At 32.2% G+C, this 288358-nt stretch overlaps 9 protein-coding genes across 40 annotated transcripts in view; 4 read left to right on the top strand and 5 right to left on the bottom strand.

The window, feature by feature from the left end:
- Nucleotides 1–86211, bottom strand: part of LOC143057663 (heparan sulfate glucosamine 3-O-sulfotransferase 1-like) — an 88815-nt gene extending 2604 nt beyond the window's left edge. The window contains exons 1-4 of one of the 7 annotated variants that reach the window (XM_076231021.1): nt 86111–86211; nt 79235–79313; nt 15560–15625; nt 1–699 (exon numbers count right to left, since the gene is read on the bottom strand). The exon at nt 1–699 is cut by the window's left edge and continues 2604 nt beyond it. In XM_076231021.1, coding sequence (XP_076087136.1) covers nt 1–699; nt 15560–15625; nt 79235–79276 — 807 coding nt within the window. In that variant the 5' untranslated portion in view covers nt 79277–79313; nt 86111–86211. Of the gene's footprint in view, nt 700–15559; nt 15626–78688; nt 78794–79234; nt 79314–86071 lie in introns of those variants that run through there. The other 6 variants (XM_076231029.1, XM_076231034.1, XM_076231041.1 and 3 more) reach the window with 6 other exon arrangements.
- LOC143057767 (heparan sulfate glucosamine 3-O-sulfotransferase 1-like) lies at nt 6792–15553 on the bottom strand (the record flags this gene model as incomplete). The annotated part of the gene is made up of 1 exon (XM_076231160.1): nt 6792–15553. A coding segment is annotated over one exon (954 nt), but the record flags the coding sequence as incomplete, so codon positions are not given.
- On the bottom strand, nt 24304–78646 carry LOC143057705 (heparan sulfate glucosamine 3-O-sulfotransferase 1-like). 11 transcript variants are annotated; one of them, XM_076231097.1, is made up of 3 exons: nt 77968–78646; nt 76417–76470; nt 24304–28837 (listed from the first exon to the last, which is right to left on the bottom strand). In XM_076231097.1, the coding sequence occupies exon 3, from the start codon at nt 28790–28792 to the stop codon at nt 27743–27745; it is 1050 nt and encodes a 349-aa protein (XP_076087212.1). In that variant the 5' UTR covers nt 28793–28837; nt 76417–76470; nt 77968–78646; the 3' UTR covers nt 24304–27742. The 11 variants fall into 11 exon arrangements, with proteins under 11 accessions (XP_076087212.1, XP_076087235.1, XP_076087248.1 ...); XM_076231120.1 differs by lacking the exons at nt 76417–76470; nt 77968–78646 and adding an exon at nt 74018–74138; XM_076231133.1 differs by lacking the exons at nt 76417–76470; nt 77968–78646 and adding an exon at nt 67187–67264.
- Nucleotides 86212–91778: 5567 nt separating the features above from the next.
- On the top strand, nt 91779–104759 carry LOC143057652 (small ribosomal subunit protein eS12-like). Its single transcript, XM_076231013.1, has 6 exons — nt 91779–91863; nt 93136–93180; nt 93585–93713; nt 95326–95428; nt 104187–104288; nt 104660–104759. The coding sequence occupies exons 2-6, from the start codon at nt 93161–93163 to the stop codon at nt 104720–104722; spliced, it is 417 nt and encodes a 138-aa protein (XP_076087128.1). The 5' UTR covers nt 91779–91863; nt 93136–93160; the 3' UTR covers nt 104723–104759.
- Nucleotides 104760–110935: 6176 nt separating this feature from the next.
- Nucleotides 110936–141951, top strand: LOC143057607 (uncharacterized). Of its 9 annotated transcripts, none has more exons than XM_076230958.1 (3): nt 110936–110995; nt 118499–118625; nt 135894–141951. In XM_076230958.1, the coding sequence occupies exon 3, from the start codon at nt 136445–136447 to the stop codon at nt 138386–138388; it is 1944 nt and encodes a 647-aa protein (XP_076087073.1). In that variant the 5' UTR covers nt 110936–110995; nt 118499–118625; nt 135894–136444; the 3' UTR covers nt 138389–141951. The 9 variants fall into 9 exon arrangements, with proteins under 9 accessions (XP_076087073.1, XP_076087098.1, XP_076087089.1 ...); XM_076230983.1 differs by having other exon boundaries at nt 110980–110995; nt 118504–118625; XM_076230974.1 differs by lacking the exon at nt 110936–110995 and having other exon boundaries at nt 118480–118625.
- A 6903-nt stretch (nt 141952–148854) lies between these two features.
- LOC143057593 (tubulin polyglutamylase TTLL7-like) lies at nt 148855–184651 on the bottom strand. Of its 3 annotated transcripts, none has more exons than XM_076230930.1 (18): nt 184529–184651; nt 176885–176960; nt 166520–166714; nt 165711–165768; nt 165214–165345; nt 164149–164307; nt 163142–163358; nt 162039–162362; nt 160565–160659; nt 159160–159304; nt 158551–158763; nt 158055–158150; nt 157254–157574; nt 156318–156452; nt 155691–155771; nt 154921–155081; nt 153939–154139; nt 148855–152623 (listed from the first exon to the last, which is right to left on the bottom strand). In XM_076230930.1, exons 2-17 carry the CDS (start codon nt 176934–176936, stop codon nt 153950–153952), a joined length of 2574 nt encoding a protein of 857 aa, XP_076087045.1. In that variant the 5' UTR covers nt 176937–176960; nt 184529–184651; the 3' UTR covers nt 148855–152623; nt 153939–153949. The 3 variants fall into 3 exon arrangements, with proteins under 3 accessions (XP_076087045.1, XP_076087040.1, XP_076087032.1); XM_076230925.1 differs by having other exon boundaries at nt 153944–154139; XM_076230917.1 differs by having other exon boundaries at nt 153954–154139; nt 184529–184650.
- A 14985-nt stretch (nt 184652–199636) lies between these two features.
- On the bottom strand, nt 199637–205113 carry LOC143057578 (transcription factor BTF3 homolog 4-like). Of its 2 annotated transcripts, none has more exons than XM_076230908.1 (7): nt 204988–205113; nt 203550–203616; nt 202815–202928; nt 202090–202198; nt 201561–201650; nt 200509–200568; nt 199637–199921 (listed from the first exon to the last, which is right to left on the bottom strand). In XM_076230908.1, exons 2-7 carry the CDS (start codon nt 203601–203603, stop codon nt 199881–199883), a joined length of 468 nt encoding a protein of 155 aa, XP_076087023.1. In that variant the 5' UTR covers nt 203604–203616; nt 204988–205113; the 3' UTR covers nt 199637–199880. The 2 variants fall into 2 exon arrangements, with proteins under 2 accessions (XP_076087023.1, XP_076087014.1); XM_076230899.1 differs by having other exon boundaries at nt 200509–200578; nt 201562–201650.
- A 90-nt stretch (nt 205114–205203) lies between these two features.
- On the top strand, nt 205204–238182 carry LOC143057551 (protein HGV2-like). 4 transcript variants are annotated; one of them, XM_076230872.1, is made up of 18 exons: nt 205216–205350; nt 207407–207517; nt 207899–208017; nt 209252–209320; nt 209987–210196; nt 210227–210283; nt 221250–221398; nt 222290–222372; nt 223551–223624; nt 224180–224270; nt 228519–228616; nt 229134–229193; nt 230884–230954; nt 231395–231466; nt 231761–231808; nt 235700–235735; nt 237060–237158; nt 237815–238182. In XM_076230872.1, the coding sequence occupies exons 1-18, from the start codon at nt 205301–205303 to the stop codon at nt 237872–237874; spliced, it is 1557 nt and encodes a 518-aa protein (XP_076086987.1). In that variant the 5' UTR covers nt 205216–205300; the 3' UTR covers nt 237875–238182. The 4 variants fall into 4 exon arrangements, with proteins under 4 accessions (XP_076087003.1, XP_076086987.1, XP_076086981.1 ...); XM_076230888.1 differs by having other exon boundaries at nt 205204–205350; nt 209987–210283; XM_076230866.1 differs by having other exon boundaries at nt 209987–210283; nt 222293–222372.
- A 6060-nt stretch (nt 238183–244242) lies between these two features.
- LOC143057381 (uncharacterized) lies at nt 244243–280004 on the top strand. Of its 2 annotated transcripts, none has more exons than XM_076230694.1 (16): nt 244243–244465; nt 246831–247000; nt 252653–252780; nt 256603–256716; nt 257251–257367; nt 257641–257697; nt 257943–258035; nt 259152–259319; nt 260293–260400; nt 274631–274732; nt 275257–275401; nt 275699–275800; nt 276398–276466; nt 277185–277379; nt 278314–278351; nt 279624–280004. In XM_076230694.1, the coding sequence occupies exons 1-15, from the start codon at nt 244329–244331 to the stop codon at nt 278346–278348; spliced, it is 1740 nt and encodes a 579-aa protein (XP_076086809.1). In that variant the 5' UTR covers nt 244243–244328; the 3' UTR covers nt 278349–278351; nt 279624–280004. The 2 variants fall into 2 exon arrangements, with proteins under 2 accessions (XP_076086809.1, XP_076086803.1); XM_076230688.1 differs by lacking the exons at nt 244243–244465; nt 246831–247000 and adding exons at nt 250668–250934; nt 252205–252350.
- The last annotated feature ends 8354 nt before the right edge of the window (nt 280005–288358 follow it).

Raw genomic sequence — 288358 nt, 5'->3', positions numbered from 1 at the left:
CAACTGAAAAAATCTGAGCCAATGTCTCATGAACTGGTAATAAACAGATCTTTGGATAGGTTTGTAATTATCATTCACATCTCCATTATCCTTCAAAACTTTTTCCTCAAAACTTGTTGTTTCCAGATTCATCCTTGACCTTTTGTCCATTAATTGAAGGTGGTCTGACATTGCTCTCTCTATTGGATCACGTACAAGCAATATCAGTTTGATAGTACTATTCATTCGAAATATTCTCTCCGGAGATTTATCACTGTGAAAATAACCAGGAGTTTTTTCTATTGTGATTTGATCTCCGTAACTTAAAGGTAGATTTTTCCGGTACCAACTTATTCCCTGAAAGAAATGCTCATTCCTATCAAAATAGTGAACCTCTTTTGAAGAAACCTGAATATTTGGATGCAAATTAAGGAATTGAAGTAGAGCACGAGTTCCTCCCTTCCGCATGCCAATGATGATACAGTGAGGTAGACGATGTCTGGGCATGTTGTAATCATTGTCTGAGAGTATATCTTTGTAATTCACTACAGGTTTATCGGATGGTCGACACACAGTGTATAAACCAATTATAACAACCAGGACTGCTATTATTGTTGCAAGAATAACTTTACGATGACTTAATCCACAACAACATGACTTATCCTGAGTATCTCCAGAGTACTGAGGTAGAGGGTGATACTTAGCAGCCATTCCGTCACCCTGAAAATAAATAAAGTAAAACTATAGTCAATTCACAACAATATGCATATCTGGATAGATTTTATTGTGTACCTATCCTCTATTAATCTCTGACATCCATTTAATCTAATGCCAGCCTTAACACATTGGCCTCTTCTTTACACTCAATTTTAAATATTGTTATATAAGTATAAAGAGATTTGGTATGATTGCCAATGAGACAACTATCCACCAAAGGTCAAGTGAAGTAGATGTAAGAAATTAAAGGTAACGATATAGCCTTCAACAATGAGAATCTCCCATTCCATATGGTTGGCTATAACGGCCCCGCCATGAAAAATATGAAACAATGCAATTGGGAAAACTAACAGCCTAATTTATGACAAAACAATTTACCAACCAGATGCAGGGTGCAGCTTGAAATGACCGCAGAGGTCAAACCCTGAACAGTTGGGGCAAGTATAATGGACACAAAATTCAAGCTTGATACATCTCTGAATTTGGATTGTGATTAAATAGTTGACACAGAAAGAATGTGGTCTAAGAACTTAAAACCAGATGCTCCGCAGAGCACAGCTTTGTACGACCGCAGTGGTCAAACCCTGAACAGTTGGGGCAAGTATGGACACACCATTCAAGCTTGATACAGCTCTGAATTTGGATTGTGAATAAGTAGTTGACACATCATAGGTTTCTGACACAGAATGAATGTGGTCTAATGAACTTAAAAATTTATTTTTTTTTGCTATTGAGCAATACACTATGCTGTTGAATATTAATCCCCTCAAAAAAAACATTTGAAGAAAATTCTTAATTTCTGAAATCTGAAATGAGAAAAATTTTATCCCCCCCGCCCCCATTTTTTTTCACCTCCCCCGCTTCCTTATTAAAAAAATTGTCTCAATTCAAATTTCTAATGGAGTTGGCAACAATAACTACTCATTTAAATACATCATAAAATGTTAAAATATAAAATGATAATAGTCATGGTTAAAATTAATATCAATAAACAGTAACTTCTATAAATAAGTTTACAGCTACACATCTCAAGTCAATCATCATTTCTTTATACATAATTTTCAAGCAGTATAAGGGAGGTAATCAAGTAATCAAACATATTTAAAACAGTGTTCTTTAAATTTTAATTGGATTACCTCCCCTTCACTGCTTTTAAATTTTCTAAATTGTACTGTAACCAGAAAAACCCTTGTTTTCCCCTTTTTTGTCCCTAGTTGCTTGATGATTTGAACCATACCCCCCCCCCCCCCCCCCCCCCACACACACACACACACAAATTTTTTTCTGTTGTATAAAAATTAAATTGGACATTTACCTATTATGGTCCAATATCCAAATACATGGTTAGATATAGCATAACCCCAATAAGTCAATTTTTGATTAAGTCAAACAAAATGTTTAATTTTGGCCCCTTTTCAGGCCCAAAATTTCTAAACTGTTGGGACCAAAACTCCAAAAAACAATCCCATAAACATTGTGTTTAAATTTTATAGACTTCTATTTACTTATACTAAAGTTATTGTGCTAAAACCTATAAAAATGCTTATTTGTGTCCCTTTTTGGCCCCTAATTCCTAAACTGTTGGGATCAAAACCCCCAAAATCAATCCCAACCTTCCTTTAGTGGTTATAAACCTTGTGTTAAAATCTTATTGATTTCTATTTACTTATACTTAAGTTATTATCCGGAAATCAACAGTCTTGGGCCAATGCATATGCCGAAGTGATAACAATATATATGACCAAATTTTTTTAATTTTTGCGGTCGTATAAAAATAAATAAAGACAGACATGACACTGAACTACAGGCACATAATTAATGTGACAGAGTAAAACATGTTTGTCAGTACTCAACCCTCCGCTAACCTGGGACACTGGTGTAACAGTGCAACATAGGAACATATAAGAATCAGTTGAAAAAGGCTGAACTCATCAGAAGGATACAAATAGAAATACATTTAACAATAAATGGGGAATGTGTCCATGTCCCAGCTTGTATACAACGTTATTAAGGGAAATAGCTAAAGAATAGGAAAAGTGATGCTACCAAAATTCATACTTGACCTGAGTTTTGTGGCATTAAGCATTAACTATAAGATTCATAAAACCTTGGTTTAGGCAAACTCATCAGAAGGATATAAATAGAAATATATCTAACAATAAATGGGGAATGTGTCCATGTCCCAGCTTGCATACAACGTTATTAAGGGAAATAGCTAAAGAATAGGAAAAGTGATGCTACCAAAATTAATACTTGATCTGAGTTTTGTGGCATTAAGCATTAAGTATAAGATCTATAAAACTTGGTTTAGGCAAACTTAATTTAGAGAATGGAAACCAATTTAGAAAAGTTCTCAATTTTACGGACGGACGGACGGACGGACGGACGGACGGACGGACGGACGGACGGACTGACAGACAGACAGACAGACAGACAGACAGACAGACAGACACAGACAAGGGTAAAATTAATGCCCCTCCGTTTCTCTGGAGGCATAAAAACAGACTGGATGTGGACAAAATAAAAAGACAGGCATCAAAAGATTTAGCTTAAAAGTACATATGTGTTATATTTAGTATGGTTTTAATTTACTGATAACAAAATCAATATTTATACCAATAAAAACCAGGTGCTCCGCAGGGCGCAGCTTTATACGACCGCAGAGGTCGAACCCTGAACAGTTGGGGCAAGTATGGACAAAACATTCAAGCCTGATACAGCTCTGAATTTGGATTGTGATCAAATTTTTGACATTACATGGGTTTTTTTTACACAAAACAAATGTCAAGATTTTACAAATCAATTAAAGATTTCTTCTTCAAACTTTTTAAATCTAATTAAATAGTTGACACAGCATAGGTTTCTGACACAGAATGAATGTGGTCTAATGCACTTAAAAGTTTTTTTTTGCCTTTGAGCAATTCACTATGCTGTTGAATATTAATCCTCTCAAAAAAATGTTTGAAGAAATTTTCTTTTTATTTATGAAATCTGAAATGAGAAAAATTTAACCCCCCCCCCCCCTTTTTTTTCACATCCCCGTTTCCCTTTTTCCAAAACTGATATCAATTCAAATTTCTAATGGAGTTTGCAACAATAACTACTCTTTTAAATACATCATAAAATATTAAAATGTAAAATAAAGTGCTTGTTATCACTGAATGGTAAAGATTGGTTGGTAGTAAAAGTGAATATACATTGTTTATTGTATAAAACAATAAAAAAAACTTCATTAGCAACATTTTATATTGGCAAATTTCCAATGAAGTTATTTACATAAAGTTATTGGCAAATAAAAATAGAAAATGACATCATAGTCATGTCTGGCAAATGTCCAACATACATTATCTAAAAACATTTTAGATAAGATAAGGAAAAAAAGCTTCATCAGCAACATTTTATATTGGCAAATTTCCAATGAAGTTATTTACATAAAGTTATTGGCAAATAAAAATAGAAAATGACATCATAGTCATGTCTGGCAAATTTCCAACATATATTATCAACTACTATTCTATACAAAGAAAGATAACTCCAATTGAAAATTAATTGCTATTGCACAATATTGTGCAATTAGATATTTCTTGCTATTGTGCAATACTGTGCAATTGAAAATTTCTTGCTATTGCACAATACTTGATATGGAATCCTGATTTGGACCAACTTGAAAACTGGGCCTATAATAAAAATCAAAGTACATATTTAGATAAAGCATATCAAATAAGCCCAAGAATTTAATTTTTGTTAAAATCAAACTTTAATTTTGGACCCTTTGGACCTTAATGTAGACCAATTTGAAAACGGGACCAAAAATTAAGAATCTACATACATAGTTAGATTCGGCATATCAAAGAACCCCAATTATTCAATTTTTAATGAAATCACACAAAGTTCAATTTTGGACCCTTTGGGCCCCTTATTCCTAAACTGTTAGGACCAAAACTCCCAAAATCAAACCCAACCTTCCTTTTATGGTCATAAACCTTGTGTTTAAATTTCATAGATTTCTATTTACTTATACTAAAGTTATGGTGCAAAAACCAAAAATAATGCTTATTTGGGCCCCTTTTTGGCCCCTAATTCATAAACTGTTGTGACCTCAACTCCAAAAATCAATCCCAACCTTCCTTTTGTGGTCATAAACCTTGTGTTAAAATTTCATTGATTTCTATTTACTTATACTAAAGTTATTGTGCGAAAACCAAGAATAATGCTTATTTGGGCCCTTTTTTGGCCCTTAATTCCTAAACTGTTGGAACCAAAACTCCCAAAATCAATCCCAACCTTCCTTTTGTGGTCATAAACCTTGTGTCAAAATTTCATAGATTTCTATTCACTTAAACTAAAGTTATAGTGCGAAAACCAAGAAAATGCTTATTTGGGCCCTTTTTGGCCCCTAATTCCTAAAATGTTGGGACCAAAACTCCCAAAATCAATCCCAACTTTCCTTTTGTGGTCATAAACCTTGTGTTAAAATTTCATTGATTTCTATTCACTTTTACTAAAGTTAGAGTGCGAAAACTAAAAGTATTCGGACGACGACGACGCCAACGTGATAGCAATATACGACCAAAAAATTAAAATTTTTGCGGTCGTATAAAAATTGTCATATAATTTAGTGCTTTAATCATCTCATCACATCCCCAGTAAGTATATCTTATAATCTAGCATATTTACCCCTCTCATTAGAGAGAAAGGCTTTTTGATTGAGAGTTGACTTATTGGCACTCATACCACATCTTCTTATATTTATTTATGTGAGTTACAGCAAATGAATTTGCAACCAGATGTATCAAACAACCATTTAGTTATATAGAAAAACTTTTCTTTGAGTAGATTATGTGAAAGTGTAGTATAAAGAGTAGAAAGTCAAATGGCCAAATAACAACATTCATACCTGTGTACGCTTGAACTCACACCTGCGGCTAAATAGCTACAAGGTAAACGAATTGACCTCAAGCCGAGAAATATACAGTGACCTTTACAAAATAATATACACACTTTGCTCACACATTAGTTGCATTGAAATGATTATCAAAACAATAACGGTAAATAGAACTGAAATATTTTCTGTTCAATATCAGTAAAAATGTTCAATAAATATTTTATGAAATTTTTTTTAACAATAATTAATGGAATTTATTCGAAAACATTTACTAGAGATAATTTTATAGTAGTTTAATTCAATCAATACAAAACGGTATATGCATATTCATTTTCGTTCATTCTTATATTGTGGTTAATAACTATGACCATTCGTCAGCTGTGCGCTTTTAATTACGTATATTGTCGATAAGCTATAAGAGTTAAACAGATTTTATTTTTTCCCAGAATTCAACAAATCGGGCTAAAACGTCACGACCCACTCGAGAATTCAACCAAAAAAGTTACAAATACTTGATTTTCTCCGTTATTAGAAGGAATATAAATTTAAAACTTTGCAAATGTGTTTTTTATGTTAAGATGAACATAATTAGATGATAAGTAAAAAATCGCGGAATTTCCCTTTAAAACATCCAAAGAAATTTTACATTCCAAAAAATGGATAATTCCACTGTTTCCATATGTTTTATTACAATATAAATGAATCATTCTTTGGGTGCTGTTCAGTGGTGTTGTTTGTTGATGTGCCATTGTGGTTCATAAATGTTTCTTGTTTCTTGTTTTTGATATAAATAAGACTGTTGTTTTTCCAGTTCAAATGGTTTCACACTAGTCCAATTTTAAAGCCTGTAAAAGCTTGCTGTTTGGTGTCAGCCAAGGCTCTGTGTTGAAGGCCATACTTTGACCTAATCAAACAAAGGATAAAGTCAGTACAGACAGGTGTTTGCTGGGTATATAATTAGTGTCTCTACTGACAACTAACAAAGAAACAAAGACAACTGACAAGATGGTCCTGTCTTTGGACATTCATTAAAATGTGGTGAAAATAAACTCAAAGAAAGATTTACATTTTGTCTGTTTTTATAGTTCCTGTTATTATGGACTATGAAACCACTGAAATAGGTATCCAACAGGTTGTTCTATAGTATTCCAGAAGTATTCTACTGGACAATAATCCATGGTCAAATCCTTGTGTTTATATAACAAACACGTTGCAGTATAATATAATTTTAATATAACAATCAAAATATGCACAAATGTGTAAAATTGCAGAAATTTTTGATCAAATATGCATATCTATGAAAGTATGCTACCATCCATGCATAAAATTGAATGACATTAAATTTAAATATGCATAAAACTGCAAAACATTAAGTTAAAATATGCATACAACTGCATAAATTAAATATATCATATAAAAATTAGTGTACAAAACTGTAATCCATAGATTAGTTGTATTACTCATCTTGAAATATATAAAAATGTTGGCTTAATAGTTTGGCTGGAGTATTAAATAAAGGAAAACAAATAACAAACATTCAAATAGGTTCAAAAGCCATAGATTATAACATGACTGATCAATCTTTGCAGAAGGTTAAAATACTGTCTTTCTACAAAATGTCTTGCCTGCAATGTTATTTTAAAGGGAAATACACATGAGTATAGGGAAATAGAAAAAAATCATAAAAACAGACCACTGGAGCATGTGTCCATTATTACGATGACATTGAGAAATCATGTTTTCACACCATACCAAAATATTAACCAGATGCTCTGCAAGGCGCAGCTTTATACGACCGCAGAGGTCGAACCCTAAACAGTTGGGGGAAATATGGACACAACATTTAAGTTTGATACAGCTCTGAATTTGGATTGTGATTAAATAGTTGACACAACATAGGTTTCTGATGCAGAATAAATGTGGTCTAAGAATTAAACTTAAAATCTTAAAAATTTTAAATTGGACATTTACCTATTATGGTCCAACATCCAAAATCTAAATACATGGTTAGATTCAGCATATAATAGAACCCCAAGAATTCAATTTTTGATGAAATCAAATAATGTTCAATTTTAGACCCTTTAGACCTCAATGTGGACCAATTCGATTACCAAATATTAATCAAAGCACTGTAAGCGTTGTAGGCAGTTAACCTAAAACCAAGGCAATTAATGAAGGTGAATCCAAGATTAAACATGTTTAATAATGCCACATAGAAATATAACAGTCCCACATGTTGCAGCCCCTCTCACATGACAAAAGTAAAACTATTTAGTATAAAGATATAAATAGATAGGTAACAGAAATATCAAAAGGTACTGGATTTGTCCTATGAGTATCATTGCCTGTTTTGCAGTTTAATATTACATGAGTACCATCTTCCCAAGAAAGAAATAAAACTTGATAACATTTGCTATTATAATAAGAATCATCTATGAAATAATAATCAATTATGCTTAACATTCTTACAACTATAGGTATAGAATTCTTTCATAAAATGTATATGTCTGCATTACTCAATATTTAAGGTAAGATTGCCCAAACTCGATAACCAAACAATTTATTTTAAATAATATTGACAAAAGAAAGGATGACAAAATGGAAGCAAATTGCATTCACCATCATGCCTGGCAGTCAGGGTAAACAAGAATGTGTTTTTGTGCTTATGACACCCCCTCCCAAAAAAAGGAAGCAGCTGCTGACCATATATGAAGCTATTCTGTTGAGTTGTTTCTGAGCAAATGTGATGAAATTATTCTTTGGACAACAGCGACAATCAGACAGACACATGGTGATTGCAATACAGCCCTGCACGATAATTTCTATTTTACTGTTTTACTGTTCTACAAAACAAGCTGTTTTATGCTTTTTGGTTTGTATTTCTTTAAATTTAAAAATAGACATAAATATGAAACTTACGTTAAAATTTGAGTAAATAATAAAGCTAAATATTACCCTGATCACATGCGGTCTTTGCCTCATCCATGAAATAGAAATATATATTCCAAACCTTTTACAAATTATTCAATTTATTAATATAAGGAAGTAATGTACCTATTATCATAAAATTAATAATTTTGTAGAGTGGCTCAAAGTTTTACCTACATGTAAGCATACTTATAGCCAACGTAATTGTACATCATAATCCCAGAATATTCATTGAACTGAATAAAAAAACCATCTTAGTTGAAATGTTACTTTAAGGTCATAAAAATTGTCTGTGAAATGTCTAAAAACTTGAATATCAAAGGTAATTTTTATGAGAAATAAGTTTTTAATTTACAATTCATAGATGGATTTTGAGCAACAAGGTCTACAAAATGATATTAAAATATCATTATTATGAAAAACAAACACATTTTTCAGTAAAATATATCAAACGTTAAAAAATAAAATGAAAAGATCTGTGATCTGCCTAACAAGAAATATATACTGTCATATATCACAACCCCCATGGTTTCACATTACTGAGAATTATAACTCAGTAAACTCATTAGAAAATATGTTTTAAATGCAGAAAAAAATCAAACCCTCCTACCTCCTCATTCCATAACAAATATGTGCAGTTGTCTATTGCACTTCTATAAACACTTTTACATTTAAATATAGTGTCAAGAAGCACTTGACACAGTCCTGATAACTTTCTGTTTTCTACAATGTATTATTTTGATTTATATGTCATATTTTGATTTTATTTTTGTTATTTTTTACAACACATACCTTTTTATCTTTTATCATATTATAATGATACATTGAACTGTATGATTGTAAATTACATATAAGTAGTTATCTGTTTTTGATTGTATAGTAATTTGTAAGTGTAGGTCTCACGGAAGATTTGTTTGTTGTAACTAGCTTCTCTTATCGTAAAGAATTTATTTTTATATCATTATTATTATGATTGGTCCATATTTGGACAATGCAATTTTGTGGTGAAGGGTTCAGGTATTTTCACATATATCCAAATTAAGCTAATAATACATATGACATATTTATGAATATCTTAAACAATATAACCTTTAATAATTTATAAAAGTGCCAAATAGAAAACCTTGAAAAATGAAAAAAACATGAAAAAAACATTTTCAAAATCTACAAATATCTAAACTGTGTAAAAATGTCCAAAAAACAAAAGATGTACATGGATTTATATAAAAAATTCATATTACCGGTAAAATGTAATGCTTGCTTAAAATAAATACTACTCAATACAAATAATGCCTTAAAAGAGAGGAGTGCAGCATGCTGATAATCAGCTGTCTCAGGTTCACATGTTGCCTTTTTTTTTTTAAAGAAAGCAACTTGTTTTTAATTTTTGTTGGTAAATCAAAATTTTGGATACAAATAATTTATACACTTGAAATTCCAAGAATCAATCAAACACAGTGGAGATTCCAAAATATTATTATGTATCACATGTTCCAGACGAGCTTAAAACTAATAAAAGGTGTCTACACTGAGCACAGCATGAACCCCATATGAAATTTGAATCCAAGCATTTTAGAAAGGACTGTAAACACAGTATTGAAACATCTTTGGGTATTATATCTGTTTTAGATACAGAATTATTTTACAGAGACCCTCTGAGAAAATTTTTCAGCTGGGAAAAAATTGTAAACATGAATGTGTCCATAGAACAAGGATGCTCCACTCGCACTATCATTTTCTATGTTACGTGGACCACGAAATTAGGGTCAAAACTCTAGTTTGACATTAAAAATTTGTAAGGGTTCCGAGGAACCCAGTGTCTCGCCTACTTTTGCTGTTAATCACACACTCATCAAAAATGATGAAAAAAATCAATAAAATTATTCCTCTCGATACTACCTTTTGATTATCAGAAGCTTCTGGATACTATCTTCTGATCATAAACAAGCTTCTGGTCAAGTTTCTTACAATTCCAGGATAGTTTAAGAAAGTTATTAAAATTTTAAAAACTTTAACCACAGAGTGAATGTAATGTTTCCTGGCAGAAAAAAATAAGTCCATTTATAAGTAAAATACGGAAAAAATGGAATTTTATTTTTACAAAATTTACTTCTGGATACTATCTTCTGATCATAAACAAGCTTCTGGTCAAGTTTCTTACAATTCCAGGATAGTTTAAGAAAGTTATTAAAATTTTAAAAACTTTAACCACAGAGTGAATGTAATGTTTCCTGGCAGAAAAAATAAGTCCATTTATAAGTAAAATACGGAAAAAATGGAATTTTATTTTTACAAAATTTACTTCTGGATACTATCTCCTGATCATAAACAAGCCTATGGCCAAGTTTTGTACATTTCCAGGATAGTTTAAGAAAGTTATTAAAATTTTAAAAACTTTAACCACAGAGTGAATGTAATGTTTCCTGGCAGAAAAAACTAAGTCCATTTATAAGTAAAATACGGAAAAAATGGAGTTTTATTTTTACAAAATTTATATCTGGATACTATCTTATGAACATAAACAAGCTTCTGTCCAAGTTTCGTACAATTCAAGGATAGTTTAAGAAAGTTATTAAAATTTCAAAAACTTTAACCACAGAGTGAATATTTGTGGACGCAGCCGCCGCTGACGGAATGTAGGATCGCTATGTCTCGCTTTTTCGACTTAAGTCGAAGGCTCAACAAAAATCAGAAAGATCATAGTATAGCAAATATTTGCATAAAGTTTCAAGTTGATTGGACTTCAACTTCATCAAAAACTACCAAGACAAAAAACATTAACCTGAAGTCAGACAGACAAACGATCGAACGGACCCGACCAACAAACAAAATGCTTCTAGCTGGAGCATAAAAAGCATGACCTCTTTTATAGGCTCTTTTGGTTTTCATAATGTAATTGGTTTAGCCACAATCCCAATTTTCAATACCATCTTTCATTTATTGTGTTTCAGAAAGATCAGTATATAAAGCTTAAAACAAACTAACAGACAACAAGTACAACCTTTCTTATACAATGTGGCCACAAAAGATTTGAGACAGTATAAAAATCTTTGTATGGTCTTAGGGGAAAATTATAAAAATGAATATGTGATAACAAGAGTGCACACACTGAAATGTCTCGCTTTCTTTACTAATCATTGATATTATGTTGATAGTCCTACATTTTTGTCGAGCCTTCGACTTTAGTCGAAAAAGCGAGACTAAGCGATCCTACATTCCGTCGTCGTCGGCGTCGTCATCGTCGGCGGCGTCCACAAATATTCACTCTGTGGTTAAAGTTTTTGAAATTTTAATAACTTTCTTAAACTATACTGAATTTCTACCAAACTTAGACAGAAGCTTGTTTATGATCATAAGAAAGTATCCAGAAGTAAATTTTGTAAAAATAAAATTCCATTTTTTCCGTATTTTACTTATAAATGGACTTAGTTTTTCTGCGAGGAAACATTACATTCACTCTGTGGTTAAAGTTTTTAAAATTTTAATAACTTTCATAAACTATCCTTGATTTGTACCAAACTTGGACAGAAGCTTGTTTATGATCATAAGATAGTATCAAGAAGAAAATTTTGTAAAAATAAATTTCCACTTTTCCGTGTTTTACTTATAAATGGACTTAGTTTTTTTGCCAGAAACAAGACATTCACTCTGTGGTTTAAGTTTTTAAAATTTTTATAATGTTCTTAAACTATCCTGGATTTCTACCAAACTTAGACAAAAGCTTGTTTCTGATCATAAGATATTATTCAGAAGTAAATTTTGTAAAAAAAAAATTCACTTTTTACGTATTTTACTTATAAATGGACTTAGTTTTTCTTCCAGTTAACATTACATACAGTCTGCAGTTAAAGTTTGTAAAACATTTATTAGATTCATAAACTATCCTGGATTTTTTACCAAACTTGGAAGCTTCTTTCAATCAAAAGACAGTATGGAGAGGGAAATTTTTATTGATGTTTTTCCTCATTTTTGTTGAGTCTGCGATTAACAGCAAACGTAGGCGAGACACTGGGTTCCGTGGAACCCTTACGAATTTTTGTAAGTATAAAGCTTTATTTCAACTGTCACATAAACTTAACATTAACCAAGATAGCTAAACAAAGACCAATGAACCATGAAAATGAGGTCAAGGTCAGATGAACCATGCAAGGCAGACATGTACAGCTAAAAATGCTTCCATACAACAAAAATAGTTAACCTATTACTTATAGTTTAAGAAAAATATACCAAAACACAAAAACTTATCACTGTGCAATGAACCGTGAAATTGAGGTCATGGTCAAATAAAACCTGCGGGACTGACATATAGATCATAAAATATTTCCACACACCAAATATAGTTGACCTTTGGCATATAATATTAGATAAAAAGGCCAAAACTCATAAACTTAACTTTGACCACTGAACCATGAAAATGAGGTCAAGGTCAGATGACATCTGCCTGCTAGACCGATACACCTTACAATCATTCCATACAACAAATATAGTAGACCTATTGCATAAAGTATGAGAAAACAGACCAAAACACGAAAACTTAACTATAACCACTGAACCATGAAAATGAAGTCAAGGTCAGATGACATCTGCCAGTTGGACATGTACACCTTACAGTCCTTCCATACACCAAATATACTAGCCCTAGTGCTTATAGTATCTGAGATATGGACTTGACCACCAAAACTGAACCTTGTTCACTGATCCATGAAATGAGGTTGAGGTCAAGTGAAAACTGTCTGACGGGCATGAGGACCTTGCAACGTATGCACATACCAAATATAGTTATCCTATTACTTATAATTAGAGAGAATTCAACATTACAAAAAAATCTGAACTTTTTTTCAAGTGGTCACTGAACCATGAAAATGAGGTCAAGGACATTGGACATGTGACCAACAGAAAACTTCGTAACATGAGGCATCTATATACAAAGTATGAAGCATCCAGGTCTTCCACCTGCTAAAATATAAAGCTTTTAAGAAGTTAGCTAAGCCGGATCACTATCCCTATGTCGAGCTTTCTGCAACAAAAGTTGCAGGCTCGACAAAAATTAGAATATGCAGGTAAAAAAGTGATGTATAACTCTTAACATTTTTCTATATCAACAATGTAGTAAGTAAAAAATACACAACAAATTTTGCACATTGCAGCACCTTCTATTTACAAATGTGTCTAATTTCTATGATTTATATAATACATGTATATGTTTTTTTTACCTACTAATTCTGTATGATACTGATATGAAGATATATATTGTATGAAAATAGATTACTTGTAAAAAATGTACAACCATGGGTACATAGAACAAGATATATATATATATACATGTATATGTATAATACTTTTGAACAATATCAAATTGTTTTTTTTACAGTAAATATACTATTAGTTAGTGAGTCTGACATGTTCTTAAAAAAAAAAAAACAAGAACACATGTGATTTTTGCCTTCAGTAAAATTTTCTGGTTAGGTTCAGAATTCATATGACTTCAGATCTTCCACATGTTCAAGATCTGCTTTCAATTCAATGAATCTGAACTTTTTCTATAGCCAGAAAAATTGAATAAAATATTGAATATGTTTTATAATTTAAAAGAACAAGTGGGAGACAGCAACAATACAGTCTGAATGCCAACCGAGACAACATGTCTACTTAAGCAAGAAAAAAAATCATAACAATTAATGGCAAAGTTTGGCATATCTAAATTTCTATAAAACAAACGATATTGGCAAATCTGACTTAAAAAAAATCAATGCTCATCAAAATTCAAAATGCAGTGTCTGACGTTTATAACTGTGATAAAGCAACCTTATAACAGGAAGCCATAATTTTACATTCAACAATTGCATAACTCGATATATTGAGTACATTTTTGTCATAAAAAAAAATATAAAAAAATTTCATGTTGTGGCTCTTTAAAATCTTTTACTAAGTTTTCTGATTGGTACTTAGTCTTCAATGAACTAACAATACAAAATCAGTAGTTTGATTTACTTACAGAAAAGTTATAAATTATTATGGGGAAAAAATTTATCTGTACTATAAATGTTAATTTGATTTCTTATGCTCTGTGTTGTGAAATGAGGTATTACTTTATTTACCAATTTTTGATGACATGGTTTTATTGTTCCAAAAAAATCTCTGATTGACCAGTTCAAAGAAATTTTCATTATGTTTCCAAAATACATTTTTAAGTTTTTCAATAACCTCCTTCTGTATGTGAGGATGAGAGCGACCTTTTGACCCTGATAAACACTTTTGGTATGCTGTATCTGTTTTTATACAATAAAAACCTTTAGTAGCATTGTAAACAAAGTCCGATTGAGGTATTGCATGTCTTAATCCAAGGAATGATTCAACTTTATAGACCTCAGGATAAGGATCAGCTATCAGCTGATCACCATCCACAATGTGAATTTGGTTCAATGGGAAATATTTCAACCAATTTTTCATGTAAACATCATAATATGATCTTTGAACTGGTTTAAAGTTCATATCAATATTTCCAGTTTTAGGATTAAGAACTAATTCCTCAAAAGGTTTCACTTCCAATCCCATATCCAGTCCTTTAAAGTTCAGCTGTAGTTGATCTGAGATAGTCCGTTGTACTGGGTCCCTGACAATAAGTAGTATCTTGATGGTAGAGTTCATACTATAAACTCTACCAGGAACACTGGATTCAGTAAAATATGCAGGTGATTTTTCTATTGTCAGTTGGTCTGGAAATGAGTATGGCATTTGCTTTCGATACCATCCATATCCAAAATCATAATTTTCTTGATTATCAAAAAAATGCACTTCATACTGAGCCGTTTGAATATCTGGATGAACTTTAAGATAAGTGAGTAACGCTCTTGTTCCTGCCTTCCTAGCTCCAATGATAATACAATGAGGTAGTCGGCGCTTGGTAAGTCTAATATGGACCTTCTGATAATCATGTTTATGACATATACTGCTATGACTATAGCATGTCACTAGTAGTCCAATTAATGTTACAATAAGTATGAAGAAACAGGTAAACAATTTACGTGGAGTACAACATCTGGAACATACTTCTGTTTTATTCGATAGCTGTGTATATTTCACATCTTGGTAATTCATTCTTCCATTCGTCACTTCCTGAAAAAGAAAATATATATTCCAGTGACCATGATTTTCTTGTCAATTCTACATATAAATGGAGCTTTGATTTATTATGCAATATTATATATATAATCTACAATCTGGCACATTCCGTAAAATTCTTTATCATATCATTTTTATATGACACATCCATTTATCAGCAATTTGTTTTTGAGTTATTTCTCTTTGGATAAAGAATATAACTAAGTTGGTGTAATTTCCCTAATTGAGATTTATGACACATGAGAGGATCTATTTTCCATATCAGCCCCCAGACATGAATTCAGAGTTTGCTCTATTGTGTCCATCAGTTTATTTCTAATTGTCTTATCTAAATTGTTTCTGCAAAAAGCATGTTTTTTGCATGGAATTTAATTTGCAAATACATGATGATTTTTTTTTTTTCTGCTAGTAATGTCGTTTTTATGAAAAAATTCAAGGCTTGTGGCTTTATCTTAATCTTGCATCTTTATCAGATGACCATTAGAACAGCTTTTATTATATAACAGTTATCTATACAGAGTTTATTTAAACAACTCTTGACATTCATTTTGTGGTCATTATACAGTCTTCTTCAATAGACAGATCATCCATTTTCATAATTGGAAACTAAAGATTACACCAAACCACAATAAATGTCTACAATTTCATTCATGGATTTTCATGAATGAAACAGAACAGCTTCAACCCAGAGAATAAATGGCTGAGGTACCTCTAGAGATTACCAGAATGAAATAGATGTCCATCATATATAATAGTTTTCAAACATTAGTTCTTAGATAACAGTTTATACTACACATCTCTATGAATAATTCTCAAGCTATGAGAATTTCAACAGAAAATGAAGAATAGAGTACAGGTCATTTTAGCCAATGTAAAACACAGTTTTCTGACTAATGCAGATGAAAAATATTTCTTTGAAAGATTATTGAAGAATGCAATTGCGATACTGCTTCAAAATATGAAAGACTGGTATTTGATTAAGATACCACACTGCCACTGGCACTATGTCTGTTTGTACAAACATGGCTTCAAATTATTAGTTTTATGTCAAAATTGGTAATTTGTTGTTTTTTCCATGGCTAAAAATCAACAATGGTGAACCAAAATCTCTAACGGAAAATCAATCCCAATTGAATAGATCTTACAAATATTGCTAACTATAAACTACCTGATAAAATCAACGACGATTAAATTAGGCCTCCAGAAGTCTTAAAACATCAACTTGTCTGAATAAACTAACAATCTGGCCATCATACAGTAGTATTATAGGACTTCCGTTAACGATTCTCTACAATCAATTCTAACTACTTCTCCGTTACACAGCTTTTAAAAGATTTGTTCTCAGTATCTCAAATGGCTAAAAACTTGTCCATTCATTCTCATCATTTCACAGTTTTTGTCAGAAATTTCAATAAAGTCATTGATCACATGATCAAGGGAGAAATTAGGTCTAAGACTTACATAAGTTCTGAGCAATTTGACTATTTTTAGCTTTTGTCACGGCATTGAGAGTTTTTTTATACAGGACAAAGTAAAACTAGAACATAACAATAATCCTTAGCTAGAATTCTGACCAATCCCACATTATAAGGATTTTATTTACTACTTTATGACGTCAAGACAGAAACTCAACACAACTAAGGAAACAAATAAAATAGGCCAGACAGAAGTAGAAACTGGACACTAAGTAGATGGATCCCAATCTAAAAATATATAAACTTGTCTGATTCAATTTGCATCTTTACTGACCATTATATACTGGACTACTCTGTCCTCTCAATAATGAAGGAAACAGCCAAACAATTAAACAAGACATGGTCAAACACAACAAACAAAACTAACATACATATCCCTCTTACATACACTTTTCATTTTACTTACAAAATAAGAAGATTTCTCCTAAATCTCAAGAGAATAAAAATGTGTTAATTGTAACATTGAAGTTTGTGAATGATGAAATTGGTTGTCAAGTTTTATCTAACAAGCAATGTTTCATCAGTTCACTGCACTTTTTTACATTCTATTTGTGGAATACAGGAAGTTATCATCATGTTTTTGCATCGGTCATAAAACTTTACTTAGTACTCAGTGTACAGAATCTTTGTTGGAAACAACAATTCAAATAATTTGACTGGTGGATTTTTGAATCTTTAGTACGATAGTCATGCTCCAAAGTTTTATGAACGCCTGTTCTGGTATATATTTTGAAAAACTGTAGAATAGAAGAATATTGAAATAACAGTTCATGAAAACTGCAGTAAAAAAAACAGCATGTCCTTAATACTATATTACCATTATTATTAATCCCGTTTATCATCTAGTTGAATAATCTGTAAAACTTATTGCTCTACCATCTTTAAATAAAGTTATATAGATAAGACCGTTGGTTTTCCCGTTTGAATTTGCTTTACAATAGTAATTTTTTAAGGCCCTTCAGTGGCGGATCCAGCCATTTTAAAAAAGGGGTTCCCAACACAGAGTAAAAGGGGGGGGGGGGGGTTCCAACTATATGCTCCCATTCAAATGCATTGATCGGCCAAAAAAAGAGGGGTTCCATCCCCCGGAACCCCCCCCCCCCCTGGATCCGCCACTGCCCTTTATAGCTTGCTGTTCAGTGTGAGCCAAAGCTCTGTGTACCCTGACCTATAATGGTTTACTTTTATAAAATGTGACTTGGATGGAGAGTTGTCCCATAGGCACTCATACCACATCCTCCTATATCTACCTTCAACTTTGACTACTACTTTGACATTTTTAAATAACCTTGAATACAAGTTCTTATACTGGCTACTTTTGAATGTGCAGGGCTGTTTCATTACTGATATATATGTATAATAAAGCTTTTTTTTCTGTTCAGATGAAATTCATTTGAATTCCCATATTGTAAAAAAAAGTAGACATTTCCTCTATTAGAATATCAATACTGTTTACATAACAAGAACGTTAAGGTACAGTTCTTATCAATTAATTAAAATGTTTACATATACCTTTCCCACGAAAAAACAAAAAGCCAAGGTTGATTGCTGTATGTATATTAAATCCTTAATGGTTCTTTTCAATTAAATAACATTATACCCAGCAAGTAAAGTTAATCAAAAGTTTATTGCATTTTCCCATTATAAAAAATATTCTTATCTTATAAGTTTTGAAATGCAATTTACAAGTTACAGAAATTGCGGATTTTTAACTAGAAATCTCATAACCTATGTATACAAATTTTGCAGTCAACAACAACTTTCAATTTTTCGTCATTATCTCCAAAGATATAAATAAATTGACTACAAAGTTTGAAGAATAGTAAAGTATTCTCCCTATCTGTGAATAGACCATTCAAGTTGTGTTGATTACCTTTTTCGTCCTATTCTTTTGCAAAGTATTTCAGGCCAGATTTCATTATTTGGTATATGATACAGAACTCGAACTAAGAATGGAAAAAATGAAATGTGTCAAGAGACAAAACATGACCAAAGAGCAGAAAACACTCATGTCTACAGCCACCATGGATCTTCAACACAGCAAGAAAACCCCCACCCAGAGCCCACCTTCAGCTGGCTCCTTAACAATTATGTATACTAGTTCAGAGAAAACTGGTTTTCACTGTTGAAACTAAACCTGCATGTTTAAAGAAACACTTTTCCATTGGCGGATCCAGGGGGGGTTCCGGGGGTTGGAACCCCCTTTTTTTTGGCAGATCAATGCATTTGAATGGGGACATATAGTTGGAACCCCCCTTTGTCCTGGGTTGGGACCCCCCCCCCCCCCTCCCCCTTTTTAAAATGGCTGGATCCGCCACTGAGATCCCCTAACAGGTTTTTTTTGTTATCACATACTACTCCTTTGCAACCTTAAAAGATATCAGCTGAAATTTCAAAATAGCTGGGTCTCTAGTCCACAGAATGGAAATGTTAGAATTTATTTGATAATAGAAGGATGATTGATAAAGAGTTGACTTACTAGGCTCCATTCATATAAAAAATATCTCTTTTTCCCCAATTCATCACACATTTTTAATCATGTTTATTAGGTAACATCAGATAAACATCCAGATGACAATGACAAATCATTCTTTCATTCTATAATTACTGCCAGAAAGGTGGAAGTCACCTTTAGTCAGTGTGAAAAAAAAACTCTTTCATAATCACATGCTTTTAACAAGACACAAATTTGGCTGCAAAGATATGCATGGAATAAGATCTTCCCCATAATTAAAGTGGTTGTGAGTTTGTACATGACTCAATTTGATGTTTTGGAAATATTTTGTTCCATTTTAAGAATATTTGAAATCACATTTCCTCATTTGTCATATTACACTATAATTTTCAAGCAAAATGTACTGTTTCCTTTGAAACCCTGCTTTGTACAAGATTAAGAAGCTGCTCCTGTTTTTAACAGACTGTGAGGAAATATTGTGCTGGATTAAAGGTTGTAAAACATCTGACTTCTAACAATCCCATCAAAACTTTTGTATCATGCCTCATGTCTAACTATTCTACTGAGATTTAAGGCAGATCATAAGTATATATTTTTTGAGACAGAATTTTCTTCTAATTTGCCAAAATGAAGATTTTACTATGCTTTTTTCAAAAATTTAATGAAAATGTATGGGTCACCGTGCTATTTTTAAAGCTATGAGTCGTTGAAAATTGCCAAAATTTGGTTAGTTTGTTCATGAAAAAACACATTAGTGTGCATAAAAAAAAGTCTATGAGATAGAATTTTGAAATTAATTGTGAGAAGATAGGTTTCATGATACGTTTTAAGAAAATAAAAAGAGTCACCAAACTTGTTTTCTTGCTACAAGTAAAAATTAAAAAAAAATCCCTATTAGCCCAGTATAAATTTTGTACTAAAAGAGTTCTAACCCCTTAAATGGGTCAATTGAAAAAAATGATTTTAAAACCAAAATAATTGATATTTGTTCAATTATTTTGAATAATACAATAAATTAACAAGTTTTCTTTATATAAAAACAAACAGTCCCATTGAATTGCAAATCTGTCTCCAAATTTGCAGATTTAAGCAAATAACTAGACTGATGTCTAACATTCCTACTAAAAAATTGATACACCTAGTCTGATGTCTAACAATCCTACTAAAGAATTGGTACAACTTGTCTGATATCTAATAGTCCTACTAAAGAATTGGTACAACTTGTCTGATATCTAATAGTCCTACTAAAGAATAGGTACAACTTGTCATATGTCTATAACAGTTCGACTAAAGAATTGGTACAACTGGTCTGATGTCTAACACATAATAGTACAACTTGTCTGATGTCCATCGGTCCTACTAAATAATTAGTACAACTTGTCTGATGTCTAACAGTCCTACTAAAGAATTAGTACAACTTGTCTGATGTCTAACGGTCCTACTAAATAATTAGTACAACTTGTCATATGTCTATAACAGTTCTACTAAAGAATTGGTACAACTGGTCTGATGTCTAACAGTCCTACTAAAGAATTAGTACAACTTGTCATATGTCTAACAGTCCTACTAAATAATTAGTACAACTTGTCATATGTCTAACAGTCCTACAAAAGAATTCGTACAACTTGTCTGATGTCTAACAGTCCTACTAAAGAATTAGTACAACTTGTCTGATGTCTAACGGTCCTACTAAATAATTAGTACAACTTGTCATATGTCTATAACAGTTCTACTAAAGAATTGGTACAACTGGTCTGATGTCCATCGGTCCTACTAAATAATTAGTACAACTTGTCATATGTCTATAACAGTTCGACTAAAGAATTGGTACAACTGGTCTGATGTCTAACACCAAGGGTCCGGAAACGGTCATATATGCCAGTCTTGACCTAAACTGAAAGTATTTTGTCCTAAATGAGTAATTGGGATTTAGGACAAATTTTATTTTTTTACAGAAATAATTTCGGTCATTCAATGTCATTTCGTTGAGATCGAGTTTCTAACATTGTCTAAATCGCCATTTTGAACTTATTTTTTGTTTGTTATCCTTTTCCTGTAATAAAACTGCCACTCAGGTAAAGTGTTATAATCCTGAGGGCCCTCCTAATAACTATAGTAATGCCTCTGGGAAATATTGGCTAATGATCGCTAATCTCTTTACCTGTGTTTTTAATTAATTTTTTATTGATCACGAGCTCAGAACTAATATTTTAAAGAAATTAAAAGTTCATAACAACTGTCTGCATTATTTAATTACTTTTCTCAGCTTAGACAATTGTCAATTCTGATTTAAAATTAAATTAAAATTAAATTAATTTACGTAGAACAAAATATTGTTTCACTACAAACACATGCTTGAAATTCTATTCCGCAAATTAGACACTAAATCGTAAATTAAAAATGATTTCATGCTAAATTAAACAAGTCCAACTATTATAATTAATATTTAAACACTATTAAAGGTAAAACAGTTAAAAAGCCGACGATTTCCTGTGAATTTGATAAACAAAACTAATCCCGGAAATGAGTCCGGAATTGGTCGTCTTACTATTGTCGTAAAACATCCGGTTATAATTTTGGCTTCAAAATCGAAAGAAACGTAAGCGAAGTTTGAGAAATTTATCGTTTTGAGTCATTAAAATCATTTTATTTTTAAACTGTTGCCTTCCTTTTATTGCTCAAGATCGATTTTAAGGGAAATGGTAGGGAAATTTCTGAAGTAAATGCGATGCAACAGTTAAAAACAAGTTCGTTAATGCTACGAGTATGACTGTATGAGCATACACACAATCTTTGTTTGAAAAAGGGCACCAACTTTTAAGTTATCCCAAAATGACCGAAATTAGGTGAAAAAATTTCCGGATCCTTGTCTAACACATAATAGTACAACTTGTCTGATGTCCATCAGTCCTACTAAATAATTAGTACAACTTGTCTGATGTCTAACAGTCCTACTAAAGAATTAGTACAACTTGTCTGATGTCTAACGGTCCTACTAAATAATTAGTACAACTTGTCATATGTCTATAACAGTTCTACTAAAGAATTGGTACAACTGGTCTGATGTCTAACAGTCCTACTAAAGAATTAGTACAACTTGTCATATGTCTAACAGTCCTACTAAAGAATTCGTACAACTTGTCTGATGTCTAACAGTCCTACTAAAGAATTAGTACAACTTGTCTGATGTCTAACGGTCCTACTAAATAATTAGTACAACTTGTCATATGTCTATAACAGTTCTACTAAAGAATTGGTACAACTGGTCTGATGTCCATCGGTCCTACTAAATAATTAGTACAACTTGTCATATGTCTATTACAGTTCTACTAAAGAATTGGTACAACTGGTCTGATGTCTAACAGTCCTACTAAAGAATTAGTACAACTTGTCATATGTCTAACAGTCCTACTAAATAATTAGTACAACTTGTCATATGTCTAACAGTCTTACTAAAGAATTCGTACAACTTGTCTGATGTCTAACAGTCCTACTAAAGAATTAGTACAACTTGTCTGATGTCTAACGGTCCTACTAAATAACTAGTACAACTTGTCATATGTCTAACAGTCCTACTAAAGAATTGGTACAACTTGTCTGATGTCTTACAGTCCTACTAAAGAATTAGTACAACTTGTCTGATGTCTAACAGTCCTACTAAAGAATTAGTACAACTTGTCATATGTCTAACAGTCCTACTAAATAATTTGCACAACTAGTTTGATGTCTAATAGTCCTACTAAAGAACTGGTACAACTTGTCTGATGTCTTACAGTCCTACTAAAGAATTAGTACAACTTGTCATATGTCTAACAGTCCTACTAAATAATTTGCACAACTAGTTTGATGTCTAATAGTCCTACTAAAGAATTGGTACAACTTGTCTGATGTCTAACAGCCCTACTAAAGAACTGGCACAAATAGTCTGATGATTTACAGTCCTTTTGAACAATTTTTGGGTCTACTTTACGAGTAGAATATCCCATGTCTACAGATGATATTGTTGGTGCTCAAATTAAACAATCTTGCTTGTTTTTTAGCTTCTTGGTTTTAAAAATGTTCAAAAACAGTGATTTCTTGATGTTGCTATTATGAGTTTGTCTTTTTCTTCTCTTTTTTGAGTTTATATATCAGGGCTCATTATATAAGAGCCCTTTTTTACCTGCTAGTTTTTTTTTTTTTTTTTTTATTCTTGACATGTTAAATTGTTTGAAGTTTGTATCAAGAAGTGATTTTCTTGCTGTTTCTTTTCACTTGTTTTTTTCACATAAGAAATGATTTTGTTGTAGAGCAGTATTCTTTTGCAAATTATTCACTTGAGTTCTGTTTATTCTAATGAAGTGTGTTCTCATCATCAAGTGTTAGGAACTTAAACTAAACTATCAAATTCTGATTTAGTGAAATCAATTATCATAAAATAATTATGACCATGTATTTTATTAAATTGATGATAAAATTAATATATTGATCAGTTTTCATTTATTTCTGAACAAAATTAAAAATAATAAATAATTGTCAAATGACACAAAACTATTTCAGAAAGATATATATGAAATTAAAATCATTATTGCAGCAAAATCAATATAACTATTTGAAGACCCATTGGTGGCCTTCAGCTCTTTGGTCGGATTGTTATCATTTTTACATATTCACCATTTCTATTCTCAATTTTTTTCTCCAGGAAATTATTTCTATTTTCAATTTTAATAAAGTCTAGGGCATAAACAAAATATAAGACATGGTTAAAGATATATATATTTATTCTGAGTTCTGATCACATGACCAAGACGTCCAGTATCTACAACAATACTGACAATACATATACACCACGTTCTCACCACTCATAATTCTATTACTACGTATATATTGTAAGTCTCTTCACCAGTTCGATGATATACAATGTAAAGCACTGAAGACAGAGAGACTCAACAATACAGCAGTCTATAGGTACTGCTTTTAATTGCACATCTTGTTCATGATACATGAATAAAAGTTTACCAAGTTCTTTGTTTATGACTGGTCCTTTTATACTAAACTGCATCTTTAACTCACAAACAGTCCTGTAAACTAGGACTGCTTTAATTGTGTTAGTCATGTAAAATAATCTTTTTTTGATGACAATTTTGAAACATCTGACTGATAATTACTTTGAAAAAAATGGTTTCCCCTTATGCTCTCTTTAAACAGGGTCCAGCTTGCCATACAAAGAAAGACCAGTTCACAAAGTATACTTTCAAAATCTTAGACTGTTCATGACAACTATCAATGATAAAGAAATAATATAATTTACATCCAACATAAGAGAGGCCCGGAAAAAAACATAATAACCTCATTAGAATTGATATTAATAATAGTCTATTTGCCAATTACCAATTTGATAAAGTTATTACATACTTTTCACACTGGTTGTTTCCTTTTATCTATCAAAGACAGGTTCTATACCATACAAAATGGTTTGCTGCCAAAAGTGGAAAGTGATTTTAAATAAAAACAAATAAATTTTATTGATATCAAAAGTTTGTAGCTTAACAAAAGAATAAAACTAAGATTTCACATAGAAAAATTTGGTATATCTACTAGTTCTTAATTAACATTGAAAATGAATGTCTGTTCTAAAGGTAAGCAACTCAATGCAGAATTGGCAAAATTAGACTATAGTCAATATGATTTCACAGCACCTATCCTCACAATCTTGAAATTTATAAATAACCCCCCAAAAAGTTACAAATTTGTACACTTGAAATCTAACAAAAACAGCTTGTTTTCAATTAATATGCAAAATATTATCTCCTGCTAAAGACTGTAATTACAAATATTTGTAAAAAAGCTATGAGTAGTTCTATACTTTGCTTTTATATTATAAATCATCGACTAGATTTGTAAATAGAATAGAAATAAAGTTTGTTTGTATAAAGTTATAAAAATATCAACGAAGCAAAAACCTAACAACATAATAAAACCAATAAAATCAAGGAAAAATTTTCCTTTTTACAATTTTAACCTGCAATAAATGCAGACGTCATTAAACTTAAGTCTGGGAAAAAATATGTCTAAATCATAACTTGTACATAATTTTGAGAAACAATGATGTAAAAGTTTTTAAGACCAAGGTGTTTATAATAAGTATAGTGTACAGAGGGCAATAATAAATCACAACTGTCGCCTATTTCTATGTAATTTGTTTTGTAGAGTTCAAGGAGACTTATAATTCAAGGCAGTAACTTATACAGTTACATCACTCAAATTCTCCTCTAATTTATTGGCCATGATATTTCTGATGAGAAAAGTCACCTTTTGACCCTTTAGTCAATAGACTCAAAGTACATGTAGCTTGGTTTAAACTCAAAATTATTATTTTCTGGGTAAGTTTTATTCTACCTGTGAGGCAATCTTTGAAATGACAAAGATGCATTTTTAAATAACATAGTGCAATAAAAATGTATATGGGTATTTGATTTGTATTATCATATGCTTCCATGCAGTTCATAATTTAGAGAAAATTTAAATAGTTTTACCTTTTCAAATGAAGTTAATCAACAGGAGACTAAGATTTTATGTGCTTTCACAGCAGGATATCTGTATGGTTACATAATAGAATAGAATTTCACAGATATGACAAGTGGGATCTTTTAATTAAGTTACATGCATCCTGTATTCCTTAATCATAGCATGGAAGTCAAATGAAATATTATACTTACATTATTGTCTCGAGATTTATTTATAAAAAAACGGTGAATGTGTCCATGGAACCAAGATGATACCCCCTCTTGCATAAAAGTTGTAAAGGAATATTACTCAAGAATGGTTAAATTTACTCGACTGAAACTTGTACTTGGTCTGAGTTTCATAAACATTTAGTTGAGGCAAACTCTACATGAGTTTTCTGGTTTTTATCATGCTTTTGGTTTTTTTTTTCTTTAGATGGGAACCTCTTTATTATATTCCTATGTACTAGTTTCTCTTTGTTGTTGAGGATTATTTTCTTATATTTAGTCTTTTCCTTGTACCCTAGGAAAACCGCAGCTGTTTCTGTGATTGACTATTTTTGCTACAATACACAAATAATACCTACAATTGATATATTCAGGGCACATTGTTTGTGTACTTAACACAACTTTTTAGTTATTAAACCTGAACATTTAGTGACTGCATTATTTTCAAACAGACATTTTTCATTGTCAAAATTACAATAACATCTGAAGATCATAAATCCAAGAATTTGGCACTATACAAAAACACAGATTACAGCAGATGATTTTGTTCATCAAATATAAAAGCAGTAAACGATGCCAGGAAACAAGTTACTGTGTAAGATAACAAAATAGCATTACAAAATCAGAATCACCAAAAAAAAAACCCTAAAACGAAGAATACAATCATTTGTAACAGCATTGTACAAACAATAAATGTGAAATAATATAATGTCATAAATATTCAGAATAAGGCCCTAAAAAACATAATTGTGGTAATGAATAAAAAGTTGATAGTTATTCTAATAGGTAAAAAAAAATATGATATCTTCAAAAAATTAAGTATGAAAAGCTCAGTTCTTGTAGAATATTTTGCAAGCTAAGTAATCCTTGGTCAGTGAAGACATTCTTATAAATTTTGACTCTTGTGAATAAATGATGAATATCATAATAAAATATAAAATAGCAAATAATGGCTGGCAGTGTATAAATAAAAACACTGAGGTAATCTTAAAATACATATAAAACTTAATCAAAAAGTTATAATATCCTGTTGAGATCTACACTTTACAATGATTATGTGTTTGCAATCAACACTTTACAATGATTTGTGTTGTTATAACGCTCACACCATGTACACAGAATACTGATTTTTCTCATGTTTAATGAAAAGCTAGCATGATATGATATGAATATTGCACATCTGTTACTATAGTCAGTGAGTTACAGTCATTCATACAATAGAGATTATGTGTCAGAAACACACAAATATTGAATATGGTAACAGTTTGTCATGGATATGATCATCTATACCAACAATATTTATTAATCTTTTGGGAGCTGCTTTTCTTAAGAATTTTCTTAAATATAATTGATGCAAATTTAGCTCCTTGTAATGAACACTATTTTTTTTGCAAAAGTATTGAACACATTCTACTTCTTCAAAAAAAGAAATTGAAGCCCATTTTTACCCTAGAGATCTATCAAAATTTCAACTCCATTTGAATGTTCTATTGATCATTTTAAATAATTTTTCATTGTGAGGCTTAAAGAACTTGTTTAATTTTCTAATAACACTTGGGTGAGTTCCAGGATGTGGTCTTCCCTTGGTTGCACCAAGACACTTTTCCATGCTGCCCTGCTTTTTACAGAAAAATCCTCGTGTTTTGTTGAAATAAAAATTGTCTTGTGTAATACGATGTTCTAATCCTAAGAATGATTCTACATGTTTTATTTCTGACACTGGATCAAGAATGAGATTGTCCCCATCGACAATTAGAATTTGCTCTCGTTTAAACACTCGTAGCCAACGCTCAAAATGATGATGATATATACTAATACGAACAGCTTTATAATCTGTATTAATTTCTCCTGTATAAGGATCTATCACTAATTCTTCGATTTTCTCGAAGGTGACACCTTTAGCCAATTTATTGTAATACACTTGAGTATAGTCAGAAAGCACCCTGGTTGTGGGGTTACGTAGAACTACTATTAATTTTATAGTACTATTCATCATAGATATTCTTTCTGGAACTTTATCTGTTATAAAATATCTTGGACTTTTCTCCACAGTAATTTGTTCAGGGTAGGAGTAAGGCATATGTTTTCTATACCATTCTAACCCTAAGTTATATTTTTCATCTTCATCAAAGAAATGCATTTCATGTTCAGCATTTTGAACATGAGGATGTAGTCCTATAAATTCCAACAAAGCTCTTGTTCCACACTTCCGAACTCCAAAAATAATACATTGAGGAAATCGTCTGTTTGTTCCGACTGGATGAAATTTTTCTGAAAATTGATCCTGTTCTAGAAGTTTTCTGAATTTGATAGAATCTTCGTAAATAATATTGTTCATATTTAAATCCCTCCATGCTATTGTGTTGGAGTATATAGATATATTGAGTATAATAAAGACAACACAGACAATAACAACAGCATGTTTCCACTGTTGTCTCATAGTGCCATCTGCTGAACAGTAATCATAATTCACATATCTCCCTCCTCTGGTGTAAAAAGTCCACATGAAGTTTGACATTCTTTGTAAAACATGTTGCTTTCATTCCTTTTCTCTGTACTACATCTGTAAAACATGAGAAAATTATTTTTAACATGTTTAATATGCAACCTATCTACATGTATAGTAAGTGATACAAAGTGATCAGTATACAATAAATGTTACTTCGTGCAATGAAATAAACCTCCTCATCTAAGTACTATTCATATCTAAGTACAGTGTGTCAAATCTTTAAGGACAATTTCATATTTGAGTACAGTTTCATATCTAAGTACAGTTTTTCTCAAGTTTCTCTAATGCACTCAAATATAAATTCACATCAGCATTTCACATTCTAGATTGATAGAGATGACACTTGAGCCATCTATAAGTTACTGTGTTTATTCAAACAGATACTTCATCCAGAATTTTCTGATCAAAGTTTTAAATAACTGATCACATGTTATTATCATCATCTTTTTCAGAGGATTTGGACAGAACTTTACAGACCCCAAAACGGCCTCAAATTATAATTTAACCTCCATTTCAAACCAGTTTAAAATAGAACAGTGAGTTGAAATGTAGAAGTTCAGACACAGTGGCATGTTTAAAATGTCAGTTTTTAGTAGTCCTTTCAAACATTATGTACTGAATGTAAACTACTTAATTAAAACAGTATTTTACAAACAAAAATACTTAATGTCATATAAACATATAATTGTTTGTGACAAAGGATAAAATCAAAATAAAACAAAGAAATAACATTTCAATTGATAATAAATGAAAAGGTGAAACATTATGAGATTTCTGCCCTCCATTCTATTGACTGTTTGGGAAAATTAAATTATGACATAAATTTACTTTTATATGAGTGTAAATATGCCATTAAGTTCACCTGTCATTTTTCAATTAAAAATGTACTGGAAATGTTCTCTAATAATTGACATTTTTTGCAATTAACAACAACAAAAACATGTGCTTACCGTTTAAAATCACATGGAAATGATTATTCAATTCAATTCTTTATTACTTAAAGCACATTATGCTTATCAGTGCAATACATACAAATACATTTTATAACTACACAACAATTAAATTCTAGAACAGGTCATATCTTTAGAAATAAATGCTCAAATGTCTTGCTTTTTCAAGCATACAGTATTTGTGTATCCCTCCCCCCTCTTATTTCAATAAGTGCAATCTAGATCAACTCTCCTCGAAACTTTTACAATAGTAAAGTTCTGACTATATGTTCTACCAAAGCTTTTATTGTGCTTTAGTGAAGATGTGCATACCAATCTAATTTGGTCATCAGGAAAACTGACTACAATATCTTTTCGAAACGGACCTTTTTAGAAAAAAAAACAAAATATTTTCTCATGACAACATATCGTTTATTCTGAATGCACATGTCTATGTCAGAAACAGACGTTTGCATAAAACTGAAACACAAACTTTATTTTCCGGGACAAAACCAACCTTGTCTTCAGCTTATAATACAATAACTTTGTCTGCTTGAAAATTGAAAGTCCATTTATTTCAATAAAGAAAGAAAATGAAGGCTGAAAACCAATAAGCGCCATATCTTTTTACGAAAACAGCATCCGTGGTAAACGAACATTAGTTAATTAATGAAATCCTGGCAGGATTTGTCTGTGATTAACAAGGTAAAATTGACTTAATTATTCCAGTGCAAAAAGTCTCAATAAATACATGAAAAATAAAAAAGATAAAAAGCTCATTTAAAAGTAATATAAAATATTGAGGTGATAAGACCTGGGAGTACAGGTGATGTCCAGGTGTTATATATCAAGGACAGATAACAATCTTATTATTATAACTGTCAGGCATCAAATGAAGGATCTTGGATAAATGATACTATAATTATCTTTCATTAATTAAAGGGTAAAAGTATCCTAAATGTCCTTCCTGTTTAAAATCTACATGGAAACTGGAGTCAACTTCTTATTTTTAACACATACATTCAGGGGCAGGCATCGAAAAATTCATAGGATATATTTTCTTGATTTAAAAAAATTTTTTCTAACTTTAAAAAATAGGAAGCATTTACAGTGACTTGACTGTAAGTGTTGCTATCCACCAATTGCAATTCATTCAAAATTTTGACCAAATTGCAATTTGTTTTATTAAACCAAATTGTTCAACTGGTCAGAATATTGAACAAATTGTTCAGTCAAAATGTGAAAGTGCAAGGTGATAAAATAAAACATACTTACAATCCTATAAGACTTTAACTCCACTTTATTGATGGTATTACTAAATCATTTATTACTTTGCTTTTGAATATATTATGAATATTTGTTGTTCATTTAATTTACAAAATACAAAATGAAGTAAACCCCAGCACTACTTCTAAATTCACATTTAATCAACTTCTTTGCTTAAACATTTACAAATTTTTCTTACATTTTTCTAAAACTGTTAATGAAAAGCAAATAAAGCAATTTTTTTAATTTCAACTCTACTAACCTTTTTTTCATTGTACCTTTTATCTGGATAGTACATCTAAGGTGTTGAATATACTAAGATGACAAAGAAGACTACTTACTAACACAATTCAAAGAGAACTAATCAAAGGAACCAACAAATCTGCTTAATCACAAGTGTCAAAAGAGGGAATTATCAATGGAGATACATGTATATAAAACACACTTCAAAACTGATTTTCATTGTGTACAAACACTTTGATAACTGATTTTATCACCTGGGAAAATTAATAAATTTACCATTGGTGTTATAAAAGAGGATTTTGTCATGTATGTCTGTGTGGACAGGTGGTCAACATTGCAGGAGACCAATAATACTTATCTATACTGGTCAAGTCATTTTGACACACTGCTGAAATATTGACCATTGGATATTTAATTTCCTAAATCAGGGACAATATATTAAAATATAATTGTCCAAAAAAGTTCAAAAAGTCTTTGATCAAGTACAAAGCTTTATAGTTGATGATTTGAACCAACTTCAAAGAAAACTGCTTAAACCAAAGCAATATTGCAGATTATACCAAGTACTTTCATATACAGTAAGCTAGGATCATTTAACACATAAGCCACAATTTTCTATTTATGGAATAATCAAATCCTTCGAGGAAAAAAAAAAACATTGGGTAGAAGAAAACAAGGAAAAAAAACATTGGGTAGAAGAAAACAAAAGAAGTGAAACTTGGAGAAAAATAAAATAAAAGCTGTAATTTTGCACAGTATTTGTTTATCAAAATAAATAGATCATTGTATTCATCTAATTGCCGAAATAGCCTTCATTTATAAAGATATTTTTGACAGATATGCATGTCCCCATGTACACCGCATCCTGTTGCTGATAAGGATAAACATGTATAATCTTTTTTATAATTTTGATGATTGTATCTAAATAACTATATTTGAGTCATACACGAACATATTCTATGTGTCACAACTTTGCAAAGCAAATTTTCACTGAACAAGTACACATTTTTCTTTAGAGGCCAGTTGAAGCCTGCCTCTTGGTGCAGGATTTTCCTGCAGGTGACCCATTGGTGGCCTTCAGCTGTTTTCTACTCTTAGGTTGAGTTGTTGTCTCTTTGACACATTCACCATGTCCATTCTCAATTTTTTTTCATTTATAAACTTATCTTGAAAATTACAGGGTATTTAAACAAAGAACCTAATATGCAAATCTTTAAAAAATAAATAATGAAAAATATACAATAATTATTTTGTGACGTCAACAAGTATTGTCAATAAAACTTACCACTTTAACTCCCCCTTAATTCCATCAACACAGCTGAGAAATTTAATTCCAACAAAATGCACAAATAAAAACTCTATCACTTAAATTAAAGTAACAAGAAAATTTAAATGATTTCCTCCACTTTGTGAAGCATTGTGATCGTAAGATCAATACAACAATGTTATACACTGGTCCTGTGACATTTGTCAAAACATTGACAGACAAATTAAAGGGTGAAAGTTTGAAAAGTGAGGAAATTAGATAAGTACTAGTTAGGTTATATTGAAAGTCGTTGAAGTAAATCAGGCCAATGAAATGTGAACTGGGGCCTCTAACAAATTATCAATACCTGATGTCTCCGGAAATCTTATAGGTTTAAAAACTCCCTTTTTCAATATTGTTTCTTTACTCATAAACACATACAGAACGTGCACACAAAAGTGAGATAAAACATTTACAACCCTTTGTTATGATTTAAAAGTAGTGTGCAAGTAGGAAGTGAAATTAAAAAAAAATTATGCTCAATATTTTGATCTTATAAAGATCTTTTGAGTAGTATTCTATGAAAAATATATTTGAGATATTTTTTAGAGCAAAGTCATTGAAAAAACAATCTAAACAATACTAAATCAAGGAAAATAAGATGAGAGGGTCACAATGCAAGCCCTTGTCATTTTTTGGTTTTAATATTTTGGTAGAATTCAGTTAGCGGTATAAAGTTTGTAAGACAAAAAAAAAGTAAAATAACAAAAATACTAAACTCAATAGAAAATTCATAACGGAAGGTCCCTAATGATACAAATGGCAATGCCAAAATCACAAATAACTATCTTGATGTAACTTAGCTGACTTTGTACTATAAAAATCAGGATATAATGTCGGGTATGATTGCCAATGGGAGAACTATTCACCCGTGTTTACCTCTCCAAATAAATACCAAAATGCTCTATTAAAACAACGTGTTGAGTATAAATTTATTTGTACTTTCATAATGTGTAAGATTCCAAAAAATTATCCATTCATATTCTACTGTGTGTATGACACATGCATATTACTTCCAAGATAGAATCTCCTTTAATCATTTTGTTTCTCACACAAAATTAACAAAATAAACAATACAAATTCAATGTATATATACTATTTTTTTGTGGTATTAGTAAAGTTTTCAAATTTCAAAAACTCCATCTTTTAAATTAGATTGTAATATTAAGAGAAGAAAAAACCTACCTCGATCTAACCATCAATTTTTTAAACAGTAAACAAACAAGATGTTTGTTGCACAGCTGTTAGATAAAACACCTCAGTGATCCTGAACGTGTTACTATAATAAGGGCACACAGTTGTGCTTCACTGATACTATCGATAAAAAACTCATTTACTTTTTCACAAAATATCATTTCTTCATTTGAATGTTTTTTATGTAAAAGCAACTGAACTGTGCCAACCAAGTATTGCATAAAATATCACTGCTGTGAATTCTATAGAAACATTGAATGACCAAAAAACATCTGTAGAACAAAGAAACAATGAAATGCAATATTTCCTTCTCTAAACAGTTATGATTTATCAAAAATTGAAATTGCTTTCTGAAATTTCTTTTACAATGCTACTTTTAAACTACAAGAGAAATCTTTTATTTCTTAAGTTTTAAGCCTTAACAATCAGAATATTCTTCTAACTGGTCTCCAATTTGTATTAATCATATAAATTAAAGATGAAATCAAATCATGCTTCAGTAATCACATGATCAAATCATACAATCATCAGTATCAAATGTCAATATCAAATTTAATTGAAATCGGTTGAGGAACAAAACTACAATATGCTTACTATGGAACAGCCTTTTAAAGGTAAAACATGTGCTACCTCTAATGAACATACACCACACACATCAATGATTTAAGTTTATACATTGAAATTGGAAATACAACCTCAGTGAAAAATAAAATATCTACAATGTATCAGTAATTTAGACAAATTCAAATTTCAATCACATGTGTTTGGATGACAGTCATGACACTTATGTCATTGCCTAACGAATCATTAAGAATTCAAAACATATTCAAATAACAGAAACTTGAACTGAAACTCAATAGCATACACTTATTTACCAGGCATAACTAAAAACATTATGCACAAGGGCTGTAATCTCATGGAAATAAGGTTATCCTGATGAAAGGAAAATCAGCTAAATATCTAGGTTCAATCTCAACAACTTTTGGATTTCAGAATATTACAGAAGAATGACTTTAGATGTCAGGGTTATGTAACCATCACTCTTTCATGACAAATATTTCCTTCAGGCTTCAGACAAAATAAGCACTTATTCTACATGCTGAATTGAAAATGTACTTACGGTTCAATTATTATGCCCACTGAGTGGCTGAGGCATAAACATACTAGACATTTGGAAACTTAAAAAAAGCATTGTTGACACAACTGTTCAATACAATACCATCTCCATATAATAAATGTTTTTGATAGTGCATATCATGTCAGAAGTAATTCTTCCATGTTTGCATAATTAACTGAATATAAAATAGTCTTGTATTTGTTATGAAATTAATAAAAAATTAATACACAGTTAAAAAATTTCTGAACATAAAGTAATTTTTAAATTGATCAGTATCACCAGAATTCTATACACACAATAATCATTAGAAATAGGAATAAAAACCTTTCAGGCAATAAATTTTGAAAAGAAAATTATAAGAACGGTTTGTAAATAACATAGGAATCTATTTCTGTCCAAATCGAAGCTCAGAACCTATCATTTTCTAATCACAGTAAATAACTACTTACTATACGTGAAATTCTCAAGACTTTCCTTGGACATTGACAATAATCTAACTTATTATTCAATATTACAGCAAGAACTTATCTTAATCACTTTGTTCCTCCTTAGAATATTATAATCATACACTAACAGCACTATATTTAATCGCTTTTATCCAATTTTGGAAATTTTTCATCCGTGACAATGAATTAATGATGTTGAATTATCTAGCCCATTACCTGAAAAGTGATTCCTGGTAATACAATCTCCGGAGATATTCTATTTTATGGTATTGACAAACATCGATGCACATTTATGTTACTGTTAAATACAGAACAATTATTCAATGGATTATCTAACGAAACAACTGAGACATTACATTTGCTGTGATTTCCCTGCACAATAAATCTGTAGTCACTTTAATTGTCTCTGAGCATGAAATCTATCAATTATAACTTGTTACAAATAAATATTTCATTACACATTCAATCAAATAGGATTTAAAGTAACAAATGATGCATGAAAACAAATTGGTCAATACTAATCTATGACCCAACATCTAAAATGACTGTTGTTGGCTAATACATCCTTTTAATTTGTTGTACAGCAATGCAATTAATTACTCCCTAATATAAGTCTTAAAATTGGATTAATGTTATTTAAACTATATGGATTGATGTTTAATGCCACTGTCAACACTCTTGGCTACATCATTGTTTTTAACAAAGGAAGTCAAGAGTATTTGAGAAATTACAGAAAATTCGGACTCCTTGTCAATTGATAAGCTAACAAAAACTGTAGCTGAGCTACTTACAACACTATGAGGCCCTCACGACACAAGTCCAGAGAAACCCTATCCAAAAGAACTGATCCCCAATTCCAACCAGATGCTCTCCAGGGCGCAGCTTTATACGACCGCAGAGGTCGAACCCTGAACAGTTGGGGCAAGTATGGACACAATATTTAAGCTTGATACAGCTCTGAATTTGGATTGTGATTAAATAGTTGACACAACATAGGTTTCTGACACAGAATGAATGTGGTCTAAGAACTTAAACTTAGAAACTTAAAAATTTTAAATTGGACATTTACCTATTATGGTCTAATATCCAAAATCTAAATACATGGTTAGATTCAGCATATCATAGAACCCCAAGAATTCAATTTTTGATGAAATCAAATAATGTTCAATTTTAGACCCTTTAGACCTCAATGTGGACCAATCTGATAACTGGGTCCAAATATTAAAAATCTAAATACATGGTTAGATTCAGCATATTGAAGAACCCCATATATTCAATTTTTGTTGAAATCAAACAAAGTTTAATTTTTGACCCTTTGAACCTTAATGTAGAACAATCGGAAAACAGGACAATACTGTGCAATTGAATATTTCTTGCTATTGCGCAAAACTGTGCAATTGAAAATTTCTTGCTGTTGCGCAATATTGTGCAATAAGATATTTCTTGCTATTGTGCAATACTGTGCAATTGAAGATTACTTGCTATTGCACAATACTGTGCAATTGAAGATTTCTTGCTATTGCGCAATACTGTGGAATTGAAAATTTCTTGCTATTGCATAATACTGTGCAATTGAAGGTTTCTTGCTATTGCGGAATACTGTGCAATTGAAAATTTCTTGCTATTGCACAATACTTAATATAATAATTAGTTGGACCAACTTGAAAACTGGGCCCATAATCAAAAATCTAAGTACATGTTTAGATTCAGCATATCAAAGAACCCCAAGAATCCAATTTTTGTTAAAATCAAGCTAAGGTTAATTTACCCTTTGGACCTTAATGTAGACCAATTTGAAAACAGGACCAAAATTTAAGAATCTGAATACACGGTTAGATTTGGCATATCAAAGAACTCTTAATAATTCTTTTTTTGATGAAATCAAACAAAGTTTAATTTTGGACCCTTTTGGACCCTAATTTGTTGGGACCAAAACTCTCAAAATCAATCCCAACCTTCCTTTTGTGGTGATAAACCTTGTGTTAAAATTTCATAGATTTCTATTAACTTATACTAAAGTTATTGTGCAAAAAACAAGAAAAATGCTTATTTGGGACCTGTTTTTGGCCCCTAATTCCTAAACTGTTGGGACTAAAACTCCCAAAATTAATACTAAAGTTATTGTGCCAAAACTGAAAAAATGCTTATTTGGGTTAGAGTGCGAAAACCAAATGTCTTTTCGGACGATGACGCTAACATGATACCAATATACGACCAAAAAATTTTCAATTTTTGCAGTGGTATAAAAATGGGATGTTCCAAATATTTACCCACTAATCTTGTTTACTAGATTAAACCTCAAGGTTCTATGATTTATTGACTTGCAAATGGAAAGACAGAAATACACTTTGGCATTTATAGAGACTTTTATTCTAACCTTGTCAATGCAGTACACCAACAGTCAAATGACTTATCTTTTAACATCAAACTAATTTTCTCCTAATTAAAAGCTGTCCATCAAATGATGTTATGACCTTCACCCCTGACCTTTATAGCTTAGAAATGTTAGTGCATAATACACTAAACACAACATAAACTAAAAGTCTTCCTTCAAAATGTTATTCATCATTTTTATTATGACATGCATAGTGAGCATAATACTACAAATTACTGTATTTAGTGAAAAAAAAAGGTATGCAACTTTTTACAGACATACAAACTATCTCCTATGTCTTTCTATCAGATTTTAAGACCTTTCTGAATATTCCTTGATTTTGTCCAAGGAGGTCATATGAGATCTCTAATAACTTTCTTGATTTTGTCCTACTGATCAAAAGATGCCTTTTTTTTTAAGGCAGACATTTCATTGGCTGATGTTGCAAATACAAGAACAGAAAGCAGAGCAGGGTGTTGTCAGTTCCTTGTGAGCAAAACGTTAATACAGGGCTTGTATTCAATCTGACTGCAGGTTAAACCATGATTTTTACAACAATAAGCTTTATCTTACCAAAAGTGTAATGTCAATACAATGTTTCCTTATTTTTAATCCAAATACATGTACCACAAGAACCACCTACCCTTGAATGTTAATTTTACACAAACCTCAAGTTCTATGATCAAAACCACAATTCTGTTTCCAGTAAAACCAAATTTAATCCATTATCTCCTGTTTATTTAGAACTAAATATCATATGACATTTCACCAGAGACTTGTACCACACAACTTCCCCTAAAGTAATAAGTCTGTCCCTGTTTATAAAATATTCAAACAACTCCCCCTATAGCAAGACTATCAGCTGTATAGGAACCAATTATAGATTATTATAATATTTCACCCCAGGTGATTTATAAACTAATTAAGTTGGCCCCAGATGTTCTCTATCCTCTATAAACACCTTCCTAGATCTTATAAATAATCAATTAATTCAAATCTCAATGTAATATCTTACACATGATTAGTTACATATTCAACAGATGCAGCAGAAAAATTGATTTTAAACAAACAACTGTTTATCTTTCTGAACTTCCAATTTTTTATCATTTTTGCAAATTAAATATCATGCAGTTTTTATTTCAAAGATAAAATTGATAAAATGATTTTTTTAAATGTTTATCTTTAGTAAGTATGTGTCAATCAATATAAAGGAGACATACAGTACATAAATAACAGTGTTTCTGTCTACAACAAAACAAAAACCCTTAACTCATTCTGACATAAAACATGTCTCAACCTTGAATTCCAAAGTTTTTATCTTTAATATAATTCTTGTCTAATCAGTCAGCACTTTTTAAAATTACAAATATACAAGCTTATGTATTATTTTTCTTTACATTTTCTAGCATAAACATGGACCACTGCTCCATATATCTATACATGTACTACTAAAGGAAGACCACTGCTCAATACATCTATACATGTACTACTAAAGGAAGACCACTGCTCAATACATCTATACATGTACTACTGAAGGAAGACCACTGCTCCATACATCTATACATGTACTACTAAAGGAAGACCACTGCTCCATACATCTATACATGTACTACTGAAGGAAGACCACTGCTCAATACATCTATACATGTACTACTGAAGGAAGACCACTGCTCCATACATCTATACATGTACTACTAAAGGAAGACCACTGCTCCATACATCTATACATGTACTACTGAAGGAAGACCACTGCTCAATACATCTATACATGTACTACTGAAGGAAGACCACTGCTCCATACATCTATACATGTACTACTAAAGGAAGACCACTGCTCAATACATCTATACATGTACTACTGAAGGAAGACCACTGCTCAATACATCTATACATGTACTACTAAAGGAAGACCACTGCTCAATACATCTATACATGTACTACTAAAGGAAGACCACTGCTCAATACATCTATACATGTACTACTGAAGGAAGACCACTGCTCCATATATCTATACATGTACTACTAAAGGAAGACCACTGCTCAATACATCTATACATGTACTACTGAAGGAAGACCACTGCTCCATACATCTATACATGTACTACTGAAGGAAGACCACTGCTCAATACATCTATACATGTACTACTAAAGGAAGACCACTGCTCAATACATCTATACATGTACTACTAAAGGAAGACCACTGCTCCATACATCTATACATGTACTACTAAAGGAAGACCACTGCTCCATACATCTATACATGTACTACTAAAGGAAGACCACTGCTCCATACATCTATACATGTACTACTAAAGGAAGACCACTGCTCCATACATCTATACATGTACTACTAAAGGAAGACCACTGCTCCATATATCTATACATGTACTACTAAAGGAAGACCACTGCTCCATACATCTATACATGTACTACTGAAGGAAGACCACTGCTCCATACATCTATACATGTACTACTAAAGGAAGACCACTGCTCAATACATCTATACATGTACTACTGAAGGAAGACCACTGCTCCATACATCTATACATGTACTACTAAAGGAAGACCACTGCTCCATACATCTATACATGTACTACTAAAGGAAGACCACTGCTCAATACATCTATACATGTACTACTAAAGGAAGACCACTGCTCCATACATCTATACATGTACTACTAAAGGAAGACCACTGCTCAATACATCTATACATGTACTACTGAAGGAAGACCACTGCTCCATACATCTATACATGTACTACTGAAGGAAGACCACTGCTCCATACATCTATACATGTACTACTGAAGGAAGACCACTGCTCCATACATCTATACATGTACTACTAAAGGAAGACCACTGCTCAATACATCTATACATGTACTACTAAAGGAAGACCACTGCTCCATACATCTATACATGTACTACTAAAGGAAGACCACTGCTCCATATATCTATACATGTACTACTAAAGGAAGACCACTGCTCAATACATCTATACATGTACTACTAAAGGAAGACCACTGCTCCATACATCTATACATGTACTACTAAAGGAAGACCACTGCTCCATACATCTATACATGTACTACTAAAGGAAGACCACTGCTCAATACATCTATACATGTACTACTAAAGGAAGACCACTGCTCAATACATCTATACATGTACTACTAAAGGAAGACCACTGCTCAATACATCTATACATGTACTACTAAAGGAAGACCACTGCTCCATACATCTATACATGTACTACTAAAGGAAGACCACTGCTCCATACATCTATACATGTACTACTGAAGGAAGACCACTGCTCCATACATCTATACATGTACTACTGAAGGAAGACCACTGCTCCATATATCTATACATGTACTACTAAAGGAAGACCACTGCTCAATAAAGGAAGACCACTGCTCAATACATCTATACATGTACTACTAAAGGAAGACCACTGCTCCATACATCTATACATGTACTACTAAAGGAAGACCACTGCTCCATATATCTATACATGTACTACTAAAGGAAGACCACTGCTCAATACATCTATACATGTACTACTAAAGGAAGACCACTGCTCCATACATCTATACATGTACTACTAAAGGAAGACCACTGCTCAATATATCTATACATGTACTACTAAAGGAAGACCACTGCTCCATACATCTATACATGTACTACTAAAGGAAGACCACTGCTCAATACATCTATACATGTACTACTAAAGGAAGACCACTGCTCAATACATCTATACATGTACTACTAAAGGAAGACCACTGCTCAATACATCTATACATGTACTACTAAAGGAAGACCACTGCTCAATACATCTATACATGTACTACTAAAGGAAGACCACTGCTCCATATATCTATACATGTACTACTAAAGGAAGACCACTGCTCCATACATCTATACATGTACTACTAAAGGAAGACCACTGCTCCATACATCTATACATGTACTACTGAAGGAAGACCACTGCTCCATACATCTATACATGTACTACTAAAGGAAGACCACTGCTCAATAAAGGAAGACCACTGCTCAATACATCTATACATGTACTACTAAAGGAAGACCACTGCTCCATACATCTATACATGTACTACTAAAGGAAGACCACTGCTCCATATATCTATACATGTACTACTAAAGGAAGACCACTGCTCAATACATCTATACATGTACTACTAAAGGAAGACCACTGCTCAATACATCTATACATGTACTACTAAAGGAAGACCACTGCTCAATACATCTATACATGTACTACTAAAGGAAGACCACTGCTCAATACATCTATACATGTACTACTAAAGGAAGACCACTGCTCCATATATCTATACATGTACTACTAAAGGAAGACCACTGCTCCATACATCTATACATGTACTACTGAAGGAAGACCACTGCTCCATACATCTATACATGTACTACTAAAGGAAGACCACTGCTCAATACATCTATACATGTACTACTAAAGGAAGACCACTGCTCAATACATCTATACATGTACTACTAAAGGAAGACCACTGCTCCATACATCTATACATGTACTACTAAAGGAAGACCACTGCTCAATACATCTATACATGTACTACTAAAGGAAGACCACTGCTCCATACATCTATACATGTACTACTAAAGGAAGACCACTGCTCCATATATCTATACATGTACTACTAAAGGAAGACCACTGCTCCATACATCTATACATGTACTACTAAAGGAAGACCACTGCTCCATACATCTATACATGTACTACTGAAGGAAGACCACTGCTCCATATATCTATACATGTACTACTGAAGGAAGACCACTGCTCCATACATCTATACATGTACTACTAAAGGAAGACCACTGCTCCATACATCTATACATGTACTACTAAAGGAAGACCACTGCTCAATACATCTATACATGTACTACTAAAGGAAGACCACTGCTCAATACATCTATACATGTACTACTGAAGGAAGACCACTGCTCCATACATCTATACATGTACTACTAAAGGAAGACCACTGCTCCATATATCTATACATGTACTACTAAAGGAAGACCACTGCTCCATACATCTATACATGTATTACTAAAGGAAGACCACTGCTCCATACATCTATACATGTACTACTGAAGGAAGACCACTGCTCAATACATCTATACATGTACTACTAAAGGAAGACCACTGCTCAATACATCTATACATGTACTACTAAAGGAAGACCACTGCTCAATACATCTATACATGTACTACTAAAGGAAGACCACTGCTCAATACATCTATACATGTACTACTAAAGGAAGACCACTGCTCAATACATCTATACATGTACTACTGAAGGAAGACCACTGCTCCATACATCTATACATGTACTACTAAAGGAAGACCACTGCTCAATATATCTATACATGTACTACTGAAGGAAGACCACTGCTCCATACATCTATACATGTACTACTAAAGGAAGACCACTGCTCCATATATCTATACATGTACTACTGAAGGAAGACCACTGCTCCATACATCTATACATGTACTACTAAAGGAAGACCACTGCTCCATACATCTATACATGTACTACTAAAGGAAGACCACTGCTCCATACATCTATACATGTACTACTAAAGGAAGACCACTGCTCCATACATCTATACATGTACTACTAAAGGAAGACCACTGCTCCATATATCTATACATGTACTACTAGAGGAAGACCACTGCTCCATATATCTATACATGTACTACTGAAGGAAGACCACTGCTCCATACATCTATACCTTTATACCTTTATACCTTTATCTTCGGGTCGTTAAATAAGCCAAAGGCTTCTACTGACCCCTCATCTTGGATTGTCGTATATGCATTTCTCTTCTCATAATTAATATATATATATATATAATATATATTAAACTTATAATAAAAAACACTTATTTGGGTGTGCGCAGCTGAACACTTAATTAACACGAACATATGAATTTATAAGGGTTCCAGTTTTCGCCATTTAGTGCAGACTTAAAATTATTTAGAGTCTTTGCCGTCACTGTTAAATCAGACAGGTTATTCCACTGATCCACTACTCTAATTGAAAAAGTATTTAGTCTATGTGTGGTCTTACACTGTTTTTTAAACAGTTTTAATGAGTGACCTCTTGTATTATTAGATGGTGCTAAAGTAAATAGCTTCATCCAGTCAATGTCATCTATACCATGCAACGATTTGTAGACTTGTATCATGTCATTCCTATCCCTACGATATTCCAAAGTTGGCAAACCCAATGAACGTAGCCTGTCTTCATAATTAAGATGACAAATATTTTTCACCAGTTTTGTAGCCCTCCTTTGTACAGATTCCAGTTTACGAATGTCTTTTTTAAGATACGGTGACCAGACGCATGTCGCATATTCAAGCAGCGGACGCACTATTGATTTATAAATAGTAAGAAACATATCTTGATCCATGTAATCAAAAGAATGATGAATAAGAGACAACACTCTTTGCGCTTTGTTGTAAATATCACTTATATGTTTTTCAAATTTCAAATTAGACTCGAAAGTTACTCCAAGATCCTTTTCTTCATTCACTGTAGATAATGCAATAAAATTTCCAGATTCATCCAACATGGTATAACGATATTTCAGGTCATTGTCAGGATTAATATGCAATACTTTACATTTAGCAGCATTAAATTTTAATTCATGTACTACTAAAGGAAGACCACTGCTCCATACATCTATACATGTACTACTAAAGGAAGACCACTGCTCCATACATCTATACATGTACTACTGAAGGAAGACCACTGCTCCATACATCTATACATGTACTACTGAAGGAAGACCACTGCTCCATACATCTATACATGTACTACTAAAGGAAGACCACTGCTCAATACATCTATACATGTACTACTGAAGGAAGACCACTGCTCCATACATCTATACATGTACTACTAAAGGAAGACCACTGCTCCATACATCTATACATGTACTACTAAAGGAAGACCACTGCTCCATATATCTATACATGTACTACTAAAGGAAGACCACTGCTCCATACATCTATACATGTACTACTAAAGGAAGACCACTGCTCAATACATCTATACATGTACTACTAAAGGAAGACCACTGCTCCATATATCTATACATGTACTACTAAAGGAAGACCACTGCTCAATACATCTATACATGTACTACTAAAGGAAGACCACTGCTCAATATATCTATACATGTACTACTGAAGGAAGACCACTGCTCCATACATCTATACATGTACTACTAAAGGAAGACCACTGCTCAATACATCTATACATGTACTACTGAAGGAAGACCACTGCTCCATACATCTATACATGTACTACTAAAGGAAGACCACTGCTCAATACATCTATACATGTACTACTGAAGGAAGAGACTGATTTTGATAAGCTGCATCTCCTATGAAACCATACGAAGGCAGAAACATTTGTGACATGACGTATAAATGAAGTGTTTTGTTTTTTTTAAATTTGTCTTTGAGACAATCATTTTTTTTACAGAAAACCCCAATTTTTGAGACAATAACCCAATTCGGAGACCATTATCGATCCATGTCTTTTTCACTTGCTCAGTCAAATTGTACTTAGGACTCAAAATTTTAAACTCTTTGTTTCAACACTTGCCCAATTGTACCACAATTTCCACATAGTTAATACATATTATGGTAAAATATAAGGATCATTTATGAGATAAGATAAGATAAGATAAATTTTATTTTCCAAATTAGGTCCCCAGGGGGGCATATACACATAACATATATGATTGATACAACATACAGTATTTTACATATAACATTGTAAAATAAACTATTGAAATAGTCATACAGGTATTATTTGTTAAATAAAAAAGTATTTGAGAGTTTATATATAAAAAATATTTGCATGTAGAATTAAATCAATCAATCAATCAATCAATCAATCAACCAATCATATGTATATAGTGACTTATATGATTGTCCAGTATGATCTAAAAGAGATCCTCAATTATGTTATAACTCTATACACCCATAAACTCTAAAACAGATGCACTGTCCAATTATGTTCTAATTTTATACAACCATAAACATATTATATTCAGGGTGATCACAATTCCCCTGTTGTCAAACATAACGCTTTTATTTCAACAAATTTATATTATTTGTTGTAAATTGGACAGATTACCATAAACTATCATGTTTTATTGACCAAAAAGCCTTACAAAAATCCTGATATTATGGCTGTGTGAATCTGATGGGAGATGTAAATTGTCTAACTATGATAAGTTGTCATAATTTACTACACATAGCAATTATCATATCCATATCGTGTTTGTTAATATGTCGTAATCGGTGAATATTAAAGGTCTCTCCATAATAATTTCTTATGATTTAAAATCTTGAACTAAGTTTATCAGTCAAATGAAGCATACAATTACAAGGTAAAGTGAGAATCCATTGTTGTGTTCTACAGCACACTTTCATGATGGCTACTTATTGCCATTTCAAATCAAAGTCCCAGAACCCCACCATTCAACTTAAAGTAACTGTGATGAAAAGAAACTGGGGCCAATAACACTACACATTTACACAAAACTTAACCAAAGTTATTCCTAAAATGTAGACTCTTCTGTTTCCAATCCTTGACTTTCTTCAATGACAAGACCAACAAGAATGTTTCCACAGTACAAGATGCCCCACTCGGCACTCACACTATCAATTTCTATGTTAATTGGGGTAAAAACTCTTATTTGGCACTTAAATCTGAAAATCATATTATAGACAACAAGTTTCAAGTTGATTGTACTTCAACTTCATGAAAAACTACCTTGACCAAAAACTTTAACCTGAAATGGGACAGATGGACAGAACGAACCAGAAAACATAATGCCCCTCTACTGTCGTTAGTGGGAAATAAAAAACTTCCCATATAACATGAACAATCTTTTATGACATACCTCTGAATTCAGTTACTGAATAGGGGAAAATATATATATATATATATATATCTCAAATTGCTTATTTTTTCAAGCATTTTTTTAAATTGCTGTCATTGAACTGAGACAGAATTATAATAATTTTACAAAAATGTAAAACCTTAATCAATAAGAGAAACCTCACAAATAATTTTATACAGAGACCCACAGTGACAACAGTAAGACTTAGAGATTAATCAGCCAGAAAATAAGTTTCTTTCCGTAGACGATTCTTATAAAATATTGATGGTATCCTGGGTGAAACACATTATTTGTCTTGAATTTGTTTTACTGAATAATGATGGGTAATTACTAATGTCAAATATATACAGGTAATTACCAATTTATACTGTAATTAACTGAGTCAACTTTAATTAATCATGACATCAGAAAGAAGATCACATAATTCTTTGTTAAATGATGTAAACAAAGTTATTTACAATGCAAATAAGTTCTTTATTTGGTACAACAGAACAAGGAAACTAAAACTTATATAATTATTCAAAGAATTACAGGAAATACTTATAGACCATGTATTTATTTTATACTTTATTGTTTAATATCAACCCCTTTGACCATGGGAAAACACAATTATTTACCAGATGCTCCACAGGGCGCAGCTTTATACAACCGCAGAGGTCGAACCCTGAACAGTTGGGGCAAGTATGGACACAACATTTAAGCTTGATACAGCTCTGAATTTGGATTGCGATTAAATAGTTGACACAACATAGGTTTCTGACACAGAATGAATGTGGTCTAAGAAACTTAGAAACTTAAAAATTTTAAATTGGACATTTACCTATTATGGTCCAATATCCAAAATCTAAATACATGGTTAGATTCAGCATATCATAGAACCCCAAGAATTCAATTTTTGATGAAATCAATTTAAATCAAATAATGTTCAATTTTAGACCCTTTAGACCTCAATGTGAACCAATTTGATAACCAGGCCCAAATCTAAACCAGTTGCTTCGCAGGGCGCAGCATTATACGACCGCAGAGGTTGAACCCTGAACGGTTGGGGCAAGTATGGACACAACATTCAAGCTGGATTCAGCTCTAAATTTGGATTGTGATTAAATAGTTGACACAGCATAGGTTTCTGACACAGAATGAATGTGGTCTAATGAACTGTTTGAAGAAATTTTCTTTTTTATTTATGAAATTTCAAATGAGAAAAATTGAACCCAATTTTTTTAATCACATCCCCCTTTCCCTTATTCCAAAACTAATCTCAATTAAAATTTCTAATGGAGTTTGCAACAATAACTACTCATTTAAATACATCATAAAATATTAAGATGTAAAAAAACTGCTTGTTATCACTGAATGGTAAAGATTATTTTAATTTATCAGTTGGTAGTAAAAAGTGAATATACATTGTATATTGTATATAACAAAGATTTAAGTTGATTCTGGACAAAGAAAGATAACTCCATTTAAAAAAAAATCTTGCTATTGCACAATATTTTGCAATTAGATATTTCTTGCTTACTATTCTGGACAAAGAAAGATAACTCTAATTTAAAAAAAAATTGCTATTTCACAATATTGTGCAATTAGATATTTCTTGCCATTGCGCAATACTGTGCAATTGAAAAGACTTGCTATTGCACAATACTTAATATAATAATTTTAACTTGAAAACTGGGCCCATAATAAAAAATCTAAGTACATTTTTGGATTCAGCATATCAAAGAACCCCAAGATTTCAATTTTTGTTAAAATCAGACTAAGTTTAATTTTGGACCCTTTGGACTTTAGTGTAGACCAATTTGAAAACAGGACCAAAAATGAAGAATCTACATACACAGTTAGATTTGGTATATCAAAGAACCCCATTTATTCAATTTTTGATGAAATCAAACAAAGTTTAATTTTGGACCCCGATTTGGACCAACTTGAAAACTGGGCCAATAATCAAGAATCTAAGTACATTTTTAGATTCAGCATATCAAAGAACCTAACTGATTCATTTTTTGTCAAAATCAAACTAAGTTTAATTTTGGACCCTTTGGACCTTAATGTAGACCAATTTGAAAACGGGACCAAAAGTTAAGAATCTACATACACAGTCATGACAGTTAGATTCGGCATATCAAAGGACCCCAATTATTCAATTTTGATGAAATCAAACAAAGTTTAATTTTGGACCCTTTGGGCCCCTTATTATGTTGGGACCAAAACTCCCCAAATCAATACCAACCTTCCTTTTATGGTCATAAACCTTGTGTTTAAATTTCATAGATTTCTATTTACTTATACTAACGTTATGGTGCGAAAACCAAAAAAAATGCTTATTTGGGTCCCTTTTTGGCCCCTAATTCCTAAACTGTTGGGACCTAAACTCCCAAAATCAATACCAACCTTCCTTTTGTAGTCATTAACATTGTGTTTAAATTTCATTGATTTCTATTTACTTAAACTAAAGTTATTGTGCGAAAACCAAGAATAATGCTTATTTGGGCCCTTTTTTGGCCCCTAATTCCTAAACTGTTGAAACCAAAACTCCCAAAATCAATCCCAACCGTTCTTTTGTGGTCATAAACCTTGTGTCAAAATTTCATAGATTTCTATTAACTTAAACTAAAGTTATAGTGCGAAAACCAAGAAAATGCTTATTTGGGCCCTTTTTGGCCCCTAATTCCTAAAATGTTGGGACCAAAACTCCCAAAATCAATACCAACCTTCCTTTTGTGGTCATAAACCTTGTGTTAAAATTTCAAAGATTTCCATTCACTTTTACTAAAGTTAGAGTGCGAAAACTAAAAGTATTCGGACGACGGACGACGACACCGACGCCGACGCCAACGTGATAGCAATATACGACGAAAAATTTTTCAAATTTTGCGGTCGTATAAAAATGGTAAGATTCAGCATATTGAAGAACCCTATATATTCTACTTTAGTTGAAATCAAACAAAGTTTAATTTTTGACCCTTTGGACCTTAATGTAGACCAATTTTGAAAACCGGACAATACTGTGCAATTGAATATTTCTTGCTATTGGGCAAAACTGTGCAATTGAAAATTTCTTGCTATTGCGCAATATTGTGCACGTAATACTGTGCATTTGAAAATTTCTTGCTATTGCATAATACTGTGCAATTAAAGATTTCTTGCTATTGTGGAATACTGTGCAATTGAAATTTCTTGCTATTGCACAATACTTAATTTCATAATTTTGGACCCCGATTTGGACCAACTTGAAAACTGGGCCCATAATAAAACATCTAAGTACATGTTTAGATTCAGCATATCAAAGAACCCCAAGAATTCCATTTTTGTTAAAATCAAGCTAAGTTTAATTTTGGACCCTTTGGACCTTAATGTAGACCTATTTGAAAACAGGACCAAAAATTAAGAATCTGAATACACGGTTAGATTTGGCATATCAAAAACTCCAATAATTCTTTTTTAGATGAAATCAAAGAAAGTTTAATTTTGGACCCTTTTGGCCCCTAATTTGTTGGGACCAAAACTCCTAAAATCAATCCAAACCTTCCTTTTGTGGTCATAAACCTTGTGTTAAAATTTCATAGATTTCTATTAACTTATACTAAAGTTAGAGTGCGAAAACCAAATGTCTTCGGACGATGACGACGACGACGCCAACGTGATACTAATATACAACCAAAAAATTTTCAATTTTTGCTGTCGTACAAAAACAATTGACCAGAAAATAACAGCAGGTCTTTCGTCATATTTTCAAAATCATAACTGTACATCATATAAGACTCACAGAAGATAACATTTGTTTTAAGAAGAAGCCATAATAAGACACAAATTTTGTCTGTTGAATTCCAATAGTTTCAAAACAAATACCAGTATACATATTTTTGCCTTTGATTTGCATATTTGAATTTGTGCTTCAAAGTTGTTGTTATTAAAGAAAAACAGCAAATTTTTAGAGCTTGTCAACAAAGTCTATATATAAATGAGCCAATGCTCCCCCCCCTCAAAAAAAAAAAAAAGACATGTAATATACAAATATCTAAATGTTGGTAAAATATGGGTTTAGATTAAAGTCCTTTGACTAAATTCTTATTTTGCCAAACAACTGTGTATAAAAAAGCATTATCTTTTCAAGTTTGCAAATTTTAACAAATGAATGACATTCCCATTCACATACAAATTTCCAGGAGTCATGCCGTCTAAACTTTATGACATTCTATGAGTTGTTGCCTAACCCCTTTAATCAGTAATTGTTGCCTAACCCCTTTAATCAGTAGTTGTTGCATAACCCCTTTAATCAGTAGTTGTTGCCTCAACCCCTTTAATCAGTAGTTGTTGCCTAACCCCTTTAATCAGTAGTTGTTGCCTTCCCTTTTTGTAGATATAGATTCAGATTCAATAGTTTATTAAAATCTCACCACATACTTAAAAGTATAAACACAATATAATATCAAGTACACAATATAAAATTTAGAATGCATGTGCCATTCTTGAAAGAACTATGAGAGACTGTTACATACACAGAATTAAAATATAGTTTTGTTATTTATACAAAACATAAAAGTGCAATATCACCATGCACATCCAAGGATAAAACCTGATACATGTACATAATAAAAATAACTGATTTTTAACAGTATAAGATACTATTTCGTGGTAATAAAATATTATGGCAGGTTTTGGCAAAAGAACTACAAACATTTTTGTAGATATAACACTCAATTGAGTTCAGTTGTTGCCTATGCTTTAATTACATATGACACTCCTCATTTTTATGGTCAGGCAAAATGAAGAGATCACTACAATAAATTAGAATACATACGAATTAGATGTAAATTTAAGAGATTTTAAGGCAAAAATAGTTAACAGACTATTTGTATGGACAATTTAGACTGAAGTCTTGTAACAATATGTCAGCAGACTCTGTACACCTACCTAACATTGGTGTATCTATTCCTGAGAAGTGAATTATTTGATGAAGTTGGCCCCAGCTGTGTTACATTATGTTAGGGTAATAGAAACAGATGTCTAATCAGTGTGTTTTTTCTTAATACTGGGGAAAGGTTAATTTAAGAAATTATCTCTCTACTTTACATCAGTCTGTTATTAAGATTGGAATAGATAATCATTTTTCTTTATGGAATTTTAATACACATCTCCTAAAAACATTATTTTTCAAATTGAAATTTAATTGAAATTTTTCAATAGATTTACAAATTACTTTCTACACAATGTAGGTATAATGAGATTGCTTTGTATTCTGTTTGGAATCTTGATTATTTTTTAAAGGAAACCAAATAAAGACCAATCACATAAACTGATGAAAGATTTTTGTGGCTAAATACAGCCGCAGATAATTGATAATAGGTAGAACATAAGTAGACAACATCAATGATTTCATCAGGCCTCAGCCTCAGAATCAGACACACCTTCAGATTTACTTTGTTTGTGACATCGTATCTCTTTTTGAAGAAAAACAAATATATACTTTTCTGTTATAAATAAATAAGTTATAAAATATTTTGTTATCTCTATTTTCTACCTTGAAGTCTCACACAAAACCCAAGAAACAAATGAAATTCCACTCCTCATAACATGCACAGCTAAGAATAACACAAATTTCAAATTTTGCAGACTGGCTTAAAATATAAATGAAAACAAATGAGATGTACAATTGCATAGTTTATTTCTGGACCATGTGGTTGACATACTTCATCAATCTACAGGTGCATCACTGCAGAGAATGTGCATTAGTAAGTCATGTTTATCAAACTATAACATACATTAGTACTGAACTGGAAAGTCAAACATGAGAAATGTCAGAAAAATGTCAGATATACATTGTACATCCTGACAATCAAAAGAAATTACAGATCAAACAATGTTAAAACTTGAGGCTCACGCTATTAACATCAATGAATTGAAGTCGAGTTTAAAGGCCTGTTTTTTAATTCTGAACCATTAACCTGGTTTTAAACATTTTTTTGGTTAACAGTTTTTTGACAGGTCAGTTTAAACCATGGGGTTAAATTTCAACCACGAAAAAAGGCATGTTTTAGATATTTTCAAAGTGGTATAAAGCTTAAACATTTTTTTAAACCGTCACGTTTTTGTTCTCCCTTTTAACATGTTTATGGTTTAAGCCAAAACATTTTCCAGGTTATTTTTAACCAGTAACAAGTTTGAGTATAAAAAAAACAGGCCTTAATATATAAAAAAAAAAGTAAAATCACAAAAATACTGAACTTAAAGGAAAATCAATTCGGAAAGTCCATAATTACATGGCAAAATCAAATAACAAAACACATCAAAAACGAATGGACAAGAACTGTCATATTCCTGAATATATATATCTACAGGTCAGCTGGCTAGAACCTTATATGGGATTCAACCTATCATTTTTACAATTGCAACTATAGAGCCTTATATGAATTTGGAAACAAAACTTAAATATTGGTTGCATATAATAAATGGATCCCTATTTATATTGATATGACTCTGCCCAAAATAAAGGTTCAAACAGAATTTGTGCAGAGAAAAGGTCTGATATAATTACCTGAGGATTGGAACCATATATTCAGGCTATATATAGATTCTACCTCTGTATCAAGTGGGATACAACCTTTAAACAGTTAAATTTTCAAATTTATTACACAGCTTTTTAAACAGTGAAAATTTAACTGTAGAGACTGGAGAAATATTGTATTGTAAATGAGATTTGGTTGTAAAATTTGTTTCTCTAGTGATTTTTTAACGATATGTATACAAAATTTTTCATTGTTTATATGTAAAAGATTGAGTTTTGGGAAACAACTTTTAAAAGTATTAAATTCACTAAAGTAACATAGCTCTTTTTCAGGAAATGAAATTTTAAATTGTGACGTGAAGTTTTAAAGTAAAGGTTGTATTCTTTTAAATTTGACTTTTAACTGAGATTCCTGATGCATGTCTCATAGGATACGAAGCCAACCATAAAAGTTTATAAGTAGTTTACAAACTGACATTGATACCATACATTATTATGATATATTTAATGATTTTATTTATGATAATCTATAGAGCAGAGAGGTGGGAACCTTTTTTTTCTATTCAAGCAGGTTCAAATAATTTTCACTTCAAACAAAAACATGAATCTTCTTTATAATTTATGTACAAGAAAAAAGAAGCTGAAATTAAAATGTTATACTTTTTTCACAAGTACTCTGACACAACAATTAAACATTATTCAATTAAATCTAGAAGGTAATGGAGGAACTATCTATCAGTTATCTTTTTTGTCCACCAGGCTTTAACCAGACATGTAGATAAAAGTTTTAAGAATCATATTTGGAGACAGGGGAGTATCCAACTGCTTATGCTATGACTTCGTCATTTTAAAAAGTCAAAATTTAAAACAATTGAAAAACTGCATGGAAAGTAAATTTTGCATTTTGTTAGCATTAGAGTTCATAAAAGATATAGTTAGCTATCTAATAATATAAATAAGACCTTACACTGTTGGTGACAGGGAGTAAACAGTACTCCATTTCAACACTTCTATAACTACTTCTATGAGGTTTTGTCAATATCACACGAAATATACAAAGATCCTTGCAGTCACTGTGAACTGGTCAATGGTGTGCCCCAGGTCAGATATCCATATCAGTATTAGATTATATTAATGTCCACTTCATACCTACAAATCTGTCATTATCCTAGTCAAATACACTGATTATTTATCATTATGGTCAAGTTTGGCCTATCTTTATAACACCTAATTCCATTTAATCCATGGACCTACACTGAAATCTTTGACTTTATTTGTTTTGATGTCAATATCTGATAATGTTAATCTTTCTCAAATTTATTTTGTTCTAATTTCAATTCTTCTTACTTTTTTTTAAAACAGGTTTTCCTGAAATTCTTTAAATTAAAGTGGTCGCAGAATATGTGTGATTGATGGATGGCATGATGTTTTACAACCAGTTGCAAATGCCTCATGCATATCAGGATATAGTTTTCTCGTTTGAATTGTTTTACATTGTCTTATTAGGGCTTTTTATAGCTGACTATGCGGTATGGGCTTTGTTCATTGTTGAAGGCTGTATGGTGACCTATAGTTGTTAATGTCTGTGTCATTTTGGTCTTTTTTGGATAGTTGTCTCATTAGCAATCATACCACATCTTCTTTTTTATATAGTACATGAACCCTGTAACAGTTCACAGGAAGAACAATCATATCTGATTGCATTTTTTAAACTCTGAGCTGGCCAGTTTTTGTTCTCATTCCTAAATACTATGCCAAGCTTAGTCTGACTAAAAACTGATTTTAAAGTCTTAGATTTAACAAAGTTGAGATCAGATGATGGACAATGGAAAGCAGCTAGACTTCCAATATCAAATAAATGCATATTTTTGCAAGAACATAGAAAAGAAATAGAAGTTATATGATTCAATCAGACAACTCTCCACAAGACACCAAGTGATGTAAATAGAAGAGGTCACTGCACAGCCTTTGACTTTGGGTACAAGACCAACAGGCTGAGCTAGATTTTGAACAAGCTATTTCACAAGGCAACAGATGGCAAGAAGATATGTTACCTCTCAACAGACACATTATTGACCTGAATCACATCATTCAAACACCAACCTAAGCAGTCTTTTTCCTTTGTTATAAAAACTTAAGAGCCTATACATGTATATACCAATCTTCATGTCTTAGCATTAACTCGTAATCACATACAATTAAGGGGAGAAAACCAAAATGAGACTTATTGAGGTATTGCAAAAAATGTGCCAGAGTAGGGTGATTTCTGGCGATGCAGTCTGTTACCTTGTGAACTTGTACATTAGAATTAACATGTTATAGTCCTATATGAAATATTTGTTGCTGGACATTTAAACAGCCATGAATCAGTCAATCAAAATTCAAAGATTACTTATAAGAGCGATGCAATCAAAAATCTCAAATCGATTACCATCCTGAAACAAGCAATTATATTTGCAATTTTTCTACCTAATTTTTTCACTTTAATCTTTCTTTTTTTTCCTCTTTAGTTATATAACATCCTATTTGTCACATCTCTTTCTGCATCTTATCTCACCATGAATCAAAATCTAATAATAATTTAAAAACTATCTCTGTCATCAACTACAATCAGATGATGAAAAGGAATGACGTTTTCTTTTACAAAATACAAATATATTTTTTCTGTATCAAAGAAATATAACAAGACAAGTAATCATTTATATGTTTCTAAACATGTAAAATTAATTAGTTTGGTATGAAAACATGCAGACTTATCTTTATTTAATCATATTTACAACCTAGCAGAGACAGAAAAATAAGCAAATCTACTTCAAAAGACAAATACAAAATTCCGTGTATAAATCTATAGACAGAGGTGAACAAGACAAATAGTTACCAACATGTAATCATCTTTTATAATGTATTTATATTTCATATTCATCAAAACAAAGTGTTTTTCAAAACAGTCATTATCACCATAATCAGTTTCTATTATTTCATTAAACATTACATGTTGAGTATTTCTATTAAAATTTGGTTTAAAATTTATGCAAAATGACAGAGACAGAATAAACATAAATAAGTCTGGGATCCATAGTTAACTGTTTTTTTTATGGACTCTTTCTAAAAGTATAACAAAGGCATATACAATGGACCTTTATATTTTCAGCTCAAGATATAAAAATTTCTAATGCTAAAATAACATATGATTAACTTGCAGAATTAATGAATCTTTTACTCCAAAAACTTTGCCCTTTGTAATATGTAGCTTTATTACTATCCTGGCATACATTTGTATATATATGTGTATGGAATAACATAGCTGAGCAGAGTGGTATAGACATTGAAAAGACTGATAAATATCATTGGCAGATCCAGAAATTTTCATAAGTGGGGGCCCACTCCTGTCATGGTTAAGTGATTCCCTATATAATCAACCAAATTTTTCCCAGAAAAAGGGGAGGGGGCTGGTCCCCTGCCCCCCCCCTAAATCCACCTCTGAATATGTACATTTTACCTCAATTATAGGTAGTATCAGTTATAAATGTAAAATATGTTCTCTGGTGAGAGTCATCACTCTCTGATATTGCTCCAAGCCAAATTAGTTTAGTTTTATTTGGGATCTTGTGGTTTTAGAGTTTTTAAAGCACTATCACAGTGGATCAGATGGCATCATAAATAAAACTTGTAGTATCATGTACTTGGTAGCTTCACAATAACTACTTCCATTTCTCATTGTCTAAATAAATCTTATAGAAAGAAACATATTACATTTGGCAGTCACTTTGACACAGTTTGGAAAGTCACTAAGTATCACACTGTATGATGTCAGCTATGAAAGTCCTTATCATAAGAGATGAATTTCTAGGTTATTAAAGTACAAAAAAGAACAATGCTTTCTTAGCTGTCATAAACAATGGTTTAATCTAATAATGAACCTCTAGGGTCTTCTCATAAATGATGTTTTGCTATAAAAATGAAAACAACTGGAAAACATACCTGCCACATAAAAAGACAAATCTTGAGTTTACAACATTATCCTGTGTCTATATAACCAGAGAGCCCAGAAGTTTTACAACAAGTTTTGTGTTTTAAAGCAGAGAAATAAAAAAATGATATAACTGCAAAAAGTATGCTATGGTCTAGTGATTACACTATCAAATAACTCCTGCATGCAACATAAACCAAAAGTGTCTTATCTTAGTGCCAAAACATGTAAAAAAAACATAAATCCATGTAATAATATCAACAAAGAGAACCTTTCCACAGAGAGATACAACTCTATATCCTGTGTAAATTAACTTACATGGACTTTATTACTAATAATAAACTTGTATATAGTCTATACATCAAACATAAGTTTTCATAAACCTGCTGTAAATTATCAAACAAAACACCTGTTTAACCCTGAAACAGGGGTTATAACTCATCTGATCAAAGTTAAAAATAAAAATATTTTCTGACAACTGAAATAAGATAGTAAGAAATACAAATTATGATTTAAATTGGCCTACTTAAGAGACTAATTAATTATAATCATAAAGTACAGAGTATGATTAATGGACTTATCAAAGGTAAAACATATGCCCCACTCAATTTACCCTAAAAATACATACCTTACCAATCCTATCCAAGTAACAGAGCAAAAATAATTCCACTAAATTCTGTGTGTATTATGACAAGTAACTTCCAAACAACTTCACTGTTTATTTTGTCCAGGTTAGTAATTAACTGAACTTGTTTCTGAACCATAATTCACAATCTACAAAGTAACATTTGACAAGGGACACCACTCTGGCTTGTTTAAAATGACAATCGTCTTGGTAATTACAATGTCCTCTCTGACAGGCTATGACCCAATGACAATGACAGTATAAGATTTGTTTGTGTACTATGAATGTTGACATCATTAGTTTATTGACATTAATTGTAAATAGCAGGAAGATAGACTGTGTCCTTTGACAAACTCATTAATTTTTATAATTATTACATATTTGTCTCTTTACAACAAAGAGAATACATATAAATTAAACATGTCTAACTTCATGTATTGGTAAAGTACTTTTTTTTGTATTCTAAACCTAGCTGAAATCATTTTACAATTTGCATCCCAATAAGTATCCTATAAAACAATATGTCACCCAGAACCTTATGTTAAACCACCATCTTTTATCAGAATGGCTTTCGGTGAAGATAATTATCAATCTATGTTGACCCCTAAATGTCTTTTAGGTCAATTTTTGTCTGTATTGTGTAGTTGGGTTACTGTAACATTTGTATATACATTACGTCTCCTTCTATTAATTTCAGTACGGCTTTCAGTGCAAATATGTGTCTGTGAGTACTCCACAATTGTGACCGAGACAAAAGTGAATCAGGTTAGGAGCATATATTAACTAACAAGCCAGCTGTCCATCAGCTATGTTACATAGTAAATTCACTGTTATTAGAGGACAAAATACTTACAGTAAAAAAATCCTATTAATTGACTAAAAATCTACTTCACATATGCTTAGGAACATTCTAAATGACAGACATTCAGATTAAAAAACATTCTAAATGACAGACATTCAGATTAAAAAACCTTAGAACTTTTCTCAGCTTTCATAAAATGTAAATATTTTTTTAATCAGACCACCTTCTTGTGAGAAAGTTATAGAAGGACTAAGAAGTTCTTTAATCCTTTTGGTTTTTGTCCAAGTACCATATGTTATAATATAAACAATAAATATTTCATAAAGGGTGTAACTTCATCATTTACAAAGTTATATAAATATACATTTTATCTAAGCAGATTACCATCTCTAAGCATTGATAGAAAAGTTACATACATGTCTATTTCAAGGAATATTCATCCATCAAAATGTTACAGATATGAAAAACATAGAGTTTTTTGAAAATCCTAGGTAAACATTAGACATTAACTGATAGACAAAATAAATTGAGTTGGTGCCTGCAAAAACTGTATTTACAACAGTATTAATTATAAAGTATCAATTTATTTGTTTTTTTGCAGTTTTATGTTGAAAGTGCAAAGTTAGGGGCTTTACCTGGACTTGGTCTAAATGTGCCATCTATTATCTGGGGATCAAATATTATTTACAAAAGATTGATTGATTGATTGTTGGTTGCTTTACGCAGAAATCAATCAATCAATCAATCTTTTGTAAATAATATTTACAAAAGAGGGATGAAAGATACCAGAGAGACATTCAAACGCATAGAACCTACAGATTATTCATTTCAATTTGCCAAGTTTTGTTTGTTGGGGTGTATGAACATGTAAGAATAACAGAAGATTTCAACATGTGGAACATGGATATACCTCAATGAAACAGCAATTTAAGATATTAGCCAAAAGCTACAGTTTGACTCCTATGTATCATTGTGAGCTTAGGGTGGCCATGTTTTTTTATCAACATGAAAACACCAAAAAATGATCATCATTTAAGGGTAATAACTCATATAAAAAGTCATGATTTGTTTTGGTGCAAAATCATTAATGGAACTAAGAAGGACTTATTCTATCTAGATATTAGACAACAAAGAATTTAACCATGCATATGTATCTATCTTTAGCCATGTCGGAAATGTTGGTTGATGTCATCCTTGAAATTGGACCAGTCAGGTTTCAGAGGAGCAAATTTAAAAAAAAAAGTTTAGAACCAGACAATGCTGACACTAGTCCAGTCAGGGGCGGATCCAGCCATTTTAAAAGGGGGGAAGGGGGGTTCCAACCATATGTCCTCATTCAAATGCACTGATCGTCTTAAAAAAAGGAGGGGTTCCAACCCCTGGAACCCAACCCCCCTCTGGATCCGCCACTGCAATTAATGACAATAATTTATTTTGCATTCTTGGTCGGGTGTTTTAAAAAGTACTTGAATCCTTAAAATTCTTGCTATCACTATCCCACAATGCACAGTTAGCAAAAGATTCCTGGTACATATACAGATTTTCTTTAACTGACACATTACAAGCAATAAAACTCAATACACCAAGATATTTTTCTTGCCACCCCTCCTGGGTTCATATTTACATGTCCAATGATAAAGTTATTACATGTGAATAAAGAAATGTGATTTGTACAGCTAAAGATTAAAGGAAACTTGAAGTGCTAGTAGACAAGATGAAAGGCCTGTATCAAACAGAGATGGGTCTCTCTTGACAATACTATCTTTTACATAGGAATCATTTAAATCACATTATATCTATCATTATGTACTTAATATCTGTATATATATATATATATATATATATATATATATATATATATATATATATATATATATGTTTATCTCATTTAAACTTGTTATGTATTATAAGTCAATAGATACTAGGCTAACTTATTCTTATACAAATTCCTAAAGCCTTGTTGAAAAAGTAAAGGCAAAAAAAACTGCCAAAAAGAAACTTAAAAGGCAAACTCCAAAAAATTGATATTTGACCTACCGTATCTGTAATATTTGTAAACAAGAACCTAGCTAGAACTAACTCTGTCACCTTGACATTCAAATTTAGAAACTTCAGGTATATTAGCTATGTATTTTGTTAGCAGTGAAGCGACATACAACATGGATAAATAGCATTATATACTATTACAATGTCTATAGGCAAACTGTATGTTTACTGATAAAATAAAGTCTATAGTACAACATAGTGCAGTTTACAACACAGATCAGGCTGACAAGAACAAGATAGCTTCCAGTATTGCACAGGGTAACTGAAATACTTATGAACACTTAAGAAAGAGGAATATTATATGATTTTTTTTCTTTTCAGCATATAAACTTAAGTCAATGTATAAGTCATCTTGCTATATACAAGTAGATAAATGGCATTGTTCTACTGCACTATCTTTCTATAAATAAACCCTCTGTGCACAATAGTCTTATTTAAGATAGACATTACCATACCCTTTAAACTACACCTTTTGACTTGTAAATGAATAGTTAAGTACAGTACTTGTTGGAACAATGAATTCCTAAAATCTGCACCTAACAATTCTATTTTGTTATTGTTTTTTCTTTGATGGAATGAGGACTATTAGTACAGTACAGAGTTGTCTGAAATAAGACTTACATTGAACACAGGGCAATGGAGTGTAAAATGTAATCATACAATGTTAAAGGAAATAATAACTAAATGAAATTCTCTCGATTCATTGAATAAAACAAAAATAATTCTCCTGGCTCTATGAATAAAACCAAATTAGTGAACAATCAATAACTCATTAACTAAGTGTTTAATTATTACACTTCATAGAGAACAGCCACAAACAAAACAATGTAGTATCTGTTACATTAAACTATTAAATTGTTACAATTCAATTAGACTTCAATAATAAGAATCATTTAAGACTTTCTTCTTACTTGTAACAATCAAAGGCCCAAACTTGAGACTATCAAATATACTTTTCCTGATGCCACCCAACACTACAGATTCTCAGTAAAGGGCGCAATTATTTTTATAGAAGAAAAATACATGATGTCCCTATTTTCTAACTAGACCAGTGTTTATATCTAAATATCTCACATTACAAACTTCTGAAATGATAGAAAAGAATTTTTTTCAAAATAAGGCTTTCAATAATTTAACTTTGAACTTTAAGGCCATCAATTAATATCCAAAAGTTCATAGGATTTTGTCAAGAAATATACAAGTCATTGCAATTTTCATATTACACCATGCAAAAGGTCAAACAAAATGTCCCAAATCATATAACAATACCTTAGACTGTCATGGTAGTGTGATCTATCACCAATGATTGAACTCCTTAACTGACATGTGAACTGATGTAACATATATCAAATAACTGACCATCTACATCAGTGTGATCTTATTAAAGACACTTTACCATCCCCCTTACATGGGAAGTGTGTTCTTATTAAAGACACTTTACTGTCACCAATACATGGGAAGTGTGTTCTTGTTAATGACAATTTATAGACACCCTTACATGGAAAGTAATTGCATAATCATAAGTATTTATTTCCTTACATCATCTATTTTACAAGGATATATTTTTCGTTGAAATGTCATATTAATATACCAAATTATGATTCACCACCAAAAAAATAAGCACTGCTGTGATTCATAATCTAACAACTTTCATCATCACTTACTTGTATTCCCTGGGTCATTTACAATTCTTCTTTTGAAAAGTTTTCTATATGAAATGAAGATGCTTCTTCCTTTGTAAATTATCAACACCCAAGATAAGATGATGTGATAAGATTTTCCTCAAATTTACTTTTTATCACCAGTTAATGTATCAGATGATTCTCATTAAAGACATCTTCATTTTACATATCAACCAAAACTAGCTCAAAACTTTGTTAAAATCTAATACTGGTACTTGAATAAAATATTACAAAATAAATAGAAAATGTGTCCAAGGGACACATATGATGCCCCTGCTTGCATATTACATTATAAAGAGATATAACGTAGAGAACTGTTAAAGTGATGCCATCCAAACTCAAAATGGAACTGTGGGATTACATTATAAGCATTGTGTAAAAGATTCATAACATTTGGATGAGGCAAACTAAAATAAGAGAACAGAAACATAAAATTCAGTATTTTTTTCATTCAAAAAGGGGCATAACTCCAGAACAGTAAAAAGTGGTGTCAACCAAATTTGACTTTGATCTCATTTTTTGTGGGAATATGCATTGTGTATATGTTTCATAATATTTGGTTGACACAAACTAAGGTCAGCAACAATTATACAATAGTCAGCATGTTTCACTTTAGTATAACTACATTTGTATACTATCAATCAACTCCAGCAAGTATAGAAAGTATGCTGAGAGGGTGGATCTTCAATTTTCTGTTCACTTAAAAACAGAAATCTCTTAGGTCTTGAAAATAAACAACCCTGGCAGCTGTTCTAAATAATTACATGTTTTACTGCAGAATTAACCACCTGATAAATCTTCCATATGGCTTAAAAAATCTTAATAACAATATACACTTCTTTCAATAATTTACATTTAAGTGGGCATGGTCTGGCAGTGGATGTTTTATATAAAACTTTTTTATTTCCTCCAAATCTATAATTTCTTATGTCAAGTTAAACCAATACCTCTCTTATATAAATAAAAAAAAACAAAGCAGGCTTTATCCCTTAAAAGTGGCCAGAAAATATCTAAATCTTCCAAATAATATATTCAGAAGGGTCATCACTGTCACAATATTATTTGTTCGAAAGCTACAGGTATTATAAAAGTCAGTAAATACACGTGGAAAGTACCAATTTCCAAAAAATTTCCACACAATTGTTTTACAATACCAACTCTATAGATCAGAAATATTAAAACGCATCTGAAACATGATAAGAGACAAATACACTTCAAGATAGCATTTTCTGAATAGATGATGACAACTATAAACAACTCTATCCCTTATTCTCCTCCTAAAGCCTAATATTAAACCAATATTTCCCTGATAAGTTAGGTTAAAGTTACAGGAAATGATATAATTGAAAATGATGGTTAGTGAAAACCTTAAATTATAGACCGGATAACAGTCCTTAGAGAGAGGTTCCAATACTGATTATTCTCCTAATATTTCACAATCCTATACTTAATAAAGACTGTCACAGTCTTAACTATACTTGTCATGTCTTCAACAACAGTCATTTCAGAAAATGAACAAATGCAATGCAAAAACCCAAAATTTCTCCTAAAAACGCTTTGCTAACATTACTTGCAAATTACTGCCTTCAAACGTTAGTAATATTCTTGCAGCCTTGAAACATGGTTATATTTGAATGTTTTAAAAAAATATTTGAATGTTTAAGAAAAGCATTTATTTCTCTTGTCCTTAAAATTTTCTCTTTATATTTAGCAGTATTTGTGCTTAAGGGACAGGTAGAGCTTAGATTCCTGTAAGGGTTTACTTTAGGGATACTTTATCTGGGCATTTGAACTGTCACTTTATAAACAATGGTTGGTTAAATAGGGAGAGAAAAATTGCTTTGCAAAAGGCTTTTATTCGAACTTTCTTAATATTTTTAATTTCATATGTTGAATAACAAAATAACAAACACCATTCAAATAAGTTGAACTGAATAGTAGTGGTTATCTTAGAAAACAGAAGTACTGCTACAATAGCTAAACTTGTCCATAATATATACAGGGCACTCTAACTAAACAAAACTAAACTTTTTTACAAATCCATACATTTTTTTTTCAATTTCGTATTGATTTTATGTCCTTCATTTTAAAATTTCATTTCTAAGTAAAATAACATACCCAAGAACAATTTGCTTTCAAGTGTCAATCTCAAACTCTGTTTGTATTACAAAATACTCCTACTGCTTTCACAAACTCTATTATTATTTTTTAAATTAGATTTTCAAATTTGACATGATTTTTAGATATAACAGTTAATTGTATGCTGTTGTAGTTTTGAACAATTTAGTTGCACTGAAAATAGATTGATATCAAGCTAATATTAAATGTTGAAATAAGATTCATATTTATAGAATAAAATCGAAATTACATACAGCTTAAACACATTACTGAATGTAATAACCAGAATATTCAAGTAAAATCTAGGTTAAACTAACCCCTGCTATTTATCAAGATTCAGTGAAAACTCTTCAAGAAAACTTTATGTGAAAGCTTAAAAAGGAAATTAGTTCCCAAAAAATGGTCAACAAATGATGTAGTATCAGACAATTGCCTGCCATAAATTTTATTATAATGATATTGTTCAATCCAAACATCTATAGAACCAAAGAAGTCTGATCTCTATTGTTGAATTCTAGTAGATAAAGCAGGGTATGGGGATGATTATTTTCAGTATGCAAACAAATGTCAACAACTAAGCATCATCATATGACAATGTTTTATTGTTACTAATTTATCTTTTAACAGACATTTTTAAAAACATGTTTTACATTCATCAAAAATAGAACTAGAATAAATATATGTGAGCCAGTACTCCAACTGTGAGATCCTTCCTGTGAAAGATTTAATTTTAGTTATCATTTGATTGAGGTTTTTCACACATCTATTTTCATATATAATAGATCACATAGTCATACATTGTAGACCACATAGTCATGTCATACATTGTAGATTACATAGTCATGTCATACATTGTAGATCACATAGACATGTCATACATTGTAAATTACATAGACATGTCATACATTGTAGATAACATAGACATGTCATACCTTGTATATTACATAGACATGTCACATTGTAAATTACATAGACATGTCATACATTATAGATATCATAGTCATGTCATTCATAGTAGATTACATAGACATGTCATACCTTGTAGATTACATAGACATGTCATACATTGTAGATTACATAGACATGTCATACATTATAGATATCATAGTCATGTCATACATTGTAGACCACATAGTCATGTCATACATTGTAAATTACATAGACATGTCATACATTGTATATTACATAGACATGTCATACATTGTAGATAACATAGTCGTGTCATACATTGTAAATTACATAGACATGTCATACATTGTAGATAACATAGTCGTGTCATACATTTTTAAATTACATAGTCATGTCATACATTGTAAATTACATAGTCATGTCATACATTGTAGACCACATAGTCATGTCATACATTGTAGATTACATAGTTATGTCATACATTGTAGATCACATAGTCCTGTCATACATTGTAGATTACATAGTCCTGTCATACATTGTAGATCACATAGTCCTGTCATATATTGTTTACCACATAGTCATGTCATACATTGTAGATCACATAGTCCTGTCATACATTGTAGATCACATAGTCCTGTCATACACTGTAGATCACATAGTCATGTCATACATTGTAGATTACATAGTCATGTCATTCACTGTAGACCACATAGTAATGTAATAAACAAAGAATATAGTCATGTAATACATTATAGACATGTCATACATTGTAGAAATCATAGTCATGTCATACATTGTAGATCACATAGACATGTCATACATTGTAGATTACATAGTTATGTCATACATTGTAGATCACATAGACATGTCATACATTGTAGATTACATAGTCATGTCATGCATTGTAAATTACATAGTTATGTCATACATTGTAGATCACATAGTCATGTCATACATTGTAGACCACATAGTCATGTCATACATTGTAAATTACATAGTTATGTCATACATTGTAGATCACATAGTCATGTCATACATTGTAGACCACATAGTCATGTCATACATTGTAGACTACATAGTTATGTCATACATTGTAGATCACATAGTCCTGTCATACATTTTAGATTACATAGTCATGTCATATATTGTAGACCACATAGACATGTCATACATTGTAGATTACATAGACATGTCATACATTGTAGACTACATAGTTATGTCATACATTGTAGATCACATAGTCCTGTCATACATTTTAGATTACATAAACATGTCATCCATTGTAGACTACATAGTTATGTCATACATTGTAGATTACATAGACATGTCATACATTGTAGATTACATAGTTATGTCATACATTTTAGATTACATAGTCATACATTGTAGATCAAATGGTAAAACATCTACATATATATAGATTTATATAGTAAGAAATTGTAGAACACATAGCTATGCATTAATTTAAAGATCACATAATTACAGACTTTCTCACTATTCATTTTTTGACATTTCCTTTAAAATCTTATTCCAAAAATCTGGACAAGCATTTACACATGTCTTTTTATAGTTTTTGTGATTCAGCAAAAGTTTTAAAGTATTTTGCAGTGTTGCTTCTTGATATAATTGTAAATGTCAATCAGCAGTGATCAGCATGTTTCATGTTTACCAGCAAGTTTTCTATGAACAAAATTTTCTATAATCTCTCCCTATGTTTCTAGCACTTATCAATAAGATTTCCCTCCAGGATACAGATGCAAATGGCTCCACTTTCATCATATAATTCATTGATGTAATATTTTCATACTTATCAACACTAATTAATTGCCTTTTATTTTTAATGAACAAGAATTATTAATTAGATCAAATTATTTCAATAAAATTCAACCTACCTCTACATGTTGCTATCTCTGTTTTTGTACTTATAGTCTATTTCATGTATAAAAACACAAACTATAGTGTGTTTCCAATTAGTCAAATGCAATACTCTATAATTAGCTATTTTCATCAACACAAATGAAGCCAATATAAATATTAAGGTGATTTTGTACCCCAGGATTCTATGATATATAATATTCCATAAATATTTGCAATGTGCTCAGTCTAGACAACTGTGAAGACCTAAATGCAGGTTTATAAAATGAGGCACAAGAAAAATATGTTTTTTTTATAACTTTAAAGGATCATATTTGAAGATGCATCTTAAAAAAAACTATTTAGATATTTATCTTAAAAGCTTTTGAGTTTTGATTTCTATCAGTCTGAGTTTATTATAAGTACTTCAGATAAAAACATATGAGCATACTGTAGACCACAACTAGAAAAGAACAAATGCAACATAAAAGCTTTTATATCTCCCATTTACAACCCTATTTTGAAAATTAACTTTATTATCCCACAATACTGAGCAGCAGACATTCCTACAAAAGCTTCTTTACATCTCATAACTGTATTATTGCGATCCTATCTAGAGTCCATTTATATCTTTATTTACCCACATAACAAAATAACATCCATCGGCTCCAGAAATCAATGCTGGTTTTATGCATACAATTATACCCACTATTAACATTAACTACTTAATGAAGCATATCAATGGAATCAACATTAACACAAAATTAATCTGTATATGTAAATTATATGTAAACATCCAAGTGAAGATAAAAGTCTATTTTCCATAAATGTTTCAGAGTAAACATAGGTTCTCACTTTACAGTGTTCTAAATGAAGGGACTGTAAAAAAGAACATTCTCTGTTGAGTGTTTTGTACATAAAATTTATTGTCAAATATTCAGGAATGTCCTTGTTTCTAATTTGTTCAAAAGAGATGGCATTATGTTATCAAACTAATCTGAATAATATTATCATCATTTTTCTCCAGTTTAACATAAAATCACCACTGATCAAATACTGACAGTTTGTACTTCACTTGTTTTAATCTTCCCTTTCCCTGCTTTATTTCAAAATACAGTGTTGTTCAACCTCAAATATGATAGAAATTGGATATAAATTTGTTCTATGTCAGCTGAATAGTTGGAGAATAAATGTGTTTTAACAAGTTACATACTTCTTTAAAAAGGTACTACCTGTCTGATTAAGATGATTTGAAAAGAGAGAAAGCCCATTAAGGATCATTGTTAGTCCATAATAGTAGTTATATTATTAGGAATCAGTATCACAAAACTTTGCTTGTCAGCAAATCACTGAATATAATATTGATAAATTTTAATAGTCCCAATTATAGTAACAGAACGAAAAATTTTATCTTGTAGAGAAATTTCTGTTTGATAAGATAATGTGGTAGTGTTGTGATAAGAGTAGAGAAAGATGACCCCAGAAACAATGCAGTTTATCCAAGACTTTTAAAAACTTTATAACACCATACAACACTGTTAATCTTAAAATGAAGTTAAGAGTTGACTTCCAGTAGGTCTTCAACTACTCTTTTGCATAGCCTTTGCTATATTATTCTTGTACCGACAAAAACAACTTTTAAACTTATAATCTTTACTTTAACAACAAAACTGAACAAAAATTCTTTTCATTTGACTAAAGACCATCAAATAATTTACAGAAGTCCCTCTTTATTTCACCAATCAGTTGTTTTATAAATCACATTAAACTTAATCTTAAAATGAAAGAGTTTATCACAGATTAAGTAACTTTGTAATAGAAGAGGGTTAGGGTGATTATAACCTGACTAATCACTAATTACCATATCTTACATTCCTGGCCTGTTTCTTTCATTTGTTAGATAACACCACAAAAAGTACATCAGCTATAAAATGGGTCATAACAGAGATTAATTATTGGAAAAGCTACTGTACAAAAATATCATTACATGGTAAAGTAAACAAACAAATAAATGAGGAGGAAAACATGTGATAGGAATAGGATATAAAGACTTCTTATCTTTCTTAGCCTGTACAAACATGTGATAGGCATTGGATATAAAGACTTCTTATCTTTCTTAGCCTGTACAAACATGTGAAAGGCATTGGATATAAAGACTTTTTATCTTTCTTAGCCTGTACAAAGACATGTTTACCTTTTTCCTTCCCTTATTCATAGGCTTTCATCACTTCATGGCTGACAGTCTTTAATCTGACTAGGAGAGTTTTTTTTTCATTTCAAAAAGTTGTGATATAAGAAACAACTGGAAAATCTTTATGAAAGATAATCTCAATACATGAATAGCAAATAAAACCAGGTGCTCCGCAGGGCGCAGCTTTATACGACCGCAGAGGTCGAACCCTGAACAGTTGGGGCAAGTATGGACAAAACATTCAAGCATGATACAGCTCTGAATTTGGATTGTGATCAAATTTTTGACATTACATGTTTTTTTTTTACACAAAACAAATGCCAAGATTTTACAAATCAATTAAAGATTTCTTCTTCAAACTTTTTAAATCTAAAATTAAATAGTTGACACAGCATAGGTTTCTGACACAGAATGAATGTGGTCTAATGAACTTAAAAGGTTTTTTTTGCCTTTGAGCAAATCACTATGCTGTTGAATATTAATCCTCTCAAAAAAATGTTTGAAGAAATTTTCTTTTTATTTATGAAATCTGAAATGAGAAAAATTTAACCCTCCCCCCTTTTTTTTTCACATCCCCGTTTCCCCTTTTCAAAACTGATATCAATTCAAATTTCTAATGGAGTTTGCAACAATAACTACTCATTTAAATACATCATAAAATATTAAGATGTAAAAAAACTGCTTGTTATCACTGAATGGTAAAGATTATTTAAATTTATCAGTTGGTAGTAAAAAGTGTATATACATTGTATATTGTATATAACAAAGATTTAAGTTGATTCTGGACAAAGAAAGATAACTCCAATTAAAAAAAATTCTTGCTATTGCACAAATAGGATATTTCTTGCTTACTATTCTGGACAAAGAAAGATAACTCTAATTAAAAAAAAATTTGCTATTTCACAATATTGTGCAATTAGATATTTCTTGCCATTGCACAATACTGTGCAATTGAAAAGACTTGCTATTGCACAATACTTAATATAATAATTTTAGATCCTGATTTGGACCAACTTGAAAACTGGGCCCATAATCAAAAATCTAAGTACATGTTTAGATTCAGCATATCAAAGAGGCCCAAGAATTCAATTTTTGTTAAAATCAAACTTAGTTTAATTTTGGACCCTTTGGACTTTAATGTAGAATTTGAAATTTGAAAACAGGACCAAAAATGAAGAATCTACATACACAGTTAGATTTGGCATATCAAAGAACCCCAAGGATTCAATTTTTGATGAAATCAAACAAAGTTTAATTTTGGACCCTTTGGACCTTAATGTAGACCAATTTGAAAACTGGACCAAAAAAACTTCAATAATCAAGAATCTAAGTACATTTTTAGATTCAACATATCAAAGAACCCAACCGATTCATTTTTTGTCAAAATCAAACTAAGTTTAATTTTGGACCCTTTGGACCTTAATGTAGACCAATTTGAAAACGGGACCAAAAGTTGAGAATCTACATATACAGTTAGATTCGGCATATCAAAGAACCCCAATTATTCAATTTTGATGAAATCAAACAAAGTTTAATTTTGGACCCTTTGGGCCCCTTTTTCCTAAACTGTTGGGACCAAAACTCCCAAAATCAATACCAACCTTCCTTTTATGGTCATAAGCCTTGTGTTTAAATTTCATAGATTTGTATTTACTTATACTAACATTATAGTGCGAAAACCAAGAAAAATGCTTATTTGGGTCCCTTTTTGGCCCCTAATTCCTAATCTGTTGGGTCCTAAACTCCCAAAATCAATACCAACCTTCCTTTTGTGGTCATAAACATTGTGTTTAAATTTCATAGATTTCCATTTACTTAACCTAAGGTTATTGTGCAAAAACCAAGAAAAATGCTTATTTGGGCCCTTTATTGGCCCCTTATTCCTAAACTATTGAAACCAAAACTCCCAAAATCAATCCCAATCTTTCTTTTGTGGTCATAAACCTTGTGTCAAAATTTCATAGATTTCTATTAACTTAAACTAAAGTTATGGTGCGAAAACCAAGAAAATGCTTATTTGGGCCCTTTTTGGCCCCTTATTCCTAAAATGTTGGGACCAAAACTCCCAAAATCAATACCAACCTTCCTTTTATGGTCATAAACCTTGTGTTAAAATTTCATAGATTTCTATTCACTTTTACTAAAGTTAGAGTGCGAAAACTAAAAGTATTCGGACGCCGGACGACGACGACGACGACGACGACGACGACGCAGACGCCAACGTGATAGCAATATACGACGAAAATTTTTTCAAAATTTGCGGTCGTATAAAAAGGATTTGTTTCTCCAGTAAAAAGAAGTATTCATCAAATATAAAAACATTTTTGGCTCATCTCAAAAATTGAACTTCTTTGTCTGATACCAAGTAATGTTTATGCAATAGAGGTATAATGTGTAAACAAAGATGACTTTGAAACACAGTATCTCTGTGGACGGTAAAACTAAAGATAGAGACCACACACAAATATATATACTTCTAAGCAAGATAAATCTCTGTATCTACATAGCTATATATTCCACTTGACAATAACCATAAGTCAACTGTTAACTGCCAAATCATTAACTGTATTAAGTCAGACAGGTCATTCATTTTCATCTCTACACCCCTGTAACTTACTAATAGATCAATAGACCCACATATAATACTCTTTTCATAAATCACAACTAATTCTCTCATTGCTATACAGTTCATTTGTAAACATGGACCATTAATGTGGAGATATTTATCAAGTAAGGTCCTTACAACTTTAACAAAACTTTATCTTTAAAATTTGCTTATGAAATCAGCATTTTCCTAATTAAAACCAGTAAAAGAATGTAAAAGCCTGAATGATTTTAAATAATCAGCTCTTGACAAGAAATACTTTCTTCATTAGCAATAATATGTTATACAAAAAATCTGAAATCTTTTAACTAATAGCTGAGAATGTTTAATTTTAATGTCTGTAGATTAAAGATAAGGTTGGATTGATAGACGGCCACCTTGTTATCAAGTACAGGTACTAGCATGGTTAATTACAGGTATTCAAAAGGACTAACAAACCAAGACTGTAACATCTAGCTAATACCTCATCTAATCACCAGAAACTGTTACAACCAATGCAATCACATTAGCCATTTTCTCTCCTTAATTAAAACTTCCAATAAATATATTCTTTTGTAAATTGTCATCCGGCTTACTCATTAAATGCATTAGCTTTAGTTGAAATTTGACTTGAGTTTTCATTTGTGTTCCTGTAATCGCTGATACTGTTAATGAGGTACATGCTTTATGAATTTATTAAGGAACTACCGGATACCTAAAAATCAATTTTAATCCAGTAATAGTTCAATGGAACTGAACAACAGTCTAAGGGAAATAACTCTAGTAGATTTATATAACTATGAGCATTTTAAAGTCACAGTTCATGATGCAATTACATATATACTTTATTACCTTAAGCTTTAATTTACAGCTTATCGGTGTAAACAAGAAATAACAAGTTGAAATTACAATAAAATATGTAGACAGAGAATGTTAATTATTTTGTAAAATACTGTCCGTAATTTTAAAAGCCATGATAATAGTTTCCTATATAAGTCACTTGCTTCACATTTTGAAGAGAAAACAACTGTACCATTTTAAATACCCTCAGTCTATACCAGTAGTATTGTTTTATAAACTTTGTCCCCAAGTATCTGTATGGCAAAAACACAAGAATAAAGTGGAACTCATCCACAATACATGGACTGCATTTCATGACATTAAATAGGGAGGGTTCAAATCTATCCAAATCAATATATAACTAACTGGTACTAATACATATAGACAAGTATTAATGTACTACATACTGAAAGGGGGGAATAAAATATTAGGCAATCAAGGACAAGTCTGCTTTTTTACACCTGGTGAAGAAAAAAAAAACCCATCTCATTCTACACAAAAAATGCATGTACTAAATCACTATATTAAATCTTTCTCTATTTGAAATCATAAAGTCAACATAAATCCATCCCATATTGAAAGTAAGTGATTTAACTAGAATCTTTCGTCATTGGTAGAAAGTATTAAAATAATTACTGACAATCTCTTGAAATTTCCATAATTAAAAAAAATAAGCCATTGTTTTTTAGTTTTAAATTTTTCCATATTCTGAGCATCCTTTTTTACAGATATTAGTAACCTCTACCTGGTCACACACTTACCTTACTAGTTTAAGAACAAGGTACATTTAAGTACAAATAGAGAAAACCAAGAGCAGAATTATAGCACTTACCAGTACACGTAAGGATAGGAAATACATCAGAGAATAATTATGATGTAGGATAAAGTCATCTTTCATAAAAATAGTTTAAATTTACATAATGTGGCAAAAACCTACTTCATTTTTAAATAGATCGACAAAAAGACAAAGTAAACTGGTTCAATTTGCATGAGGTTACATAACATTTCATCTTTATCATTCCAAAACTTAGGGTGGAGTACAGGATTTTACTTCATTGAATTTTAATAAAGAATTGATACAAAATGCTCGGTTTGACCTGGAATTAACGTAGACTTGATATTGTTTATACATCAATAAGATTCTCTTTTTTGTAAATACCTTATCAAGTTAAACACCAATGTGACAGCAACCTATCAATTACAAAATATCATAATACATTTAAAGGTCAACATATGAGTCTGGATTATTCTTACCTGAATTAATAAAATGTTCCATCTACCATAGACTATAACAACATTCTATGAGTGACACATTCAGTATATATACCCAACCTTCTATAATTACATCAACAAACAACCGGAAAACCCTTATTCAACCTATAAAGTTACAGATACTTTAAACTTTGTAATAAACTACTCAATATTAATGACCAAATTTAACTCTTGGGAAAACGTTTTACAATTGGTACTATATATGTACATGTAATGAGCTAAATTATAATACATAAAATGTCAGAGCTTCAAGATAAACAGTCAAACTGTGTTCAATAGCCTGATCTATCAGACAATTAGTTTTAGTTTTGTTTTTATTTAAAGGGGGGCATGTATAATGAATTAAAGAATCCATTTGTTTTTTTTTACATCAGTGTTTTTTCTTTTCAGGGCCATTTAGTAATGAAAACAGTTATACAAACAACAAACAGTTTAACTTATTCTTGTCCTAATAATACATATGGTATATTTTATTTACACAGAAGTGATCTCTCAGATGATGGTATGTAGATCTCAGGTAAACTGCTCATCAACAACATACCAACAAGATTAAATCTTCCTAATATAACATCAATGGTCAACACAACATATATCTTACATTTCAGAGAGAAGTTGATGTATGGATATGGAAATCATATAAATGTAAACTTAGGATGTTGATTTGCTGACTATCTTCCTCACTCAAATTTGAACCTTTAATTACTAAATGAAGAACACATGGAAGTGAGAAGAAAATGCATCTTAGAAAAAACCAGGTGCTCCGCAGGGCGCAGCTATATACCACCCCAGTGGTCGAACCCTGAACAGTGGGGGCAAATTTGGTCACAATATTCAAGCTTGATACTGTCTAAATTTGGATTGTGATCAATTTTTTTTTACATATTATGGGTTTTTGTCACAAAATTAATGTGGTCAAAGATCTAACAAATCTATTGCACAATACTGTGCAATTGAATATTTTCTTGAAACTTTTCAAAATTTGAAATTTGAAAACTTTTGAAAAAAAAGGAATCCCTTTAAAAATGGTAAACAAAAAATCCCCACCCCCCCTTTTTGAAACCCCCATTGGAGCAATAACCCTTAAACTCAATCCCATGCTTTCTTTTGTAGTATTGAACCTTGTAGTACAATTTCAGAGAGATCCATACACTTAAACACAAGTTATCGTCATGATTGTTTGGAAACTAGAAACATGCTTCTTTTTGGCCCTTTTTAGGCCCCTAAATCCTACATATTTTGGGCAATTAACCCAAAACTTAATCCCAGCCTCCCCTTTGTAATATGGTACGTTGTGGTACAATTTCAGAGAGATCCATACAATTACACACAAGTAATTGTCTGGAAACTAGACAAATGCTTGTTTTGGCCCCTTTTTGGCCCTTAATTCCTAAATTTTGACCCCATATCCCTGAAACTGAATCCAAACCTTCTACTTGTGGTTGTAAACATTGTGATATAATTTCAGAGCAATTGAAATACTTGTACACAAGTTATTATCCTGAAACTAGAAAAATGCTTGTTTTGGGCCCCTTTTGGGCCCCTAATTCCTAAACTGTTCGAACCTGGCATCATCCCCAAAATTGATCCCAACCATCATTTTGTGGTATTGAACCTTCTGAAAAAATTTCATTAAGATCTGTTCACTTAAACTAAAGTTATTATCCGGAAACCAATGTGTCTTCGGACGAAGACGACGCAGACGTCGACATCATACCATTATAGGATCCCAAAATTTTTTTGGGGTCGTATAAAAACTAACTTTGTAATTGTCAGATTTAAAAAAAAGTTAATCTTTATAGCAAATCAGCATATTATCCAGGGCCGGATTCAGCCCATTATAAAGGGGGGGGGTTATCAATGCAAGTACCTTTAAAATCTTATAATGTCCACCCAAAAATCAGCTGATTCTTTATATTGCTACTACAAGCAACCCTTCTTAAAAGATTCATTTCTAAAATACTACTATTCTTAAACAAAAAAGCTGATAAGACTTTTTACTTTGTTACAAGATATGGGATCTTTAATAAAACTTAAAATATTTCTGAGGTATGCTTTAACTCAACAAAACAAACACCAATGCACCATAACAATCAATCTATGACGAGATATATTAGGACTGAGCCTTTATGTTCGTGACATGCAATGTCAACTGATCTCTTGCAACTTAAACAAATATTATAAACTTGTAACAAATACTAACTTGGACTAAAATAGATGTATTTAGTTTAATAGTCGTAATTATGAATGTTCAGTGAAGCTGAAAATCATTTTCTACCAAATAAATGGTATGTAAATGGTATATGATGCTTTTGATTTCTATATCCTTTAGATGCACAATGATATTTATGTCAAATGATGACTAAAAAAAGAAATAAAATTACCTTATTTAATACTGAGGATGTCCTATTTCTTCCATTCTTCTCTCTATTCCAAGCCTAATTAGGTACAAATGTATAACTAACTAGTCTACATATAATATTTAAATTAGATTCAACAAATTGTAATTGAAGAGTTCAAAGGATCTTCAATTTTAATTGATGTAAATCAAATTTTATTTTTTTTAATTTGAAATGCATACTATCACCTGTAGTTGACATGATAGAAACATCAAAGAAAACAAGGAAGGCCAGGTTATACCTGTACACTTGCGTGTATTCAGCCAAAAATTGAGGAATTCCACTGATGCAACAGAATGGAACACAGAAATGGAATATTTCTTCTGCTCACTTCAAAATTAGCCTTTTTTACACATACAATCAATATTACTATGTGTATCCCTCCATGATAAAACTGTTACAGTATGAGACACTTTCTGAACACAAAAGATTGTACTAAATACTATCAAATACAATAGGCATGGTCATTGAATTCTTCGAAAAGGTAGAATTGGGGATAATAGTTCTAATAGATCCTCAAATGTGAAATAAATCTGGGAATTAGTACACAAATGTACATACTGTTTAAGACAATGTCTGAATATTCTTAAAAGTGGCGTTCCCAAAGTTTTTACAAAACTGTGTATGTTACATAATTACAAAAGTACATAAAGGTGACAAGACTGTATATTTATACATCATACAACAACAAATAAGTAAATTTATCTAAACTATAATGTAACAAATCTTTTCTGAAATATGACTTTTAAAAGTACCGTATTTATTCTATTAAACGCCCCGGGGGCGAAGACAATTTCCGAAAGGGGGCGTCAATTAGAGAAACGAATTTCGTACCTTACTTCATTGACCTTTACCTGAATTTTGTTGAAACAGACTATAGTAACATACACGTGTTTCTTATTGTCTCCATAATCTATAAAAAGCGTTTATCCGTAATGTGACCTCATCTAATAATTTGTTAAAATTTATAAAGTACTGTGTAACTGACAGATCTATTTTTGGAACTTGTACACACTGTGTTGTATTATCGGAGTGGATTAAAACATGGAGGGGGTCTCATTGGGGGGGTTCTGATCCCGGATCCCGCTTACTGTTTTGTCAGATTCCCGTTTCCCGCTTACACTATGTACGTACATTGTAAGCAATTCTCAATTTTTTTGCAATTTCCCGTGTCCCGCTAGACTCCATTTCCCGTTTTCACGGCACAATAATTTGATTTTCACGTGTTACGCTTACAAAAAATCCGCAATCCCGCGTCACGCTTAGACCCCAATGAGACCCACCATGGACGTTATTGATTTTTCGTTTCATGTTTCTGAGTGACCAGGTCGATGTCTTTGAAATATTGTAATGGGTAAGTTTTAAATTAATTTTTTTAACTTCAAAATGGGGGCGTTTATTAGAAGTCAAAAGTTCTGAACACACTATTTTCGGTAGGGGGGCGTTAATTAGAAGGGGGGCTTTAAATAGATAAATACGGTAATTGATCATGGTATATGAAAGGATATATAACTTACAAAATTGACATTATCTTACCTCTTTCTTCATGTTGTCTTCAGTGTTGCTTTCTCCGTCGTGTGATTTAACTTCCAGGTGTTCATATCTTTGTCCACTGTTTTGTTACATTTACTTGATTTTTTTCATTATTTATGCTTGCTCAACATATAAAAACGATTTTTATCTCGGACCATAAAAACCTTGGTAAAAACCACTCAGTCATGAAATTCAGATTTTATAAGCTGTTATTTTTATCATATAAAGCATCAATCTAGAAATGCCATCTTTTACCCATTCAAGGTACAATGTATTCACACTTATTTATCACATAGATCTTGTCTAGAAATTGACATGCAATCAAAGATTTAAGTTTGTAACTTAATTTATACCAAATATATCTCTTTTCTAGATTGAATATATTAATTCTACTTCTACTTTAAAAGACTACCTGTTTTATAATTTAGACAAAATCACAAACCTCAAAAGCTAGGTTTAGCAGGCTATCCATAGATTTTTAGTCTTCGTCTCAATTCAAAAAAGTGTATTAAATTTTATTTTTTAATTCACTACAAATGGATGGACAATGTGTGTAAAAGCCTATTTTTAAGGTAGATCTTCATACAATTACGGACATGATATTTAACAATTTTACTAAAGAGTTCAAATCACAATAAAATCATATTGCAGCCAATAAATTATGGTGCAATCCCCAACTACTTTGGTGAATGACAAATGAGTGGTGTTTACTATTTGGTAATACCATGAAGTCACAATCAGACAATCCATACACAATCATGAGATCTTTATTTTTAATCCAGCTCCAAATGAACCCTTCATTAATCTACATGTATGAACGTTGTTGAAGCTAAAATAAAATATCTTTTGATTTTCAAAAAGGAAAAATACTATTAATTGAAAGTATTTATAAAATTGAATCAATGGACATAAGTATCTCATTTATAAGAACTTTAAATTTTTGTCACATTATAGCTATGCAACAATTCCTGAAATTTAATTTGAATAAATCATGCATTTTTGTCTATTGATCAATACCAACATACATTTTGATCTGATCTGTATGAGTATGTTGTGGATTCCAATACTAACTTTTATACAACGGTAGAGAGTAATGTAGATTTATTGACAGTACACGGTAGAGAGAGTAATGTCGATTTATTGACAGTGCACGTAGAGAGAGTAATGTTGATTTATTGACAGTGCACGAGAGCAGTTTTATAGTTGGTGAAGTTGAATGATTTGCTGTAGGGTGAACACCTGATTACAAATAGTTGATAAATGGTCCTACCTTAACTTTTCCTTCGACCCATACAACAAAAGTGCCCTTCATTTACACCCTATACTTCTTTGTGAACAGGTGGATTGCCCTAAAAAGAGAAAGAATTCTATCAGATCTTCATTAAAGATGACTAGTCCTCCAATTAAACTGGCTTCAGATTAATTAATAAACTAATTGGTTGCATTCTTTGGAAAAATTACACAGCTCAATTGTGGCTATTTAATCAACACATGTATTGTATTTTCATGGTTTGTGCATCATGGTAGTAAGTTATATTGTCATGGTTTGTGCATCATGGTAGTAAGTTATATTGTCATGGTTTGTGCATCATGGTAGTAAGTTATATTGAAAGAAGATACTGTGTTATCAGTAACAGTTTGTTCCAGAACAGTATATATACATTGTATATACATTGAACATTTTGTACTTTTAAGGAATGACTGTAATATTTTTTCTGTCTATGAAGAAATAACATAAAAAATGTGGTGCACACTGAATAACGTGCGTAGCGGGTTATTTAACAGTGTGCACCACATTTTTTATGTTATTTCGAATAGACAGAAAAAATATTACAGTCATTTCTGATAATTTAATTCTAAATTCATTTTAAACCGTAGAAAACCTTGAAAAAAAACGTTAATGACGTCATGGTCACATGACTAAATTATGTCTATGGGCTCATAACAAAATAACGTCAGCCAATCAAAAGACGTGTTACATCCAAAATTAAATTATATACATATAACATAGTAACAGGGTGAAGTAAAGCTTGTCATCTTTATAAATGACCACCATCAGTAGGTATTACATGTACTAACACAGTGGTTATACAAGTGCCTTTGAAGTATTTTCCTTTTAAAATAGTCATTGAATTTCCTTGGTTTAAATCATTGCTTATACTAGAACACACTTGCGACATCGCTGATCTGTGACTGAAGTGAATAAAAGTGCCTATATCTCATTTAAGCATTCTATACTATTGGTATCTGTATTGGATTTGACTCGCAGCTTGTGATTATAATTATAAATTAGCGGTATGTGGAAAACAAAAGAGCTTGTCATTGTGTACTTTTTATTCTACACCATTGTTGTGTATTAGTTAAATATAAAGTAGAATTCTTTGATTTGTCATGCCGGCTAACAAATTGGACCTTGTTATTTTGATATTACCAGTACAAAATATATATAGATTATAGATTTTGAAAATACTGACTGGTTCTGCTTCAGACAGAGAAAAGATATAAGTAATCCTGCTAATGCAGTGTACAGTTTCAAAGAATAATTAACTGGTTCCATTCAAATTACAGAGTCTGTATAGATTCAGAAACATTGACTGGGTCTGTTTCTCCTACGAAAAGGGGGTAAAATGGTGGATTCAGAAAATTATTGACAGACCTGTTCTGTACCTGCTGGATACAGAGATTCGCAGATTAGTTCTACCGAGAATGTGGATTTCGACAGTATCTTACTTGTTCAGTTCCTGCTGAAGACAGTGGTTTTAGTTTTGTTTTTAAAATAAAATTGAGAAAGGAAATGGGGAATGTGTCAAAGCGACAACAACCCAACAACCCGACCATAGAGCAGACAACAGCCGAAGGCAACCAATGGGTCTTCAATGTAGCAAGAAACTCCAGCCCCCAGTGGTGTCCTTTAGCTGGCCCCTTAAAAAATATGTACATGTATACTAGTACAGTGATAATGGACGTCATACTTAACTCTGAATTATACACAAGAAACTAAAATTAATCAAAGAGCTGAAGAGCTCTGAGGGAAAAGACGGCCATTGGTTCTATTTTTTGGGGGTATCTTTTGATACTGTGAAAGTACTTTTATTCGTGGGGTACCAATTTTCGTGGTTTTCGTGGAGGACTTTATCCACGAATTTAAGTGTCCAACGAAATAAAACAACTAATGCCCAAATCAAGACATGGAAAGATCCCCATGTAGGTTTGACTACTGTTATGAGGCCAAAAAAAAATATATGTCTGTTTCCTGTTTCCCGACCGACCCTGACTCAAACCCCCCGACCCTAGATCTTTTTATTCAAATCCGGAAAAAAATCGTTTCCGGTCGGAAAAATTCATTTCCGGTCCGATCCAGATCCGTATTTTACTATGCCCAAACAATCAAAATGGCTGCTCCCAGCACAAATGTGCTACAATTAAGGTTTAAAAAATGTCAGCACTGGGAGGATTATTCAATTAAAGCTTCTTTAAAGGGATTAAATCATTTTGGGGTACAGGACCCTAACCAAACATGACATTTAACCGACTGCAAATCTGACAGGGAGTGCAAAAATTAAAAAAAAAAAAAAAAAAAAAAAAAAAAAAAATCCCGACCTACCGACCCTGATTTATTTGCCTTGGAAGCAGGAAACAGACATATATTTTTTTTTGGCCTGATCTAGAGAATATATTGAATAACGCAAAATCTGAAAATACTAAAATAGTAGTCACAGGGCAAACGTAATATGAACTACAACTGCATGCAGGATTATACCCATCTAATCTTTTTAAAATAACCTTAACTGTACAGCTTTTGATCTTTTAATTCTCATAAAAATATTTTTAATCGATGAAAGTCAGATTTCCGGTATTGATATGCTTGAATGATAAAGTATTCATTTTATATCCTCAAAATTCTCGTACAATAATTGCATGCTTGGATTAATTTTGATAAAAATTATTTCACAATTCAAGATACGTTTATAGCATTTGTTTATGTTACTGTTTTCTTTAGGTGACATGTTTATGGCCTAATTAGCACCTTTGATGGTCTTAAATCTGTTCATCACTTTATCTTGGGTTACTTAAGTGTTGTCACTACGATTTACCAGTTTACCGGGTCAATGTTTTCTTTGCAATTTCTCAATCCAGACAAATTGTAACGTTCGTTTCTAAGTAAGGCTTCAATTTTTCATTTATTTTTTAAGAAAACTAAAATCCACGAATTTAAAAACCCACGAACATGTAAATATTGCTCAAACCACGAAAATTGATACCCACGAATTAAAGTACTTTCACAGTAGTCAACGTACAAAGAATGAGCAAAAGAACAGCTAGAACACGTAGAAAGGTTGACAATAATGAAACTAATTGTTGTTTATTGTTATTTCATTTCCTTAGTCAAGAATTCATCATGGCGTCAATTTGGACCAATGAGATCTGCACCTTCTAAATCAAAACATTTGATTAAAGTTGGGAGTTCATTATCTAAAATTCAATTGAATTTAACAACTACTACAATATATTTTAGAATTTTAATTGTGTACAGTTGAAGGGCAGGCTAGGAACATTCTCTATTTTTTGTAACAGTACTCTCAAGAGTTTTTAATTTTTTCTCAAGAAAGTGAGGACTGAAAAATCTATTCAGTTTTAATTTTCCATTGATAAAGTTTCCAGTTACAACTCTCATCACAGGGATACATGTACTTATAAAAACCAACATGATTCATATAAGCTGTGTGAAGCTTGTTTCCAGATCCTACATTTTGATATATTTGTAAATTTCATGAATAAATAGGTTTAAACTACAAAAAGCAACATTTAAAAAAAAAATGAAAACAAAATTACCATTTCCATAATTATGTTGGTACACACAATTTTGTTTTAATGGAAGACTACTTATCATATACTAAATGTCATATTTTTAGTGTTCAGATACATTAACTTTCATTTTAGTTGATAATTACTCATCAATTGAGGTGCTCCTGAATTGGAGAAAGATTCTAAAAACATAATTTTACAGAAAGAATGAAAACTGCAGTTGCTCTCCCCAATCTCAATAGGTATAAACTACAAAAAACAACATTTTAATTTTTTTTTAACCATTACCATAATTATGTTGGTACACAAAATTTTGTTTTAATAGAAGAATACTTATCAGATACTAAATGTCACATTTTAAGTGTTCAGATACATTTCTTTTATATTAGTGGATAATTACTCATCAATTGAGGTGCTCCTGTATTGGAGGAAGATAATCAAAACAGAACTTTACAGAAGGAATGAAAACTGCTGTTTATCTCCCCAATCTCATGTACAAATGTATCCTCATTGACATTGTTTACCGCGAAAGTTGACCTACAAATTATAGCCTCAGATTAAAGCATTGTATGTTGGACTTGTTGGTGTGTGAATCATCTACACTACAGCAAACATCATTAGGTTTAAATTAAACAAATACCAATTTAAAATTAGTATACAAATACTGTGAATGATTTTTATAATGAGTAAAGGATATATCCCAGTGTAGTGTGGCATTCCAACAATGATGTCACTATATATATAGCTAGGTTAGATATATTTAGAAAATTTCGTAATACTGATTTTTCTGGGTTGTAAAAGAAACGTAATATATATAGTGTAAGGGAAAGCTCAATATATACGATAATTTCACGAGAAACAGAAGGGAAATGTGTTAAAAAAAATGTTTAAAGTCAATCTGTTCTCCTTGTTATCAATTTCAGTATGATATTTTGAGGGGTTTCCAAACTATTAAAACAAAATGATTGACATGAGGGCTTGGAACTCTGGCCAACTACATAGGAAATTGACGGCTTGAAGCAGTCTTTCCCCAAAATTCATACAAGGCTTACAAAGGCCAGAGGCTCCTCACTTGGGACAGGTGCACAATTTGGGAGGAGTTAAACATGTTTATGAGATCTCAACCCTTCCCCTATACCTCTAGGTATAAAAACATGTTTCTCTCAAACCAGATGTTAGCTTGACAATGTAAAAACACAGATCAGAGAGGAATATGTTAAATCAGTGTATGAAGTCCTTCCCATGTTTCAAAATGTATTTCTTTACCAAAATTCTTAAATGACCCTGAGATAAAGAAATTCATGATATTTGTAGCATTTTTTTAAATATTCAGAAATTGAAGCATCATCAAATCTCACAACTGTGCAAAGCACACTTGTTCAAATAATTTTTTTCTGTTGATTTATTGCTTTTACCAATTTTTATTCCCTTTTTAAATTAAATATAATATCATATCATAATGCATATTTTTTATAGACAACTATTTTGACTACAGGGTAAATTTGTTAGATGAAACCAGTATTAGATAAATTGCTTAAACTAACATGCTACATATATATATGCTAGTTAAAGTAATTTTCTAAAGGACCCCGTGTTGGTTTTGTTTTTTATACAAAATTAAAAACAATATTCCCTGACTAGTAGTCAGCTGGAGCTTCGATTTCAAAGTTAGAACTGTTACAGAGTTGCTATATTTTATAATATCGTATGCTCTCCCCAAAAAGATTTGAAAATTTAGACTAAAAATACTGCATTCTGAGCATACCTGGGAGTGATTTAGATGCTTGGGAAAATGTAAATTTTGTCTTATTTTTGTTGTGGACTTCAATCACATTTGAAAAAAAAATAAAAAATGGGAATCCGCAGTCCTGGCAAGGTTAATCTACATTGATTTTTTTTTTGGGAAGGTGTCTTTTGTAAGACAACTAAGGAAGTCTGTTCTTGAATATAGGTAAATAATAGGTGAAATATTATAATTTTATTTCAATAATAATCGAATTTATCAAATATCTTGGACGATTTATTTTGCGTATGTACTTAGTGACAAATGACCCCCTTTTTTCTCATAAGACTTGTACACGTATTTAAAACATGTTTTCAAGCTATGTCCTTTTATTTTTTTCTTATTTGATTAACTGTCCAGTAAGCAGTAAACTAAAATCCTTTTGAACTAAAGATATTTTTAAAAATTATTTGTGGTCCACAATATTCTACTTTCGTTATTGACCTTCATTCTCTGGACACCATGTGGTTGTGGGCTTTGAAATGTGAACTACAAAAGGTGGTGATTTCCAGATTTTTGACAACATTATATATTATACTTTCTTTTATTTGACTGATGTATTTTCATAACATGCTATTGTCATCTTTGGCTTATTCCTTCTCTAGACGCCAATACCGAACAGGGTCGTAATGTCCATCGGAACATCTCTCTTTTTTATCCTTGCAAACATAAAATACTTTCCGACTTTAAATAGACGAACAATCAATGGACTGCATTTACATGAACTATATTAAGTCAAAGGTAAACACTGATTTACATCCTTGTTTATCGAGACTTTAATCACGTGGGAAGCTGATACATTGTGCAATTATTTTTTTTTTATCTTTATTATTTTTTTTTACTCATGCAAAAATAGCCAGTGGGAAAAGGACAATAACTGGCGAAAATCGCCGGCTGCCGGCTTTTAACGACATCACTGCAAAGTGGGGTTATTTTTCTGAAATTTGGGTGATTTCACTGATTTGGTGAAAAAAGTAGGGCAACTTGATGTGTAGCGATTTGTCAATGTCATGGATTCATTGTCAACTTTTCTTCGACTGTGGCTTTAAATGTCCATAATTTTGGTATCTCCTCTCCCGTCTCTCTTTTAAATTAAGATCTTACAATAGCCTGATACTTTCCGATGACTATTTGACTTCAGCTAGCTTAATACTAGTTTAATCAGCACTTGGTTAAATTAGCATCTGGTCAAATCGGCACCTATTCACAGTGGCACCTGGTTTAATTGGCACTTGATGTCATTTCAGCACCCATGTTTTACATCATTTTCCCCAGTAGTCACTTGAAAAATAAGCTTGAAGATTTGTATATTTATTATATACATATTGTATACCGAATTGACTTTTAAATGAGTGCCGATTGGACTTATACTACGGGTGCCGATTTGATCAGGTGGCGATTTCACTTGTACACAGCTATAGCATAATAGCTGAAGTCAGATTATTCATGTATAACAATGAATTTTCCCAAATGCTGAGGCGTGATTAAAACGAAATATGCTATGCAAAAAAACTTAACTGTTTGATGCTTTTACCTGGACAGACGAGTTTTATTTACCTGGATAGACGAGCTTTGATGTTATAAATTGTACTGTCCCGTTTGTTTTTCTTTTCTTTCGCGGATAGGATATCAATTTCCGGTTTGAGAAAAAGAAAGATTTCACGGTTCTGTTATCTTCACGATAAAACGATCACATTTTTATTCTTCTAAAATCCGCAATTTGTTATATTCTATCATTTTAAACTATTTTTTAAATTAAAAAAAAATATAGCAATATAGTAGGGACCTTTTATATTCAACCATATGGTATAAGTGTTTACTCATTGTTAAACGGGCCGCCGTGACACGGCCGGGTTACATCCACTTCCTTTGAACTTTAGTGGTTTAATAGTTGTCTCAATGGCAATCATACCACATCTCCTTATTCTATATACTACAATTTTATATAAATTTAAATATGGGTTTGGAAACAAGTTTGAAAAAACTTTTATATAATTCCGTCTCCCGGTTTATCAACTAATTTTGCGTTTTTCTATATTCATGATATTATTTTAAACATAAATATGCTAGAAATTACTTATATTTGCTATTCACTATCAAATCCAAGTTTATTTTCTACAGCGATTACCGAAAATATTCATTTATATGAAAACGCGAAAATAATCGAACTTAATTGAAAACAATCAATTTTACTATAATATAATTGCGTATATCTTGCTTCATGTATGTATTTCTTTTATTTACATTGGATAGAGGTAAAGGGGAGGTTTGAAATCTCACAATACCACCGTGTATCATCGTACAACAGATATAGGTACTAACCAAGCGGGCATGATCGATTTTGAACTGACACGGTAACGAAAATCTTTGTTTTGTTTTATCAACATTCAGTGTAAATTTCTCAACATCTGAAATTCCTGCTCCAAAATAATTTTCGCATCGATTTTTTCCTATTTAAAAGACAACTTTTATATTCTAATAAGAACAATTAACTTGTAAATGCGTAAATAGTTGTGAATGTCAACACCAACTTTCAATTTCGATACAATTGTCGAGATATTTACATGTTTTACCTGAAAGAAAGCTAATGCAGGGCAAAAGTAATAGTTATCAATCATATATCCAACCGTGATTACTCATTCCTTGAAACGTTTTGGGTAATAAACGAGTATGAACATTTTGTTGTTGTGTATGGTGTACAGCAACTTAACTATGCACCGTACAGAAGGATTTATGTGGTCAGCTAAACACCGTACACAACGCTTCTTTTCGGAATAAAATCTCGAAAAAAAACATGCATGAAAGATTTCAATGACAAAAACACAGATTTTCGTTACCGTGTGAGGTCACTGAAATCGATCACACCCGCTTCAGGCGCGGATCCAGAGGGGGGGGGGGTCCGGCGGGGGGTTGGAACCCCCCTTTTTTTTGGCCGATCAATGCATTTGAATGGGAGCATATAGCTGGAACCCCCCCCCTTTACTCTGGGTTGGGAACCCCCCTTTTTAAAATGGCTGGATCCGCCCCTGTGCTTGGTTAGTACCTATATCCGCTGAACTGATGATACACGGTGAATAAAATTGAGAATGGAAATGGGGAATGTGTCAAAGAGACAACAACCCGACCAAATAAAAAACAGCAGAGGGTCACCAACAGGTCTTCAATGTAGCGAGAATTTCCCGCACCCGGAGGCGTCCCTCAGCTGGCCCCCAAACAAATATATACTAGTCCAGTGATAATGAACGCCATACTAATTTCCAAATTGTACACAAGAAACTAAAATTAAAATAATACAAGACTAACAAAGGCCAGAGGCTCCTGACTTGGGACAGACGCAAAAATGCGGCGGGGTTAAACATGTTTGTGAGATCTCAACCCTCCCCCTATACCTCTAACCAATGTAGAAAAGTAAACGCATAACAATACGCACATTAAAATTCAGTTCAAGAGAAGTCCGAGTCTGATGACAGAAGATGTAACCAAAGAAAATAAACAAAATGACAATAATACATAAATAACAACAGACTACTAGCAGTTAACTGACATGCCAGCTCCAGACTTCAATTAAACTGACTGAAAGATTAATACATGTTTGACCCCGCCTCATTTTTGTGCCTGTCCCAAGTCAAGAGCCTCTGGCCTTTGTTAGTCTTGTATGTTTTTCAATTTTAGTTCATTTATATGTTTTAAAGTTTAGTGTGCCTAACGCCCATTTTCACTGAACTAGTACACAATTTTATTTAGGGACAAGCTGCATGCATGAGGAACACCTCATGGTGCGGGATTTTCTCGCTGTGTTGAAGACCCCTTGGTGCGAGCATTGGTGTCCTGCGACTGTTGTTTGCCCTTTGGTCCGGTTGTTGTGTCTTTGACATATTCTCCATTTTCATTTTCAATGGAGAAAAAAATCAGATGGAGGACACACACAAATGGTCCGGTCTTCAAGTAAATACCGTGAATCTAATAAAGAATGCCAAGAAAAATGCATTAAAAGTTCCGTTAATATTAAATTGCCAAATCAAAACATCAAACGGCGAACGCATTCCAGTCGACTGAGTTGTAATCTCTGTCCTGCCTTCAATCTATTTGGTCCTGCTTTATTTTTTTGGTATATCCTTACTATTATTTACATAAATTGTTATCCTGCATTTTTTGCAGAGTCTCATGCTGTCTTTTTTCTAAAAACTCATGTCCTACCCTGACGTTTTTTTTTTCAAATTTCAACCAACCTCCGGACCCACCCAACACTTAAATATCAAATGGTAGCTCTTTAATCTCAGCCCGAAGTGAATGGTCATCTTGTATATTCAGGACGCTCATTTCGATACTCCGGAGAACAAAAATGGTTTGCACTATTAGCTCGAGAATGCATTAAAGTTCGAGAAAGATGAATTGGATTCGTATTTAATTTTTCTGCAATAAAATCTAAATGGCCCATACGTGTATCCCGTTGCCCCCCCCCCTTTTTTCGTGAGAAAAAAATAGTTGATTATATAGGGAATCACTGAAGCATGGCGGGAGCGCCCCCACCTTAGGTCAGTCAACAGACCCCCTTATGAAAAGTTCTGGATCCGCCACTGTGGCCGCTTGCTATCACACATGCAGTAGTAAAATAAATCACTTTATTTGGTATTGTCTTAATAGTCCGGCTTAAAATGTCTTTCATAATTCCATCTCAGTAGCATGTACATGCCGTGGCTAAATTAAACTAGTTGCAAGTGAGTGTCTTATGTTTTAAAAATTATAATTATAATATAATAGAAAATTTGACTGACTGGTGAAAAAATGCTCAGAATGTCAAGAACTAACTAAGATCTACGCACCGTTCATTCCTATAAAAATGTCATCAGATGCCTACTGGTTGGATTGTCTCTAAATGGACAATGTTTGTGTCTTGGAACTGAACAAAAACAGATTGGCATGCAGAAATTATATATACAGCAACACTGATCTGTTATCGAAAGTTAAAGATATACAAAACTTTCAACATGACTGAAACTGAGACTGCTATTACATAGGCGAGGTCCTAATAGTCATCAATGAACTCCTTATCAGAGTTGTTGTGATTTTATTAAACAACAGTTTCTGCCTATATAACCAGTGATACATACTTACCGGCTGCACTTGAGTCAATGTCAACATAGTATTCATTGAATAATAATACATTACTACTATTTTGTTGAGTGTATTTTCTGTGGTATATCATTTTATTTTATTATTTTTATAACACTTGTTACATATCTTTTATTGTTTGTGTATTGCATATGTTATTGTTTATAATAATATTGTCTGTATGCTATATGCCCTCCTGGGGCCCTAATTTGGTGAATAAAAATATTCTAGTCTATTCTATTCTATAGTACAAAACTAAGAATGGAAACGGGAAAAGACAACAACCCATGCCGTACCCAATATTATGCCATGTAAACCATTTGGTTAAAAATAATTTTATCTGATTCGTAAAACAAAAAAGACAAACCACGATTGACAAATAAAATGGTAGAAAAGTAAAGGATCACCGTGAGCAACACAAACCCCACAAGTACGAGGTGCTTAATACCGGCCATATGCATGAACGTGCATGTAATTATGGTCGATGCCTCTGTTATTCAAAGAACCCATCGAGAGCTGCGAAGGTTCAGTGGAATACGTGTACACTCCCTATCTTGATTGATGGAGATGTGTTACTAACGTATTTACAACAACATTTTGTACAAGGACAGTCCCCAACCCAACACAACTGAGGAGTGCTAGCTAGGCCTCACACCGAGAAGTTTGTTATTAGGGACCGGTCAATATTTATTGGGGGGGGGGGGGGGGGGACCGGTACAAAATGCAGTAGTACACACATTTTTTTTAACTTAATTTTTTTTATAGTTTTCACCACTGATAGGACAGCAATACTTTTATGGCATATGTATGAATGTAGAAAAAAGCCTATACAAATTCAATAACAACAAAAACAAAAAAGTAACAACAATGGAAATACAATTTCAAGTCTAGACATTGATATTATGTTAACACAATCATGTAATGATTTTAAGGTTGAAAAAAATATACATGTACAAAATATCAAATCAAATATCAAATATGTTTATTTCCTAATTAAAGGGCCCTTATGGGCATATCAATTACAAACAAATAAATCATACATGACTTTTTTGTATAAAACAAAAAAAAAAATAACAAAAAAAACCCATAAAATTAATAAAAACAAAATGTTAAAAGAGAACATTGATGGAGCTTTTAATAAGTGATATGATATACTACCATCGGTGTGGTACAAATTAAACAAATGCAAATCATTAAATATATACATCTTAAAGAATAAGTAAAACAATTTAACAATAAAATGTTCTGACTAAAAAATTAGGAAAAAAGACAGAAAAAAATATATATGAAAAAAAGATAATACAAATTGTTCATAAACTATTGTAGAGTATTACTCTTCATGTCAGAATCTTCCATTAGAATTGAGAGCAGTTCTACTGTTTTGGCATATTTATTGCCTTCTTCAAGGAGGAGATGAGTTGAAATTCCAGACAAATAAAGTCTGTTAGATTTATTCATAGATTAGATAGGACATATACTTATTTAGTAAATATTTCATATAGGACAGAAACTTTTTTTGGTATATTCAGAGGGTAGGACATAGATTTTTCAGTTAAGATGGCCATCATGAATTGCAACGCCCCCCCCCCCCCCCACCCCCAATTAATATTGACAGAGGCGGATCAAGAAATTTTCATAAGTGGGGGCCCACTGACTGACCTAAGAGGGGGCCCCGCTCCAGTCACGCTTTAGTGAGTGATTCTCTATATAAGCAACCAAATTTTTTCCCAAAAAGGGGGGGGGGCTGGCCCCCTGCCCCCACCTAAATCCGCCTCTGATTGACCGGTCCCTAATACGGTGGAGGAAGCCAAAGTACTATGAGAAAACCACTGTGGCACTCAGTGAGAACAGACAAATATCAGAAGATTGATCTCCAGGTCAAAGTAGAGGGCAACTTTTGATCAACCGAGGCCCCCGAAGTACCCATTCTAGTTTATACTCCGGTCTGGGTACCAGAGGAGTGTGAGGGAGTTTAAAATCACAATTGTGATGTAATGAAATTTCTAGTGCTCCGATTCTGAATCGAACCCGGGACTTTTAACATCAGAATCATCGGTTTCAAACATTAAACCCTCAAACATAAACTTGCAAAATAAACCCACAAAATAAAATCTGTCTTTTAATCAACCCTTTTCACTGTTCCGGAAGTCTGTCTTGGACTTCCTTTTTGAATTTTATCTACACGTTAGGACATCATTGTTAGTAATTTGCAAATTCAATCTGTTGCCATCCTTTAAAGTTTATAGTCATTAGCATTTTCTTTTTTTATGTTAATGAAGTTCTATGTTTCTGTATTTAATTAATGTTCTAATTGTTATTAAAATGTTGTGTATGCGACCAGAAACTTGCATCATTTACTTCACGTATTAAGGTGCACTCGTCATGTAGTCTTGAAGGCTGGATTTTACATTGCAATTCATAAGAAAGCTGAGATACAATGTGATATCGTTGAAATTCATATCTATCATATCTGACCCATGACAAGTCGAACCTTTTAAGGTTTCTGAGCCCATATGCAGGTCATTGTTTTCTAAATAGAAACAGATGTGCCCCATAATTTGTGGGAAATGGAAAATGCACTATGTTAGTATGTGCTAAAATATAACGAAGATGAGCACAATCTACATTATACTTACCTTTTTTTGCCAGGTATTAGAAAAAGCGTAATATCTGAATCAACTGGAAGTCTTATGAAGTTATTAATAGTTGAGCATTAGTGAGGATTTTTCAACGTTATTTACCTATATATGTTGTATTTTTCTATAACTTTACTTTGACATATAAATGTGAAACTTGAAGCTTAATTTTGATCAGAACTTGTACTTTACAAAAGACAAGTTTTGAGTTTGATGCATATCCGTCAAAAACTCTGGTTTTATTGAACATCGCTTCCGTTCTAATGTTGAGCTAGTGGTTGGAAAATTATAATGCTGTATTGCACGATTATTATTCAGCTAATTAAAATTTTCATAATCGACAAATCAGCACTGCTGTCATTAGGGAATTGTGATAAGGTACTTACAAAATAAAACTGAATTTCTTGTTTATCCTGCACTAAGACGCTTGATGAACGTTAATATTTCAGGGATACAGGAGATCCCCTCTATCTGGTAAATGACGTCATAAAGGCGCGTATAATTGATGATTTTTTTTCGTTGACGGATGAATTCGAAAGTGGACTATTAAAAAGAAGCTCTAAAAAGCTATTAAACCCAACAACAAAAGCAGAACAAACAAAACATGCATGTCCACTCCTGCAAATATTCCAAAAAAAAATTACTGTAAAGAGACTATTTGAGTATGGTTTGTACCTGATATTATTTGCACAAACTACATTTCCCTACTTTCACTGGGACACATGTACTTTTCTGGCTGTGAAATTCTTATCTTCAGAAGGCACGACACAGTAATGCAATCCTACCTATAGATTTGTTGCAAGTTATGATCTGTTTGTTTTAATGTAATTTCAGAAGGACGTCCGTCTCCAAACCAAAAATGGCATCGGATACGGAAGGGTATGTTATACCATGTATACAATATATTTTCGTTCATAAATTGGGTGAACCAAACTTGATAAATAAGTTTCTTTGACGATTTGTTGCAATTGTGGAGATACTGGGAAGTAGTTTAAAGGTCCAATATTCTGTTGAATATAAAAAAAAAACTAAAACAGGCTATTTAATTGATAATTTATGCTCATATGTTCAAGTATTTAGACATAAAGATCGTGTTTATTTCTATAATTTTTAAAGAAAGTATCATATAGGTAACAAATTTATTCTAACTGGTCTGCCAATTTTCACCCCTCCTTGCAATTGGTAGATTGCTTTCTCATTAAAATTCAGATTACATCTTCATGATATTGCAAGCAATTTTAAGAAAACTTGTAAGCAGCAGAGAGTTTAATTTATGCTTTCAGAGATGATGTTCCCATGGCAGCAGGAGGAGTTATGGATATATATACAGCTCTACAGGAAGTTCTCAAGACATCTTTAATCCACGATGGCTTAGCAAGAGGCCTTCATGAGTGTGCCAAGGCACTTGACAAGTTAGTTTGGGATATATATAATTATACAGCTTTATTCATTATTCTTTATAAGGCATCAATGATTTACAATGCCTTTAATAAATAGCAAGAGACTATAACAAGTTTTTCAAGACTTTTTAAAAGTAAACAAAATTGCTTTTTAAAATTTGCAAAATGAAAGAAACATACAGGGCTCACACTACTTCAGAATTATAGGGAGAAGTGACTTCTCTTTTTGAAACTGATAGGGAGAAGTGGTGAGATTTAAAAGAGAAGTGCTCATTCGCGCGGTGCACTCCAATATTTGGATTTCACAATAGTATAAAGGGCTATATGTAAATAATGTTCTTTTTATATTGTTCAATTCATATCTGAGTAAAAAAAATACAATTTAAGTAACATTTGAAATTAAAAGTTGTTTAAGTTTTACTAAGGTTCTTGTGAGAAACTTATTCCAACTAAATATCTAGCACTAAAAAAAAAAAAATATTTTAAAAAATGTAAAGAAATTATAATATATCATTATTACAATATAATTAAAAATTATCTTGTGTATGAAATTCAGTGTTTCTCATAAAAAAATATAAAAGTTATTAAGCTGGGCCATAATATATTGAAAGTGTTTCTCATAAAAAAATATAAAAGTTATTAAGCTGGGCCATAATATATTGAAATTAGTATAATAGTCTCAGAGTTGAGCAACTTTAATCAATAGTTTGAAACAATCCATAAAAAATATAGGGAATTATATACACCAATCAATTAGATGTAACCAAAAGTCTCTTAATGTGTGTGGAATGCGTATTTTTTCCCTTTGGGATCAATATTCTTCTGTCAGCTGTTCCGTCCGTGCGTCCGTAGTAATTATTGTAAAAGTACGGATTTCGGTCATAGCTGGTCCGGTTCAGATCCGTAGTTTAGAAATCGGTCAATGGCGGATGAATGCAAGAAAATTTACAAAAATAAACGATGTTTGACAAGTTATTTGAAAAGGAACATGACGTTTTTAATGCAATAAATGGATTAAACATTTACTGGAGGCAACTTTTATCACGTTTAAATGAAGTAACAAACTTATTTTGCCGCCGAAATTTAGGTTGATGTACGTTTTTGAGTAACAAGCACCGGAACTTGCGAAAATGCATGAAGTGATAAAAAGTTGTATTTTTTATCAAATAACCTGCTACATACTGCGAAGACAATGCTTCAACCTCTTTTCTAAAGATAATGAATCGTTTATGTCTGAATTTCTTTAATTATCAATAAAAAATTGATGTTTCATCAACTTGGTAAAAATTGAAAATGTCTGATGACGGAAGCGACTGAAAGCGAGTATCGTCAAGAACAGGGGACTTGATTTCGCTTTTGGGGGTCGGGGAAAGCGAAGTGACGGTCAGGAAGGCGACTTCTTCGCCCAAGTCGCCTGGTAGCGTGAGCCCTGACATATAAGTTTACATGGATAGATTAAATCTGGTTTTAGACAATCACAAAAGTCAGATTTTTATTAAATTAGTAAAGTAATTGTGACATTTAACACTATTTACAGAGTAATGCATTTGACAGTTAGCTTAATTTTATCAAATGTATTTCTTTAATCAAATGCAGAACACAAAAATTAGTATTCATCTTTCAGACGTCAAGCCCATCTTTGCATCTTGGCCAACAACTGTGACGAACCAGCTTACGTTAAGTTAGTTGAAGCACTCTGTACAGAACATGGCATTAATCTATTGAAGGTAAAACATGATGTTAAATTATTTATATGAATTATGATTAGACTCACAATGGATATATCATATATAAATTATAATGATTGATTGATAGTTGTTCGTCCCATCAACATGTCCAGTGGCAAATATTTCATACCTTCAGGACATTAAAACGAGGTATTGTCAGATCTTAGGAAGCAAGACATGGATGCAGGATCTTATAAATATTCAGATTGAAATTTTGTGCCCAGGGTTTTACTTCAAGGTTGACCCTATTCATATACCCTAGTCAATATATCTTGTTAATAAAATGAAATTTAGTGGTGCTAGCTAGTGGATATGATCTTTAAACAGTCACCAAAACCTATGATGAAGAATTCCATGCTCCCTCTTCTGAAGTTTGATGTGGATACAATGGAAATTATTTCTACTCTGAGGTTTTATAAATATTATTCATAATGTATGTTGTTTGATCGCTTGAAGATTGATTAATGTCCAGTGGCATATACAGTACGCCCAGAGAGTTTGTAATCGCGAACTTTTATCACCGATTTCCGAGTGTAGCGGTGTGACACCGCGAATCACGGATTCTACTCCCAATTTCCTCCAAAGATTCTCTCCCAACACCGCGTGGCTGTTAATTGGTTTATTGCCCATCGGATGAACTGAAAATTAATGACGCGTGACAACATAATCGGATTAGCCAGATTTATTACCTTTGTACATTTAATCGATCTTGATTGCACCTGTGTGCTTTAAAATACGTTATTTAAGTGTCCATTCATTGTCAGATAAAAGTGTGACATTTTTATTTAAAATAAGATAATTATTCTTGTATGTATATGCCCATGTCATTGTCATATTAAATAAAACGTAAAAACGTATAAAAATACGAATAAAACACTTATTTAGTATTTTCATTATAGTCCAATCAGGTCATAATTTTTGTTTTTTCAACAAAGTTTCAACAAAGATGATTTTACATGGATTTTTCTAGCATTCCACAGGGTCCGGTATTCGGACCCATTCCCAACGGCAAAAACCCTACATTTTTCCCAATTTTGGCAGCAAAATTCCCAAATGATCACAAAATTCATTTTAATCTTTATTATTCATGACAGAGATGTTTATTTTATTCAACCGCTAGCTTTATGTAAAAAAATCGCCAACAAGTAATGTGTAAATCCAAGTTGAAACATATTGAATGAAAACAACATTGACAAACAATGGCTGCCATAAATAAATAAACAGGAAGTGTGGGAATAAACTAAAACCAGGTCAAATCCGGAAACGGACAAGTATATAAATCCGGGTTTGTCAATCAAATACAGTAAATAAAAAATGAAAAGAACCAAACATGTGACAGCTATCATAGCAACACTAAAATTGAAAACTAAAAGATATATAAAAAAGAAAATAGAAACAGGATATATTTTATACAGAACTTAAAATATTTCATTTCACAAATTTTCATGTCAAAATCAAAAAAATGTAACAATCCTTTAAGAAGTTGGAACTCATTATTTTAATACTCAAATAAACTGAAATGCCATGTTGTTATATTTAAAAAACAAACAAGGTGTAGTCCTTACTTTATTTTCACCAACAAAAAATAATTTTATGAACTAATCACACTAAAACTAACATCTGGTATATTGGTTGTTTTTCCCAATTTCATTGAAAACCGCGTTAAAAAATTCCCTAAACTGGCCTAGGTCCTTTTTCCCAAAATACCCAGATAAACCCCTGTTTTACCACAATTAGAACCTTTTATGACCTACTCAGTGAATATCCGGTTCATTAATAGTTCAATATTATATAATTAATATCAACTGGCTTAAAACAAAATGATGTTTTTACGGTAATTTGTCCAATCTAAATCAAACCCTAGAGTTAATTTATCGGACCAACAAGTGAACTCTGTTACTTTCAATTTATTTTGAAATGTAAAATATTATGTTTCACTACCTCGGTAGATTACCGACTTGAAATATTTGAATTTAAAAAAGAAACTGTAAAGTGACAAATAGTTTTGTATGCAATGTGGCAGCCCTATATTCATAAATACTGAGATAATTCCCCGCCCAGACACAACACAATCATCACAACCTTATTTAATTATATGAAGAAATAAAATCATGTGTTTTTTATCTGTTATGATCTGTTATTGATCTTTTATTATTTAAAATAAAATTGGATTGGCGCAATCCGTATTTTACTGCTCGTTAAAAGTCCTCGGCGAAATATAAAAAGAAGTATTTCAACAATTTATACTATAGAATATTAAAATGAAATTATATCGTACAAGAAAGAAATATGTAAAAAAAAAATGTGGATCGGATTTTTACGATCGACACATTTTCACAGAGGATCTCTACCAACGCCCATCAGGAACTGAACGACATGCATCCTGTTTTCATCTACCATTAATGTATAGTGTTGACTATGGAAGTATAAATAATTTCCAGGTTTATGTCCTCTGTTGACTGAGAAACGTATAAATAAAAGGCTGATGTTCGTTTATTCAGAAAAGGAATAAAATTTAGAATCCGGTTAATCAATTGTAAAAGGACCTTCTAGAGCCTCAATCTTAACGCACACAAATGTCAATCATTACATGAATTTTCCCACGGTTATCCAGAAAGGTCACCTGAGTTTACTGTTACATGATACTATTTCCCGCCAAATAAAAATCTCGTGGACAAAATTGATGTCACTATTTTTAGCATTCAATATTGTGAGCGAAGTCAAGTTCAAGTTCAATCACGCACTGTTGATCACTGAGATGCGTGTCGTCTTCCCACGGCAATTAATTGTTTTAAAAATATTTAAAGATAACTGTTCTAAATACAACACAAAGGTTTACATTCATTGTGCGTAAATGAATATTATGCAACGACGAGTTGATGCAGCTATAGAAGTATTCCTGTTGTAGCCGAAATGTATTATATCCTAAAGTAATGCTAATCGTGAAGAGAAAATGCCGTAGACTTATTAAGCATAACGAATGGTGAATAGTATTTTCTTTTTTACTTGCGTATACAAGTTTTAAGACACGTAATTTTCTTTAAACTCACTGCTCACATTTTATACCTTCAGCGTTAGTTTCCGTTTATTTTCACGCAAGTATGTCTCTTTTCGTAAGTTATATCAATTACCGATAAATAAAAAACGAGGTCATAATCAAGTATAGATTTTTTTTATAAAACTTTAATGCAATTGAAAGCATTAACAACAACGTTTTGGATTTTAAAACTTTTATTTTGTAATCGTAAAATGGAAATGGCGTAGAATTATTAGCATAACAGATAAGGAATAATATTTTCTTTTTTACTTGTAGTATAAAAAACTTTGAGACGTGTAATTTTTCTTTAAACTGCCCTCATTTATTCAGCGTTAGTCTCCGTTTATTGTTGCACAATTATATCTCTTTTAGTGAATTAAATATTTATTTACTGATAAAAAAACGGAAGTCAAAATCAAATATAGTTGTTTAAAAACTTGATTAAAATGTACAGAGTAATTGAAAGAATTAACAACAACGTTTTGCTTTTTATTTTAATCTTTCATTTGTTTCAAGCAATCAGATATAACCTGATAGTCAATAGACAGGAAATACAATTGTTTAATTACATTAGAAATCTCACATACCTTGACTGTCGCGTGCCGGCATAGATCAGACGGATTAGGGCAATTAATTACCTGGTGTCACACCGCGTCACACCAGACTGGGAGAGATGTCGCTAATACAATAAACAAAAGGTAGCGGATTTACGCGGAAGTCAGAGGGAATACTCCCAAATTTCTCCGAGAATTTTGGGAGGGATGTCGGAGTTTCCTGGTGTTACACCAGGAAAAATATCGGAGTATGGAGTTTGGGATTACAAACTCCTTGGGCGTACTGTAATTCGGTCATGTTCAAAATGAGAACAAATCGTCTGCCGAGAAGGTTGGCCTTGGTAAATGTGGACTTTTGGAATGCCTTTGGAGAAGGGGGGCATGTGAGGATAGGGGCAAAATGTTTGCCTGGCAACAGCAGACCACCAGGAACCCCTCTGTCAGTTATTTCAAGAGATCTGAAATGTGGCATGATTAATATTGCAATTCCAACCAGCTGTGACTGTCCACAAACATATCTTACAAATTTAAATGTTAATGAAATGTCATCACTTAATTGGTGCCAGAATACTAGTAGAACTATAGATGGCAGTAAATTATATGCTTTGTAAATTGTATCATGTTAAAACCTCTTTTAAAATTCCAATTGTGTTTAATCAGGCCTAAATTAAAATATTGTTTGTTTGCCCTTTCCCGACCCTATGTTTTGAAACAGGGTAGGTAGGTAGGTAAAATATTTTATTTTTTTCCCCAAAAAAATAACTTGGCTCGGTATATTATTTGTCATGGGTAGGCAGGTAGGTAAAATATTTTATTTTATAGATACAAAATCTGCATAATGTCATTTTTTTGTCCGTTTGGTTTTGCAAATAAGTTTTCCGCTGGGACTATTAGTTTTGAAAAAAAAATATATAAGAGATAACTTTGTACTGGTAAGATAATGTCCGGGCAGACATAAATTACTAGTAGAAAAAGTCCCTAAAGTGTTACAAATTTCGTGTGTGCCTTTTTTTCCAATAAAAATGCTATAAGAATCAAAACTCAATTGTCACGTATTTTGCATCACATTTATAAATGATCTGTATGGAAAACTTGGCGATTTTACTGCCAGATATTCTCCACTTTACAGGGTTTTGTCACTTTTGGTTCATGTCCGATATGAATAATTTAGCGGCATCGTTCAGGGGCGGATGCATGAATTTTCGAAAGGGGGTGCTAACCCAGGCTAACCCAGGTCAAAGGGGGGGTGCAAAACATATGTCCCGATACAAATGCATTGATCGGCAAAAATAAAGGGGGGGTGCGCACCCCCGGAACCCCCCCCTGGATCTGCCACTGTCGTTAACATAATCATTCTGATATGCGGATCATAAAAGGCCATCCCTACATAGAATACAACGTCCGTTTACAAATTAGTTTGTACACACGTAAATACTTTTGTATCAAATGAACTTTTTTGTAAATGAACCCTGCGCTTCAAGTTTAAAGGTACAGAGTAACGTACTTCATATCATGATTTCAGAAAGCGTTCAACATCGATTTCAAACAAATGCTTTGAAACTTCAAATGCAAGTGTTCATGTCAAACGCTCAGGTGATACCAAACGGACTGGACCTTATACGTAAAGATAAAACCCGAGGATTCCGGTAAAAAAGTTTTGAGCGGGAAATACAAATATAAGATTTTTGGTAGGAACGAAAAAATAAAATAAAATAAAATCTTGCTGGTAAATACAAATAAAAGATTTTCAGGCGGAACGAATTGATAGGGTCGGTCGGTAAAGGGCAACAAACAATATTTTAATTTAAGCCTCACATTCTTAATTGGAAATAAATTACTGTCAGATTCACTGAGTGACTGAAATTTAAAAATATTCATAAAAATTTACTTGAACCTGTGATGAAGAATTCCATGCTCCCTCTTCTGAAGTTTGATGTGGATACAATGGAAATTATTTCTGCTCTGAGGGTTAACAAGTAATATACAGTATATTAATGATTGATTGTTGCTTGATTTTTGCTCAGTGGCAAATATTTCATGTATATTTTGTTGGAAGAGAACACATGAACAAAACTACATAATGAAAGTTCTGCAAGGTATGTTTACCATGATTAAGGGCTTGAAATCTAGACTGCCACTGTGCAATGAAGGCATGATGGATTGGGGCAAACATGTTGTAATGCAACAGGAACCTCTTGTTGCAAATGTTCTGTAATTTGCAAGAACAGAATCCCCCAATTCAACAACCAAATTCATATCATCTGTGATTGTATTTTATATTTCTTGACAACCAAACATTTGCCCATATTTATTGAGGGTTTTACTGCAGGATGGTAAAAGTATTAGGATTTACCAGTAAATAACTTTAATTGGACCTCAAACTTAAGTCATTAAAACCTATGATGAAGAATTCCATGCTCCCTCTTCTGAAGTTTGATGTGGATACAATGGAAATTACTTCTACTCTGAGGTTTTATATGAGTTTAAAAATCCAGTATATTATTGATTGATTGTTGCATGATTAATTTCCAGTGAAAAATATTTCATATATATTTTGGAAGAGAACAAATGAACAAAGCTACATAACAAATTAATGTTCTGCAAGGTATGTTGACCATGGTGAAGGTGTTGAAATCTTGACTCACTGGCCAATGAAGCATGTTGGATTGGGGCAGACATTTTGTCATGTAGCAAGGACCTCTTAATTCAAATGTTCTGTAATTTTTATGACCAGAAGCCTCCAATAAAATTAATCCAGTCAAACTAAGATTTAACCTCAAACTAATTGCAACAGAAAATGTTTAATTTCTAATCTATAGCATTATGCCCTTTATATACACAGAAAAAAGTCCCATAAAATCTAACTTGCGGAAAACTCAAAATCAGCATTTTTAATTTCCTATGGAAATTAACATTGGAAGGGGAGATAACTCTTTCAAAAATGAGTTTTTTTGGTCAGTTTTTTGTTGTTTTTCTTGAAATTTATGTACAGTATGATACTTTGATGGGGTTATAAGTTTGTATTTGACTGAATTATATAATCTTCTGCTCATGAAATGTACAAAACCGAAGTGTTATGGGTAGTTTTATTTTTTTCGTGCATATTTCATTAAAGAAATTGCAAATTTGAAGCTTTGTAACCATTTTGAAAAAAATAATGTGAAAATTTGGTAATGTTTATATCTGTATATTATATTATTTCAGCAACTTACTTATCTAAAGAAACTTTAAACCACTAAAAGAAGAATACATGCTTAATTATTTTTATTATATTTGAGATTTTTTACCTTGACATGTTGAAAAATTCAATAAATGGTCAACTAATGAATTTCAAAATCTAGATTAAAGCTTGATAAAATATATGAAAACACCTTTAGAGTTGTTTGTTTTACTGTAAAGACCACTAAAAAATCAAGAATCAATACATTCTGATGAATAGAAGCGGTAAAATTATAATTTTGTATCAATTTTTATTGATATTTCTGCCTTTTTTTGCAAGAGTTATCTCCTTTTTCAATACAAATCTCCATAGGAATTTTAAATGGTGATTTTTTTAGTCTTCCTCAAGTTAGATTTTATGGGACTTTTTTCTGTGTATATTTGGGGTATAATGCTAAAGATTAAAACTTAAAAATCTTCTGTTGCAATTACTTTCAGGTTAGGGTCATATTTATGCTAGGTTGACTGGACTAAATGTCCAAACTACACCATGTGATTGTATTTTATATATGCTTCACAACCAAGCATATGCCCATATTTAGCAAGGGTTTTACTGCAAAGTGGTTATACTCGAAAGGGATGACCCGAAAAAAATTGTATTGTACCTTAACCTTTACCTAAACGAGTCAATTAACCTATGATAAGGAATTCCATGCTCCCTCTTCTGAAGTTTAATGTGGATACAATGGAAATTATTTCTACTCCGAGGGTTAACAAGTAATATACAGTATATTATTGATTGATTGTTGCTTGATTTTTGCTCAGTGGCAAATATTTCATGTATATTTTGGAAGAGCACACACGACCAAAACTACATAACAAAGGTTCTGCAAGGTATGTTTACCATAAATGAAGGTGTTGAAATCTAGACTGTCACTGGGCCTTGAGGGCATGTTGGATTTGGGCAGACATGTTGCCATGTAGCAGGGACTTCTTGTTGCAAATGTTCTGTAATTTGCAAGAACAGAATCCCCCAATTCAACAACCAAATTCATATCATCTGTGATCGTATTTTACATTTCTTGACGACCAAACATATACCCATATTTATCGAGGGTTTTACTGCAGGATGGTAAAAGTATTAGGATTTACCAGTAAATAACTTTAATTGGACCTCAAACTTAAAAGTCATTATGATTAAAACCTATGATGAAGAATTCCATGCTCCCTCTTCTGAAGTTTGATGTGGATACAATGGAAATTATTTCTACTCTGAGGCTTTATGCGTATAAAAAATCAGTATATTTATATTGATTGATTGTTGTTTGATTAATATCCAGTGGAAGCTACATTATGAATTAATGTTCTGCAAGGTATGTTGACCATGATAAAGGTCTTGCAATCTAAGACTCGCTGGACAATGAAGGCATCAGAGGCGGATTTAGAGGGGGGGCCCGGGCCCCCCCTTTTTTGGAAAAAATTTGGTTGTTTATATAGGGAATCACTGAAGCGTGACTGGAGCGGGCCCCCTCTTAGGTCAGTCAGTGGGCCCCCACTTATGAAAATTTCTGGATCCGCCACTGGGCATTTTGCATTGAGGCAGATATTTTGTCATACAGCAGGGACCTCGTGTTGCAAATGTTAAAAACATCCAAACTACACCATGTGATTGTATTTTGTATATATGCTTCACAACCAAGCATATGCCCATATTTAGCAAGGGTTTTACTACAAACTTAAAACTCAAAGGGATGGTCAGAAAATAAATTGCATTGGACCTCAACCTTTACATAAACAATTCACTTAAACCTATGATGAAGAATTCCATGCTCCCTCTTCTGAAGTTTGATGTGGATACAATGGAAATTATTTCTACTCTGAGGTTTAATAAATATTTTGTATATGGTACATAGTGTATGATTGATAGATTAATTTGTATAGTTATATAGAAAAGACTGACATATATTTAAAATACATTTCTTATGAAGATGCTCTGAATTTTTTACAGATAGATGACAGCAAGAAACTAGGAGAATGGGCTGGTCTATGCAAAATTGATAGAGAAGGAAAGGCCAGGAAAGTTGTTGGCTGTAGCTGTGTAGTTGTTAAAGTAAGTTGTCTCCCCTTAAACATGAATTACATCAGTTTAAAGATGTCTGATTGGGAGTGAAAAAATCTTTGTATTGTGCTACCTTTATGCATTCTTTACCTTTGAGTGCTCATAAGCAACTTAAAAGTTCCCTTTGAGAAACAGAATGCTTAAAGAAAAATTGCAATGATTTTCCTTGATTTACAACATTTGTATGGATAGAAATGCGAACCATAATTTTAGATATTGTTTGTCACGTCTATACTTCTAGACACATCTACATTTGATTTACAATATATTAAACAATACTGCTGGCTTTATAGAATGGTTTTTTCTGTGACAGTGTGAGGTATAACGAGTATAGACCTAATTTGTATTATTTCTGTTTTCAGGATTATGGAAAAGAATCACAGGCTCTGGATGTTCTTCACGAATACTTCAGATCAAAGAAATAAACTTTCAAATAAAATGTGATGTTTTGAGAGGGAAAAAGTGTTGTCTTCTGTATGCATTAAATATATTGCCAATGAATGATATACCCTGTCATGGAATCTTCATTTAATTTTAAACCAAACATAGATTTTCTTTGCAAAATAAAAGATCTATAAGATATAGAGCCTAAGAGGAAGTGGCTGCACTAACATGTAAAAATTGCTCATACACAAGAACTTGACATTATGAAGCTACAGACCATATATGAAAATTATTCCCATACATAAAAACAAAGAAGATTTAGCTGATGATTTCTATCAAATGTCTTTCGAACAGGCAGTCAGAAGTCTAGTTGTTACAAAGATATATTTTTGGTGTTGTCCATGCAGGTGAAAATTGAGTTTGTCACGTTGAATATCATCCAAAAAAATATTAAAAAATGTTACAATCATAAGCTATAACTACATGACACAAGTTAACAAATAGAATCATTAGGTAGTTTCCAAATTTTAAACAAAAAGTTTGGGTTATATTGCCATCACTTTGTTGGTTTCTTGTTTCCTTTTTATGCTGGAACCAATTTATTTTTTGATACTGATAATATTGACTAATTTTTTATCACACATTTACAGTTAGATTACAAATGTACTACTGACCAGAATGACTCCATATTTGATAATCAGTTTGACAGTGACAAGTTAAATTATCAACAGTTTTGACCCCACTGCAGATGAAGCTGAACCCTTGTCCAACCAGGGGCAAATCCGGCCATTTTAAAAATGGGGGGGGGGGGGTCCAACTATATGTCCCCATTCAAATGCATTGATTGTCCAAAAAAAGGGGAGGTTCCAACCCCCGGAACCCTCTCCCTGGATCTGCCAATACCAACCATGCTTCTGTCTTGCCCAAAAATTGGTTTCTGTTCTCAATTAAGTTTCCCTGAACCAAATGTGACGAAAACATGTATTCAAAGCAAATTACCACATAAGTAAATTTTGAATCTCTGTGGCAAGACTATTTAAAACTGTTATCTAGTATGCCCCTTTATAACATATACAAGCTTGGGCATCATCTGTGCCCCCTTGGAAACTTTCTCCATTTATTTGGTTGTGTGGGAAACCTGCTCCCTTTCTAATACTATCAATTGTGAGTTGGGGCATGCTTCAGTAGTCTGATGGTGGTAGTATTGAGCAAATAAAGTTCTTAGTGGTGAAAAAGATAAGCTACCGAACGATATTTAAAATAAAAAAAATAAAAAAAAACTTTATTTGAAAAGGGTTGCTATCCATCATTATTTGCATTTGCTTTGTCTCGAAGTGGCAGAGGTGAGACATATATACTCTCGAGTGTCATCTACAAATTGTTCTAGAAATGAGAACATGTGGAATGATTGCCAATAAGAGATTTTGTGATTGGAGATGTATATCTTTTGTTGTGTAGTGTACGCTTAAAGGTATTCACACAAAAGATTCTAATAGTTCTAAGGAACTTTTCCCATTATTCAAGACTTCAGGAACATTTTCAGCAGAATATTCCAAAGAACAATTGTGGGAAGTTTTCAACCTTAAACAACTTCACAGAATATTTTGCAGGCCTATTGTATTGTAGTTTTGCAATTGCCTTTATAGAGTTGTTAAAAGATTTTTCAAGAGGCAGCATGTGCAAGTAAAATTACATCTGTTACATAGTTGTCTGGTCTAGTGACAAATTCACAAATGTATGCAAATACTAGTATAAGCTCGCTGATCAGTGCTTTTGAAACCAACATGGCTATCACAAATACATGCACAATTTGAAACCAACATGGCTACTACAAATACATGCACAATTTGAAACCAACATGGCTACTACAAATACATGCACAATTTGAAACCAACATGGCTACTACAAATATATGCACAATTTGAAACCAACATGGCTACCACAAATACATGCACAATTTGAAACCAACATGGCTACTACAAATACATGCACAATTTGAAACCAACATGGCTACTACAAATACATGCACAATTTGAAACCAACATGGCTACCACAAATACATGCACAATAAAGATAAAACCTATACATTTCAAAACAAACAGATATATGAATATGTGGTATGAGTGTCGAGGAGACGACTTCTTCAAGTCGCAATTTGTAATATAAGTAAACCATTATAGATCAAAATATGGTCTTCAACACAGAACCTTGGTTCACACCAAATAGCAAGCTATATAGAGCCCAAAATGACTCGTGTAAAACATTCAAACAGGAAACAAACAGTCTGATCCAAATAAAAAAAAAACTAAAAACCCTTATGCACCCCTGAACATGCGGTTCCTGACAAATGCAGCTGGTTTAAATGTTTTAATAGGTACAACATGTAAGATCAAAGATAAATGTTGAGACAATTCATGCGTTTTAAAAACTACAAAATAAGGCACTAACACTAAGTCATTCACTAAGCTAAAGCTTAATAATTTCTGTGAAAGAATCAAAACCCTATGGTACAAACTGGAAATCTAAGTTTTCCTAGATTTATCACTACCTTTGAGATACACAAAATATAGTGCATTGGCCATATCATTTTATACATCCTGCCCATGAACATTTCCAGAAATATGCCCAGATATTCAGTCATAAAACAATGGTATACTTGCCAAGTGCTAATATCTGTTAAAAAAAATATCAATGAAGTCATCTTTAAAAATTGGAGTTATCTTCCTTTGTTCAGAATTATAACTACAACCAATTCTATTTCGTTTTACTTCTTACTGATATATAATAGCATAGATATGGGTATTACATCTATGATTATAGCAATCTCTACCCTTCAGCATGTTGATTTACTCTTCTCCATTGCCTATCAATTCAACATTAATGGAAGACGTGTTGTCTCGGTGAAGAAAAGTGTTTATAGTTCCTTTTGGTCTATAAACATGTTATTACGTTGATTTTGTTATAATGCAGAGTGCACTGAGTGTCTAGAAGTAAAAAATATTAGCTGCACACAAATACCAATCAGGATTAGCCAAGCTTAAGATTCTGGAAACCATGTCATGCAATGGTTAATTTAATTTAAATTTTTTCCTCATTGGAATGACTGTTATCTAGGCTATGCACAAACTACATATTCCCCTTTATCATGTTTTCAATACTACAACTTTCCCTTTTCCAACAAATACATTTCATTATTCTTTTCAGGAAAAAAGATTACAAAAGCATGACATATCTGTGTGTCAACAGATTATATAATGTTAGAACTTATAATTCAAAAGTTTGCCTCATAATTTTTGCTAGTAACTCACAATTACACCTATATTTTGTCAAATAGTAATCAAACATTAGTTTACAGTGACTTGACTGTTAGTGTTGCTATTCACCAATTGCAACTCATTCAAAATTTTGACCCAATTGCAATTTGTTTTATTAAATCAAATTGTTCAACTGGTCAAAAATTTGAACAAACTGTTCAGCCAAAATGTGAAAGTGCAAAGTGATAAAATAAATCATACTTACAATCCTATAAGTCTGTAACTCCACTGTATTGATGTAATTCCTCAATCAGTCTATCAATCTGTATAGTTATATTATTGCCATTACCATACTAAAGGTGAACTGTTTTATTTTGAATTGCTATAAAAATGTCAAAACTAAGCTTTTATAGAGTTTTTCTTTCGAAAAGTATTCTATATTTATAAGAATCACACATTATGTGAATAAAAACATTTCATATTCAGTAAAATATTTGAAATTGCAATATGTTTGTAGGAAGGGGAGATAATCGCTTTTTGGTTTCAAAAAGTCTTTATTCAAAAGAATAGTATTTTAGGTTATCTCCCCAAGGAAGCATATTGTTATTTCATACATATTTTACTGAATATGAAATGTTTTTATTCACATAATGTGTGATACTTATAAATATAGAATACTTTTCGAAAGAAAAACTCTATAAAAGCTTAGTTTTGACATTTTTATAGCAATTCAAAATAAAACAGTTCACCTTTAGTATGGTAATGGCTGTAATATAACTATACAGATTGATAGACTGATTTAGGAATTACATCAATACAGTGGAGTTACAGACTTATAGGATTGTAAGTATGATTTATTTTATCACTTTGCACTTTCACATTTTGGCTGAACAGTTTGTTCAAATTTTTGACCAGTTGAACAATTTGATTTAATAAAACAAATTGCAATTGGGTCAAAATTTTGAATGAGTTGCAATTGGTGAATAGCAACACTAACAGTCAAGTCACTGTAATAGATAAAGGAAGATAAGGTGTGAGTGCCAATGAGACAACTCTCCATCCAAATAACAATTTAAAAAAGTAAACCATTATAGGTCAATGTACGGCCTTCAACACGGAGCCTTGGCTCACACCGAACAACAAGCTACATGTATAAAGGGCCCAAAATTACTAGTGTAAAACCATTCAAACGGGAAAACCATATTTATGTATAGTGGATTGGGAAACAATTTTTGCAACTTATACTAAACTGGAATTAGATATTAAATTACTACTAATTTTAATATTTCAGAACACTTGCTTCATTCTAACAATCTTTCATAAGCTATGAGCTTAATTTATCAGATGAAAGAAATTTACTCAATAGTAAGCAGAAATTTGAATGACTCTTTATTAACCATATTTATGTTTAATCATGTTTAACCTAGTTCTAGTTCCAGCAAAAAAACTTGAAAAGTAGTATTAGTTGTGTAGACCAAGAACAACTTTAATCTAAATTATACAAATTTGAATGGAAAGGAAGAGGCCGTACGACAGAAAAAAGGTTATAGAAGAACTGGTTGATGAGATATGGCTGTACAAACTAATTTGCCTATTATTTATAATATCCTCCAAAAACAAGAAAACTTGAGACATATTAAATTAGAGTTGTTCCCCTTTAGTGGTAAAAGATGATTTCTGTTTAACCCAATTTTTAATTTGATTGCAGTTTAAAGCCTAGTTCTGCTTTAGATGAAGGAGACAGATCAGAATCTGATTTAAGCTTCTTAACAACACAGTTCGTGAGTTGTGTTGGATTTGATGGGTAATTATAATTATTGTGCTGTATTTCATGTGAAATAGCTAACTTAACACCAAAAGGCCCAGGCCTATACATCATTTGTGCAATATGTTTTTTAGGTATAAATGAATTAAACAAAGGACACTTTATAGGACTAAAGTTATGACCACAATTCCATTTCTTCATTTTAAACTTTTAATTATCAATAAAAGCTGAAGATTTACATTTAGATCCAATGCTATCAGTGTTCACTATGACCATGCATAAGATTCTTCAAATACTTCCCTTTTCCTGAGCACCTGATTTCAACTTCTATGTATGATGGAGTTCACATGTATGTCTTAATCTTTACATGTAGTATTTGTCATTTTGTCTTCATTATTTTACCGATGGTGTCTCTGTATTTAATTATGGTTTTTAAGTGCATTTGTTTTTGTTCTCTTCATAATTTATGTAAAAATTTCAATTAAAGAATATTTTATACTGTAGGCATCTCACATCATGTCTAATTGTTTTCATGCACAACAGCATTGTTTCCTAAGGTGACATAAATCAGCCAAATAGACAAACATCAAATGGAATGACTGTGTTTGGTAAAAAACTATAATTCCAGATTCTAAGAATCACTTTATTTAATACCAAAGTTTATATGTTGACTAGATATAGTACAGTATAGTTTTGTATGTAATGAAATGAATGTCAATATATAAACTTGGTCAGACAACAAAGAAAATGAACTGGATAAGGTCATGGCTAGTCAAACGCATAAACAGTAAAAAATACAATATGTAAATTTGAACACTGAACAATTTTCTACCGAACTAGTGAACAATGAATGTATAAATTAGTTTCAATAAACGGAAATTTTTAAACATACAAATGTTTATTTCTATTGTATCCCTGATGATAAGTTTAAAGTTGGCAGGAAGATTGAATACACAACGTTTCAAACCTAAAATTAATGAAATAAGACCCTTAGTGGGAGCCAGAACCGCCCCTCTGACAGATGAAAAAAACAGAAGTAGATGTTATAATTAATGATAAATAGATGTGTCAATCAAAGACATCCCAATTTGTCTGGCAATAAGACAACAATGATTTTCAATTACTACGGTAGTTAGCCTTGGGAACAGTGACATAAACATATTATACACACCTTGTGTGTTTATACGTGATGTAATCTCAATTATATGATGGTATCTTTCACTATCTGTTTGTAGATTGCAGTGATATTTCTCAACAAAAAGAACTGAAGAAAAAAAAGGTAGAAAACACAGCAGGTAAGATAATTGTCACCTGTCAAAAAAGCACCAAAAGTTCCTTCTTATACCACGTTGCTACAATTTGCCATTTTATTTTAGGAAAAATAGTACAGTGATCTGAATAGTGTTTAGATCTCTTCTATTACAAGCTGACATTATGTCCTGATGTGTCTTACGGTTTTTAACATGATAGAGAATAATTGTTTCCCCCGCCATTCAATAAATAATGTGGTTTTGAACTTATATACTAGTTCTGAAATAGAAATGAATGATTATGTGAAAAAATATTTAGCTTCTGATAAAACTATTTGTAGGGGTGTCGAATGTTACTATATTTGTGAGAACATTTGTTAGACTGGGATGTCTGTGTGAGTTTTTTATGGTTTGGAATGTGTAGTTGCTGTGTGAGAGTGTTTTTTGGGGAGGGGGGGACATGTAGAAGTTTGGTTAGTGAGAGTATTTTTTGGTACACTGTTTCTTTTCTTTGAAAGCTGACTATTTGGGGAATTAAGTTAAATAAGTCTTTATGTCTGGCCTCTACAAATGTATGGTCAGTTATATGAGTTATGAAATAATTTGTTTGTAATACATATATAGTGTATTTACAGCTGTTTGCTTTTATACAAAAGCAATGTATAATTTAAAGTGTGGAAATCTCTATTAATCTAGATTAGAGTTATGAATTAACACTTTATTGATTCTTGTTTATTTTGTTAAGAATACAATGAAGTAGATTTTAGGTTTTATACCAGGATTGACCTAGATTATTAAAGTTTTACTTAGATTATATATGTATTGGTGAATGTGTATTGGTTTTGAGGAAATACAAAATTTAACATTAGTCATCTATATTTGCAAGACTTTTTTCTTTACTATTTAAAAAAAGATGTTTCTACATGTAAGAAAAGCAGAATTTGTTTGTGTTTTAGTAAATGATATAATTAGATTGCAAACTTAAAACTAAACTGAATTCTGAATAGCCATACTACAATGTCTTGAAATAACAAGTTTTTGCTCATTGCAAATACAGCTTATCCTCATGGAGCTCACAAATTATTTTTTTTAAGGATTCTGTGCACAGGGATCAACCTTTTTTTTTAGTGCAAGTCAAACTTATTTGTGTAAACTAAATGACCAAAGATCCTTTTATGAAAATGTCTCATGAGAAATAAAACTTGCAGATCATTAGCACTATCCACCTGATATTAACTTCCTGTGGTTAGTGAGAAGCACATTGGTGTATTAGTCTTAAATCCTTTTTTTTTCTTTCATTTTTACAACTGTTGAGTCATACTTTAATTAGTAAGAGGATAACATTTATAATCTATGCTTATTTAGTTCCATTATATATCTACTTTTTAAATGTTTTTGTAATCCCTTTGTTCTATGTTTTTGTGCTGTTTGTGAACTCTTGAGTTGTTATATTATACATGAATCGCTTCTTTTATAATATGTTAAAAAAGAATAGTAAATTTTTATGGAGAACCCAAAGGAACAAATTTTAGAAAGTAAATATATCCAGGAAGTTTACTTATATAGACAAATCTAGCCATGTATCACTTCATTTAAAAAAAAACATGTTTTCTTCTTCGCCAGTGCATGGTTGTAGCAGAGACATTGATGTCTCAGGTTGCAGTTACAACCAATACAAATAGTTTCTTACATCCACTCTATCGTGCCTGGTAAATAGTAGTCTCATCGGCAATCATACCACAGCTCCTTATTTTAAAATATAACTTGCATTGTTGGTTTTCTGTCTCAGTAGTATTTTGTCCTCATCTCTTTTTATTTAATCCTATTCTGAGTCAATTAATGAATTTAAAGAAGAGAATTATGGAATAGCAACCCAACCCCAACAATATAAAACATTATCATATCCTACTGTCATAGATTGACCTTCAACCATGAGCAGATGTGTGTATTATATCAGAAGCTCAGAATGTGAAATATTGTATATTTATATGCTGGCTTCGATGTAGTAGTGATTTTATTCCTCAATTCCAGGGTTAAACATTTTGGGACTCATTTCACAAAAAAACTTACATGAAAAAATACTTGTAAGTTATGAACATTTTACTCAACTTTTGTTGTAAGTTTTTTGGTAAATAGAATACTTGGTTTTTCAATAGTAAGCAGTAAATTTTTATTGCGTTAAATTTATATTGTGATTTATTAAGCTAGTCAGATTAAAAGAAATTTTGTCAATTGCTACCTTAATCATCATTTATTAGACATGATGAATGTACATATGTAGTACCTCCTGGTACATTTAACCCACTAATTCTCATATTTTAAAAAAGTTTAGTTGACCAGTGAATAAAATTATATTCAAATTTTGATATTAGAGGAATCTCTTATGCATGGGATTTTTTTTACAGATATGTGTAATAAAAAGTTTATTTTTCTGTATATATTTGTAATAATATGTCAACATATTTCCAATAAAAATGTTTTTTTATAATTATGATTTATGTAATAGCACATGATATATCTATTCATTCTTTGAGAGGTAAATGACAATATTTTTATGTCACCCACTCATTTCCATGAGGAAAAAAAGTCAACTGTACATTTATTCATCTGTATAGTTTTAATATGTCTCTAGAAAAACATACATCATAGCAATATATTGGTTTATGTATAAAGACCAAGAAGTTGTAAGAGGATATCACCTTTTCTATATCAACCAGAAGAAAAGACAACATATGTATAATATATCTCTTTTGAACAATTGATAAAAAACAAATATGTTGAAATGTTAAGTAGTTGCTGCTGAATTCATTACTTTTCTTAATAAGTCAATAGTCTATCATCGAAGACATTGTGTGAATCTCTGGATATCTTTTCTATTTCATTGTATTGTTGGGTTGTTGTCTCAATAAGTATCTTCAATTATACAATCAAAATAACATTATAACTCTTTAACTTGTACAATAGTTAATTAATAATTTAACAATTTAACATGTTTGTAGTAGCAGCTGGAATAGTTATGCCAATAGGATTGTACATTGGATTAAAAATATTTAACAATACAATTTATAATTCACAATATAGGATTAACTCATTAATACCTCTGGCTGTTTAGTCAATTAATAGTGCCATGAATAGTGTATACCTATTTATAATTGGTGTACACTTATTTTAATTTAAACAAGGTACATGTCCAGTCAACTATCTGGGTTAACTAAATTTTGTTACAAAAAAAACTTTTGTGTGACACATATTTGACTGTTTTCAATCTGGAGTGATTTACATTATACAGAGAAACTTTTAGTCAACAATATTTCAATGAAAAGTAATTGACATTAGAATGACAAAATGAAATAGTTCCTTAAGATAACTGGTCTAGTTATTTTTGATATAGTTAGTGTTTACATTAGACATCAAAGAACCACAGACATTGTATCAAACTATTTCTATTTTTGTTCAATTGTAATCAATTTTTTTACTGAGATACATTTGAGGAGTTGTGAATTTACTTTTAATAGAAGTCCAATTATTTTACAGGACAAATACTTGTCCTCTCAGTAACCATTTTGTACTTACAGTACTTGCAACAAAACGTTTTTGTTTAGAAATATTGCCCTACAATAGATAATGCACTATTATTCTTAAAATAACTTTTCATACTATTACTTGAAAATATCTTGGCATGAATGAGTAGAAGTATTGCTGTGGAATAGATTATTCTCTTTTGTAACTTTTAGATTTCACACATGAAAATAACCTGGCATGGATAGGTGTACACCAGTTCTAAGAACACTACAACATTGTGATTTTTCTTTCAACTTTTAGTCTTCCACTGAATTTGATCCTGCTGTGATTTTTTGGGAATATTTGCATTAAAACTATTTCTACCTGATCGATATGAGAAAAAAACAACTAAATGTGCTACTTTTTAAAAGAGTTTTACAAAAGTAGGGTCAGACTTTTTTATATTAATACTCATTATTTTTTATTTTGTCTATCTTTTCTATACTTTCTGTGCAGAAATACTAGAATGCAATATATTTCTTGGGATAGGATAGGAAAATAAGAAGTATTTACACGTTCACAACAATGCCATAGTTGTTTAGTTGTATGACTGACGTCACATGCATTTCAATGATGAATTGATGCGGCGGGACAGGACAAGGTGACCTTGCTGCATTGTTATGGGATGTTATTCAGTTATGTTTTAGAGTATCACATTCTTTCCTTTATCCAAAAGAGAATTGGGCTGGAGGATCAAAGGAAAAATGTGCAAATCACAGATAAACTGTGGATAATGATATGTTATGTATATGATAAAACAGCAGACCATTTATCCTATTGTTAAGAATATGCAGTCTTATTTTATTTACAGTTTCCTTGTAGTGGTTGTATAAAAATCATCTCAACATGAGGGTAAACTAGTTAGAAACATTTTACAATAAAATTTGATAAGAAATATTCAAGTATAAAAGTTTTAAATCTTATCACTGGGAGATGGTTTTATTACAATTTTCATACCTTTAGCCACTTGTATTTAAAATTCTCTAAGAACTATAGAGTAGCTTTTATTATAATTCATCTCAACGTAAAAAGATAAAAATTCAGTAAATATTTTAAATTATGTGTACACATTGAGAAATAAAACAAGTTGTTGACACGTTTGTGACCCCTAAGAAACATGAAGTAGTAGGTGTCAAGTCTCTATTAAGATAAATGTAGTTTTTATCCTTCTTTATGGTACTTCAATTTTCATTGTCAGATTAGAATATTTTAATTAAGTTTGACTACATATCCATTTATAGTTTGAATATTTAATCTTGGAAAGGAGGGGGATGAGGGATTTTGAAAATGAATATCTTTGCCTGCAACACAGATGCAGGAAACAATTGTTTAAAAATAGAAAAGAACATTTGTCAGCTTAAAAAAAAGTAAGTATGCATAGCGACAATATGAAATGAAATCTACAAATTAACCCCACTTCAACCACCACCACCTAGAATTTCAAATAGAATTGAAAGAGTCCTATCTATACTTTTATACTATGATACTAAAATATAGAAATGAAAACCAAATAGAAATCCTCAGATTTAGTCCTATTAAGTATGCTTAAAGTTATTGACTTTTATCTTATCTGAGATATTCTAGAGTGAATATTATAAAACTAGGTCTAAAATGCTGGTCGTGTGCTATCATATATGTGGGTATGAAATTCACATCCTTGCTGATGATAATAACAATTTTTTTTTTAATTTATTCATCTATAGTATATAGCTTCTCAATTTTAGAAGATCATCAACCCTATACATTTTGGAATTACCCCACTCCCCCTCCTTTTCCCATCTTTTCTGTCATGGTTCATGGAATATTTGCATTATTAACATGTTAATGTTTGTCATATATATATATATAGATCAGTTTAAGATGAACATTTACTGTTTAGGCAAATGTTGGGTATGCAATTGTTTTCATATTTGCAAGTCAATTTTCATGGAGATTATATGGCACACAACCCCTAATCGTGGTACATTGACTTTGAAACTTTAATAGGAACCACTTGTGAAAAGTTAATGGTATTTGGTATGTAGTTTTATAAGCATTGCCATTTCATATTTCCATGGACTATTTTGCCCTGCACCTTTAGACTGGTGATTTCAATATGTACATTTTACCATCAAAATTTCAGAAATTGAGACATAACTCATTGTTAACAGTTTATTGTTGTATATAAAGAAACATGGGGCAAACACAAATTTGACAGTTACCCAACAACATAGGAAGACAAGAAAGTGCATGATACTGTGAATTCATTTTTATTCGTTGGATACCAATTTTGGTGGACTTTGTTGGGATAGAGAAACCACAAATTTAATTGTTTAACAAATTGCAAATTTGCAGTAGACTTTTGGGAAACCATGAATTCAAATATCAACAAAATGCAAATTTTTCTACATCCACAAATTTTAAAATTGGTACCATTGAAAATAAATGAATCCACAGAACAGTGTTTCAATATTGGTTCAATGTAATTGAAAAATAAGAATTTCAGGATAATGATAATTCAGTGTGATGACCTTTACTGGCAAAATGGTATCTAGTTTTAACCAAAAATAACATAAGAAAACAAATAAGTGCATTATTTGTCAGGTAATTCATTTATCTGTCTGTGATCTGTATAAGAAATCTGTATAAATGGTATCATTTATATTTTAGCAATCCAACTTATTTGACAATGCATGGAAATAACTGAAATTTATTTTGTCACTGGGACATTAAAAACAGTATTACCGGGATCAGATAAACCCCCAAGTAGCTTTTGTCAATGTAAATTGTCAGGTTTGAAATGGTTGAGAGCTATAATCCATTCGTGTTGGTATTTTAATATTAAAGAATTCAGATTTAAAGAATTTGATCAAAAGTTTTGTTTGAACCTCATTCATCAATTTTCATATTTGTATTTTTGTGCAAACTTTTCAACACTTTGAAGTGGTTTTTTTCTATAACTCTTTATAATAGAATGAAGTTTCGGACAGCTAATCTTTTAGTTTATACATTACTCATAACTGGTTACTGGTATGTCTTTGTTTCTGAAGAAATTGTTTTTTAATGTATTATTTGTTGTTCTCTACTAGTAGATTTCCTAATCTGACTTTTTTGGTATTTGTTTATGAAATAAAAATTTATTATATTACATTTTTTTACACTATTTTTTTTATTATTTCCTTAACAATTTTTTGTTATATATTCTTAGAATAATTCAAAACACCTGGAATACCCCAAAAAAGAGAAAGTTACATTCTTATAATTATAATATAACTGTGAGTTTTTGGGTTTAACCAATTATATTTTTTTTATGAATGTAATTGATTTTTGTGGAAGGAAAACTTCAATCATTATCATAACTTATGAATTGGTGAAAAAAAAGTTTTTTTTATAAAGTTTATTCAAACAGTAATTTTATAAACTTCTGCCCAAAATAACCTTTACTATGTAAGATATATGTTAAAATACATAAAAATAACACTTTATATGTCTATAGAAGAGTAGGATTTTATTCACTAAAAACTCTGGATGTCATTAACCTGTAGCCTAAATAACTAAGGAATATAAAGGTGGAAATATTTGGCCAACTGTCATTGTATTCACACACCACATTTTTTCTTCACTATACATAAAAGTTGGTCATATGAAAGAGAAAAAAATATTGATTCATTTATGAATAGCGTAAATCTTTTAATGAAATCTGTAGAAAGGTGAAATCTATAGCGGGATAGAAAAAATTGTAATATAACTGTACGTAATGGATTCTTTTTAAAGAAAATCTATTTAATTTCTTTTGATTTGGCGGTAAATGAGGCGAAGTTTACAAGCTCCCTATCAACCTGTGTCATGGCCCACAATTCTCTGTATTGACAAATATTTCTTTGATGGTCAGATTATATGTAACCACTGTAATGATAATATTTATTCAAGGAATACCGGCCGCTGTTTATTAACTACATCGATAGAAACTTGTAATTTCACTACTTATAATGTGTTTAATATATTTAGTACAGATTTAAACTGACCAATGGTATTGAAGACGAGAGGGCAATCCTGAATATTGTGGGCAGTAATAAGGAATGTAGAACTTTCGTAATGTTTTGTAATAAAGGATGTAGTGAAAAAAACTTGGTAGGTTTTTATTATAAATTTACTATTACGTATTTCCTTCAGAAAATTTGAATTAGATATCTTTTCATACTTCCATTTGATAGGGGTTTTTTTTATAGAAAAAAAATGATACAGGTATTAAAAGTACAATTAGATATTTAAACTAAAATCAGCTACATATTTTATGTAACAAATAGCAAATATTAGCTGTATAAAAGTAAACTAGCTTGCCATAGGCATAGCCAGAATAGCTTGAAAAGTATTTGTTTCTGTAAAAAACAAATTGTTTTAATGATATAATAATTCAAGATGCAATATGAAATGACAATTGTGTCTCTAGTTGATTATTGTTACATCTATAATTGTAAATAGTTCTATGATATTAAAGTATTAGATTGTGTTTGATTGGTTCAATTAATGAATTTTATCACAGCAATTATGTAAGGTGTACTTGACTTTTTTTGCATCATTATATTTATTTAGGGTCTGCTTGATTTGTCCTTTTTCATCATGTTGTTACTATTCTGTTATTAAATGTTGAATAGGTTTGTTATAATCTTCATTGTTAAAAGATTAAGTTATATAAAAACTGTTGTAATTCAACGAACAAAATATTCTTTGATTTCCAAAAGCTATCATGAAATAAGATAAATTAATTGATTTATTAGCTGATAATAAACCAGTTGATTTGAAAAAACTGGTACTATAATTCTTTTTAATACAAGAATATGGTGATGTGGTATGATTGCCAATGAGACAAACATCCTCCTGAGTTGTGTCTTACTTCACAATTAACTTCTATAAGCTAAGGTGAAATTAAGTTCATAAGTTGCTCTGAAAAGATCATGGACAGATGACATATTTTACCAATGAAAACTATACTTAATTATCGATGAATAAAATACCCAGAGGATGACCATTAAAAAAAATTGGTCATATGACTAGAAATATGTAGTACCCTGAAACATTTACCACAAATCAAAAAAAATTACAACATTCATAGACTAGGTGATTGCTTTATAGGAAACCTGTTTATAAACCCTTCATTTTTAGACAATTATTTAAAGCTTATCTTAAAAGGTTTGTTAATTTGAGGATTAATCTAAAGATAACTGATTGTTGTTTCTTTTTTTGTCCAGTGGCAAATACTTCATTCTTATTCTGAAAGATAATAAAGATATTATAATGTAAGTTAATAATGGAGATTAAGATAGAGACAAAATTTGAGAATGGAAATGTGGAATGTTTCAACGAGACAACAACCTGTCCAAAGAGCAGAAAATAGCTGAAGACCATCAATGGATATTCAAGATACAAAGAAAATCCTGTACATGGAGGCAAGCTTCAATAGACAACTTTCGAGTTCGATGCATTTCTGTCAAAAACTCTGGTTTTAGTGAACATCATTCGTGCGTTTAGGGGCATCGTCACTTACATTCCAATGTTGAGCGAGTGGTTGGAAAATTTTAATACTATATTACACGATTCATTCGCCAAACTAAATTCTCATAAATGACAATCAGCACTACTGTCATTAAGGAATTGTTATTAAGTACTTACAAAACAAAAATTATTTCTAGTTTATCCTGCACAATGACGATCACTAAGACGCTTGATGAACGTTGATAGTGCAGGGATACAGGCGACCCCCTCTATCTGGTAAATGACGTCACAAAGGCACGCCTAATTGACAAGTTTTTTCCGGTGACGGATGAACTCGAAAGTGGTCTATTGGCACCTAAAGAGACTTTCCATTTATCTGGTTAAATTAAATAATTATTTCAATTCATTTCAAGTCATATGTTTTTATCACATGAGAAGGCAGAAGAATGTTTGTAACTTTTCTTCCTGATTTTTAGTGTATAATCTTAAAAGCTGTTTCTTGTTGGGATAACTATTAAAAACTCAAAATAATAATAATAAAGGAATTTATTTTGAAAATTCCATTAAATTAGCACCAAATAATAATGTACAATTTTATATTTGGTTTGCAAAAATTTTAGATCTTTTTTATCCTTCCTTGGAATTTTTTATGTTTTTATTATATGAATAAATTTGTATTTGTTATGTGTTTTCCATTGAAATGATATATACATGTATATACATTCATATTTTATGTTCTTTTAAATAAAACAAGGTGTTTTTATATGTGTACTGAATGTCTCTGATTAAAGCTGATGTATGTAGAGAAGTTTCCCACCATTTTTCATCTTCCGTGACAACATAATTGTTAGTTTTTGGATGACACGACAGAGTTCAGACTCAGTATTTTATAAAAGTATTGAATTTTAAATTGACCTGAGATTTGATGGACTAGTTACATAGAAAAATACCCTGGAGCTACTTTTGTCGATAGAAACTTTACAAATTAGTAGGTATCGACCCTGGAATTATCCTTTATACAAATAACATTGTCATTAAAAGAGACATTGTATATGGCTATTACTATTTTTTCTACATGATTTGATTGGACACAAATGTTTACTATGATAATCTGTAGAATGTCGACAAATTGGAAGATTAAAATTTCATCAGTACAAAACAATTGTTATTAAAGAGCTCTTTGTAAGGGCACATCTTGTAAAAAGAAACTTTTCATGTGGAATAGCGGATTTGACTCTAGGTATGCGTAAAATTCATATACAATATATCAAGTTTAAATTTAAAGTTTTCTATTATGTTATTTTCATATTAAAATTTTTAATGTCACGAAAAAAAAACAGCTCAAGGGATTAAAAATAATTTAGATAATTTTAATTTAAACCCATCCTTTTATTAATTTGAAGTTATGACTAACAGAATTTTGAAATGTTTCAAACTTGTTTTTTAGCTCACTTGGCCACAATCATCATTGGGGTATCTAGTTTAAAAAATGTGTGGCGTGACCCGGCTAACCAACCAAGATGGCCGCCATGGCTAAAAATAGAACATAGGGGTAAAATGCAGTTTTTGGCTTATAACTCAAAAACCAAAGCATTTAGAGCAAATCTGACCCGGGGTAAAATTGTTTATCAGGTCAAGATCTATCTGCCCTCAAATTTTCAGATGAATCCGACAACCCGTTATTGGGTTGCTGCCCCTGAACTGGTAATTTTAGGTATTTTTTGCTGTTTTTGGCTATTATCTTGAATATTATTATAGATAGAGATAAACTGTAAACAGCAATAATGTTCAGCAAAGTAAGATTTACAAATAAGTCAACATGACCAAAATGGTCAGTTGACCCCTTTAGGAGTTATTGACCTTTATAGTCAATTTTTAACCATTTTTCCTAAATCTTAGTTATCTTTTACAAAAATCTTCTCCTCTGAAACTACTGGGCCAAATTAAACCAAACTTGGCCACAATCATATTTGGGATATCTAGTTTAAAAAATGTGTGGCGTGACCCGGTCAACCAACCAAGATGGCCGCCATGGGTAAAAATAGAACATAGGGGTAAAATGCAGTTTTTGGCTTATAACTCAAAAACCAAAGCATTTAGAGCAAAACTGACTGCAGTAAAAGTGTTTATCAGGTCAAGATCTATCTGTCCTGAAATTTTCAGATGAATCGGACAACCTGTTGTTGGGTTGCTGCCCCTGAATTGGTAATTTTTAAGGAAATTTTGCTGTTTTTGGTTATTATCTTGAATATTATTATAGATAGAGATAAACTGTAAACAGCAATAATGTTCAGCAAAGTAAGATTTACAAATAAGTCAGCATGACCAAAATGGTCAGTTGACCCCTGAAGGAGTTATTGCCCTTTATAGTCAATTTTTAACCATTTTTTCGTAAATCTTAGTAATCTTTTACAAAAATCTTCTTCTCTGAAACTACTGGGCCAAATTAAACTAAACTTGACCACAGTCATCATTGGGGTAACTTGTTTAAAGAATGTGTGACGTGACCTGGCCAATCAACCAAAATGGCTGCCACGGCTAATAATAGAACATAGGGGTAAAATGCAGTTTTTGGCTTATAACTCAAAAACCAAAGCATTAAGAAAAAATCTGACAGGGTCTAATTGTTTATCAGGTCAAGATCTATCTGCCCTGATGTTTTCACATGGATGGGATAACCCGTTGTTAGGTTACTGTCCTGAATTGGTAATTTTAAGGAAATTTTGCCGTTTTTTGTTATTATCTTGAATATTATTATAGATAGAGATAAACTGTATACAGCAATAACGTTCAGCAAAATAAGATCTACAAATAAGTTTACATGACCAAAATAGTCAATTGACCCCCTTAAGGAGTTATTGCCCTTTATAGTTAATTTTCAACATTTTTCATAAATTTTTGTTAATTTTTAGAAAATATTTTCCACTGTAATTACTGGGCCAAGTTCATTATAGATAGAGATAATTGTAGCAACAAGAATGTTCAGTAAAGTAAGATCTACAAACACATCACTATCACCAAAACACAATTATGTCATGAATTTATCCGTGTCCATTGTTTAATATGCACAAGACCAAGGTGAGCGACACAGGCTCTTTAGAGCCTCTAGTTTTAATACTAGACTAGATGTATTGCATGTGACATTTATATAAGATTCACACATTTTAATTTACTTATACATGATGCTGAGTGGTCCTTTATTTGTCAGATATGTTATATGTAATGAAGATCAATTTGAATAGAATTTAGAATGGAAATGGGAAATGTGTATGGCACGCCGTTATTATATTTATTCAATTTCGAGATATCTTATTTAGTTAAATAAGATATCTTATAAACTAATTGAGATATCTTAATAACAAAATGAGATATCTTATATATTAATTGAGATATCTGATTTATTAAATAAGATATCTTATATATTAAATAAGATATCTTATTAAAATGTTTATAAAGATATCTTATTAAATATATAAGATATCTTATTAAAATGTTTATAAAGATATCTTATTAAATATATAAGATATCTTATTTAAAATATAAGATATCTCTATTAATTTATAAGATATCTTATTAACTATATAAGATATCTTTTATATAGTTAATAATAGAGATATCTGATTTACTTAATAAGATATCTCCATAAGTTAATAAGATATCTCTATTAGTTTATAAGATATCTCTATTAATTAATAAGATATCTCTATTAATTAATAAGATATCTCTATTAGTTTATAAGATATCTCTATTAATTAATAAGATATCTCTATTAGTTTATAAGATATCTCTATTAATTAATAAGATATCTTATAAAGTATGTATTTAAAAGATATCTTTATAAAGAAGTAAGATAGCTTATATACTTTATAAGATATCTTATTAATTAATAGAGATATCTTATTAACTTATAGAGATATCTTATAAACTAATAGAGATATCTTATAAACTTTTAGAGATATCTTATTAACTTATAGAGATATCTTATTAACTTATAGAGATATCTTATAAACTAATAGAGATATCTTATAAACTTTTAGAGATATCTTATTAACTTATAGAGATATCTTATTTAATCGGTTATAAAGATATCTTATTTAATATATAAGATATCTCCATAAGTTAATAAGATATCTTATTAACTTATAGAGATATCTTATAAACTAATAGAGATATCTTATAAACTAATAGAGATATCTTATTTACTTTCAAATTAAATAAGATATCTTATAAAAAATAAAGATATCTTAATACTTAATAAGATATCTTGTTAAATAAATAAGATATCTTCAAATTTGAATAAATATAAAAACGGCGTGCCATAAATGTGTCTATCAAAGAGCAGAAAACAGCCAAAGACCATCAATGGGTCTTCAACACAGCGAGAATTTCCTGATTCTGGAGGCAGGCATCAGCTGGGCCCTTAACAAAAAATTTTACTAGTTCAGTAAAACTGAACGTCAAACAAAAAACTGTTTTTAGTGTGTAATTGGTTGCTGTCTAATTAATGAATACTCTGGTTCAGATTTTTTTTACAATTTGCTAACTATGCTACACTGATACCTTAACTTTTTGTGAATGTTTAGAACACTTTTTAACTAAAGGTGCTTGTCTGAATTCTGAATATTTTAATTTCAAGCAGAATTTTATGCATCAACCCTTTCTAATAGGTTGATTTATTTTCTTTTATTTCATCATGTTTATTCTTACTGCAATAGGGCATTTATTAATCAAATTTTTAAAATATGTTAAATCTGACAACATTGTACATGTATCATATTTGCATAGTTTTTGAAAAGCCTAAGGGTAAATTTGAAGTAATTATATAATTGAATATAAAGTTTTGTGAATAGAATAATAGGCATGTAAGAAGTTAACTGATCAACTTTTGGTCGAAATTTACTTTATTTATTTTTGTGAAAAGTTTAAGCCCATTGGTAATGAAAGGTTATTAGTATGAACCAAGTGCAATGTAATGAAATATATTCTTAACCAAATATCGGTATTGACTTCTGTTTTAAATTGATTGAAACTGCAATTTGGTATAACTTAGTAACAAATTGGGTCTAGGAAGACAGATTTATAAAAGTTTTTCCAAACTTGTTTCCCAATCCCATATTCTGTACTTTGGCAACTTTCCTGAATGATTTGCTGGTTTTAATTTGTCAAACTCAATCAAAGCGTTATGTAACATTGTAATATATATCTTGTAATTTTTCATTAATGAATACTGTTTAAACTAATGCACACATACATGTAGTTATATGGTACTTAATCTGTTAGTTGTTTTTGAACAATTTCAAATATGCAGGTTTACTTTAAGCATTCATATCTTGTGATAAGATTGTTTACTTATTGTTGAAGGCTGTGATGTGACCTTTAAATATATATGTATTTACATTCTTATCTTTTATAGACCAATGTCTCAGAAATTTTATTTTTTTTTAAATTGCAATCCACCCTTCAGCTATAAACACCACATGTGTTGTACTATTAACATTTTAAGGATGCAGCAGTTGATATATTTCAGTGTCTATGTTTTATTTTGAATGTTTGTAGGCAGTTTTTATTAATCATTGTAAGGCATAAGTGTTGTCATCAACAAAATATGTTAGAAAAAAAGTTAATTTAAAATATGTAAGAATTTTGTAGGTATTTGGCATGTTCAGTTGTCAGTTGTCATGTTTATATGTGATAACTTTATGTCCTTTTCACTCATTAAAGTTTTAATCATGTTTTATTGAAATAATTAAATACCAAAGCTCTCTGTTAATTAACTCATCATGACATATTAAATTTGTAGTATAAAGAGTTAATTATGAAAGTTTTATAATTTCATCATATGTTTTTACACTAAATGTAACGTTGTTTTATTTATTATTGAGAGATGAGACTTATATTGAATTGAATTTATGTCTGAGGAGAAGATTTCACTGAATAGGTAGGATAGGATAGAATTTACTCTATTAATATTTAATTAGTTTAACATTGTTTGTACAGTTTCAGAGGGAAGAGTCTGTTATCAATTAAATGTTTGAAATGAAATGATACCTTCTATAGAAGGTTTGATAATAAGATTACAATTGTTGATTCCCTAGCTTTTGCTAAGATTGAAAGAATTAGCTTTTGGTGTGTCATTTCAAAGTTTAAATAAGAGGTTAAAATCTCAAAAACACTCAAATAATAGGATTTTGTGATTTGTGATTAGATGTAGATAGTACTAGATACCAATCAGACATGTGAATCAAACACTTTACATAAAGAGTTATAACACTACTTCTAATTGTATTCATTAAACTAAAGAATTGTTATTTTATTAGATGTTGCCTAATTTTTGGGTAAAAACTTAATTTCCAATGTTGTATTAAAGTCATAAAAAAAAAATACCAGGATATCATGTATATCATATCTATGTACCAAATAGAGAGACACTTAAAATTCACCCTCAGGAGTAAGTAGGAACTTCACCCTTTCACATCTTCACATTCCTATTTGCTTATGGAAGTTTGCATTTATTTGCACATTTTTATTGAAATTCAATAGAGAAAGAAGTCAAGAAGAAATTCTTTGTTAATAATTCTAGTCCAAGTGGGTAATAATTATTGTAGATGTTGACAAAGGTTGGTGTAAAGAAGTTAAAATTCTATTGTTACATGTAAAATAATGTTCTTATAACAACATAAGTCATACATTGTGTTTGGAGCGTGAGAATTCCACTGACTGAGGATATTTTCATTAAAAATTGCTTTTTAGATGCAACATTAGATAAATATAAATATTTTTGTAATTCTTTGTTAAAATCACTTTGAATGAATCCATAAGTGGATTCTAAACTCTTTAAATTGTATAATTATAGGATCATCAAATTTTTTATTGCAAAACCAAAAAAAATATTGGAATTTTGAACAAAGGACGCAAGGTGTTATGGGGGATCAGATAGGGACAACGATGGTATTTATTTTATTGTTAGCTAACCTCTAAATAACTATTGTCAAAAGGACAGGTGAAAATATTTGTAGACAAATAAGATTATATATAGCTGTAATTTACCTGTCTAATTACACATTCTTTATGATATTAGTGTCATATGATTGTTTGATATTTGTATAAGGTCTGAAAACAGAAGGGTATCTGAAGTTAGTTAGATAAAATCTTTCTACATCGTAATCAGATTTGTTACCTAAGAATTTCTATGTGTAATTTTTCGATATTAAATGTAATTATTTATTAGTCAAGACTAGCTTATGTTTATTTTATCACTTATAGATCTTTTAATGTAAGCATATATGATTTTTTTTTAAAAGTGTGATCATTCATGTTAAAACATAGACAGATGTAGGAAATTCCATTTTTTTCAGAAAAAGATTAATTTATAAGAAGAATAATTTCTTGAAAAAGTAATCTTTTACAAAAATCTTCTTCTCTGAAACTACTGGGCCAAATTAAACTAAACTTGACCACAGTCATCATTGGGGTAACTTGTTTAAAGAATGTGTGACGTGACCTGGCCAATCAACCAAAATGGCTGCCACGGCTAATAATAGAACATAGGGGTAAAATGCAGTTTTTGGCTTATAACTCAAAAACCAAAGCATTAAGAAAAAATCTGACAGGGTCTAATTGTTTATCAGGTCAAGATCTATCTGCCCTGATGTTTTCACATGGATGGGATAACCCGTTGTTAGGTTACTGTCCTGAATTGGTAATTTTAAGGAAATTTTGCCGTTTTTTGTTATTATCTTGAATATTATTATAGATAGAGATAAACTGTATACAGCAATAACGTTCAGCAAAATAAGATCTACAAATAAGTTTACATGACCAAAATAGTCAATTGACCCCCTTAAGGAGTTATTGCCCTTTATAGTTAATTTTCAACATTTTTCATAAATTTTTGTTAATTTTTAGAAAATATTTTCCACTGTAATTACTGGGCCAAGTTCATTATAGATAGAGATAATTGTAGCAACAAGAATGTTCAGTAAAGTAAGATCTACAAACACATCACTATCACCAAAACACAATTATGTCATGAATTTATCCGTGTCCATTGTTTAATATGCACAAGACCAAGGTGAGCGACACAGGCTCTTTAGAGCCTCTAGTTTTAATACTAGACTAGATGTATTGCATGTGACATTTATATAAGATTCACACATTTTAATTTACTTATACATGATGCTGAGTGGTCCTTTATTTGTCAGATATGTTATATGTAATGAAGATCAATTTGAATAGAATTTAGAATGGAAATGGGAAATGTGTATGGCACGCCGTTATTATATTTATTCAATTTCGAGATATCTTATTTAGTTAAATAAGATATCTTATAAACTAATTGAGATATCTTAATAACAAAATGAGATATCTTATATATTAATTGAGATATCTGATTTATTAAATAAGATATCTTATATATTAAATAAGATATCTTATTAAAATGTTTATAAAGATATCTTATTAAATATATAAGATATCTTATTAAAATGTTTATAAAGATATCTTATTAAATATATAAGATATCTTATTTAAAATATAAGATATCTCTATTAATTTATAAGATATCTTATTAACTATATAAGATATCTTTTATATAGTTAATAATAGAGATATCTGATTTACTTAATAAGATATCTCCATAAGTTAATAAGATATCTCTATTAGTTTATAAGATATCTCTATTAATTAATAAGATATCTCTATTAATTAATAAGATATCTCTATTAGTTTATAAGATATCTCTATTAATTAATAAGATATCTCTATTAGTTTATAAGATATCTCTATTAATTAATAAGATATCTTATAAAGTATGTATTTAAAAGATATCTTTATAAAGAAGTAAGATAGCTTATATACTTTATAAGATATCTTATTAATTAATAGAGATATCTTATTAACTTATAGAGATATCTTATAAACTAATAGAGATATCTTATAAACTTTTAGAGATATCTTATTAACTTATAGAGATATCTTATTAACTTATAGAGATATCTTATAAACTAATAGAGATATCTTATAAACTTTTAGAGATATCTTATTAACTTATAGAGATATCTTATTTAATCGGTTATAAAGATATCTTATTTAATATATAAGATATCTCCATAAGTTAATAAGATATCTTATTAACTTATAGAGATATCTTATAAACTAATAGAGATATCTTATAAACTAATAGAGATATCTTATTTACTTTCAAATTAAATAAGATATCTTATAAAAAATAAAGATATCTTAATACTTAATAAGATATCTTGTTAAATAAATAAGATATCTTCAAATTTGAATAAATATAAAAACGGCGTGCCATAAATGTGTCTATCAAAGAGCAGAAAACAGCCAAAGACCATCAATGGGTCTTCAACACAGCGAGAATTTCCTGATTCTGGAGGCAGGCATCAGCTGGGCCCTTAACAAAAAATTTTACTAGTTCAGTAAAACTGAACGTCAAACAAAAAACTGTTTTTAGTGTGTAATTGGTTGCTGTCTAATTAATGAATACTCTGGTTCAGATTTTTTTTACAATTTGCTAACTATGCTACACTGATACCTTAACTTTTTGTGAATGTTTAGAACACTTTTTAACTAAAGGTGCTTGTCTGAATTCTGAATATTTTAATTTCAAGCAGAATTTTATGCATCAACCCTTTCTAATAGGTTGATTTATTTTCTTTTATTTCATCATGTTTATTCTTACTGCAATAGGGCATTTATTAATCAAATTTTTAAAATATGTTAAATCTGACAACATTGTACATGTATCATATTTGCATAGTTTTTGAAAAGCCTAAGGGTAAATTTGAAGTAATTATATAATTGAATATAAAGTTTTGTGAATAGAATAATAGGCATGTAAGAAGTTAACTGATCAACTTTTGGTCGAAATTTACTTTATTTATTTTTGTGAAAAGTTTAAGCCCATTGGTAATGAAAGGTTATTAGTATGAACCAAGTGCAATGTAATGAAATATATTCTTAACCAAATATCGGTATTGACTTCTGTTTTAAATTGATTGAAACTGCAATTTGGTATAACTTAGTAACAAATTGGGTCTAGGAAGACAGATTTATAAAAGTTTTTCCAAACTTGTTTCCCAATCCCATATTCTGTACTTTGGCAACTTTCCTGAATGATTTGCTGGTTTTAATTTGTCAAACTCAATCAAAGCGTTATGTAACATTGTAATATATATCTTGTAATTTTTCATTAATGAATACTGTTTAAACTAATGCACACATACATGTAGTTATATGGTACTTAATCTGTTAGTTGTTTTTGAACAATTTCAAATATGCAGGTTTACTTTAAGCATTCATATCTTGTGATAAGATTGTTTACTTATTGTTGAAGGCTGTGATGTGACCTTTAAATATATATGTATTTACATTCTTATCTTTTATAGACCAATGTCTCAGAAATTTTATTTTTTTTTAAATTGCAATCCACCCTTCAGCTATAAACACCACATGTGTTGTACTATTAACATTTTAAGGATGCAGCAGTTGATATATTTCAGTGTCTATGTTTTATTTTGAATGTTTGTAGGCAGTTTTTATTAATCATTGTAAGGCATAAGTGTTGTCATCAACAAAATATGTTAGAAAAAAAGTTAATTTAAAATATGTAAGAATTTTGTAGGTATTTGGCATGTTCAGTTGTCAGTTGTCATGTTTATATGTGATAACTTTATGTCCTTTTCACTCATTAAAGTTTTAATCATGTTTTATTGAAATAATTAAATACCAAAGCTCTCTGTTAATTAACTCATCATGACATATTAAATTTGTAGTATAAAGAGTTAATTATGAAAGTTTTATAATTTCATCATATGTTTTTACACTAAATGTAACGTTGTTTTATTTATTATTGAGAGATGAGACTTATATTGAATTGAATTTATGTCTGAGGAGAAGATTTCACTGAATAGGTAGGATAGGATAGAATTTACTCTATTAATATTTAATTAGTTTAACATTGTTTGTACAGTTTCAGAGGGAAGAGTCTGTTATCAATTAAATGTTTGAAATGAAATGATACCTTCTATAGAAGGTTTGATAATAAGATTACAATTGTTGATTCCCTAGCTTTTGCTAAGATTGAAAGAATTAGCTTTTGGTGTGTCATTTCAAAGTTTAAATAAGAGGTTAAAATCTCAAAAACACTCAAATAATAGGATTTTGTGATTTGTGATTAGATGTAGATAGTACTAGATACCAATCAGACATGTGAATCAAACACTTTACATAAAGAGTTATAACACTACTTCTAATTGTATTCATTAAACTAAAGAATTGTTATTTTATTAGATGTTGCCTAATTTTTGGGTAAAAACTTAATTTCCAATGTTGTATTAAAGTCATAAAAAAAAAATACCAGGATATCATGTATATCATATCTATGTACCAAATAGAGAGACACTTAAAATTCACCCTCAGGAGTAAGTAGGAACTTCACCCTTTCACATCTTCACATTCCTATTTGCTTATGGAAGTTTGCATTTATTTGCACATTTTTATTGAAATTCAATAGAGAAAGAAGTCAAGAAGAAATTCTTTGTTAATAATTCTAGTCCAAGTGGGTAATAATTATTGTAGATGTTGACAAAGGTTGGTGTAAAGAAGTTAAAATTCTATTGTTACATGTAAAATAATGTTCTTATAACAACATAAGTCATACATTGTGTTTGGAGCGTGAGAATTCCACTGACTGAGGATATTTTCATTAAAAATTGCTTTTTAGATGCAACATTAGATAAATATAAATATTTTTGTAATTCTTTGTTAAAATCACTTTGAATGAATCCATAAGTGGATTCTAAACTCTTTAAATTGTATAATTATAGGATCATCAAATTTTTTATTGCAAAACCAAAAAAAATATTGGAATTTTGAACAAAGGACGCAAGGTGTTATGGGGGATCAGATAGGGACAACGATGGTATTTATTTTATTGTTAGCTAACCTCTAAATAACTATTGTCAAAAGGACAGGTGAAAATATTTGTAGACAAATAAGATTATATATAGCTGTAATTTACCTGTCTAATTACACATTCTTTATGATATTAGTGTCATATGATTGTTTGATATTTGTATAAGGTCTGAAAACAGAAGGGTATCTGAAGTTAGTTAGATAAAATCTTTCTACATCGTAATCAGATTTGTTACCTAAGAATTTCTATGTGTAATTTTTCGATATTAAATGTAATTATTTATTAGTCAAGACTAGCTTATGTTTATTTTATCACTTATAGATCTTTTAATGTAAGCATATATGATTTTTTTTTAAAAGTGTGATCATTCATGTTAAAACATAGACAGATGTAGGAAATTCCATTTTTTTCAGAAAAAGATTAATTTATAAGAAGAATAATTTCTTGAAAAAAGAATAACAACACTTGTTGAAATTCAGTCTGAATCCTAATTTTTCAAAGCATTGTAAGATTCCTCTAAAAGATTAATGTATTTCAGTTGTTGTATGTGTTATGAGAGGTTTTACCTCCATACTTTTGTTTATTTAAAAAGTATTTATTGTTAGCTAGTTCTTGTCCTGAACATACATGTAATATTTGCTACTGAATATTAAGCAAACAATAATCAATCAATCAATTTACTAGGAAGGATATGGTTTTGATTTTGTATAAGATTTAGGTAGGAAATAGTTTCAATATAGGATATGGTTCTAGTATAGGATAATATTTATGTTGGAATATGGTTCCAAAATAGGATATGATTCTAGTATAAGATACAATTTATGTTGGGATATCATCATATGGTTTTAATGTATGATATGGTTTTAGTTTATGATAAGCTTTATGTTACAGTATGGTTTCAATGTATGATATAGATTTAGTAAAGTATAAGATGAATGTTAAGATATGATTTCAATGTGGGATACAGTTCTCGTATATAATAAGATTTGTTTTTGGATAGGCTTCAATGTGAGATTTCTATTATAGGATCAGAGTTATGTTTTGATATGGTTTTAATGAGGGATATGGTTTTAGTATAGGAAAATATTTATGTTTAGATATATTTTCAATGTCAGAATATGGTTGTAGTATAGGAAAAGTTTTATGTTAGAAAATATATATATGATTCTAGTATACAATCAGAAATATGTTAGGGTATGGTTTTTATGCAAGATAATTGGTTCTAGTATAGGCTAAGATTTATGTTAACATATGGTTGCAATGTGGGATATGGTTTTACTTTATTATAAAATTGATGTAAGTTTTATGGTTTTAGTTTAGGATAAGATCCATGTAAAGTCTTATGTCAGGGTATAAGTTTGGATGAGATTATTGTAAGGATATGATTTATGCTGTCATTATTTTAAATGCATTTGGAAAGTTTTATTTATAGATTTGGTTTCATGGCAATAAAGATGTCCTTACTTTTTTCTTCAACATAGTTTGTGATTTTTTTTCCCTGAACATAAAATTCTTTTGACCAGATTTTCTGGTTTGACAATAGCTCATACCTTACGATGTCTAAGCAGAATGCAGAATCATTATGTGAGAATTGCGCTCTGATATTAAATTTTATAACTGTATGAAAAAGAATGAAGATAGTACATGAGATTGTGAACAATGAATGTTACCTAAGGAAACTTACAAGATGTAAACAGAATTTCTTATCTTAATAGTTTTGAATATGTCAGTGCATATTTGATATAACTTTGGGTAATAATTAATTGATTTGTATGACAAAGATCAGAGATTTTACGACTGATATGTCAATTTTTACCAATTCGTCAATGAAAAATTAGTTTATTTGATTCATCATGACCCCTGGGGCCAAAGAATTATGTTTTTTAATTTCATAGTGGTATTGATATAAAAAAAATTCAATGCCTGAATTGCAGTGTAACAACTTGTTTTTTTTTAATATGATAATTTTCCATTATGAATGTTTACTCTTGTGAAGCGATTGCAAGACTTAACAGTTTAATATGGGTTTAATAAGTAATTTATTCTATCACATGGAGGGCTGTTTACAGGTAAATCTGTATTTGTTACAGATTTCTTCACACTTCATATCAACAGGTAGTCAGGCCCTTTAACATTGACCAACAAGTGGAGGGAAAATTCATTGTTAAAAAAAAAATCATAATTGATTTGAAAAGGATGTTTTTGTGGTGAGAAAGCAAATTGTATTGCTGTGTCATAGTTAGAAACTTTTGTTCATATGACATTTTTGTTAACTGTTAGAATATTAATAGTTCAATTTCGATTTTCTGCTAGAATGGGAAATAATGGCAATAAAGAAATGTGAGTACTGTCAAAACATTTATAATGATTATTGTGTTGTTCATTTTTGTACAAATTTTAAGTATTATATATAAAAGTGAAATATTAGCTGGAAATGACAAAAATTCAGAAAATGAAAATTGCCTCTGGTTGACAAATATTTGTAATATGTGATGATGCATGGTTGTAAAAACTTAAAAATGACCTTTTTTTACTTTTTTACAGTTCTTGAACTTAAACAAAAAATAATCAGAGGTATTTCCATTGGGTCAGGCTTTTTGTAGCATTAACTACTTTGTAAACTGTAAAGTATATACATTTTATTTGAGTCACAAATATTTTGATAATTTATCATTTTTTTAAAATTATACCACTAGTATTTATTGTATTTGTAGCTATAAGCTGTATTACTTTTTGAATAAATAATTTATATTTAAAGTAGTAATATAAGAATTAAGGAATTTGACACAAACTTTTTAATATATCTGACACTTTGAGTAAACATAATTTTCCTTTTTTTCACCTATGAACAAATATGTCATTAATTCAGTACCTGACATTACCAGGTAAAAATGTATAATTATGATTAAGCAGTTCATTTCTATCATAAATAATAAGGTAATAGTACTCATACATATTTTACATTATTTTCCCTGTTTGAACATTCATTGTAATCTTATTTTCTGCATATAAATGTTATATTATTTACAATTTGGTAGCATTATGCACATATTTATGTAATTCTCATGTCCATATAAGCAAAGTTTATAAGTATATACATTGATGGTTTTTATGGAATGATTTGTTTGGGAAAATGTCAGATATGTTTTTGCTTATCCATTGTCTATTGGACTGTTAACTCACGAATTACTTATTAATAATGTGTTTGACATGTTTCTGTACTTACAAAAAATTAATATGCTCTAAAACCCCTTTATTATTGGAATATCAAATTGAAAAAAAAAGCACTGCTTACAAATCGCATTGTTAATAAAGTTTTTATAAAAATATTGTGATCGTAACATGTTTTAGTATGTTTTTTAGGACAATTTGACAAATAGAAAATGAGTAAGTTTTCCTTTGTTCTGTGTACCGTTGATTATCAAATAAAATCTCATTGACATTCTTTTACACCATTAAATCTCAAAATAAGAATGGTGCGGTAACTATATTGATCTATTGTGTCAAACTTTTATTCAAATTTGTTTTCAAAACAGCTATTGTATTTCTTTATAATTGTTGCAACTATATATTAAGGATATAATAGTAGAAAAATCTATTGTTCGTGCCTTAGTTTTATAATTGTAATTGACAATATACATAATGAAGGGATTGCATATTTAAATGTTCAGAAGAAACACAAAATAATTTTAGTAGTGAAATCTTGACAAATGAACAGAAATATGTCATAGTTTATTCAATAATTTCTCAACTTAGTACTTCTAAAATGGATAATCTTCTTTTTGTGGAGTTAATTCCGTTTACTGCAAGTATATTTGAAGGAATGGAAATATTTTTTTTAGATTTTTTTGTTGTTTCTATTGTTATGGTGTATAATTTAAAGATTGTAACCTTCTTCCACATTAACGCGATATAGGCTGTTTAGATATAATCTATACTATGATAATATCTGTATTGTTTTCTCATTTCAGGTAGTTGAAGCATCAAAGGAGATAAGATATTGATACTAATACAGCCACACTGAAAGAAAAATGGAAAAAATTATCTCGTCACCATCAGAAACTAAATCATGATCTTAACAAAATTGTTTAAATCTACATCCATTTCGATTTAGAAATCTTTTGAATTGAAAAGAAAAGATTTGAAAAGAGGTCAGACTCCATTGGGACACAAGTTAAGCACGGATCAGTAACTTCACTCTCTTGATGAATGTGTGTGACCATAGAGCCATAAACGACAGGTTCGGATCAAACTTGTGAATAGATGTAGTTTTATGGAATGTATAAAATGGTCGAATTATTTAGTGATTCTTTGAGATGGGATCTGTGAAATCTTTCTGACTGAACTGATGTTAATAAATAAAGATTGAATGAGATAATGTTCACATGTAGATTGATTTGGCAGTTTAGTAAGACGGAAACAACAAATACGTGCTAAGCCAGAGATTATACCATTTAAATCTATAGTAATGAACAGATGAATCATTAATACGTTTTGTTCGAGCAAATATTAATTGAAACAACAAAATGGCCTCCACCTGTTTAACTTTATGTTTTGGGATTTACCTTGTTTTTTCGTTACTACTCCATATTGGTGAAGTTGTATTAAATGCTATGTTTGTGATACATTTATATGATGATAGCACTAAAAGAACGTGGTTTACAATTATGCTGGGACTGATGCTATTACCAATGGTAACAGTCCAGTTAGTGTCTGCTTTACTTCTGCTCCATAAGAGAGGAGAACATTTGACAACATTTCAAGCTTTTGGAACAGCCATGCTTCATGTGTTTCAGCTGGGATTTGTATGGCGACACATTCGCTTGATAACAGAAGATGAAATAAAATGGAAGAAACGTGATCTAGCAGACTTGTGCATATTAAGACTGTTTTATACATTTTCAGCCAGTTTGCCTATATTTGGAATGCAAGTGTATTTAATAGTGAAATATAACTCGTTTGACTGGCTGATAATTTCTGCTACAACTGTCACAATGTGTGCTATTGCCTGGGCCTTAGCTAGTTACAGGAGACAAAATGAAGCTGATATAGCAGAAGGCACAGTCTTAACTTTTCCTGGAACAATTTTTCGCCTGATCTGGAGATTTGGAGAAATAATTTCCAGAATTTTGTCATTAATTGTTTTTGCATCTTTATACAAATCCTGGATTTTTCTTGTGATTTTACTCCACTGGTTAACAATGATGGTGTGTATTTTTACCTCTGTGTTTGGATTTTTCGAATTAGTGGGAGTCAGTCGAGTGCACAGATTTTTCCTTAGCACACTCATTGCTTACATTTACATATTTTGTTACCTCAATTTCAACAGCCAGAGAACGCAATGGAGATATATTACATTCTATACAATTATGTTCCTAGAAAATGCTGTACTTTTGATTGTGTGGTATTTAAGTGCAGTAGAGGATAATTCGTTGAGAACATATACTATCATATTCATTGCATGTATCACATTTGTCATAGGCATTGTCTCAATGATAATGTATTATCGCTTCTTCCACATTCCCGCCAAAAAGTTATTCGCAGATGGGAAAGACAATGTTTGTGTGCAAGACTCTTGCATTAACTGCAAACTCAGTCTTTGCAATAAACACAGTAAATATTTTCAGAGACCTTTTAGTGCTGGCTGGGTAAGTCAGTATCAGAAGGCTTTGTATCAGGGAAATTATTATAAAAATATGCAGGACTCATTACTCGACTCTATGTCTGAATGGGAAGAAATATCATCAAGCTCAGACTCAGCATCAGAAGGCAGAAATCATTCAAAACGTGAAAAATCTGTGACTTTTCATTCAGCAGGGACATACAGTCATAAGAGATTTTTACCCAAATCTGGATTATCTGATTCCGATTCAGATTCAACATCAATGACAAGTCGACAAAATATTAATCAGTCTTCAAGTGATTCTGAAGTGAGTGACACTGTGAATCCATTATCATGTGAAAATACCAGTCAGACTCAGCTACTCACTGATAGCTGGGAAAAACTTATTGAAGGTAAAGACAATATTACCAATGAAAATGTTCAAAATCTGCAATCTTTTCGACCAATTAGTGCTCAGAACTTAGAGGATTGGTATTCAGATGGATACAGTACCGATCATTCATCGTCAGACTTTCAGTTACCCATTACAGTGCTTGCCAAACTTAACAAGTGTCGTATTTCTGTAGCATCAGACTCCACTCAGTGTACCATGTGTAAACATCTCAAAATTAATCGTAAGAGACCAAAAACATACTCACGATCGTCTCAGGAAAAAATTATTGAGGAAAATTATGATTTAGAATCAAATACAATAGTGTTGGAGACTCCAAGAAGTGCTGCGTGGTATAACTGTAGTGAATCTGGTGATAGTGCCTTCCCACAGGAAACAATCAGTACCACATGTCCCAGTAACATTGAGTCTGATGAGGACGGGATTAGTGAGACGAGTTTTGAAATGATCATTTAATGTATACACTTTCATTTATTCATGTACTAATGGCCTTGAACAACATAGTATATAAATATTGTGGTACAATAACTTTTCCGTCAGAACCAGTCCTTACCAAATATGAATCAAGATATGATTGATAATCTTTTTTCACTGCTGAAATTGCATGGAATATGATTCAATATTTTCTGCATACACATTTTGTAAAGACTTGTAGCAAAACTGAAAATTTAAACTTTCCTCAATGGCACATTTATATAAAAGTAATCACTTATATCAATGGAATTTTCAAATTATTTTAAAAAAAATCTGAATTTTAAGGTAGAAAAATAGATGTTTATAATGAATTTATATGCCTTTTTAGCTCACCTGGCCCGAAGGGCCAAGTGAGCTATTCCCATCACTTTGCGTCCGGCGTCCGTCGTCGTCCGTCGTCGTCCGTCGTCATCCGTCGTCGTTAACTTTTACAAAAATCTTCTCCTCTGAAACTACTGGGCCAAATCAAACCAAACTTGGCCAAAATCATCATTGGGGTATCTAGTTTAAAAAATGTGTGGCGTGACCCGGTCAACCAACCAAGATGGCCGCCACGGCTAAAAATAGAACATAGGGGTAAAATGCAGTTTTTGGCTTATAACTCAAAAACCAAAGCATTTAGAGCAAATCTGACATGGGGTAAATATGTTTATCAGGTCAAGATCTATCTGCCCTGAAATTTTCAGATGAATCGGTCAATCGGTTGTTGGGTTGCTGCCCCTGAATTGGTAATTTTGAGGAAATTTTGCTGTTTTTGGTTATTATCTTGAATATTATTATAGATAGAGATAAACTGTAAACAGCAATAATGTTCAGCAAAGTAAGATCTACAAATAAGTCAACATGACCAAAATGGTCAGTTGACCCCTTTAGGAGTTATTGCCCTTTATAGTCAATTTTTAACCATTTTTCGTTAATTAAAGTAATCTTTTACAAAAATCTTCTCCTCTGAAACTACTGGGCCAAATTAATCCAAACTTGGCCACAATCATCTTTGGGGTAGCTAGTTTAAAAAATGTGTGGCGTGACCTGGTCAACCAACCAAGATGGCCGCCACGGCTAAAAATAGAACAAAGGGGTAAAATGCAGTTTTTGGCTTATAACTCAAAAACCAAAGCATTTTGAGGAAATCTGACATGGGATAAAAATGTTTATCAGGTCAAGATCTATCTGCCCTGAAATTTTCAGATGAATCGGTCAATCGGTTGTTGGGTTGCTGCCCCTGAATTGGTAATTTTGAGGAAATTTTGGTGTTTTTGGTTATTATCTTGAATATTATTATAGATAGAGATAAACTGTAAACAGCAATAATGTTCAGCAAAGTAAGATCTACAAATAAGTCAACATGACCAAAATGGTCAGTTGACCCGTTTAGGAGTTATTGCCCTTTATAGTCAATTTTTAACCATTTTTCGTAAATTAAAGTAATCTTTTACAAAAATCTTCTCCTCTGAAACTACTGGGCCAAATTAATCCAAACTTGGCCACAATCATCTTTGGGGTATCTAGTTTAAAAAATGTGTGGCGTGACCTGGTCAACCAACCAAGATGGCCGCCACCGCTAAAAATAGAACATAGGGGTAAAATGCAGTTTTTGGCTTATAACTCAAAAACCAAAGCATTTTGAGGAAATCTGACATGGGATAAAAATGTTTATCAGGTCAAGATCTATCTGCCCTGAAATTTTCAGATGAATCGGTCAATCGGTTGTTGGGTTGCTGCCCCTGAATTGGTAATTTTGAGGAAATTTTGGTGTTTTTGGTTATTATCTTGAATATTATTATAGATAGAGATAAATTGTAAACAGCAATAATGTTCAGCAAAGTAAGATCTACAAATAAGTCAACATGACCAAAATGGTCAGTTGACCCCTTTAGGAGTTATTGCCCTTTATAGTCAATCTTTAACCATTTTTCATAAATCTAAGTAATCTTTTACAAAATCTCCACTGAAACTACTAGGCCACAATCATCTTTGGGGTATCTAGTTTGAAAAATGTGTCCGATGACCTGGCCATTCAACCAAGATGGCCGCCACGGCTAAAAATAGAACATAGGGGTAAAATGCAGTTTTTGGCTTATAACTATGAAACCAAAGCATCTAGAGCAAATCTGACAAGAAGTTAAATTGTTAATCAAGTCAATATCTATCTGCCCTGAATTTTTCAGATGAATTGGACAACTGGTTGTTGGGTTGCTGCCCTCCAATTGGTAATTTTTAAAGAAATTTTGCTGTTTTTGGTTATCTTGAATACTATTATAGATAGCGATAAACTGTAAACAGAAATAATGTTCAGCAAAGTAAGATCTACAAATAAGTCAACATGACCTAAATGGTCAATTGACCCCTTAAGGAGTTATTGTCCTTTATAGTCAATTTTTAACAATTTTCATTAATTTGGTAAATTTATGTAAATTTTTACCAAATATAGTTCTCTGTTACTAATGGGCAAAGTTCATTATAGATATAATTGTAAGAAGCAAAATCGTTCAGTAAAGTAAGAACTTCAAACACATTACCATCACCAAAATAGAATTTTGTCATGAATCCATTTGTGTCCTTTGTTTAATATGCACATAGACCAAGGTGAGCGACACAGGCTCTTTAGAGCCTCTAGTTTCCTGTTAAAATTATAATAGAGTCGTTGAATTTAATTAATTATAGACTAAATTGGAAATATAAATATCTGTAACATTACAACTATTTTGTTTTACTATGTATAGGTTAACTTTACTACAGATGTACATGTATAATTATGGTTGAGATATTTTTCTAATGGATTTATGAGTTTTGAACAGCGGTATACTACTGTTGCCTTTATTTCTCACATAGAAAACAGTATTCTTTTGTGGAAATCTAAATATTTAAAATTTGATGTATGATAAAACACAATGTTTATATTTATCCCTCGGCATGACCAAATCCAATAAATCTACTCTGCCGTCTATTTTAATATATATTTTAGATCTTTGATACACAGAAAGTTTTCTCAGAGTATAATAGACAATTTATTTCAATCAATTTTTTGGTTTATTTTTAATTTCAAATCTTTTTAATTTATCTGCAGGTGTTTGACATATTAAAATAAGTTTACGATCTAGCTATAAATATTGGCGCTAAATGAACTCTCAAATGAAATGGATATTAAAGCACTTATTTAATAAGAAATGTTTTTAATTCAGAAACATAAAAGAAAACAATATATGGACCATATTACCATAATGGTATAGGTATTTATACAGCATTCAAACTTTATCTCAGGGAAATCGGGCAAATTTATTTTTTTTAACAAAAAGCTGAGCACTATTAATTGAATTGATTTTTTTTTTTTATTTCTTTCTTTGTACTTGTTGTTTGTTAATATATGATTGTTAAAGTTTATAATACAACACATGTTTATGGATACCAAGGCACAAAATGCAATTAATATCTGTATAGTGTATACCTCAGTTTATAATACTACACTTGTTTATGGATACCCAGGCACAAATTGCATTTAATACCTCTGTATACCTCAGGATTAATAATAAAATTGTTATAATTAACTTTTATTTATTCAAGCACAAACTAGTGAATAGTAAGCTGTTTACATAAAGATATAAGAAAGAAGCTTATTGGGCATCCCTTCACTGTGCGGATTGTTTGTTTTATAAATGTCTATTTTAATGATATTAAATTTTAGTTTTCATGACCCACTAAGGAGCATTCTGTTTTTCGGTCTGTTCCTCTGTCTTTCCTGCTTCAGGTTAAAGTTTTTTGTCATGGTAGTTTTTCATGAAGTTGAAGTTCAATCATCTTGAAACTTAGTACACTTGTTCCCCATGATATGATCTCTCTAATTTTAATGCCAAATTAAAGTTTTGACCCCAATTTTAAGGTCCACTGTACATAGAGAATGATAGTGTGAGTGGAGCATTCTGTTTTCTATGGACACATTCTTGTCTTCTCTTGGTTTAATTTCCTTGATTGACTATCCCTTAAATTCCATGAAAACGGGTACCATGCTGTGACCATGGTAGTGGAAGCAGCTGCACTCAGATGCTGTCTGTTATCATAAAAAGTATCATTCAGTTTTCCATTATGAGAAAATGTTAGAATAGTCTCAGTTCAGCTTCTTGTAATCTTAATTTATAGTACTTTATATATTGCTATCAGTTTACCAGTTTTTGCTCTTGTGAGGCTATCACTTTATCAGTATTTGCTCTTATATTAATTGGTGCTCTTGTGAAGCTATCATAACAATTGGTGCTCTTGTGAAGCTATCATAACAATTGGTGCTCTTGTGAAGCTATCATAACAATTGGTGCTCTTGTGAAGCTATCATAACAATTGGCGCTCTTGTGAAGCTATCATAACAATAGGTGCTCTTCGTTGTGAGGGTACTGTATTAATGGGTGCTCTAGTGAGACAAAACTTAATGTGTCAGAAGATGAACTGGTATCAGTAGAAATTAACTACAGATACTCTTTTTTCAGTCAATAAACATGAATAAGCATGAAGTATTTGCCACTGTCCACCAAGCAAGCAACAATCGATTAATCTAAAGCCAGTGTATTCTCAATTTTAGATAAATCCAGCATACAATGTACTTTCATTTACAAACACAATAAAGTGATGTGACTCAGGTATTTTGAAAATATTTTTGAGATTAATTTATCGTGTACTACATCAAAAAAAGAAAACAACACAATATTTATTAACATGCATTTAGAGCTCTTTTGTGATTCGCCTTAGTCAGGAACGCTCAAAGTCAAATATTTGAAAGCTTATGATGTGTAAGGACCAAAACAGCTTAAAAGCTCGTTCAACGCACAATACTTGTAAAATGTGGTCAGTTAATACCTGGTCATTTTCTTGGTAACAAAGATATGGAAATTAACACAAAACTGAATCATATCAATCTGGTCCAGTTATTGACAAAGTTTGTCATATTTAATATCTAACTGACAAACATGAACTTGCTACAGTAAAATATGGCCTAGTTTTCATCAAACATTTTGACAAGCTGCTTAACAAATTTCAGTAACCAAAGTAACAAGTGATAGATATAACTATTCCAATACACAGATTGTTCATGTCATCAGACATGCTCACATGAACATTCGTTATTTAACGAATTTTAAGAGGCTTTAAATTAGAATACTAGTATAAGAGTGCTAACATTTATCACAGTAAAAAAGATATTTGTATTGCTGTTCTTCTTTAAATTTGAACTTTGCAAATACTGGAGCAGTAAAAAATGCCATATTGTAATATAAACCAAATCTGTATATACTGGTGGGTAGCAGTATTCCATACTACGAATACTTTTTGCTTAAACTGAAGTAACATTATGAAACCACCAATTTTACTGATTGTCCTTTTTCAAGGCTTCAAATCAAAAAGAAATGTTATGAAGTTAGATTTGTTGTTATGTCACTTGATATAAAAAAGTTGATGTTACCTATGAAGCTAAAGCAATCATCACTCGCCTTCCTATAGGACAATCCAGCAAGAAAATAGCAGACTCTTGTGTCATTGGTCTACAAAGCTAGAACAATTAGTAACAAGTGTGCACACTTTGGAATGTGTCGCCTCACTGACCTCTATATATATGAACATAGAACATCCAGCAAAATACATGCATAGTTTGAAAATTGATACCTGCTTCAAAGCTAGAAAAACCATTTAACAAAAGTTAACACTTTGAAATGTGTCACCTACCTACAAAACTAGAACAGCCATTTCATATTTCACTCTGAAAATTGTTGCTTTACATATTCTGAAATGGTAGGTCTGCCTATAAAGCTTGAACAAGCAATTTACAAGAGTGCACATTCACAATTGTGTGGCCAGCATATAAAGTTTGAACAAACAATTGACCAAGAGTGAACACTCTGAAATGTGGGACCTGCTTAAAAAGCTAGAACAAACAATTATAAAAGTGCACTTTCTAAAATCAAGCCTATAAAGCTAGAACAAGCAATTAGCCAAGAGTGTACATTCTGAAATGAGGGACTTGCCTATATAGCTAGAACAAACAATTAGCAAGAGTGCAACTCTGAAATGTGTGGACTGCCTACAAATCTTGAACAAACAATAAACACAAGTGCACACTCTGAAAGGTGGCCTACCTATAAAACTAGAACAAACAATAAACAAAAGTGCACACTCTGAAATGTGTTGTCTGCCTATAAAGCTAGAACAAACAAAAGAACAAGAATGCACATTCTGAAATATATGGCCTGCCTGTAAAGCTTGAACAAACAAATAACAAGAGTGCACATTCTGAAATGTGTTGTCTGCCTGTAAAGCTTGAACAAACAAATAACAAGACTGCACATTCTGAAATGTTTTGTCTGTTTATAAAGCTTGAACAAACAGATAACAAGAGTGCACACTCTGAAATGTGTTGTCTGCCTATAAAGCTTGAACAAACAAGTCACAAGAGTGCACATTCTGAAATGTGTTGTCTGCCTGTAAAGCTAGAACAAACAAATAACAAGAGTGCACATTCTGAAATGTGTTGTCTGCCTGTAAAGCTAGAACAAACAAATAACAAGAGTGCACACTCTGAAATGTGTTGTCTGCATGTAAAGCTTGAACAAACAAATCACAAGAATGCACATTCTGAAATGTGTTGTCTGCCTATAAAGCTTGAACAAACAAATGACAAGAGTGCACATTCTGAAATGTGTTGTCTGCCTGTAAAGCTTGAACAAACAAATAACAAGACTGCACACTCTAAAATGCTTTGTCTGTTTATAAAGCTTGAACAAACAAATGACAAGAGTGCACATTCTGAAATGTGTTGTCTGCCTGTAAAGCTTGAACAAACAAATAACAAGACTGCACACTCTAAAATGCTTTGTCTGTTTATAAAGCTTGAACAAACAAATCACAAGAATGCACATTCTGAAATGTGTTGTCTGCCTGTAAAGCTTGAACAAACAAATAACAAGAGTGCACCTTCTGAAATGTGTTGTCTGCATGTAAAGCTTGAACAAACAAATCACAAGAATGCACATTCTGAAATGTGTTGTCTGCCTATAAAGCTTGAACAAACAAATGACAAGAGTGCACATTCTGAAATGTGTTGTCTGCCTGTAAAGCTTGAACAAACAAATAACAAGACTGCACACTCTAAAATGCTTTGTCTGTTTATAAAGCTTGAACAAACAAATAACAAGAGTGCACATTCAGAAATGTGTTGTCTGCATGTAAAGCTTGAACAAACAAATCACAAGAATGCACATTCTGAAATGTGTTGTCTGCCTATAAAGCTTGAACAAACAAATAACAAGAGTGCACATTCAGAAATGTGTTGTCTGCCTATAAAGCTTGAACAAACAAATAACAAGAGTGCACATTCTGAAATGTGTTGTCTGCCTATAAAGCTTGAACAAACAAATAACAAGAGTGCACATTCAGAAATGTGTTGTCTGCCTGTAAAGCTTGAACAAACAAATAACAAGAGTGCACATTCTGAAATGTGTTGTCTGCCTATAAAGCTTGAACAAACAAATAACAAGAGTGCACATTCTGAAATGTGTTGTCTGCCTATAAAGCTTGAACAAACAAATAACAAGAGTGCACACTCTGAAATGTGTTGTCTGCCTGTAAAGCTTGAACAAACAAATAACAAGAGTGCACATTCTGAAATGTGTTGTCTGCCTGTAAAGCTTGAACAAACAAATAACAAGACTGCACACTCTGAAATGTTTTGTCTGTTTATAAAGCTAGAACAAACAATTAACACTTGACACTGCACACTCTGAAATGTATGGCCTTCCTATAAAACTTAAACAATTAACAAGAGTGCACAAAGTTGTTGTCTGCTTTACTTGTTATGACAAATATTTTGTACTTGAGCTCAAGGTTTTATTTCAGGTATCTGACAAATTGAGCCATAAAAATAAGGTCAAGATGTGATAAACCCTGTCAGACATACATGTGCACCTTCAGATAGTTTTATTCAACAGCATTAAGCTATTATTATAATATATGAGAGCTACAGTGGTTGACAGGTGTTTAGAAATAAGGTTATAATAGAACCCACCTATCTGATATTCCATTTGTTACTGTTGGTTCTGAATATGCATGAAATACTTGCTGGTAGACAATCCATTAATTTAGTGAGTAGAATAATAAAGTATCATGAAATTGAGGTCAAGGTCTGAGGGACACAGGCAAAAAGAAAGAAAAACAATAATGCATCACCCTAATTTGGAGTGATTGATTTTCTTAAAGCCTCAATTTGTTCCTTTGAATTATGTGAAGTTGTGCAGCTGGTGTCCAGTTCTTAAGGAAAGCTAAAATAATAACGGAAGATTCCTTGAAATACAGAAAAATAAATAATCATACTGCTGTGGCATGGGGATATATCAATTCATAAAACAATTTAAAGGTGCTTTAGCAATATGTGATTATCAATAACTGGGTTTTCAGAATATAAAAGCCAAGTTAACATTTTTGTAGTGCTTCTCTTTGCTAGTTGCCTAGATATTTTACAGTTCCAGTTATTTTAAAGTTCCATCTTCTTCAGTTATGTGGGATATTTATTTCTCAAGCACTACTTTATTATTTGATAGACAAGACTGAAGAGGTTTGTTATTAAACAAGGAAGAATGCATTGTTGTGTGATATGAACCGTTACCTGGACGTTAAGAATTTCTAATCAAGTTGTCACCTGTATACCTTTGTAGGTGTATCTCTTAATACAAACTTGACAATTAAATTGAAAAAGATATCTAAATACTGTAAACAATCTGTTTCAAAGTTTGCATGTTTGCTGTAACATTTCATATAAAATTTCACAGCAATTTGATTAGACATATAACCTTTTACATACTTCAGGTCACTCAAGTGTCAGTTGTTATAAGGGAGACAACTCTAGAATTACTTCAAAACCAAAATTTGCAAGAATGTAGACATTCTTAAAAGTAAGCCTCGTTATTTCAATAAATAAAGCTTAGTACTCATTAACAGTGAACAGAGATATAACATAACAAGAGGCTGTCAAAATGACAGCAAAGTGTATATCCCTTACTTTTATCAGTGTCCTTTTTCAGCAATAAGGAGCCACAATTTGTGAAGTGCATGGGTGGATAGTGTCAAAATCAAACTTAACCTCCATTTTGATATCAGAAACAACTTATCAAAATTTGAAATGAAATTAATTTGTAATTCTGAAGTTGAAAAGTGTCAATCAATCAAGTGTCATAACTGCAATTTTTCTTTAGAATCAACATATTTAAATTTGAGGACTGGTTGAACTATCATCAAGTTATTGTATAGAAATGATTAAGATTTGCCCACCGTCTCTTCATCAGAAAACCTCATTGAAAATGAAGACTCATAAAATAAATAAGGTCTTCCTAATCATAACTGTTCTTTAAAGTTTTTTGAAATATATGGTACTTAAAGTTTTTGTCAAACTAAAAATGGGTTCAATAACTCCTCTAAATAGTTGACTATAGATAAACATGCATTTTGCCATATGTTCTACTTTAAGCAGTGTCTGACATGTTGGTCAGGAACCAGAATCATGAACATATCTTTCAAATATAAAAAAGTAGATGTGGTATGATTGCCAATGAGACAACTGTCCACAGAAGACCAAAATGACGCAGAAATTAACAACTATAGGTCACTGTACCGCCTTCAACAATGAGCAAAGCTCATACCGCATAGTCAGCTATAAAAGGCCCCGAAATGACAATGTAAAACAATTCAAACAAGAAAACAAACGGCCTCATTTATGTACAAAAAATGAACGAAAAACATATATGTAAAACATAAACAAACGACAACCACTGAATTACAGGCTCCTGACATGGGACAGGCACATACATACAGAATGTGGTGGCGTTAAACATGTTAGCGGGATCCCAACCCTCCACCTAACATGGGACAGTACAATATAAGAACTATAAAAATCAGTTAAAAAAGGCTTTACTCATCAGATGGACAAAAATACCAGTGGACGTGGACAGGTACTTGTACATCCCAACAACAAAAAGACACTCAGAACAGATCTGAGAGTGCTCACAGTTATCTGACAGCTAGTTCAAAGCCACTAACAACTAAACCCCATTGATGATTGTAGGCACATTTGGTTCCAGTATTTTAAGTGAGATTATTGTAAAAATAAGAATAATGAAAGAGACGACAGACACCAAGTGATGGCAGTAGCTTACAATGGCCCTTAAAACCAGTTGAGCTTAAAAAGTGTGCAAAAATGCATGTCCAGTGGAAGAATCTGTGCAAGATAGTTGAACATGGGTAAATTTTATAGAAGAGGATTTACAAACTGATATAGGCAGAAATTGCTTTATGCATTGGTAAGGGAAAACCCCAGAATAACTCATGATCATAAAATTAAAAAGTTGATGCACAACCTCATTTTAAGTGTAATGCAGACGACACAAAACAACAGGAGCTGGACAGATGAAACAATAACAGTGAAATACTAGTCAGTATCATTTATTCTTTTTAGGAAAATACATTGCAAGATTCTACATTCAAAACTGGATTCACAAAAGGTAGTAAATATAATGAAAATATTATCACAGTGCATTTATAATAATACTAACCAAATCATTCAAAAATATCACATATCAAACGCATTTATCTCCCCTTAGAGTTGTAAATTTTGTGCCATGAATAAAAATTAAATAGCATTTTGCAATAATTGAGGAATATCCATTGAAAGCTTACAAAGACAACAGCATTAAAGTGTAAAATACTTTATATAAAAATTCAAATATTTCATTTGTCAAATCTGTAGCTCTATTTTAGAATTAACATCCTGTTATACCTATATTCATTTACTGTTACTAGTTTTCTTAACAAGCATTCTTGCAAACCATTTCCCTAATGCATATATATTCTACGTTCATACCAATTTAAAAGCAGAAATTTCTTTTAAACCTCACCAGAAACTAAATGAGGAGGTTTTCAGCATAAGGGGTTTTTTTTCAAAGCATGCGATTTTCTTTTTTCAAAGCATGAGGTTTTTCTTAAATTTACAATAATGACAAAATAAATATAAAATCTATGCTTCTTAATAATAAAGATTAATTGTAAGAATATTATCAAAAATGAATTGATTCATAAATATTCATAAATCACTGCTAAACAAAACAATATCATGAATATGGCATAATTAAAGCTTTTATGTAAATAAATTATAAATATTTGCTAGTACATATTTTACTATTATTCAGTGTAAATGGCAGTACTACTTAATTTGAAAGATTTCTCAAAATAAACACAAAAAATACTATATATAGTAAAGATATTAAGTTCGTTACAGTTCAAAGACAAAAAAATGACAAATTGTTAACTTGTTTCGATCAAGACAGTAGCATATTGTATCCTAAAATTCAATTCAGAGATAAATAGTACAATAACAAGAGATTAAAACTATTTCACATCATGACTAGAAGAAAAATGGAAGAAGAAAAAATAAAGCTATAGAAGGTCATCAATTAAATTAATAGAAAGAATGATAGTTTGAAACAGTTTGAAGAACTTAATATTTTAGCCTTTCTGATGATGATATTAAATTCAAGAATAGATCTATAATGCTAATATTAGTAATTACTTAAATAAACCATACTAATAGGAGACATTAATTCCACTGAATGCAAGGCAGAAAACTAATAAAGGGAGATAACAAAAGATATTTCAAATGTTGATATCTTAAAGGGAGATAACAAAGGAAATTTCAAATGTTGATATCTTCAATGTTAATTGTGGAGGTACTGTCCAGAAAAATCTTGTATGTTTTGTATGTTTTCAAATACATTGGTTATTAGGTCAAAATTAGAAAAATGTTTGTTTCCCCTCCCCCCACCTGGGTAAAACAAAGGATTGATAATATAAATAAATACACTCAAATTGAGCACAAACTAAAATTAAGGAAAAGTGGCCTCGGCTGGACAAGTCCACCCATTCTTGTGACCATGCATATTTGCTTTGACATCCAGTTTATAAATTAACCTGCCTTCCTTGTCTGTTTACAAAAGGTAGACCCAGGGATGGGGAAACAAGACATTCTTTCAAATGTGGGCTTATCAAGAACTGTTTAAAAAATGTTTGGCTTTGAAAGTCCAGATGTTGAAGGGAGAAAGGTAAATTAAAGGTAGTCACCTGAAGCAAGCTCCCTTACCACATCTATATTGATTTCAATTCATAACTTAAAAACATCTGATTCAAAGTGTTTTTTGAGGTACACGCACCTGAGGTCATTTCTAAAGTGTATTGTACTTCAAAAACTGATTGATTTTTTATCATAGAAGTTGTTTACAAAGGAGGACATCTCTCCTCAACTAAAATGTGCTTTTTCAAGACAGCAGTCTCTCTGTTGAATTTAAAAAAACACACACAGAGAAATGTGACGAGTCCAAAAAGGGTGATTCTCATTATAGAAGTTTAAAAAGATTTGTTTTTTATATATATTTGAAATGGCAGTCAAATAAAACTTATAAAACTTAGCCTATTCAAATATTTGGTAAAATGGGTTTTTTTAGATCATTTTCTTCCACTGTAAAAATAAGGCAATTCCTTATAACAATAATGTTTTTCTATTTATGATTTCGTAAAAATGATAATATGGTGACATATATATAAATACATAAAATATGTTATAAAAAGAAAAATATCACAAAAGTAATAGAATATATGAAACATTTCTATAAATAACATCCGTATACTACATGACAATATATATCATGATGTTTTACACTTGCCTGCAGTGTTCCTACAAAAATATCTAGTTTGTTTTATATACAAACAAAAACATTTTGCTTATAATTTCAAAATATAACTTTTAAAATATCAAAACAGAATGTCAGTAACATATATGGCAAAATCAACCAGACTAAACTGAATAGAATATTCCCATCTTATTCCATCATAATGTAGCAAATTTTGTTAGCCCTATCTGAATGATCATACCTATTGTTACATGACAATGCAAGACAAAACATTTTACGTCAAAAATTAACAAGTGTAAACATTTACAAAAATGCTGACTACATTAAAATAGCACTATCAATATTAATTATCATTACAAAATGGAATCTTAAAATGAAAGACATAACATGGTTTAAAATTACTTGATGGAATAGTAAAAATATCAATAGATATCAAAATCATATCAACATCAATAGATTATCACAGTGATTATAAATGGACGGTCTTCGTGATCAGTAAAAATAAAACAACAACCAAATTAAATTGAGACTTCAAAGTGGTCCTCTATCTGTCAGAGCAGTTTTAAGACTTCAGAGTGGTCCCCTATATCTGTAAGAACGGTTATCACTTCAGGACGGACCTTATCTGTCAGAGCAGTCAAGACTTTAGAACGGTCCCCTATATCTGTCAGAGCAGTCGACTTCAGAATTGTCCCCTATCTGTCAGAGCAGTCAAGACTTCAGAATAATTCTCTATCTGTCAGAGCGGTCAAGACTTCAGAATCATACTCTATCTGTCAGAGCAGTCAAGACTTCAGAATGGTCCCCTATATCTGTCAGAGTTGTCAAAATTTCAGAATGGTCCTCTATATCTGTCAAAGCGGTCAAGACTTCAGAATGGTCCCCTACCTGTCAGAGGAGTCAATGAGTCAGAATGGTCCTCTATCTTTTAGAGCAGTCAAGACATTAGAATGGTCCCCTATATCTGTCAGAGCTGTGAAGCTGCTAATAGTCGGAATAAATAATAAAACCCTACAAAAAAGTCTCAAAATGTATGATGTGTTTTGATGTTGCTTTAATGAAGTCAGTCTCTGAAGCCTCAATTCAACTGTCTATTTTATATGTCATACACAAATAACATTTTTCTACAGGTAATACATGTATCAACACTGTCCTGAGAATTTAAAAAAAAACAAGGGAAGTTACCTCTGTTATGCAGCTGCGTAAAATGCTGAAACTGAATTTAAAAAAGGACAAGTTAAAAAACAAATTCTTCCTAAGATTATTCACACAATAAAAGTTGATAATAAAGCAATGATTCAAAAATCTATAGCAATAAAAAGCAGCTGTTTTAATATAATTGATAACAAAAACTTAATAATCTGAAATGATCAAACTGGTTCCAAGAATAACATTGCACTGTGTCAGCTACCAGTCGTTTTGTCATGATGCTTCCCCACGATAAAGTTTTGAGTAGCGCTGGCTCATTGTCTGGGTGTTAGGAGGAACTAATGATATTGGTTTCTCTCTACCTAGTCTGAAAAAATAAAATGAATAACAATATTACTATTGGATAATAATTAAATAATAATTAAAAAAATATATATTCTGGATCTATTGGTGTATTTATATAAGAGGATATCCTAGTTTGCCATATTTGGGTAACTCTAGAGAAACACAATCAACCACTTACCAAAATTAACATTATATTGCTTCTGTGTTTGCTTTCTAGTTTGTCTTGTGGTGTGATTTTTTTGGTCAACATTGTTGCTGATATACTTGAAATTGCCACTATTTAATCTCTTCAATTTCATAAATGAAACAACTTACTTAAATAAACATAATTAACTTAATATTCTTTGATAACATTTTTTGTTTAAAAAGACCTCAGTATTAATGACAAAATTTAAAGACAAAAATTAATACAAATTAGGTAAAGAAAAATAAATGAATACAATATTAATAAAATGTGAAAGCTGACATGTACATGGACAAAAAAAAACAACTCAAAAACAAATAGTGGACAGATATGAGAATCAAAACTAACTTGATGAGGCCTAGGCCTATAGTGTATGATTGCTCAGCATTTTTACAACAAACACAAAATCTATTTTATACATACACTTAAAATACATGGTGTTATTAAGAATATTACACACTAACACATATAAAGGACATGCACATATTAGTTCCCAACCAAAGCTACATTTCCTGTTATATACATGTAATTGTCCACAAGTCCACAAGTTTTCATTGAAGTCACTTTGATAGTGCTTAAACTGTTAAAAGTTATTTCAACTGCCGAAAATCAGGATTATAGTATCATGGATACTTGGATAAGTAGGCTGAATTTCTCAATGTATTGAATACCTGCTATTTTATTTCATACTAACTGTGGCAGAGGTCTGCAGTCTATTCATTATCCTTCCATCATTCTTTTATTGATAACTTTAATATTTCTAAGAGAATTTTCCAACTTTTTTAATACAATTTCATTGTAACTATAATATTTAATGCAGAGAAAACAATTTCTGAGTTTTAAAAACAAAATGTTTTCTGATTTTCTATTCCTTATTAACATTTTTTAAGGCATTTAAATTTTCCATGCCTGTTAACAGTCGTTTAGCATATATGTAGGATTTTAACTTCTTGTAACCTGGCTCATAAGTGATTTGTTTAAAAGTAAATGTTATGCAAAGCAGAAAAAAACTCTTTTTTTTCACACAAGCAAATCATTGAGTTTATCTCATTATTAATTAGCATGAATTAAAACCCCTTCCCACACACACACATATATATATATTTACCCCTAACATTAGTGCACATCATTAGTTAGTGTATAATATTCTTACATCACCTTTAATTACCCTGAAGGTTCAGTGTCGGAATGACTAGTGGTACTCTGTGATGTATTCTTAGCCTCTGCAGCAAACTGATAAACAATGAGAAGACAATCCCTGCACAGCTGAACGATTCTACGACAACAGTTCATATCTGACTCACTTATATTTTCTGTGCTCTTGCTGAAAATTGTTTCCCAACCAGCTGGTCCACTGAAATCAACAAGTTATTCCAGTATTGAAATTGACCGATTACTTTTTTTTCTATAATGATTAAATGCAAAGGAATTCGAAGAAAACTGTGTACAAATTATGAAATATTCTTGAATTTCTTTTTAATGATATCTAAAAGCATATTTAAGGTTGATATATAAATATTCAAATTTTTAAAACATCTTTTTTTTTAATTACTATCTTTTTTATATAGAAATGTAATCATAAGTGCAAATTTTCAATTGTAATACTTATATAAATATAACAATTTGATTTGGATAGTGAAAAAATCAAGACTTTTTCATTGATGATGACATGATTAAAAATTATTACTGTAAATTCAGAAATGCTTGTGATATCAGAAAAAACAAGAATGTGTCCATAGTACATGGATGCACCACTCGCACTATAATTTTTTATGTTCAGTGGACCCTGAAATCAGGTTCAAAACTCTAATTTGGCATCAAAATTAGAAAGATCATATCATAGAGAACATGTGTACTAAGTTTAAAGTTGATTGGACTTCAACTTCATCAAAAACTACCTCTACAAAAAACTTTAACCCGTTGAAAACAGTACAAAGGACGAACAGAAGGACGAACAAACACACAGACCAGAAAACATAATGCCCCTCTACTATCGTAGGTGGGGCATAAAAATACATAAAGATCTATGTTTTAGTTATCAAAATGGGAGTTCTTATTATCCCGATAATCACTTTAACTTCTGATTTTACAGTATTCTATTAACCTTGATATTATCTGCCATAGAATTAACTTACTTGGAAGAAGAGAAGCAGTTCCAGAGCCCCTGTCCATGACTCCAGAGCAGACGACTGAATACACGACTAAATATTCTATAAATCCTGAGATTATCAACGTCACTCACTCTCCAGGTTCTCTGTAACACGGCTCTCACGTTAGATCGCACAATGTCTATCACCTGTGCAAAATATCACAATATTACAGTAATTCTATTTTAATCATTGCTGCTTTATTTTACTGTTGTTTGTGAATTCAATTTCATTACTTTCAAACTCAATGGAAAATATGCACTTTGTTATGTACTGATTTTCCTTCAAATAAACGACAACTGTTACCCAAAGAACTATTTTTAAACTATCTGAGATTGCAGGAATACGTATAAAAATATGAATATAACATCTATTTGACAACTACCCAACAAATGTTTAAAAAGAGCAGTAAGATAACTTCTTTTGCTTACATTTTATTGAAAACTGTCCTTGGACATAACACATGGACTGTACATATCAAGGAAAGTTGTATGTAATTAAGTGTAAATTGTAGCCTTTCAAACCTAACAAAAAGACCTTACTGTAGATTCATTTATTTTCGTGGAACTTGCATATTCGTGGATATTTTATTTCTTGGATTTGGCAAAGTCAGCATAAATTCCTTTAGCAAATTTGGAATTCATTGAACATTTAAATTCATGGTTCCCCTGTACCCACGAAATACATGAAGATTTGTTTCCAATGAATATTGATAAATCCACAGTATTTGTTTTTACTAAATGAAAATCATAACATACCTTTCTCCTTTTTATAGAATCTAGTTTCACTAGCCAATAAGAAGCAATCCTTGGTTTGTGGAATTTCCAACTTTCATGGAGCTAAAGAGAAAGTTAGATTTGATTTAAGAGCAAAAATTAAATTCAGATTGATAGAAGGAAAACAGGTACTCACTATATAACAGAGCCAAAAAATATATAAACAGAACTTAAAAATTATAACCTACAACAAAACAACATAAATTGGCATTTTATTACAAAACTATCTAGTCAAAAAAAATAAAATTTACACATCACCTTTTGTTTTTCACAAAAATTTGATTATTCAAATCCTCACACTACTTATGTTTTCATTTACCAGTAGACAAATCTGCTGTAAAGTTAATCTCTCTTTGTTAAGTTAGCCAATTCTTGAACTGCTTATGTCATAATACCTATGCATTTTGCATCTCAATTTAAATATCACCACTCTATATGTTTTCTCTCGAAGGTGTACAGGTTTGACTAGAAACTCATTTGCCACAACTTCAGTTTGTGTTTTGCTTTTTGTATCACAAATGCTATCTTTCCAAGAATCAACTCTACCTCTACCTTCATTTCATTAAAACTATTTTGTCCAGAAACACACTAACTAAACACATAATTTACCTTGTCGAGAATCATTTCTGCCTCCTCGTCAGACTTTCCTGGAAACTTGATCCTCATGTCATTCAAGGCTATCAATGTTTTCTTTGACAATTCATCTTCCCTTTCCTTCACTACACTTGTCAAAAATCCATCATCCTGAAAAAAAATACACACACATGTAAACATCTTACAATTAACCAAATAAATACATCCTGAAATAATAACTAAACATGTAAACATCTAATCATTCACCAAACAAGTGTTAAGATAAGATTTATTCATGCCTCCAGTAGATCTCTAATAGCCCTCATAGGGACTTGTAGAGCACCCACCGTCCAATAGCAAGAAACTTGTATTGTTCCACATGTGGAGCAGGATCTGCTTACCCTTCTGGAGCACCTGAGATCACCCCCAGTTTTTGGTTGGGTTCGTGTTGCTTTGTCTTTAGTTTTCTATGTTGGGTCTTCAGTACTATTATTTGTCTGTTTGTCTTTTTATTTTAAGCCATGCCGTTGTCAATAGATATAGGAAGATGTGGTGTGAGTGCCAATGAGACAACTCTCCATCCAAATAACAATTTATAAAAGTAAACCATTATAGGTCAATGTACAGCCTTCAACACAGAGCCTTGGCTCACACCGAACAAAAAGCTATAAAGGGCCCCAAAATTACTAGTGTAAAACTATTCAAACAAGAAAACCAAAGGTCAGTTTATTTTCGATCTATGAATTTGACTGTCCCTCTGATATCTTTCCTTCCTCTCTTATACAAATACACAAATTACATGATGTAAGTTTTAACTAAATCTTAAAGGCAATTAGCAATTTATTCAAAGAAAGAAGAAAGAATATGATTTCATGACTTCAATGCAAAGTTCATTATTTATGAACTAAAAAGACAATGACATCTGTGAACATGGGTGGCCTTGACATGAAACAGCAATTAAAAAACATTTACCACTGTAGATCTCTGTAACGATGTATATTTCCCACTTGTCACCATTCTTGATAATGATCTTGACCTTTGATTTGATTGATTTGACATTGACATATTACTGGGTGGCCTTGACCTGACACCAGAGTTAGGACGAGAATTGTATGTACTTGATGCTCCCTCACTCCACTCGCTCTGTTCTCTGACCATTGACCCTGGTCTGGACTTGGCAGATCGTCTTCTGGTCATGGGTGTTGACATAGGTGAACCTTCAGTCATTTCATCATCTTCTTCCTCCGAGTCATCAATAGGACTTGGCTGACAGACTGGCATACTTTGTAGAGGCTAAAATAAACAAATAACTTATTTCAGAATAACTTGGAAGCTCAAATAAGCAAACAGGTAAGAATACATAAACCACAACAACAAAACTACAAACATACTCTTATACAGGTATACAGGGATAAACCATTTTTTAAAATGATATTATAAAACCTCCATCTGAATCATGTGACCCAGTTATTCTTATATCTCCTGCCAAGTTATCTAACAAACATCTTCTTGTTCCCCATGATTGTCTAAAGAGGGGCATAAAAGATATCTGCACGGAAGAACGCGAAATAAAATTGACATTTAACAATAAACGAACAATGAAAAATTTCATGCAAGTTAATATTTTTACCAATTTCAAGAGACACGATGAATAACAAACCTTTTTTTACAGCTTCATGCAAAATAAAAATGACAAAACATGTTGTACGAAAATAACCCTTTACCACCCTCTGTAAATATTTATATGAATGTCTCCATTCCTGAATAACCTACCTTAGGACCTCTAGCTGCACCCTTGCCTCCTCCTGCATACTTCCCGTCTTTTTCAAATTCTTCACATTCATGTAACATATCCAGAACATCTTCTTCCTATAAAAAAATATCACACGGCAAATGAATACCGGTATACAAAAAAAAAAATACAAAAAAATAACAATTGATGATTTAAAATATTCAGTTTTTAAAATGATAATGTTTTTTTGTTAGAAAGAATAAACAAATAAAGAGTTTTTGAACTTTAATTAGATTAAAACTTTTGAGCTATTTTAAATTTTTATTCAAATATTGATAAACAGTTTTAGCTAAATATGTTTTTGGTACTTGGTACAAATTTACTTTGTGTGTGATATAATCTAACATATCGGCAGCAATTTTATTTGGACATTGGCACGATTTCATAAACAATGTAAATCTATAAATTGTAATCTTTTAGATGATATCTTCTGATTAAACTCTAGTATTCTAATTTTAACTTTTTGAAGAAACATACCCTGAGTGGATTTTTGTAAATTCTCTGGATTTCTTTCTGCATGGCAGGTGCTCTCCCTGACATGAAGATGTTGAAGATAGATGACATTAATCTAACATATTTCTCCTGCCGAGCCTTGTCTTCTGTTGGAAATATTCTACGGAATTTACCCATATTCCTGTTGTCATAATCTTCTCTCAAACTTTGCTTCTTTATCCTGGCTAGCAACTCTTTCTATTATAAAAAAAACAGCAAATATAAAAACATACAGTAATGAATGTGAATCTTTACAAATATTAGATTAAACATTTACACAGTGTTTCCTCAAAAAGACCTTAATACATGTTTAACCAGTGCTTCTGCAGAACCGTTGTGTGTTGCCTGCAATTGCTAGTGTCATCAGTGTAAAAGTGTTTTATAAGTAATGAGTATATAAAAATACAGAATCTAAAAACAAATTCAGACCTTTGTTTTAGATGCTATTTCCTGGTCTAAAGGATTAGCTTCTATCTAAGGTTCATAACAATTCATGAAGGTTTACAAATTTATGTCAAAGAAATCAGGTCAGATATATCAACAATTGTTTAAAGACAAGTCAGATATATCTATAATTGATTATATATAACTAACCAGTTCTTCTTTCCTTTTTTCAAAGTGGATCCTTCGTTTCTCATATTCTGACACATCTGGGGCATCTGGTCGTTTACCTGTACGATATAAACGTTTCTGTGCTTCCTGTTTCTGAGCATTAATATTTCTTCTTTTGTCACTAACCCTGAAATAAAATAAAATATTGAAACCATGAAATATATTTTAATGAACCAAAACTTTACAATTAAATATGTCGTGAAATAAAAATTATGAGAACTCAACTACAAAGACATGAATATACACTAAAGATTCTTTTTTCCACATGTTACAATTTTGGTGGATTGAGAAAAAATTGCATTTTTGTTTGAGGCACTCATCAATGTTAATCCCTGCTACCCATGTTTGTTTGAGGCACTCATCAATGTTAATCCCTGCTACCCATGTTTGTTTGAGGCACTCATCAATGTTAATCCCTGCTACCCATGTTTGTTTGAGGCACTCATCAATGTTAATCCCTGCTACCCATGTTTGTTTGAGGCACTCATCAATGTTAATCCCTGCTACCCATGTTTGAGGCACACATCAATGTTAATCCCTGCTACCCATGTTTGTTTGAGGCACTCATCAATGTTAATCCTTGCTACCCATGTTCGTTTGAGGCACTCATCGATGTTAATCCCTGCTACCCATGTTTGTTTGAAGCACCCATCAATGTTAATCTCTGCTACCCATGTTTGTTTGAGGCAATCATCAATGTTATTCCTCCTACCCATGTTTGTATGAGGCACTCATCAATGTTAATCCCTGCTACCCATGTTTGTTTGAGGCACTCATCAATGTTAATCCCTGCTACCCATGTTTGTTTGAGGCACTCATCAATGTTAATCCCTGCTACCCATGTTTGAGGCACTCATCAATGTTAATCCCTTCTACCCATGTTTGTTTGAGGCACTCATCAATGTTAATCCCTGCTACCCATGTTTGTTTGAGGCACTCATCAATGTTAATCCCTGCTACCCATGTTTGTTTGAGGCACTCATCAATGTTAATCCCTGCTACCCGTTTGTTTGAGGCACTCATCAATGTTAATCCCTGCTACCCATGTTTGTTTGAGGCACTCATCAATGTTAATCCCTGCTACCCATGTTTGTTTGAGGCACTCATCAATGTTAATCCCTGCTACCCATGTTTGTTTGAGGCACTCATCAATGTTAATCCCTGCTACCCATGTTTGTTTGAGGCACTCATCAATGTTAATCCCTGCTACCCATGTTTGTTTGAGGAACTCATCAATGTTAATCCCTGCTACCCATGTTTGTTTGAGGCACTCATCAATGTTAATCCCTCCTACCCATGTTTGTATGAGGAACTCATCAATGTTAATCCCTTCTTAAGGTGTTTAAAGGTCAATCAGGATAAATAGTACAAGATACTCTTCACTTACTTGATATTCAGCAGTTTAATGGTATTTTCTATTAATGCAGATTTTATATCCCAGTCAATCTTTTCATCAGTACCAAAACTGGGTGATCTGTTAATCTGAAAAGAATAAAAACATATAAATAAAGGCTCCTGCTAGCCAGGGTTTCCGCTGGCGGTTGCCATTTTCACATTTTGCAAAAAATAAAAATTGTGGCGATTCATTATTTGCGAAAGAATTTGGCGAAAGAAATATAACAATTTCGATTTTAACCATCTTGTTTACTTTTTTTTCGGGTTTCTCAGACTGTACCTGATCGGACAATATTCGGAATTAACCTTGACCTCATTACGACTTTGACAGAAAATCAATAACCAGCTGAGTGCATTTTATGGCTGTAGGCAACAATAGACTAATTAATAAAATAATCTTTCTTTTTAAATGAAAAAAAAAACAAACATGTATTTATGGGGAAAGGAGAATAAGCACACTTCTGTAGATATTTCTTTTTTTTTTAATTTGTGTACCCATATCATATTTTGTGATCATAGCACATCAATTTTTCATTAAACTAAACATGTCATTCAAGTCTTTTTGTCCTGAACTTGCCAGCTATATATTTGTTTAATGAGTGAAAGAAGTCTTTAGGCCAAATGGGTTAGTGCCATTTGGTTTTAAAAAAAAATCTTTAGTAAAGCATTTGTGTGAAACAAACAATTTTTTTTTCTAATATACTTGAGAAATAGTTATTGCAAATAACATACACACTGGACAAAAACTTTACTTTTGACAAAGTCAACAAGAAGGATAAGTTACCAAACTTAAGGTTCAAACACTAAAATGTCTTTTTTATTACAGGCTGTGTTGCTGACATTAAAGATTTTATCCAAAAGCACTATGGGAAAATCTTGAGGAATTTTAAGAACCTGTTAAAATACAAATTAAACAGATTACCCTGTTTGTAAAATTAAATCCATGATATTCAGGTATTCAGGAAATTATGTATTTTAAATGTTGTATAAATTTACAATATTTACCACTTTCACTTCTGAATGAGAAAATAACTCATCAACTTACCACTTATAATTCTATTTATTGGATGCATACAGATTTGGGATTTAAATGGACGTTTCTTTTGAAGTACTGATGGGAAAATTATTACTTTAGGAAAACATTTAAACTAATTCACTTTGTAGATGTAACTAAATAGAATTTCAGATTGTTGTTAAATTTTCAAAGCCTAATTAAGGTTGAAATATGTTTTTTTCATTTGAACATTTGCCACATCAATTACTATTATAGTTTTGATGTAGAAAAGATCAGTTTATAAAGAAAAGTTTTATGAAGCTGTGAATCTTATAAAAGCAAAAAAATGGGAATGTGTAAAGGGACATAACTTTAGTACAGTAAAAGAGATGCCACCAAAATTCAAACTTGATCTGTGTTATGTGGTGATAAGCATAATGATAAAACTTAATGCCTGCAGACAAAAACTTACTTCTAACAGCCATGGTTTTAAATTCCTATCCAATAAAACATCAAATCCTAGCACCTCAAAACATACACTATCACTCCCTGATGGGGCACATGGCCGACACATTCTATAGGCATGTAATAAATGTGGCATCGATACCAGCAATGTTTTCACTATCATGTCTGAGATGTTTCTCCACATTAATGCCACATCTCTGTCCTTGTTACGTAGATATTCGTTAAGAAATGCAATAGATCGTTTACTTCCTGAATCCACCGATTCTCCTTTCTCGTAGTATTCATTATGTTTGTTCACTGAATAATTCGTAAGATGCATATACATATGGTTCTGAAAATAGAAGATGAATTTTTGTTTGAATTTCTAACCTGATGAACTACACAGGATATGCATATAGAGGATTGAGATCTCAAAAAAACATGTTTAACCCCGCCCCAATTTTGCGACTGTCCCAAGTCAGGAGCCTCTGGCCTTTGTTAGTCTGGTATGATTTTTAATTCTAGTTTCTTGTGTTTAATTCAGAGTTTAGTATGACATCTGTTATCACTGAACTAGTATGCATATTTGTTTAGGGGCCAGCTGAAGGACGCCGCCTCCAGGTGAGGGAGTTTCTCGCTACATTGAAGACCCATTGGTGGCCTTCGGCTGTTGTCTGCTCTATGGTCCGGTTGTTGTTGCTTTGACACATTCCCCATTTCCATTCTCAATTTTATACTATGGCAAATAATCTTTGTATTACTACACACACACATTTTCTTTATTTAAAATATTCCTTAGGATCAGTATGTCAAATTTAGAACATATTTTACTCAATATTACAATATTTGATGTCTGTTTTGATTGAAGTTTGATAAAGAAAGATTTTTGGTATTTCTCTATACTGTTATGGTAAAGAAATGCAGAATTGAATTGACTTGTACTGTGTAAAGTCTGTTTGACAAATGCCAGACTTTTGGCATTTCACTGTGTTCTTCTGTTTACTAATTTTTCCTACTTACAATGTTAGATTCCATTGGGTTTTGGTTCTATTCTGTACTCATCACTGAATAAATACACATGTAAAGGATCACTCTATGTTATCAGAATGTAGATATGTTAATCATACTTACAATGTTAGATTCCGCTGGGTTTTGATACTTTTCTGTACTCATTCTAACCAGTCCATCATTGAATAAGAACACACGTAATGGATCACACGATGTTATCAGAACGTATATACGTAAATCAAACTTATAACCATCTAACAGGAAGGGTTTTTCTATATATTCTTGTACAATAAAATGTTCTGTTGCTGGAATCTTCTCAGCATTTTTAAATAGCTGAATTCTAAAATAAAGAAAAAATATTGAGCCAGGTTAAAATTGGTCTCTTTTGCAAAAGAAATAGTGATTGTTATATCGTTTCAAATTTCAAATTTCAGTTCAATAATATCAAAATACTTCAGCCCTCTTAAAAAATAAATACAACTCTCCATCATTATTTGTGATACATTACGTTAATTGTATGTTTATATAATTCATTCATATTCATGTGTTTGAACATTTTTCCCAAGATGTAATTCTCTGAATTTTGCATGTCCTCAGCCTTTTCTTGTATTGTGTAACATGATAGATGCTACTTATGGAGTTTTCAAGGATAAAAAAAATATGTTTATTTCCAGTCATGGTAAAAGACAGCCACATCTATGCCACACATGTGCCTATGTACAAAATTTTAACTTAAAAACTTGTAGTACAGCAATGAAACTTGACATTACTATTCAGTACTATGCCATGGTTTTTCAAATTGTTGACTTTACAGATTTAAAAAATTCCAGTGAATAAAATGAGAATTTATGTATCAATCAAACAAATTGGTTTTTTTCTAACTTTTTTTCAGCACTTGTCATATATAGCAACTATTGTATAAATGGATGAAAACATTTCCTTTACCATATTGGCCCTGATATCATTCTGAGTCTCATATGAGCCCTTAGCTTGGCTGATTTAGGAATCTCAGGATGATATTAGGACTTATATGAAAAGAGAACATAATCTATGATTATACAATAAGTTTAAACTGTTTCTGTGGCTAGCATAGCTGTTATATTTGTCTCCTGCATTATAACTATACATACCCATGCCCTTGTGCACCATTGGAAGGTTTGATGATAAATGTTTTAGATTTCTTTTTACTTTTCAGGTCTTTAGAATAATTAACCAATTGACTATAATCTGAAGGCAGGATCCAAGACTTTGGAATAAAGCCATATTCCTCAGGAAATTCTTTAGACACCCTGTAATATATCATAAAAATAATATAACATAATTTTATTTTTTATAGAGTAAATGTATAGCACTATAGGACAAGAGCATCTGAGAGTATTTGAGACAATGATGGCTTGTTAATGGGTTTATATAATACAAACATTAGAATGACAATTTAGCCTTAAAAATTACCATGAGGTTAACCCTTCTTCCTCCAAAAATGCTTTATTCTTGTAAATCAAATGACATGACTGGTAATAAATTAAATACTGCCAATCTAAATATTCCTAGTGATTGAAAAAACAGATTGCATTTTACAAATAGGTGGATTATAAAGGCTATTATCAGTTCCATGAAATTGCACAAATTGTCCAAATTACATTTTTGAATCAAATAACGACGTAAGTCTACTTATTTTTCTCAGCTGGCAGAGGCCTTTTTAAGTAAGAATTGGTGATTAAATGAGTCGAGTTTATTTATTTGTGTATGGCAGTATAATGCCCCCATTCTGACTTTGTTTTAACCTTGTAAGTATTCAATAATCAATAGGTATCTATAAGACATATCTCAATATACTTTAATACAACCAAAACAGAGAAAAGGATAAAATTTCACCAATAACATTATGATTTTATTATGTTTAGATAAACAAATAAACTCAATGCATTTGAACATAATTTATAATCCATTTTATGGACTCTACCATGCTACAGATTCACCAGGCGTTGGTTCACTTTCGTTAGTAAATAATTTATAAAAGTAAAAAGGGCCTGTGATCTATTTTTATTTCACCAATTTACATAATTTGTTTGAAATTAAATTTTTGTTTAAGTTTTACTTCTCACAATAAATTGTAACACGCTTTCTGCTTATTTTTACATTAAAGGCATTGTAAGGCATGTTTTAAATCTATACTTGTTTATAGATTTGCTTACTTTAACATATTACGAGCTAAGCAATCTTTTCTGGTTATTTCACCCATTCCAGGAAAATGATTGATTCTTTGAAATGGTTTTAATTCATTGATCCTTTCAGCTGATACAAATGAATCATTCCATATTAAGTATCTGAAAATAAAGAGAACAAAATAAACCCCAGTAAAACAGTTATATACAATATCAAAACCTCAACACCAAATACAACTATCATTTGAAAATATTGTTGAATCATTTCATTTCATTGTGGAAAAAAAGTTCTTTGTTTTATTATAATCTTTAGTTTTGGTGAACTTCCATAGAAACGTTTTAATGTTTATATTAGTTTCTATGTCTAATTAAAGAATTAACAATTTCAATATTACCTACCCTTCCTAAAAAATAAATGAAAATTAATCTGAAAGCATAGACCAATACAAACTGATGTTATTTGTTTTATCTTGTTATACATAGAGAGATAATCAGTTAATTTCGGAAATTCTACAATAAATGCATACCCGTTGGGATCATCATCTTTTGAAGGTGTAAAACCAAGTTTCTCTGCCATCTGACGAACTGAAAATTAAATAAGTATACAATATAATATAATCATATAGTTCCAAGACTCTGGGATGTTTTTTATGTGTTAATAACCATACAAGACTTCTTATGGAAACTGGACAATATTCTAGGGAGAAAGGTAGCTAGTTAATTCAATTATTACTGTACACTTCATATTTTTATGTAAAGACCCTATCATGCAGAGCTTGTTAAAATGGAGGTAGCATTTATAAGATTATGCTCTTCAAATCATTTGTTTATCATCAAAAAGATCAGTTATTTATGAATATTTGTACCCAAATAAATATATTTACTTCCCATATACTGTGGATTCATTATTATTTGTTGGATACCAATTTCCATGGGTTTCGTGGGTAATGGAAAACCACAAATTTAAATGTTCAACGAATCACATATTTTCAATAGGCTTTGTATACAGAGATTGACAAAACCACGAAATCAAATATCCACAAACATGCAAGTTTTCCTCAATCCACGAAAATTGGTACCCACAAAAATAACTGAATCCACAGTATCTAAGTAACAATATAAAATTTGATGAAATTGACCTACTGTTTACCTATTTCATTTTACTTTTTCTGTGACACATACATGTATTACAACATGATTATAATAATAATAATAATAATTAATTCTTTATTTAAAGAGGGTAAACTCAGTTAGTTACAATAAGATTCATTTCACATATAACCCTAAATATTCCGATACTCTGTTTTATTCTATCACAGAAAACTTCTCTACTTACTGACTTCATATCTTGTTCCACTTAAATTTACAATAATAGGGTTTTTCTTTTTGCGTTTTTTCTTCGGTGAACTGGCACTTTTTGGTCTGTCACTCTCAGTGAATTCAACATGTTTGTTGTCAACACGGCGATTGGCTTGACCAGCGACAGTGTCCAACTTCCTGGCATAGCTCGTCAGACTAGATAATGACACATCTGTAAAAAATGGTTATTGCTTTTATAATGCATGTAATATTTATGGAAATAATCATGATGGGTTAAGGACAAATTATTGATTTTTCAATTCGCTTCAAATGTCAAAATAGTAAATTTTAATATGAATTTTAAAAACTGTTTTTATTTTGATACTTTTCTTAGCGAGCATTGTCATTATGGAAGACACATTTATATTAAATGAAGATCCTACTTGAAATACCAAAATATTTGTACATCCAAATCAATAAACACTCATTAATCCCTTTAACAACCAACCTAATTAATACATGTAACTTGATACATGTAAAATCCAAATATTTCTTAGAATTACAAAAGCCTGTTTTTAATTCTGTTAATATTATGTAATGTTTTGATAAAAGTTACTGTAAGATTAATTAATATAATGCCTCACAAAACCATATTATTGAACCATGCAGTTGTGGTCTGGTAATGATGAGTAACAAGAATTGACACCAAATCAAACAGTCAGTTGGGTTATAACCCATAACTTTAAAGTTTTTCATTGCATGCTATAGAAAAAAATCTCAAATATGCCAATTTACTAAAATAAAAATCTAAAATTTAAAAAATCAAAAGGGAGCTTAAGCAATGGATGTAAGCAATTCACCACAATTTCTTACAAGTTGGTGAAAGCATTCTTGAGTTATTGTCTGAAAACTGGAAAAATCCCCCTTTTTTTAATGAGTAAATCCCCATAACTCCGAAACACAAAATTAAAAATTTATAAAACTAGAGGCTCTAAAGAGCCTGTGTCGCTCACCTTGGTCTATGTGAATATTAAACAAAGGAAGCAGATGGATTCATGACAAAATTGTGTTTTGGTGATGGTGATGTGTGTGCACATCTTACTTTACTGAACATTCTTGCTGCTTACAATTATCTCTATCTATAATGAACTTGGCCCAGTAGTTTCAGTGGAAAATGTTAGTAAAAATTTACAAATTTTATGAAAATTGTTAAAAATTGACTATAAAGGACAATAACTCCTTAGGGGGTCAATTGACCATTTCAGTCAAGTTGACTTATTTGTAAATCTTACTTTGCTGTACATTATTGCTGTTTACAGTTTATCTCTATCTATAATAATATTCAAGATTATAACCCAAAACAGTAAAGTTTCCTTAAAATTACCAATTTAGGGGCAGCAACCCAACAACGGGTTGTCCGATTCATCTGAAAATTTCAGGGCAGATAGATCTTGACCTGATAAACAATATTACCCTATGTCAGATTTGCTCTTAATGCTTTGGTTTTTGAGTTATAAACCAAAAACTGCATTTTACCCCTATGTTCTATTTTTAGCCATGGCGGCCATCTTGGTTGGATGGCCGGGTCACCGGACACAATTTTTTAAACTAGATACCCCAAAGATGATTGTGGCCAAGTTTGGATTAATTTGGCCCAGTAGTTTCAGAGGAGAGGATTTTTGTAAAAGATTACTAAGATTTACGAAAAATGGTTAAAAATTGACTATAGAGAGCAATAACTCCTAAAGGGGTCAACTGACCATTTCGGTCATGTTGACTTATTTGTAAATCTTACTTTGCTGAACATTATTGCTGTTTACAGTTTATCTCTATCTATAATAATATTCAAGATAATAACCCAAAACAGTAAAATTTCCATAAAATTACCAATTCAGGGGCAGCAACCCAACAACGGGCTGTCCATTATACCTGAAAATTTAAGGGCAGATAGATCTTGATCTGATGAACAATTTTCCCCTGTCAGATTTGCTCTAAATGCTATGGTTTTTGAGTTATAAGCCAAAAACTGCATTTTACCCCCATGTTCTATTTTTAGCCATGGCGGCCATCTTGGTTGGTTGGGCGGGGCACCGGACACATTTTTTAAACAAGATACCCCAATGATGATTATGGCCAAGTTTGGTTAAATTTGGCCCAGTAGTTCCAGAGGAGAAGATTTTTCTAAAAGATTACTAAGATTTACGAAAAATGGTTAAAAATTGACTATAAAGGGCAATAACTCCTAAAGTGGTCAACTGACCATTTTGGTCATGTTTGACTTATTTGTAGATCTTACTTTGTTGAACATTATTGCTGTTCACAGTTTATCTCTATCTATAATAATATTCAAGATAATAACCAAAAACAGCAAAATTTCCTTAAAATTACCATTTCAGGGGCAGCAACCCAACAACGAAATGTCCAATTCATCTGAAAATTTCAGGGCAGATAGATCTTGACCTGATGAACAATATAACCCCATGTCAGATTTGCTCTAAATGCTTTGGTTTTTGAGTTATAAGCCAAAAACTGCATTTTACCCCTATGTTCTATTTTTAGCCATGGCGGCCATCTTGGTTGGTTGGCCGGGTCACCGAACAAATTTTTTAAACTAGTTACCCCAATGATGATTGTGGCCAAGTTTGGATTAATTTGGCCCAGTAGTTTCAGAGGAGAAGATTTTTGTAAAAGTTAACTCCGGCCGACGGACGACGACGCCGGACGACGCCGGACGCAAAGTGATGGGAAAAGCTCACTTGGCCCTTCGGGCCAGGTGAGCTAAAAAGAAAGGGAGCTCTAGTCAATAGATATAATCAATTCACCAAAGTTTTATGCAAATTGATTAACTTAGCGTTTTTGAGTTATTGTCCAACATGTTAACGATAAACTGACTGACAGACGGACAACGGTATACCATATAATACGTTCCAAATGGGTGTATAAATATTTTATCTGTTGCTAGTCTTATAAAATGAGTGCATTTTAACTTGTATGATTAGACCTGGAATATGTTTGGGTGGTATCAAACAATTATTCTACCAGTCAAGTACTCCCACTAGTTCACTCAGTATTAGTAACATAAAAGTTAGCACATGATCATTGATGAATTAACAATCAAATGAATTTAAAAACAACAAGTACAGGATCAGACATCAAACGTTTTAAAGCCTGGATCCCTGTATGAGCACATAATTTGTCCATTCAAACATATCACATGGGATAACCGTACACCACTGATAATACCTTCTGCAGGAGATAACTGGTTCCATACATCAAACACTGTGGTTCTGACTAAATTACAACATGTAATATTTCTTGTTATACAAGTCATTTGCATAAAACATGTTTTGTTTTAGTTTGTAATTGATGTGTGAAGAGCATTTTTGTATAAATATAAATAAGATACGGTTTGAGTGCCAATGAGACAGCCTTCCATCCAAGTCACCATGTATTTAAAGTTAATAATTATAGGTCAAAGTAAGGCCTTCAACATGGAACCTTGACAATTTTCAGTTTTATTTTTTTCTATTAGTCAGTCTTAATTGAACTATAAACTAATAACTTTTAACAGAATAAATAACCTAGTCTACTACAAACAATTATAAACTTAAGTTCAGAATATAATGCTTGCATTTATTATTGCTAATATTTACAATGGAATTAATAATATTATTGTATAGCAATATAATATTTCCAACAGAAAGTAACCAAAAGTTAGCGTGCAATAAATTCTAATATTGCACTAGTGCAATAAATCCTCAAAATTCATGACGTCATCAACGACAAAATCTTAGTTTAAACCAGTTAGTACTTTTAAATATTATATTACTATACAATAAAAGGGTTATTGCATGAATATTGGGGAATATTGTCCCTCGTAGAACATATATTGCACTCGCAAGCTCGTGCAATATAAAATTCTACTCAGGACAATATTCCCCAATATTCATGCAATAACCCTATATTATTCTATAGGCAATACAAATGTATTGTAAGTAGAATTGAAGGAAAGGAAAAAAAAGGACAGAGTCCATGTATGTATTTCTATGAGATATTTAAAGGATTTTTTTTGCATAAAGTTTGTCCAAAATCCTGAAGGATATCAGAGATCAGAAATCATAATTAGTAAAACAAGCTATTTGCCATGAAGAAAGAAAAATATTTGAACACCAACCTGCAGACCACATCCATAAACCGTGGTCCTAAGTAACCTCTCCAAAATATTATCTTGTATTTTTATTGACACCTTTTTATTAGGTCCAAACAAATACAATTACAGCTTAATCAAGACATTTAAAGTTCAATACTGTATCAATAACTTGAAACATGTAAGTACTGGTTACAAAATCAATGGTAAATTTCTATTCACCTGAAAACCTTTTAAAAGATACATACTTTGTAGAATAATTTGAAAGGAAAATCTGTGTCAAAACACTTACTTAATACTCAGGGTTAGGTAGGTAGTTCAACTGTTTACTTTTCATAAGCTTTGACAATGCCTAACTTCCTATTATCTTTCAACTGACAAAAAACTACTCCTGCACGATTTAAAACTTTTTAAATTTAATTATTGATTAAAAAATTGATTTTTAAGTATCAATGACATATTGAGTACATTTGGTCTTTTTTTATTAAAAAAATTAAAATTTCTACTACAATGTATTGTCCTATTATAGGCATTGCCTTAGGAACAAATGGAGTAGTGTAATACTTCCAAATGAAAATTAAGATAGAACATTCTTCTTGGGATACTAAATCATCAACATGATTAGATACTGTAAATTCAGAATTTATTAAGTTCATTTATTATTGTGATTATTGAAAAAAATTAGGACAAAAATATACTTGATAAAATTATTGCATTTTCATGAAAATCTGCATACTGTCATATGTATAAAGTATTAGAAATGAGTTTTGTTTATTACCGGTACCTTTACAGTTCTAAGAAGACTGAACATTTTGTCAAAAATAACCAATCAATGATTTCAGGAGAAATGTAATAAAACTTTTATAATGCAGACATAATAACTAATTCATTAGAATTGTTTTCAGTGCTTTTATATAGATTAAAGGAAAGACACAGGAAGAAATCTATAGTTATCAGACAGTTCTCAAACTTGACCAAGGAAATAGGGGTTGGAAAGGGGGTCCTGGATTCCCTCTTCCCTACCCACCAAATCCACTTCCCTCAGCTTATCTCTTCCCTTCCTCTTGACAACGATGAAAATCTTTCAAACATTTTCAAAGATTATCCCTATTTTAAATCCCCTCTTCAATCTGTTCTGGCCCCTGGACTCCGGTTTCCAATCCCCTCATTCCCATGTTCCCTTACCCCTGTTACACCCCTTCAATGAAAGAATTACCGTCTTCTATCCGAAATCATTTCAAGGTTCAGAGGTAGAGTTGTACTAGAGCATAACAAACTAAATGGTTTATTTAGTAAGTTATTCCTACCAAGGGTTAACGTTAACTGTTTACAAATATTGCCTGTTCCTCAGCTATATTGTCTCGCAACAAGTCAGTTTCATTTACAAACTCAATCATTAGCTTTTTGAAAATCAAAGTAATTAAAATCTTATTGGTTGAAAGATTGGAAAAGTTGGGTGCATAATTTCAACCCATATTCTAGTCAAGCCACAAAGTTATGGTTGTGAAAAATTTGAATGATCATAAACTGTACATGTGGATTCATTTATTTTGAACATTTTTTGTGGATTGAGGGAAAATTTCAATCTGCATGGTTTTGTCAGTATGCATACAAACCTAAAGAAAAATTTAGGCTATAATTAACATTTGGATTGTGACTTACCTATGCATACAAAAACTAGGAGAAAATATGTACCCCTTGAATAATAATGAATCCACGGTAGCAAAAAGTTATATGTAGTTGCATTTTATCCTCAGCTGATGTTTATAATCAATTTATTGTGTTTAACACCGAATTTTTAGCACCATTGCTTACATTTTTGTAGACAGAGGAAGTCAGAGTGGCAGAACAGAACCATAGACCTTCTGAAGGAAAACTGACAACCTCATCTGACAACACAGGAGGTCAGAGTGCCAGAACAGAACCATAGACCTTCTGAAGGAAAACTGACAGCCTAGTCTGACAACACAGGAAGTCAGAGTGCCAGAACATAACCATAGACCTTCTGAAGGAAAACTGACAACCTAGTCTGACAACACAGGAAGTCAGAGTGCCAGAACAGAACCATAGACCTTCTGAAGGAAAACTGACAACCTCATCTGACAACACAGGAGGTCAGAGTGCCAGAACATAACCATAGACCTTCTGAAGGAAAACTGACAACCTAGTCTGACAACACAGGAGGTCAGAGTGCCAGAACATAACCATAGACCTTCTGAAGGAAAACTGACAGCCTCATCTGACAACACAGGAGGTCAGAGTGCCAGAACATAACCATAGACCTTCTGAAGGAAAACTGACAGCCTAGTCTGACAACACAGGAGGTCAGAGTGCCAGAACAGAACCATAGACCTTCTGAAGGAAAACTGACAACCTAGTCTGACAACACAGGAGGTCAGAGTGCCAGAACATAACCATAGACCTTCTGAAGGAAAACTGACAGCCTAGTCTGACAACACAGGAAGTCAGAGTGCCAGAACAGAACCATAGACCTTCTGAAGGAAAACTGACAACCTAGTCTGACAACACAGGAAGTCAGAGTGCCAGAACATAACCATAGACCTTCTGAAGGAAAACTGACAGCCTAGTCTGACAACACAGGAAGTCAGAGTGCCAGAACATAACCATAGACCTTCTGAAGGAAAACTGACAGCCTAGTCTGACAACACAGGAAGTCAGAGTGCCGGAACATAACCATAGACCTTCTGAAGGAAAACTGACAGCCTAGTCTGACAACACAGGAGGTCAGAGTGCCAGAACATAACCATAGACCTTCTGAAGGAAAACTGACAGCCTCATCTGACAACACAGGAGGTCAGAGTGCCAGAACATAACCATAGACCTTCTGAAGGAAAACTGACAACCTAGTCTGACAACACAGGAAGTCAGAGTGCCAGAACAGAACCATAGACCTTCTGAAGGAAAACTGACAACCTAGTCTGACAACACAGGAAGTCAGAGTGCCAGAACATAACCATAGACCTTCTGAAGGAAAACTGACAACCTAGTCTGACAACACAGGAGGTCAGAGTGCCAGAACATAACCATAGACCTTCTGAAGGAAAACTGACAGCCTCATCTGACAACACAGGAGGTCAGAGTGCCAGAACATAACCATAGACCTTCTGAAGGAAAACTGACAGCCTAGTCTGACAACACAGGAGGTCAGAGTGCCAGAACAGAACCATAGACCTTCTGAAGGAAAACTGACAGCCTAGTCTGACAACACAGGAAGTCAGAGTGCCAGAACATAACCATAGACCTTCTGAAGGAAAACTGACAACCTAGTCTGACAACACAGGAAGTCAGAGTGCCAGAACAGAACCATAGACCTTCTGAAGGAAAACTGACAACCTCATCTGACAACACAGGAGGTCAGAGTGCCAGAACATAACCATAGACCTTCTGAAGGAAAACTGACAACCTAGTCTGACAACACAGGAGGTCAGAGTGCCAGAACATAACCATAGACCTTCTGAAGGAAAACTGACAGCCTCATCTGACAACACAGGAGGTCAGAGTGCCAGAACATAACCATAGACCTTCTGAAGGAAAACTGACAGCCTAGTCTGACAACACAGGAGGTCAGAGTGCCAGAACAGAACCATAGACCTTCTGAAGGAAAACTGACAACCTAGTCTGACAACACAGGAGGTCAGAGTGCCAGAACATAACCATAGACCTTCTGAAGGAAAACTGACAGCCTAGTCTGACAACACAGGAAGTCAGAGTGCCAGAACAGAACCATAGACCTTCTGAAGGAAAACTGACAACCTAGTCTGACAACACAGGAAGTCAGAGTGCCAGAACATAACCATAGACCTTCTGAAGGAAAACTGACAGCCTAGTCTGACAACACAGGAAGTCAGAGTGCCAGAACATAACCATAGACCTTCTGAAGGAAAACTGACAGCCTAGTCTGACAACACAGGAAGTCAGAGTGCCGGAACATAACCATAGACCTTCTGAAGGAAAACTGACAGCCTAGTCTGACAACACAGGAGGTCAGAGTGCCAGAACATAACCATAGACCTTCTGAAGGAAAACTGACAGCCTCATCTGACAACACAGGAGGTCAGAGTGCCAGAACATAACCATAGACCTTCTGAAGGAAAACTGACAACCTCATCTGACAACACAGGAAGTCAGAGTGCCAGAACATAACCATAGACCTTCTGAAGGAAAACTGACAACCTCATCTGACAACACAGGAAGTCAGAGTGCCAGAACATAACCATAGACCTTCTGAAGGAAAACTGACAACCTAGTCTGACAACACAGGAGGTCAGAGTGCCAGAACATAACCATAGACCTTCTGAAGGAAAATTGACAGCCTAGTCTGACAACACAGGAAGTCAGAGTGCCAGAACATAACCATAGACCTTCTGAAGGAAAACTGACAACCTAGTCTGACAACACAGGAAGTCAGAGTGCCAGAACAGAACCATAGACCTTCTGAAGGAAAACTGACAACCTAGTCTGACAACACAGGAAGTCAGAGTGCCAGAACATAACCATAGACCTTCTGAAGGAAAACTGACAACCTAGTCTGACAACACAGGAAGTCAGAGTGCCAGAACAGAACCATAGACCTTCTGAAGGAAAACTGACAACCTAGTCTAACAACACAGGAAGTCAGAGTGCCAGAACATAACCATAGACCTTCTGAAGGAAAACTGACAGCCTAGTCTGACAACACAGGAGGTCAGAGTGCCAGAACAGAACCATAGACCTTCTGAAGGAAAACTGACAACCTAGTCTGACAACACAGGAGGTCAGAGTGCCAGAACAGAACCATAGACCTTCTGAAGGAAAACTGACAACCTAGTCTGACAACACAGGAAGTCAGAGTGCCAGAACAGAACCATAGACCTTCTGAAGGAAAACTGACAACCTAGTCTGACAACACAGGAGGTCAGAGTGCCAGAACAGAACCATAGACCTTCTGAAGGAAAACTGACAACCTAGTCTGACAACACAGGAAGTCAGAGTGCCAGAACATAACCATAGACCTTCTGAAGGAAAACTGACAACCTCATCTGACAATAAAGATTGGAGTCCAATGCACCTGCCACATACAGGGTTATACCACACTACCTAAATGTTGACAGGATACCTCTGATCAATATTTACAATATACCATTTTTATTCTGTTCACTATGTAAAACTATTTATTGTGTTGTAGTTATAAAATAGCTATGTTTAACTTCTTCTGTTTGTTAATTTTCTCCTGATTACTTTTTAGTTATTTTGAGATGATCTTAACAAAATAAACACAGGGTTCCTTTGTACACAACAATTTAATAATGGAATGTAAACATAAAAATTAATTCAGCCTTTTGATGTTTCCAAAGAAAGTTTTTATTTGAATTGTTTTGAGTGTTGTTCATGGAAGTGTGACTATTATTTCTCAACACTCAATGCTCTGCAGACTATGCTGGCCTGAAACCTTAGATAAAAGTGTATGGCTTGTTGCAATTCGAAAACTGATTTTTACAGATACTTTATCAGCACTTGGACCTTCCTAGTCTACTTAATGCTCTTATAGTATTTCAATAAATTACAAGGTTGACCTTGATTCACCAGATTTCCAACTCATCAAATACCCCAAGGTCACTGAAGATCATAGCTGAATTATTGCTTGAATTTAATGAAGGTTTGATTTCAACATATGCATTGGCTGCAACCTTACCCTAAGCATACATTATAATGACTTTGTAGGATGCACAGTTATCTTTGTATTTAATACAAGAATAATGGTTTATGATGATGAAGGGTCATCCTTTCAAAGTGATTTTGGCCTTTGACTATTCTAGTCGATACAAAAAGGATCAATCTGAAACCCTTTTCGATGCATGTGCCATGAAAAATAACTACAAGTAGTAGACACAGCTAGACTACAAAGTTACAGCACGGGTATGAAACAAGGGGTGTATAAACAAATACAGACACCGGAATTCGGATATACCTATTACTTTTATTTGAAGGACATGAAAGATACAAAGTAATAATTAATTTAAAGTTTTTTAATCGAAATTTTACTATAAACAATTAACGTAGTGAATATGGGAAATGTTGACATTTTGTGTGTATCAGACAGTGAAGCCATTACATCATGTGTTACTCTGGATTATACAATGTAGTAACTCCATTTAAAAACAATACGTGAATCAATGTAAAATATGTTATAATCAATCAGAATGAATCTTTCTTCATCAGAACCAAATAAGGCCTTTATACAACAGATAAACATACCTTGTCTGTCTGCCAAAGAACTAAGAGATCCACTTTGTTTAATACTTGGCATAGTTATATGTTCACTCTTAAATACCTGGAAATACATAAATTTAAGATCTGAACATGTATATTAAACCTCCATTTACTATTGAAGTTCAAAATGTATAACTGTCTAATATTGTACGTTGCCCTCTAGATGGTTTTGAATGATTATTATTTGTTAGGTTGCTGTCAAAGCATTGAGTAACTACAAAATTGAAGACTTCTAAAAAATGTCATTAGAATGATCACATGGTCTGTTATGTTACCCCAAAAGGTTTATCTTCTATTGCTGCTCAATCTACATACATACAGTAATCAAAATTCAATATTTAATCCATTATATCCAATATGGTTGCAATCTTTATTATACAATGTACATGTATTATGACCGTGATACTTTTGGATTTATCAGCAACCTTGTAGCAGTTATATGAGTTAGATCCATACAAGCAGTACAAACTTTGGCCTGAAGAATCTTTCCAAGTGTATGTTTTAATATTTACTGTCTTCATTAATTAATCAGTCTTGACAGCCTTTTTATTCTTTAATACTCTTGTTCTGAAGATTGACTTCCACAAGGAGACTGGGCTGTTTAGTAATCAATAATATAGACAGTTTAATATATAAATTTTGTTATGAAGTGTAAAAAATTGAAAACGGCTTAGATTTTAAGTCTGTAGACAAATCAAAAATCACAATTGTCGATTTTGTGAACCTTTTCTCCAAATAACATTAGAGTCAATTTGCATGAAATATGAGTTCACTTAGTATGTATTGGAAAGCTGCCACCCCAATGGATTAGTATAATACAAGTTTTATACTGTTACATAATCACTCTTTATAAGTAATCCTATATTTATCTTCAAATGTCGATGTGACAGTGAGACACATTAATTTTACACTTATAATGCACATTTTCTTCACATCCTTAACAATAACTTAACAATCATAACTGAACCATGAGACTAAAAAACAGCATTATGTGGATCTGTAACATTGTGAACAGGATGTTAATTTGTTTAGATCGAGAAGATATTTGAGACACCTTCAAATGTCAACCAAAATAAAACTAATTTTATTGCATCCAAATGGCATTGATTTATCATAATACTTGGAACAAGGGACAAAAATCTACTGATCTTATTTGAAGATGATCAGATTTGATCAAGGTCAACTTGAAAACAACAAATCTATATGTAACTTAATAAAATAAATGTGTCTCATGGCATAGTGACCAAAATATTAACGTTGGTGGTATGTTCTTTGCTCATTGTTGAAGTCTTATGGTGACCTATATATACTAGTTTCTGTGTTATTTGGTCTCTTGTGGAGAGTTGTCTCATTGGCAATCATACCACATCTTCTTTTTTATATTAAGCATTTAAATCACTTCAAAATGTTGGTTAGAGACTCAAATTTGTTCAATAGCATTGTACTTCACCAGAAGATCTAATGAATGAAATTTCGTCCCTAATTTCACAGACTTTGAAGATAATAAACTAAAAACCAAAATAAATGTAAAATAATCAGGAAAATCACACGTATTTGTAGAAAAACCGTTGAGTGTAAAAAATAATGTTTAAATTTGTGTTTAAAACATTCTTTAGTCAATTAAAATGATAATTGCACTCTATTCCTATAGATAAAGTTTTATTGTTCAGCTTATATTTAATTCTATATATCAATGTATATAATACACCAGTGAACCTTTTTTTCAAAAATCTTACCAGTAAAAACACTCTTTTAGATCATGCAAGAGCTGCAAGGTCATATTTTCTGATCGTTCAAACAAAAAATAAATAACGCAAAATAATCAGAGATTTCAACTTGTTTACCTATTACATGTATATACAAATGTAGTTCATTACAATTTTTATGATCACTTTTGAACACCTATGGAATTTTTAAACCCAAAAATATCTTTGACCTTAATCTACCTCCAGAATATAATTCATGAAGTAACATATAGTTAAACACCTCATTTACAAATATAATATGATGCAGTTTTAAAATTATAATTTAAATATAACTCAATTAATTATACTGTTAATTCTTACCTCTTGTAAATGAAAATCAGTTATTTAGTAAAAATTCACATTTTTGTGTTCCAAGACTGCCATAATTTTTTTATATTGAATGTTATCACAACACACGAACTTATATCGGAGTTTAAATATTTAGATATAATGTCTTACAATATTGGCAGCGTAACAATAAATGTTTTTACAGGTCATTAATCCAGGTTGTAGTATTTCGATATTAAACATTTAACACTGATCAACAAGAAGTTAATGTTAATTTACACTAAAAGCTGCATAAATGATGGAAGAACTGCTGTTATTCAAGAGAAAAGTTATCTCCTTGCTCAAGACCTAGTTGTTGCTGATATTAAATTTTTAACAATGAATCAACAAGAAGTAAAATATAATTTACACTAAAAGCTACATAAACAATCAGAGAAATTTGGTTAACAAAGAGAAGAGTTACCTCCTCTCAGAAGACCTGTCAGCAGCATTTTTTTGTGCTACTAATTCTATAACAAATCAATATTAAACCAAATTCTTTTTTAGATGAGAAAATTTGGATTTCTGAAACATAATTTAAAATAATAAATACATTTGTAATACCCTTTGAAAGGGTCCCTTTCATAACTATATTGGTAATGTTGTTTATAAACCTTTTAGAGGAGTAGGTCCGGTAAGAGCCGATTTTGGCCTCAAAATTCAGGTTCATCTGATGAAAGATTTTGGACACTTTTTAGTTTAAACATATTTAATTATAGTGGATTGGGAAACAAGTCTTGCAACTTATATTAATCCCTTTCCACTTTGCGGGTGCGAGTGCTGCCTTGTAGCGGCATTAGCCTGCTCTTTTTCGAAATCTACAAGGGTGTCTTTAATGTGCAAAAGATATGGCTCTCTCTTAACACGGGTCAGCCATTTCTCATCCCCTTCCGACAGACTATCATCGTTTCCTCAAGACCATATTCGCAAATGGTGTCAAGGGAGCGCCGAAAATTCAGTCCCTGAAATTTTCATCCCGTACGGGAATCGAATCAGGAACCTTTGTGTTAGAAGTCCGATGCACTAACCACTACACCATGGCGGCTTGGACACTTTTTAAACACTTTAGTGTCTACTTCAGTAGATTCAATTAGTTTATGTGAAAGACTTGAACTAATATAGTCATTAAAGACGCTCAAGTCCAAGCTTAAATATGAAAAATCTATCAAATATGCCATAATATGTCACTTTCAGATGGCTTTTGTCAATCAAAGAGCAGAATGCTCTGAGGGATACAATTGCCATAGTTTTCATTGACACATGTATCACAGTTCTGCCAACTTTTCATTAAGCAAATGGGTGAGATTTGGCCAAAATTGAAAAGATCAAAGAGGGAAAAAAAATAGATCCAAGGATACTGCCGCTAAAAAGCATAAACATGCGTGAGTCTCACGCATTTTTGGCAGCCCTGGTACAGCTGGATAGTATTATTTTCAAAACTAATTCTACTGCACATGCAAAATGTAATAATCTGAATAGTGACTCAACTTTAAAAATAGCCAATCCCGGATACAAGTGTATTAGCTATGTACTTATTTTGTCTTATTTTTGTACTATCAATTCCAAGTTTACTTTCCACAGCAGCCTCTGAGAGTGAGAGAAGGTATTTCACTTTGTATCTTATCACCGTTATTTCTAGGAGGAACCCCATTTCTAACTCTTTAAATATAATTTCCTTTGGGTCAGTAGGGTATGAATCCTTTCCGTACACACCCCTCTGTTTAAATTGAGATTGTTCTGAATATAATACGGCGTTTATCGACATCTAACGAGTTATTTTTTCTTGACGAGTCGTATTGTCGTATTTTGACGGAAAATACTTCCTTCCGGAAGGGAGACAACTCAAAATGATAATATGGAAGACTCCATTTCAGCTGAAGGGGTGTTAGGTAAACCTTTACGATGTGGACTACATTTATTTTAATTTAAATGATGGATATGATTTAAAATTATGCAACAACAATAACCCTCAATAGCAGACAGACATAGAAAGAATCCCATGAGTTTCAAATTAATCAATGAAGCGGGGAATCCAGAGCAACCACTCAATCTGATACCCCTTAAAATCAAGAAAACTATACGCATGTGCATTAATACACAAACAAACCCACGACTTGCGATTTGGAACAAGAACGTTTATTAAATAATATGATGAATGGTTCTCCATTTCTTTATGAGAGTACAGTATCAAATATCAGTTTCATAACGGTGAAATATGGAAAAACTCCAATTCAGTTCTTATATGACAGAAATAGAATTATTGGAATTCAGAGAACTCTCGAATTTATCAAAACTGGGGAATTCCCTCTGACGTGTTTCTAAATTTATAAAAACACTAAATATAAATACTGCTTAATTCTGATTTTCCGTGTTGTTAAAAACACGCATATAGGTCAAGGAAAATATCAAACATGAAGATTATGAGAAGAACATTACAGGAAAGTTGTTTATGTTCAATCCTTTTGCCTGTTTTTACCTTTTAAAGCAAGACAATCATAAAATCTGAGATGTTGCTGAATGTTTAGAATAAAACGGTTGATGTGAGGGAATGCAGCCCTGAGTCAACGGTAAAAGTCTACAGATTGCTTGAAAGCAATCGTATCCCAAAAATGAAAGTCGCTGCATCTGTTTTCCTTCTCAACCTTTATATATGTTATGTTTTATCATCAAAAACAACTTACATTTAAATATTAAGAATGAATACAATTGCGGCCACTTCCATTTAGACGGAAACCTTCTGAAAATTAACCAAAATGCTGATATTTTGAAGATTTCTTAATTAGGCTTATACCCGATACGTATATACATGCACATTGTATAGTCAAAAACAGCCAATATCTTATAGAGCAAATTATATTAAAAACTATTAGATCATAAAATAAAATTACTTAATTAATTTCATTATTAATACTTCATTGAACTTAATGAAGTTCAATAGTTAAAATCATAATTATTCATATGCTTATAATTCAATTTCATAAACATATAATTAAATACAGTCATGTAAAAAATTGTCATTGAACAGGCGCTATTTTTGTTCATTTCAAAAGTAGTGATAAAGCCATGCAGTAATATTAAAAACTATCAAGCCAGCCACAAAAGAGTTTTGATTGCATGAAAGCAATCTTCACCCCAAAAATCAGTGCAGAAAAAAGTATACTTAATTTATAAAAATAATTTAACAAATTACTATAACTCCATTATAAACCAAACAATAATCATTTTAAATGTGGTGTTAAAGAATTCTGGAAGTTATTGAAAGCAAGATCAATATAAAAGTAAGGGATGTTGTATGATAGCTAATGAGACAACTATCAACCAAAGTGATAATGAAATAATAAAATGGAATGTTAGCAATTAAAATCAACTATATGTCCTTCAACAATGAAAAAACCCATACTGTATAGTCTGTTATAAGAAGCCTCAACATGAAATGTATGAAATGATTCAATTTGAGAAAACTAACAGCCTAATTTCAAACAGAAATAATGATAGTGGTCAAGTCTGGTTAAATTTGGCCCAGTAGTTTCAGAGAAGATTTTTGTATAAGTGAACAGATCCGAACAGACACCAAGTGACAAGAAAAGCTCACTTAGCCCATTAGGCCAGGTTAGCTAAAAATCAGTTGAAAAAGGCTTTTACATAGAAAAACATCAAACAAAAACACAGACAAGACATGGCAGGGTACATCCATCTGAATCCCTCATCCCTAACAACAAAAAAGACACTTAGTACAGATCTTAGAGTACTCACAGTTACTGAGATCTAGTTCAAAGCCAATAACAACTATTAATAAAGTAAAACAAAAATCATGTATCTAAGACTAAAATATCAAGGCTGTTGGTTTTCTCATTTGAATTGTTTTACATTTTGTCATTGTGGAGCCTTTTATAGCTTGCTATGCAGTATGAGTTTTGCTCATTGTTGAAGGCTAAACTGCAACCTATAGTTGCTAGCAACTCTGATTTGATATCTATTTGAATGTGATTTCAAGTCAGTTAGATTGGAAAGCAGATATGTTCATGGAACCACATGAAATCAATTTCAGGGCATACATACATGTACTTGAGGCAAAGGAAAACTGGTTACTTTTTCAATGATAGTAATTTTTTTGCATAATTTTGTGATTAATGGTTGGAATACATCCACAGATGATAAATCATAATGAACATACAGCTGGGTTCTCTTTTTGTACAAGTATAGTTAGAACCCCATTATTTTTGTTTTAATCAATTGTGAACTTTTTACAGACTAATGATTTCAAAATTGCAAGAAAATTGAATGCAGTTGTACTGACATGAAAGTTTTCTAGGCTTTATCAATTTCATTTCAGCAACAGTGACTATAAATTAAAAAAAAAATGTTTTTTTTTTAAATCATTCTCTTTGATGCCAATGTGTCACATGATCCCTTTCTTCATGGTAGGATGAATTAAGGTTTTGCGGTAATGATGCCTTTGAAAAAAACACAAATAGGAGAAAAATAAATTGATATAACAAGATGTGGACTATGAGTGCCAATGAGACAACTTTCCATCCAAGTCACAATTTGTAAAAGTAAACCATTATAGGTCAAAGTTAAATGGAACCTAGGAAGTACATGTAGTTCACTGTAATCTTTGAGGTCCATGTTTGAACACACCCATATCATGTCTTTAAATAAAATATACATAAAATGTATACCACATGGAGATATGAATAGCTTCCTTTGTGGATGGGATGGAGTCTCATTTGGGAGTCTGATCCCGGATCCCGCTTATTGTTTTCAAAATTGCATGTGATTTCCTGTGCCCCCAACTTAGTTTCCTTTTTTCACATTAAAATTATTTGACTTTCACCTGCCAACCTAAAAAATATTGGTGAATACCGCGTTACACTTAGACCATGTAGACCCCAATACACCTTATCGCTATAGCTGGCCAACCCGATACTCTGTACTACTTGAACATTTAATGTCATACAATAATCACTTTTCCATTGTGGTGTCAGATATTTTATATTATGACCTCAAAATTTAAGGAAACCTGTGTAATGTCCAGTAATGGCAGACATTTATCGATAAGGTGTATGACACCTATTATGCGGCATCACAGTATATTTAAAACATTTGAGGTCAATATAATTGGTTAGTTTTGTAGCAAATCATTCAATTTGTAAAACTCATACAAATACTCATACAATTAATTCCAAAGTAACAATAGATCTAACAAGCTTCTTTGGAGTGGAGATTTAGATGGGATAATTTATAGGTGACCAGTTTATATGCAACTCGATCAAGACTCATTCAACATAAACCACATCCCCTTTAACAAAATATTACATTAAACCATATATAGATCGTTGTTGAAAATATAAGCAGACTAATTCTAAGTATCTAGTCGATCAACAGTAAAATACAAAAAGTGGAGACTGCAAAAATTCTGCACTTTGAAGTGAGAGTGTTCCCACTTCTATTCACTGAATTTATTACAGAATGAATTGTTGTTAACTGTAAAGATATAGGTTTTGGGTCAAAGTCATAATCTAAAATTACAGTCATTACACTCTAAAATTCTTACCAAGGATTACATATTGAAATATCGTGTCTAGGACTTTTGGGAATTCACTGTTGTAAACATCGCCATTTTTATCACGTGATCAAAACGTTAGACGCTTCTGCTTAGCAACTTATAAAACACTCGGCGTTAATTAATTTTACTGCATGTGACTGATACAATGTATAGCAGTTCTTTAATCATCAATTTTACTTAATATGTATATCTTCTTTTAGGTTGGGATATAAAATAAATATTCTTAAAACACTCTGAAAATCAAATTAAATCAATTGGAAACGGGCACCTGTTCATAACTAATCGGTATATGGATGATTCTTTTAAGCACCAATTCGTACCAACCAGTTCGTCCCAAGGTGATTGGTCAATTCGTTCTGGACAACTTTAACGGGAACAGTGTTCAACTATATTATAATGTATTTGAGATTAATATACACATTATAAGATGTTATAGTTATCTCATACAATATTATATAAAGCATTAAAATATCATGTTCAAAAAATAGTGACCGAAAATGAAAATCACACGAAAAAGTCACAAATTAAAAAAGCGCGTGACAGAAAAGAGACACAGGAAATCAAGTGACAAAAATATAAAAAAAAAAAAGTAAATTTAGTTTAAATAAAGATACGCCATGTATATTTCTATTGAGATGCATGTTCAGGAAAAGGTCAAAAGAATTGTTAGTTCAAAACGTATTTAGTTAGTATCAATTATGTTTCAGAATTATATGTAAACATCGTTTACTATTATAATACAGGGTGTCGTATTTCAATCTTTGTGTTTTGCAATTTGAACAATTTTCAAAAGTCAGACATAAGACATATATATGTATACAGTAACACTGAGACTATTATATGTGTTATAGTAGTCTCAGGTATACATTATAGACAATAGACATTATTTAATTTCAACCCAATCATGGGTCCAGTGCCGGATCCAACAATTTTACATTAGGGGGTCCCCAACCCAAAATAAAAACGGGGTTCTAACCATATGTTCCCAGACTTTAAAATGGGAAATGTGTCAACGAGACAACACTGCTCAAGAATACCATTGGGTCTTCAACACAACAAGAAAATACGACACCTGGAGACAGACTTCAGCTGGCTCGGCCTTAACAATATAGGCGTACACTAACTCCGAAACATATACACTGTGTACGTGAACTCAAATAAAAGACTAGTCTAACATGCCCTCAAAAAAGACATCTTTATACACAGTTAGATTCGGCATATCGAAGAAACCAGACGATTTTTTTTTTTTTATGAAATCAAACAATAAGTTTAACTTTGAACCTTTGAACCTCGATGCGTACCAATTTAAAATGAAACCTAAATTGAATAAACGGTTAGAATCAGCATAGTAAAGAACCCAGATAATAAAGACTTTGAATAAAACCCTGCCTTTTTTTTTTTTGGTATGAAACTTTGTGGTACATTTTCACAGAACTCTTGTTGTTGTCCGGAAACGGGCTGTCCCTCGTAATTTTCAAACAGATACCACGAAATTCAACTCAAACCTCCCTTTTGTGGAAAGAAGCCTTATGGTACAACTTCATAGAGATCCATACAATTAAAAACAAATTATTGTCTGGACACCAAATGTCTTTGGACAACAACGACGACACTGACAACGTCATAACATTAATGTTAATAATGTTAATAATTATAATTACTCGACCGCCGTCGTATACAACATTACTTAATTTTTGAAGTTCTTATATAAACTTTTAAATGACTTATTTCAATTAATGAGTTCGAAATTATAACCAGCACCTAAATAGTAACCGGCATAAAGTGTTTTTTTTTTTTTTTTTTTTTTTTTTTTATCTAAAGGGATTTTTAGAATGCTTAATTTTTTGTTCTCAATTTGCACTCCTTATACATTGATCATTTGAATGTGGGTCTTTTGCAACAACAAACATCGGGACGAAGTACTATAGGGTCAGAATTTTGAATGCACTGCAATAGATGTAGCAATCTAATTAAAAACCGATCTCTCATCGCTCCCGTTTTCTGATATGTGGCGTGGGAGATCTAACGAAACCCACTTTGGGGTCACATGTGAGTGAACTAAAAGTTATGAATTTATAAAGATATGCAAATGAGTTGACGACCTATTAATAGGCCAATCAAAAAAGTTTATGAATTATTTTGACTGACGATTTCGTCGTAAATAAAATGAGTTACATTCCTTTGCCTTACGTTAAACTTTCAAGATCATCGAAGACTCAATTTCATTAGTCGAAAAAGACACACCTACAAGGTCACTCACATGTGACCTCGAAGCGGGTTTCGTTAGATCTCCCACGCGACGAATATAAAACAAAAATACTTTTAATAAATACTGCAGCTTCGAAATGAACCTGAAATAAATAAAATATCTTAAACTTATGCCTTTTTGTTGAAAACTAAATTTTCACCAAAATATAAAATAATGTCTAAAATGACAGCAACACCACACATTATAGTTAAATGAAAGTCAACATCTTCCTAGGTTTATATCTTTAATAATAAGGATGACTGGTACCTGAAATATATATATACACAGTACATTAGTAAATCATTAGTTAATAGTAATTGCTAAAACAAATCTTTTACATCCAAAACAACGCCTCACAGCATGTCCGTAAGGACCCCGATATCAAATTTTTGTGAGAGTCACTTAAACATGTTAAACGGCTTAACAATAGTTATGTGGTATAAACTAAGCACTAAATGTTGGTTATTGTTAAATTAATTATTCATGGCATACATAAGGGAGACATGAAACTTAACTCGCAAGGCACCGATCATTCATTATCTATGTAGGATAAGGAGGGATTGTTAAGACAAATACCTAAAGGACTGTTTACTACATACATAACCATTAAAAACAGAAAATGACCACAAACTAGTGTAAGAAAATCTAGCAAACATAGAAGATTGGGCAAAAAAAGGGGAAAACGATGTAACGTAAAACAATGCTATATTTTCTAAGTATCAAAAACAAAATCCAGAGATTTTATAAGCTTAATGGCCCACTACGCCAATAAATCTAGAACAACCAATACTTACTAGGAGTCTGGGCTGATAAGCACAACACTACTTAAGTTGAGATTTGTTCCGAAATGGACGGATTTTTCTACAATTTGACCACGTATTATACAATTGTAGCAAATGCGAAAATGCAAACTCATGTTTCCTCAGAAGGAACATTCATAAGGTAGTCTAGACTACAGGAATGCAAGACAACTGCTTACATTTCTCCGATACGTTCAACGAGGAATATTCAGAAACATAGAAAGAATATAGCGGCAAGCAGCAAGGTTCGTTACAGGCGACTACAAAACAATGAATAAATACATAACAAACATGAATTCTAAACTAGAACGCCCAAGAGATTCAAAATAGACGTATCAACCAAACATTTGTATTAGTGGTACACGGTGGACCAGAGGCTGGTTCCTATATTAAAAAAAAAAGATGTGGTACGATTGTCAATGAGACAACTGTCCACAAGATACCAAATGACATAGAAATTAACAACTATAGATCACCTTCAACAATTGATAAAGCCCATACCGCATAGTCAATGATAAAAGGCCTCGAAATGAAAAATGTAACGAGAAAACTAACGGTCTAATTCATGTACACAACATGAACGAAAAACAAATATGTTACACGTCAACAAACGACAACCACTGAACTACAGGCTCCTGACTTGGGATAGGCCCATACAAACAGAGTGTGGCTGGGTTAAACACGTTCGCTGAATCCCAACCCTCCCCTAACCTGGGACAGTGGTGTAACAGTACAATATAAGAACGTCGGGGACATATAAATTAAATCCTAATTATAAAATGGCGAAAACATCAACATTTCAAGAGCAATAACTCCAAAATTAATAATTAGATTTTCTCGAATTTTAAGGGTGGATATACTCGTCATATTGATCATTTTTGAAATTGACGCTATTAATATACTACTGATAGATTTTAAAACGATGGCAAGTAAATGCACACAAAAAACATACATTTCTGGGGCAATTACTCCAAAACCACCGACCAGACTTTTCTGTAAGTTTTCAGGATAAACCGACCCTTTACTGCTGATTATTTTACCTATTGCCATAATTAGCCAAATGGTGAATCCTACAGATGAAGCAGAAAAACTTTGATTTCAATCCATTGAGTAGTTTTAAAGATTTTTTAAAGAAAAGACGGACAAACGTAAAACAGACGCAAAGTGATAGCATTTTCACATGGTCATCTGGCTAAAACCCAAACCATTTTTGTCGAGCCATCGACTTTAGTCGAAAAAGCGAGACTAAGCGATCCTACATTCCGTCGGCGTCGTTCACAAATATTCACTCTGTGGTTAAAGTTTTTGAAATTTTAATAACTTTCTTAAACTATACTGAATTTCTACCAAACTTGGACAGAAGCTTGTTTATGATCATAAGAAAGTATCCAGAAGTAAATTTTGTAAAAATTAAATTCCATTTTTTCCGTATTTTACTTATAAATGGACTTAGTTTTTCTGCGAGGAAACATTACATTTCACTCTGTGGTTAAAGTTTTTAAAATTTTAATAACTTTCATAAACTATCCTTGATTTGTACCAAACTTGGACAGAAGCTTGTTTATGATCATAAGATAGTATCAAGAAGAAAAGTTTTTAAAAATGAATTTCCACTTTTCCGTATTTTACTTATAAATGGACTTAGTTTTTCTGCGAGGAAACATTACATTCACTCTGTGGTTAAAGTTTTTAAAATTTTAATAACTTTCATAAACTATCCTTGATTTGTACCAAACTTGGACAGAAGCTTGTTTATTACGGTGGGTATGGTTGTCCTGCGAGAGAACGTTCTGTGCTGGTGATTTGGTCCTGTCAGGTGCTGGTGGGTCCTGATTCTGTGCTGGTGGGTTTGTTTACATTGTATCAGAACGGCAATAAAACGACTGTTTTGTTGCTTAATTTTTCTCTGATGCGTCATAAGTACCATGCAAAGTATATTACAACAATAATATATTGCAAAAGTCGTGCAAGTTCGTTAAACGGAATTGTCCTGACGCTGTGCTGGTGATAAGAAAAACGGTCCTGGTTCTGTGCTCCTATGTCCTGGTTCTGTGCCTTTATATTTTAGTTAAAAGTGGCATATATTCAAGATCATTGATGCTGTACTGTTATTGACTAATTAACTGTTGTCAGTTTTCTTGAAATTGACATTGTTGTGAATCTGTTTACTGTTATTATGAGAGAAAAAAATACCCCTATATTTTTTTTTTAAATTAACTGTAATCTTATTTATTGGCCTATTAATGGAACCCTTCTTGCTCCCTTTTAAGATAAGAAAATATGTTTACGATTTTCGGGATTACGATCATTTTGCAAGATCACCAAAATACGCTGTAATTTATACAATACTTATATAAAGTAGATGATGTGGTATGTTTGTTGTCAATGGACAAATTTCCATAAGAAACCAAAGGAAGTATGTGTTAACAACCATACGTCATCGTACGACCTTCAACAATAACCCATAAAATAAAAATGTAAAAGGTTTTGCATAAAAATGGAGAGCAAAAATATAGAACAAAGGACTTTCTGAGCGTTTGAATCATATGTCTTAGCAGCTTAAAACACATTTGTTTGTGAACAATTAAGTGCTGACTGTAAGAATGACAATAGTATTGCAGGTTTGTTTGTTTGGTTTTTTTTTTTTGGGGGGGGGGGGGGGGGGGATGGGGGATAAGTTAGAGCGAGGTTACAGTGAAAGTTTTAAGCTCGGAATAGTTTCCCGTAAGATTTAAAAGTTGTATTTTAAAAGAAAAATGTATCTTATAGCTATTAAGAACTACTTGCTGTATCTGTAAGATTTTTGCAACATAATTTTTTTTGTCTGAACGGTTATCAGGTATTTTTTTTTTCGAAAGTTCGATAGAACACTAAAAAAAATTTCACTATTTTATGAAAGGGCAGACTAGAATATGTCAATTTCAAAAAATAAAATATCTCGTAGCTTCATACTACCAATTGAGTATAAAACAAGTATATAAGTTTAAAAAATAAATTCTTAGATTAAACACCTACATTTAACTTTAAAAGGTCATAACAGTTTAAAACAATACAAATCTACACACACAAAAAAACTGGCCTATAGTTTCAACTGGTTATCAACCCGAATCGCTATAAGCACATATCTAAGCTCACCTGTGTCGAGGGGTCGTGTGAGGTTCATGTATTGTCTTGGCGTCCGCAATTACAAAAAGATCTTTTCTGAAATTACTTGACCAAATGTTACCAAATGATTTTTCAAGAGTGAATCTAGGAAAAACAATATTCATCAACAAACATGACCACTGTCTGTTAAAATGTATTAGAGTTTTTAGTTACAGCCGATTCCATTGAGTATGTAGGCAAAGGTAATATTTTTGGTTAGCTTGCTTGTTAGCTAAACCGTGAAGACATTGTTAGGTAAGGTATACTACCCTCCTTTCGAAGTAGACTGGTCCTACAGACAGAAAGATGTGTCATTTATCGGACTAGTCTACTCTTAAAGTAGGGTAGTTTACATAATCTAACAATGACTTTTCTGTTCAGCAAGCAAGATAACCAAAGATATTCCCTTTGTCTGCACACTCCTTGAAATAGGCTTTAATATTGCACAAGTTCAAGCAATTAGGGCAAAACTTACCGAGTAAAAAAATCAAAAGGCCAATGTCTATCTACCTTGCACATTTCAGAAAATTCAGATCAGATAACGAAACTGGGTCCAGCAACATTTATAAGCAATTTAAGATTTTTACCCTCACAGTTTCCATTCACCACAAATATTCTCGTTACAACGAATCATTTTAAATACAAAAATACCAGTTGCAGCCTTTTGTTTATCTATTAATATATGTATACGGATAAAGTTATGAAAGGCAGCAGGATCACCAGGGTGAGGAGTCCATGTCATCTGAAACAAATGCTAAGCATAGATCTAGAAAGCGACAGATAATCATGACATTAAAAAAACTCTCTTCTTTTCGACTTTTTTCGAACAAATTGACACATAAAATGGATTATATAGTATTGTGGAATTTTTAACTTGTGTTCAATTCATTGGTTACACCTTTTACTAGGATAACAATCCTGTCAAGTATGAGCTGGGTAAAATATTTCAGAAAAGAAGATGGAAATGTGAAAGTTTCCGTGCGTCAGGTGCAACAGCATACGAACAGCTAACATGCCTCGTCAGGGTGGAAGCTAAAAAGTCCACGAAAATTTGATTTAAAACCTTTATTCGTTTCAACAAAGTTATTGAGATTTTGTTGAGGATTTAACCATCTACGACAACAAGAATTTTTTTTTAGAATTTACAGCTCTTCTGTTAATATATGCAAAGCAAACCATTGATAAAATTGCTTGCTATGATTGTTTGGATGTTTGTAAACGACAGGTAAGTAGTCTGTTTACTATATACTAGAATTTGTTTGGACAATAAACATTAACTTCAATTCCTGTCAGTTTGTATTTGTCCAATCAAATCCCAGTATGTATTGAAACTCCGCCTACCTATTGTTTGAAAACATCCAAGCAAACATAGCAAGCAAGTCAATCAAAGTTGTTTTTTTTTTTGCATGCTTTTATAGAAGAGCTGTACTATATAATGCAAAGAAGCGTTTAAGTCTTTCGCCAAAAAATACTATCAATTTCTTTTTGTCCTATGTAAACTTCCGTACCATTTCCTTCCATTCATGATCATTAAATTGAACTGTAAAATATTTCTTGGTACCTTCTTAATTCCTTTATAAGTCTTATGTAAACATAATAATGACAATAACTGTTGTGATCACAAGATTCACTGCACACATTTAAAGTTCTGCTTCATCAAACATTAAAATGTGAACTTAAGTTTTAAGACTTTTTTAATCGACACGATTAGGATTTTTGTATATGAGAACATGGTTTATCTATTTATAGTTGAAAATGCGGCTTTGAACTAGCTTTCAGTATCTGCGAGCATTCGTTGTTCAATAATGTGTGTCTTTGTGTTATTATTTTATGTGATAAATTGTTGTGTTGGTACACCACTGTAACAATGAAGGAGGGAATGAGGAGGGTTGGTTGGGTGGAAGTGGGGAGGGGTATGCGGAGCGCTAACAAACATGTCTATGCGGCATGGGCTTTGATCATTGTTGAAGCATCAATGTAAGGGACATTTAATATATCTTAATAAAACTATTCTTATTTTAGATACTATATATTGTTATCTGATATTGGACGACAGATGTTGCCCTTTTATGTAATTATGTAATACAAGTTACGATCATTTGAAAACACACATTAAACAGCCAAATGGATGCACAAGAGCTAAAATAGGAGTCATAGATCCTATTGACAACAATTATCTGCCCAATTTTATTGATTTTGTAACATTTGTTTCAAATATGACCAACTTCTTATCCGAAATCACCAGCACCGTATCAGGACCCACCAGCACAATGACAGGACCCACCAGCACAGTATCAGGACATGAAGAAATTGAGAAAATGCTAAATTTTAATAAATTGCAATGTTTTTTTCACAAAATAGTTTTGTCGTGTGGATTGCGGTGTAGAAAGCGGACTCTATGAGCATTTTTGTTTTATTTTTTCGGTGCTAGATTTTCTGAAAATGAGCATTTTTGTGTTACGCTTACTGAAACAGTTTAGAGAGTCAACTTTTTAATGGTTTACATATGAACCCATAAGAAACAAAATTGAAAAATCTCAACTGTTTTCTTCCATTTTTTATGAGTGAAAACGTCAAAAATCATCATTTTCGTCTTTGTTTACATTTTTTCATTGATCACCAGCACCCGTCAGGACCGAATCACCAGCACAGAACGTTCTCTCGCAGGACAACCATACCCACCGTGTTTATGATCATAAGATAGTATCAAGAAGAAAATTTTGTAAAAATAAATTTCCACTTTTCCGTATTTTACTTATAAATGGACTTAGTTTTTTTGCCAGAAACAAAACATTCACTAGTATCGAGAGGGAAATTTTTATTGATGTTTTTCCTCATTTTTGTTGAGTCTGCGATTAACAGCAAAAGTAGGCGAGACACTGGGTTCCGTGGAACCCTTACGAATTTTTCTTCAATAACATACAGGAACAAGATTTATTTTAATAGAAAGAAACTAAGCATATATGCCAGGGTATCCCTCCATGACATAAAATTAAACCCGTAAACTGACCTAATCAACCTCAAACGTATAAAATATGCAAAAGTTGCAAAGTAAAAAGACCATGATTGAGGAGGCTGAGTCAAATAATCTCCATCGAAATTTGATTTGCCAAAGCTTAGACTATATATTTAGTGCATTGCAGTTACGTAAAGAACATATCCGATATCTTCTGTGAAACGGTTATTCCATAACGGCCAACCAATTTCGTGATGGTTCTAATTGAGTTTGCAACAATAACTACATCACAAATTATTAAAATATAAATGACATACAGTCATGGTTAAAATTAATATTAATTACAGCTGATTTCATTGAGTGTGTAGTCAAAGGTAATATCTTTGGTAAGCTTAACCGTGAAGTCATTATTAAGTCGGGTATACTATCCTCCTTTCGAAGTAATCAAGTCCAACAGACAGATGGATTGGTTAATAGTATCTGTCGGACTAGTCTACTCTCAAAGGAGGGTAGTTTACCTTACCTAATAATGACTTCACGGTTCAGCTAACAAGCAAGTTAACCAAAATTATTACCTTTGTCTACACACTCAATGAAATCGGCTGTAATAGTTATTTCTAAAAAAACAATTACAGTAATCATCTCAAGGCAATCATCATTTCTTAATACATAATTTTCAAGCAGTGTAAGGGTGGTAATTAAACATATATATAATACCGTTTCGATCCCTAACATCACTGAAGAGACATTTGAAGAGACATTTATTGTCGAAATCCGGATCTGGTATACAAAAAAATATTAACACCTTATGTTTGTGGCATAACATCGTGGCCACAAGTTAATTGTTTTCTGTTTGGTATTAAATTTATATTAAGATCCATTTTGTTACATCTTGTGATCAATTTTATTTGGCAATCGCCAATGGCAGTCAGCAGGGTTAAAGAACATCAGTTGTTCGACCTGTTAGTCAAATGCGTTTTGTTTAAATATACTTTTTCACTTTTTTGGTCTTTTGGAAAATGTTGTTTGTGCTGTATTTAGACCCTTCTACAACGAAATTTGTTTTACATGCACGTATAAAAATTGATTTGAGCCATAACCCAACCCCCTTCCTAAACCATCCCTTTGTAGTATGGAAACTTGTGCTATAATTTTACACTTAAACACAAGTTATTGACTTGAAACTACAAAAATGCCTATTTGGGCTCCTTTTTTGGCACAAACTTAGTGAAACGTTGGAGCAAGAACCCCAAAACTCAATTCCAGGCTTTCCTTTGTAGTAAGAAACCTTGTAGTATAATTTCAGAGAGATCCATACACTAAACACAAGTTATTGTCTTTAAACTAGAAACATGTTTCTTTTTGGTCATCTTTTGGCCCCTTATTCCTACATGTTCGGGAAAATTAACCCCAAACTGAATCCCTGCCTTCCCTTTGTAATATGGAACCGTGTGGTACAATGTCAGAGAGATCCACACAGTTACACACAAGTTATTGTCCGGAAACTAGAAAAATGCTTGTTTTTTCCCCCATAATTCATAGACTATTTGCCCCATAACCCTTAAAATAAATCCCAACATCATATCTATGGTATTAAACATTGTGGAACAATTTCAGAGCAATTGAAATACTTATACACAACTTGTTGTCCTGAAACTAGATAAATGCTTATTTTGGGCCCCTTTGGGCCCTTAATTCCTAAACCTTTGGGACCATAACCCCCAAAATCAATCATAACCGTCCTTTTGTGGTAATACACATTGTACTAGTATTAAATTTTACTGATTTCTATTTACTCATACTAAAGCCCCGGAAACCATCTGTCTTCGGACGACGACGACGTGATACCAATATACGACCAAAATTTTGTTAGTTATTACGGTCGTTTAAAAACTGGAATTATATTTTAAAATTTCTTTCTGCAAACAAGCTTTTGTTCATAAACAAGTCTGTCCAAGTTTAGTAGAAATTCAGGATAGTTTAAGAAAGTTATTAAAATTAAAAAAAAAAAAAAAAAAAAACATTAACAGCAGAGTGAATGTAATGTTAACTGGCAGAAAAACTAATTTTAGAATACGTCCATTTATAAGTAAAATAAGAAAGAAACAAAAATTGTTTAAAAAATTTCCTTTTTGATACTATCTTATGATCATAAACAATCTATACTGTCCAAGTTTGGTAGAAATCCAGGAAAGTTTAAGAAACTTATTAAAATTTTCAAAACCATAACCACAGAGTTATGTAATGTTAAAGGGCAGAAAAAATAAGTCCATTTATAAGTCAAATAAACAGGATTTTATTTTTACAAAATCTATTTCTGGATACTATCTTATGATCATAAACAAGCTACTGTCAAAGTTTTGTAGAAATACAGAATAGTTTAAGTTATGAAAATTTCAAAAACTCGGAATGTAAGACAAAAGTCGAAGGCTTGACAAAAGGAATTGCCTATCTTGACTTAGGGATAAACCCTACTTTGTAAAGGATCACTATGATTCAAACAAAAATTTCTCTGAAATTGACATTAGTAAGATGCTTGATTTCTTCATTGACAACATATTTGTTACGTTTATAGGACGTGTTTTTCAACATATTTTCGGCATTCCAATGGGAACCAAATGTGCCCTCTCCTTGTCGACCTGTTTCTTTATAATTATGAGGCTGACTTCATACAGGAACTTCTGAGGAGGAAAGATGAGCAGTTAGCAATATCCTTTAACTTTATTTTCTGCTATTTAGATGATGTTCTCTCACTAAATAATTAAAAACTTGGTGATTCGTCTATCCCATCGAAATAGAAATAAAGGATACAACAGATACAGTTAAGTCTGTCTGATATCTTGACTTACATCTATAAATTGACAATGAGGGTCGGTTGAAAACAAAAACTTCAAGACAAAATAGATGATTTCAGATTCCCAAATTGTGAACTTTCCATTTCTATGTAGCAACATTCCAGCTTGGCCAGCATACTTAGAATACATCTCCCAATTGATACAATATTACCGGGCTTGTATTTCCTTGAAAGAGAAAGCTGCTTACAAGGAAGCTATTAAACCAAGAGTTCCAAATGGTGAAGTTGAAATCCTCCATTCGTAAATTTTACAGATGTCATCACGAGTTGGTTGACCATTATGAAATAACCGTTCAGATCATATCTGATATGTTCCTTATTTTACGTGGCAACTACAATCCCCTTCCCTTTCATTAATAAGACCTACCTTATTATCTATTTACCGGGTTTGTAATAATATGAGTAACTCTACGGGGGCCACATGTGGAACAGGATCTGCTTACCCTTCTGAAGAACCTGAGATCACCCCCAGTTTTTGGTGGGGTTCGTGTTGCTTACTCTTTAGTTTTCTATGTAGTGTCTTGTGTACTATTATATGTTCGGTTTTTTTTTTTAAATTTTAGCCATGGCGTTGTCAGTTTATATTCGATCTATGAGTTTGACTGTCCAGGGACTCCCTCTGGTATCTTTCGCCTCTCTTTTAGCTTACTTATAAGCATCTAGATAAGATTTAAGAGGCACCATGGTTGCATTTTTAAAGTCTATGTATTGGGTACTTATTTTGTGCATTTTTTTTAATTGCATCTATGAATGAGCTTTTTCAAGCTGATTTAAGACTCGACGGATATTGTCTGAAATAAATACATTCCAGTTTGCTTGTAGATAATATGACCTTGACTTTACTACTAATGAACGATGGCAACCTTTACTACCCCTGAGGATCTTGCAGTCAGTCACCTAATGAAGCAAAATTCCACAAGGGTATTTTTCCTCTCCCAACACTACTAAGCTGTTCAGAGTAGGTTAGACATATTGTTTTAAAAGATAACATCTGGGAAGTAATCTTTTGGCTCTATTTCAGTTATTGCAGCTATGATCTTTGGCTCAATGTCCTCAAAATCTAAAGGGGTCTTTTCGTCCTATGAATGATTTCTACATGAAGATTGGTATCAGTTGAATGGTTCAAAAGATATAATTTGAGAACCAAATTGCTGTTGTGAACATAACCATTGACCTCAAAACCAATTGTCTTTCCTTTCTAATTCAATAAAGCCTTACGAAACCAAGTTTAATAGGCAAATATGTTTATCCCTTAAAATCATGAACCAAAATATTGAAGTACTTATGGTTAACCACCATATTACAAGCCTAGTTGGATTCAATCAAAACTTGTAGAGCAACCTACCACAACCCCTGAATTACCATTTAGGTGCAGTTAAACACGTCTCAAAGACTTCAAAATCAAGTACCATATATTTTCCATGGAAAGAAGATACGCTAATGCTTATACATATACCAAAAATCATCAAATGTGGTTTACATTGAACTGAACTATTACATTATTGCTGCCTCCAGAAACAGTTTACTGTAGTCCTGTTTGAATCCATCAAGGTCAGACAAATGTAGTTGAAAAAGGCTTGATTCATCTCATTCTGATCCATATATAAAGCACATAACCCAAATTACAAAAGGACTTTAAAGAACTGATCTAAGAGTATTAAGTCATTGAAAGCTGAATACAGGCAATTACAACTAATAAGTAAAGCAAGTTTCCAAGACTTGAATTTAACATAATCATAATATCAAATTGCTGTGAAAATTTCTTTCTGAATTTATTCAGAAGTAATTTTCAAGTCTTTTATCTAACCAAAACTTTAAATTACTATTCAGAGATTTTAAAATGTCCTGTGGAATATATTATATACTGTACTAGATATGTAGTCAGTCATCACACTTAGAAAATGAACTTCGAATATTCATTGTAAGTGATTGAAATCCATATAATTCTTAAGACAAACAGCATATTCAGTCTTAAAAACTCATTCAATACAAGTCAACTCTTGTTGAATAATGTTTACTAAGTAACTGTAAAACAGTATAAGATCTTTTTTGGGGGGTAAATTGTTGCCTTTACCCATTTTTATGCTGCCATATTGTGGAGTATACACAATCAATGGTTTTCTAAATATCTATTAATGATACAAGAATAAATGAGAAACTGTCCTAGTGATAAAATGTTCCAACAATTGTCATTTATCAGTCAAAATAAAAATAGTTGTATCCTAACTGTTTATGACATTGCTGTATGAAATCCAGTTTCAAGTCCAGCAACCAATATTAAAAGTAGGACTGAATGATTTTATAGTGATCAAGCTTGCTTTCAGCAACTGTGAGCACTCTTTGTTACTGAATAATATATTGTTAACTTTGTGTTTTTTTCTTGTATGGATAATTATTGGTAGTAAAACTACCTACCTAATATAAACTGGACAGTAAGTTATGTATGAAATTTTTATAATAACATATGTAAATACATATATACATTATTAGAAACTGAATTACAGAATATCATTGCACAATGACATTAGGTGCTGAAAATCTGTGAACGTTTCAGAAATCCAGTAAAAGGTTGAGAAGGAGTCCCAGATAATGACAAACAATAACATGAGTTTCTTTAGATTATCTGAAAACTTCAATCAAATCAGTGATTTAATGGGAATTGCACATTAAGGTTTTGGTGTTTAAACAAAGAGACCATACAAATAAACAAACAATCATTGGTAGAAAATTTTACTAAGTAGGGGTATAACTAGATCCTTCAATAATAAATAAACAATATAAAAATAATATGGTCTCCAAAAATAGATGTTTTTTTAATCATATGCAAAGCTCTTCTCGTTCAAGGTTGTACATGTAAAATTTGTTTAACAGCAACTCCAAAATTTGAATTCCTTTAGGACAATCCATTCCCACACTACATAATAACTTACAAAGAAATATAACCAGTCGGAGTTCTTACCATGAATTTTTCTTACATGTAGTTTTGAATATTTAAAAAAATATTATGCAAGTGGATAGCACTAGGTAATGCATTTTAGCTCAACGGCCAGATGAGCTATATGAGACACTTATGACCAAAAAAAAAAAAAGCACCTGTAGAAAATGTTTTTATTTACACTTGCAATAGAGAAAATGCTAAATGTTTGTTTTACAAAATTGAGTTGCCTCCATTGCAGGTGTGAAATGAATTTTAGACGTAATAGTGTATACACTACCAATAGGCAGTTACGCGGCAGGGTCTTTCGACGACTTTTATCACAACACACTGTCATACAAACTATATGTTCGAAGCAAAGTTTACACATGATAAGATTATATGAAAAAAGTTTGTTCCTAGATTATTCTCCTTTAGAAGTTTCATCAAAATTTTCCACCAAATCTGAAAATGAAAATTTAAATAAGATTAGAAATGCAAATTATTCTTATCTGTATATATTAACTCAATGCCACAACAAACTATATATCAAATAAAATTTTTACATGAACGGTAACTGACAAATGACTGAAGGAGGCATCAACCAGAAAAACAAAGCTACTATCATAGCTGGGGCATTTTTTTAAAATGTAGTGAATCAAAATTTTACAATAACTGTAATAGAAGGATGCACCAATTGAAAACATATAACTATCATATCTGGGGCATTAAAAATATGAAGTGACAAGCTGATAATATAATTAAAAAAAAAATCAGACTTTTTACTCTTAATAGTTTGTCAATTGAGACCTAACTAATTAACTTTAAAGAGCGCATGATAGGCCTATGTTATGCATATTGAAATTATTTGAAGAATTAAATAAGATATTTCAAAGGATTTAATAGATGTTCACCAGTTATGACAATTCTGTATATTTTCCCCTAAAACATCATAGCAAACTCAATTTATGGTACAATATGTGAAAAATTAACTAAAATCTGACACAGAAAATAAAAGAAATTGTTCAATAGCTTGTAAAACTGTGACCTACCTGGCACACCATCATCATCGTCATCAATATCTTCTGTAGATGGTCGGTCACTTCCACCTGCTGTAAAACCAGAAAACAGAACACACAATACAAATATGTCCAACAAATATATTGTACAAACCTAATATAGCTTTTGCAGACAAGAATATTAAGACAAGAATATTAAGATTGGTCGGATTTAGCTACTACAATTCAATTAGCTGATATTTCACTTATCAAATCTTACACAAAACAGTTTAATTTTGTAAGAAACACCATTTACATACAAAAGGAGGTACCCACTTGTAAATATGCAAGGTCTGCCTACTAATTCATATTGTTGTCAAAAGAGATTGATTGTGTGTTTGAGTGCTCTCTTTGTTCACTGTTCACTAACTTAACATTAATGGGGTAACTCGAGAACAGTGTAAGTTATGCCACCCCAATTTTGAACTTGATGGTTAATAAGCAATCTGTATATGTTTCATAACATTTTGTTTGCGGCAAAGTGTGAAAACCAACTTTTGGACCTACAGACATATGTAGGAATAAGGTTTAACTTTGCACCCTCACTACTGGGTGTGGCTGAAAATTAAATTGAAATCAACCCTTACTAGAACTTTACAGAATTCCCGTAACACAGTGCAATAAACAGTGCCTATCATCTGTCAGTCTTTTAAATTGAATGTTGGTTCTGACACAAGACTATTTTAGAAAATTATCAGAAAATAAGAACATAATTGATAACTTCTTGAGAGTTCTGATTTTGAGTTAAAAAAAAAAAAAAAAAGAAAGTAAGAGACCTGGACAGTAAATACAGATCAAGCTGGGTTGCTGGAAACCAAATATCTTTTTTGCATGGCCCAAAGAGTCAAATATAATTGGTTTCAATATGTAATTGTCACTTTTTTCTTATCAACAGCAAGTTTGATTACATGTATTATGTATCTTGATTTAATAATTGTGACATTTTGTGACTAATATATATCTTTTGTATATTTCTGTATATCTTTATAACATTACTTTATATTATTGTGTGAATTAATTTTCTTGTATATAAATTGGATTAGTACCTCCAGCAACAGTAGAAGCAAGTTTTTTAAGACTACTTAAAGATTCTGCTCCTAACTGGTTCAAGATTCCGGGTAACATTTCTGCTATTTCTGAAATTAGGTAAAATATATAACATATTAGGAGATAATAAATATATAAAAAGTATATATAAGCAGTTTCAGAATGTCTTGCTTAAAAGTTTGAGATCAATAATGATACAAGTTAGCCATGAAATTTAATATACACATTAACAACATCAAATATTCACTATGTTTAAAATAGTGGAAGATAATCATAAAATTGAAATTGGAAACATTTCAGTTGCTACCTTAATCAAGTTTGTCAATAAATCTTTAAGTTGGCCCCTTTATCCGAAAAATTCATAATTTACATAATTTAAGGTCAAGTTACAGTAAATGTACTATGTCACAGATTTCTTAAAATTTGCATACAACTTTGGCAAAAGATCTGTGACATTATATTATATTGACATAGCCCATTTTCCGTCCTCGACTTTAAGCTGTGATCCTCACTATCTATTATACTTACGTTTATTTTCAGCCTGGCCTGTAATGGCAAATGTGTTGGCTGCTAATGATGCTTGCACTTTTGGATTGTTAAAATGAATAACCATGCCATCTTCTTTAATCATATTAACCTGTTATACAGAAAACAGACACATGATACTGAATTCTGACCAATTTAACTATTTTTTGCTACTACTCCATTAATAGTGTTCAAAGTATGATAGCTGCTCAATTAACATGCATGTAAAAACCAAAAGTGTCACTACATTTTAGCAAAGCCTTATGTTCCAAAAAAACACACAAGCTGTGATGTCTGAATTGTTTTTCTTTTTTGATGAGAATAAATAAGGAAGTTACTTTTTTTTCTTAAATTGTTTCTCATTTCATTCTGGGGCCTTTAATAGATTAATGCACATGTTATACTCATTGTTGATGGTTATACAGTGACCTGTAATTGTTCACATCCTTGGCATTTGGTGTCTGGTAATATCTCATTGATAATCCATACATCTCCATATTTTCACATTAGAAACAGGCTTCAATTATTACTTTACAAATAGACCACTAGAAAAATGAGCTTTTCCTGCATTTTTTTTTCTTATTTTCTAAGGTCTTTTGCTGACTGCAAAGAAACAAACATGTTAATGTGATGTGCTGAAGGCTATAAAACGACCTATAAATAGTTTGTTTCTTGTTGCTATTTCAGTGAAACATACATACTACACATTCAACTCAATAGAAACGCACCTCTTCAATGCCTGGTATATTGCTAACTGACAGTTTCTTTAATGTGGTTTGTACTTTTTTACCATCTGTGGTAGCAGTTCTGTGGACAACCTTCTTCTTCCTACGGGCAGTTCCCTGAAATAAGACAAGTAATGATAACACCACCGTAAGGACATTGATGGGAATCTATTTCATTGCTAAATTTCTAGATAGGATGTTTAGAATGTTATGATCAATGATCTATATTTCTTGTATCTCAAAAGAAATGCTTTACCTTGGAAGATTAAGATATCAAGTCAGTACCATAGGGTTTTGATTACATTTCATTTCAGGCCCACACTTAAGAAAATTTTGGGATCCACCACTGACATTGAACAAATCAATCTGCTTTAAAGTTTACTTTAATTTTAGGAAAATGAATGATTGTCAGATTGATCCTGACAATTCATAAACAGGTGTTATTGAACATCGTTGAAAAGACTCATCTACAGAACATGCATAGGTTGTCTTCCTAAATCAAAAATAAAATAAATTAAACAGACAAAACACAGTTGGTTTTAAGTATAAATGTGTAAAGATTATTGTTTTTCACGAATTCAATCTAAGATTATTTTTCCATTTTTACAAGGAGTCATATGTGTCATCACCTTAACTGTACAAGTACAGAGATTGTAAGTGAACATACAAATATGAACTTGAAAAATAGGACTATATTTTATTAAACTATGTCATGTGTATGTATAAATCCCAACTCACCTTTCCACCAATCCTCACTTGTTCTTGAAGTTGCTTCAGTTTTTCTGGATTCATTGTAAAATGTGTTCTGAAAATAGATAAGCATTTTGCCAATGTAAAAAGTGGTAGGGTTTGAAATAAAGATAGAGTGATCAGACAACACAAAACAAGAGATTTCTGAGTTAGTACATTGATTCTAGGAGAGCAACATGTACATTCTTAACAGTGCTTTATTGAAAAAAGACCTAAATTAGTGTTAGGATAGGTTTTTATTATAACCACAAACATGTATATATATTTGTTTGGCGGTAAGACAATTGTTCCAATGAGATTTGAAAGATAATGGCCTTCAAAAACTTTTCATGCAGAAGGTTATTAACTTTTATCCTGATGATATTTCAGGTATGGTTTCTCTAGGCAACATGTTGTCCTTTACCCTAATGTGTTGCGCAAAGACAGAAAATATCTAAATCCAAAGTTTATATTTATCACTTAAAATTAAAGCCTGTTTTCAATGTTTTGGGGTATAATACATATAAATGAGTATAGTACCCATTTATGAGGATCCTCGATCCCCAACCTTAGTATTTGAACCCATCAAATCTTGCATTCTAGGTCTATATCTAGAAAAAAATATATGTCTGTTTACGGTTTTCCGACCAACCCTACATGTATTTTGAGTGCCAATCCTAAGCATTTTATTTCCGTCGTAAAGTGAAAAATAAACTGATAAATGTAGTTGATCTGAGATCTTTAGGCATAAATTAAAGCTTTATCTAGAATTCTTATATGCAATACGACTACAAACATACGCTTTAAAGATCTGACAACATCAATTAACAGTTGATTCCTTCTGAAACGTTATTATAACAAAAGCATTGTCTCATAGGAAACTCACAAGAAAGTACACACATTAAAGTCTTTAATTTGAGTAACAGGTCTGAACCAGTCAGTTTTACCTATGTAAAATTCATGTTTACGCTGAACAGTTCGTTACATATTTGAGTTAGTACTTGTAAGATTGTAAATTGCGTCACATTCAAATTTCTTGGCATTCTGTTGTGTTTCTATTAAAGGAATAGATACATTCCATAGATAGAAAAGGGTGCAAATAACATAGAAATTCCCTTTCTGAGTCACAAATGTAACTTGTCAAAATGATCACTCCTTCTGATATTTGTCGATTTCGTACATCCCTTATAAGTCTCCACAGCTTTTATTTAAAAAGTTTTCAAGGCGTCAATAACATTTTGACCAAAAATAAACAAATAATCTGTGTCAAAACGTTGAAATACAAAACAGGACTATCGTTGTTTGATTGAAATAAGCAGGGCGATACAAAGCTGTTTCAGAGACGATCTCATTGAGTTTGGTAAAAATTAATGTCTTAATCATTCAGCTTATTGTCTATGAAAAAAAGAAAGTGAAAGATAAAGGGAAATAGTGTAAAATTACGCACTTTTTCGGTCGTTTCAGACCCACGAGGTTGACAAATATGGCCGCTAACAAAAAAGGCTGAATACGTCACGGAAAACGGTGTTCTAACCTTTAATCTTTGTTTTAAAAAGAAATATTTAGAAAAAATTCTGACTATTTCACCATAAAAATATAAATGAAATAAAACAATAAAGTATGTATGTTTTTTCTCAAAAATGATAACTGAATTTGTTTTAGAGAGTAAGCACATAAACGTCACACACAGGTGTTCATTCTGTAAAGAAGGCGCGAAATTCTCTCACACACTTTGCCTGTTCCTCTTTGTGCCGACAGTCATGACTGAAGTAGAATCTGCAAGCACAAGTGCTTCATCAGAAAAAGACAGGTGTGAAACAAGCAGCATTTAGTTAGCTGTTATATAAGTGTTGAATTTACAAACGGTTGTCCACAAATGTGCCAGTTTTACTTTTTTATGCCATTGACTTCATTACTTATTTGCTTTTGACATTTGGTTATATACATTACCATTCATTGAATACGAATATTCCAAATTAAAAAATTATGAAGGCATCTGTGCCATACTGTGGTCAGAATATACAAAAACTTTTGTTGAAAGACTAAGAATTTAAGAAATCTGAAATACCTTTGTTTATTTGGTAAATATATTTTCTACTGAGTTCTGTCTCTTTTTGTTGTTGATATAAACATGCTTATGTTGTAATACCTTTTATAACCTTTTGATTGATGTTCTGTTCTTGTAAAATTTCCATACATGAGTGAAATTAAGTTTAATTGAAAGATGAGTGAATAATCCAGGTATGGAAACTTAATTACGTCTAATTCGAACAATCTAAATCAAAGAATAAAGATATAAGATAACAGTGTGAGCAGGTTTCACTCGCTTACAAATTTATTTACATTTTATACCTTAAGGCTATCCAGTTAAATAAGCAGGCAAATTTCAGCCAAGTAATTACTGGTTTTTAAATTATAAAAACAAACCTATCTTTTCTTTTCAATTCAATTATATTTTTTTTTTCTTTAAAGTAAATAAAGATCAGAATTTATATTGCCTATGTCTATGAAAAGTTAGTTTGTGATTGGATCAGTATCCTAATGGTAATTCATTGATATTTGGTACATGTGAAAGTATATTTTCTATTTTTAATGTACATGTATATGTGCAAGACATCTCATAAACAAGAAGATTATAAGGCCAAGTCTATTGACTGAAACTTTTTGCAAAGTTTACAGATTATCTCCCAAATAGGTTTTTAAAACCCATCCAACTGATTGTAGCCCACATGTTAAGAAAAGTGACTATCCAAAAGTAGTTGTCTTTATGCAATAAATTGCACTTCACAATATGAGGTATTATAATCAATTTGGGAGATCATCCCCAACCAGTTACATGTTGGTCTGTGATAAGGTATTAAATTTTGGATTATGGGAAGATTGTTTTATTTAAAAGAATGATTGATGGAAACATAAGGCCATGTCAATACCACAAAATAAACTAAAGTACAGACAAACTCATGCTCCTAGTAAAGGGTTAAAAGCATTTCATGTGACAGGACACAAAAAATCTTGTCTGGATTTTTTAATGTTCAAATTGACCAAAAATATTGTTCATACCTCAAAAACTACTCTTGAATACAGATGAGTACAAAAAGTGTATGTGCATTTGAAGTTACAAATGTATAAGGCCTGGCATCCTCGAAATAGAACATTTTTATGTGCATTTTGTGTTCAGAAAGATAAAATCTTGTTAGATTTTGATGGGCAAGTTTCTGTTCCTGCTGTTGGCAATAACCCTCAAACTTGTGCAGTTGCCAATTTTATTTTTAAGACCTAGTATCACTTAGATTTATAAAAAAATGATTTGGCGGGTTAACCATCAAACCAAGTGTTTTTTTACAGTTTGAATAGGAAGATCTGCAACATTAGGCCAAAAAAAAATATATGTCTGTTTCCTGCTTCCAAGGCAAATAAATCAGGGTCGGTAGGTCGGGATTTTTTTTTTTTTTTTTTTTTTTTTTTTTTTGCACTCCCTGTCAGATTTGCAGTCGGTTAAATGTCATGTTTGGTTAGGGTCCTGTACCCCAAAATGATTTAATCCCTTTAAAGAAGCTTTAATTGAATAATCCTCCCAGTGCTGACATTTTTTAAACCTTAATTGTAGCACATTTGTGCTGGGAGCCGCCATTTTGATTGTTTGGGCATAGTAAAATACGGATCTGGATCGGACCGGAAACGATTTTTTTCCGGATTTGAATAAAAAGATCTAGGGTCGGGGGGTTTGAGTCAGGGTCGGTCGGGAAACAGGAAACAGACATATATTTTTTTTTTGGCCTTATCTCGCCGACAGCTGAAATGTTGAAATTAGATATGTACAAAGCATATATTCAACCAGTATATTGATATGCATTTCTTTTTTTAAGGATGGAGGCTGCAGCAGACGCAAGTAAGATTTTGTCACAAGGTAAAAGAAACTTGGTTTGTGGAGAAGTACCAGCTGCTGTTAATCAGTTCCAGGAAGCTTGTAAAATATTGTGAGTTGTATAAAACAAGGATGATTAATTAACTTGTTGTCCATGATGACTAAAAATCTTGTAATAATTTTAGTCATCATTGACAATAAGTAATAATTTTCATTTGCCTACTCTTGTTAAGAGACAGTATATACAAATAAAATTGATCACAATTAAATGGCCCAGAAATGATAAAATTGAAGATTATATAATACTGAAGAGCACAAGAAATCCTTTTCAATCTGTTAGATAAATTGAACTTCTATATTTGGTAAGTTGTACCTGTTTAAACAAGCATAGTGTACATGTACATAGAAAACCGATTGTTTTTGTTATTTAATTAACGTTCGTTTTCTCTGTTCCTCGTTGGTCAAAATTACTGAAAACATGTTTACATTTTAGAGCCAAAGCATATGGTGAAACAGCCAAAGAATGTGCAGAAGCCTATTTTTACTATGGCCAATCATTGCTGGACCTGGCAAGGATGGAAACAGGAGTGTTGGGCAATGCTTTACAAGGAGGTCAGTACAGTGGTAGATCTACTGCATGGTTATTTTGTAGTGGGTATTCCTAGCATATTGATGTATTCTGTCCATATATATAATCATTTCACATCTGAGACCACATGTATATAGTCAATTTATTCATTTCACATTACTGGTACTAGGCACATTATAATTTAGACATTTATGATAGCAGTTATTCTGGCTGCAGTCCATTATTGAAGGTTTCATTTTTCATTTGAAATATTTGTAAAAGGTTCAAGAAACTGAATAACTCTACCAATTGTGTGCAGCCTGAAACCTCAATTTACATTTATTTCTGTGTACCTTGTTAATACTGGTATAAAGATCTGAATTTCCTCATCCCATGTAATCATTTAAAAAAGAATCGATCCCATATGTGTCTCGACTGGTAAAACACTTAGATGGCAAATTATGATGTGTTTTAGGGCAAGAAACTTCTCAAAGGTGCATAGTATGTTTTCTGGTCTGTGCGTCCGTACATCTGTCCCGCTTCAGGTTAAAGTTTTTGGTCAAGGTAGTTTTTGATGAAGTTGAAGTCCAATCGACTTCAAACTTGGTACACATGTTCCCTATGATATGATCTTTCTAATTTTAATGCCAAATTAGAGTTTTTACCCCAATGTCACGGTCCACTGAACATGGAAAATGATAGTGCGAGTGGGGCATTCGTGTACTGGGGACACATTCTTGTTTTTAAATGTTTCAAAAAGAGTATGGTCAAGAACTTGTAGACATACTGCCAACACAATAACGTTTACTTGTTATTCTGTACAGATGTAATTAATAACCTTCCTGTTTAGAAGGAGCTCACTTACAGCTCTTCCATTAAAGCATAAAAAGAAGATCTATAATTACCACTAATGCCTGAATGTTAGAATTATTGATAAATTGCATGAAATAAAATACTTCGAGAAGTGGGGGAATTGCCTCCCCTGACTCACTGCAACACCGTATGATCTATTAACTTGTCAGAAAATTATATACTATCATGCATGTTATTCAATCCATCTTGTATGAGAAAGGATTTGTATAGGCACTGCCTTTTGTCCAATCCCTTTGTTTAAATGTACATTTGATATTTGAACAATAAAATATTTTGAATTGAATTGAATAAAATGCATATTATTGTGAGAGAAAGTTGTGCACATTTAATGACTATCAATGAAGGACAAAGTTGATCAAACTATTACTGGATGATTGATTGGAAGTCTTTCATTATCTCCCTTAGTTCCTGAAGAGGAGGAAGATACTTCTAAAAGTGCTGATGAACAGTTTGAGAACGGAGACAAATTGGACGGTAAGGAATCATGAATCATATAGAAAACTTGTGAAATGATTATAATTTTATAATAAAAAAAAAAAGAAAGAAGAATAAAAGCTTATTTCCTATTTGATATTGAACTCAAAATACATAAGTCTTTACAGATAATGATAAATACCTAAATTTTTGAATTTACCAAAGGAAATATCATAAAATAAACATTGCAAAATATAAATTTAGTTTCTAAATCTAAATATTAAATGTTATATTTTAAAGTTTTTTTTATAAAAAGAGATTACTTTCACATGATTAATCCTTAATTTGAATACCTCAAATCTTTAGTTTACAGATTTTGTTAAAATGACCAAAAAAAAAGAATAATATAAAAACTCAGAAACTCTAATAGAAATCAACCGCGTTTTATTGTACATGTGATATAATTATTGTTGCTGACCATGGCCAGTGTAGATGGACTAAATGACATATTAAATTGGAGTTGGGGATTATTTCCCCTTGGATTTTATATTGAGGGCTAACTCGGTGATTATAGAACTATTTAGACCAAATTAAAATGTGGTATAAGCAGGTCAGATAAGAAATTCTTACTAGATAGTAGTCTAACAGACTTAAACATAACAATTATCTATAAATTCAATATTAAGAGACCTTTTGACTTCAATTTCATTTTATTTTTGTGTCCAGTGGAAGAAAGAGAAAAACTGAGATTAGAAGTTTATGATGCTATGTCTGAAAAGGAAAAGGCAGAAAAATCTGAAAAAGAGCCTTCTAATGGAGAAAAAATGGAAACTAATGAAAAAGGAGATGCAAAAGAAACCAATGAGGAAAAAGATACGAAAGAAACAAAAGAGGAGGGAAAAGATGTGAAAGAAACAAAAGAGGAGAAAAAAGATGTGAAAGAAACGAAAGAGGAAACAAAAGATGACAAAGAAACCAAGGAGGAGGGTGAAAAAGTGAACGGCACAGATGAGGAAATGAAAGGTTACAACACACAACGTTGTCATTTATTTGCATGCTTGTTGTCACTTCACCTTTTTCAATGTTTTTGTTGTTTTTAAATGCACCCTCACTGGCAATACATTCTGTACTAGACCCATGGTTTTATGTACAGTAACATGGGAAAATCAGCTTTGTCAATGAATCATTCCCAATACAAAAGAATAGAAGACATTGATACTTATAACTATTTATTTTCTCAGTGCAGGCTTTCTAAATTGCATTTACTCATAATGGAAAAGGGGTATTTTAACTTAATCGGCACCCTTTTATACTAATAATTGTATGACTCCCAAATTGTAACTGTAATATATAAAGCTATCACATTTTAATGATGGTGAAAGCAAAATTTCTACCATGAAATTGAAGTAAAATAAAGAAACTGAATGCCAAAACATCTGAAAAAAGGGTTTATGTACTACGGTATTGTAATCTATTAAGTTCCCCATTGGAATGTTGAAACAAGAATAAAGTTATTAAGATAAAGCAATTTTCACCCTTTAATTCTCAAAAGATTGTAAGATTATACAAAAGTCTTCAGTAAACTATTTTCATGATTGGTCAATTTGAAAGCCTCAAGTTGTTTGTGTTTGTCAGTCACATGGATACTTGAAAAAGTCAACAAAAGATACAAAAATCATTTTAGTTAGAAAGAAATAGTTACATTTCAACATTTCTCAATCGATTGAATACATTTTAATGTTAATTAGCTTGTTTCGAAGTGTAGACATTTTATATTTTTTTAGATTTTAGGAGCAATTGTGATTTACTTTCAGCATGATACCAAACCTGTTAACATAATTCTTCATTTGAAGAAATAACTTGATTATATTATGTTAGGCCAACTAAAATTAATTGGTAGATTTTCATCCAAATTTAAAAAAAAAAATTGGGGCAGGTGGGAGGATTTAATTTTTTAATTTATATTTCTTATGAAACCCTCTTGTGACATGTTCTTCAAATATGCAAGTGTGATAATAAGCTTATATCATGTATATACATGTATAAGGAATTGTACATAATATTTCAAATCTTAACATGAATAAAAATCTCTGATTGGCAACCACTGTTCGCAGTGACATGTAATTGCTGCTTTCGAAACCTCAACAGCAAAAGCATAAAAGAAGAATGCTCTCCTCTTCAGTTGGACTACCTTCACCAAATTTGCGACCATTTTTTTGTCTCCATAAAATGAAACAAATATATATATGCAACTATATAAAAGAAAGCGTACAGAAAAAATAAAAAAAAGTCTTGAAAACAAAAGGGTGGGTGCTTTTATGATTCTTCTGATAGATGCAAATATAATTAATGTCAAACATGAACATAACCAAAAATGAGAAGTTGTTTAATGGCTCTATTGAGGGTATTGGGACAGAAGTATGTATATGTTTGCTGATTTTTTGAACTCAATATACTGTCATAAATCTAACAAGTTTGTGCTTGCGTCATTTTGTTACACAGTTATGTTTTTGTACCAATGTGTTCCACGATTCTTGCTTTTTGGGTATAATTTTTATCAATAAAAAAATCAATGGTTTTCTAATTGCAGAAATTTGTGTCATGCCGCAAATTTCCATCTTGGACACAGCGTATTACTTGTAACCCGATTATTTCATGCCCTTCTCTAAATCAATCTCTATTCTCTATAGACGATTTTGTCATCATAGAGCCTGCAGAATCTTTTTTAATTACTCGAAGAAATTACGAAAACCGAAATTTGAAACAGGAAGTTTGGAAGGGAACAAAATTTTTGACGGTTACCGGAAACAGATGAACAAAATCCGTAAATCGTATTTTTTTTCAAAATAAAAATCGGGGCGAGACGATTTCAGAGGGGCGGGTGTGGATGAAATCTATCAATTAATTTTAATTGGCCTCATTGGGTTCCAATCTGCCTAAGAATCAGACAGGTGTCAAATCATTACAAACCAAAAAACACTTTAGTTTACACTAAGTTAAGTTCAAAATGCATAATGGTGCACAAAACCGAACACTTGTCTCCTTTACCTGTCCTTGTATTTCAAGATATAATTTTTTAGAAATGAACAATTAAATGGAGTGAACTCCATAATTTGCTATGATTCTAACCAAAAGTTATCTATAGAATTTCCATTTAACAGACACAGAAACAAAGACCAATTATTTCTATCTCTGGATGGAGTGACGTCAAAAATATTTAAAAATTTGAGCAAAACAAAGATTTTCAGATGAATTGGTTCAAAAGCTTTTATATCATTAATTAAGATGATGGCAAATACAGAATTAGGGACATACAAAAAATTGCAGGAAACTGTTTTCTCGAATTCTTACATGATTTATCACATCTCTGCAACATTGATAGTTGACCAATGTGTGGTTCGTTTTGATTTCAGTTCTTCATTGGTCAAAATTCTATTATGACATTTTTTTTTATGTTTTCATCTGAATTTCCTTTTTAGCTCACCTGTCCCGAAGGGACAAGTGAGCTTATGCCATCACTTGGCGTCCGTCGTCGTCCATCGTCTGTCGTCCGTCGTCCGTCGTCTGTCGTCGTAAACTATTTCAAGAATCTTCTCCTCTGAAACTACTGGGCCAAATACTTTCAAACTTTAACTGAATGTTCCTTAGGGTATCTAATTTATAAATTGTATCCGAAGTTTTGATCTATCAACAAACATGGTCGCCATTGCTAAAAATAGAACATAGGGGTCAAATGCAGTTTTTGGCTTATAACTCAAAAACCAAAGCATTTAGAGCAAATCTGACATGGGGTAATATTGTTTATCAGGTCAAGATCTATCTGCCCTGAAATTTTCAGATGAATCAGACAACCCGTTGTTGGGTTGCTGCCCCTGAATTGGTAATTTTAAGGAAATTTTGCTGTTTTTGGTTATTATCTTGAATATTATTATAGATAGAGATAAACTGTAAACAGGAATAATGTTCAGCAAAGTAAGATTTACAAATAAGTCAACATGACGGAAATGGTCAGTTGACCCTTTTAGGAGTTATTGCCCTTTATAGTCAATTTTTAACCATTTTTCGTAAATCTTAGTAATCTTTTACAAAAATCTTCTCCTCTGAAACTACTGGGCCAAATACTTCCAAACTTTAATTGAATGTTCCTTAGGGTATCTAGTTTGTAAATTGTATCCGAAGTTATGATCTATCAACAAACATGGTCGCCATTGCTAAAAATAGAACATAGGGGTCAAATGCAGTTTTTGGCTTATAACTCAAAAACCAAAGCATTTAGAGCAAATCTGACATGGGGTAATATTGTTTATCAGGTCAAGATCTATCTACCCTGAAATTTTCAGATGAATCAGACAACCTGTTGCATTGTGTTGTTGGGTTGCTGCCCCTGAATTGGTAATTTTATGGAAATTTTGCTGTTTTTGGTTATTATCTTGAATATTATTATAGATAGAGATAAACTGTAAACAGGAATAATGTTCAGCAAAGTAAGATTTACAAATAAGTCAACATGACGGAAATGGTCAGTTGACCCCTTTAGGAGTTATTGCCCTTTATAGTCAATTTTTAACCATTTTTCGTAAATCTTAGTAATCTTTTACAAAAATCTTCTCCTCTGAAACTACTGGGCCAAATACTTCCAAACTTTAACTGAATGTTCCTTAGGATATCTAGTTTGTAAATTGTATCCGAAGTTATGATCTATCAACAAACATGGTCGCCATTGCTAAAAATAGAACATAGGGGTCAAATGCAGTTTTTGGCTTATAACTCAAAAACCAAAGCATTTAGAGCAAATCTGACGTTGGGTAATATTGTTTATCAGGTCAATTTCTATCTGCCCTGAAATTTTCAGATGAATCAGACAACCTGTTGTTGGGTTGCTGCCCCTGAATTGATAATTTTAAGGAAATTTTGCTGTTTTTGTTTATTATCTTGAATATAATTATAGATAGAAATAAACTGTAAACAGCAATAATGTTCAGCAAAGTAAGATCTTCAATTAAGTCAATTTGACCAAAATTGTCAATTGACCCCTTAAGGAGTTATTGCCCTTTAAAGACTTTTTTCACAATTTGTTCATCATGTTGACTTACTTTAAAAAATCTTCTCCTTTGAAACTGCTGTATCAATTTCAGCCAAACTTAGGCTAAATGAGTTTCAGAGTATCTAGTATAAATTTTATATTTTATTTCCTTGTATGTCAAGAAACATAGCTCCTATGGCTAAAATAGAACATAGGAGAAAATGATTATTTTTTTTGGCTTTTGAAGAAAATAGGACGATCCAAAAAACATTTAAATAAATTGAAAAGCCAAAATAATCATTGATGAGAGATTTAACCAAAAGAATTAAGGTGAGCGATTCAGGCTCTTGAGAGCCTCTTGTTTGAAGTCATGTTTAAAGGGGACCATGCCTGATGGTGTCACATAGAAAGAACACATCATTTTGTAGATCTTTCGAAAAGTGTGTGTTACAGATTACACCACAAAATTTTGTGCTATACAATGTTTATCCACTCTCCAGTTTAAATATTTGAATTTGAAACGCTTAGTAAACAGACTTAACATGAAGAGTATTCCCTTTTTGACATTATCATACACTCCTGTAATTAGTTTGTATATTGCTCATAGAAAAAAGTGTTGCCCTAATCATTAAGATTTTTTTTTTCATGTCTGGCTTTGAAAAACGAAGTCATTTAATTCAAACCCAGGTTGCAATACACATTTTCATTTCCTTCACTGCTTCTTTTTTTGTAATTTAATGTAAAATAAACCAATGAAACAAGGAAATATTTTTATTTTGTTTCTTCATCTGATAAGCATGCACTTGAGTTTACTATCATGTCCAAGATTCTTGTTTCAGTACTTCCTAACATGTTGTCCAAGATTCTTGTTTCAGTACTTCCTAACATGTTGTCCAAGATTCTTGTTTCAGTACTTCCTAACATGTTGTCCAAGATTCTTGTTTCAGTACTTCCATCTTTCAGGTTATGAACATGATTACTGCTATATATAGAAATAAAAGTAACCTAAACAAGTATTTCTTTCCATTATTATACTAAAAATAAAATTGTGAATGTCCATTTAAAAATTTTAATAGCTATAGAAGACAACCAAGGTTAAATGATTAGGGGAAATTCGGGATAATTCGATCACGCTGGCAATTTCGATCACATCGTTTAACCCTTTTTAGTACATTTGTCCCCATCACTGTTATAAAGCCAATACACTATGTCGCATTGCGGCATTTCTCTCGACCAGCTGCATGGGGTGTCACATGATAGCAATCTGTTTCGCGTCGTTTGATTGGCCGAAGAGTACCGTTATCCGCCACACCCACAATTCTGCGGGAATTTTGAAAACTTTATTTGATTTCACTATACGGTTCTTTAGCTATACAAAAGTAAGTAAACATATAATTTTAGTGTTAAAACCTTTCATTCTTGAAATTATAATATTAAAGAATAGAAAAACATCTTGTATGCATTTAAAAGTCTATTACTGTCATTGTTTTAAGACTTTTAAAACGATCGAAATTACCCGCAACATAATTTCTCATTGTCGGCAAATTTCGATCACATCCTTTTATATGTTATTCAAATCATTTAGGATTTACAAATGGATATTCATAATGCTGATAACGATTTCTGATGATTTTTCTTTGAAAATAAAATTGCCGATATTATACCACAATCATCTTTGAATAGAATAATTATCAATCATTGCAGTGGCGGATTCAGAAAGGGGGTTGCCGGGGTAGGAACCCCCCTTTTTCTTTGGAACATTTTGTAGATTTCGGCAAAACTGCACAAAAAAAATGTCTCCATTCTTCCTGCACCCTGAGTGGACCCTCCCCTTTTTCTTAAATTTCTGAATCCGCCCGCCAATGTAACGAGAGTAACAAAATACCCCTACTGTGAACAACAAGTGAAATGTCGAAATGTGAAGTTCTGACAAGATAAAATAAATATTAGCAAAGTTATTTGCCTAGACTACTCCTGACTTGGTACAAACAGAGACAAATTTATGTCTCTAGTAGAAAACATTATAAAACAATACAAAGACAATAGTAAATGTTGTTGACATTAAAATAATAAGTTCCTATATTTGGAGACAAAACCATAAACATTTACCTATGACCTAAAACGTGATAGTATAATGTAAAATTACTTATTTTTTTCACAAGATTGCCGTTTTCCTACTCTGCACGGTGGGTGTGTCGTTGTTCGAATTCTTCTTTTCTGATTCTGGAATTTGTTCTTGAAAGATTACAATAATTTGCGAAAACATGCCATATATCCGAAAACGTTAACTTGTATACTCATTCAATGCGACATTTGGCCAAATTCATATATATTAAATATATTTTTGCAGCATGAAATATCTCATTATACCCAATCTATTGGCCGTCGGCATGCACCACTGGGGACATCGACATCTGGAAGTTGGGCTGGGGTATAGGGTTAAACGGGAACCAGAGAATCCAAAGGATCCTAATGCAGTGGCCATACTATACGACGGGGAAAGAAAGGCCTACCTCAAGAAAAATCACTCTTTTGTGATAACAAGAATTTTAAAAATGAACATATCAAACGTAATTAGACTAAAACCAAAAGAAGACGCACTGGTCAAGAACAAACATGTGGGACCTCAGCAGCTATGTACAATTGGATTAAAAGTAAATGAAGAAATAAACTTGAAATCAGCAACAGACCTTTTAAAGTTACATGGTTTCCAGTTTGAAATCAAAGACGCTAAAATTAAGTGACTTATCTGAAACGAAAAATAAAAAAAATATATAACAATTTCATTGTTTAGTCAATAGACCTACAAAATACTCAAATACTAATCAGAGCTAAATCTTTTAGTTGCAGTTTTGAAAATAAACTTCTATTGCTTTCCTCAGATGAAGCGCGATATACATAACAAGAAGCTCCAAGGTGAATGAATCGCTCACCTGGGCATGTGTGAATGAACATGCTGCAAATATCGGTTTCCCATTGCAAACTAAAATTTATTTATAAAGATTTAATAAACTTCCAACTTTCTTAAGCTCCCAGTTCTAAGGTCTCTGCATGGCTTTATGGTTTTGTCTCTAAATGCATTTCATCTCTATGTAGTCAATTATCTTGTAAATATTGTGTTTTAATGAATTTTCAGCAATGCCAAAGAAACGGAAGCAAAGTGTTTATAGGACATATACCGATGAAAATTTCATCAAGGCAATAGATGGCATCAAGAGTGGGCGAGTATCACAGAGAAAGGCGGCATCTCTCTATTCAATACCCCAAGCCACGTTAAGCGACCACATGCGGGGTCGAGTTAAAGATAACACACCTGTCGGACGCAAGCCAGTAATACCCATAGAAATAGAGAAACAAATCGTAAAAAAATGTGCCCAGGCTGCCGAAATGGGATTGGGCATGAATAAGGCCCAAGTAATGGAAAAGGTGGGGCACTTAGCCAAAGAGCTTAATCTTGATAAAAACTTCAAGAACAATACACCAGGCAAAGACTGGTGGTATGGGTTTAAGGGCAGAAATCCCACTGTTACACTTAGATCTCCGGAAAAATTGACAAGCATCAGAGCAAGAGCGCTCAACTCCGTAAAAGTAGGGGAGTATTTTCTGGATTTAAAGAAAGAGATGAATAGGTTAGGGTTGAATGATAAACCAGAACTAGTTTGGAATATGGACGAGAAAGGTGTCCCACTTGAACACACCCCAAGCAAAGTAGTCGCTGCCAAATCGTCTAGGACCATACCTGGAAGGGTTTCAAATACACGTGAAAGAAACACAATATTCGGGTGTATCAATGCCCGAGGTGACAGAATGCCCCCACTTATAATCGTGAAAGGAAAAACACAAAAAGCAGTTATGAGCTACAACACCGCAGACGGGCCAGTAGGTGCAACATGGACTTACCAAGCCAAAGCATGGACGGAAGATGTCCTAGGGATTGAATGGTTCACCAACATATTTTTGAAGAAATGCGGAAATCAGCGGCCGCAACTTCTGATACTGGACGGTCACCATTCACACGAAGTGCTTGGGCTAATAGAAAAAGCTAGGGAAAATAATATAACACTATTAACTCTACCGCCACACACAACACATTATCTCTGTCCCTTGGATCGAACTGTCTTCGGTCCTCTAAGTAAAAATTATGATAGGATCTGCTCAGAATATTGCCAAAATCCTGGCAATCTTGTTAACAAAATTACTTGGCCAGGTCTGTTCAGGAGGGCATTCGAAACAGCATTCAAACCAGAGAACACAATATCAGGATTCAGATCATGCGGAATATTCCCTTGGAACCCCTTAAACATTCCATCTGCTGCCTTTGCTCCTGCCTCTGCCTTTGATACCAACAAGCCTGACACAAATGAACATCCGTTACAATGGGTGATCCGTAAGTACTTCGAAACCGAGTCTAGAGTAGAAGAAGTCACCGTAGTGAGGACAAAACCATCAGCCGGCCCCGAAGCTAGATGTATCACTACTGAAATTACTGACACCGTCCCGTTAAATGAAATTCAGGTACAGTCATACGAACAGAATGTCATCGATGTTCCAGGAAGTCCAGAAGATCCGCATTTTATGCACACTCTCTCTGCAGATGTTCTTCTACCAATTGTTGATAGTGAGACCAGAGAGGCAGTTGAATCCCTCATTTCCCTCGATAGCAGTTTCAGTGAAACTATTTATGAAGTCGACTCGGTGTTTCAACCACTATCAGAGACCCTATCTACACCTTGTTCGTCAACTACTGTTGATTGGAATGCATCCGTAAATGCTATCTTTAGCGTTGATCCACCGCCGCAGAAAAAGGCTCGAATAAACAAAACGTCTGTGACAGGACACAGAATATTGACATCTGATGAAGTAATAGAGAGCAAGCGAAAGATCGAGGATATGAAACTGAAAAAAGAGCAAGCAAAGGAAAAGAGGCTAAAGATTAGAGAAATGATAAATGCTAAGAAACAAATAGAAAAGGAAATAAAAGCTGTGAGATCGGAAATTGATATAAATGTATAAAATTTAAATCAAAAATGGTTGGTGCCTTAAAGTTCCTGGTTACTAGTACTTGTCTTACTTACTGTACTCACTATAATAAATAATTACTTACTTACTTACGAAGTTTTGGGGTCTAAAGGTTTTAACCTATCTGTCTACATTGTATGCCTGTCTGTCTGTCAGCAATATGTTGTCCACCATTCCCCTTTCAAGACTTGCAGGTCTAATTTCCAATGAGACAACTCTTTACAAGAGACCAAATGCACAGAAATTAACAACTATAGGTCACCGTACGGCCTTCAACAATGAGCAAAGCCCATACCAATTTCTGGAAGACCTCGTATAGATAGAAAACAAATTATTCAACCCTCATCTTTGCCAGCCAAAGTTACGATCACTTTATTATTCTCTACACGGATCCTAACTTTTGGCTAGAGAAGATGTTTTTAAAATTTTAAATCATTGATGAACCGATAACTGTTTCTGCCTTGATGAAAAATTAGACACACTGCCGGGGTTTCTCAGGAACTGGTTGGACGTAAAAGTTAACTTTACAAAATCATTGGTCACACGAAAGTTCAAATAAGCAAACCAAAAAAAAAAAAAAAGCAAAAACACACACGCACACAAACTGACTGTCGTAACACCAGATAACCTGTTTCTTCTTAACACTGAACAGGGAATATTTATTGCTTGCTACATGTGTACATAAATTGAGTCAAGGGTACGCTAAAACAATCGCAGTGAGTACGGCGTACGTTTTAATTGTTTTATTAAGTCCCGCAAAACGTTTTAGCATAGAACATATATTTTTTTCTGCGTACGATAGTACATGTACATGTACCGTGTACGCTCTAAAAACAACCCTGAATCCTGCGTACGAAAAGAGGGGTTATATACCCATATACATGTACGTGTTTCCTGAATAAAACAGCGATGAGAACATTCAACAGATTTAATCAAATTAGGCACGCATGTTTAAAAATTCAACATAATATTGAAAAAAAAACATGGCAAGAATTATGTTTAATAAAAACTGGCATTGTCAAGACTGTCATCCTATTTGGATCTAATTGCCATGATTGATGTCCTGTAAAGATCGTCAATTGCTCACAAGTATGGTAAAATGAGGTTTTCCAAAAGGCAAGAACATGCAGACTGTGTGATCGAAATTGCCCGAATGTGTGACCGAAATTGACCGATCATGATCGAATTTAGCCGAAGTTAGATCTCGGCATCTATTGCTCTTTTGCCGTTACTACTTGGTAAATGAAGGTAAAACGCAGAGAAGTATGCATGTAAAGTAAAGCGTCTTTCCGACGCAATTTGAATTTTATAATTCAACATGTCAACTCTACGGAAGCCATCTCTAAAAACGCACAATTGATTATTGATCGAAATAACCCGAATTTCCCCTACAACTTGAATCAAGGTAAAATGAATGTTTTTGACTTGAAGAGCAGAAATGGTCTATAATAGTCTGCATATTTTATAAGAATATTTTGAATAAAAAGTGTTAAGATATTTATGTTGATATAAACTATTTGAAATCTGAAAAGCAAGCAAATTGTAGAGTGTCAAGTTTGATGTGAGAAGTTATTACTGTATGTTATCAGTTGGTGTTCTACATCTGTTGCTGGACAATTCTTCACGAAAAGGGAGACACTGTTAAAAAAATGTAATTGTATCAAGGAGCCAAAAAATAAATAGTTTATATGTTAACAAGAGAAGTTCCTAAGATCATAGTTAAAAAAATCACCAGGAGTTTATGACACACCTTTGAAAGTTCAATATGACAAATAAGACTAGAATAACATCATGAAACTAGACTGAAATGGATAAGCAAGTCTCTGTCTATTAAAATAATATTATTAATATACTATTTGCAGGGACTACTATGATACCAAGTGTTTTGGTTATCAAATGTGTTCTTTAATTCTACTTATGTAATATGAGAAATATTTTTATTTTCAGAAGGTGAGGAACAGGAAGGAGATACTGCAGAAGAGGGTGACTCTGCGGCAGAGGGAGACACAGCAGAGGAGGGTGACACTGCGGAAGAAGGAGAGGAAGAGGCTGCTGAAGGAGAAGACACTGCTGAGGAAGGGGAGAAGAGTAAAGAGGTAGGTTACACTATGAAAATGTAGGTACAATGCAAAAACCATATGTAAATGGAGGGTGATCAGGGTTGCTATAATAATAAATACATGGTAAACACTTGAAAGGAAGAAAGGTGGAAGATGCCAAAGTGAAAGTCGACTTCATTTGTAGAAAACGAACTGACCATGCCATAGCAAAAAGAAACTACAAAAACCGTAAAACACACAACATAGAAAATACTTTGGCGACATAATCTAACATAAACCATGTGATCTTGGGTGCTTCTTAAAGCTAAGCTCCTGCTCAACATGTTGCATCTGTTGTCTTGCTGGTGTAAGTATTTACATATTGGGTACTAATGTGGATTCTTTTATTTTCGTGGATATTTGGTTTTCCAAACGTCTGCATATAACCTTATAGAAAATTGTAATTCGTTTAACACTTAATATCGTGGTTCAGCTTTACCCACAAAAATTAGTGTCCAAATAATAATTAATCCAAAGTATAGGAAGTAAACCAAATTGTCCATATTCGAAAATTGAATTCAATGGATTTTGTAGAATTAACTTCTAGGACATCTATTCTTCCTCCTTTAATTATAAAATTATTATTTTTTTCGAAATTCATTGTTGATATCTGGTATAAAGATTTTAAGAGATTTTCCAAAATGTTTCTTACTGGTTGTGATGTGGGAGTTGGATGACACTTAATTGTGGGGGGTTGCATTTTTATGAAATTTTTTAAATAAGCCCCCGATCCCGACAACAATGTCTTTCTGGAACAGCCCTAATTTGCCTGTTCCAATTTACTGATATGTTAGTGGAATCAAAACATATCATTGTCGTATTAATAAATTGATATCAGTGTTGCTTAATCAAAATCCTTAAATTGATTGAATTCATTCCTTACTTAAGGAGAAAGAAGAGGACCCTGATGATGTGTCTAACCTACAGCTGGCGTGGGAAATGTTAGAATTGGCTAAAGTTATATATCTCAAGTAAGATATCACATATTTGTATAATGAAGGACTGTAGTATCAGTTTTGGAATGGCTTAAAATTGATTTGCTTTAAAACCCTCTCAATAATACAGATTATCGTTGAAACAGACTAAAATGTAAATTCTTAAGAGTTTGTCTCGTCTTGACAGAGTCAAAAAGCTAGACAGGTATGCTGTTTTCGGCGTCTGCGATGGCGTCAACAATGTATTAGTTTGTGATTCGGTCTAGTTTATGGTGAACGGCAAGTGGTAGGTCAATCATATTTGGTATGCAGTTGTATAAGCATTGGCACATCTCATTACCATGGAGATTATTTGGCCCTGCCCCCTCAGTCATGGTCTATTGACTTCGAAACTTTTGCTTATTTTACATGTATTAGTTTGTGATTAGGTCAGTTCCTCAGTCACAGTCTAATGACTTTGAAACTTATCTTAGTTTACATGTATTAGTTTGTGATTAGATCACTTTAAGATGAACTGCTTATGTTAAGTCAATGATATTTGGTATGTAAATTTATTGGCATTTGCAAGCATTGTTTCCATGGAGATTATATAGCCCCACCCCCTCTTCATGGTTCATTGACATTGAAACTTTTACTTAGTTTACAAGTTGATGTTTGTATTTAGATTTGGGAACAACTTATAATAAGTCAATGGTATTTTGTATGCAGTTGTATTAGCATTGGCACATTTCATTTACATTGAGATTGTTTAGCCATGTAACTCAGTCATGGTTCATTGACTTTGAATATTTGCAATAACTTGTGTAAAATGTTAGAGTATTGCTATTTGGATTTCAACATTTGCATAATCAAAATTACAAAAAGGCGAGACATATCTCTGTGATAACAGTTTATTATCCTACTTTACCAACTGCTCAACTGGCAATACATGTATGCTAATTAGGGAACTGCATTGACATTGTTAACCCAAATTGGTATTTGGAGAGGGTGAATAGTTATAAATCCAGTATTTGTTAACATACAAAGACATAATTTTTCCAAATAACATTGTTTTTATGTTGAGGACATATCCAACAAGTAATTTCAGCTATAATATGTTTTCTCTAAATTTTTAATCTTGCATTTCAAAAATACATAAGTTTCTATCTTTATCGGATTGGGATAAATAACTTGTTTAAACAGAATATTTATGTTTTATGTTTTTCTATTTACAGAGAAGAAGATAAGGAAGCCAAATTAAAAGCAGCAGATTCTTACCTGAAACTTGGTGAAGTTAGCTTAGAAACTGGTAAATAGTATAGACTTACTTTGTTTAAATAAGGAATTTGTGTTTGTTTGATCATTATTTGTATATAAAAAAAATCATTAGAATCTAGGAAACATTGTAGAACCATGAATTTTTGTAGCAGTCTTCACTTTCCAGAAAGGATGACCATCATTTCAAAAAAGAAGTTATTCCTTAAAGTATTTACTTGGTATAAATTTTTATTCTGGCAGTCTAATTTTCCCAGTAACTTTCATAGGGATTCATAAAGTCAACAGAAAGTGTAATCGAACATCAATAACCAGTTTTAAATCTATCAAGTGAGGTTCAGCAACAAAATTTTGGTTATTGGAGAATATTGCACTAGCAACTTGTTAAAAAAAGATATTCATGGTGATAGTGATTGTAAGCCTTTATGTTCAAAACAATTAAAAGCCAAACCAATTAACCCTATATGAAATGAATAAACTGAAAAACAATGCATTTGAATAGTGAGTGATTGATCAATCTGACTTTATAAAGGATATACTATTAAGTCATGGGTAAAATGTTTGAACAATAGATTTTGTTTCATTTCAGAACAATATGAACAATCAATATCAGATTTTAATGAATGCTTAAAAATACAGAAGACAGTATTGGAACCTCAGGACCGATCATTAGCAGAAACGTATCCTTAATACTTATTTTATACACACATCTAGTTCTTTCACATGTTTTATTCATATATTCTTTTAAGTTGCAGATTTGCAGTTACCTTCTTTCTAGAATTTTTTTATGCCCCACCTACGATAGATAGTAGAGGGGCATTATGTTTTCTGGTCTGCGTCCGTCTGTTCGTCCTGCTTCAGGTTAAAGTTTTTGGTCAAGGTAGTTTTTGAAGTTCAAGTCCAATCAACTTGAAACTTAGTACCCACGTTCCATATGGTATGATCTTTCTAATTTTAATGCCAAATTAGATTTTTTATCCAATTTCACGGTCCATTGAACATGGAAAATGATAGTGCGAGTGGGGCATCTGTGTACTTTGGACACATTCTTGTTTTATTTAACTTCTTTATTAACCTCCCCAAGTCTCTCACGGATTCTTTATTTTGACCCCTGAAAGCTTTCATTTATTCATAGAAAATAATATTGATAAAAATCTGCATGAAAATGTTGTAAGGGACAACATCAAAAGTTCAATGAAGGATAAAAAACTTAATTCACATAGTTTTTTCACTGACCCCCACCCCCCTCTTAACTTAATTTGGAAAAAATTGATTGACCCATATATATGACAGAGATGCAACTTATCGTCGGACCCGTCGGACCTAAGGGGCAGAATTTATGCAGGTCCGGCAAAACTCGTAGCTGTGCAGGACCTGATGGCCGGCAATATTTAAGTCCGCTTGGGTCCGCCAAAACTGAAATCCCCGTCGGCCCCGGCAGAGTATTTTGTTTATAAAATTGCGATCATCTTTAATAAAAGTAAATGTCCTGTTCCCCCGCATTTTCTAACTCCGGGAACCAGTATTTCCGCCCAGTAATAGTCTTTCGTACCTTGTCCATCTCGCCCCGAACAATTCTCCGTATTTCCGTCATGTTTTTTGTTTTAGAAATTCGCTCTCTAGGAAGGAGGTCTATTAAGCATAGTTGATAAGTTCAGGAAATATGTCATGGCCGATAAAATTTGTAAGTGGGTCGAAAATATGGGTCTGGCAGAAATTTGATGGGTCTGGCAAAACTTGGTACCCTGTAGGCCCCATTGTCTGACAGGAAAAAAAAACTGTTTGCATCTCTGATATGTAAAAATCAATGTCGGATAACCACATCTTGCAGCAGTTCAACCCCCCAACCCAAACTATTTGAGTTAAGTTTTTTTTATCTTACATTAGTCTTTTGATGTCGTCCCTAAATATGCAGTAGAAGATTTGACAAAAAGGGCTAAGGGCTGTTCCAGAAAATACTATTTTTTTACCCCCACCACCCATAGAAATCAATTAAATTTTTAAACCACCACCAATAGAATTTAGATTATGTCAAGACCAACAACCTATGGAATCTTAAAAAAATCATTGAAACCCACCACCCATAGATTTTTTTTTCTGTCAGTTTAGAAAAATATCGGAATGATGCTATTTTCCATAGATTATTAAAGGTTTTTCACAATGTTTTGGCTATCAGCATGAGAAAATGTGCAGTCCTAGTGGTCGGGTTGTCAGTTTCAGCACTTGGATGTGTTACGTGTCCCTTGTCTACACGCATTCATATTCATATTTCAACTTAAAATTCCAGAAATGTATCCAACCAAAATGAACCGAACCGCAACCCTTGTATAGAAAATCAAACCAAACTGTTAGGTAGGCGTATTGTTACAGCCCTAGCTAGCGACAAGTTACCAAAACAAATTCAACATGCATGCAGTAATTGACAATTGGCAAATCACCTTTGAGATCAGTTTTACAAATCACAATTCAGGGTAGGGCTAAACCATTTGTCACAACAGTCCTGTAGGCCTTGGCAGCGTATGTTTTGCTAGCCTTTCATCCATTTGTTCTTTGAATCCGTTTCAACAAAGTCAAAAGATTTAATGAACCTAACAGATTAAACCACAAAGTATTGTTAGCTTTGTACCCCCAAAATTATCATGCAATTCAAGTTCTACATTTTCTTTAATTGGGGGAGACAGGATTTAACATTTCATATTTTGGAAACAGGGATTGCAGGTTTCTTTTTGGAATTCAGTTTTTTTTTTTACCTCTCCCCTTCCCTTAGTTAAACGTCCAGATCAAAACATTGAACTATGCACTTTTCCTGGATCAAACATGAGGTTAGTCTTTGAAAAATATTTGTCTAGTATAAGGCTAACCTCTACAAATACTAGACCACTTATCTTTTCTGGTTTTACTTTTTTGTGGCATAGCCATCGTTAGTTGATCGATCGTTCCAAGCTGTTTATACATACATGTCAACCTCTGACAATGGGAAATCATGTCATGACATGACATGATATGTCAAAAAGCGTGTGAAAACGCGTGACGTAGATGCGGACTTGTTAATATGAATGTGGTAATGTTCATAATTTCATACAAATTTGTGAATACAAAAAAACAATATATATTCTACTTTGAACTTTTATTGTATTAAACAGTGGTCTGTTATGTTGCTTTTAAAGCACCACCACTAGGCACATATTCAAAACAACTGCCAGTTTCAATTTTAGTTACATTTATTTGATAACAGCACACAATACAAATGTAACATAGTCAAGTTCGGATCAGAATTCAGTGTTAATTTCTTTATAATTGAAAAGGCTCTCTCACAGTAGGAATTGATATTTGACTGAATTAGCTTCATCAAGATTTGAAAGAATGTCATAATGTTGGTTTTTTTTGGCAATGTAAAATGTCATCTATAGATTATCTCTGCCATTGCTCCCATTGCTATTGCCTGGTTAAAACTGGGTAGTTCATCAGAAGAAAGCTGGTACTATCAGAGCTGATGCAACAGTTCTGTGGTATTTTTATCCCCATGGCCTGTAGAAATCTGTTGCCGTGTTGGCTAGATTTAAAACTGAAATTGAAAAAGAAAAATGTTTTATAAATTTGATTTCTATTAGATAAACATGTAAATGTTTATTCAAATAGCTACATTGTATTTCTCCTCTCACATGTATTGTTTTTTTATCATTGCAACATAGAATGCACAAATTATGCGTTACTTGTCACTCGATCATTTAAACTCGAACTCCAAAATAAAATTTATAAATCTTGAATCTTGCCGTACACGTCGTTTTGGCTTAACAATTGGCACTTTAGGCGACGGTACAGGTCCTGAAAAGTGACCTCTTTCTGTGCACATTTCCCCTATAAAGTGAATTTGAAAGAAAGTCACAAAATCGTTAAAACTAATCACAAACTACTTACCTTTTACTGTTTGTCCATATAGAAAAATAAACAATACGGCAGCCAAACAATTGCTTCGAATTTTTCGGTATTTATCGCCGAATAAGGATAAAACCTGAGAATAGCGATATCACTAACGACCAAAAAATGAAAAGAAAGAAAAAGCGTGTAATTGCGTGTAAAGTGGTGAAAAGCATGTACACGCCATGTGACAAAATCCTCGCGTGTAAACCGTTGAAAAAGCGTGTATTACACGCGAATATCATATGTCACTTGACATGTATGGTTTATACCATGTGCTAATATTTCAGATTTCAACGAAACGAAATAACCGTAAAAAAGTTTATATGTTTAAGTGTTTATTGTCATAAATAGACAAGATGTAACAATATATTACATTTAAAATAATAATGTATCAATCTGCGCGTATCTAATAAATAAACTGACTAGTAAAACCGGGAAAACCGTTTGATTCGCTTCGTTTAAAAGACAAATATATTCCGTAATATATATTTACCGCAAAGGGAAATAACTCCAACTGTCTTTACTTTTTTAGATAGGGTTGCATGGTACCAGTTAAGGAAACAGTAAATAATAGGAAAACTGCCGTTTTTCGTTACAACTATCTAGTAACGCTTCGTGTCAAATGTGCACCGGAAATATGCACACACAACGGAATAACCCACCACCCATATATTATCAATTTTCTCCTAAATACCCACTACCTATAAATATAAAATTATCCTCAAGGGTACCACCAACGTAAATATTTTCTTCCCTCACACGACCACCCATGGAAAAAAAGATCATTTGTCGTCCCCGGGGGGACATAGTATTTTCTGGAACAGCCCTAACTACATGTTTACCTTAAAAAAAAAAAAGAGTAATTTAAAAAAAAATAACTGAAGTACAATGTATGCCAGACAACTGAGCATCATGTAAAGCTGTGTTCTCTCTGTCGAGTATTCAGACTCCTGTGAGCTAAAAGTTCTTCTGGATGTATTTACATATTGATTTCCTTAACAATTTAGATATTACCAATTAGGATTAGCATACTGTTTTCACAAACTTTACGATGAATCAATAGACAGTTACAGAGCAGCAATCAAAGTTTTAGAAGATAGGATAGGTAAGTCCTTTCTCCAAGTAAGTATATAATGCATGGTAGTTGTTGCATACCTAAATTTAAATGGCTAAATAAATTAAACATTTCTAAAATTTCAAATTTGAAAATTGCTTCTACCTCAATTTTCATGTTGCTTTTTTATAAGTACTGTGCTTTTAGATAACTATGGTCACTTCATCCTTTACTGGTCACACCAAAAACAATGATTTTATAAACTAAGCATCTTTAAGATTTAAAAATGGATTTATCTAGCATGGTATTGTGATATTTACATGTTAAAAAAAGGGAGAAAAAATTTCTAATCAATTCATTGTTATAAAAAAAAAATATAGATGTTATTTAATCGGACACTATTTGACTAATGTACAGTGGCAAAATAATGTGAATACAAATCTGGTTAAGTTCCAGTATGTTGCATGTTCAACATCAATCAACTTATTGTGTTATTGTGTGTAAACTTTAATGCATTATGGTAAACCCTCATTATTCAAATTGATGTTTTAACTTTATCTCATTTTAGCAAAATTAACAGACATTGTAAAAGGTGGTAAGGACGAAAAAGAAACTGCAGAATCAAAAGGTATTGCTTGGAAAAAGAAAATTAAAATAAACAGTATTAGTTGCAGTGGTAAATTGTCCTAATACGAGAATTTATCGGGTCAATAAAATTCATATTGGGTGAGGCAAAGCCAAACCGGATATGAATTTTATTGACCCGATAAATTCTGTATTAGGACAATTGAACACTGTGTAACGAATTTATCCTGATTTTGTTATATCGCATATTATTATATTCAAATTCTATATTGGAACAAAATCAACCAAATATATTTTAGATATTTAATCTAAAACTGAAAAATTAAAAATATTAGGACTTATTTATAAAGCAACTCAAATTTTATTTTTTTATTATGTCAATTGTATAAGGGAGATAATTCCAGTTGACGTATTAAATAAGGGAGATAATTCCAATTGAAGTAATAAAAAATTGTACTGAAATTTATTAGGACAATATCATCCAAGCCAATTTGCGAGACATTACTTTAAATCAGGATAAAAATATAAATTAGGAAGATAAAACCTCAATATTAACTATTTTCTCAGCATAAAATTGGCACTGTTGACATGCTGACAATAGCACGATTATTAGTTGTAAAGAAAATTACCTCTGAAGTAGATTTTTGTATAGTATTGAATTTTGATATTTCTACACCTCTAACATGTCTGAAGTATAAGATTAAGTGGAATATGTCTATGACCAAGCATTTTATAAAGAGTTAGAAATAAATCTTGTTGGTGATCATAAATATTTCCCTAAACATGATCCTAAGCTTATAGCAGACTACGCGAATGAATTTTATTTTTACAGGACATTCGGTCTGGTAAGCATCCTAGCTTTACCAGACCGAATGAAATTTTACCAGACCAAATTTTTTTTACATCTAATTGTATATCATCCAACAAAAAACAACAAACATATGACTTTGTTGTGCCCTACTCCTCCCCAAAAAGCACAAATTAAAACAAAATGATGTAACAAGAGGGGATATTGTTATGAAAGTTGTGCACAATTGCTTGAATGCATTTCAGTGAAGAGTAATGTCCCATTTTATTGGATTTTGACAATGTTTGTGAACTAAACATAATTTAGAGTTTCTGTATAAAATATTATTTCCTGTTTCTTCTTTCTTTTTCATATATCTTTTGGTTTTCAATTCTTGTGGTTATATTTCATAGCTAAATTTTGTGATCTGCTTGGATTTTTATTCATTTATTGTATTTAAATCGGCAAACCCGGAATTATCCTTATCCGTTCCCAGAATCTGATCCGGTTTTATTTACATTTCCGGTTGTGCCAATGATGGCATCCATTGTTGTTTTTGACAGTCAGATATGTTTTTACCCGGATTTACACATTACTGGTTGGCGATGTTCGGCATAAAGCTAGCGGTTGAACAAAATAAACATCGCTGTGATGAATAATAAACATGAAAATGAATTTGAGATCGTTTGGCAATTTTGCTAGAATGTTAGAAAAATCCATGAAAAAAAAACACCGGACATTCGGACCGGAATTCAACAAATCTTTACCAGACCGATCCATTATTCACCGGATTTGTCCGACGGTCCGACGTATTTCGTGTAGTCTGTTATAGTTTGTCGTTGGGCACCTTTATAAGCTGTGAAAGATTGTCATGCAGTAAGTTTTGTATTCTAGTAATTGTGAATTATTGGTGATGTCTCTAGCAGTATCTTTTGTCTATTTGTAGATGATCCTAAAAAATCAGCAGAAAATGAAATCAAAGAAATCAATGAATTGCTTCCTGACATGAGGCAAAAGGTGAGCAGCTTATCAAAATACTGTAATGGCTTTTACTTTCAATATCATCTAAAATAGTGAAAAGGAGCCTTTTATTGACGCAGTTTACGTGTTACTTCAGCCAACTAGTATCTTGTCCTTTAAATACAAGGGAGGGAGGGGGAAGGCTCAAATCAGACTAAGCTTTCTTGGTTTTCTATAAATCAAACATTTCATGATGGCATGGTGAATATCAAGTTCAGGGTTGTTGATCAAGTGGACAGTTATTCCAATGATATTGGTAACCCATAATGTTTTGCATAATAGATAGTTAAATTGTTTTGACAATGATCATTGTACTGTTTTAAGTGGCATTAAGGTTAGACTGGGTTTTTTTTTTTAAGTGAAATGTTTGTCATTCTCTCAAGCTTCATTTATTTTGAAGAAAACAACCATCCATTCATAACTTTTCTTGTTAATAGATTGAAGATTCAGAAGAAGAAAAGAAGAATTATGAACAGTTAAAAGCAATGGCAAAGGAAGCTTGTGGATTTGTAAGTATTATTTATTAATGGATTTCTTTCACAGGAAACATGAAAGTGATACTTCAGCAAACTTAACAATTTACAGAAATTCAACATAAACATTTTCAAATATGTCTGCAATATCTTGTTTATTTTTGCTGCAATTACTGTTCTTGCTGTGGCATAAAAATGTCTCGAAGTTTTATTGGTAGGTTCTAGGTTAAAGCATTAGTTCTGAGCAATGACATTACTTTTGTTATGTATTTTCCAATGAACATGAAACTTAATTTGAGAGAGAATTTTAACTGCTACATTATTTTACAGGGATCATCATCAGAAACTAAAGAATCAGAAACTAAAACAGACAGCAAGGTATGTGTGTTCAGTACACTGACATATTGAATTAATCAATCTGTAATGATAAAAACAGGAATTCATTCTTGAGGATTCTATATCATGTTTTCTACCACATTGGAAAATTCAAAATAACGAGGTGATATCTTGAAATGTAGTTACCTATTTGTATAACATTTTCTGACAAACTAATCCTCCTTGATACCTTTGATCTTGCTTTGTATTCTGTAGTTTCTATCTTCCATTGTCTTTTACTTTCCTTTTTTGGTTCAGTGACTGCTAAACAGACAGTTTGTTTTTAATTCAAAATTTATTTATTTTTTATGTTGTGTGCAATAGAACAGCTTTTTTGTGACAAAAATGTCGGTTATTGATTTGGGGATGTACGGCGGGCAGCAATCAAATGTTGTCCGTGCATTAACTCATGAACCGTTCAACCACAGCTTTTAAAATTTTAATATGTTGTTACTGATGACTAATTGGAGGTCAAGTTCAATAATGACGATTTTGACTTTTAGCGTTCAGGAGTTATGGTTCTTGAAAGATTGAAAAATGGTGTTTCCAGTCGTGTCCGTGCATTTACGCATGAACTGTTTTACCAAAGCTTCCCAAATTTTAATATGTTGTTACTGATGACAAAATAGAGGTCAAGTTCAATAATGACTATTTTACTTTTACCGTTCAGGAGTTATGGTTCTTGAAAGATTGAAAAATGGCGTTTCCAGTTGTGTCCGTGCATTTTCTCATGAACCATTCAACCAAAGCTTTTGAAATTTTTATATGTTGTTACTGATGGCAAATTAGAGGTCAAGTTCAATAATGACGATTTAGACTTTTACCGTTCAGGAGTAAAGGTTATGGTTCTTGAAAGATTGTGAAATGGCGTTTCCATTCACGTTGTTGCATTTACTCATGAACCATTCAATCTAAGCTTTTCAAATTTTAAGATGTTGATACTGATGACAAAATGGAGGTCAAATTTGATATTGACGATTTTCACTTTCACCATTCATCAGTAATGGTTCTTGTGATATTGCCAGGACACAAATAAATATTAATAAATCCGGTTTGCTGTCGTTGTGACAGCCTCTTGTTTACCGTTATTTTTATACGACCGCAAAAATTTTCTCCGGATAATAACTTTAGTATAAGTGAATAGAAATCAATAAAATTTTAACACAATGTTTATAACCACAAAAGGAAGCTTGGGATTGATTTTGGGGGTTATGGTCCCTAAGGTTTAGGAATAAGGGCCCAAAAGGGGCCCAAAAGTAGCATTTATCTAGTGTCAGGACAACTTTAGTATACTGTAAACCGGCAAATTTTCGCGTCGTGTTTATTTCGCGATTTACTTACACGATCCTAATTCGCGCCGTTTTGAATTCGCGATTTCCCAGTGGCCTAGATAAATATTTTGATAAATGATTTAGAACGTGAACAGCTTTACATTTATCTTAAATCAAATGATAAAATCAATCAAAAATCTTTTGTTTTCGGTTCATTAATGTTAAAGTAGATTAAAAGTTTGGCATGTTTCAATGCTCGTAAAAACACATACACAATAATAGAAAAGTAAACCTAATTAGGAATAAATTAAAATAAAAAGCTGTCAGGATTAATGCTAATTAATCGATCTTTTGATCTGATCAATCTTTGTAGTAGATTCAAAGAGGTGATACCTTTATTACTGATTGACAGGTGTCATTAACATAATTTTAATGAGTGTTGTTTACATAACAATATCCGTAATGTGTTCGCTTCAGTGAAATAACCGATATGAGTTAAAGGCATAACTTTTAACATTCCTTTTCATTAAGAGATACAGTTATCATTTATTTTTGTCGTCTTTGAAATCAGTGTTATACAGTAGTCCTATAGATATTCTATTCATATACATAGATATAAGAAGATGTGGTATGAGTGCCAATGAGGCAACTCTCCATCCAAGTCACAATATGTAAAAGTAGATGTAATTAGAAGAGTTTTTCCTTGATATTTTCGCGGTCGTTTTACTTTCGCGTTTCACTTCTTACCGCGAAAATAGCGAAATTAAAACTACCGCGAAAATTTCCCTGTTTACAGTAAGTAAATAGAAATCAATAAAAAATTTAACACACTGTATATAACCACAAAAGGAAGCTTGGGATTGATTTTGGGGGTTATGGTCCCTAAGGTTTAGGAATAAGGGCCCAAAAGGGGCCCAAAACAAGCATTTATCTAGTGTCAGGACAACTTAAGTATAAGTACATAGAAATCAATAAAAATTTTAACACACTGTATATAACCACAAAAGGAAGCTTGGGATTGATTTTGGGGGTTATGGTCCCTAAGGTTTAGGATTAAGGGGCCCAAAACAAGCATTTATCTAGTGTCAGGACAACTTTAGTATAAGTAAATAGAAATCAATAAAAAATTTAACACTGTTTATTACCACAAAAGGAAGCTTGGGATTGATTTCGGGGGTTATGGTCCCTAAGGTTTAGGAATAAGGGGCCCAAAACAAGCATTCATTTAGTGTCAGGACAATAAGTTGTGTATAAGTATTTCAATCGATCTGAAATTGTACCACAATGTATAATACCATAAGTAGAAGGTTGGGATATATTTTATGGGTTATCGGGCAAACAGTCTAGGAATAAAGGGCATAAAAGGGGCCAAAAACAAGCATTTTGGTAATTTCAAGACAATAAATTGGAATTATCTTTCTTTGTTCAGAATGGTTGTTGAATCACCTAAAACCAATACTTTATGAAATGTTCTTTGAAAATTGGAGTCATCTTTCTTTGTCCAGAATAGTAGTTGAATCTACTTAAGTCAATGCTATATACAATGCAATATTCACTTTACTACCAACTGATAAATTAAAGCAATCTTTACCATTCAGTGATTACAAGCACTTTGATTACCATTCTAGGGTTATGCCCCTTTACAAGTGGAAAAATTGAAGAATTTTTTAGTTTCTGTTCTCTTAACTTAAGTTTGTGTTAACTAACTTGAATGAAATGTGTATATAATGCTTATTGCCTCTAAACTCAGTTTAAGTTCAATTTTTGGCAGCTTCACTTTTACAGTTCTAAAGTTATGTCCCTTTATAACAGTATATGCTAGCAGGGGCATCGTCTGTGTCCCTTTGGACACATTCCCCATTTATTTTTTTAGAAGTTACTATTAATTAATATTAATTTTAACCTTGACTGTATGACATTTTATATTTGAATATTTTACGATGTATTTAAATGAGTAGTTATTGTTGCAAACTCCAGAAGTATTTGAATTAAGATCATTTTTGGAATAAGGGAAAGGGGGAGATGAAAAAAAAGGGGGGGGGGGGGGTTCAATTTTTCTCATTTCAGATTTCAGAAATATATTTTTTTTAATTTTTTGTTGTTGATAGGATTAATATTCAACAGCATAGTGAATTGCAAAAAGCAAAAAAAAGTATTTTAAGTTCATAAGACCAAATTCATTCTATGTCAGAAACCTATGCTGTGTCAACTATTCAATCACAATTCAAATCCAGAGCTGTATCCAGCTTTAATGTTGTGTCCATACTTGCCCCAACCGTTCAGTGTTTGACCTCTGGGGTCGTATAAAGCTGTGCCCTGCGGAGTATCTGGTTTCATGATCCATTGTTGATGTTTAGAATTCATTGGTTGGCTTATTCTTTCCATATTATAAGAAACTATCAATTTAATTTGGTATATGGAATGATTACATGATATACCTGTCAGTCGATATCCCACCTTGACATCATTTCAAGTTTTTAGATATAATTAACAATGTAATAAATTTATTTAGTAATTTAAATAACAATCTTATGATCTGTATTTGCTACATCCTACTTTCAATATTATGTGATTTTATTATTGTACAAGTAACTAAATGGGTAATATACTTTTTTTTTTACAGCCAGCAAGTAATATCGGCCATTTGATTAGAAGAAAGGTGAGTCCTTTACTTTAGAACATTTCACTATAAGGCTTTAACTCAACCCATTAACCCCCAATCCCGCCTGTAGGCGTGATGGCGAAAACCATTCTTTGATGGCCCGTATGACCCTCCGTTCCTTTTTTGAACTGCCCAACCTGAACTGTCATGATAGCAGGGACTTCAACCAAGCAGTTCATGGTACACAAACTCTTCTTAGACGTCTGTTTATGAAAATATGGCACTTTGAAAGCCATTTAAGAGTTCAAAATCGGAAAAACGTGAAAAGTAGCCAAAATCAGGTGGGGTGGGAATCTTTTGATGGCCTCTACGTATCTGGTAGTCATCGTAGGTATAAACTATTATCGTAAATTCATGTATAGATGGTATAGAAACAAAGAGGTATAATATGGCCAATAGGAAACTAGTCTGTAAATCTAGGTCACTGTTTTGTCAAAAATCCGTAAAAACAGACATTTAGGCAGACCTGACTTAACAATAATAATTCGCCAGCAAGACACTTAAGTCCCATAAACTCCCAGTTAGCATGCATGGACTGCTGTATCTATAGGGTAAGACTTGAATGACAAAGAAACAGTCTGGTCAATGTTCACCTCGCAAGGTCGCTTTAAAATCGGAAAATGACCATTTTTCAGTGGGGGTGGGTTCAAACCCATGAGAAAATCTTCCACCTGCAACCCCCCCCACCAATCTCAATATATAGTTTAATAGATGAGCATCAGTTACAGCATCAAGAGTCTGCTAATTTGCATATGATTGCAAATTTTCGAAAATGCCTGATTTTCCAGAAACCTCTTGGGGGCGAATGAGTTAAGGTACTGTGTTCATAAAAATATGCTATAGGGCTATAAAAGATGTCTACAACTTTTTTCTATGCCCTTTACTGTTGCTAAGGGGGGATTAAAAGTGAGGCGAAAATACCACAGAAACGAACATTGAAACTAGCAAGTTGAAATTTAACTAACAACGTCATGTATAAAGAAAGACTAACAGACAATAGTACAACTAATGACTGAGCAACATTAAGTTATACTCTTTGTCCAGACAACAAATATTGTGTTTTCTTACTTTAATTTACCTCAGCTAAAAGTTTTGAAACTTGTACAAGATGCTTATTACCACCAACTATAGATACTCTCTGTCACTGTCACTGTTCTTGAATTATGTCCCTTAGAAAATTAAAAAATGTTGAATTTGCAAATATGTGCAGGAGGGGGGCATCTGTGTCCTTTCATTTATTTATATTTGGTCTGATTACTTAGCCTGCTTTAACTTTGTTAATTCAGTAAAATAAACAGTTTTAAATATTGTTATTTTATAGAGGAAACCGGATGAGGATGAAGAAAAAGAACAGGACACGAAGAAAACAAAGCAGGATGGAGCAGGTGATGCTACAGTTAACGGAACCAACGGAGTAATGGTAAATCATGATGGCAACTTATTCATAACTCTTGGAGCTGGCTATTGTTTTTATTAGCCATTACTTAAAAGAGTTATGAACCAATAAACAGGGTGTTTGATAATAAACTCTGAAGATGATCATGATGTTGGCCATTACTTCAGGGTTGTTTGTAGAAGTTCATAGAGTAGTACATTCATATAATCTGTAACCTAGAGTCCAATCTGCTCAGATAATGATGGATTGGTGAGGTTTTAAAACTTTAATTTATAGATGTATTCTGCACTTTTTTTAGCTCACCTGACACAAAGGGCTAAATGAGCTATTCTCAACACATCCTAGACTATTAGTTTGATTAGGTCAGTTTAAGATGAAGTGCTAATGTTGTCAATGATATTTGGTATGGAAACTATATAGCCCCACCCACTCATCATGGGTTCATTGACTTTGAAACTTTTACATAGTGTACAAGTTATTGTTTGTGTTTAGGTTTGTTTAAAGAAACGACTTATAATAAGTCTAATATTTGGAATGGAGTAGTTTCTTTCACTCCTGGCACTTGTGCCTGAATGGGACATAAATAAAATATGATGTTTGACAAAATAAATGGTACTTCATTAAAACATGATTATGTCTTGATGGGCAATATTCATTTCTTTTCTATCTGTATTTTACAGGAAGTGGACAAGAAAAAAGCTGAAGATGTACCCCCACCAAAGGAGGCAGTTGCTTCATGAACAACATCTCAGGAACAATTAAGTGCTATATCGTGATCAATCTACACAATTTTTGTAATTAATGGTCTTTATATATTTATATTTAAAAAAAATGTTAAGTACTAAAGATTACTGGTGCTAAAGTTATGAACAGTGACAATTAATGTACAATCATGTAACTTATTTTCTATTTGATTGATATCTGTTCCAATATACTAGGAGATCATCCAGTCAGTTCAAACATTCTCATGTTTCAGTACATTGTATCTGCCATGTTGTCTCTTTACTGTAGTGCTCTCATCATGATGAGATTAAACTCATAAATCATCTGTAGTCTTTATTATTATTTTATACTCCATTAGGTCCAACCTATTCATCAGCAGAAGGTTCAATCTTAACTTAAACTACATGGATTTGACTTCATAGACAACTTTCACATTCGTGCAATACCCCATCTATTTCAAGTAATTTTGCAGCAGATTTGACATGATTTATGCTGGCTGATCTAAGCATAACTAATTCATTAAAAAAAAAAAATTGTCTAGTTTTGGTTGTGTTGCATACATGAAAGGAAACAATCATTTAAAGTTGGTCAGAAACTTCCAACTTATGCAGTCCTGTGCATATATACAAAACTTTATGCTTTCTTATACATTGTATTTAGGAAAGCATTTGTTAAATGAAAGGTACATGCACTTGTTTAAATCATTAGTGCACCTTTATATGGGGACAACAATAAATATTATATTGCTATTAGGGATGTCAAAAGATCTGAAATTTAATACTCGAATACTCGGTCATGATACTCGAGTACTCGCGAGTACTCGAATGAATCTTAAACGTCTATTGAAAAGATAATATTTTAGGTTGGATGCAGTGTTTTTGTTATTACCTTCAACAAACATTCTAACGAAAGACCAACGTACTACAAACATAGCTTGATTCTCTTTTTTGTTTGGTCAATTAAACAATGAATTACAGACCGCCGTTTCTACAAATAACCTATCATAATAGCAATTATTGTTTGTGTATGTAATCATGAACCAAATTCCAATAAAGTCAAAAATATGTGCATATATAGTCCGACAAAGTAGACAATATATGTATCATCTGTTCCTGTGGAGATGGTATTTTTTATAAACGACTTGTAAATTAATTTGTCAACAACAATATTGGACTGCAAATTAATTGTGCTTTTTCGTGTTGCTTAGTCTTAAGTCTTCTGTGTTGTTGGTTGGTTTTTTTTTTTGCACTATCATTGCCATGGCGCTGTCAGTTTATTTTCCACTTTTGGGTTTAAGTGTCACTCCAATACTTTCACCTATTTTAAAATTGCACAACAATACAATACTAGTTAAGTTTCAAATACAGAGTAATTAAATTAATTTAAATGTACATCTCATACCAATCACGTTTACATAGAAGTCTTGATTAACAAACAAATGTAAGTTTTTACGGCTTGTGATGAGTAAATTATTAATCCATGAATTTCAAAGTGTTGAACCGTGTACAAACACCGTTAAAAATGTCTCCAATCAGTTGTGTAGGGTTCACCGCAGGTCACTGATTTTGTTCTTGTTAAGAAAAATGATCTGGTCAACAATTTCAGACGAAATACTGTTTGACTTTCTATTTTTTTGTTACAAGTAGAAACATGAAAACATTCCCTCGGAAGGAAAGGACGTTGCTGGTACTACTATAACAAATAGTATCCTCAGGATAAACATATCATTGTTACTAATTGATTTTATTTAGTATTACGAAGGGGATATTTCAACTGAACTAAACATCTAAATTGGGTGGAAATGTGAAGAGAAATTATATCTCAAGATGTTTAACAGGCATCCGAGTACTAAAACTGTACTCGAGTACTCGGCCTTCCGATCGAGTACTCGTTGCCATCCCTAATTGCTATACAATAAAAGGGTTATAGCATGAATATTGGGGAATATTGTCCCTCGTAGAACATATATTGCACTCACAAGCTCGTGCAATATAAAATTCTACTCTGGACAATATTCATGCATTAAATAACCCTATAGTATTATGGTTCCTGCATCGGACTTCGAAAGCTAGCTCAGTGGGTCCAAAATACAGACTGTAATTAACACAAATATAAGCTTTGTTGATATTCATCAACTTTGAGAGATGGGAGTACATTCCAGTTGTTTTTTTGAAGGATTTATTTATTTCAAGTTTTATAGTCTAGTAATTTTATTCTAATATAGATGAAAGATGTGGTATGAGTGCCAATGAGAAAATTTATAAAAAAAAAAAAAACATTATAGGTTGAAGTACAATCTTCAACACAAGACTTTGCTCACACCGAACAGCTAGCTATAAAGGGCCCCAAAAATGACTAGTTTAAAACCATTCAAAAGAGAAACACTTGGGAACTACTTCAACAAACAACAACTACTGAACATTAAGATTCCTGACTATAAACCCATATCCTTGAATTAAGCTAAAAACAAATTGTTGAACTATCAGTCCACAGATAACATCATGATCAAGACAAAAATGTCAACCAGTCCACAGGTAACATAATAACGGAAGCAATAATATCCAGTAAACAAGCCATTAGATAATATTATGACCAAAGCAATAATGCTGAACAGATACAAACAAATCCACCTATAAAACCATGACCACTGCAAAAATGTTGAATAGACAACAGTTCACAAATTAAACTATGACAAAAGTAAAACTGTTAAGTAAACAGTCCATACATAACATGACTACAACAATAATGTTGAACAGACAACAGTCCACATATATTTAACAACGACCAATCCAATAATGGCAAACAGTCTAACAACTGTCTACAGATAACACCATGACTACATCAAAAAATGTTTAACAGACAAACATTAGTCCACAAAAACACCCATGACCAAAGCAATAATGCCAAACAGTCCACAATCAACACTACCTTAATGACCTTGTCAGTAAGTTTCAACATGCACACATCAGGTTCACAGGCGGATTTAGGGATGGGGCCTGGGCCCCCCCTTTTCTGGGAAATTTTTGATTGCTTATATAGGGAATCACTGAAGCGTGACCGGAGTGGGCCCCCACTGATGATAATTTCTCGATCTGCCACTGGGTCTAGTCCCTGACCAAAGCAAATATGTCAAACAGAACATGATAACCAAAGCAAAAATGTGCCACAATCACATAGTGATCAAAACAAAAATCTCAAATAAACAATAGTCCATAAATTACAACACAAGTACAATGTGGAACAGACAAACAATAGTCCACGGATAACACCTTGTGTGGAGCAAATATGTCAAATCTACAAACAGTTCACAAACAACAGCCTGACAAAACCAAAAATGTGGATTAAACTGTCCCAGATAACACCATGATAAAAAAAATGTAAATCAGTCAAACAGCAGTCCATGGATAACACCACGACAAACACAAAATATGACTGAATGGAACATGAAATTACATTGTGCAAATTTTAACAACTCTGCAAACTAGAAAGTACAGATTACAAGCCTTAAAATGATAAAGGATATAGCCAGGTGTGTGTTGTTGTATTGTACAGATAACAAGCTTTGTAAATGATATATAACATAGACGTGTGTGTTGTGTTGTACAAATAACACACTTAATGTACAGATAACAAGCTTTGTAAATGATACATAACATAGCCGTTAGTGTTGTACAGATAACAAGCTTTGTAAATGATATATAACATAGCCGTGTGTGTTGTACAAATAACACTTAATAAATGATACATATATAGCTGTTAGTGTTGTACAGATTTAACAAGCTTTGTAAATGATATATAACATAGCCGTTAGTGTTTTACAGATAACAAGCTTTGTAAATGATATATAACATAGCCGTTAGTGTTGTACAGATAACAAGCTTTGTAAATGATATATAACATAGTCGTGTGTGTTGTGTTAGTGTTGTACAAATAACACACTTAATAAATGATACATATATAGCTGTATGTGTTGTGTTAGTGTTGTACAGATTACAAGCTTTGTAAATGATATATAGCATAGCCGTGGTTGTGTTAGTGTTGTATAGATAACACACTTCTTAAATGATACATATATAGCTGTGTGTGGTGTGATAATGTTGTACACATTACAAGCTTTATAAATGATATGTAACATAGCCTAGACGAAGTGTGTTGTGTTAGTGTTGTACAGATTATGATTTATAACATAGCCGTTTGTGTTGTTATAGTGCTGTACAGATAACACACTTAATAAATGCTGCATATTTAGCTGTGTGTGTTGTTTTAGTGTTGTCCAGATAACAAGCTTTGTAAATGATATATAACATAGATGTATGTGGTGTGTTAGTGTTGTACAGATTACAAGCTTTGTAAAAGACATATAACATAGCCGTGGTTGTTGTGTTAGTGTTGTACAGATAACACACTTAATAAATGATATATTACATAGCCGTGTGTGTTGTGTTAGTGTTGTACAGATTACAAGCTTTGTAAATGATACATAAGTTATAACATAGCCGTGGTTGTTGTGTTAGTGTTGTATAGATAACACACTTTGTAAATGATACAAATATAGCTGTGTGTGTTGCGTAAATGTTGTACACATTACAAGCTTTATAAAGGATATGTAACATATCCTAGACGTAGTGTGTTGTGTTAGTGTTGTACAGATTATGATTTATAACATAGCCGTTTGTGTTGTTTTAGTGCTGTACAGATAACACACTTAATAAATGATGCATATATAGCTGTGTGTGGTGTTTTAGCGTTGTACAGATTACAAGCTTTATAAATGATATATAACATAGCCGTGTGTGTTGTGTTGGTGTTGACACAGTTGTACAGATTATTTTGATTAGAACGTCACTGATGAGTCTTATGTAGACAAAACGCGCGTCTGGCGTATTTTCAAAAATTATAATCCTGGAATCTGATAACTATTTACAAGCTTTATAAATGATAAATAATACAGCTGTGTGTGGTGTGTTAGTCAGTGCATTGTTACAGCTGTTATCCTAATGCTAGTAAGTTACAGGTTTGGTTGGTGTGCTTGCTTTGTTTGTAGTAAAGTTTGCTCAAACATTGCAATTAAGATTGATATCTGCAAACAATATAAGTAGGAAAGCAAACCAAATCTTTAACTTGCTAGCATTATGATAAAATCTGTTCGAAGAGTAGTCTCATCGTCATTCCTTTTTTATATGATTTGAGTAAACAAAACAAAATATTTTAAATGTTTGCGGGTTGTTTTTTGGTACTGTTGTTTGCATTTTCGTCGTTTATAGTTCAAAGTACGGTCTTTAACACGATTGGAGCCTTGGATTCTACCGAATACCTCACTATAAAGGGCTCCAAAATGACCAGTGTAAATATAAAAAAAAAAAGATGTGGTATGATTGCCAATGAGACAACTCTCCACAAGAGATCTAATGACACAGAAATTAACAACTATAGGTCACCGTACGGCCTTCAACAATGAGCAAAGCCCATAACGCATAGTCAGCCATAAAAGGTCCCGAAATGACAATGTATAACAATTCAAACAAGAAATGAACGAAAAACAAATATGTAACACATCAACAAACGACAACCACTGAATTTCAGCTAGGCTCCTGACTTTGGACAGGCACATACATACAGAATGTGGCGGGGTTAAACATGTTAGCGGGATCCCAACCCTCCCCTGGGACAGTGGTGTAACAGTACAATATAAGAACGAACTATGAAAATCAGTTGATAAAGGCTTAACTCATCAGATGGATAAAAATACAAATACAAGTGGACGAAGCTGGGTACTTGTACATCACAACAACAAAAAGACACTATAAGTATAGATCTGAGAGTACTCGCAGTTACTGACAGCTAGTTCAAATTAGCCACTAACAACAAATAAAAAAAATCATGCAACTAAAACTAAATTATCAATCAGTACACATCCAACATCCAATGGATTTAGTGTAAACGACGTCATAAACAGTCGGAGAAAAGAATGACGTAGCCTTTGCAGTGCCAATTAAGAAACAGGTATCGACAGATTGTAGATCAATGAATGTACATAACAATAATATTTAGTTTGCTTTTGATAACAAAATCAATATTAATACCAATAAAAACAATATTCAATGTTCTAATTACAGTGTTGAAAACCATTCAAACAGAGAGAAAAAAAACGTGAACGGTCTAATCTATAGAAACAAACAAAAGAGAAACGAGAAACACTCAATATGCACCACATCAACAAAAGACAGCTTATAACTACAGTAAATTTAAGTTCGCTTACTTTGGTTTTTTTACAGTACTGAAATCATTTAAAAACTAGAAGCATGAATTTTCACGTGAAAACTGCGGGAAAATAATCAGCTCAAAATTATAGTAGTTTCCCTTGATTATTTTCACAATAACCTTTGACACGTGACGTACCAACTTCAAAACTCCCAAAAAACAAAGTTTAGAAATCTGTTATTGGTCCATGCAAATATTAGTTGTTAGGTAATGGACTATTCAAAAATGAAACAAAACGGAGCGTGGAAAGGGGAAGATATAATGATGAATTTGTTAGATGGTTCTTCGGATTCTGACCAGGAACCTTTGAATTTACCACCACTGAAGGGTAAAAAAACAATTAAAAGGTATGTGCATTACATTTACCATGGAGAAATACAAGTAAATAAGAGCAATCTTGAAATAAATTATAAATAATCATTCATTTATTGTATCATCTTGTATCATAGCAGATATGACCCACGGGACTGATACGTGTTGATAAACAAAAGTTATTTGCCCTTTGATTCTATATTACCGTAAATATTCTTGTAAAGAGATTTCTGAGCTAAATCTGTATGTCTCGACTTGAAAATAATTACTTGTTTATCTCAATTAATTTATCGAATTTAGCAAACGAGGATAAATTTTGGGGATTTATGTTTAAAAATCTTACAATTTGATCGTTCACATTTATATTTCATATCTGAGGCTAGTAAGGGAACGACATTTGACTTCAAAAGGGGGGTTTTATGGGGGTTTTTTCCCTTAAAAAATATTCTGATTCACCCATTGATAAGAAAAAATATTCGGTTCAATTAGGGGATAAAATTCTGAATCCAGATTTGCGAGAGAAAAAAATCAAACTCAAACAAAAAAACAATTTGCACATTCACCAAGACGGATAGATTGATATTGAAGACACACTAAACAGTAGAAGAAACTTCCAGATCTAAATTTTCGAGTAAAGACTTTGGAAAGGAGAATTAAAGAGTATCACGAAAAAACATGTATCTGAAAGTTTTATGTCGATCGTGAAATAAATGAGTAAAGTTAAAATTTCTATTTAATCTGTATTCAGATATTCAAAAAGACAAACATGAGGTGATTGGCAATAAAACAGGGATCGCGTGATTCAATAAGGGCAGTGACGGATCCAGAACTTTTCATAAGGGAGAGGCGCTGACCTAAAAAAAAGGGGGGGGGGGTTTGTACTCCAGTCCTGCTTCAGTAATTCCCAATATAATCAATCAAATTTTTCAAATGAAAACGGGGGTGCGCCCCCCCCCCCCCCCCCCCTCGGCCCCTCTTCCCTTGGACCCGCCTATAGAGGGTGACCAATTTTAGTTTCAGGAGGATACATATAGTATTTACGATAGCTTGGTCCATGTCTCCTTTAAGAGTTTTCATTAAGACTATTACCTATCATAATAAATGGTTTATACTTGTAAACCCTTCTTACGGACATTGTCTCATTTATTGTGCATCTCATCTTGCATCATTATAAATGTTTAATGAATTACGTACCCTTCTAACGAATGTTGCCTGATAGACTTGTTTTAAGTACATCGACTATCATAGACTTGGTTCCACACACACTCAGGCCTGACTGCAGTTCTAGTTCCGATCCGCATGCTATTTTACACTAATAGAAATATTTTTGTTTATTTGTTCCAGTGGAAATAATATTGCAGATTTTTTTTCCATTTGGAACTTCTGTTTCATGACACTGGGATGTTGTGGGATAGCACCAACTAAGATTTATCGTAACAATACTGAATTATTCATGTCTTACGATCAATCTTAATCGCAAGTTTGTTAGTGAAACCGTTTCCTGCATGGTCGCGGCAAACCGTGGGCGAGAAAAAGACGATCGGCCGGCCAGAGTCGTAATAATCTGTTCGGGTAGGGTGACATGTCACAGCTGTTATAAAAGTTATAGACCTAAATAATCGGAGTTTCAGTAACTATTATGATGCTGAAATATGAATTATTAACAAGCTTGAACGAACAGTCATTATAACAGCCATCATTTGATACATCCTCATTTACGTCAGCTGCTGTTAGAGTCTCAAGTTTAACGCCTTTGGAACTTACCAAAACCGATTTGCAGATGCTATTTTCCCGATTTTATTATTTTTATGTATTTGAATTTCCAGTATATACCATTTCTAATTGTGTATGTAAGGGAGCATCCGTTTGATTTTTAGGGGGGCTAGGATCAAATTTGAAAAAAAGCAGGATCAGAGTTTACATAAAAACAAAAGACAGGATGTGCAACTTGTTAAAAAAAAGCAGTTTAAAAAATTGCAGGGAAAAATGTTTCATCCTTGCCCTCCTCCCCCCTCAAAATAAAATAGTAGCTCCCTAAGACTCGTTAGACTAATTTGAATCTTTGATCCATTACAACTATAATCACGTTAATACCCAAGTTTGGAAATCAGAAATGGGACGTTTTAAAATATTCCTGTTTAAATTCTCTAATTTTGATTCAGGCCTCTAGCTTGTACAGGTTATCAGAGTATGAACAGATAAAGCAACCGAACGTCAACCTGAACATGAAGTATGTGTCTGAAACATATAATTGAGTGGTTTTGGTTCCCATCATATCATATGCGGAAAATACGATGTCTGATAATGGTCCATCAGTGTCCTCCGAATTTTATTATTTTTGTTATGTATTACATGCATAGATTCCTTCATTTTAATATATATTACATCCCTTATTTTCAGAAAGAAGACACAATCTTACAATGTACAGCCTAATACCAGTGTGTGTGATCTGTGTTCCCTCATAAAGATTATAGCTGTTGTCTTAATGATCAGTTTATTGACTTTACTTGGAGTATTAACCATGTTGTTATACGAACAGTTGGGTGAAATGAGAAAGACTCTGAATTCTGGTAAACATATTTCATGTACCTTATAAATGGCCTGCATTATAAATTATTATCATATATCCTTCATTCGGTAAATATTGAAAGGGCCTGGATTCGGAAAATACTCACCATAGAGCCAGGCTTCTGGTAAGCACTCATCATAGAACCAGGCTTCTGGTAAGCACTCATCATAGAGCAAGGCTTCTGGTAAACACTCATTTTAAGATTTTATAGTTTCGAAACATACGGTCTTGATTAGGTAAACACTATTTTATCTATATATCTTTATTCTCAATAAACCATCATTTTGACAAGGTATCAAATCTGGATTTTGTTACATTCTTAACTTGTTCTGCATAAAGGGATTGGATTAAGGTAATCACTCCCCATGTACTTAGGTGAGGTTTTGGAATTGGACTCCTTGGTGTTTTTCCATACAAGGTAAAATATTTTGCCCCATAATACCCATTTATTTTTTCATATAAGACTTAAAAGCTCATGAAAGGTTATTTAACAAAATTTTAGAAGATTCTTGATTTTCTTTGTTTTGTTTTGAGACCCAAATAATACCAATGCAAATATAAGGTAAAAGTCCGAGTCAGCCTTTTCCCCGCCATATTTTATTTCTTAAATATCTCGAAAAAGAGGTCCATGACCTATCAATATTTTTAGCTTATTTTTATCCATAACATATGCTCTACCGGCTTATAGTATCAATTTTAATTTATTGATTTTCACCTAACCTCACCTAAATACATCCTTAAATCATTTTTATGAAACTTTCACGAAGACATGCGTTAGGTATAGCTTTATTAACATTTTTTCAGTCAGTTCATTTCAGAAAAGAATGGATATGTGAAATAGAAATTTATAGAGTAAGAAATTTCCTGTATTTGTTCGAAAAACACGAAGACGGCATTTTCTTTAGATTTGTAGAAGTCATGATTAACAGAATCCAAGTTATCATTCTGAAAGATAAAATTAACGAAAATAACATACGATAGAACGACAACCAGGCTTACAAAAACATAAATTTAAAGACTACTTGTATTATAAAATAAACAAGACGTATTTCACATCAAAAGCTTTTAAGTAGACAGGTTAAAGGGGGGAGTTCCTCACATGTTTTAATATTGATTTGTTGACATACTGTTATCGACTGAAACTTATTTCTAGTTCTTTACTGATCAAACATGACCCACATTTGGCCTAGAACTTATCGTATACTTCCTAAAACTATTGGTGGTTGAAACGAATTTTAACAAAAGTTCACTTGTGGTTGGTTAAGGACCGTAAAATGATATCGTTTTAGACCCAAGGGAACTTTGGTTAAAATTGTATCCGACGTGTATACAAGTAGTCTTTAAATTTATGTTTTTGTAAGCCTGGTTGTCGTTCTGACGTATGTTATGTTCGTTAATGTTTTTTGTTTCTCTGGTAGGAGCTTCATTGACGTTAAGAATTGAAATTAACCTCAATAACCCTTGTCAGTCAGTCATTGTCACCTAACTTCGACCTCAATTTCACGAAATTACCTCGGTGGTTTCATTGATTTGTATACATAGCATGCTCAGGTTCGTGATGTCGTCGGTTCGATCACCTGCTGAGTCAAACCTAAATACTTTTTATTGTATCTGCTGTTTCTCTGCCAACCACTCCTTTTCCAATGAGTACCAATTGCAAAGATTGATCAGGTTCAGGAGTCAGAAAAGTGTATATGATCGCCCTAAATGTGGTACGTCTTTCTGTGAACGGTTAGGACTTTCTGAGAAAGCAGAAGGTCTTTTCTGTCCCTTTTCCTAAAAAGCTGAATATAAAGGCCAAACAAATCAGATTTTGGACTACTAGTAGTTGCGGGGAGTATCATGTCGGACTCGCATTGACCTCAATTTCACTATCCCGTGGTCGTCATGACAACATTAAGATTTCAAACTGACGTCTGTTCCTCAGTAAATGTTCTTGATATGTCCTTAAGAATATATACGTCTATCAATCTTAATAAAATAAGGTCTCATCACTTGCTCCTCGATTTTTTATATCTCACACGGCGACATATAAAAAATCGAGGAGCAAGTGATGAGCACTTATTTTATATGTCGCCATGTGAGCTCATCACTTGCTCCTAGCAAGTGATGAGAACTTATTCTAATAAGATTGTACGTCTATATATATATATATATATATATATATATATATATATATATATATATATATATATATATATATCACAGCTACAGACGTCAGTCTCCATCGGAAAAAATTTACTTTTATAAATTGTGACTTGGATGGCCCCTCAGAGTTGTCTCATTGGCACTCATACCACATCTTCTTATATCTATAAAACCAGAACAGAATATTAAAATGCCACAAAGATACACAATAGACAGTTATACAATAAGACTTAAAGAACATTTGAAAGATTTCTGCTTCAGCATATTAACTTTCCAGCACATACTTTAATATAATTTCTATGTCGTAATCATCACTGTGTACAACAGTACAAACCATACGTCCAAGATATTTAAATTCATCAACAAAATCTAATAAATTTGTACATGAATAAATTTGGTCCTATCATAAATTTGTTGACATTAAAATAAGTATCAAAAGTATTCCTCAGTCAGTTATTCTCAAGATAAGCAATCGATGGGCTTATTGTGGGTCTCATTGGGGTCTAAGCGTGAAACGGGATTGCCGATTTTATGTAAGCGCGACACGTGAAAGTCAAATTATTGTGTCGTGAAAACGTGAAATGAGGTCTTGCGGGACCCGGGAAATGAAAAAAAAATGAGAATTGCTTAGTTACATAGTGTAAGCGGGATACGGGAATCTGAAAAAAACGGTAAGCGGGATCCGGGATCGGAACCCCCCAATTGTATTGTACACACAGCATCAGCATACCTAAAATTATTCATGTCTGTTTCATATTGATAACAACTAACACTAGCCTTTGTTGATTTGTTATTTAAAATCATATTTAAATTAAACAAATTAGGTGAGGAATTACTCCCTTGACGCACACCATTGCTGATGCGTAGTCTCAGATTAAAGTAACGTCACTGCCATAATTAAACTATCTGTTCTTGTTTTCTTATTTTTAAGAAAATCCAATAATAGGATAATAGAATAACAAATTCCGTACAATTAATTAGAAAAAAAATTCCAGTATCTTTATTCTGAATTAAACCTGTGGTTCTATACTGAAACATAATCATTTAAATCTAAAGTGAGTCAATCTATAGCACTGTGATTAATCTCTAGTATATCATTTTGTTTAAGCATTCAATACTTATAATTACATTTTTTTTTAGCAATTAGCATAAAAACACGAATTTTATTATTGTTTTATTTAATTCACCTGTGGACTTTATTGTGGGACCACGTGTTATCATGAATGAAAAGTTTTATTGAGCAATACAATTGCTTACGGAATAACACGTGATGTGCAGTTAGCCAATCAGAATAAAGTATCATAATGAAACATACATCTAATGTAATTATTTAGTTATGAATCTGTATTTGCTCTGTTCAGTTAAAATTTTGATCATTATAAGATATCATGTTTTTGTATTAGTACAATTTAAAACTTAAAAATTCCAACAAACTTAGTTAGTACCTACATTACAATATGTACGGTAAATATTTTAACCAATGGAAACGCTCATACATCATCTCATCTTAACTACTGTTCAGTTAATTAACTTCCGGGAACCTGTCAAGTAAAAAAACAACGTTCATGTGGACTTCCCTGAAACAGGCCGATGGAGCCACAAAATAAACTTAACGTAGAATTCCAGCCTTCAAAGAAAATGAAAAAACGCCGAGAACTAGACGCATTAGTTTGTAATGGGAAAGTTCGCCGCAAATCAAAAAGTGGTCACGAACTTCTTCGCACTGAAAGCGAATCATCAGAAATTGACGAGTTTAGCATTGCTGCACAAAAGACTTTATTTAGAAAGTTAGTGTAGACTAACATTTCGAATTTCAGATATTTCCATATCGTTCCTTGCAAGTACTCTCTCCCCAGAGACAAAATGAAATAAAACACTTTTTGGGGTTTATAAGTCTTTAGTTTATAATTTCAATCATTAACAGCAGAAACTGGAGTTGAAAGGAAATGTTGTCAAGTATATCTAAAATTTCAAAAAAAGGTGACAATAATTAAAAATATAGGCAAATATGAATTTGGTAGTGAATTTTAAACTGTTCTAAGGAAAAATTGGGTGACCCCTATAACATATATATATATCTATATATAAAACAAACTGAGATTTTGTCAATTTCATTATGTCATTGAAATCAAAAACGAGGTTGTCGATAAATAGTTTAATATTAAGTCCATTAATCATGTTGGGGACAATATGCTATATGTGGAATTAGTTCCCAAATGAGTAAATATACCTCAATAAGATTATATATAATGGATGCAGCAAATTAGATGACACCTATTTATTAATTAAAGATGCAGCAAATAAGATGACACCTATTTATTTATAAAAGATGTAGCAAATTTCCCAATGAAGGAATAGCATAATCTTATTCTTTTACAAGTTACAGGCCTGTGGAGATTTCGAGAAAAAAAAATGACAATTTAATGGCTTCTATGTTTAAACAACCTAAAAAAATATAGTTCTTTATGAAAGTCGTTGTTCCATTTTCTCTGTGCCTATTTAAATGAAAAGACTCAACTTAGAAATTTCTCAATTGAGGGATTAAATTGCTGCACATTTAAGGAAAAGTTTATTTATAAAGCCAGTTTTGCTTAAATGACTTCTTTAAAAACAAAATATCTAGCTACATTTTTGTAGATTGAACCCTTATCCTCTTTATTTCCCAAAGGACCAATCTCTGAAACAATTATTTATCAAAAAAAAATTATAACCATAAGTGATTGCCTTAAATTTGAATGAATGTACATGTCTTAACTGGAATTATAAAGGAACTTTTTTCTTAGTAAAATTGACAATACCTAGCTAGTTTTATTCTAAGGAAATTTTTAAAAGAGTGATAAAAATATGAAAATTTCAAAAGGTTTGAACTCATCTCACAGAAAGAAAAAAAGCTTTTTACTCAATTTGACATCATTGTTATGCAGGTTGGCTGCTATGCTTATATTTCCACACTTATTAGCTTAACCTGTTAATCAATGCTGCGTTTAAGCATATATTTTTTTCTATCTAAATAAAAGTATTTTGTGCAAGCAATGCTAAACTGTTTACCTATTGTAGTAGAGGAAGGTCATCCTGCACATCATGTAAAACAGCAATGATATTCTTAATGGTTGGAACATGTCTAATCATATCTTCTGGATTGATATGGTTACATTTTGATATGAAAAATAGCATTCAAATTTTACAGGATAAACTGATATTAGGTAAGAGATAGGTTGTATTTGCAAATGATTGGTTTGTGTTTGCACTTGTGTGAAGGACAGTCTATTTTCCAGGTTGCTTAAAATTATGCACAATGATTGATCTGTATTTGCTAATTATCCAGTGGCAAATATTACATGCACTTTCAAAAAGATAATTTGTAAATGTGATATGATCATAAGAAAAAAGGTCTGCATTGTTCTGAATTGTTTCCTAAAAATACATATGCATGATTGCTTTTAAAAATAATTGATCTTTGTTAATTGAAATTTTTATGGAAATTTTTGTACAATTTATTTTGCAGTGGAACAAAAAAATAAAGACAGTACGTTAGAAGTTGGAAAATTTCAGCCACAGATTGATAAATTAAAAACAACTTTACAAAATGTCAAATCTGATGATTCACAGAAGTTTTCTAAATTAGATGATCAGGTAAAACATATGTCAAATTGCTCATCAACATTTTTTTATATGAGTCATGACCGCAAAAAATTGGGATCGTATAATGATATGATGTCATCGTCTGCATCATCAAGACACATTGATTTCCGGACAATAACTTTAGTTTAAGTGAATAGATCTTTATGAAATTTTTCAGAAGGTACAATACCACAAAAGGAAGGTTGGGGTCGATTTTGGGGATGATGGTCCCAACCATTTAGGAATAAGTGGCCCAAAACAAGCATTTTTCTAGTTTAAGGGTAATGACTTGTGTATAAGTATTTCAATTGCTCTGAAATTGTACCACAATGTTTAAAACCACAAGTAGAAGGTTTGGATTTATTTATGGGGTTATGGGTCCAAAGTTTAAGAATTAAGGGCCAAAAACAAATTTTTTTCTAGTTTCCTGACAATAACTTGTGTTCAAAGGTATGGAACTCTCTGAAATTGTAGTACAAGGTTCCATACTACAAAGGAAAGGATGTGATTGAGTTAAAGGGTTACTGCTTAAAGGGGGGTTTCAATAAGCTGGGGGGTGGGCATAGGCTGATCCAGCCCCCCCTTTCATGGGAAAAATTTGGTTGATTACATAGGGAATCACTCAAGCATGACTGGAGCGGCCCCCCCCCCCCCTTATGAAAAGTTCTGGATCCGCCATTGGGGAGGGGGGATTTTTCATTTACAATTTTTTTAAGGGATTCATATTTTTTTTCAAAATTTTTCAAATTTCGAATTTTGAAAAGTGTCAAGAAGAAATCTTCAATTGCACAGTATTGTGCAATAGATTTTTGAGATCTTTGACCACATTTATTTTGTGACAAAAACCTTTATTATGTCAAAAATTTGATCACAATTCAAATTCAGACAGTATCAAGCTTGAATATTGTGACCAAATTTGCCCCAACAATTTAGGGTTCGACCACTGCGGTCGTTTAAAGCTGCGCCCTGCAGAGCACCTGGTTAACACCTAAAATGCTGTAAAAGAAAAGTTCTTACCAGTCATATTTGCCAACAAACTTTACTTCTGTACTAATAGGCTAGTGACCATGAAGCAATTGTTCGATTTATTTTTTGAATTGCTGTTTCTTAAGATAGCTTTCTACTTAGGATCAAGGGTCAAGAAATGGTAATTTTGATGGTATTGACTGATTTAAAATGCAAATGACTGAAATGAAATTCCAAAATTCTGTTTTTTCTTGACAAAGCGTTTCCTAAAAGTTTAGAAACCTTACTATATTTTTGTACCAGCCAAAAAAGTAGAGAAAAACATTGAAAATTGAAAGAAATATTCATGACTTTTGTAATCTAATAGATAAAATACTTTCAACTTGTCCATCCCCAAGTTGCTGTGAATATTTTCATATTTAGTGGATGATTGCCATCATTGAAAATTATAAAGGTTAATTCCAAATATTTTATCAATGATGTGGCAGCTGTCTCTGCAGATTAAGACCAAACATTTCAGAATGAGGAATTAATGTTTTTGACAAGCCTAAGCTCGACATAGGGATAGTGATCTGGCGGTGGTGTTAGCTAACTTCTTTAACGCTTTATATTTTAGAAGGTGGAAGGCCTAGATGTTTCATGTTACGAAATTTCCGTCAGTCACATGTTCAATGTCCTTGACCTCATTTTCATGGTTCAGTGACTACTTGAAAAAAAAAGTTGAAATTTTTTTGTAATGTTAATTCTCTCTTATTATAAGTAATAGGAAAACTATATTTGGTATATGCATACCTTGCAAGGTCCTCATGCCCGTCAGACAGTTTTCACTTGCCCTCGACCTCATTTCATGGATCAGTGAACAAAGGTTAATTTTGGTGGTCAAGTCCATATCTCAGATACTTTAAGCTATAGGTTTATTATATTTGGTGTATGGAAGGACTGTAAGATGTACATGTCCAACTGGCAGGTGTCATCTGACCTTGACCTCATTTTTATGGTTCAGCGGTTATAGTTAAGTTTTTGTGTTTTGATCTGTTTTTCTTATACTGTATGCAATAGCAGTGTTCTCCCCAGGCCGTTTTAGCGTCGCAGTACCGCGACGCTATATTTTTTCACCGTGATGCTATAATAATTCCCGCGACGCTATAATTATTCCCGCGACGCTATAATTATTTTGAAGATGCTATTTTACTTGTCCTCAATTTTGAACTTTCATCTTTTATCGATTATGATCATAAAAATTATATCACCTTTAATTGTAATCCCTTTAAGTCGGACACTAAAGGCAATTAAGAGATTAAATAGCTAGGTGTTAATTGCCCTCAGGGTGATAACTGTTTGGATGCGAATATCCCAAGCTGACACTTGTGACATGACTAATACCACGTGTCTGCAATAACCAATTTCGACATGGAAAAATGCAATCACAAAACAATTCGAAATCTACGTTTTGTATTACGAAACTTCAAAGATTGAAACGATTTTTTATTTTTTTTAAAAAGGTCGTTTATTTGTGAAACTCTCCAAAAATTACTTTCTTTCTCTTCCGGTAATATGAGAGCAAGAATTTTGGTTTAGAGCTAAAATAAGTTTAATACTTCTTTAAAAAGTTATCATAATTGGCTTAAGTTTATGTTTAATCCACTAATGCATTAAAAGCGTCTTATTCATTCACAATCTCTTGTCAACAATGTTTATTCTCGGACTCATTTTCGCAAATTTTTCTACGGCCGCCATTGCACATTTTTGTGTAAACTACGGATCAGAACCGGACCAGATATGACAAAAATCCGCATTTTCACGATAATGACAACAGATGGACAGTAGACAGAAAAAATATACCAAGAGAGAAAACTACGCTTAAACAGACTATTTGTTAGATAACTTTGTTAAAAATACATATCATTTTAATGTAAAAATAAGAAACAACTGGAACTAATTCATTAAGTGCCATGAAACAATGAATTTCATATACATGATAAAAAAAAGTTTTTAAATTGATTTTTTTTTTTGCTACTTTTGCTACTTTATCTTTACTTGATATACTATAAAAAATAGTTAATTTTGTGTACTAGATATTTAGTTTTGTATATACAGGTTGATCTATAATGAACCATTCATTCATTTGACTTATTGTTGGGTAACTGAAACCACATATTTATTTTTATTTGGCACAAGAGGAAAAAAATAATTCTGTAACTATAAATGAATAAAGAAAACATAAACTGAACCAACTGTTTTTGTGGTTATAGTTTAATTGTATTCTCAGTTTTGAATTGAACAATATAAACTAAAACATATGAAGGAAATAGAGCATCAACGCGACGCGACAAACGAAATTAAAAAAAATACAGTTATTTTTATTTACGCAAAATGTGATGCTATCCAAAATTTCTGGGGAGAACACTGCAATAGGTCTACTATATTTGGTGTATGGAATGATTGTAAGGTGTACATGTCTAGCTTGCAGGTGTCATCTGACCTTGACCTCATTTTCAAGGTTCAGTGTTTAAGGTAAAGTTTTTGAGTTTTGGTCTACTTTTCTAATACTATATGCAATAGGTCAACTATATTTAGTGAATGGAAATATTTTATGATCTATATGTCACTTAGGTTTTATTTGACCTTGACCTCATTTTCACGGTTCATTCCTCAGTGTTAAGTTTTTTGTGTTTTGGTCTGTTTTTCTTAAACTGTAAGCAATAGGTCAACTATATTTGTTGTATGAAAGAATTGTTAGCTGTCAGGCCTGCCTGGCATGGTTCATCTGCTTTATATTTAGGACTATTAAGTTAATATCAATGATTTGTGAAGAAGGCAAGACATTTCAGCCTGTGCACTCTCGTTAAGTATATTTATGTATTACAGATAGACACTTTGACAAAATCATCAGACTCTATAAAATCTGCAATGACAGTGAAATCACAGGATGAATTGAATAAGAAATTAGAACAGCTGTCACAGATACCTATTATCTCTAAGGTTTGTATTCCAGCTCTAAAATAATATCAATTAAGTTATTGGTTGTTTGTTGACAGCTTTCACAGATACCTATTACCTTTCAGGTTTGTACAGTATTCCAGTTCTATTATCATAACAATCTAGAAAATAGTTGTGTGTTGAACTCGGTAAGGGCATTGATGTGTAAATAGGGAAAGGTGCACTTATTGTGTCTGCCTTTTGCACTGAAGACATCACTCAGTAAATATCCATAGATCTGTTAATTGATTAATTTAAAAACACTCATCATTGTTACCTTGATGATAATTAAGCTTTCTATAATCAAGATTTTTTGTTTTTATTTAACTTCAAAAAATTTATAAGTTTAGTTTTCCTTTTTGGATGGTGATGTTAGTTTGGCTCCTTCTTATGGTGTCTATAGTTCATAACTTGTTTGCTATGCTCGTGTGTGTAGACATACAAGATTTCAATGAACATAGTTTATATATAACTGATAAAGTTTAACTCAGGGATTTCTTAGTAGTACCATTTTAATATGGTATTTTTATTTTTCAGTCTGTAGCAGGTATTGGATCTGAAGTTCAGAATTTGAAATCACAATTAGAGGCATTGAATACATTTAAACTGAGTGCTGAAAAACAAATAAGTGACCTGACAGAAAAGAATTTACAGGTAAAATTTGACATATAATATTGTAATTTCATTTGATGGAAATATGTCAATAAGTGAGGTAAATGCAACTTATAAGCACTTATGTAATTGAATAAAGTATTTAGATTATTTTTATCCTAAAATGTCCATATGGAAAAGATAAATGTAGTAGTGGAATTCAACTTAAATTCACATATTTATGAACTCTGTTTACTCATATAAGTTATTTTCAGAAAAAAAAACAATGTCAATAATCTTAACAGCTGAAACTTTGTCTTTGTCTCTCATTTTCAGTCTGATGACAGAGAAAGTAAACCATTTGTTCAGGATAATAATGAAGACTGGTCAAAGGTTAGATTTCCCTATGCTATATTTGAAAAATTATGAAATGAATACTATCATCTATTAACTGATAAAAGAAACACTGCAAACATGAAAACAGCAACATTACATTTTATATGCTTTTAGTTATTTTTCGTTTAATTCATTTTACACTTCATCGTGAACAATAAATTTATGAAAAACAAACAGTTAAAAAATTCCAAAATATGTTTAAATGCAACAAATGTTTCCTAATCTGAAGTTTATTTTATCAGAAAGTGGAGTCATTACAGCAGACAGTTGCTGAATTAAACATGACACTATGGAAGAGAATGGACACAATGGACCTTGTCCTGAATGGTCATCAGGTCAGTATTCTTCCAAAACTCACACTCTTTAATATTAAGATAAGAAGATGTGGTATGACTGCCAATGAGACAACTCTCAATTAGATACCAAATAACGCAGAAGTTTACAACTATACCTTACAGCCATACTCTCATACACGTACGGACTTGAGTGATTCACACATACAAAAAAACTTGAACAGTGAATGCCAACATACTAATATAACGCTACCTAAAAACATTAGAAAAGAAATTGACCTAAATTAATCTTTGCATACACACATATACTTAACAGAGAATGGATAGTATTCAACTTAAAAATTCTGTGTCTACAGCCTGTATGTGCCAAGGCAGTTTAAAGCAAGAATTGAGCAATTAAAATACTGTGACTGAGTATAAGTATAGATCCTCAACACAGACTCACATATAGACAGAGTGTAAAGCAAGAATCAAGCAATTTAAATAGTGTGACTGAGTATAGATCCTCAACACAAACACACATATAAACAGAGTGTAAAGGAGAATGATCACAGATATTATTGAACTAAACACTGCCTTGTCAGTCAAAGTTGGTGACTCATACATACAGAACACTATAATAAATAGACATTATTGAACTAAACACTGCCTTGTCAGTCAAAGTTGGTGACTCAGACATACAGAACACTATAATAAATAGACATTATTGAACTAAACACTGCCTTGTCAGTCAAAGTTGGTGACTCATACATACAGAACACTATAATAAATAGACATTATTGAACTAAACACTGTCTTGTCAGTCAAAGTTGGTGACTCATACATACAGAACACTATAATAAATAGACATTATTGAACTAAACACTGTCTTGTCAGTCAAAGTTGGTGACTCATACATACAGAACACTATAATAAATAGACATTATTGAACTAAACACTGTCTTGTCAGTCAAAGTTGGTGACTCATACATACAGAACACTATAATAAATAGACATTATTGAACTAAACACTGTCTTGTCAGTCAAAGTTGGTGACGCATACATACAGAACACTATAATAAATAGACTACCTGATCAATATTTATATGAAAGGTTTTTAAAGTGCTTTGATTGTGCTAGTCATAGAATTTTTGCTATGTTTTGAAATTATTTATATAGACTAAATTTGAGATGTTGGATAACAGTACAGCACATATTCAGCAGCAGCTATTACAGCGACTCACTCCTGGTACAGCTGGGACTGGTACAACTGGTACCCTCAATCAGATACCAGAGGATGTGCAGAAACAAATAGAAACTCAAGTCAAGCAGCTAGTTCAGGAAATGGTAGGCATTTAATAACAATTAATTCTCACCTTCATGAAATCTGATTAAAAAGTTTAAGTTAGGAGTTATTGTGATGTATGGTTCTCTTAGAGTGTAAAGTACCATGACTGAATAACACAAATCATAAGAATAAACAGTTGACACTTACCCATCTAGTTACACACTTACTTTAGGAGTGGGATCTAATCACTTGTCCATCTAGTTACACACTTACTTTAGGAGTGGGATCTAATCACTTGTCCATCTAGTTACACACTTACTTTAGGAGTGGGATCTAATCACTTGTCCATCTAGTTACACACTTACTTTAGGAGTGGGATCTAATCACTTGTCCATCTAGTTACACACTTACTTTAGGAGTGGGATCTAATCACTTACCCATCTAGTTACACACTTACTTTAGGAGTGGGATCTAATCACTTACCCATCTAGTTACACACTTACTTTAGGAGTGGGATCTAATCACTTGTCCATCTAGTTACACACTTACTTTAGGAGTGGGATCTAATCACTTACCCATCTAGTTACACACTTACTTTAGGAGTGGGATCTAATCACTTGTCCATCTGTTCGTCCAACAAATATTTTGCAACTTTTTTCACATGAACTAATTAAAATAAGGACTTCATATACAGGTATATATGATTAGTAACTTGACAATTATGAATTTTTTTGGATCTGTCAGACACATACTTCTAGTTTACTGATACTCTGAATTTTCAATTTGTTGAATGAAAGAAATATTTTCTTGCAATTTTTTCTCAGGAATATTTCGTCAGCAGGTGATAAGTTCTAACCTTTTGAACACTTTACAGAATATGTACGACACCTTTCTTTTTTCTGTATTTTAAATAACAAGTGGTGGTATGCTTAGCATGACAACTTCTGTTTATAAACAACATTGTGACCAGAAGGAAATTAAGACTGAGTATCATATGTTTTTTTAACTATTCATGTATTACTCTATTTATAGATGCCAAACAGAACAGAAGATTCAAGTGATTCCTCTCTGATGAGTATTTTGTCAAATATGGATAATGTAACTTCTATGGTGAAGAATCTTAAAGATCAGTTTGTACAGGTAAGCATATAACACATTCACACATACAGTTAAAATTGAGACTGAAGATGGGGAATATGTCAAAGAGACAACAAACCAACCAAAGAGCAAAAAACAGCTGAAGGCCATCAATAGGTCTTTAACTCAGCTTGAAAATCCCGCATCTTCAGGCTTCAGCTTTCCCCTAAATAAAAATGTGTTCTTTTTCATTGAAAATGGATGTCATAATAAACCCCCAAAAAAGAATTCTTACTTTTCTAGTACTTTTTACAGGTGAGCATACAACACACATTCACAGGTATACTTTATATACTTTATATAAATATGGATAGTTTAAATTATAATGGTGCAGAACCTTAAAGTTCTTTTTGATACAGTCTCTTACATTGTGGTTGTACTGAGGATAAATCTTCACAATTCAGTTTATACGAATTGAAAATCACTCTCCTTCCATACATTTACACAGGTAAATAATGAATAGATATACCTGAAAAGATAAACAGAATGCATTTTTAGCTCACCTGGCCCAAAGGGCCAAGTGAGCTTTTCTTATCACTTGGCGTCTGTTGTCGCCGTCGTCCTTCGTCGTCCTGCATTAACTTTTACAAAAATCTTCTCCTCTGAAACTACTGGGCCAAATTTAACCAAACTTGGCCACAATCATCATTGGGGTATCTAGTTTAAAAAATGTGTCCGGTGACCCGGCCAACCAACCAAGATGGCCGCCATGGCTAAAATGTAAAATGCAGTTTTTGGCTTATAACTCAAAAACCAAAGCATTTAGAGCAAATCTGACATGGGGTAAAATTGTTTATCAGTTCAAGATCTATCTGCCCTTAAATTTTCAGATGAATCGGACATTTCGTTGTTGGGTTGCTGCCCCTGAAATGGTAATTTTAAGGAAATTTTGCTCTTTTTGGTTATTATCTTGAATATTATCATAGATAGAGATAAACTGTAAACAGCAAAAATGTTCAGTAAAGTAAGATCTACAAATAAGTCAACAGGACCAAAATGGTCTGTTGACCCCTTTAGGAGTTATTGCCCTTTATAGTCAATTTTTAACCATTTTTCGTAAATCTTAGTCATCTTTTACAAAAATCTTCTCCTCTGAAACTACTGGGCCAAATTAAACCAAACTTGACCACAATCATCATTGGGGTATCTAGTTAAAAATTTTTGTCCGGTGACCTGGCCAACCAACCAAGATGGCTGCCATGGCTAAAAATAGAACATCGGGGTAAAATGCAGTTTTTGGCTTATAACTCAAAAACCAAAGCATTTAGAGCAAATCTGACATGGGGTAAAATTGTTTATCAGTTCAAGATCTATCTGCCCTGAAATTTTCAGATGAATCGGACAACCCGTTGTTGGGTTGCTGGCCCTGAATTAGTAATTTTAAGGAAATTTTGCTCTTTTTAGCTCACCTGGCCCGAAGGGCCAAGTGAGCTTTTCTCATCACTTGGCGTCCGGCGTCCGTCGTCCGGCGTTCGTCGTCGTCGTCGTCGTCGTCGTCCGTCATCGTTAACTTTTACAAAAATCATCTCCACTGAAACTACTGGGCCAAATCAAACCAAACTTGGCCACAATCATCATTGGGGTATCTAGTTTAAAAAATGTGTGGCGTGACCCGGTCAACCAACCAAGATGGCCGCCACGGCTAAAAATAGAACATAGGGGTAAAATGCAGTTTTTGGCTTATAACTCAAAAACCAAAGCATTTAGAGCAAATCTGACATGGGGTAAAAATGTTTATCAGGTCAAGATCTATCTGCCCTGAAATTTTCAGATGAATCGGTCAATCGGTTGTTGGGTTGCTGCCCCTGAATTGGTAATTTTGAGGAAATTTTGCTGTTTTTGGTTATTATCTTGAATATTATTATAGATAGAGATAAACTGTAAACAGCAATAATGTTCAGCAAAGTAAGATCTACAAATAAGTCAACATGACCAAAATGGTCAGTTGACCCGTTTAGGAGTTATTGCCCTTTATAGTCAATTTTTAACCATTTTTCGTTAATTAAAGTAATCTTTTACAAAAATCTTCTCCTCTGAAACTACTGGGCCAAATTAATCCAAACTTGGCCACAATCATCTTTGGGGTATCTAGTTTAAAAAATGTGTGGCGTGACCTGGTCAACCAACCAAGATGGCCGCCACGGCTAAAAATAGAACAAAGGGGTAAAATGCAGTTTTTGGCTTATAACTCAAAAACCAAAGCATTTTGAGGAAATCTGACGGGATAAAAATGTTTATCAGGTCAAGATCTATCTGCCCTGAAATTTTCAGATGAATCAGTCAATCGGTTGTTGGGTTGCTGCCCCTGAATTGGTAATTTTGAGGAAATTTTGCTGTTTTTGGTTATTATCTTGAATATTATTATAGATAGAGATAAACTGTAAACAGCAATAATGTTCATCAAAGTAAGATCTACAAATAAGTCAACATGACCAAAATGGTCAGTTGACCCGTTTAGGAGTTATTGCCCTTTATAGTCAATTTTAACCATTTTTCATAAATTAAATTAATCTTTTACAAAAATCTTCTCCTCTGAAACTACTGGGCCAAATTAATCCAAACTTGGCCACAATCATCTTTGGGGTATCTAGTTTAAAAAATGTGTGGCGTGACCTGGTCAACCAACCAAGATGGCCGCCACCGCTAAAAATAGAACATAGGGGTAAAATGCAGTTTTTGGCTTATAACTCAAAAACCAAAGCATTTTGAGGAAATCTGACATGGGATAAAAATGTTTATCAGGTCAAGATCTATCTGCCCTGAAATTTTCAGATGAATCGGTCAATCGGTTGTTGGGTTGCTGCACCTGAATTGGTAATTTTGAGGAAATTTTGCTGTTTTTGGTTATTATCTTGAATATTATTATAGATAGAGATAAATTGTAAACAGCAATAATGTTCAGCAAAGTAAGATCTACAAATAAGTCAACATGACCAAAATGGTCAGTTGACCCCTTTAGGAGTTATTGCCCTTTATAGTCAATCTTTAACCATTTTTCATAAATCTAAGTAATCTTTTACAAAATCTCCACTGAAACTACTAGGCCACAATCATCTTTGGGGTATCTAGTTTGAAAAATGTGTCCGATGACCTGGCCATTCAACCAAGATGGCCGCCACGGCTAAAAATAGAACATAGGGGTAAAATGCAGTTTTTGGCTTATAACTATGAATTCAAAGCATCTAGAGCAAATCTGACAAGAAGTTAAATTGTTAATCAAGTCAATATCTATCTGCCCTGAATTTTTCAGATGAATTGGACAACTGGTTGTTGGGTTGCTGCCCTCCAATTGGTAATTTTTAAAGAAATTTTGCCGTTTTTGGTTATCTTGAATACTATTATAGATAGCGATAAACTGTAAACAGCAATAATGTTCAGCAAAGTAAGATCTACAAATAAGTCAACATGACCTAAATGGTCAATTGACCCCTTAAGGAGTTATTGCCCTTTATAGTCAATTTTTAACAATTTTCATTAATTTGGTAAATATATGTAAATTTTTACCAAATATAGTTCTCTGTTACTAATGGGCAAAGTTCATTATAGATATAATTGTAAGAAGCAAAATCGTTCAGTAAAGTAAGAACTTCAAACACATCACCATCACCAAAATACAATTTTGTCATGAATCCATTTGTGTCCTTTGTTTAATATGCACATAGACCAAATTGAGCGACACAGGCTCTTTAGAGCCTCTAGTTGGTTATTATCTTGAATATTATTATAGATAGAGATAAACAGTAAACAGCAATAATGTTCAGCAAAGTAAGATTTACAAATACGTCAACATGACTGAAATGGTCAGTTGACCCCTTTAGGAGTTATTGCCCTTTATAGTCAATTTTTAACCATTTTTAGCTCACCTGGCCCGAAGGGCCAAGTGAGCTTTTCTCATCACTTGGCGTCCGGCGTCGTCGTCCGTCGTCCGTCGTCGTTAACTTTTACAAAAATCTTCTCCTCTGAAACTACTGGGCCAAATTAAACCAAAGTTGGCCACAATCATCATTGGGGTATCTAGTTTTAAAAATGTGTGGCTTGACCCGGCCAACCAACCAAGATGGCCGCCATGGCTAAAAATAGAACATAGGGGTAAAATGCAGTTTTTGGCTTATAACTCAAAAACCAAAGCATTTAGAGCAAATCTGATATGGTTAATATTGTTCATCTGGTCAAGATCTATCTGCCCTGAAATTTTCAGATGAATCGGACAACCCGTTGTTGGGTTGCTGCCCCTGAATTGGTAATTTTTTGGAAATTTTACTGTTTTTGTTTATTATCTTGAATATTATTATAGATAGAGATAAACTGTAAACAGCAATAATGTTCAGCAAAGTAAAAACTACAAGTAAGTCAACATAACCAAAATGGTCAGTTGACCACTTTAGGAGTTATTGCCCTTTATAGTCAATTTTTAACCATTTTTCGTAAATCTTAGTAATCTTTTAGAAAAATCTTCTCCTCTGAAACTACTGGGACAAATTTAACCAAACTTAGCCACAATCATCATTGGGGTATCTAGTTTAAAAAATGTGTCCGGTGACCCGCACAACCAAACAAGATGGCCGCCATGGCTAAAAATAGAACATAGGGGTAAAATGCAGTTTTTTGGCTTATTACTCAAAAACCAAAGCATTTAGAGCAAATCTGACAGAGGTAAAATTGTTCATCAGGTCAACATCTATCTGCCCTGAAATTTTCAGATGAATCGGACATTCCGTTGTTGGGTTGCTGCCCCTGAAATGGTAATTTTAAGGAAATTTTGCTGTTTTTGGTTATTATCTTGAATATTATTATAGATAGAGATAAACTGTAAACAGCAATAATGTTCAGCAAAGTAAGATCTACAAATAAGTCAACATGACCAAAATGGTCAGTTGACCACTTTAGGAGTTATTGCCCTTTATAGTCAATTTTTAACCTTTTTTAGCTCACATGGCCCGAAGGGCCAAGTGAGCTTATGCTATCACTTGGCGTCCGTTGTCGTCCATCGTCTGTCGTCGCAAACTATTTCAAGAATCTTCTCCTCTGAAACTACTAGGCCAAATACTTCCAAACTTTAACCGAATGTTCCTTAGGGTATCTAGTTTATAAATTGTATCCGAAATTTTGATCTATCAACAAACATGGTCGCCATTGCTAAAAATAGAACATAGGGGTCAAATGCAGTTTTTAACCGGATTTTTGTGACAAAAATGTCGGTTATTGATTTGGGGATGTACGGCGGGCGGGCGGTCGGGCTGTCGGGCGGGCGGGCGGCAATCAAATGTTGTCCGTGCATTAACTCATGAACCGTTCAACCAAAGCTTTTAAAATTTTAATATGTTATTCCTGACAACTATACGAAGGTCAAGTTCAATAATGGCGATTTTGACTTTTACCGTTCAGGAGTTATGGTTCTTGAAAGATTGAAAAATGGAGTTGTCCGTGCATTTACGCATGAACTGTTCTACCAAAGCTTCCCAAATTTTAATATGTTGTTACTAATGAAAGAATGGAGGTCAAGTTCAATAATGACGAATTTGACTTTTACCGTTCAGGAGTTATGGTTCTTGAAAGATTGAAAAATGGAGTTTCCAGTCGTGTCCGTGCATTTATGCATGAACTGTTCTACCAAAGCTTCTGAAATTTTAATATGCTGTTACTGATGACAAAATGGAGGTCAAGTTCAATAATGACGATTTTGACTTTTACCGTTCAGGAGTTATGGTTCTTGAAAGATTGAAAAATGGTTTTTCCCGTCGTGTCCGTGCATTTTCTCATGAACCATTCAACCAAAGCTTTTGAAATTTTAATATGTTGTTACTGATGACAAAATAGAGGTCAAGTTCAATAATGACGATTTTGACTTTTACCGTTCAGGAGTTATGGTTCTTGAAAGATCGTAAAATGGCGTTTCCATTCAGGTTGTTGCATTTACTCATGAACCATTCAATCTTAGCTTTTCAAATTTTAATATGTTGATACTGATGACAAAATGGAGGTCAAATTTGATATTGACGATTTCGACTTTCACCATTCATTAGTAATGGTTCTTGTGATATTGCCAGGACACAAATAAATGTTAATAAATCCGGTTTGCTGTCGTTGTGACAGCCTCTTGTTGGCTTATAACTCAAAAACCAAAGCATTTAGAGCAAATCTTACATGGATAAAATTGATTATCAGGTGAAGATCTATCTGCCCTGAAATTTTCAGATGAATCGGACAACCCGTTGTTGGGTTGCTGCCCCTGAATTGGAAATTTTAAGGAAATTTTGCTGTTTTTGGTTATTATCATGAATATTATTATAGGTAGAGATAAACTGTAAACAGCAAAAATGTTCAGCAAAGTAAGACCTAAAAATAAGTCAACATGACTGAAATGGGCAGTTGACCCCTTTAGGAGTTATTGCCCTTTATAGTCAATTTTTAACCATTTTTCATAAATCTTAGTTATCTTTTACAAAAATCTTCTCCTCTGAAACTGCTGTTCCAAATTGAACTAAACTTGGCCACAACCATCATTGGGGTATCTAGTTTGAAAATTGTGTCCGGTGACCTGGCCAACCAACCAAACTGGCCGCCGTTACTTAAAATAGAACATACTGGTCAAATGCAGTTTTTGGCTTATATCTCAAAAACTAAAACATTTAAAGCAAATCTGACATGGGGTAAAAATGTTCATAAGGTCAAGATCTATCAGCCCTGAAATTTTCAGATGAATCAAACAACCCATTGTTGGGTTGCTGCCACTTAATTGGTAATTTTAAGGAAATTTTGCAGTTTTTGGTCATTATCTTGAATATTATTATAGATAAAGATAAATTGTAAACAGCAAAAATGATCAGCAAAGTAAGATCTACAAATAAGTTAATATGACCAAAATTGTCAATTGACCCCTTAAGGGGTTATTGTCTTTTAATGACAATTTTTCACAATTTGTTCATCATATTTGCTAACTTTAAAAAATCTTCTCCTCTAAAACTACTCAACCAAATTCAACCAAACTTCATTTGAATGATCAGTAGGGTGTATAAAATAAAGTTTGTGTTTTATTTTCTATTTCGTCAAAAAACATGGCCGAAGGCATTGTTTACCAGGTGAGCGATTCAGGCTCTTGAGAGCCTCTTGTTCGTAAATCTTAGTAATCTTTTAGAAAAATCTTCTCCTCTGAAACTACTGGGCCACATTTAACCAAACTTAGCCATAATCATCATTGGGGTATCTAGTTAAAAAAATGTGTCCGGTAACTCGGCCAACAAACCAAGATGGCCACCATGGCTAAAAATAGAACATGGGGGTAAAATGCAGTTTTTGGCTTATAACTCAAAAACCAAAGCATTAAGAGCAAATCTGACAGGAAGTAAAATTGTTGATCAGATTGTTGATCAGGTCACGATCTATCTGCCCTGGAATTTTCAGATGAATCGGATAATCGGTTGTTAGGTTGCTGCCCCTGAATTGGTAATTTTGAGGATATTTTGCTGTTTTTAGCTCACCTTTCCTAAAAGGAAATGTGAGCTTTTGCCATCACTTGGCGTCCGTCGTCGTCCGTTCGTCGTCGTCGTAAACTATTTCAAAGATCTTCTCCTCTGAAACTACTGAACCAATTACAACCAAACTTTAGCTGAATGATCCTTAGGGTATCTAGAATAAAGATTGTGTTTTATTTTCCATTTTGTGAAAAAAACATGGCCGCCATGGCTAAAAATAGAACATGGGGGTAAAATGCAGTTTTTGGCTTATATCTCAAAAACGAAAGCATTTAGAGCAAATCTGACATGGGGTAAAAATGTTCATTAGATCAAGATCTATCAGCCCTGAAATTTTCAGATGAATCAAACAACCCATTGTTGGGTTGCTGCCACTTAATTGGTAATTTTAAGGAAATTTTGCAGTTTTTGGTCATTATCTTGAATATTATTATAGATAAAGATAAACTGTAAACAGCAAAAATGATCAACAAAGTAAGATCTACAAATAAGTTAATATGACCAAAATTGTCAATTGACCCCTTTAGGGGTTATTGTCCTTTAATGACAATTTTTCACAATTTCTTCATCATATTTGCTAACTTTAAAAAATCTTCTCCTCTAAAACTACTCAACCAAATTCAACCAAACTTCAACTGAATGATCAGTAGGGTGTATGAAATAAAGTTTGTGTTTTATTTTCTATTTCGTCAAAAAACATGGCAGTCATGGCTAAAAATAGAACACAGGGTAAAATGCAGTTTTTGGCTTATATCTCATAAACTCCAGCATTCACTGGGGTAAAGCTGATGACCATAATTGCATTCACGGTCATCCCAAGATGTCGGATGAAAAATTAGGTCAGTTTCTGTATTGTCTGTTAAAGTGTTTCTATATCATTTTCTTTACAAAGTATACATTGATACGATGTAAATTTATAAAAGATTCACACAGAAATCACAAATTACTACCGAAAAATGTTCAGGAAACGGGAAATTCAATTTGAAAAAATCGTTAAGATGTCCGTAAATCATTATCAAAATATTTTCAAGATGACCATAACATAAAACAAGGATGACCGTGATTGGTAAACAGATGACCGTAACTTGTAAAAGATGACCGTGATTTGTAAAGAATGACTGTATTTTATAAAGGATGATCGTAACTTTTAAATGATGACCCTCAATTCTAAGAATATCCGTATTTGTATTCATAGCTTTTTTTTTGTGTTTGTCTCAATATAGGGGCTCAGTTAGCGGACATAAACATGTTTCATCAATTTATTTTAACTATTTGCCATATTTTGAGTACATGACAATGATAGTAAATTGCAAATTTCTCGTAAACAATGAAACAACGACTTTAAAAAAATTTCATACAAATTGACAGAGATACGACGAAAAGTTGAAGAAACAAGAATGTGTCCCTCTGAGGTGTCTCTAGTACATGCCTCATCTACACTATAATTTTCTATGTTCAGTGGACCGTTAAAATGGGAAAAAAAACTGTAATTTGGCATTATGATTAGAAAGATCATATCATTGAAAACATGTGTACTAAGTTTCAAGTTGATTGGACTTCAACGTCATCAAAAACCTCCTCGACCAAAAACTTTAACCTGAAGTGGGACAGACGGACGAACAAGCAGACAAACGAACGAACAAACGAACGGACGCACAGACCAGAAAACATAATGCCCATAAATGGAGCATAAACACACTAATCAAACATATGAATATCCGGTAATCGAGCCTGTGTGTATGGTTCCAGAGGAAGCAGATTAAAATCTAAGTTTGTCTTTATATATGAATAACATTGCTGTATATACAAATTGACAAGGTTCCCCCTCAGTGGTGGATCCAAGGGGGGGGGTCCGGGGGTTGGAACCCCCTTTTTATTTACCGATCAGTGCATTTGAATCGGGACATATAGTTTGAAACCCCTTTACCCTGGGTTGGGACCCCCCTTTTTTTTAAATGGCTTAATCTGCCCCTGCCCCTTGTGATACGCTATACGCACAAGACTATTTTAAGGATCTATTTTGCTTCAGCTCGCCTTCACTAGTTTGGTCGTAGTATTTAAAAAACAGGTTCTGTTATTTTACTTGCAAGACAAAATAGAAGACACATCAGAGACGATATAATATCAATGGGTGTACATCCATTGGCATTTTTTAAAAAGTGCATTTATTATATGTCATTACAAGGAATTCCAGAAATTAAAACAAATCTTTTGGCTTTTAGTTAGAGGCTGTGCAGCACACTTTTTGTTGAGCCTGCAACTTTTGTTGCAGAAAGCTCGACATAGGGATAGTGATCCGGCGGCGGCGTTAGCTAACTTCTTAAAAGGTTTATATTTTAGAAGGTGAAAGACCTGGATGCTTCATACTTTGTATATAGATGCCTAATGTTACGAAGTTTCCGTCAGTCACATGTCCAATGTCCTTGACCTCATTTTCATGGTTCAGTGACCACTTGAAAAAAAAGTTCAAAAATTTTTGTAATGTTGAATTCTCTCTTATTATAAGTAATAGGATAACTATATTTGGTATGTGCGTACCTTGCAAGGTCCTCATGCCGTCAGACAGTTTTCACTTGACCTCGACCTCATTTCATGGATCAGTGAACAAGGTTAAGTTTTGGTGGTCAAGTCCATATCTCAGATACTATAAGTAATAGGGCTAGTATATTTGGTGTATGGAAGGACTGGAAGGTGTACATGTCCAACTGGCAGGTGTCATCTGACCTTGACCTCATTTTCATGGTTCAGTGGTTATAGTTAAGTTTTTGTGTTTTGGTCTGTTTTTCTCATACTTTATGCAATAGGTCTACTATATTTGTTGTATGGAATGGTTGTAAGGTGTACATGTCTAGCGGGCAGATGTCATCTGACCTTGACCTCATTTTCATGGTTCAGTGGTCAAAGTTAAGTTTTTAAGTTTTGGTCTTTTTATCTAATATTATATGCCAAAGGTCAACTATATTTGGTGTATGGAAATATATTATGGTCTATATGTCAGTCCCGCAGGTTTTATTTGACCATGACCTCAATTGCACGGTTCATTGCACAGTGTTAAGTTTTTGTGTTTTGGTCTATTTTTCTTAAACTATAAGTAATAGGTCAACTATATTTGTTGTATGGAAGCTTTGTTAGCTGTACATGTCTGCCTGGCATGGTTCATCTGACCTTGACCTACTTTTCATGGTTCATTGGTCTTTGTTTAGCTATCTTGGTTAATGTTAAGTTTATGTGACAGTTGTAATCAAGCTTTATACTTAGGACTATCAACATAAAATCAATGATTAGTAAAGAAGGCGAGACATTTCAGTGTGTGCACTCTTGTTTTTTATTATACTTGTAAGGTGTCATTTAATCGCGCTTTTGTTGCATGTTTTCCCCACTTTTTCATGTGCATGTCTTGTTGTATGTTCATTTTAAAAATTATACCCTCTACCGTAAAAAAAGATATATATGGTGAACCATGTATTTAAAGCACGTCGTGTTTTCTCCTACCTATAGGATAATACTCTCATATAAATACGTTTTATATCAATAGTGTTGTTCCGATGATCGGAATAAGTCGGAAATCAGTTGGTTGGGCCTCACGATGTCGATAATCGATTGGGATTTTGTTCAATCGATTGTCGCTATAGTTTCCGGACTTTTTGCGTATCAACTTCCGGTCCGCTTGCGGTTTGAATTTTATTTGCTCAGTCAAACAAATTGCAACAAAAAATATCAGTGGATGACAATAACAATGTCAAACATCCTATAATTAAAGACAAAACCATTTTTTCCCCTTTAAAACGTGACAAAAGTATTGACTATATATATACAGATTGATCTTTAAAATAAATAACTTTGTATGAAATACTCTCTCAATACCGGATACTTGTTACTTGAGAGCGTACATGAAATCCTTCAGATTTTAGACAAAATAATTTCTTTACTTCATTAGAGCGTGTCGCAAGTTGCCTTTTATTAATGTTTTATCCATTAGTAGCGTCAAAAGCGTCATATTCCTTCCCAAATTGCTTGTCAAACATCGTTTATGTTTGTAAATTTTCTGAAATTTGTCCGCCATTGAAATACATTAGAATCACGGATCGGATACGGTTCAACTATGTAATAATTCCGCATTTTTGCAATTATAAGTTCAGACGCTCGCTTGACACAATTGACAGAAAAATGATGATCATAAAGTGAAAAAAAAGCATTCTACACGAATTAACAGACATTGGCTGGATCCTCTTTGTTTACTGTATATATTTCAATGCAAATGCATTGTTTTATTTTTTTCTGTTAATCTTAAATTTCTTAAAGTAAAATACTTTATATATATCTTTTCTTACTGTGAAACATTCAAATGTTTATACTGCTAAGTTATTGAAATTATAATGTGAGTTACACCATTGAAATTTAGAAAAGTTAGTGTCACTCTTGGTAATTAATGTTGTAATTATGAGATAAAATATGTTCAATCTGAATCTGGATTCTAATTAATTCATTTTTATAATTGCTAAATAAAATATGAAAAGGAAACAGAAGATCAAATATTAACATATAAAACTCTGCAATGAAATGGAATATATATACACATTAGACATGACCAATGAGACTAAAATGCATGATTTCATTTAAAAAAAGGGCAAAGTATTCTGATGCGATTATAACCGATAGTCGGTTGGTTGCTGTCAAACGATTGTAATAGATAATCGGTTGGTAATTTCAACCGATTATCCAACACTATATATCAACACCATTAATCATTCGATACAAAAAAATGTAGTAATATAAATACGGATATTTCTTAGAATTGACGATCATCCTTTAAAAGTTACGGTCATCATTTATAAATTACGGTCATCCTTTACAAATTACGGTCATCTTTTAACCAATTACGGTCACCCTTGTTATGAATTGCTGATTCTGTTACGGTCATCTCGATTGTGATTTACGGTCATCTTAGCGATTTTTTTTAATCGAATTTCCTGTTTCATGCACATTTCTCGGAAGTAATCTGTGATTTCCGTGTGAATCTTTTATAAATTTACATCGTATCAATGTCTCCTTTGTAAAGAAAATGATATAGACACACTGTAACAGACAGGGGTTTCATTATCTTTCATGTTGACCGGTACATTCCTATTTGTAGGTGGTACTTTTCAATGTATTCAATGAACATCTGATATAAAAATTCCTGAATTCAGGCGGTACTTATCAGTAGCATAGGAGGGTAAAAGTACCGGGTACCGCCTCCTATTGAATGGCCTGAACAGACAATACAGATACTGACCTATTTTTCATCCGACATCTTGGGATGACCGTGAATGCAGTTACGGTCATCAGCTTTACCCCAGTGAGCATTTAGAGCAAATAAGACAAGAAGTTAAAGTACTGTAAACCAACTTATTTTCGCGGATACTTTATTTCACGTTTACTCCTTACTAACACTTTTCGCCGCGATTTAATTTTGCGATTTTCAAATTTGCTTGATCATGTTGATGTTGTTAAATAGGTAAAAATCAAAATTGTACATATTCACGACTATTTATATTCACGTTATTTTTGTACTCGCGAATGTCGCAAAAATAAATCGCTCGCGAAAATTAGTTGGTTTACAGTATTTATTAGGTCAAGGTCTACCTGTCCTGAAATTTTCAGCCGAATTGGGTAAATGGTTTTTCAGGTATAATGCCCCTGAATTGATGATTTTAAAGAAATTTTGCAGTTTTTGGTTATTTTCTTGAATATTATTATAGATACAGATAAACTGTTAATAGCAAAAATGTTAAGCAAAGTAAGATCTACAAATAAATCAATTTGACCAAAATTGTCAATTGACCCCTTAAGGAGTTATTGTCCTTAAAGACTTTTTTCACAATTTGTTCATCATGTTGACTTACTTTAAAAAATCTTCTCCTTTGAAACTGCTGTATCAATTTCAGCCAAACTTAGGCTAAATGAGTTTCAGAGTATCTAGTATAAATTTTATATTTTATTTCCGTGTATGTCAAGAAACATAGCTCCTATGGCTAAAATAGAACATAGGAGAAAATGATTTTTTTTTTTGCTTTTGAAGAAAATAGGACGATTCAAAGAACATATAAATAAATTGAAAAGCCAAAATAATCATTGATGAGAGATTTAACCAAAAAAATTAAGGTGAGCGATTCAGGCTCTTGAGAGCCTCTTGTTTTGTTTTTATCTTGAATATTATTATAGATAGAGATAAACTGTAAACAGCAATAATGTACAGCAAAGTAAGAACTAAAAATAAGTCAGTATGACCAAAATAGTCAATTGACCCCCTAAGGAGTTATTGCCCTTCATAGTCCATTTTTAACAATTTTCTTAAAATTTGAAGATTTCCAATAACATTTTCCACAGAAAGTACTGTTATAGATAGAGATAATTGTAAGCAGCAAGAATGTTTAGTAAAGTAAGATCTACAAACACATCACCATCACCAAAACACAATTTTGTCATGAATCCATCTGTGTCCATTGTTTAATATTCACATAGACCAAGGTGAGCGACACAGACTCTTTAGAGCCTCTAGTTTGTTTGACTTGAGTAATTTATGGTTGTTTCTTTATGTCATTTAACTACAAAATTACTATATAATGCTAAGTTGAGTTCCAGAAATTATTTTGAACAATTTTGGTCATATATATTGGAGTTTTATGTTAATCAACCTTTCTAGATAATTTTACTATGAAATGAAATATTTATGTCCTTTCTTATAATTATAAGATAGTTGTATATTTATTTAATAACAGTTGAAAGCTGATCACTCAGATATAATACAGCCAAGTCAACCAGCCACTGGAGATAATGATGATTTAATGGAGTTTAAAACTAATGCTTTGGAGAGACTTGAGGTAAATAGGCCAAAAACAGAGGATTTGATGAACTTCTGGATTTTAACCACATTTAGGGCTAGATAACATTGAGCGCAGGGTTCAAAAAACTAAATATTTCAGTCTGATGCATTATTCCTTGTAACAAACCTATTGCTAAAGTTATATAAAAAGAACTTCTTGTAATTTTAATATTATCAAATTAATACTACAACCAGTTTTTTTATTCGGTGCAAAACTGGGGAAGGGCTCTGAAGAACCTCACCCTTCCACAGTTTCTCAGCTTGATACAAAAAAGTTTATATTTTTCTGACATTTACCTTATATTTTATATTTATTGAACAAATGCATGCATTCTTGTGTACAATTTGGAAATTAGTATGGCGTTCATTATCACTGAACTAGTATATATTTGTTTAGGGGCCAGGTGAAGGATGCCTCCGAAAACAGTTCTATAAAATTCATAAAAATTGTATGGCCCTATCTCCTTTTCTTCCTCTCTATATATAATCATGTCACATTGAATGCTGGTTTTTTTTTCGCAGAGTTTGAACAAGACCATGGACAGTCTTTTACATGATGTTTCCACATTGATGCACAAGTTTATCTTAAACCAGAACTCACTGACAAGTCTTACGAGAATTGTAGAAGGAATTAAACAGTACATTTCTATTTTAGAAACAAAGTATGGTAAGTATGTGTAATATCTCTCTTAAAGGTATCTATTATACCAAAAATTTAATAATAAAAAAGAATCTTGTAAAAATATATATTATTTTTCATCTGTGGACTGAAAAAGACATCTAAATTTTGTTGAAGAACACTGTTTTAAACAAGGAAAGAAGTGCAATTATGGTGAATAATATTGTGTTTTTCTGTTTCAGTTGAACTAGAGCCTCAACAAAATTGTAATGACGCTATTGTAATACACAAATGATGAAAATGTAATTAAATTATAAGAATGACGAGATTTTATATTATTTAAAGGTTTGAAGGATAATGTTACCCAGCACACGGATGATCCAAATCTGGCAATTTTACCACTGGCAGAAAATATTAATCTGAATGTTGACAACCAAACCAAATCAGGTAATTGAGGCATGAGTAGTCCATTTTTGTACAGGCTCCTGACTTGGGACAAGCACATATAGAATGTGGCAGGATTAAAAATGTCTGCAGGCTCCCAACCCTCCCCTACCTAAATATGAACAAACCAAAAACAGACGAAAATGCTCAACTCATCAGATTGATTCAAAGTCAAAGCAGAAAAAAACTATCACTAAAACACAGACCAGACATGGCAGGGTATTTATACATTCCTACAACCAAAAAAATACTCAAGTACAAGTACTCCCAGTTAGCTAGTACAAAGCCAACTAATAAAATAAATTGTGTATCTAAATATAAAGAATCAGTACACATCCAACATCCAATGAGATTATGAGATTCTGCAAATTCAATTATTGTTGTTGGTACCAATTTTCATGGATAAAGAAATTGTCATTTCCTGGATATTTGATTTTATGGTTCTACAAAAGTGTACAAACAAGCCTATATAAAACTTTAACTTCGTCAAACTTCTAAATTTGTGGTTCAAATCTACAAACGAAAGCCACATAAATTTTTATCCAAGGAATAATAATGAATCCATATATGAAACTCAATATATTTATGGTTCAATTACAGATGAAATGCCTGAATTAACAACTACTCCTCGTCCAATTATCCACATGCAGCTGGTGAAAAGTGAGAGAGGTTTGTATAAAGCTTCTACTATCTGTAATTAACTTCATACATAACATTCATTAAGTCTCTTTGAGTTAAGTTTTAGTCTCACCTGGACTAGGTCTAGACTTAGGCGAGCTGTTCCAAGCAGCTCAATGATTTGTTTTTTCGTTTTAAATTATATCAGTTTAAGGGGATCCAATTTAGATAAGTTAATGATATTTAGTGTATAGTTGTATTACCATTTGTATAAAGGAGATTTTTGGATCCTACACCTATAATCATGGCCATTGACTTTGAATGTTTTGCATATTTATATGTTAAAGTATCATAATTTTTTCATTTCAACATTAACATTTAGTATCTGTGTAAAGAGGTATATGGTTAAGGTAGTTAACATTGAAGTTAAACTTGAAACTTAGTACACATGTTTATGAAAATTATATGACAAATTACAATTTTGACCCAGATTAACAGTAACCTGTTGAATTGATATGTAGATTTTATCGGTACAAGTAAACAATTGATCTGTAGAAAAATTAAAAACTCAAAAACTAGTAGTATATTATTTTCTGAACAAAGAAAATCGTACAGAACTGATCTGAATCAATTTAACACATGAAAAATTATACGATGAAAAAAGAAGTTAATTGGTCATGGCCAGGAAGGGCAGGATTTTTGTCGCCCCTGCTTCCATGTCTTACCATCTCTGTTATACTGAGTTTGATTTATATTTACGATATTGTAGATTTAGAAACTGATTTACATCGTTGGGATCAGAATGGAAATGGAGTTATTGATAAAGGCGAGATAGAGGCTTTAGGAGATTACATGCCTGACCCTCCTTCACCAGAAGACGTAGAGCAATTTGATTTTGACCATAATGGCTCAATAGATTTAAATGAGTTAAAGATAGCTTTGGGTTATAAGCCATACCCTTCAGGTTAGTAATCATAGGATATTTATTTTATCATTTAACAGTCTCTTTATGTAAGTTGAGATGAAGATATCATTTGATGTTGATCCAAAAATTTCCAGTGGAGATAAAGATTAATTTGGATCAAAGTTGTGATGGCTCTTCATGATTCAAGGATCTTTAAGAAAAATCAAGGAATGGAAACCTGTAGTTGGTTTCTTTGAGAAGAGTTATTGTCCTTTAATAACTTAAACTGGATAATCCTTGTCATTGCTCATTACCACCAAAACAGATCAAATTTGAATTTGGTGGCATCATATTAAACCATTCTACAGTTATGCTCCTTTACAAATGGAAAACTTATTTTAGTTTACCTCAACCAAATGTTATGAAACTTAAACACAATACTTATTACCATAAAATACAGGTCGTGGTAACCATTCAAAAGTTATGTCCCTTTACAATTGGAAAAATTGTTGAATTTTTAGTTTCTTTTCTCAAACTTAAGTTAGCTTCAACCATATATTATAAAACTGATACACAATCCTTATTACCACAAAATACAGACACAATCCTTATTACCACAAAATACAGATCAAGTTTGTATTTGGTGGTGTCACGTTTACTGTTCTAAAACTTATACCCACAATTCTTATTACCACAAAAAACAGATCATAATTGAATTTTGGTGGCGTCACATTTCCTGTTCTAAATTAATGCTCCTTTACAGATAAAAAAAATTGCTGAATTGCTTAGTTTGTCTCAACCAAAAGGTATGAAACTTATACACAATACTTCTTACCACAAAGCTCAGATCAAGTACATATTTGGGTATCGTATCCTTTACCAATCTTTTTTTGTCATGGATCACAAGATTTAGTTATGCACATTTACGAATTTCAAAACAGATAGATGTCTGAGTGTCAGATAACATGTCATAGTCCTATTTCTGTTGTTTTAGGGGATGAAAGACAAAGATTAGCAGACTTGGGATGAGTTGTAAGTTTTGTTAGAGATAGGATTGTATGTTAAGTCAAGTAAAACTCCTTTAGCATAAGGGAATGATATACTTATAGCTAAAGAATGGATTCTTAGACAATTTATATTACTAAGAATTAATAATATTGGTTTTTTTATGCCCCACCTACCATAGTAGAGGGGCATTATGTTTTCTGGTCTGTGGCTCCGTTCGTCCGTCTGTGCTTCCGTTCGTCCGTCCGTCTGTGCTTCCGTTTGTCCGTCCGTCCGTCCCGCTTCAGGTTAAAGTTTTTGGTCAAGGTAGTTTTTGATGAAGCTGAAGTCCAATCAACTTGAAACTTAGTACACTTGTTGCTTATGATATGATCTTTCTAATTTTAATGCCAAATTAGACTTTTGACCCCAATTTCACGGTCCACTGAACATAGAAAATGAAAGTGGGATTTTCAGGTTAAAGTTTTTGGTCAAGGTAGTTTTTGATGAAGCTGAAGTCCAATCAACTTGAAACTTAGGACACTTGTTGCTTATGATTTGATCTTTCTAATTTTAATGCCAAATAAGACTTTTGACCCCAATTTCACGGTCCACTGAACATAGAAAATGAAAGTGGGAGTTTCAGGTTAAAGTTTTTGGTCAAGGTAGTTTTTAATGAAATTGAAGTCCAATCAACTTGAAACTTAGTACACATGTTCCCTATAGTATTAGTATAATCTTTCTTATTTTAATGCCAAATTAGATATTTACCCAATTTCACAGTCCATGGAACATGGAAAATAATAGTGCGAGTGGGGCATCCGTGCACTTTGGACACATTCTTGTTTAAACAGTGCCAGTGCACTCATTTCTGGAATATAAAGGAGTAATTTTGGTAAGGGCCATATTTGGCCCCTATTATAAAGTTCAATGTTACAAGATGAAAAATGTTTTAAGTTGACTAAAAGACATGTGAGAAAGTACATCATTTTGCATATTGTATGAATGAGTATCTGTTCTATTATATATCTATGATGTTAAAAAAATTGGAGTTATGTAATATGTTCGCCATTACTGGATATTATAGGTGTTCATGGAAAAGGCTGCATCATAAATGACAAAGTCTGACAAGACAATGCAAAAACGAGTGTTGTTTGACATCAATCGGTCAAGTGTTGCAGTATTCCAAGTTGGTATACGGACATTATATACTAGTGTATTGGCAAGGACTCTTCTCTGTATCAGTCCTGTTTATCAGTCATTCCAGATATGCCATCCAACAAGATTACACCTTGTGATGTAATTTTCTTTTCTTTGCAGGTTAATTTCTTTGAGCAGATGACATACCATCCAAGTTTTTAACTTTCCAGGACATGTCATCTGAGCAGACGACAAATACTTACAAGATTATCTGTGATAAACAATGGAGATCCAACATATCAGAACAAAATGGAAGACATTATAAATTATTCATTAAACAGAGTGAAGTTTTGAAAAAAAGAAGGAGTTATTATTAGATGGTTTAGTTATAAATGGATTTCCAAAGAAACATTGATTGTTCATGTTAATTTGTTGTTTGAATGAGATATTAGGTCTGACAAATTCCATTAGTCTTTAATATGTTTATCCCAAACCTAATATTTTGTTTTTTGTCAACTTTTGTAGTAAAAAATCCAAGAATTAATTTAACAACGAAAAAAAGATTGAAATTATATTCCTTCTACTTTCCCTGTAGATTTCTCTTTTTCACCAAAAGTTTCAGGACAATATAGTAGTGGCTAAATCCTCCATCTGTTCATGAAAAAAAACCTCAGATTTTATATTGAGTTTCCTATGCTTTATTTAAAAGTAAACAATTACCAACTGAATGGAAAGGAGAAGAAACTTATTGATTTTAGGCCAATACAGGTTAATTCAAGGTTACTATCATTAACACAAAAAAATGTTTAAACAATGTGAATGGATAAAATTTTCAGTTTCAACAATTGAAAAAAATGAAACTTTTATGACTAGGAGATATAAAGAAGGGGAAAATTTGAGGTAAATAGACCAAAGTTCATTGTCGCTGTTACTAAAATAGAAAAGTTCTAAACAAATGCTTTCCAGATAAAACATTGAGGGATCATCCATCAATGTGCAGTTTGGGGAGCATATGTTTACTGTCAGCTTTCTACTTGGTAAAAATGTATTGTAAGATTCACTTTAGATATATTGTATTCATTTGTTGAAAAGATTTTTGGATAATTTAATTTTATTAAACAATTTACATATACAGGTTCACCAATAATTAAATATATAAGCTTTAGTTTCACAATGTTTCATTTGATAAACATGTTACATGTTCTTGTGTGTTGTTATGCACTTACATTTATAAATATTTTACACATGTTTATTGTAGTCAGTATGGCTGTACACAGTATTTCAATATGTTTATATTATATTGTATCAATAGGAAGTTAAAATAAAAAATGATGTACTTGTAATGTCAATCCACTTAGTAGTATAATTTGAGATTATCTCAAAATGTCAAATTCATGTGTTATTTCTTTTTATGAGTTTATTTTATATGTTTGAAGAAATTTTGCACATTGTTAAAACACAAGGTGTTATCATTGTATTAAAGAAAGACCCCAGTGAAATATTATCCTACAATTTGAAGTAATTCTCATAATTTGTCATTTATAATGAGTGCCAAATAAAAATATGTTGAGGAACAGATATTTTTTTGTGTATATGTATGCAGATTATAATTTGGAAGTTATTTGGAGATTTAATTATGATATGCAAATCGTTATTTTTGAATAGGAGAAAGCCATAGTTATTTTGTGTTATTGGTCAACACAGCTCTTTGTTAAAGAGGTTTCAAGGTGGGATACTGTAGAAGACTGTGGTTTAAGTTGAAAATCATGTGTCTAAATCCATTGGCAATGCAAAAAATACTTTATATTTCAAAACAAAAACTTTTTTGATTCCAATTTGTTTTTATAACAGTTCTTTGATCTAAACTCCCTTGATTATGTCTATAATTATTCTGTTTAGATAACATTAAAAAATGAAGTCTTTCATATTTCATTTTATTAAGTTTTTATAGTATGATAATTTCCTCTAGTAATTTGAGATATTTAGTTTTTTTGGGGAGTTATCGACATTAAATCAAATTTACTTTTGCATATTAGTAGCAATTGTATATGTTAGATCATAGTATATTAGTCTGATATTGGGGAACTTAATTTATTAAGAATATTAATTATTTGTCTGTTATCTCTTATTCAAAATAATGTGTTAACGTGGAAATTTTTACAGGATGAATTTTTTGCTTGATTCACATTCATTCCAAAATGCACAAAAATATCCCCAAAAAAAATTGTTTTTGGAAAAGGAAATATATTGACATGCAATAGATAGATAATTTATGTATGAACTCAATTCCAACACAAAAACTTTATGCATTTAAAATAGTGTATATACCCTACAAAAAATTACATGTTTATAGTTAGTGTCTTCATAAATGGATAAGGAATGCATTCATTCTTCTTATGTTAAATTAAAAAATCTTTCTAGTCATCATTTTGTTTTTGTTATTTTCACTAATTACATTGTATGACTATGTCAGTAGTTATTTACACTCTTCTAAATTATTTGGGCATAACATTTATAAACAATCTAAGTCACTTCACTATGATTATGGGTTGTATTTGACTATTTTATGTATTATTTATTTTGGTATGTACATATTTGTAAATCCTAAGATAAACGCAGTAGGGAAAATTTTACAAAGATTTAAAAGGTGAACACTTACATTTTTTTTCCAGAAAAGTGAGAAAAATTAACATAAAATGAGTGTGTAGATTAGATTACATTATATGATAAGATTATCATGATTTATTAATTAGAATAAGTGAACCTGTTTACTGAGATTTGTTGTTGTTTATCATGACAGAATTCCTATCTGCTAGATAATTATATGTCTTTATATGAATGTGTATATAAGTGTGTGTATGTGTGTGTTCTATTAAGATTGTTTGTGAATAGTTAGTTTCCATGGTAATTTCTCCACAATAGTTATTGCAATTATACATACATTCTTATTTATGAAAAAAGTAGCCTTTTTATTTTTCACTTTTTAAAGTTCATTCAAAGGTCTATGGAATCATTAAGTTAAGTCAAATCTAATTATCAGTGTTATGAGAGATTTGCAACGAACTTGGAAATTGATTTCATGTTTGAATAAAAAAGTATATAGACTATGAGGTTATTGCTGTTATGTATGGTGTTATCATTTACATGTAACTTTGACCAATTTTATACATTTTATTCAATCATGCTTAGATATTTAAAAAAAAAACAATTGTTGACAACAGATAAATATATCTGATAGCTGCTAGCTTATTTATAGTGTTTTTCTACATAATTATATTGGGGTAAGATACTTTAGTTTTTCCGAGTTTTATCATTGAATGGGTGTGTTCTTTAAAGATTGAGCAGGACACCAATTTGATACCATTGTTATAGTCAAAATTTAAGGATAAATTAGAATTCAATGCATAATTTAAAATGTTGGCAAGTTGGTCTTACAACCATTTTCTCTAAGAATTTTACCCCTATTACTGCTTTAAGCAATGTCTGTCATGTAAACCTAGGTCATTATGCACAAATATTGGGCTGAGTCCTAATCTTGGATGTCATTATTGTATAGATTACAGAGGTGAAATGAGGCTACAACTGCTTATTTAGAACTGGTTTGATTAACCCTTTCCTCCATTGAAATTTTTTTTTTTGCATACTTGATTCGCATAGGATTTTTTTAATAAAATGCTGAACATATGCTTTAAAGTATTAAGGCATTGCGAAAAACCAACTATTTCATCAAATAAATTTAAGTCGGATATTCCTATGATATTCCTTTTCATATTGGATACAAATTTTATTAAGTCAACTGCAGACACTTTGTAGTCAAAGTGTTTCAACTGAGGTACTACACAGGCATCAAAAGGCGTCATTATGGAGGAAAGGGTTAAAATGGTCCTAAATTCTTATTAAATTACTTAATATTTACTTTTCCTATTACTGTCAGTTGAAAATTTCAAGAATTTAAAAATGAATGAATGACATATTTATACCATATTTGGCAGAAGTGATTTTCAAATTGTCTCAGAATAACGTCTCAATCAACCCATTAGTATCAGCTCTTATAGAATTCATTTAAGGCTTATCTTTAGTCGTGAGCTGATAAATATATCATGTTGGTAGTTAATAATACACCATCTGAGACTATAATTCTTAAAAAAAATAGTGGTACTGGAATTCATTATTAATTTTTAATAATTTATTTGAATTTTGTTGTTTGTTCTAATGTCACAAAATGTATTGTATAGATGTGGTTTGTGTATGAAAGATCAAAGCTTCTGTTGAATATTAAATATATTTTACATAAAAAGTGTTCAGGATTTAAATTATGCATCAATCAAAATCAGATAACAATTTTAAGTTGTATTGTTTATCTTGATTATCAGGCATGGTCAGACCTTTAAGTTGTATTGTTTATCTTGATTATCAGGCATGGTCAGACCTTTAAGTTGTATTGTTTATCTTGATTATCAGGCATGGTCAGACCCAAAGTAAATACTAAAACTAGGCTTTCCTTGTTTATCTTGATTATCAAGCATGGTCAGACCCAAAGTAAATACTAAAACTAGGCTTTCCAAATCAAGTACTGTAAATTTAGAAAAAATTGCAATGTTTTTATGTAATTGAAAAAAGCTGCTGTGTGAGATTTGTAATAGTAAAAACTTGGCATAATTCCAGTATTGATTTTCAACACAATATTGGTTTGGTAAGTTAACTAGTCATTGTTACACATAAAAGAGGAAGATGTAGTCTGATTGCCAACAGATACCATAGAATAACAACTATAAGTCACTGTATGGCTTTCAACAATGAGTAAAAACCATACCACATAGTCAATTCAAACAAGAGACTATGGCCAGATTAATGTACACAACAAAGAACAAGAAGAATGTGTCCATAGAACATGGATGCCCCACTTGCACTTATATTTTCTATGTTCATTGGATTGTGAAATTGGCTTCAAAACTCTAATTTGGCATTAAAATTAGAAAGGTCATATCATAGGAAATGTGTACTCAAGTTTCAAGTAGATTGGACTTCAATGTCATCAAAAACTACCTTGACTAAAAACTTTATCCTGAAGCAGGACAGACGAATGGACCCACAGACCAGAAAACATAATGCCCATCTACTATCGTAGGTGGGGCATAAAAATCCATATGATATACAGCAACAAACTGCATATGATTCTGATAGATGATGGGTAACATACAAATACTTTAACCCTAACCTATTTTGTACCATAACTCTGTTGATTAGTCCAGTCCGACGAAGTAGTTTTTGCACATCAATGATGATTTTTGCCCAGTATCGCATTTTTAGGGAAAACTATAAACAGGTAATTTGTTGAAAGAGACGAGATCTGAAAATAAATCATCACAATATAAATTGTCAGTCAACTCCTTCTATGAGTTATTGTCCTTGGATTGTGAATTTTTACCCTTTTTAGCTCACCTGTCCCGAAGGGACAAGTGAGCTTATGCCATCACTTGGCGTCCGTCGTCGTCCGTCGTCTGTCGTCGTCTGTCGTCGTAAACTATTTCAAGAATCTTCTCCTCTGAAACTACTGGGCCAAATACTTCCAAACTTTAATTGAATGTTCCTTAGGGTATCTAGTTTGTAAATTGTATCTGAAGTTATGATCTATCAACAAACATGGTCGCCATTGCTAAAAATAGAACATAGGGGTCAAATGCAGTTTTTGGCTTATAACTCAAAAACCAAAGCATTTAGAGCAAATCTGACATGGGGTAATATTGTTTATCAGGTCAAGATCTATCTGCCCTGAAATTTTCAGATGAATCAGACAACCTGTTGTTGGGTTGCTGCCCCTGAATTGGTAATTTTAAGGAAATTTTGCTGTTTTTGTTTATTATCTTGAATATAATTATAGATAGAAATAAACTGTAAACAGCAATAATGTTCAGCAAAGTAAGATCTTCAATTAAGTCAAATTGACCAAAATTGTCAATTGACCACTTAAGGAGTTATTGCCCTTTAAAGACTTTTTTCACAATTTGTTCATGATGTTGACTTACTTTAAAAAATCTTCTCCTTTGAAACTGCTGTATCAATTTCAGCCAAACTTAGGCTAAATGAGTTTCAGAGTATCTAGTATAAATTTTATATTTTATTTCCTTGTATGTCAAGAAACATAGCTCCTATGGCTAAAATAGAACATAGGAGAAAATGATTATTTTTTTTGGCTTTTGAAGAAAATAGGACGATCCAAAAAACATTTAAATAAATTGAAAAGCCAAAATAATCATTGATGAGAGATTTAACCAAAAGAATTAAGGTGAGCGATTCAGGCTCTTGAGAGCCTCTTGTTACTTATACGACACAACGTACAGAAGATAGACTGAAACTACAAACATTACAAGACAGGATTTACAAATTAATCATAAAAGCCAAAATTATCTGTCTGCTTTTTATAGGAGTTGTCTGTGAAGGACGATTATGTTGTTTATATTTTTTGTTTTGATAAAAAAAATGTTAAAGAAAGAAACCAATCAGAAAAAAATTTATCAGCAATACAAGATCAACAAATAAGACGAGTCATGAATTATATTCTAGTCTACAATGTTGAAGAGTGGCCATTGTGTACATGAACAAACCTGTAGTACATAAGATTACCTAGTTCTAAATGTTGATTAAATGTCTCGTACTATAGTAAGCTTTAAACTTGCATGCTACTATCCTCTTACTGACATGCTTCTTTCCTCTATCTTCCTGCATTGTAATCATTGATTTAATTTTATTCAAATCATTGTAACCATTTTGTAATCATTTGTACCAAATATAACTTGTGATTATTTTGTCTGTAATGGGCGTCTTTAATTGACAATAATTGATTCTATCTTGACATGCTACTATCCTCTATCTGACATGCTTCTCTCCTGTAACGGGAATGCTTCTGTCCTCTATCTGACATGCTTCTCTCCTGTAACGGGAATGCTTCTGTCCTCTATCTGACATGCTGCTTTCGTATTACTGACATGCTGCTTTCGTATTACTGACATGCTGCTTTCTTCTAACTGACATGCTTCTTTCCTCTATCTGACATGATTCTTTCCTCTATCTGACATGCTTCTCTCATCTAACAGGCATGCTACTATCTTCTTACTGACATGCTTCTTTTCTCTATCTGACATGCTGATATTCTCTATCTAAAATGATTCTTTCCTCTATCTAACATGCTGATTTCCTCTATCTAAAATGATTCTTTCCTCTATCTGACATGCTTTTTGTCCTCTAACGGGCATGCTTCTATCCTCTTACTAACATGCTTCTGTTTTCTTACGGACATGCTACTTTCCTCTATCTGACATGCTGCTTTCCTCTATCTGACATGCTGCTTTCCTCTATCTGACATGCTTCTGTCCTATAACTGACATGTTGCTTTCCTCTATCTGACATGCTTCTGTCCTCTATCTTCTTACTGACATGCTTCTTTCCTCTAACTGACATTTTTCTTTCCTCTATCTGACATGCTGCTGTCCTCTTACTGATATCTGCTTTTATATTACTTACATGCTTCTTTCCTCTATCTGACATGATTATTTCTTCTTACTGGCATACTTTTGTCCTCTAACTGACATGCTGCTTTTCTCTATCTGACATGCTTCTCTCCTCTTACGGGAATGCCTCTGTCCTCTATCTGACATGCTGCTTTTCTCTGTCTGACACGCTGCTTTCCTCTATCTGACATGCTTCTCTCCTCTTACGGGAATACTTCTGGTCTCTATCTGACATGACACTTTCCTCTATCTGAAATGCTGCTTTTCTCTTTCTGCCATGCTGCTTTCCTCTATCTGACATGCTGCTTATCTCTAACGGGCATGCTTCTATCCTCTTACTGATATGCTTCTGTCTTCTTACGAACATACTTCTGTTTTCTTACGGACATGCTACTTTCCTCTATCTGACATGCTTCTTTCCTCTATCTGATATGCTTCTGTCCTCTAACGGGCATGCTTCTGTCCTCTAACTGACATGTTGCTTTCCTCTATCTGACATGCTTCTTTCCTCTATCTGACATGCTTCTTTCCTCCATCTGACATGCTGCTGTCCTCTAACTGACATGCTTCTTTCCTCTATCTGACATGCTGCTTTCCTCTCTCTGGCATGCTGCTTTCCTCTATCTGACATGCTTCTTTCCTCCATCTGACATGCTGCTGTCCTCTAACTGACATGCTTCTTTCCTCTATCTGACATGCTGCTTTCCTCTCTCTGGCATGCTGCTTTCCTCTATCTGACATAATTCTTTCCTCTATCTGACATGCTTCTCTCCTTTTACGGGAAAGCTTCTGTCCTCTATCTGACATGACACTTTCCTCTATCTGAAATGCTGCTTTCCTCTTTATGACATGTTGCTTCTCTCTATCTGACATGCTTCTATAAATATTACTGACATGCTTCTTTCCTCTATCTGACATGCTGCTTATCTCTAACTGACATGCTTCTTTTATATATCTGACATGCTTCTATAAATATTACTGACATGCTGCTTTCCTCTCTCTGACATGCTGCTTTCCTCTATCTGACATAATTCTTTCCTCTATCTGACATGCTTCTCTCCTCTTACGGGAAAGCTTCTGTCCTCTATCTGACATGACACTTTCCTCTATCTGAAATGCTTCTTTCCTCTATTCGAAATGCTGCTTTCCTCTATCTGACATGCTTCTTTAGCATTACTGACATGCTTCTTTCCTCTATTCGAAATGCTGCTTTCCTCTATCTGACATGCTTCTTTAGCATTACTGACATGCTGCTTATCTCTAACTGACATGCTGCTATCCTCTATCTGACATGCTTCTATCCTCTAATTGACATGCTACTATTCTCTTACGAGCATATTGCTTATCTCTTACTGATATGCTGCTTTCCTCTTACTGACATGAACTTTCCTATATCTGACATGCTGC

This window comes from Mytilus galloprovincialis, chromosome 1, assembly GCF_965363235.1.
Source record: "Mytilus galloprovincialis chromosome 1, xbMytGall1.hap1.1, whole genome shotgun sequence".
Classification (NCBI taxonomy): Eukaryota; Metazoa; Mollusca; class Bivalvia; order Mytilida; family Mytilidae; genus Mytilus; species Mytilus galloprovincialis.
Note: the sequence above shows the minus strand (reverse complement) of the source record. Positions and strands in the feature narration are given on the sequence as shown.

Excerpts from the sequence above, each read along its gene's own strand:
- LOC143057705 (XM_076231097.1), bottom strand. The coding sequence starts at position 28,792 with ATGTCAAACTTCATGTGGACTTTTTACACCAGAGGAGGGAGATATGTG.
- LOC143057652 (XM_076231013.1), top strand. The coding sequence starts at position 93,161 with ATGGCATCGGATACGGAAGG. Across the intron at positions 93,181-93,584 it reads ATGGCATCGGATACGGAAGG|AGATGATGTTCCCATGGCAG; the intron begins GTATGTTATACC and ends TTATGCTTTCAG. Across the intron at positions 95,429-104,186 it reads ATGGCATTAATCTATTGAAG|ATAGATGACAGCAAGAAACT; the intron begins GTAAAACATGAT and ends AATTTTTTACAG.
- LOC143057607 (XM_076230958.1), top strand. The coding sequence starts at position 136,445 with ATGGCCTCCACCTGTTTAACTTTATGTTTTGGGATTTACCTTGTTTTT.
- LOC143057593 (XM_076230917.1), bottom strand. The coding sequence starts at position 176,936 with ATGCCAAGTATTAAACAAAGTGGATCTCTTAGTTCTTTGGCAGACAGA. Across the intron at positions 162,363-163,141 it reads ACCCAGCGGAATCTAACATT|AACCATATGTATATGCATCT; the intron begins GTAAGTATGATT and ends TTCTATTTTCAG. Across the intron at positions 155,082-155,690 it reads ATTCTATAAAAAGGAGAAAG|GTGATAGACATTGTGCGATC; the intron begins GTATGTTATGAT and ends TATTTTGCACAG.
- LOC143057578 (XM_076230899.1), bottom strand. The coding sequence starts at position 203,603 with ATGAATCCAGAAAAACTGAAGCAACTTCAAGAACAAGTGAGGATTGGT. Across the intron at positions 202,929-203,549 it reads AAGTGAGGATTGGTGGAAAG|GGAACTGCCCGTAGGAAGAA; the intron begins GTGAGTTGGGAT and ends GTCTTATTTCAG. Across the intron at positions 200,579-201,561 it reads TTGCTTCTACTGTTGCTGGA|GGTTTTACAGCAGGTGGAAG; the intron begins GGTACTAATCCA and ends GTTCTGTTTTCT.
- LOC143057551 (XM_076230888.1), top strand. The coding sequence starts at position 205,301 with ATGACTGAAGTAGAATCTGCAAGCACAAGTGCTTCATCAGAAAAAGAC. Across the intron at positions 208,018-209,251 it reads GGGCAATGCTTTACAAGGAG|TTCCTGAAGAGGAGGAAGAT; the intron begins GTCAGTACAGTG and ends TATCTCCCTTAG. Across the intron at positions 229,194-230,883 it reads AGAAACTGCAGAATCAAAAG|ATGATCCTAAAAAATCAGCA; the intron begins GTATTGCTTGGA and ends GTCTATTTGTAG.
- LOC143057381 (XM_076230688.1), top strand. The coding sequence starts at position 250,738 with ATGGAGCCACAAAATAAACTTAACGTAGAATTCCAGCCTTCAAAGAAA. Across the intron at positions 257,368-257,640 it reads TGACAGAAAAGAATTTACAG|TCTGATGACAGAGAAAGTAA; the intron begins GTAAAATTTGAC and ends TCTCATTTTCAG. Across the intron at positions 277,380-278,313 it reads TTATAAGCCATACCCTTCAG|GGGATGAAAGACAAAGATTA; the intron begins GTTAGTAATCAT and ends CTGTTGTTTTAG.